Raw genomic sequence first — 243,793 nt, 5'->3', positions numbered from 1 at the left:
AACTAAAGATCCATGTGTCCGCCGCCCCCCCACCCCCTGTGCGCCCCCCCCCGCTGGTCAGAAAATACTTATCCGGGTCCCCCGTCGGCTGTCGCTCCTTCCTGGTCTGGCCGCGCCTCCTACTGTATGCGGCCGATTACACTCATGAATATGTGGCTCCACCTCCAATAGGGGCGGAGCCGCCTATTCATGAGTGTAAATGAGCGGCCCCACGTGACCGCATACAGTAAGCCGCGGCCAGACCAGGAAGGAGCGACTGCCGACGGGGGATCCGGGTGAGTATTTTCTGACCAGCGGGGGGGGCGCACAGGGGGTGGGGGGGCGGCGGACACATGGATCTTTATTTTAAACACTATTCTTCATATTTTCCCTGCAGCAAACGTTGCTGCAGGGATGATATGAATCGCAGCTTCAGCACCATGCAGAGTGGGTACCACACGCTCCGTGTGGTACCCACTCGCCATACGGGCGGCACACGTGTGCCGCAGGTATGGCCTCCGTGAGTTCCCAGGCACACGGACACGGATAACTCCGGTACCGATTTATTCCGGTACCGGAATTATCTGGACGTGTGGGACAGCCCTCAAGCAGATCAGTCTACAACTAGATCAGGAAAAGCCTCATTATAAGTAATGAGTGAGCGTGCCCGGATAAGGTGTTATCCGAGTGACTTCGGCGTGCTCGAAAAATATGTTTGCGTCCCCACGGCTGCATGTCTCACGTCTGTTAGGCAACAGCAACACATGGAGGGACAGCCTAACAAACAGGGATTCCCCACATGTGTTGCGGCTGTCTAAAGGCCATGAGACATGCAGCTGCGGTGAATCGGACATATTATTCGAGCACGCTGAAGTCACTCTGTTAGCACCCGAGCATGCTCAGATAACGCCTTGTCCGAGCACATTCGCATATCACTAGTCATTAACACACACCCAAAGGGTTTGCCGCGCATTAATACTATTTTTTCCTTCCGTATTGCAAGTTATTATTAGGTTTCCTGAAATTTTAGTAGGTATAAAGATAAAATAATTAACAGACTTCTGCATTATTTGCCGAGTTGGTTTGTAGGAGCTAAGACCATATGGATCTGGCATAGATAAGAGGGGTTGGATGGTCAGAACGTATTCATAACCTATGCTCGAGATGGGTCATCAGACCGTGGGGGTCCGACCGATTAGTTATTACAAGTTCGGAGGATGGGTGTAAACACTGAACTACGGTCCGGTCTGAATGGTGTCATCGCTGTGTTGTTTGCGCCTCCTGTTTTCCAAATCACCATCCTCCGGCTTTGATTGATGTCCTGCGTCATCCACATAGCGTGTCCAAATTTTACACCTGTGCACTAACATCGCAGGTCCCGAAAATCATAGAAAACAAACTGCGAAAGCAGCCAGGAACATATGGTTTCCTAGGTTTATAATAGAAATGTATCTGTAAAATTCGGAGGTCACATGGATGTTCTGTTTGGGATCTGTTATTTTTATTTTTTTAAAGCACCCTTAGACTTGAATGGAGCAGCCTCATCTGATATATGTAAGTAGTGCTCGCTGCCATATTCGTCTCACGGACAGTCGGGCAGAGAAGAAAATCGTTCATCTGGACCATCCTTATTTAATAACATGGGTCAGTGCGCTGTCCGTGCGTTATCCGATCAAAAAGCGGACAGCCCACATGCAATCTATAGGCTTGTCTGCATGAGCCCTAATGGGTAATTCCCATATTAATAATGGATGTCAAACTGCTAGGATTGGCCTTCCTTAGGCTGGGGGCTACACTATGTCGCTGCTACAGCATAGTGCAATGAGTGGGGTCACATTGTGACCCACATGGTACCGTGACAAGCCTATGGTTAAAAGTTGGAATTGTTTGGAGTTTTTGCGATTTGTTGCTCGCAGTATCTTATGGGAGAAAACCTGATGAAACAACTCTTTATACATAAAAGACCCCATTAACTGTGATTCATGAAGACAGAGATATTAAGGTTTACATTCAGCCACACTTTAGAGATAAACCTGGTGCACATGTCCTATTTGGGCATACATACATAATAAAGGGGGTCAACTCGGGACTCCTTTTATGAGTAGCCATACTTTTATTGGGAATCTGTAAGTAGGTTTTTGTTATGTAATCTGAGAGCAGCACGATGTAGGGGCAGAGGCACCGATTCCAGCGATGTGTCACTTACTGAGCTGCTTGCTGTCATTTTGATACAATCACAGTTTTTTCTGCTGCAGAACTAGCAGTTCTTAGAAGGCGGAGCTCTGCATAACCCCACCTTCACAACGATTGGCTGCTTTCTCTGTTCACTGTGCATTGACCAAAAACAGCCAATCAGTGGTGGGGGTGCAGTTGGACTAGGAAGCACAAGACACCTAGTCCAGTAGTGATAATCTGCTGCTGATAAAACACTGATTTTATTAAAACAACAACACACAGTCCAGCAAATGACACATTGCTGGAATCAGGGTCTTTATATCATGCTGCTCCTAGATTACATACCAAAAACCTGCTGATATTTTTCCTTTAAAATTATTATTATTTTTTTTTAGTACAACGCCTGTTTTGTATTAGGCTTTGACTTATATATTTAGGGGTAACTAAAAAATCCCCATGTCACGCCACTATCATATGCGTTTGCAGAGGGCCATTGGAATATGGCTACTATTGCAATGACCTCCTGAGTCACTGGTGAAGAAAGTGGCAGAGAATTTCCACAGATGGATTATTAGGAAGATCTCATCCAATACAGGCTGCTACACATAAGGAAATGATGCCGGACGCTCAAGGATAACTGCATTTTACGATGCGAAGCCAGACATCCAAGGCCTGAAGGCTGTTTTCTGCAGGGCACAGCACAACCCCTTACTAACGACCAGGGTGGATAAAAATCAATGTTTTTTTAAAAAAATCAAAAAAATCGGATTTTTTTGATTTAAATCGGATTTTTTTGATTTAAATCGGATTTTTTTCAATAAACTGCTTTTTGAGGAAAATATTTTACCATCCAAAGGTTCTTCCATCATGAGATAAAGCTGAGTTGTTTAACTCAGTAGAATAAAGGCTGTATATGTGTAACATTCACAATGCCATGCTCTTCCAGAGGTTTCTGTAGGATGCTGACTATCCAACAAGTTTGGGCATGTCAACTGAATGGAAAAAGAAACTAAACCAAAAGTGAAACCAAGCTAGAAGTGTGGAATTAAAGGGGCAGTATGAACAAAATGTGGAGGCTATTAATAGTTTATACAATTAAGACATGCTGCTTTTAAACACCTACCTATTGCCATATAGTAAAACAAAAAAGAATTTTACTTACTTTGGGGTCCCCCCCTCACCCTGGCGTTAGATCGTTGCCCCTAGTTTCGTCCGTGTAACTATGGGCGCACATGCGCACTGCTCTCACTTCTCATTTTAATCGTGATTTATATTAAAAAAAACCTTTTGATTTAAATCAGTGATTTAAATCATGATTAAAATCATGATTTAAATCGATCCGATTTAAATAGAAAAAAATCTTTTGATTTAAATCGTGATTTAAATCATGATTTAAATCGGCGTGATTTAAATCAATCCACCCTGCTAACGACCCCATACAAGACACTTGCTGGCCCAATCAAGTAGCATTAATTTTGGTAAAAAATTGTCAAGTAAAATCTTATCAAAAGGCATGCAAACTAAAATAATCCATTCACTGCTGCAGACAAGAAGAAAATATATGTATTTGTAGGAGCACCTGTGTAAGTGCCTAGATCGATATCCACCATTAAAAGTGGAAGCATGCCACATTCTGAAACTAAACCAATCCATCAATTCTTTGAAAAGAGTGATATTAAAGTGGTGGTTTCTAGTGAATTGGTTTGGTCCAAAAATGCTTGCTTGTACTGTGCGTAGACAGTGGTGTGATTTCGGGTGGTCACGAACTGACCCCTTCCAGGAACTGTAGTGCTCAGACGGTTTCCTGTGAGAAATAAGACAGTACTTGGCTTGGGTTCCTTAAATACTATTTTTTTGATGGGAAGAGACTAAATCTTTTTTCCTTTTTCTCCGGCTTGCCCTCTGTGGTAGACGTGGAAGGTTGAGGCAGACTTTTAGACTTTGGTTTTTGATCAGATGTCTCAGCAATCGAGGTTCTGAGAACGTCAATCCAGGTTTGACGATCAGCCTAAAATTGGCAAAAATGAGATTATAAGTAACTGTTCCAAATACGCACAGGAGGTATTACAGCAAATATTGCGAAAATCACTTATCTTCTGCACATTAGAGAATAATCTCTTATCATGAGACAGATGCATTTCGAATGGAGACCCCAGAAAAAAAGAGGGCATGCTTTCATTGCACCTTTCTAACGACTAATAACATCTTCTGGGCAATTGTTGTAGAACAGATACACATTAATCTACGCTACTTACTTCATCTTTTCCTTGGAAGAGCCACTCATTGCCATCACTCAGCCTGGAAAATAAAATAAGCTTTTTACTTCATTTTATTTATTCGTCTGTTGGTTCAAAATCTTAAAACTAAAAAATAATCAATGTGAACACGGACCTACAATTTGCCAATTACTAGTTACATTCAAGAGGTTTTTCCAAAATTTTCCCAAGAGCAGGGAATGTTATAAAATAAAAAAAATAACCGTTACTTACAGTACCTATTAAATCCTCCATGGTGCTGCCACTAGAGGTCCCTGCTGGTCCTACAGTGAAATGCAATCCATCATTTCTACGACTGCTGCAGCCAATCACTGAGCTGTGGCCAAGTACTGCGCTAGCAGACGTCACCAATTGGGCCAAAGCTCGGCTCCAGCAGCCACAAGAATGGTGGACAGAACGTAATGACTGCAAGACTCACTTGAGTGGTGGTTGATCACCCGAAATTCTGGCAGCGTAGCATTGGTGCATGCACAAGCGAACAGCGCTAAAGACGGACCGGAGTGACACAAGCGATACATTTTATTGACGCTGTGATGGGAGATTATTCATTCTCTATAGTGGTATACGGGGTCAGTATATCATTTAGTAGTTTACCTTAGCCTGAAAACATGCTTTTTCTTTTTATAGTCCACCACCGCTTCGCAAGATGCACTGCCCAGGAACAGTGGCTCTTCGCCTTGTAAAGTTTCGTCCAGGGAAAAACTTTTGACATCTTTGTAAAAAAATAAGTCATTATCCTTTAGCACGCAGAAGACATTGTTCCAGGTCCTGTAGAAAAGATAAATACAAATTGACAAAAAATTACTATAAAAATCAGCAGATCTCATCCAAGAACTGGCTAAAGTTGTCCAGGCTTGGGGCTCAAGTCTGTAGTCACTCTATGTGAATCCTCACTGTGTGCGTTGTCATGATTCTCCGGTACAATTTGCATACTTCAGGCCACATTCCGACTAGACGTGCCCGCTCTCGCTCAGTTGGCTTGCAACTTGCATTGAGCAAGGCCGTGAACTTCTAGTTAGCATGTGACCACATGTATGCAAATCGAATACTTGCCGTCACGTTCCCGCCTGCTACCCAGCATCGGCACACATTCAGCGCTGTGATGATTGTAAAATTTGCAGTCACATTGAGTGACTGTAGACTTGAACCCCAAGTCTGGACAACCCCTTTAAGATTTCTTCTGAGGATGTGCACTAGATTTAAGCTGGGGCTACACGGTGGCTGTGGCTGCGACACAGGTCACACAGCTGCATGCTCATATCACATTGCAGTATAGTGCAAATGAATGAGGGTTTAAAAAAAAAAAAACAACCCCAACTTGTGCCGACTTACAGGTTGCTCACTTACACAATGCTGTGATGTGTCTGCAGCGTGGCAGCACCAGTATATACTTATACAATGCAAAAGTTACTAGAGAATAAATGATAGCATTGAGGGTGAACCATCTAAGACTGCCTGAGCCTCCAAAAAGACAACAGTAATATAATATATTCTATGTATCGAGGCCAAGCATAATCATATAAGTGTACGTGTCCACCTTCAGGATGGCCGGCAGTTTGGACGGAGCGGCAAACCCGCTCCGCCCTAAGCTCCGCCCCCTTCTGTGACGCGATGATGCCGGATGTGTTCATTGCACACATCCGGCATCTTCGCACCCCATACATAGGGCCCTGTGATATACCTTGCGGCGGCGCAGCGTCGCCGCAAGGTACACGGACATGCGATCTTAAAAGACGCGCAGCATGTCCGGAATCGCAGGGCCGCCGGGTGCGTGTTACCCCTTTCATAAAATCCCCTCCACTATGCTGTAACATCTGGACCCTGCGTGTTTGACGCTGCGGCTCTGTGCAGCGTCAAACACGCAGCGTTTCCTGAATGAGGAAACATACCCTAATTGCTCTGAAGAAACTGGACTTGTACCGTCACCCTCACCATATTATGGAAGCCGATAGTACCTGCTTTGTGCTTTCTTCAGTGGTCCTTCTAGGTCATGTTTCCTTTGTAAGTTTCCTTGCATCTGAATACCGATAGAAGAAGACAGACTTGTAGGAAGAGTGGAAACCTCTTCTGTTACAATCACTGTTGGGTGTAATACACTGTAATCTGTCGGCCATGTGTGCTCGGTCTCTTGCTCCTCTATGGTTGTCTTCACCTCTTCGACTGTTGCTTGTGTCTCCATCATAATATCCTCTCTTCTCCTCCATTCATGTTCTGTTACTTCTTTTTCCTACATCACAATATAAGAGACACACGGCATAAATTTCATATGATCAGTGCACAATCATTAATTATTGAAGACAGTATTCAGGAAAATGACTGCCTGAAAATACAGAACTTTTGAAGAAAGGATAAAATCAGTATGGCTGCAAGACAATGGACTAGTAAAAATGTACATCAAGTATTTTATTACTGTTAGACATATAACATCTTGCCATAACCCTTTACTGTATCCCTTTGTTTAATTTATATGGCTTTTATTATGTTCTTATCGATATCGGTGTCTACTATCAGCTTTATGTCTTCCTATTGTCCTCGTGACGCTTTATATACTCCTGCTTTTACCCTCATTTACTTACATAATAAAGTTTGTAATTTTCATAGACATTGTCTAACTTCTTGGCTCAGTACCAATGTATTTTTTCCTTAACGCAGAGATATGTAGCGGTCAGCTTTGTAGGCTTTCTGCCAGTCTGAACACGACAGAAGCAACACTTGCATGTGACAACAAATTACGGGTAAAGGAGACTGTATCCGAGCGTCTAGACATCTTGGGACTAACTTGCAGAGTGAGTTTACACACATTGGGTAAATGTTGCAGAACACATTTTGTTATTTGGTACAACATGAATATTTCCTACAATTATAGAAATAAAGCAGCACTGAGATTATAAACAGATTAAAAGTTGCAAAATAAAAATGGACGCTTTTTTGGGATTGTTTACATGCCTGTTATCTCAATGACATGGAAACTAATCTGATCAAAGACTGATGTGGAGGCTGCGCTCACACATTGCTTTTTCTTTTGGTTGTGGTTTTTAAGCTAAGGCAAGAAAACTGAGGCTTTTGTCGCAATGTGTTGAGGCTGTCGAACAGTGGTGAGACATGCAGCCGCGGGGACTGGAACATACTTTTCGAAGTCACTCGGTTTGCACCCGAGCATGCTGAGATAACACCTTATCCGAGCACGTTCGCTCATCACTAAATTATCACTAGTACAAAGGAAAATGCTGAGTTAATTTAATTTAAAAGTTTGGACACACATCTGTACCAGGTAAGACCCAAGTTCAGTTTGAAGGGAGACCAATATGTCGCAGCTCACCTCTTCCACCTCCGCGGTTGTGGGGCCAGGAATGGGGTCTAGATATTCTCTTTCTTCTTTTGGTTGAATACTGGGATTAAAATCATATGAACAGCATTAATTTCCGGATTATTACTACTAAGAACAATGAGATCATAATCTGTTCATTTGCATCTATATCCATAATAAAAAAAATAATAAAATGTAATCTATCTATCTCCAGCTTCAGAAATGTCCAGGAGTCAGCGATTATTGCTGGGGAAGATGCACACTGCTATCTATACATTTCTTTATATAGCTTGGTTTATCCATTTAGAAAAAATTAGAAATATGCTAGAGGGAAACGTGTGACTAAACCAATACATGATTATATAACAATAGGACTTATTCCACTGCATAAGTAAGTTCACGAGCAATCATACAAGTGGAAATTATTGTCTAAAACCAGCTTTGAAAACTAGGTAGATCACAATAGCATCTTAAAGGGTTAATCCCCATCTTGATAGAGGGATATTTTTGGATAGTTCTTCTAAATTTAAGCAGTTTTGCAATTTACTGTTTATGAAAACTTGCAGTCATTTGAGATATTAACACTTTTCTTTACTGTTTGTTGCCTAGGAGACCGACCACTGCTGTTGTTTCATTTGTAAGCACTGTGCTGAAGCTGGCTGGGATTAGGAGGTAATTGTGAGCGCCAGCGATCCTGCACAGCTTCAAAACAAGGCTTGCAAGCTCTATAGAAAAGAGCAATTTACATCCTCTGTCTAGCAGAAGTGGTCTGTCTCCACGTTAATGAGCTATAAATTAGTGTGACTATCTCAAGAACGGTTGAAAATTTTAGTAAGCAGTAAATTGAAAAATTACTTGTATTTTCAAGCACTATCCAACAATACCCATTTATGAAGTTGGCAATAATCATTTTAAAATTAAAAGGCATATCTCAATATCCACAGGAGAGGTAATAAATGTATGATCCCTTGGGATTTGATTGCTGGGACTTCCATCAATCGTTAGAACGAGGGTCCTAAAGTCCTGTATGGGAATATAGAGGTAGTGCACATGCAAGACCACTGCTTCATTGACTTCTATTGGTCTATGGGAGTGGTACTGCGAGACCATCACTCCTATAGACACGATCACCACCACTCTATTCAAACAAGGGAAGTTAGAACTCCCGTTCTTGTGGCCGGTGGGTTATCCGACCAGCAACATTCCAAGCAAACAGTTATGGATGAATGTTGTTTATGCAGCAACTCCTTCCAGTTTTATTTTCCATCTTACTGAATTTCTGCCTGGACTTCTCTCATTTCAACATCAGCTCCCAGAGCCATTCGCTGCAGCTTGGCCTCCTGGTATCTGCGTATTTCCAACAGTTCCAACTGAGAAGGAGAAAGAGTATAATAAGTGTGCCGTTCAGGGTTGGTGAAAAGTAGAGCGATAACGCAATATAATTGCTGACACCAGCACCTGTCACTAATGAAGCTACAGAATACAGTAATACATCACAGATGAAGACCACCATATGCTACGGTTAGGGGCCTGACGAAATGAAGGCATGGTCTATATGCAAGAAATCAAATGAAGAAATAATTAAATAATCCATAAATATCAATGAGGAACAAATATTATATATATATATATATATATATATATATATATACATATACTGTACATATGTTTGTGTGTTGTATATATATATATATGTATGTGTGTCCTTGTGTGTGTGTATGTATATATATCTAATATTTTTTATTTATATAGCGCCAACATATTCCGCAGCGCTTTACATTATAGAGGGGACTTGTACAGACAGTAGACTTTACAGCATAACAATAAACACAGATCAAAGCCGATACCCATAGGAATGAGGGCCCTGCTCACAAGATTACAAACTATGAGGAAAAAGGGGAGACACGAGAGATGGATGGTAATCATATATGTGTGTTTTATATATTCATATACGGTATATGTGGCGCGTGTGTATATACAGTATGTACATATATATATAGTATACATATATATGCATGTGTTATATATAAATGTATTTTTGCATTTGTTCTTTGTTGATATTTATGGATCATTTAAGACGTTTTTTCTTAATTCAATATATATAAATACAGTATGTATACTATGTGTATGTGTATTTGTATATGTACGGTATATATAGTTGAGGGTCTTAGATTCTACTTTAATTCAATCACAGGGGTCCAGCGAACTGGACCACAAGCAGCTGCTGCGGCGTTGCAGTGTATTATGTTACAGACGCACCGTAGTTAACCTCTCAAGTGCTGCAAATCTTTCTTCCCATGTCGCTGTAGACTTCTCAAAGGCTTCATGCTTTTTTAATAACTTCTCCACATCATCGACACTATTTCCAACATGTGTGGTCAATAAGTAAGGCTCTTTGGCTATTAGCCAGGCTTCCGCCATGGAGGCATCTCTTGCAAACTGACAAACTTCCAGCACTAAAAAGAACAACATAAAGATATTACTAACCTTTACATGTAGAATATCATTGGCCATATTCATATAGGTTATCCAATAGCCAAGTACACTTTTCAGTGGAGGCGAAGGTATACAGACAATGATTGCTTACGGTCACGTCAGACAATAGTGCCAAAAGAAGAAATCTGATATACTCCAAAATGTGACTGATATGCAGGACGCTATCCTGAAGACGCTCAAACATTATAATATTCTGGCATAAATGCCAACTCAATATGATTGTCCACAAAAATGAGACCTTACGGATCCAGGCATGAGGGCAGGTCTCTTGTGAAGTCTATGAACTGAGAGTGCAAAGTCACTGACTGCTTGCTAAATTAAAAAAAAGAGAACTTTTACCAAAGTTAACCTTTACTAACGATGAAAGTTCTGTGAAAGAACTCCCACAACGAGGTGCAAGTTACCGTAATTCCCGCTCAGTGATAATTTTCTATCTGACCTCTAGGTGGCGGCCTGTGTTTCATAATTTTCTATTTGACCTCTAGGTGGCGGCCTGTGTTTTTAATAATTTTCTATCTGACCTCTAGGTGGCGGCCTGTGTTTCATAATTTTCTATTTGACCTCTAGGTGGCGGCCTGTGTTTTTAATAATTTTCTATCTGACCTCTAGGTGGCGGCCTGTGTTTCATAATTTTCTATTTGACCTCTAGGTGGTGGCCTGTGTTTTTAATAATTTTCTATCTGACCTCTAGGTGGCGGCCTGGGTTTACTTACAAATATTGAGCCATTCCCATCGCTTGTCCCATTTCTCCATCATCTCGGCCCTTCTTTCAGCGAGTTCTCTCAGCTTTTCCTTTATCTAATGGATTACAGGATAATATCTCAGAGGAGCGCATGTACTTACTATATGACATAAAAAATACTTGTTGGAGTAGACAAACAATAAAAATAAATATACCAAATATAGTAAACATTTCTTTTTGGACGCCAAAGCCTGTATTACATCCCAAAGCAGAACTCACAAATCTGTAGCATTCAGTATTATGAATGCAGCTGTGGGCCATAGTACAGAATCAGTACAAGTTAAGTAATGTATTCACAAAGTTACTCAACTATTGCTCAGATTAGTTATATTGATGTTAATTGTGGCGCCCCTGAGATCCGGTCGCCACAGAGGTACTGCACCTCATCCAGAGGTGTGGTATCCCATTCTCAGGTAAGGAGAGGGGCACTACCCAGGACTCTAACACCAGCATCCAACACCTCAACACTCCAGTCAGGGCACCTGGGCATACCCTTAGGGAGGATGGCCTCATCCCAGTCTGGAGAGGGTTATTAGGTAGAGGGTGTGGGTGGAGCACGTAGATAGGGGAAGAACTTGTGAGAAGTCAGTCAGAGAGAGGAAGGAGAAGGAGTGAGACGTGCAGAAAGGAGCTCCCAGAGAGAGGGAGCTAGAGAACGGGGAAGCTATAGAAAGAAGGGGTCCTAGGAGCACAGGTAGTGAGGAATCCACCCGTGGGGCCCGCATCCACGCCCACCAGAGTTGGGTGGAGGGACCAGGTCGCAGGGGGGGAACCGGCCCCCAAGACTAGTGGAGAACTACAAGGCTCAGCTAGCAAGCCGGAGGCTGTGGTATGTGTAAGTGCCACATCCACACATATTCGCTGAAAAGGCAGCCACATAGGACCAAGGGGACTCAGAGTACGTCACCCGACAAGGTTAGCGGCTGCTGGCTTGGGACACTGTGTGTGAAGGTGCAAGGCAGGAGAGGTGGGAGCCAGCGCAGCGAGACGGCCAGGAAAGGAACATAAGAGAGGAGTCCTGGAACAGTGTACCCCAAATCATCTGGGGGTTGGCTGGACCACAGACCCGGAGGACACAGCACACGGCTGGAGACAGTAATCTGCAGAACTGTGAGTAAAGCGTTGAAAACTGCACCCAGCTGTGTCCTCTGAATTATTCCTGCGTCACTTGCCCTGCATTACAACTACCACAACCACCATCATCACAATTAACACCTATATCTGCCCTGGAGAGCTGAAACATCGTTGCTACCTCACCAACTGCCCCAGTTAGTCCATGAGCCAAGAACCAAATTTGACGATATCGGTACCAAGCGGAGTGACTAATTCTCTTTGGTATTTTTAGGTAGATGCATGTCTGTAGTTTATTTTTTGATATGATAGCCCTTACATATACGTAGCTTATTAACCCCTTCAGCCCTAGGCCTATTTGTACCCAAGTGCCTAAGCCAATCTGACCTGTGCCACTTCATGGGCTAATAACTTTGGAACGCTTTCACCTATCCAAGCCATTCTGAGATTGTTTTCTCGTGACATATTGTACTTCACGTCAGTGCTAAATGGGAGTCAATATATTTTACCTTTCTATATAAAAAAATGCTAAATATTCGGAAATTTTGGAAAAATCGGCAATTTTTTAACTTTGAAATTCTCTGCTTTTTACAAAAATACTGATACCCCCCATAATAGTTATTAATTTACACTCCCCACATGTTTACTTCATATTGGCATCATTTTGAAAATGAAACCTTATTGTTTTACGACGTAATAGGGCTTATAGTTTTATGCGCAATTTTTCACATTTACAGCAAAACCCACTTTTCAAAGGACCAAGTCACTTCTGAAGTCACTTTAAGGGGCTTACATAACAGAAACCACCCATAAATTACCCCATTTTGCAAACTACACCCCTCAAGCTGTTCAAAACTCATTTTTAAAAACTGTTAACCCTTTAGGTGTTCCACAGGAATTTTAGCATGAGCCAAGAACCAAATATGACGATATCGGTACCACCCGGAGTGACTAGATGTAGTATTTGTAACAAAATTTAATCCAAGTTATGTAAATACACACTGAACATGTCATGTGCATATATATATATATATATATATATATATATATATATATATATATATATATATATATATATATATATATATATATATATATATATATATATGTTACTCCATAATATCTTCAACATCGGACTCTGAATCTGACTGTTGTTCTACTGGCTCGTCTTCAGTACCCTTGTTCTGGCATGTCTGTAATCTGCACATGTCTGTGCACTTCAGGCCATTGCTGAGGCAAGTACACTGAGGAAGTTCACATGACCGCACACACTTGCAGGACAGTAGCTGTATAATAGCTTCTGGTGCTGGTGCCCCTTGCATCCACTTGACAACAAGCTTTCCGTCGTTATCTATCATCCAACCGCAGTCTGTTGGGTTTGCAACCCATGGCTGGCTCTGCAGACTTCTCCTCCAGATCGCAGCCTGGTAGTTTGCACGCAGTGCATGCATGAAAAGGCAGTCCTGGCAAGGAGGGAGTTGACTTGACTCTACCACTCCACGTCTGGCACAGAACAGCTGATAACGGAGCCTGTTTACCTCAGTTGTTTGGGTAGTTGGCAGGTACATGTGGCAGGTGATTTCCTGTAACTTCTCAAAAAGTTCGGTAGACACTTCCCATGAACGACCAACTTCCTGAAAGGCATCCTGGTATGTCTTGTTCATCTTCAACTGCTTGAGTGTCGTCATCTTCCCACGGCCAGCGAATGCACTGACGGTGTCACAGCCTGTAAATGCATGCATACCAATCAATGAATCACATACGCTGCCTCCCAATGTTCGGCTCAGAGTGGTGATATCCAGGAATCTTGTCCGGTTCTGTGTACCGCATTTCTGGAACAGGTGGGATGGGATTTTGTGGCACATGCCCAGACACAGGACCATGACATCAGTATCCTCCGAAGTGATGATGACCGACTTGTAACCAGATTCTGCTGCATGAAGAGCATGGAGAAGGAGGCGTTTGTCTGCTTCTTCTTGATTTGACTTAAGGTCAGCAGCCTCTTCCCACTGTTCTTTGGTGATCTTAAAGCAGAGCTGCTCACATGTGACATACAGCTCCTTCTCCTCAAGCTTCTCCCTGTGGTGTTTCGCCTTCCATTCTTCTACCAGAAACTTTATGAGACTTGCCTTGTTGGAGGAACTACTTAGAAGCTTTTTCCACTGCTGGATGTTGTGCCCATGTTGAATGTTCTTGAAATGGATCCCTGTGCCTTCATATCTGTTGACTCTTTCTGTATCTTTGATGGATGTCTCCTTGTAGACGTCAAAGACAATATCAATGCGCTTGCTCTTAGCACCCTCATGGATAGCGCGACTCATTGCTGTGCCTGCTAGCTGGCCAAATGTTGCATTGTTTCCCTTCAGTTTCTGAACCAGGCTCATCCCATCAATGATGGTTGCAGAGGGCTCGGGGATCACTTCTGCAGGACGAGCATTCCTCTCCAACTCCCTTGCGAGGGCAGCCTTGTTGGTCTTGCGGATAGACCCATCACCATTGGCAAGTGCCCATGGCAATGGACCCAGGGGATGAGTCAAGACATCACTCATTTGTAGCTTTCTGTTCTCAGCTACAAGTATCATCTGGCCAAATAGGTTTCTGTCAGCCTTCAAAATTACCTCCTTGCCAAGACCTTGTCTGCGTGTCTTCATTTGGATGTTAGAGAACGTTTTAAGTTTGTTCTTCGTCATCTTGTCATGAAACAATGTAGTTGGCTTATCGGTACCCAAACGCTCATCCTTGAATGTTTGATATGCATCCTCTCCTATACTGTATGCCCCTTGAAGGTCTTTGGCTACATCTGGTGGTGCTACAGTCGCTGTTGACAAACTGATAAGTTCACCATTATGCTCTTTGTTGAAGGGGTTCACCCAACCTGTCTCCAGCAGTTGAACGAAAGATTGGACATCGGCTTCATCTCTTCTAATCCTAGACACCTGTAGGTCTGAATGGCTGAAGTCAGTATATTGTTGGCCTACCAGGGCCCTCAGCTGCCTCAAGTACATACTGCGGTACTCTGATGTCAGGTAGAACCTGGAAACAGCTCCAACTTTGAGGCTGAAGCCTTTTGTGCCCCCTGGTGTCTGGGTGTCTTTGTTGATTGTCTCTTCAATGGTCTGGTCCACAGGAATTCGTCCAAAAGGATTCTTGCTACCGATCTGGACCGAAAAGCCACCTTGCATGAAGTATTCATGGACCTCTGGGTGTTCTATGGGCAGCCGAGACATTGTGGCATAGTAATAGGTTAGGTATCGGGCATAGTTGACCTTGTCATAGGCAAAACACCATGGTATCATCTGTCGGATTGCTCCTAGGTGAAGCATCCAGTTGCCTTCTCTTGAAGCTCGAACCAGGGCCAGCATGGTCTCGACCATGTCCAAGTATGACATCCAGAATGCTGAGAGTTGTTCATTTCTGAGGGTCTCAAGATAAACTTGAAAGAGCTTCAGGGTAAGTGTGCAAGATTCATTATCCAAGAGCTTTTCGAAGGATCCCTGCGACACACTGATGCGAAAGTTTGTGATGTTCTTCAGTGTTTCATCCAGATGGTGAAGGTCCCTTGCATGGTTTTCTTCTAGCCATGGAAGGAAGTTTTTCCAAGCAAGCCTCATAAGTGCTTCATAGACCAGCTTGTGTAGTCTCACTGCTCTGCCTGGGAGGTGTCAGCCTCTACAGAGGGAGATAGGAGCTCTGCAGAGAAGACCGGAGAGTCCTGTTCAGCACAGAACGTGTATGTGTCAGTGTGTGTGCGTGTGTTGGGGCACCTCAGGGTGTCTTCAAATGTGACATAGCCCCCTAGATTTCTTCCAGTAAAATTTGCACTCCAAAAGTCATTTGGCGCTCCTTCCCTTCCGAGGCCTGCCGTTCCCCAATACTGCAGTGTACGACAACATATCGGGTGTTGTTGTGTTCGGGAGAGATTGGTGAACAAATAGTGGGGTGCATTTTTTGCTGGTACACCTCTTAAAAATAAAAAAATGAGCCTAAAATGACACCTTCATGTAAAAAATGCACTTTTTCCATTTTCTCAACCAAGTGTTTCCAACTACTGTGAAACACTGGTTGGGTCAAAGTGGTCACTATACCCCCTAAAAGATTCCTTGGGGGTGTAGTTTCCAAAATAGGGTCACTTTTTGGGGTTTCCACTGTGGGGGTACCTCAGGCAGCCTTCAAATGTGACATGGCCCCCTAGATTTCTTCCAGTGAATCCGCCACCCAAAAACCACATAGCGCTCCTTCCGTGTTGAGCTGTGCTGTGTGCCCATACTTTAGTTTACGAGTACATGTGGGGTGTTTCTATAAACTGCAGAATTAGGGTAACCAAGTTTGGGTTTGCCGTTAACCCTTGCTAGGTTGCAGGTAAAATTGGATTACAATGTAATATCTGGAAAAAAAATGAAATTTTGAAATTTCGCCTTCATTCTGCTAAAATTCCTGTGGAACACCTAAAGGGTTAACAGTTTTTAAAAATGAGTTTTGAACAGCTTGAGGGGTGTAGTTTGCAAAATGGGGTAATTTATGGGTGGTTTCTGTTATGTAAGCCCCTTAAAGTGACTTCAGAAGTGACTTGGTCCTTTGAAAAGTGGGTTTTGCTGTAAATGTGAAAAATTGCGCATAAAACTATAAGCCCTATTACGTCGTAAAACAATAAGGTTTCATTTTCAAAATGATGCCAATATGAAGTAAACATGTGGGGAGTGTAAATTAATAACTATTATGGGGGGTATCAGTATTTTTGTAAAAAGCAGAGAATTTCAAAGTTAAAAAATTGCCGATTTTTCCAAAATTTCCGAATATTTAGCATTTTTTTATATAGAAAGGTAAAATATATTGACTCCCATTTAGCACTGACGTGAAGTACAATATGTCACGAGAAAACAATCTCAGAATGGCTTGGATAGGTGAAAGCGTTCCAAAGTTATTAGCCCATGAAGTGGCACAGGTCAGATTGGCTTAGGCACTTGGGTACAAATAGGCCTAGGGCTGAAGGGGTTAATAAGCTACGTATATGTAAGGGCTATCATATCAAAAAATAAACTACAGTCATGCATCTACCTAAAAATACCAAAGAAAATTAGTCACTCCGGGTGGTACCGATATCTGGCCCGGCTCATGGACTAAGTGGATCTGACCTGCAGCGTCGGCCATATTGACCGAACACCATGGGTGGCATCATGAACAATTCCCCTTTTCCCCTATAAACTTTATTCCCCTTTAATTTCATTGACTCTTTTATTGGACGCCTGGAGCCACGGATCGGGTCACCACTGCCATGACACATCCCTTTAAGAACCGGCCTGGTACAGAGTATCCCCACGGCCCTGGCGGGCGCTCCAGAAGCTCTCTCTACTTCACCATACAACACAATGCCGCCATACAATGCCTATAAAATGTTCTGTCCTCATATAACATCATGTTATCGGCAGCACATATCCTGTTTACACCGGGCTGGCAGACATTAGTCAAATAGGTACGGGAGATTTACTAGGACTGTCAATGACTTGTTGTTAGGAGATACAAAATGTTCTTCAAAGCATATATGTTATGGCGGAAGAGACAGAGAGGGTGTTTGGTTTCATTTTGAACGTATATTATATTGCTTTATTTGTTCTAATAAATGTACAATAGAAAAAAGTGAAATAAAAAAAAATCTGATTAAAAAATAAAACATTTTAGGATTTTACCTCTTCTGAATCCGGGTGATTACGAGCCAGAAGAGTTTCACCTAGCCCAACACAGCTGTCATAAGTGGTGTTCCTGGCTTCAATTTCAGCCCTCAGTTCCTGGTGGTGTTTTATTAAGAATTCGACAGACGACACATCTCTGTCAATCAAAATAAAAAGTACATAAATAATAATAATAACACATTGTTTGCTAATGGTTAAATATACCTGTTAGGCTACTTTCACACTAGCGTTAACTGCATTCCGTCACAATGCGTCGTTTTGCCGAAAAAACGCATCCTGCAAAAGTGTTTGCAGGATGCGTTTTTTCGCCATTGATTAACATGAAGCGACGCATTGTGACGGATTGCCACACATCGCACCCGTCGTGCGACGAATGCGTCGTGCAGTGGCGGACCGTCGGGAGCAAAAAATGCTACATGTAACGTTTTTTGCTCACGACGGTCCGCTTTTTCCGACCGCGCATGCGCGGCCGGAACTCTGCCGGAACTCCGCCCCCACCTCCCCGCACTTCCCCGCACCTCACAATGGGGCAGCGGATGCGTTGGAAAAATGCATCCGCTGCCCCCGTTGTGCGGCGGAGACCACGCTAGCGTCGGGAACGTCGGCCCGACGCACAGCGACGGGTTGTTCCCGACGCTAGTGTGAAAGTAGCCTTAGTGACACACAAGTATCAGGCTGGGTAAGTTTAATTAATATGCCTGATTCTATCATACTCAGTGGAGATGAACCGATGATGAACCTAAAGGTACCTTCACACGAAACGACATCGCTAGCGATGCGTGACGTTGCAGCGTCCTCGCTAGCGATATCGTTTCGTTTGACACGCAGCAGCGATCAGGATCCTGCTGTGATGTCGCTGGTCGCTAAATAAAGTCCAGAACTTTATTTGGTCGTCCGATCGCTGTGTATCGTTGTGTTTGAAAGCAAAAGCAACGATACCAGCGATGTTTTACACTGGTAACCAGGGTAAACATCGGGTTACCAAGCGCAGGGCCGCGCTTAGTAACCCGATGTTTACCCTGGTTACCAGCGTAAAAGTAAAAAAAATAAACAGTACATGCTCACCTGCGCGTCCCCTGCCGTCTGCTTCCTGACACTTACTGAGCGCCGGCCCTAAAGTGAAAGTGAAAGCACAGCGGTGACGTCACCGCTGTGCTGTTAGGGCCGGAGCTCAGTCAGTGTCAGGAAGCAGACGCTGGGGGACGCGCAGGTGAGTATGTACTGTTTGTTTTTTTTACTTTTACGCTGGTAACCAGGGTAAGCATCGGGTTACTAAGCGCGGCCCTGCGCTTAGTAACCCGATGTTTACCCTAGTTACCCGGGGACCTCGGCATCGTTGGTCGCTGGAGAGCGGTCTGTGTGACAGCTCTCCAGCGATCAAACAGCGACGCTGCAGCGATCGGCATCGTTGTCGCTATCGCTGCAGCGTTGCTTCCTGTGAAGGTACCTTTACTCCCACTCCCCAACCAGAACATATAAATGCTCCACTGTTGGAGGGCCACTTCAAAGTACTCTGGAGGCGGACACCCTTAGATAAGTAATTACACCAAACTGCTTTGATGGAGGCCATAAGAAAAAAATAAGCCATTAAAATAGGGTTGATATTGATTCCTCTTTCTCTCTGAAGGGGCAATTTGCATATTTAATTTCTCAGAGGAGAGTCGCCTTACACTGCATGTCACTCTCCACGAGGAGAAATTATACCCTTAGATCTTAAAATCAACTTCCAAACTATGGACTTGTGAATTGATAAAAGTTGTTATCAGCTTGAAATATGCAAGTGTGATTTATCTTTTGGGCCAAAAAAATGTTTCCTTGATTTTTAATAGATTTAAAATTAATAGTGGATTTTTGTTTTTGCGGACTGCTAGACTCCATTTTTTTCTGCATATTGGAATCTGGATATTGACCCTGGGATTTGTACATTCTCTGTGCTCTAAGCATTTTCTCCTGTGCACGCATGTAACAAGGTGAACTAATCAATCTTTTCATTAACAACATTATAACCAATTATAACCACCTCTTCCGACAAGCCTACAACCTGCAGTAACCACCGATCGACCAAACCGCTGCATGACCAGCTCTATCCTCACCTACTGTATTCTCACCCATCCCTTGTAGATTGTGAGCCTTCGCGGGCAGGGTCCTCTCTCCTCCTGTACCAGTTATGACTTGTATTGTTTAAGATTATTGTACTTGTTTTTATTATGTATACTGTTATGATCTGGTGGCCTAGGAGCAGCATGAGACGTACTCTGGATAAGGTGGTACCTGTACTGACCGCAGACCCTGAACTTAACACCGCAACTAGAAGTAGCCGTGGAATGTACCTAGCACTCCCTAGACATCTCGACACAGCCGGAGGACTAATTACCCCTAGAGATAGAAAAGGGAAAACTATCTTGCCTCAGAGAAAATCCCCAAAGGATAGACAGCCCCCCACAAATATTGACTGTGAGAGGAGAGGGAAATAACATACGCAGACTGAAATCAGAATTTAGCAAAGGAGGCCACTTCTACCTAAATAGAAAGGATAGGACAGAGTACTATGCGGTCAGTATTAAAACACTAGAAAAATATCCACCACAGAAAATACAAAATCTCCACATCTAACTAAAGACAAGGAGGGTATATCTGCATCTCCAGAGATACCAGCTTGGCTGAACAATTCCTTATACAGACCAAGCTGGACAAGACAAAACATGGAAAATAACTTGAACGATCAGGCCCACAGCATGTGGACTGCAAAAAACAAAGCCAGAACTTATCTTTGTTGAAATGAACAGCAAGCAAGAGAGACCAGGCAGGGAAGTGAATCCTCCAGGAAGCAATGGACAACTGGCACTAACTAAAGGGTCAAGCAAGACTACATAGCCCAGTCAGAATTGCAATAAGTGGGCACACCTGATGAATGCTGCGATCCAAAGACAGCAGCGCTACCACTTATAACCACCGGAGGGAGCCCAAGAGCAGAATTCACAACAGTACCCCCCCCCTTGAGGAGGGGTTACCGAACCCTCACCAGAGCCCCCAGGCCGATCAGGACGAGCCAAATGAAAGGCACGAACCAAATCGTCAGCATGAACATCGGATGCAACAACCCAAGAATTATCCTCCTGGCCATAACCCTTCCATTTGACAAGATACTGAAACCTCCGCCTCGAAAAACGAGAATCCAAAATCTTCTCAACCACATACTCCAACTCCCCATCAACCAACACCGGGGCAGGAGGATCAACAGAGGGAACAACAGGCACCACATATTTCCGCAACAAAGATCTATGAAAAACATTATGGATGGAAAAAGAGGCCGGAAGGGCCAAACGAAAAGACACCGGATTGACAATCTCAGAAATCCTATAAGGACCAATAAACCGAGGCTTGAACTTAAGGGAAGAAACCTTCATAGGAACATGACGCGAAGACAACCAGACCAAATCCCAACCCCAAGCCGGGAACCAACACACCGACGACGGTTAGCAAAACGCTGAGCCTCCTCCTGAGACAAATGCATGTAGGATAGCTGCGGAGACACCATCACGTGTTTCTCAACGCAAGCAGTGAATAACCAGGCCTTTCCCCGGGAAGGAACAACCACGGGAAGGGCAGCATCCAATAAAGGAAAACATCCAATACAGGAAAACCACCTATGCCAAGCATGGTATCCATCCACAGACAGCTGTTTCGGGGTGTTTGCCCCTCATCAGTGTGGAGTAGGAATCTGGCTATTAGGAGACACGTGATGGTGTCTCCGTGGTGTTGGATGTTTTGGTCTCCCCGAGGCCAATCATCTGTGCCTTTACAGCCTTTTACTAGGCACTGCTCCTAATAGCCAGATTCCTACTCCACACTGATGAGGGGCAAACACCCCGAAACAGCTGTCTGTGGATGGATACCATGCTTGGCATAGGTGGTTTTCCTGTATTGGATGTTTTCCTTTATTGGATGCTGCCCTTCCCGTGGTTGTTCCTTCCCGGGGAAAGGCCTGGCTATTCACTGCTTGTGTTGAGAAACACGTGATGGTGTCTCTGCAGCTATCCTACACGCATTTGCATATTTCCCATAAGGGATGGGGGCAGTGTTCTGGATCACTGCGTTGAGAAACACGTGATGGTGTCTCCGCGGTGTTGGATGTTTTGGTCTCCCCGAGGCCAATCATCTCCTCCTGAGACAACACCAAATTGTCCACAACATGAGCCCAAATCTGCTGCAACCTGTCAACCACAGAGTCCACCCCAGGACAATCAGAAGGCTCAACCTGCCCCAAAGAAAAACAAGGATGAAAACCAGAATTGCAAAAGAAGGGTGAAACCAAGGTAGCAGAACTAGCCCGATTATTAAGGGCAAATTCGGCCAATGGCAAGAAAGCCACCCAATCGTCCTGATCAGCAGACACAAAGCATCTCAAATAAGTTTCCAAAGTCTGATTAGTTCGCTCGGTTTGGCCATTTGTCTGAGGATGAAACGCGGAAGAAAAAGACAAATCAATGCCCAGCCTAGCACAAAAGGCTCGCCAAAACCTAGAAACAAACTGAGAACCTCTGTCGGACACAATATTCTCCGGAATGCCATGCAAACGAACCACATGCTGAAAAAACAACGGAACCAAATCAGAAGAGGAAGGCAATTTAGGCAAAGGTACCAAATGAACCATCTTAGAAAACCGGTCACAAACCACCCAGATAACCGACATCCTCTGGGAAACCGGAAGATCTGAAATAAAATCCATAGAAATATGCGTCCAAGGCCTCTCAGGGACCGGCAAAGGCAAAAGCAACCCACTAGCGCGGGAACAGCAGGGCTTGGCCCGCGCACAAGTCCCACAGGACTGCACAAAAGAACGCACATCCCGTGACAAAGAAGGCCACCAAAAGGACCTACCAACCAAATCTCTGGTACCAAAAATCCCAGGATGGCCAGCCAACACAGAACAATGAACCTCAGAAATCACTTTACTAGTCCATCTGTCAGGAACAAACAGTTTCCCCACTGGACAGCGATCAGGTTTATCAGCCTGAAACTCCTGAAGAGCCCGTCATAAATCAGGGGAGATGGCAGAAAGAATCACCCCTTCCTTCAGAATGCCGACCGGCTCAAGGACCCCAGGAGAATCAGGCAAAAAGCTCCTAGAGAGGGCATCTGCGTTAACATTCTTAGAACCCGGAAGGTACGAGACCACAAAATCAAAACGGGAGAAAAACAGGGACCATCGGGCCTGTCTAGGATTCAGCCGTTTGGCAGACTCGAGGTAAATCAGATTCTTATGATCAGTCAAGACCACAATACGGTGCTTGGCCCCCCCTTCAAGCCAATGACGCCACTCCTCAAATGCCCACTTCATAGCCAACAACTCACGATTGCCGACATCATAATTGCGTTCCGCAGGCGAAAACTTTCGAGAAAAGAAGGCACACGGTTTCAACAAGGAACCATCAGAATTCCTCTGAGACAAAACGGCCCCTGCCCCAATCTCAGAAGCGTCAACCTCAACCTGAAATGGAAGGGAGACATCCGGCTGACGCAACACAGGGGCAGAAGTAAATCGGCGTTTAAGCTCCTGAAAGGCAGAAACAGCCGCAGAGGACCAATTCGCCACATCAGCGCCCTTCTTCGTCAAATCGGTCAGGGGTTTAACCACACTGGAGAAGTTGGCAATGAAACGGCGATAAAAATTAGCAAAGCCCAAAAATTTCTGAAGGCTCTTCACAGAAGTGGGCTGGATCCAATCCTGAATGGCCTGAACCTTATCCAGTTCCATTTCTATAGATGAGGGAGAAAAAATGAAGCCCAAAAAGAAACCTTCTGTACTCCAAAGAGGCACTTAGACCCCTTCACGAACAAAGCATTATCACGAAGGATCTGAAATACCATCCTGACTTGTTTCACATGAGACTCCCAATCATCTGAAAAAATCAAAATATCATCCAAATATACAATCATGAATTTATCAAGATAATTCCGAAATATATCATGCATGAAGGACTGAAACACAGATGGGGCATTAGAGAGCCCGAATGGCATCACAAGATATTCAAAATGGCCTTCGAGCGTATTAAACGCAGTTTTCCATTCGTCACCCTGCTTAATACGAACAAGATTATATGCCCCTCGAAGGTCAATCTTAGTGAACCAACTAGCCCCCTTAATCCTAGCAAACAAATCAGAAAGCAAAGGCAAAGGGTATTGGAATTTGACCGTGATCTTATTCAAGAGGCGATAATCAATACAGGGTCTCAAGGAGCCATCCTTCTTGGCAACAAAAAAAAAAACCTGCTCCCAATGGTGAAGAAGATGGCCGAATATGCCCCTTCTCCAAAGATTCCTTAACATAACTCCGCATGGCGACATGTTCTGGCACAGACAGGTTAAAAAGTCGGCCCTTAGGGAACTTACAACCTGGAATCAAGTCGATAGCACAATCACAGTCCCTATGCGGTGGAAGGGAACTGGACTTGGGCTCATCAAATACATCCTGGAAATCTGACAAAAACTCAGGAATTTCAGAAGAGGGGGAGGAGGTAATTGACATCAAAGGAACGTCACCATGAACCCCCTGACAACCCCAACTAGTCACAGACATAGATTTCCAATCTAATACCGGATTATGCACCTGTAACCATGGGAAACCCAGCACAATAGCATCATGCAAATTATGCAACACCAGAAAACAACAATCTTCCTGATGAGCTGGCGCCATACACATGGTCAGCTGTGTCCAAAACTGAGGTTTATTTTTAGCCAGCGGTGTAGCATCAATGCCCCTCAAAGGAATAGGACTCTGCAAAGGCTGCAAAGGGAACCCACAACGTCTGGCAAATTCTAAGTCCATTAAGTTTAAAGCGGCGCCTGAATCCACAAATGCCATGACAGAAAATGACGATAATGAGCAGATCAGGGTCACAGATAACAGAAATTTAGGTTGTACAGTACTGATGGTAACAGAACTAGCGATTCTCTTAGTACGCTTAGGGCAATCAGAAATAACATGAGCAGAATCGCCGCAGTAAAAACATAACCTATTCTGACGTCTGAATCCTTGTCGTTCAGCTCTAGACACAATCCTATCACACTGCATAGGCTCAGAACTCCGCTCGGAAGACAACGCCACAGCGCGCACAACTCTGCGCTCGCGCAAGCGCTGATCAATCTGAATGGCCAGAGACATAGAATCACTCAGACCAGCAGGCGTGGGAAACCCCACCATAACATCTTTAACAGATTCCGAAAGACCCTTTCTGAAAATTGCAGCCAAGGCATCCTCATTCCATCTAGTCAGCACAGACCATTTTCTAAATTTCTGGCAATATAATTCTGCTGCTTCTTGACCCTGAGACAGGGCCAACAAGGTCTTCTCAGCATGATCCACTGAATTAGGTTCATCATACAATAACCCTAGCGCTTGAAAAAAGGTGTCTACATTAAGCAAAGCAGGATTTCCAGCTTCCAGGGAGAACGCCCAATCCTGAGGGTCACCGCGCAGCAGAGAGATGACTATTTTAACCTGCTGGATGGGATCACCAGAGGAACAGGGTTTCAGAGCTAAAAACAGTTTACAGTTATTTTTAAAGCTCAAAAATTTGGACCTGTCCCCAAAAAACAAATCAGGAGTTGGAATTCTAGGCTCTAAAACCGGAGTCTGAACGATATAATCGGAAATACCCTGTACTCTAGCAGCAAGCTGGTTCACACGAGAAGCCAATCCCTGAACATCCATACCAGCGCCAAACGCCTGAACCACCCAGAGGTAAAGAGGAAAGAAAAGGCACAACAGACTACAGAAAAAAAAATGGCTCAGCACTTTCCTTTCCTTCTTCTGAGATGCAATTAACTCATTGTTGGCCAGTTGTACTGTTATGATCTGGTGGCCTAGGAGCAGCATGAGACGTACTCTGGAGAAGGTGGTACCTGTACTGACCGCAGACCCTGAACTTAACATCGCAACTAGAAGTAGCCGTGGAATGTACCTAGCACTCCCTAGACATCTCGACACAGCCGGAGGACTAATTACCCCTAGAGATAGAAAAGGGAAAACTATCTTGCCTCAGAGAAAATCCCCAAAGGATAGACAGCCCCCCACAAATATTGACTGTGAGAGGAGAGGGAAATAACATACGCAGACTGAAATCAGAATTTAGCAAAGGAGGCCACTTCTAGCTAAATAGAAAGGATAGGACAGAGTACTATGCGGTCAGTATTAAAACACTAGAAAAATATCCACCACAGAAAATACAAAATCTCCACATCTAACTAAAGACAAGGAGGGTATATCTGCATCTCCAGAGATACCAGCTTGGCTGAACAATTCCTTATACAGACCAAGCTGGACAAGACAAAACATGGAAAATAACTTGAACGATCAGGCCCACAGCATGTGGACTGCAAAAAACAAAGCCAGAACTTATCTTTGTTGAAATGAACAGCAAGCAAGAGAGACCAGGCAGGGAAGTGAATCCTCCAGGAAACAATGGACAACTGGCATTAACTAAAGGGTCAAGCAAGACTAAATAGCCCAGTCAGAATTGCAATAAGTGGACACACCTGATGAATGCTGCGATCCAAAGACAGCAGCGCTACCACTTATAACCACCGGAGGGAGCCCAAGAGCAGAATTCACAACAGTATACCCCTCCTCACATGTAAAGCGCCATGGAATAAATGGCGCTATAACAATAAATAATAATAATAATAATAACCAATGGTTCAAATAAAGCATTGTTATATGTTGTCTTACCTAAAATTAGGGTAAATATTGGACATGCACATATAAACAAGTCCCATACCTCGGCTTCTCCTGGGTTTCAATCTGTCTCATAATACTTTCCATCCAGAGCATTAAATTGCGGACCATGCTGAAGAAATGGAACTTCTCAGCTGCGCTGCTCAGTTCCGTTCGGCGCCCATCACAAGCATCCAGAAGTGCTTTCCAGGCCTCTGTCACCTCCCTCTCCTTTTTCTGTATCTCCATAGCTTGATCGCCTGCATAGGCCGCATACAGACGTGTTGCTGTGTCTTGAAAACCTTGGACCTGCAATAATAAACGTAAATCTGTAAAATATATATTATATTTAATCACTTATCCTTGTCCTTCTAGGTTACAGACATGTCTAACAACAAGAAAAATACACACATGGTGTAGGTGTGTTCCTCCCAGTAATACATGCTGGGTCTGCATCCTTCACTAGCTCTCGTGTATCAGCACAGCTTCATTCCTGTTCTGCTTTACCTCCTGAGAGATCTCTTCTCCCCTGTATACACATGCCGACATGATGCTAGGGAGAATGTGGGATCTCTCCTACTTTCCCTGCAGACTTCTCAGTGAGTTATCGTCTCCCACTACATATTCTGTGGGATCTCTTTCCCTACAGACTGTCATCTTCTCTCTCTTTAGGTAGCTAGCTTTGCCATGTAACCCCCCATCCCCCAACCCTTGCTACTCTCTTTAATACTGCGAAGAAGAGAAGAGTAGAGCAGAGAGCAGATGGCATTAGCCTTGAGTCTACAGCATTAAGGAGAAATGTGAAGCTGACTTTAGTATGTGAAAGAGCACAGCCAGGTATGTAAAGACGTTGCACAGACTCTACAACAGAAAAATTGAAAATATATTTATTTATTAAATAATCAATGCTAATGTGTCTAAAGTCTTTTAAATTATAGATATAGTAAAAAAATACTTATACATTTTCTCCCTAATATTAAATTACCAAGAAGAAATCGCCCTTTAATGGAAATTGTATTCAACTTATTATGTGCTAAATAGCTAGTAAGGAAGAATTTACAAGTGATATATGGATTTATGTACCTGTGATCCAATAAAATGAATACTCCTCTCAAAGTCTGTATGTACTCTGTGCAGTGTCTCAGCAGTGTGAACGTCTCCTCCCAGCTCCTCCGGTAGTTCCTTGTGCTTCTCATCAATCATGCACAGGATTTCAGTTCCATCATAGAAGTACTTGTGTAGGTCATAAGATGCAGATAACAGCTGGACACGGGTATCAATTAGCTCCAGTAAATCTGCCCAGCTCTCGTTCAGGTTGTCCTTCCATTCTGCAATGGTTGCAGCTTCAGTGTGACCTGCATCAATCAGTTCCTCAATTAAAATATTCACGTTGTCAATACGTTCCTGTCCAATGGCTCCTGTCTCTTTTGCAAAGTCACGGAATTTGTCTCGAAGAATCTAAGGAAAGGCATTTTAAATATTTAAACGGAATCAAGAATGAACATTCAAAAGTGGAATAAGTTCCATCAGGCATAAAGCTCGTTGTCGCCGAAACCGGAGCAGCGGGGGACCAGGGAGAGGTGAGTATATATATATTTTTTTATGTGGGGCCCATTATACTGTATGGAGGACTATATGGGACAAATAATACTGGGTGGAGGACTATGCGAGGCCCTTATACTATATGAAGGACTATGTGGGGTCATTATACCCTATGGAGGACTATGCTATGTGGGGCCATTATACCATATGAAGGATTATTTGAAGCCCTGATACTGTATGGAGGACTATGTGGGGCCATTATACTGTATGGAGGATCATGTGGGGCCATTATACTGTATGAAGGACCATGTGGGGTCATTATACTGTATGGAGGACTATGTGAAGCCATTATACTGTATGGAGTACTATGTGAGTCCCATTATACTATATGGATGACTTTGTGGGGTCCATTATACTGTGTAGAGGGCTGTGTGGGGATCACTGTTTGAGAATAATACTGTAATGGGGAGGTTGAGGGGGTTCAGTAGTTGAACTTAGATAACATATATTATTCCAGTATGCCCCATTTGTGATTACCGTATGTGTTTATTTTATTCTAGGATTTATTAATTAGAATGGACTTTGTTGGTGGGACAACTCATTTAACTTTTTTTTTCCATATGAAAAGGTTAATCATTATATTTGATGATAAAGAAAAACTTCCTCAATTGTAGATATTTTTTAATAAATATCAAGTTTGGCCCGCGACTTTGTCCAACTTTTTAATTTTGGCCTTCTGTGTATTTGAGTTTGATATCCCTGACCTAGAGGAAGGCAAAAACCCATAATGAATGAATTAACAAAAAGTTTCTCTCCAGATCACCATTGTCAATCATGCTGGAAAAACTTCCAAAAAACTGAATGTTATACATTTACTTAAGTATTTTTCTTCTAATAAATCATCTAAGTCCTTCTTTGAAACTATTGATGGTTTCCGCTGTGACCGGAGATTGACTATTCCACAGATTAGTAGTTCTTATGGTAAAGAAACCTGGCTCCTCTGGAGATTGTACCTTTCTTTCACCAGGTGGAGTGAGTGCCCCCTTTGCCTTTTACATGAAACAGATTTTGACTATATATTTTTTGTATGGGCCATTTATGTAATTGTACAATTTAATTGTGACTTTAAGGGGCTTTCCAAACTTAACATACATTTCTGCAATGTCTTTATCTCCCTGAGGGTTGCTGAATCCTGACAGTGTGCAATATGCTAACTGCCATGATTCTGATCTGTTTATCAGCTCGTGCTCTTGTCATGTGACCTCTCATATATGATTTGCATACTTGAGGTTATCTTCCACAAGAAACTTTTTCTGCTTTTTCAATGTTCTTTTGAGAGAAGAAAAAAGAGAATCTATTCAGTATAACAGCAAGTATGAAAATCATGTGATGACCGCTCGAGCTGTCAAACAGATCAGAATCCTGACAGTGAGAATATTGCACGCTATCAGAATTCAGCAATCAGCAGTGTGCACCAGACAATCGTTCACTCAAAAGTTATTCAACCGTCAGCCTACTTCTGTGTATGGCGGCTCTAGGAGCGTTTGTTGTTTCAGATACTTGTGAATATGCTTTTCTAGGGCTACTCAAATATTTTTCATACTCGGGACCATGCCCACACCGAAGCCCTGCACAGACAGGTATAAAGAATACTTACAGTCACATGATCTAAATCTTGACCCATCTCTTGGGATGAGGCTTTGATGTCTCTCTCTGCAATCCACTGCTCCAAATCTTCCACTTCTCGCTTCAGCAGGAACATATGGTAATGGTTGTCCAGATTCTGTCTCCTCTCGTCTGCCCTGTCCCTCAGTACGGTGTACTGTTTTTCCAGATTGTCCTGGTGTCGCATTATCTGTTCACTACGAGCAGAAATAAGAATAATTACAATGTCTTGTTCCTGTTATGGCACTTTAAAGAGTACTGATCATTTCCAATAGGAAGTACGAGCCGGTGCTCCACTGTGTTCACAAGCCCAAAAGGAATTGTATGAGCATGCGCGCCACTGTGCGTACAGGCCCAATAGGAAGTATATGAGTGCACACTCTACTGTGAGTACAGGCCAAATAGGAAGTGTATGAGCCTGCGTTCCAGTGTGTGTACAGGTCCAATAGGAAGTGTATGAGCCCACGCTCCAGTGTGTATACAGGCCCAATAGGAAGTGTATGAGCCCGCGCGCTACTGTGAGTACAAGCCAAATAGGAAGTGTATGAGCCTGCGTTCCAGTGTGTGTACAGGTCCAATAGGAAGTGTATGAGCCCGTGCTCCACTGTGCATACAGGACCAACAGAAAGTGTATGAGCCTGCATGTCACTATGTGCACAGGCGCAGTAGGAATTGTATGATTTCGCACTCCACTGTGCATACAGGCACTATAGGAAGTGTATGAGCGTGTGCGTACAGGTCCAATAAGAAGTGTATGAGACCGCATATCATCGTCAGTACAGACTATATTGAGCATACAGAGCTCAGCTGTCCTGCCCCCTAAGCACTGCGCAGCAGAACTATTTTTTGAGCTGCCAGTGGAATTCTGTGTGTTTCTTGTTGTTCAGGAGTGTCATTTATTGCAAGAAACTGACAAATATCCCTAACTGTACCTGTATAGTCTGACTGTACATACCCATCAGGATGCTCTAATGCCATTAGTTTCTGAGATTGCTCTGCCAAGTCTTTGATATTTTTTCCAAATTGTTCCACTCCGTGCTGCAAAATCAGGTGTTTCTTCAACATGAGGACTGCACTTTCTTCATCCTATAGAAAGAGAAGGACAAGAGGTGGATGTGAGTCGCCCACCTGGGAAGTTGGGTACTCGGTACCGGGTCCGGTCGCACTTAAAGGGGATGTCACCGTGGCTGCGACCCAGTCCGTGGCCCTGGGCGCCCAATTAAATGGGGAAAGGTCTTTAAAGGTTATTTTGGAATAAAGTTTATTCGTGACGCCACCTGTGGTTCTCGGTCAGAGGGGACCGACGCTGCTTAAAGGGGTCTTCTGGGGTGATGTTGTTGCAGCAAGATGGTGACGCTTCCCATAGGTGAAGCGAGGGCCCCAGGGCTCCCAAGGTGTATGGGCAAGGATGGTGTATGCGGGCAAATAAATGGAGGACACAAAGTCTTTACCTGGTTTACTGACAGTAGCAGTCCACAGTCCAGGGTACCAGGAACAGGTGATGGTATAGCCCGGCCGGCCTGGAGGCAATAGTGAATCCCTCTCCCAGGTGAGGTCCGTAAGCCTTACTACTCGCGCTAGTATGCGAGATCCCTGCTGCCTGTAGCTGCTGGCAAAGTCCTCTCTCTCCTGTCCTGGGACAGTTATCTGTATGATGGGCAGTGTGAGCCTTCTTATAGGGTCTCTATCACGACCCGGGCTCTTAGTGTACTGCTGCACCTTCAGGTGTGGGTGTATGCAAATAACAAAGTTCTTTGCCCTCCGGTTCTGCCGTGCGACCTGGAGTACAACACAGCCTCAGGCTCCCGGTGCCCAGTTTCTGCACTTCGGCTCTGAGGGTGCCCGGTCACAGTTCCCCTCTGAGCCCATTTCCTGCTTCTGTGCTTCTTTTCTCTGATGCTTCACTACATTCAACCCATGGGGTTCACTTCCTTTCCTGGAACTGCAGCTCAGTCCTGGCTGCACAGCTCCGCTGTCTGCTCTCCACTCCTCTTCCTTCACTGTCTGCTCCAGACTGAACTGTCTGGTCTCCCTGGACCAACTGACCAACTCCTCCTCCAGACCAAAACACTTAAAGGGAACCTGTCACCCCCCCAGTCGTTTCAAACTAAAAGAGCCACCTTGTGCAGCAGTAATGCTGCATTCTGACAAGGTGGCTCTTTTAGTTCTGGGTGCTGTAACTAGAGAAATAATCCGTTTTATAATTTGTCTGAAATACCTGGTCTTCAGTCAAGTGGGCCGGCGTTTCCCCCCTGCTTCAGACAGCACACAGCTGTCACTCACATCTTCTTGGCGCCGGGTGCCGCCTCCTCCTCAACGCTGTTTCAAAATAGCCAGCGCCTGCGCTCTTTCCCCCTGCCTGGTGCAGGCGCAGTGAGAGCTGGCCGTCTGTCCTCATATGCAGCCCAGCTGACTGCGCCTGCGCGGCCGCCCTGCCTGTGAATTCCAGCCCCGCAGTGACTTATGATTTATTCACATTGCGGGGCTGGAATTCACAAGCAGGGCGGCTGCACAGGCGCAGTCAGCTGGGCTGCATATGAGGACAGACGGCCAGCGCTCACTGCGCCTGCAGCAGGCAGGGGGAAAGAGCGCAGGCGCCGGCTATTTTGAAACAGCGTTGAGGAGGAGGCGGCACCCGGCACCAAGAAGATGTGAGTGACAGCTGTGTGCTGTCTGAAGCAGGGGGGAAACGCCGGCCCACTTGACTGAAGACCAGGTATTTCAGACAAATTATAAAACGGATTATTTCTCTAGTTACAGCACCCAGAACTAAAAGAGCCACCTTGTCAGAATGCAGCATTACTGCTGCACAAGGTGGCTCTTTTAGTTTGAAACGACTGGGGGGGGGGGTGACCGGTTCCCTTGAAAGCTAGGGAACCTCCCCCTGAATCTGGGTTCTGAGCTCCCCCTTCTGGCCTGAATTCAGAATGTGTTGTATGTAGGTGCGTTACCTGATAAAGGGAATCCTTCTTGCCTCCAAGCATGATATCGCCCTCCCCGAAAGGAAGGGGGAAGGGGACTGTAACAACCGGTTACCTGGGGTGTTACAGATGGATACATGGAAAAAGTGACATATATGATGTTTTTTTGTCTTTTTAATCAGCATTATCAATCCTTAGACCATATGTCTAAAGGGAAACCAGATGTGGCCTACAGAAGTCAATAGCATCAAGAGAACATTGCTTTTTCTCAACTTTCTGAAGCCTCATGCTTGCTGCCTTATTGATACAATCACAGTTTTCTGTGCTGCAGATCTAGCAGAGCCCAAATGCTGAGCTCTGTATAACTCCACCCACACCCCTGATTGACAGATTTCGGTGTATGCTGTATATTGACAGAACACTGCCAATCAGTGGTGGGGGTTGGGTTACACAAAGCAGAAGGACTGCGAGGCACAAGACACCTAGTCCTGTAGTGATAATTTTCTCCTGATAAAACACTTGAAACAGCAAAAACCTGTTGACATATTAATTTTAATCAGAAAATGTGATGTGCCAATAGAGTGGCAGAGAGCGGTCAATGATGCTGCTTGGCTGACACCAGGGCCATGGGCTGGGGTTTGTGCCCACCACGCAGTTCTGTAATCCTTCTCCAGTGAATTGTATATAGTGGATGTATCTAGGACTCAAGGAACTTGCAGACATTTATATTTTAAGTGGCTGTCTGGTGAGAGATTAATGTAAAAAACAAAACAAGAATAATTGAGAAGTAATAGAAATGAATATCTTATTATATTTTTCTTTCTCTGTGGTATATATTAAAAGTGTACCTTTGGCTTGTCATCGCCCATTAAATACAGCTGCTGTTCATCAATCCAAGCCTCGGCCTCAATGGCATCCATGTAATACTGCTGGGCCTCATTCGCCTGGTTAAGGGCTTTCTGACGATTTATTGTTGCGGTCTGCAATCGATCCCATTGATCTTGCAGTGAATGATGCTGGTTCTTAATAGGTTCAGGGTCAATATCAGGTTCACCTTCCATAGCCTCTGCTCGTCTCATAACATCATCGACTCTTGGACCATGACCGGCTATTTCTTTCTGCAAAGTCTTTAAAAAAAATAAAATAAATAATAGTGTTCTCTGTCATCAGGGCCAGATGTGGCAGAAACATTTGGATTTTAGTTTTGGATTTTGCACCAAATGTGCTACAAATTTCAAGAGAATGACCCCGATTCATCAGGCAGTTTTTGATATTTTTCTGGCGTAAAGTGATTCAAATGCTGCCAAATTATTGCTCATGATTTGGGGCCAATATGTGTGAAATAGTTTTCATCAAAATCAAGTATTGGAGAACATTTGTTTGGTCGTCAGTGTTTTTATTGCTATGAAACAAAAAATTGACATGTCAATCTTTAGGCTGCGCTCACATGCTGCATTACCACATTTGGTAGTACAGCCATTTCCCCCAAGGGCGAATGAGCGCTAACACATTACCGCAAACTGTTCTACTCAAGATAAAACTAGATAAGTCCCACTGAATAAGGCTAATTTGTGTTGTGTCCATGACCAAGCAAACTGTGAAACCACAGAAGAAACTAGAGTATGAATCTTGGATTTCTACTATGGATTTTCTATAAAATCAGCATAAAATTTCTCAGCTTAACCTGAATTTGCCCTTATAAGACATTAGGCTCCAGCCACTCCAAATAACAATATTTCTTGCAATAAATATAATTTTTTTTCTTGCCACGGTTTTCCAAATTTGTGGCAAAGGTGCAGCAGTTTTGCCACAATTTCAGAAAACAAGGTAAAAAAAAAATGCATCAGCTAACTCACTCTTGCGCCACAGACACAATATAGACTAAAGTCTACTGAACCAGCTGACATTGGTGGGTTTGGTGTACAATCTAATGTGTATGGGGGTTCTTCTGACTCTCCCTGAAAGATTATATTGGGCAGATAAGGGTCGGGCAGGTCGGATTTTACACCCAACCCTTTTGCTCTTCGGGACATAAGCAGCTGTTAGAAACATTTCTCCGCTCTCCCCTGGGAAAACACATGAACTTTTGTTAGAGCGATAGCGGACACCCAAACAGTCACCAGGCCATCAGCCATCGCATGTGTATGGCTAGTTTAGATATCATTACCTGATTCTTTTTCAGAAGCATTTGACCCATCTGAAGGTTATTGCCATAATCCTTCGATTCCGCAAGAGGCATTCTTTCCTGAACCCAGAGCTGCAAGTAGATGACAATGTACAATGAGTGTTATGGCATCACAGTTTTTCTCTATCTTTTACTTAAAACACAACCTAAAAAAAACTTAGAGCAAACAGATCAGGACCATCACATAGCAGAAATATTATAAAGTTTGAGTGCTTATTGTTGCTATTGCATAAAAGTTTGTTCCTGCAAAACTTAAGAATGCGAGCTCAAGAACACTCCTCCTCGCATGGGCGACCATCACTTACTGTCGAGTTCACATGGAGTAATCCTACGGCTTGACATAAGCGCTCGGAAGGAGTTCAGCGTTTCTTCTCATCATTTTATGGTCCTAATCTATCTATATAATTGTCTAAGGTCCACTTCTGTCTGTCTGTTTGTCTGTCTGGTTCTCTGTAAGGGAAATCCCGCGTCGCTGATTGGTCGCAGGTACTGTGATACTACGTGGCTGTGCAATATACTACGTGGCTGTGCAATGTACTATGTGGCTGTGCAATGTACTACGTGGCTGTCCTATATACTATGTGGGCTGTGCTATATACTACGTGGCTGTGCAATATACTACGTGACTGTGCTATATACTACGTGGCTGTGTTATATACTACATGGGCTGTGTTATATACTGCGTGGCCTGTGCTATATACTACTTGGCTATGCAATATACTAAGTGGCTGTGCAATATACTACGTGGCTGTGCAATATACTACAGGGATGTGCTATATACTACATGGGCTGTGCTATATACTACGTGGCTGTGCTATATACTACGTGGCTGTGCAATATACTACGTGGCTGTGCAATATACTACAGGGATGTGCTATATACTACATGGGCTGTGCTATATACTACGTGGCTGTGCTATATACTACGTTGCTGTGCTATATACTACGTGGCTGTGCAATATACTACGTGGCTGTGCAATATTGCGAATTGGCGCAGGATTTGAACCACGCTTCGCTAATTGGTCACGCCCGGTCGGCCGAATCCTGTGTATTCATTGCATTATTCTGAAATCTTCATAAATAAACTACATACATATTCTAGAATACCCGATGCGTTAGAATCGGGCAACCATCTAGTAATGGTATAACTGTACTTTATCTACTCTGAGATCTCAGCACTTACAATTTCATCTGCCAAGTCCCGATGCAGCTGGTGAACCTGCTTTGACGATTGTAGTCGTCTCTTCCTTTCATTCATTGGCTCTTGAAGTTGCGAAAGGTGAACTTTGATGTTTTCCTCCTTTTCCTCAAGGCTCCTGTCTTCTGCAAGTGATGGTACATCTGGAAGGACTTCATCCATTTCTACTGTCTTCTGGTCAATTTGATCTTCAATTCTCTGTAGGTAAATCATGTGAATATGATAACTTGCAATCCACGACACGGACAGCGCCACCGCTTTCTATAACTCCACCCTCACATCAGCCATAGACTCAGTCGCCCCTCTCATGCATGGCAAAGTGCAACAAATCAATAGGCAACCCTGGCATAACAACCTCACCAAAAAAATATTGGCAGGATCCGTCCCTTCCTCAGCCCACAATCTACTAAAACTCTTGTGCATGCCTTCATCATATCCCGCCTCGATTACTGCAACACCCTCCTCTGTGGCCTCCCTGCATTTCTTGCACCGCTCCAGTCTGTCCTTAACTCCGCTGCCCGGCTAATCCACCGCTCTCCTCGCTACTCCCCTGCTTCTCCCCTCTGCAAATCCCTCCACTAGCTCCCAATTCCCCAAGGAATCCAGTTCAAACTACTAACACTGACCTACAAAGCCATCCACAACCTGTCCCCTCCCTATATCTCTAAACTAATCTCCCAATACCTTCCCTCACGTAATCTCTGATCCTCCCAAGACCTCCTACTCTCCTCCACACTTATTCGCTCCTCACACAACCGCCTCCAAGATTTCTCCCGAATATCCCCCATCCTCTGGAATTCCATGCCTCAACACGTCCAATTATCCACCACCCTCAGATCCTTCAGACGGAACCTGAAAACCCATCTCTTCAAGATAGCCTACAGCCTGCAATAACCATTCTGCTGCCTCACCACCACCCGAGATGCCGCGTCACCAACCGCCGGAGCTACCGCGTCACCAACCGCCGAAGCTGCAGCGTCACCAACCGCCGGAGCTGCCGCATCACCAGCCGCCGGAGCTGCCGCTCCCCCGACCTTCTGTCTCCTCCCTTTTATCCCGTAGAATCTATGTCCGCAAGGACAGGGTCCTCTCCCCTCTGCACCAGTCTGTCATTGTAAATTTGTTTACTGTAAACGTTATCTATAACCCTGTACGTAACCCCTTTTCTCATGTACAGCACCATGGAATTAATGGTGCTTTATAAATAAATAATAATAAATAAATAATAAATCCTTACTTCAGATGTGACAACAAGATTTAGCAATGGTCTCAAAGAACAGCTATAGACAACTCCTTAAGAAACAATACTACGACATGGTGGAACATCATGTGACTGATCCACCATATATGACAAAATTTGCATATATTATGAGAAAGCTGAAATGACACACACTAAGGGCTCATGAAGATGACTGTATAACTTGGACGAGTGTTATACATTGTATTGATGAATAGATCTCATTCCCATGTTATTGAATGAGGTTGTGCATATGCCCGAATTTTTCCTTGTACAGAGTGGAACACATCGGACTGCACTTGGATGAAATCAGAGGGCGGTCTGTTTTTCATGTGCAGACACCTTTTTTTTGCTCAATCTCGGGGAAATTCACATCTCTGATCTCCCTCTGATCAAACTGTGATTAGAATATTCAGACCAATTTTCTTCGATGTGAGAAAAATGGTTGTGAGACCCTAGTCTTAGGTCCTGACAAACTATGTCTCAAATATAGCAGCTATTTCATAATATCCAGCATATGGAAGGCTCAGCAGATAGCTGCACGCTCACCTTGTGATTGTTCAGAAGAATGTTAACGCTTGTCAAGTCTTTTCCATAGTCGTCTGATGCCACCTGCATCTCTATACAATTTATCCAGGTAGCTATGTCTGCAAATCTTTGTTCATAGAGCTCGGAGCGATGGGCATCAAACAGAGTCTGCTCCTTCTGGAGAGTTGTGGTCTCCAGCTCATTCCACTGCTCATGTAGGATACCCAGCTTCTCAGACACTGTTGGTGCAAACTGCGGCTTTTCCTGTGCCAACTGCTGTCCTTTCTGAAAAATAAGGAAAACAAAATATATGACAAATAAAATAGTGTTTTTTTCAGTAAATTATCTAGGCAAATTACCAAATGAATTCTGGGTTGAGGATCAAAATGAACTATTTGCCAAATAAATAAAAATGAAAGCATCGCTCCATAATCCCTTTTATTTCGGACATGCATTGCTTTCAGCTCCTGAATGGGATCCCAGAAAAATCGTTTCTCTTTGCGGAGAGTGACATGTTAGGGTATATGCACAATTTGCACGATTTGCCTGCGGATCCGCAGCGGATTTGGCCCTGCGGATTCGCAACAGTTTTCCATGCGTTGTACACTACCATTTTAACCTATGGAAAGCAAAATCCGCAGTGCATATGCTGCGGAAAATACCGCGTGGAAACGCTGTGTTGTATATTCTGCAGCATGTCAACTCTTTGTGCGGATTCCGCAGCGTTTTACACCTGCTCCTCAATAAGAATCTGCAGGTGGTAAAACACACGTGAAATACGCACAAAAAATGCTGGAAATCCACGGGTAATCCGCAGGTAAAACTCGGTGTGTTTTACCTGCGGATTTTTCAAAAACTGTGCGAAAAAATCCGCACAGAAATCCGCAGTGTTCGCACATAGCCTTAAGCATGTCGAGATGAGGAGACTTAAAGAAGTTGTCCACTACAATAATTTTTTTTTTTTTTCATAAATCTTGCTATTATGGGCCACTGAAAACATCCACTGTGTTTATTTTAGCAATATTACCTTTTATCATGCTGTAGCAGCACATCTTCAGTGCTGGCACCAGCTCTCATGGGGTTAGGCTACTTTCACACTAGCGTCGGCACGGGGCCGTCGCTATGCGTCGGCCCGACGCCCGTTGTGAAAATAATGCCCGACGTGGGCAGCGGATGCAGTTTTTCCACGCATCCGCTGCCCCATTGTGAGCTCCGGGGAGGAGGGGGCGGAGTTCCGGCCGCGCATGCGCGGTCGGAAATGGCGGTCCCGACGCAGGAAAAAACGTTACATATAACATTTTTTGGGGCCGACACTTCCAGTGTGCGACGCTTGCGACGTATGGACATACGTCGCAATGCGCCGCTAATGTAAGTATATGGGCAAAAAAAACGCATCCTGCGGGCACGTTTGCAGGATGCGTTTTTTTGCCACAGCGGAGCATTGCGACATATTCCAAAAGACGCTAGTGTGAAAGTAGCCTAAATCGACAACTTCCTTTCTCCTGAGTTACTGTGCTCTAATACTACTAGTTCCATGATGCATTGCAATTGCCACTAAGCCCGAACCTACCACACCCACTCCAAAACACACCCCAACCCCTCCCTCCTCTCCCCGCTCTATCTTCAAAAAGATTTGTGATGTCATTTCTGTCCAACCTCCTCTTTTACATTTGTCCAACCCACACTCCATTACACACACAGATGGATGGATAGATACATAGATAGATAGATAGATAGATGATAGATAGATAGATAGATAGATAGATAGATAGATAGATAGATAGATAGATAGATAGATGATAGATAGATAGATAGATGATAGATAGATAGATAGATAGATAGATAGATAGATAGATAGATAGATGATAGATAGATAGATAGATAGATAGATAGATAGATAGATAGATAGATACAGATATATCTATATATCTATGTCTATTTCCATAGATATGTCCATATCCATGTTTCTAAACCCCTTCACCCTTGGAGCTTTTTTTCGTTTATCGCTCCCCTTCTTTCCAGAGCCATAATTTTTCCGTCAATATGGCCATGTGAGGGCTTATCTTTTGCGGGACAAGTTCTAATTTTGAACGACATCATTGGTTTTACCATGTCGTGTAATAGAAAAATTCCAAGTGCAGTGAAATTGCAAAAAAAGTGCAATCCCACACTTGTTTTTTGCTTGGCTTTTTTGCTAGGTTCACTAAATGCTAAGGCTGTGTGCACACGTTGCGGATTTGGTTGCAGATCCGCTGCGTTTTTTGCTGCACAGAATTGCATCAAATCCGCAGTGTAGTGCACAACCAATGTAAGTATATGGGAGCCGCAGACTTGTGCACATGCTGCGTAAAAAGCCACACCGAAACGCAGCTTTTTTTTTTTCTGCAGGATGTCACTTCTTTTGTGCCGATCTGCAGCGTTTCTGCACCCTTAGGCCATGTGCACACGCTGCGGATTCCATTGCGGAATTTTCCACAGCGGATTGGCAAAATCCGCAGTGAAAAACCGCTGCGGTTTATACTGCGGATTTATCGCGGTTTCTTTTGCGGTTTCCTCTGCGGGTTTTCACCTGCAGATTTCTATGGGAGCAGGTGCAAACCCGCAGCGGAATCCACTCAAAGAATTGACATGCTGCGGAAAATAAACCGCTGCGTTTCCGCGCGTTTTTTTCCGCAGCATGTGTACAGCGGTTTTTGTCTTCCATAGGTTAACATTGTACTGTACACCGCATGGAAAACTGCTGTGGATCCGCAGCGTCAAAAATGCTGCGGATCCGCAGCAAAAACCGCAACGTGTGCACATACCCTTAGACTTTCATTGAGTCATGCACATCGGCAGCAAAACCGCAGATGTAAAAAAGATCTGCAGTTTTGCTGCGGATGTGGGTCCGAGAAACGCTGCAGTTTGGGAGGAGGGAAGTGTGTGGGCGGTGACTGATGTGAATTCCGTTCTTGGGCTCCCTCCGGTGGTTGTAAATGGCACTTTTGTGAGTTCTGCCCTTGGGCTCCCTCCGGTGGTTTTGAGTGGAACTGCTGCTCCTTGGGTTTAGCATTGCAGCTGCTTCCACTGATCGTCTCTCCTGGCTCTGCTATTTAGACTGGCTCTAGTCTTCAGCCAGTGCCAGCTGTCAATGTTTCTTGGTTGGATTCAGATCTCTCCTTGAATTTCTCTGATAGCCTGTCCATTTCAGCAAAGATAAGTCATTGCTTTTCTTTTGGTTGTCCACTTGCTGTGGACTGAATCGTTCAGCTCATGTTGTGTTTTTTCTTGTCCAGCTTGTCTGTATGATATATTCAGCTTGCTGGAAGCTCTGGGGAAGCAGATTTGCCCCTCCACACCGTGAGTCGGTGTGGAGATTTTTTGTAAACTCTGTGTGGATTTTTAGCTTTTAATACTGACCGCACAGTATCCTTTTCTATCCTGTCTATTTAGTTAGAATTGGCCTCCTTTGCTAAATCTTGTTTTCATTCTGTGTATGTCATTTCCCTCTCCACTCACAGTCAATATTTGTGGGGGGCTATCTTTCCTTTGGGGTTTTCTCTGAGGCAAGATAGCTTTCTGTTTCCATCTTTAGGGGTAGTTAGTTCTCAGGCTGTGACGAGGTGTCTAGGGAGTGACAGGAACATCCCACGGCTACTTCTAGTGTTGGTGTTAGGATTAGGAACTGCGGTCAGTACAGATACCACCTCCTCAGAGCTCGTCCATGTTGCTCCTTAACCACCAGGTCATAACAGTACAGCTGGCCAACAATGTGTTGAATGCATCTCAAAAGAGGGAAAAAAAAAGTTCTGAGCCTTTTTTTTTTTTTTCTTTGCAGCCTGTTTTGTCTTTTTTTTTCCCCTTACCTCTGGGTGGCTCAGTGGTTAGGTGCTAGCATGGATATTCAGGGATTGACTTCTCGTGTGGATCATCTTGCTGCTAGAGTACAGGGTATTTCGGATTATATCATTCAGACTCCTGTTTTAGAGCCTAGAATTCCTACTCCTGATTTGTTTTTTGGGGATAGATCCAAATTTTTGAACTTTAAAAATAACTGCAGATTGTTTTTTGCTTTGAGACCCCGTTCCTCTGGTGACCCCATTCAGCAGGTGAAGATTGTCATTTCTCTGCTGCGTGGAGACCCTCAGGACTGGGCATTCTCCCTTGAGTCAGGGGATCCTGCATTACTCAATGTAGACGCATTTTTTCAAGCGCTCGGATTGCTGTATGACGAACCTAATTCTGTGGATCAGGCAGAAAAAACCTTGCTGGCTCTGTGTCAGGGTCAGGAAGCGGCAGAAGTATACTGCCAGAAATGTAGAAAGTGGTCTGTGCTCACAAAATGGAATGAGTATGCCCTGGCAGCAATTTTCAGAAAGGGTCTTTCTGAAGCCCTTAAAGATGTTATGGTGGGGTTCCCCACGCCTGCTGGTTTGAACGAATCAATGTCTCTGGCTATTCAGATTGATCGGCGCCTGCGCGAGCGCAAGGTGGTGCACCATATGGCAGTGTCCTCTGAGCAGAGTCCTGAGCCTATGCAATGTGATAGGATTTTGACTAGAGCAGAACGGCAGGAATTCAGACGTCAGAATAGGCTTTGTTTTCACTGTGGTGATTCTGCTCATGCTATTTCTGAGTGCCCTAAGCGTACTAAGAGGGTCGCTAGGTCTGTTACCATTAGTACTGTACAGCCTAAATTTCGCTTGTCTGTTACCCTGATTTGCTCATTATCATCCTTTTCTGTTATGGCATTTGTGGATTCAGGCGCTGCCCTGAACTTAATGGACTTAGAGTTCGCCAGATGCTGTGGTTTTTCCTTGCAGCCTTTGCAGAGCCCTATTCCCTTAAGGGGGATTGATGCTACACCATTGGCCAAGAATAAACCTCAGTACTGGACACAGTTGACCATGTACATGGCTCCAGCACATCAGGAAGATTGTCGTTTTCTGGTGTTGCATAATTTGCATGATCTTGTTGTGCTGGGTTTTCCATGGTTACAGGTGCATAATCCGGTGCTGGATTGGAAATCTATGTCTGTGACTAGTTGGGGTTGTCAAGGGATACATAGTGATGTTCCTTTAATGTCAATTTCCTCTTCCCCCTCTTCTGAAGTTCCTGAGTTTTTGTCGGATTTCCAGGATGTATTTGATGAGCCCAAGTCCAGCTCCCTTCCTCCACATAGGGACTGTGATTGTGCTATTAACTTGATTCCTGGCTGTAAGTTCCCTAAGGGCCGACTTTTCAATCTGTCTGTGCCAGAGCATGCAGCCATGCGGAGTTATGTAAAGGAGTCTTTGGAGAAGGGGCATATTCGCCCGTCTTCGTCACCGTTGGGAGCTGGATTCTTCTTTGTTGCCAAGAAGGATGGCTCGTTGAGACCCTGTATAGATTATCGCCTTCTCAATAAGATCACGGTCAAATTCCAATACCCTTTACCTTTGCTTTCTGATTTGTTTGCTCGGATTAAGGGGGCTAGTTGGTTTACTAAGATTGACCTTCGAGGGACGTATAATCTTGTTCGTATTAAACAGGGTGACGAATGGAAAACAGCATTTAATACGCCCGAAGGCCATTTTGAATACCTTGTGATGCCATTCGGGCTCTCTAATGCTCCATCTGTGTTTCAGTCCTTTATGCATGATATCTTCCGGAATTATCTTGATAAATTCATGATTGTATATTTGGATGATATTTTGGTTTTTTCCGATGATTGGGAGTCTCATGTGAAACAGGTCAGGATGGTATTTCAGATCCTTCGTGCTAATGCTTTGTTTGTGAAGGGGTCTAAGTGCCTTTTTGGAGTTCAGAAGGTTTCTTTTTTGGGTTTCATTTTTTCTCCCTCGGCTATAGAAATGGATCCTGTTAAGGTCCAGGCCATTCATGATTAGATTCAACCCACATCTGTGAAGAGCCTTCAGAAATTTTTTGGCTTTGCTAATTTTTATCGCCGTTTCATTGCTAACTTTTCCAGTGTGGTTAAGCCCCTGACCGATTTGACGAAGAAAGGCGCTGATGTGATGAATTGGTACTCTGCGGCTGTTGAGGCCTTTCAGGAGCTTAAACGTCGTTTTACTTCTGCCCCTGTATTGCATCAGCCGGATGTTTCTCTTCCTTTTCAGGTTGAGGTTGACGCTTCTGAGATTGGGGCAGGGGCCATTTTGTCTCAGAGAAGTTCTGATGGTTCTTTGATGAAACCGTGTGCCTTCTTCTCCAGAAAGTTTTCGCCTGCTGAGCGTAATTATGATGTCGGCAATCGGGAGTTGTTGGCTATGAAGTGGGCATTCGAGGAGTGGCGACATTGGCTTGAGGGAGCCAAGCATCGCGTTGTGGTCTTGACCGATCATAAGAATCTGATTTACCTCGAGTCTGCCAAGCGGTTGAACCCTAGACAAGCTCGATGGTCCCTGTTTTTCTCCCGTTTTGATTTTGTGGTCTCGTATCTTCCGCGATCTAAGAATGTGAAGGCTGATGCCCTCTCTAGGAGTTTTTTGCCTGATTCTCCGGGAGTCCTTGAGCCGGTTGGTATTCTCAAGGAGGGGGTGATTCTTTCTGCCATCTCCCCTGATTTACGGCGGGTGCTTCGGGAGTTTCAGGCTGATAAACCTGACCGCTGTCCAGTGGGGAAACTGTTTGTTCCTGATAGATGGACTAGTAAGGTAATTTCTGAGGTTCATTGTTCGGTGTTGGCTGGTCATCCTGGGATTTTTGGTACCAGAGATTTGGTTGCTAGGTCCTTTTGGTGGCCTTCCTTGTCGCGGGATGTGCGTTCTTTTGTGCAGTCCTGTGGGACTTGTGCCCTGGCCAAGCCTTGCTGTTCCCGTGCTAGTGGGTTGCTTTTGCCTTTGCCGGTCCCTGAGAGGCCCTGGACGCATATTTCCATGGATTTTATTTCGGATCTTCCTGTTTCCCAGAAGATGTCTGTTATCTGGGTGGTTTGTGACCGGTTTTCTAAGATGGTCCATTTGGTACCTTTGCCTAAGTTGCCTTCCTCCTCTGATTTGGTTCCATTGTTTTTTCAGCATGTGGTTCGTTTGCATGGCATTCTGGAGAATATTGTGTCTGACAGAGGTTCCCAGTTTGTTTCTAGGTTTTGGCGGTCCTTTTGTGCTAGAATGGGCATTGATTTGTCTTTTTCTTCAGCATTTCATCCTCAGACAAATCGCCAAACTGAGCGAACCTATCAGACCTTGGAAACCTATTTGAGATGCTTTGTGTCTGCTGATCAGGATGATTGGGTGACCTTCTTGCCGTTGGCCGAGTTTGCCCTTAATAATCGGGCTAGTTCGGCTACCTTGGTTTCGCCTTTTTTTTGTAATTTTGGTTTTCATCCTCGTTTTTCTTCAGGGCAGGTTGAGCCTTCTGACTGTCCTGGTGTGGATTCTGTGGTGGACAGGTTACAGCAGATTTGGACTCATGTGGTGGACAATTTGACGTTGTCTCAGGAAAAGGCTCAACGTTTTGCTAACCGTCGTCGGTGTGTTGGTCCCGGCTTCGTGTTGGGGATTTAGTCTGGTTATCTTCTCGTCATGTTCCTATGAAGGTTTCTTCCCCTAAGTTCAAGCCTCGCTTTATTGGTCCTTATAGGATTTCTGAAATTATCAATCCGGTATCTTTTCATTTGGCCCTTCCAGCTTCTTTTTCCATCCATAATGTTTTCCATAGATCTTTGTTGCGGAGATATGTGGTGCCCGTGGTTCCCTCTGTTGATCCTCCTGCTCCGGTGTTGGTTGAGGGGGAGTTGGAATATGTGGTGGAGAAGATATTGGATTCTCATTTTTCGAGGCGGAAGCTTCAGTATCTGGTCAAGTGGAAGGGTTACGGCCAGGAGGATAATTCTTGGGTTGTTGCCTCCGATGTCCATGCTGCCGATTTGGTTCGTGCTTTTCACTTGGCTCGTCCTGATCGGCCTGGGGGCTCTGGTGAGGGTTCGGTGACCCCTCCTCAAGGGGGGGGGGGTACTGTTGTGAATTCCGTTCTTGGGCTCCCTCCGGTGGTTGTAAATGGCACTTTTGTGAGTTCTGCCCTTGGGCTCCCTCCGGTGGTTTTGAGTGGAACTGCTGCTCCTTGAGTTTAGCATTGCAGCTGCTTCCACTGATCGTCTCTCCTGGCTCTGCTATTTAGACTGGCTCTAGTCTTCAGCCAGTGCCAGCTGTCAATGTTTCTTGGCTGGATTCAGATCTCTCCTTGGATTTCTCTGATAGCCTGTCCATTTCAGCAAAGATAAGTCATTGCTTTTCTTTTGGTTGTCCACTTGCTGTGGACTGAATCGTTCAGCTCATGTTGTGTTTTTTCTTGTCCAGCTTGTCTGTATGATATATTCAGCTTGCTGGAAGCTCTGGGGAAGCAGATTTGCCCCTCCACACCGTGAGTCGGTGTGGAGATTTTTTGTAAACTCTGTGTGGATTTTTAGCTTTTAATACTGACCGCACAGTATCCTTTTTCTATCCTGTCTATTTAGTTAGAATTGGCCTCCTTTGCTAAATCTTGTTTTCATTCTGTGTATGTCATTTCCCTCTCCACTCACAGTCAATATTTGTGGGGGGCTATCTTTCCTTTGGGGTTTTCTCTGAGGCAAGATAGCTTTCTGTTTCCATCTTTAGGGGTAGTTAGTTCTCAGGCTGTGACGAGGTGTCTAGGGAGTGACAGGAACATCCCACAGCTACTTCTAGTGTTGGTGTTAGGATTAGGAACTGCGGTCAGTACAGATACCACCTCCTCAGAGCTCGTCCATGTTGCTCCTTAACCACCAGGTCATAACAGGTGACTGTGTGGTGTGTGTGTGTGTGTGTGCGGGCGGGGTCTGCGGGCTGTTCGAATGTGTGCGGGGCTGTGTGGGGGGGGGGTCTTTTGGGGTGTGTGTGCAGGCATCATTCGATGGGACTACTAGTATGCAGCATCCAATCTGCAGCTAATTCGGATGTAAGGCTACTTTCACACTTCCGTCGTTACGGGGCAGTCGCAAACCGTCGGCCCGACGTACCAACAGACATTGTGCTAAATTTAGCACAACGTGGGCAGCGTATGCAGTTTTACAACGCATCCACTGCCCATTGTGATGAGCGGGGAGGAGGGGGCGGAGTTCCGGCCGCGCATGTGCGGTCGGAAATGGCGGAAACGTCGCACAAAAAAACGTTACGTTGAACTTTTTTTGTGCGTCGCTTCCGCCAAAACACGACGGATCCGTGCCCATCCGTTGCTAATACAAGTCTATGGGCAAATAACGCATCCTGCAAGCACATTTGCAGGATCCATTTTTTGCCCATAACGACGGATTGCGACGGAGCCCAGAAGACGGAAGTGTGAAAGTAGCCTAATCCGGACAGTGGACATGCACCCTACACTATCCATACATCTATCAATAGATATATCTATCCAGATATATATATAGATAGATATATGACTAGCTAGATGTATGCATCTATAGATCTATCTATATGTAGATCTGTCCATCCATTTCATCTATCATCTATCTGTCTATCTGTGTGTAATTGAGTGTGGGTCTGACAAATGTAAAAGAGGAGGTTGGACAATAATGACATCACAAATCTTTTTTTTTTGTTCAATAATATATCTTTATTTAGCTTTCAAAAACGCATAGAAAGACGCACAAAAACTGCACAAAAAACGCACCAAAAAAAAATTAAAAATGCATCAAAACCGTGCAAAAATGCACCAAAAACGCATCAAAACTGCATCAAAAAAGCATCAAAACTGCATAAAAACGCATCAAAACCGCACCAAAAACTGCATGAAAACTGCATGAAAACCGCACTAAAAACTGCATCAAAACTGCACCAAAAACGCATCAAAACGGCATCAAAAACTGCACCAAAAACGCATCAAAACTGCACCAAAAACTGCATCAAAACCACCAAAAACTGCATGAAAACCACACTCAAAACTGCACCAAAAACGGCACCAAAACTGCACCAAAAATGCCACCAAAACTGCACCAAAAATGCATCAAAACTGCATCAAAAACGCATCAAAACTGCACCAAAAACGCATCAAAACTGCACCAAAAACTGCATCAAAACTTCACCAAAAACTGCATGAAAACTGCACCAAAAACTGCATGAAAACCGCACTAAAAACTGCACCAAAAACGCATCAAAACTGCACCAAAAACTGCATCAAAACTTCACCAAAAACTGCATAAAAAAAGCATAAAAAAAACTGAATCAAAAACATGCAAAAAACCGCACCAAATACTGCAGCAAAAACTGCATCAAAACTGCACCAAAAACTGCATCAAAACTGCACCAAAAACTGCATCAAAACTGCACCAAAAACTGCATCAAAACCGCACTAAAAACTGCACCAAAAATGCATAAAAAATGCATCAAAACTGCAAAAAAACGGCATAAAAAACGCATGAAAACCACACCAAAAACTGCATCAAATCCGCACCAAGAACTGCATCAAAAACTGTATCAAAACCGCACCAAAAACTGCATCAAAACCGCACCAAAAACTGCATAAAAAAGCATAAAAAACCTGAATCAAAACCACGAAAAAAACCGCACCAAATACTGCAGCAAAAACTGAATCAAAACCGTGCAAAAAACGCAATGAAAACCGCACCAAGAACTGCATCAAAACAGCACAAAAAAGGCATCAAAACCGCGCAAAAACCGTGAAAAAAAAACATGAAAAAATGCATAAAAAACGCAGCTGCGTTTTCTGCAAGGAGATGCAGATTTTGTGCAGAAAATTCTGCACCCAAATCTGCAACGTGTGCACACAGCATAAAACTGACCTGCCATTATGATTCTCCAGGTCATTACGAGTTCATAGACACCAAACACCAAAAAGGTTATTTTTTATCTAAGTGGTGAAAAAAAATTCCAAACTTTGCTAAAAAGAAATAAAATAATTGCACCATTTTCCGATACCCGTAGCATCTATATTTTTTGAGATATCGGGTCGGGTGAGGGCTAATTTTTTGCGTGCCGAGCTGACGTTTTTAATGATTCCACTTTTGTGCAGATACGTTCTTTTGATCGCCCGTTATTGCATCTGTAATGTAAATTTTTTTTGTTGTATTGAAAACAGCTGACATGTTGCGGCTTTGAAGTGGGCTCACCACCGAAGCCCACCTCAAAGCGGGGGATACTGTCAGCTGACGTACTATTCCGTCAGCTGGCAGAAAGGGGTTAATGAACAATATGTTTCAGTTAAAAAAAAGAAAAAAAAATGGCGTGCGCTCCCGTGCAATTTTCTGCACCAGAGGGGGAAAGCCAACGGCCGGGGGCCAATATTTGTAGCCTGGGAAGAGGGTAATACCCATGGCCCCTCTCTAGGCTATGAATATCAGCCCGCAGCTGTCTGTGTAGCCTTTACTGGCTATTAAAATAGGGGCCCCCCCCCAAAAAAAAAAAAATGACCTCCTATATTTTATAGCCAGAAAGGCTACGCAGACAGCTGCGGGCTGATATTCATAGCCTAGAGAGGGGTCATGGATATTGACTTACCCCCTGGCTACAAATACCAGTCCGCAGCCGCCCCAGAAATGGCGCATCTGTAAGATGCACCAATTCTGGCACTTATCCTCTCTCTTCCCACTCCCGTGTAGCGGTGGGATATGGGGTAATAAAAGGTTAATGTCACCTTGCTATTAATGTCACCTTGCTGTATAATGGATAGGCTTCAATAAGACGCCTATCCATTATTAGTCCTATAGTAGTGAAAGAGTTAAAAAAAAAAAAGACACAGCCAGAAAAAAGTATTTTAATATTCTTCATTTAACCATACTTACCATACTTCAGCGCCTGCAAAAAATGTAAAATAATAAACCGTATACTCACTTTCTGCCGTAGTCCAATTAATAACGAGGGTCCCACGAGGATCTCCCCTAAAGAACAGTGACATCGGGTGATGTCACTGCTCTATAGGACCTTCAGTGACACACTGACAGGAGACAATGGCTCCTGCAGTGCATCACTGAGAGGTTACCATAGTTCACTGGTCTCACTTTATGGTATTTGCTGCGTGGGAACTTTCTCACACAGCAATGCCAAAAGTGAGACTAGGGACTATTTTCTCACAGGGGCGTAGGAATACATTGTGAGGAATACATTGTGGAAGGATACATTCCATCATTGTATTCCTAGAGCCCCCCCTGGAGAGCGGTCGCATCAGCTGATGCTGCTGTTCTCCACGGGAGATCGTCGTGGGACACTCGTATTAATTGGATATCTGCGGATCAGGGAGTATAGTGTTTGCTTATTATTTTAATATTTTTACAGGTGACACTGGCTTCGGAATTAAGGAGACAAGTGATGGTGAGTATGTACTCTATGTTATATGTACTGTATGTCTATATGTATGTTGTATGTATGTACTGTATGTATGTGGCATGTTGCATGTCGTATGTTGCATGTCGCATGCTGCATGTCGTCGCATGTCATCGCATGTTGCATGTCGCATGTTGTCGCATGATGCATGTCATCACATGTTGCATGTTGCATAGTGCATGCCGCATGTTGTCGCATGTCACATGCTGTCGCATGCTGAATGACGCATGTTGTATGTCACATGTCGCATGGTGCATGTCACATGTTGCATGTTGTCGCATGTAGCATGTCACATGTTGTCACATGTCGCATGTTGACACATATCGCATGTTGTCACATGTCGCATGTTATCACATGTCGCATGTTATCACGTGTCGCATGCTGCATGTCACATGTCATCGCATGTCATCGCATGTTGCATGTCGCATGCAGCATGTCACATGTTGCATGTCGTCGCATGTCATCGCATGTTGCATGATGTCATGTTGCATGTCGTCACATGTTACATGTCACATGTTGCATGTTGCATGTCACATGGTGTATGTTGTACATCTGTATGTACTGCATATGTGTGTATGTGTTTTTTGTTTCTTTTCTACATTTAACACATTAGCCGGGTGATGGGACTACTGCTGTCCCACCATTGGCTAATGTGTCACTCACTGTCACTGTAGCAGGCAGAGCCCAATGGGACTTGTAGTCCCATCGGGCGATGCCTGCACACAGAGACACACACACACACCAATGACCACCCAACCCCCCCCCCCCCCCCGCAGCAGACCCCAGCACGGCCAGCAGACCCACTGCACACACCCGCAGACCCCAGCACCGCCCGCACATCCCGGCGCCGGCACGCAGACCCCCGGCACCCGCACATCCCGGCGCCGGCACGCAGACCCCCGGCGCCCGCATATGCCAGCGCTGGTACGCAGACCCCCGGCGCCCGCACATCCCGCCGCCGGCACGCAGACCCCCGGCACCCGCACATCCCGGCACCGGCATGCAGACCCCCGGCGCCCGCACATCCCAGCGTTGGTACGCAGACCCCCGGCGCCCATGACGTCACGTCAATTTGCAGAGTCTGGAAATTGACGTGACGTCGGCGGAAATTAGCGGCGGCTGCAGCCTTGGGGTCACGTGACCAGCATAGCGCCGCTCACAGGCGAAAACAGCAACGGAAGGTATTTACACAATTCATTAGGGGCCCCGGGGGGATACATTGGTGGGTTAATTGAAAGTAGTGGACAACCCCTTTAAAGCCGCAATGCTGCTCTGGGAAATATGCAAATTGTCTCTTCAGAGAGGAAGAGGACTAGAACTCTAGTGCCACCTATTGGAAGTAGCAATCCTAACTGTCAATGTCGACCCTGTAATGAGCCTTGTCACGTGACTTAGGATAAAAGCCAAACCAGAATCTCAATTTGCAGACAGTGTTTCGGGGTACTGCCGTCATCAGTGCAAAGTGGAGATCTGATGAGGGGCAGTACCCCGTATCACAGTGTCTGCAAATTGAGATTCTGGTTTGGCTTTTATCCTAAGTCACGTGACAAGGCTCATTACAGGGTCGACATTGACAGTTAGGATTGCTACTTCCAGTAGGTGGCGCTAGGGTTCTAGTCCTCTTCCTCTCTGAAGAGACAATTTGCACAGCTTCTGAATGAATATTTCTATGCTGGTTCCCCAACTAATGACGGATAATCCTTGTGTCTTGCACAAAAGAACTTCCAGGTGGCACCCTAGACAACTGCTAACTCTGCCAGGTTTTGGGAAGATATCCTCTTTTTCTAGGAGGCTTCCGGATGTTCCAGGAAAGGTATTGGGTCTGGGAGTATCTCCCCTTTACCAGGAGCCTCCTGGGGGGGTTGGAAAGTATGATTTCATACTCTACATGAATAGTGTCAACCATGTCTCTGCAGATAAAGAAAGACAGGAGCTAGGTGACCCTGGAGATTTGGCAACTGTTCTGGGAAACATACAGGTCTTGCCTTTTTTCTAGGGCCTCCCGGAGAGTTAAAGAGTCTAACAGGTCTCTCCTTTTTACAGAGGGCTACCAGATATTGTGCGAGAGTGGGCAATAGGATTTTGAACTCGTATGTAGAATCAGCCATGTCTCTAAACACACCTTGACTCTGTTCACATGTCCGGTTGTTAATATAAAAATCTATATATACAGCTCTGGCAAAAATTAAGAGACCACTGCAAAATGTTCAGTTTGTCTGATTTTTCTCTTTATAGGTATGTTTTTGAGTAAAATGTAAATTTTTCTTTTAGTCTATAAATGTCTGACAACAGGTCTCTGAATTTTCAAGCAATAATTTTTGTATTTTTTTTCTGACAAAGAAAAATGGTCAAAGTTAAAAAACAAACAAACAGTGCTTGCAGACCTCAAATAACGCAAAGAAAACAAGCTCATAATCATTTAGAAACAACAATACTAATGTTTTAACTCAGGTAGAGTCCAGAAATCAATAATTTTTGGAATAACCCTGATTTTTAATCACAGCTGTCATGCGTCTTGGCATGCTTTCCACCAGTCTTTTACACTGCTTTTGGATGACCTTATGCCATGCCTGGTACAAAAAAGGAAAGCAGTTCTTCTTTGTCTGATGTCTTGTGACTATCCATATTCCTCTAGATTACATTCCTGAGGTTTTCAATGGGGTTCAGGTCTGGAGATTGGGCTGCCCGTGACAGGGTTTTGATGTGGTGGTCTCTTAAATAAATATATATATATATATATATATATATATATATATATATATACACACATTTTTACTAGATGTGTTTCTGAGCATCTCCAGTGTTCTGGGCATGTGCAGTGCTTTAAAACATGTGTATTTGAGCATCTCTAGTCTTCTGGGCATGTGTAGTGCTTAAAAACATATATTTGAGCATCTCTAGTGTTCTGGGCATGTGCAGTGCTTAACAACATGTGTATCTGAGCATCTCTAGTCTTCTGGGCATGTGCAGTACTTATAAACATGTGTATTTGAGCATCTCTAGAGTTCTGGGCATGTGTAGTGCTTAAACACACGTATTTGAGCGTCTCCAGTGTTCTGGGTATGTGCAGTGCATAAAACATGGGTATTTGTGCATCTCTAGTGTTCTGGGCATGTGCAGTTCAGTACTTAAAATTTGAATCACGCTATGATCATTTGCTAATCAAACTGTGATTTGCATAATTGGACTGATTTTTTCAGATAAGAGAAACTACGCTCATGTGACCCTAGCCTTAAAGAAATACTTAAAGCTTTTACCGTGTCAATCTTCTGCAGCCTGTCCTTGTTAGAATCAATTTCAGCCTTAAACGCTTGATGTTTTAACCATTTGCTGTGCAGATTACGAGCTTCCTCATATGATGTGTCTTGGGCAGTCAGCAATTTTTCATTGATCCATAACGTAAACTATAACAAAAAAATCTAATAGGTATATAGACATGGCATATAGATATTGTAAGATACATGATAGATCTTCACAGCCTTCTCCTGATTTAAAGCTTGTTATTCCTGTGGGCCAGGTCATCCCCTGGCCCCTACAGTTTTGTATAATCATTATTAGGCATGGAGACATTTTGTTTAAATGCATGTTACAAGTTTTGCATGAAATTATAAAACAATTCTAAATTCCCAATATTTAAAAGGAATGTGTCAGTAGGATCAACCCTCCTAAGTCGTCTACATGGGCATGTGGGACATAGGAAGCTGAATAAAATGATACCTTGCCATCTGAGATCTGATGTCTCATTCCAGAGAAAGCCATGTTTTTCTTAATGAACTGTTAAGATCTATGGGTTGGACATAGATCTCCCTGAGAATCTGCCTCCGGAGCTCAACAGGAGATATTACCAGTGTGAGACATGTAATGACTGACAGTATGATCTGCTGATATACATGTCTCACACTGGTAATTCGCCCTCTTTCAGTTATAATAAGTTCTGGAGGCATATTCTCGGGGAGATCTATGTCCAACCCAAAGAGCTTTACCGCTCATTTACATATTAAGAAAAATGTGGACTTCTCTGGAATAAGACATTGGATCGCAGATATCAAGGTAACCTTTTATTCTGCTTCCTTTGACCTAAATGCCAATATAGACGGCTTAGGAGGGCTGATCCTACTGACAAACCCCTTTAAAAAGTATTTAAAAAAAATATTTATTACCTCATCACAGTTTTCTACAAAATCTTGGAGATCAACGTGATCCTTTAACAGAGTTGATACCTCTTTTGCCTTATCCACATTCACTGCATACCTGAAGGAATAAAACACATAATTCATCATTCAGGAAAATTAATTCATACTCAATAGTTTTTTCAATATTTTTTTTTATATGGCATTTTTACAGTATATGTAATAAAAAAATAATACTAACAGAGGCAGAATCATGTTTTTTAAATTTCCATTAACATAGCAGTGGGCACGTGCAAAAATGCCACTCTATTCCATCCCAACCTTAAAATGATGATCCCTCAAGTGTTCAGACTTGTGTCCCCTATCATAGAGAGGTGATAATCATTGGGAAAATTGATTTAAGTATTGGCTTCAAAGTCAATTCCAAATGGGACTTTCTAGCAGGATCCTGAACTACTTAAAGGGGTGTCCAACTTTTGTGACAATTTTTGTTTCTTACTTAAATGTATGTATTTTTGACCAAAAACCATTTTTGCAACTGGTTTTGTTAAAGATTTTGCACCATTTGCCTTCTATAACCGCTTTGTCGCCCTGACTATTGCTGGCTGCAGAATGAGTTGTGTGAGAAACGGTCAGTGAGCTCGCTGTGATGGAAGAGTTTGTAACTGTTTGCTCGGTCTAATTCGCATATGAATTCTGACCACTTCAAAGTTGTATGTGCAGAGAAATAAAGAGCTTGTAAAAGGCAATTGGTGTAACATTTTTAATGAAAAAAAAATTGCAAAATGTTATTTTTAGCTCCAAATACATGCAATTAGGTAAAAAAAAATTTCCCCAAAGGACAGCCCCCTTTATATAATCTTTCTCTTCATAGCCCCAAACTCAGTGCTCCCCAGGATTACCTGTCACGCAATGAACCTGCTTTTTCCAAAGCTTTATCAGCAAAAATGTTCTGGTCTTCATCTAATTTTGCTGCATTATTTATGGTTCCAATAATCTTTTCTTCATTATTCTCCATAGTGCTCAAGAAGTCTTCATGCTTCTTTAATCTGTTTTGTGAAGCTTGTAAAGTACTTGGTAGCTCAGTATGAGCGAGGGTGTATTCCTAGAAATTGAAAAATAATTACAATATCTAAGATCCTGCTTTACAAAGATGGGACATCACAATCTTACTGATTTAGTCACAGGGGTCTGATCTGGGAATTTCACTGGGAAGATAAGGTTTTCTGGGATTTTAAAGGGATTTTTTGCTATGTAATCTGTAGGGGCTCAGACCCTGATACCAGCAGTGTGTCACTTACTGGGTTGTCACTTGCGGTTTCAATAAAATCAGTGTTTTATCAGCAGATTATTACTACAGGACTAGGTGTCTCATGCCATCTAGTCCTGCTGCTCTGTGTAACCCCGCCCAGACCATTGATTAGCAGTGGCCAATCAAGGGTGAGGGCCGGGTTATATAGAGCTCAGCATTACGAGCACTGCTAGATCTGCAGCAGAGAAAACTGTGATTGTATCAAAATGACAGCAGGCAGATAAGCAAGTGACACATAGCTGGAATCAGGGTTTTTTCCCCTACATTATGCTTCTCTCAGATTACATAGCAAAAACTCAATGGCAGATTCCCTTTAACACCGATGAAGATCATTATGGATCGATGGGATTAGTTTAATTGAAGAGGCTGTGGAGCTCTAATATGCTGCACCCCCTTCATTTTCAAGAAACTCTATGTGCAATTTATGCTGGTCATGTCTGTTTCTGCATTTCAGTCCCATTTCACTTTAATGGGACTGAGCTGCAAAGAGCCCCAAAACCAGGTACAGACACTACATAATGCATGTACACTTTCCCCTTTGGGGCTGCCATGATCCTATCCATCAGGGAGTCTGACCTCATTGATCTGATATTTAAAGGATAGGTCATCAATAGAAACCCTTTAAGAAGATGAGAAACTGGATGTTATAGAAGGACACTACCATGTAAAAACTAATTCTATGAGCCAGAATAAAGGAAACCTCTAGCAAAGTCATTCCATCTATGCCCTACATGGACTGCCATTCGCGAAAAATAGCTGACATGTAGCGCTTCGACCACCCACTTCTTGCATATTTCACAAGACGCAAAATTTCTGGCTTCTATTTCAAAATGGAGTCGTCTTCACACAATAAAAATGCCGTTATTTCAATTTGTATTTCACACATCAATAAAATGCATGAAAATAAGCAATTTATCTTATCAGAGAAATTTGCTTCTTTCTCCCCCAGAACGGATCATTCTTTTTCAAAATTTTCAATTCCTGGGTAAAATCTGTATTTAGTGAAGACAGAATGTTACATTACTGAAATAAGAGATGACAGTTGGTACGGATAAGATTCTATGCAGAGGGGAGAAGCTCTGCCTCCAGCTCCACCCCTCTACGTAGAATCTTATGAGCACCAACTGCCATCTCTTTTCTCAGTAATGTAAAGTTCTGTCTCCACTAAATACAGATTTTAGCCCAGAATTTTGAAAGAGAATGATCAGTTCTGGGGAGAAAGCAGATTTTTCTGATAAGATAAAGAACAAAATTGATTATTTTAATGTATGTTATTAATTTATTAAATAACAATTAAAACAAAAGTCACCGTTTAATAATATTGATCATGATGTGTTTTTTTTTTAGATACAGATATATCTAGGTCTTCACACTAATTTTTAATACCTGATTGCTTAAAATGGCTTCAGATTGCTTCACGTCTTTTAAGATCCTCTGAAATTCAAGGCACTGAGAGAGGAAATGTTCTCTGTTGTTCCACATTATCTGCAGGTCATTCCATCCAACCTCTAAATCTTTCACCCTTTGTTCCAGCTGCTGGTACTGAGGGTCGGTTTGTCCCCTTGTTACTCTCTTTCCTGTGTCCACAATATCATGGAAATCGGGTTCATGACGTCCCATGTCATCTTTAAGTGCGAGGTGGTTATGGTAGAGCTGTTCGGCTTCGGCCAGGGACATGGGGGTGTCTTCTGATGCTGTTGACTGTTGTGCTCTATAGAGCCATGTCTCAAAATCAAATAAGTCAACCAAGAATTTCTGCAACTTGCTGCTTTCCCCAAGTGAGTCCTCCTGATTTTGCAGCGCCTTCTGTAAGTCTTGCCACACGTTGTTGATGACGATCAGTTTGTCATAAATTTCCTGAGCGTTCTCGGGATTTTCATCTGCCAGTTGTTTTGAGTCTTCTTGTAGTTTTACGAGTTTACCTTCAATAGCTCCAAGATCTCTCTCAATACCATAGAGTTTCCTCTGAATTGACATGACTGCTGCGAGATCATCCCCGAGGTCCTGGATAGAATCAACCACTCTGATCTTCTCCAAAATCCATGTGTTTGTTTCGTCACACTCCAAACCATAGTTGTGGAGGCCAAGAGCAGAGTCAACCGCTCTTCTCTTATTGGCCACCATTTCTTGAAACTCTACCCATCTGCATGAAAACGAAAAAAACATTTAATGTATTTATACTTCCGGATCCTACAGGAGCAGCCTTCGAAACCTTTAACTAAACTTGGTGAGAACTGATTCACAAAACTCTGTCTATCAGTCACATCAGTAATCTGTGACCACTGGACTGGAGCTTCGAGAACCACCTATAACTCAATAGGGTTTGTAGCTCTCCTGTTGATTAGTCAGCCTGGCGCAACATCATCTGACATCGTATCAGGCCAGCTAATCAAAAGAAGAGCTGTGGCTGCCATCAGGTAAGAGGCGGTCCTAACAGATCCTGTCCAGCAGTCGCAGACCACCATGCATATTTCAATGACCTTCTAATAAGTATGGCAGCCACACGTAACTCCCCCAAAGCACGGTGCTTGATCAGACTGTTGAATTCCAACATGCCTATTCCTTTTGCTCTCAGAGGAGATTAGTCCCACATCGACAGCAAAAGATTCAGTTTAAGGTCCTTTTACAAAGGCAGATGTTCTTTAAAAAAAAAAAAAGCCAACCATCCTGATGGTATACAAGGGTCTTTACTTAAATCTTCTTCTACATGCTGAGCAAGCATGTGTGTCGGTGGGTCGGGATAGATATCTGTATATGGTCTAACTTTCGTTCCTTGGGAGAATGGATCATTTATGTCAATCAAAAATTATCACTGCTGTTGGAAGAACATTATCCCATGTAAACGGGCAAGTGCTGTCAATAACATGACACAGTATGTCTGGATGGACAGAAACATCATATCAGAGCTTTTTCTTTTACCATCATTAGTAAACGAGCATTGAGATACAGGTGTATAGTCATTAGGGGCTCATTTAGCAACCTAAAATTGACCAATGGTTAGAAGCCCAAATGGAGCCATGATTACAATCTGTGTAGAGCTGTAGAAGATGTTGGTGTTATAAAAACAATTGAAAATAATATAATCTAGTATCACCTGGCGTTCATGTGATCTTGGCCTTGCTTCACGTACATTCTGTTGGGATGTCCACTTTCAAAAAGAACCTCAGAAGCGTTATTCACACTTTCAATCTGGGAAGCCAATGCATTCATCTCTTGGGCTAGAGTATTAAACCTAGAAAAAAGTAATTGTCAAATTTGCGGTTTAGTTGTGCACATTACTCAAAAAATACATTATTTCAATCATATCGTAAAAAAATAAAAAATGCTGTGACCCAAGCCAAGCGTTAGTAAATAACGTAATGTCCATTTCCTTTCTGCACTTTTAAGAAGATATTTAGCATATACAGGGTTTCCCCAATAAATATTTTTTTTTTATCTCTAGAATAGTATAATTTCTAAAGAAGATATGGCATCACCTATGCTGAACAACTCCCATGTCCTCCAGGGATTCAGGAATCACCATCTTTCCCAGCCACTTTTCTTTCTCATTCATCCACATTTCACATGAATCTATTTCTCCAAGAATTGTATAATACGACAAAGTATCTTGAAGTTTCTGGGAACGCAAATCAGCGAGAGATGCCAGATCAGAGTAGAGAGCCTTGAGTTTTTTAAGTCGGCTGTCTATCTCAGGGGAGGATTGGTAGTCCTCTGGGAAGGTCTGAACTTGTTGGCTAAGACCTTCCAAAACCTTTCTGTTCAACATGATGTCATCTAGAAGATCTTTATGTTTCTTCACCAGAACATTGGTGGAATATTCATCATGGCCAATGTCATCAGTTTGCATGATACGATAGGAATCCTGCATCCTGGTAGCCAGATCATCAGCATCAACCTGAAACTGGAAAAAGTTTTCAGTGTCCCGTAACACTTTGAGGCGGAAAGCTGCTAAATCTTTCAGCTGTGCCCACTCTTCAGTAACATGGTCAATTCGCTCTTGGATCTTAGGTGAGTCTGGATGTTTATTGGCAATCAGAAACTCTCCATCCTTGATGACTTGCTGTAAATTAGATTCAAGGCCTTTGAGTTCATCTTCAAAAGCCTTATGTTTTCTCTGTAGGATGGAAATGGTGGTGAGATCTTTTCCGAAGTCCATAGAAGTATAAATTTGTTCTTTCTCCTTTATCCATCTTTCTATTTCATCCATGTCTCCAAAGAACTTCCACATGCGCCTACACTGCAGAAGCTGAGCTTTCCGATGTGCCGACAATGCAATAAGATCTTGATAACACAACTCGAGGTGATTTACTCTGTCTTTAATCAGCTGGGGATCACAAGGCTTATACCCTAGAAAATACAACAACATTAAGTTAATACATAAATTTGAGGGGGAGGTGCAATACATACATAATATGCAAGGAGACTATATGATAAGAGATGGAACAATACGAAATAAGGACATATCATATGGGTGGCACTATACATAATAAAGGAGGACACTGTGATATGGGACAATGGAATACACAATCATGTGCTATCCATTAGAAGAAAGAACATTATATGATAAGGGAGAGATATAGATAAGGAAGTACATTATATTATAATGGATGGCACTAGACAATATAAAGTAGGACACTAAATTATAAAGGATTATGTTATACATAATAAATGAGGACACTATAATAAGAGATAGTGCTATACATAAGAAGGGAGAACACTATATGATTAAGGCTGGCGCTGCACATAAGGGAGGGCAGTATATAGAGTATTTTAGACTACTTTTTTTATTTAATTCTTTCTTTCCTTATGTTTCCTTTAATGAAATAGGATTATACACTATGTGAGTGGGCTGAGTGATTAAACACATTTACAAAATGACATTATGAATTCAACTACAGCTATCATGAGGCAAGTATACTTTTTTGTCTATTTAATGTTTGAAAAAAATGTTAAGCTTTATAAGTATGCAAATTTTGGCGATTTTGGTAAAGCTATGTATTTTATGAGAGTTTGTTACTTAGTAATATATATATGTGGTCAATGACGACCCAACAAACTCACTATCTATATATATATATATATATATATATATATATATATATATATATATATATATATATATACATACATATATATATATATATACATATATATATATATATATATATATATATATATATATATACATATACACTCACCGGCCACTTTATTAGGTACACCATGCTAGTAACGGGTTGGACCCCTTTTGCCTTCAGAACTGCCTCAATTCTTCGTGGCATAGATTCAACAAGGTGCTGGAAGTATTCCTCAGAGATTTTGGTCCATATTGACATGATGGCATCACACAGTTGCCGCAGATTTGTCGGCTGCACATCCCAAAGATGCTCCATACAAGGCAGGATGGATCCATGCTTTCATGTTGTTTACGCCAAATTCTGACCCTACCATCCGAATGTCGCAGCAGAAATCGAGACTCATCAGACCAAGCAACGTTTTTCCAATCTTCTACTGTCCAATTTCGATGAGCTTGTACAAATTGTAGCCTCAGTTTCCTGTTCTTAGCTGAAAGGAGTGGTACCCGGTGTGGTCTTCTGCTGCTGTAGCCCATCTGCCTCAAAGTTCGACGCACTGTGCGTTCAGAGATGCTCTTAGGCCTACCTTGGTTGTAACGGGTGGCGATTTGAGTCACTGTTGCCTTTCTATCAGCTCGAACCAGTCTGCCCATTCTCCTCTGACCTCTGGCATCAACAAGGCATTTCCGCCCACAGAACTGCCGCTCACTGGATTTTTTTTTCTTTTTCGGACCATTCTCTGTAAACCCTAGAGATGGTTGTGCGTGAAAATCCCAGTAGATCAGCAGTTTCTGAAATACTCAGACCAGCCCTTCTGGTACCAACAACCATGCCACGTTCAAAGGCACTCAAATCACCTTTCTTCCCCATACTGATGCTCGGTTTGAACTGCAGGAGATTGTCTTGACCATGTCTACATGCCTAAATGCACTGAGTTGCCGCCATGTGATTGGCTGATTAGAAATTAAGTGTTAACAAGAAGTTGGACAGGTGTACCTAATAAAGTGGCCGGTGAGTGTATATATATATATATATCAGAAAGTGGTATAAATAGCAGAAATCTACTCCGCTACTCCAGCTCATAGCAGCATTAGATTTCAGATTGTGGTGGATTCCTGGAAGTGGTGATATGGCTTACACAGAGCCCTGATCTCAACATCATTGAGTCTGTCTGGCATTACATGAAAACACAGAAATATTTGCGTAAGCGAGATCCACAGAAGATCTGTGGTTAGTTTTCCAAGATGTTTGGAATAACCTCCCTGCCGATTGCCTTCAAATACTCTGTGCAAGTGTATCTAGAAGAATTGATGCTTTGGGGCAAAGAATATTCATTTGATTTTACTTTTCATTTTGTCAATTGTTAAAAAACTATTAAAAAAAAAGGAGAGACAACTACCTTATGTCAGTGTCCATCCCTTTAACGAGCCTTGCAAAATGACCATGGATTAATATCAAGCTAGAAACTCAACCACAGACAGCCTGCTTCTGGGTGTTTGCCCCTCATCAGTGTAGAGCAGAGTCTAGTTGGCTGAAAAGTTTTCTACATTGTAATAATTTGTGAGATAATGAGAACCCGTTGCCTACCTTCTCCGGTGACAAACTTCTGCATAGCTGTTTTATAAGACTTCACTTTTTCCTGCTGAGCGGCTATGTCAGCTTCAGTCAATAAATGTTTTTGAAGCAAATATTCCACTTCGTTCAGGTGTTTACCAAAGTCTGGAGATAGAATCCCATTCTAAAGGATGAAAGCATTGTCATAGCGTAAAGCTGACCACAGATGTAATGAAGCATGTAAAATAAGTGTTCCAACCAATAGAAACATTTCAATTAGTGAGAACTCCTTTAGTATCATAAAGCTGCCGATAACATGGGGACGGTCTTGCTGTATTACTGCTCTGTCCAGATTAAAGGATGACTGTAATTTTATTTATTTATTTTTCCATACATCAACAGTATATGGTAAATTAAGAAACTTTGTAATATACCTTATTAGAGAAATCAGCTTCTTTCTTCTCTTGGACTCATTTTTTTCCTTCTCAAAATGCTCAATTCTCAAGTAAATTTTGTCTTCAGTGATTACAGAGTTTGCCATTATAGAGATAGGAATTGACAATTGGTGCCTATAAAGTTCTATGGAGAACTGTAATGGTCCCATTTTAGGAGAGCTTGCAGCAGAATATCTGTGTCTGCCTCTAGCTCCTCCCACCACTCTTCATAGATTTTTAAAAACACCAACTGTCATCTTTTTTCTCAGTATTTTCATAGTCTGCCTTACTGAATACAGATGTTACCTATGAGTTGAGAGTGAAACATCAGTTCAGGAGGAGAAAGAATCAGAATTCTCTGATAAGATATATTAAAAAGTTTCTTATTTTCATGAGTGCTATTGATTTATAGAATAAAAATTATAACCATGGGTTCCTCTTTAAAGTATATGCTCTCCTCATCCTTCATAGTTTTTTTATCCAAACAGGTCTACATTTTTTGCTGATTAATTTCTTTATATTTATATCCTCCGGAGCACAGTGTTTAACTGATACAGAGCCCCATATTGTTTGCATAGATACAAAGTAAAAAATGTTAAGGTGGATCTTCGTACACAGTTTTGTACATTAAATTTTAAGAAGTTTTCCACTTTAAGAAAAGTGGTCCCAAAACTCTTTTACACTTGTAAAATTAAAAAATGCAGCTACTCCTCCTTTAGTCCAGCAACAGCTACTGCTCCAGTTTCAGTGTTTTGGTTGCAGTAATGATGTCACGCGCAGTGACGCTGCTACCATTAGGCGATTTGAGCTCTTTGGCTCAGGCGGCAGAAGAGAGGGGGCGGCAGATTCTGTAGTACCCGGCCCCTAGGGGCCCCCAGCCAGTAGCCGACATACCGCCAATGCCACTGCTCTGGGGCCGAGAGGTGGAGGGTGGCCCCTGCAGGCAGGCCCGGTATCATGTAGCATCAGGCCCCTGTCACTCCCTCCTCTAATCCTGCCAACACCCTCAGCTGGGGAGAGAGCGGCGCGGGAAGTGCAGGACTTCAAAAGGGGGGCGTGTCATGCAGGGAGAGACGCTGGCCAATGAACGCTTTCCTCACCAGACTGAGGAGAGCGCTCACTGGCTGCTGTCTCTGCTCTCCTGCATGGCGCGTCCCAATGGAGGCTGGTGAGTACTCAGTCAGGGGCCCCGCAGCACAGCACGCAGGAACAGCAGTGGAGGGAGAGCAGGACTTACAGTGTGTCTTCTCCCACCACTGCTCTGTTCCCAGCAGGCTGCAGCATCTCCGTCCTCACTGTGAAGAGAGGGGGAGGAGCTCACTGCACGGGACAGCACAGCAGCACCAGGGGGCTGATATCAGTCTGCACTGTGCCCCATCCCCCACAGTGGGGTCTGCAGCCCTCTCCAGCTGAACTGCCCTCCTCCAAGGCTCCTCTGATCACCTATACAAGATCAGTATGCGTGTATGTATATGCTTGTATATGTATGTATGTGCATCTGTGTATGTACAGTGTGTGAGTATCTATGTGTATGCTTCTGTGTGTGTCTGTGTATGCATGTACAGTATATGTGTATGTCTGTGTGTATAATATGTGTGTATCTGTATGTGTGATATATTTGTATGTATATACGGTATGTATGTTTATGTGCATGTATGTACAGTATGTGTATGTCTGTGTGTACGGTATGTGTATACTTTCTGTATATGTATGTACGGTACGAGTATGTGTACCTGTATGCATGTACGGTATATGTATGTGTATCTGTGTATGTACGGTATATGCGTGTATGTATGACGGTATGTGTATCTGTGTGTATGTACAGTATATGTATGTACGGTATGTGTGTGTACGGTATGTGTGTGTATGTACGGTATATGCATGTGTGTATGTATAGTACATGTATGTATGACAGTATATATATGTGTATCTGTGTGTATGTACGGTATATGTGAGTGTTTGCATATACAGTACATGTATGTGTATCTGTGTGTATGTATGTACGGTATATGTATGTGTATCTGTATGTATGTACACTGCAGTATGTGTGTTTGCATATAAGGTATATGTATGTGTATCTATGTGTAACATATATATTTATTACAAACACACTATATATATATATATATCCATCTCAGTGAAAAAATATAAATATATATATTTTTTAGAGGTGTGGGGCCCAAAATAGAACTTTTGCTATGGGGGCCCTGTGATTGCTATGTGCGCCCCTGCTTGCAGGGCAGTGATAATGAGGGCAATCTGACTTGTTTCTCAGAGCCCGAGGCTCCTGGGTGCCATGGCCAGATTGCCATCATCATAAGCAGTGTATCAGGCAGGAAGGAGGCCCAGACACATTTCTTGAACAGGGGCAACAAGCTATTAGAGTCCGCCCCTGCCCCCAGCCAGTGGCGTGTCGCTAATAGCAGCACACCATGTAGCTGCTATGGGGCCCGTGAGTCAAAGGGGCTCGCCCAGTGCCAGTGAAGAAGGAGCAGTGGGTGACAGGAGGCAGGAGTCGGCTGCTACGCCTAAAGCCTGTGCCCGCTGCTAAAGAGAAATTCATAGTCACTGCTCCCCACACCCATAGTCGCTCCCACCACTATGCACTGAAGCCGGTGCCGAGAGATGGGAGGGACTATAGGAGTGGAGAGCAGTGAATATTCATTTCACTTTAATAGCGGTCACAGTAGCCGCAGCTGCAGGCTTCCTGCTGCTAGGCGATCACATGTGCCCGCTACTAAAGGGAATGAATATTCACTGCTCTCCACACCCATGAATACAATATATATCAGTACATGGTGGCCATAATGCTGTAGGACTGCATTATATTCTGTTGGGGACTGCATTATGTTCTATGGGGGGGCTGCATTATATTCTATGGGGGGTTGCGTTATACTATATGTCAGTATTATATTCTATATGGGGACTGCATTATACTCTGGAGGACTATGGGAGTGTATTATACTCTATGGAGGACTATGGGGAGTGCGTTATACTATATGGAGGATTAGAGGGAATATATTATACTATATGGAGGACTATGGGGAGTCTATTATACTATGGAGGACTATGGGGAGTCTATTATACTTATATCTTATGGGGCCATAGCACTTGTGCAGCACTATATAGGGCAAATATCTCTATGGAGCATCTTATGGGGCCCTTATTACCCTTTATGCAGGATTATATGGGGCATATTTTAATATGGAGCATCTAATGGGGCCCATCAAACTTTATGGAGCATTATATGAGGCTCCTGATTCAATATGGATATTCAAAAACACTTAACCTACTGATGTCTCAATTAATTTTACTTTTATTGGTACCTATTTTTACTTTTGAAATTTACCGGTAGCTGCTGCATTTTCCACCCTAGGCTTATACTCGAGTCATTAATTTTTCCCAGTTTTTTTGTGGCAAAATTAGGGGGGTCGGCTTATACTCGGGTCGGCTTATACTCGAGTATATACGGTAACTGGATTTGCGCTGCTAGGTTTTTTTTTTATAAAACTCCGGGGTCAAGTGCCCGCCCCCCCTCCTCCCTCCCTCCTTCCCGCCCCCCCTCCAGCAGGGACTGTGGTGGGGGGGGCGCCATTTTTCCGTTCGCCTCAGGCAGCAGAGAGGCTAGGTTCACCCCTGGTCACGCGCAATGCCGCTGCAGTGATTACCAAGGTTCAGCGCCTCATGACATCTATACCAGCAGAGCCATTGAAAGCAGTGATCAGATGCAGCGTTAATGCGCGCTGTTGATGTGACATAACCGCTGCCCCCAAAATGCTGTGACTGGATGAATGGAACCGATCTGGTGCTGCACTATGGGAGGGTGAATACCTGCTCTTTTTGCTATTTTGCAAATATAACAATTTCGGGACCACTTTCTTTAACGAGGAAACCCCTTTAAAGGTGTAGGTCCGTAGATTTGCAAAACTTCATACATTACTAAATAGATCTATAAGACCCTATGATGCTGGGATACTTACTTTAAAAATCCATATTTTATAAATCATGATATAAAAAAATAAATATTTTTGAATGAGTCCAGCTAAAGAGGGAGAGAGCTGTATTCAGTCTCCACCCACCCAGCCTGATAAACAATTGCAGCTTGTACAGAGCAGTGTGAGATCTCAACAACAGCAGGGAGGAGGTACACTGAGGAGCTGTCAATCAGACTAGTTGAGCAGAGATTGCATAAAAATTGAATGTAGGATTATACTTCAATTCTGACATGTATTTTTAAGAGAAGTACACCAGCCCCATCAGGTGTAATAGATCTATTTATTAATGCACGTAGTTTCTTTGTGAAATTTATAACGCCTAACTTCAAAAAGGAGCCCTTGCACTCTGCCTAGTGCTATGGATGTAGTTCATTCCCTCTCTCCATTAATTTCTACAAAAGAAGTTTAAAAACTCCCATAGAAGTGAATGGCGAGAACATCGCATGTGCGGCCACCTTTCCGTACCATGCAGCTGTAACAGTAGGCAGAAATTAGTTTTGAGGCCCTTGTTCTGGAGATAAATGTGGTTCTCACTTCTGGCACCTGCACCTATGTGCATACGTCATAAAGGTATAGGATGAGAATAGTATGTTGGTTCAAAAAATGATGTAGAAAAGATGGAAATTCACTTTAACTACTACTGAGAAAGAAAATGAAATGTTCGAAGATGATCTGTAGTGAATGGAGTACCATATCCTCACCTTCATTTCATCCATCCATGTGACAGTGTGTAGCATGTCTTGGAAAAGAACTTGAAGCTCCAGATTCATGTCCAGTCTCTGCCGCCTGTTATGCAGTCGCTCAAGTAGATATTGCCAGAGGCGTACGATGTTATCCTTTCTGGCATTTATCCTCTTTATGTCATGATAGTTCTCATTCTCCAGCTCTTTTGCTACATTGACTATTGCCTGAATTCGTCCTTCATAAGCAAAGATGTCCGTCTCAATAGCTTCATGCTTTTTATTAGATGCTTCCACCGATGGCAAATCGCAACCAAAATTATCCTATGGTAGACAAAAAGATTACAATTATATATCAGAATATCACAATGATGAACCACAGTGATTAAAGGGATAGTTCCGCCTTAGAAGGGTTGTCCGTGACTTACATAACGATGACCTATCCTTAGTATTAGAGATCAGCTGATCTATTCACGGGACTCAGGCCCAATGTCCAGGTCAGTAGTACCTAGCGGCTAGACGGAAAGACTGTGAATCTTTTACCTTCTGGTGTCCCCGGCGAGGCATTTGATCTGTTGGGGCTACAGCGACATCCTCTATGTGACATGACGCACAGATGTTGTCACGCCAGCCCTAACTAATCAAAAGCCGGGCCAGGTACGCCGGAAGGTAGCCGCGAGGTACCACTGACCAGGATGCTGGGCCAGAGTCCACAGGAACATTTTATTTAAACAGATCCAATTGTGGAAGTTATTATTGTTCCAAGATCTATTCGTAAAATGAACTGAACTTTTGTTCGCGGGAAAAAGCCTTTAAATTCTGACTATGGGATCTAGCTGAGCCCATCCTCTCCTGACCTATCATGGTGCTCCCACATGAGCTATTCCCAAAGGTCAACTTCAGTGTAAGCCTCTTTTTGAAAAAAAAAAAAAAAGCCACTTACCTGAGCAATCAGATGCTGATTTTCAGCCACCCAGGCTTCTCTCATTGCGGCTTTACGATCTAAACGTTTGGCCAACTGTTCCAGCTTCTCCTGTCGAATCAGCTCATTCCTTAGTGCCGTCTCACGATCATGTTCCGCCTTTTCAAGACGACCCCATGCCTGTATTTCACAGTGAAAAATCATGACAGCTGAAGTCTCCCCTAGATGGGTCGTCTAACAGTTCACATCATTTACATTTTCATCTTTTTTAAAAAACATGGATTGGATTCGTTTAGGAGACTGGTCAGTGAAATTGAGCTTTAAATCCACAGCATGAAAATTTATGCCATAAATTCTATCTCTTACAATGTGCCTCATTGCCAAAAGTAGATCCCATTAAAAGTCAGTAGGATTGGTTGGGACCACTTAAAACCATATTTATCATACGTGTCTTGGAACAATTAAGAATGGAAGTAGCGTTAAGAGAACTTTAGTGCACATTTTCTCAAGCAAATTTTGCCACGGATTAAAAATCCACAGCAAAATCACCAGCAAATCTGCACAGATCCACAGCCAAATCCACAGTGTAATACTGAGTGTACCTTAAAGCTCTGTTCACACTACTGTCACGGCTTCACTTTCATAAGTCAAGTATTGTCTTACCCTATTGATGTCGGACACAAGCTGCCCATCTCGAGGCACATACACTTTTTGGTTGTTTTCCCTCATTCTGGACTGTATGGTGAACAGCAGAACCTCTAGTTCGCCCTTTTCATTAAATCTGTTGAGAAAATTGATCGTTTTACGCTTGTTTTATGTCACATTTCTAAACATCGGGTACATGTGCAGCGCCCCAGAGTCCTGGTCGTTGCAGTACTGTGGCTCCGCCACTAAGGGGAGCCATGGTGCGTCTGATGGCACTGAAGGAGTTGATCTGATCAGGTATCACAGACACCAATACATTTCACAGCCGGGCCCCCGGGGGGAGCTAAGGGTTCTATTCACTAGGCCACTCCCCACCATAGTGGGTAAACTGGGGGTCAGGCAGGAAGTTAGATGAGAAAGCTGACTGGGTTGGAACCAGGCAACACCTTGTGGCAGAGGGTGTTGTGGGGGAAGATACAGTAGGGTCTCTGTCAGGGGTGGGATCCTGACAGAGGCTTGGCAACTTGAACGAACGTAACGGGACCGTGCCTGCTCCGGGTAGCGGCGGTGCCCAAGGAAGGATTAGAAGCGAGATAGATTGTGCTGAGTGAGAAACGAGATCACGCAAAGGAGAAATACCAGTGGGAGTCGTGCTGTAAGACCGAAGCAACATCCTACTGAGGCGCATTACCGGTGGCCGGAACGCCGAGGGAGTATCATAACATTCAGCTTCAAGCAATACTCCAAACAGCGGCAGGACAGTCAGTCTAAGGCGGGCTGTCTAACTTATATCACCTATGCAGTCTTGGGGGGCAACTTGTGGAGAGGGGCGACTCTAGGGTCCCGGAAGAGCTCCGAGCCTACCCGTCAAACGGGTGCCGTTCCAACCAGAACATCAGGGAGGGACGGAGGATTAGCAGAACATCATCTAATCGAGTTGTGAGGGAACTTAAGAAACAGACACAACAGTTGTGGGGGACTTTCTGTAAGCACAGCAGGGAAGGACCACAACACATAGCGCTAGAAGGAAGGCACCGATTTCCACCTGTGAAGAGAACTCTGGAGGTGCCATTGGACCGGTCGGACTTGCGCAGCCTGGTGAACCGTGTTCCGGACTGAGGACCCAGAGATCTTCAGTAAAGAGGTAAAGAGACTGCAACCTGGTGTCCTCGTTATTTACTGCACCGCACCACTACAGCGTCACCACCATCATCCATATCTATTATTCACTGTACGCCCCACGGCAGGGTCACGGACCGGGGCCTAGCCACCGTGACAACCCCAGAGCAGAGACTCAGAGGCCCAGTACCGGGTACCCCTCGGCCCTGCGGCAGTGGGGGCGCTACACATGCACAGCGGTCCCACTGGTGCAGAGTGGTGCAGTATCGGGACATATATATGTAATGGTGGTTCAGTTACTAACTTAGAAACCTTGGCCGGCACTGAACTTACTTTGGCGGCTTCTCTATGGTCCTGTATGCGCTGAACGACTGTAACTGTTGTTGGACACCCAGCAAGGAATTCGCAAACTTCCAGTTAGTGAGAGCGATGATGGTTTGTTCAATCCACGTCAGCAGATCAGAAGTCAGTCTTTCATACTCATATATCATCTTGTCTGAGTCCATTAGGTTATCGAGGACCTAAAGAAGAAACATATACGTCATTAAGGAGAGCGAAGAACATACTATGTATCAGGGTATGTGCACGCAACATCTTTTAGAAGTCGGCGTACCCACGTAGTTTTTGCTATAGAAAGATGCATGCGGCTTTTTCCCTAATGTGTCTTATTAGATGTCTTTTAAGGCTTCCGGGTATTTTTCTTTTTTTTTAATTAATGCATGAGTTAATAGTGGAAGACACCATAAGAATGTACTGCTGATTTCTTTTAATCAAGTCATGTCTTTGGAAGTGGTTAACAACAGTGTAAAAAGACTGTACATGTGCACAGCAACGTGTTTTTATATTGCCGTGCATTTGTCTGTTATTTTGTTTGCATTTTTTAATGCTTTCTCAGGCAGAATACTCCTGAAATAGACGTCTTGTGCACATATCTTCACACAGCCGTATTTCTGCCCATAACAAGCACCGATTAGTGATACAACAGTTCAATCAGTGCTAATTTAATTTCTTTTATGTGAGCCGATGCAGACTCTACAGTAAGGGCTCATGCAGACGTCCGTGCACATCGATCCGAGATCGAACCGCTAATGCACGGACTGGCCGGGCTGCTCCTGACCCTAGAGTAACAGTTTCATGTATTTCTATGAGGCCGTCATGCTCAGGTCAGCAGATACCCCGCCAGACCGTGCATTGGGGTCCTATCTCTGACCAATTGGCATGGACGTCTGCATGAGCCCTAATATAATACTTCAGTCCCCATACAGTTTACATATTCTTGGTAGCACTTCCCTGGTTAAATAGTAAGATCTGAGGGCCGCTGGATGTATGGAGGATGCATTGTGTAAACATTATTGCAAGCTTCTTTTTTTAATGGATAAAGTTTATTAAGAACTTCCAGGATAAAGCACATACTACAATACAGCAAATAAAAGAGACAATCAGACACAGTGTATCGCCAAGATGTACCGGCATACAAAGACAAAAATAATAAAAATATTCTCATGTATCATATGCAAAATAAACTAGTTTCATTCTATGACTTTGTACAATAAGCAGGTGTGAATACAAACAAATCCATCAATTAAAGTAGGAAATCAACTGCATCCGCTAGATGTCTGGTTCCGTCAAGGATCAGAGAGACCTAAAGAATGGGTCTGATGTGACCCAAGGACAATCAGGAGGGAAGAAAAGAAAAAGGGGGTCAGGCAGTTAGGGGGGACCCCAGATTCTAACACACTTATCGAGGTTATAGTAGTCGATACACGCCATTCTAGGAGAAGGAGATTATGGGTACTTGAGCAACGGTTCCACTACGTACAAGTAAATATATTGAGATACTCTGCACTCCAAAGTTCATGAAATATATTTTATTTTGTCAATCCAAAAAAAGATTTTAGGGCCGAAACGTCACTGAATTATTTTTTTTTTTGATTGCCCAATTAAAATATATTTCTTGAACTTTGGAGTGCAGAGTATCTTGATATATAAACTTATTGGAGCAGCCTCAGCTTATTTAAATATTATTCTTAAAAGCAAAAGGAAAGTTTACTGCTGATCTCCATTCAGAAATGGTGGATGTCCTGTGAGACAACCATGCCACACACATCTGAGCGCAAATTAGAAACAGCCTGATGTCACCAGGTACTGTTCAGGGTCAATGGACAGATGGGCAGGTGCAGGGGTCTTATGTGATGGGCATCCCCATAGTACATGGGCCCAGTGTCCACTAAGTATTACAGTTTAAAGGGAACCTGTCAGCTGATTCATGCTGAGCAAACTCAAGACCAGATCCATTCTTGTACACCTGTATGCGGCGTTTCAAAGAAAATATATTTCAAAACTGCAACCGGGGATAAGGAGTCTAGAATGTCATGTTTCAAGCAATATGTCCCTGTTGGTCCCACCGCGCCGTACAGCTAGACTGACAGGTGTCGGAGTATATACACACATTGAGAAAGACCTGTCAGTCTAGTGGAGTGGGTTGGGGAGAAGTTGGCAGCGACCGGCCTTCAACTAGTCATCCCATCCTAGCCATCTTGTCCCCACCCGACATTTTAAAGTATGTTTTCTCTAAAAAGCGGCATAATAACAGAGCCGATCTCTGACTCACGCTACCCGTGCTTCAGGCCAAATGAATCAGCTAACAAGTTCCCTTTAATTTGGTTACTTTCCGTACCAGTTTTTATAACACCGGTGCCATTAGCCAAGAGCACCGGTGATCGAAAAGACAATATAAGTAGGATGAAGCACCCCTGCCAAACAGCCAACGGCTGATAATTATCAATAATGAGAACTTTCCCCAAAAAAACTTCACTAGTCTATAGATGCTTTCACCCATGTAATGACAGAAAGTCATAACTCTAGTCTTACCTTGCCAATTCTTTTGCCTTCTACAGCCAAAGCCTTCATTTTGGAGAAATAATGATAAAAGGCCACCACGTAAGTTATAATGGATTTCTCATCTGGATTTTCAGTGTAGACATCTGCAACAACAACAAAAAGTTGGAAACAATTTGTGCAAATGGGGTTTTATGTAAAGAAAAACAAAAAACAAAACCTGATACTTATGTGTAGGAATGATGGGAGGATGAGGGTAGAGAGTGAGGCGGGATGGGAGGACAAAGAAATACTTACTGGCATCAATCCATATGAAGAATAGAATGTGCTTAAAGTTAAACTATGGATTTGGCTTTGGGGCATTGGTTGGCACAGGTAGTGAATCCTTCAAGAATATAAAGACTTTTGTCTAATGAAATTCTATAAGAATCCTAAGTAATGGAGGAATGTTCATCTGGTGCCCTCGGGGGAAAACGATGGAATAAATGCCAGCTCGCACTCAATAACTAGGCACATTGACGGTAGTTGGGGATTTCCTAAGTAAAGTTTACATTTGCTCATTTGCACCAGTCAGCCGCCTCCACACATCACACAATAAAACGATATCATATGGTTTTTATGCCACCGGTAGCTTCAGTGACACCAATTAGAACCCCAGGTAACAAACAACTGAGGAATAAAAGTTGTACTTCTATTTTCATGGCTCTTCAGACTAATAAAATTGCTTTGTTTGGAAGATACCTACCTTTCTGGCCACAAGTGAGACTTTGACTCTTTATGGATGTAAAAAATAAAAGAAACAGAATCTGCCTGCTGGTACACATAAAGCCTCACTTGCATGAAGATTAAATGTTTATTGGAGGGAAGCTTGCCCCTGTCTTTTACAACCCTACCCAGGTATGTAATCAGTTTGGTGACCCTAAGCTCCTGTTAGGTTCTCGTTAAAGGGAGCCTATTACCACCATATTCATGTTGCCCAAACAGTGAGCAGCATAAATCAGAGCCTGGCGGCACGATTGCAGCCGGGTATATTTTGACCTGATGGAGATCCAGCCTAGGACCATAGCCGGAGACTAGTCTAGTCCGATGCAGCTTCTTAATTATATTTTCTCTTAACATGTCAAAGAATAAATATATACACTCGCGGTTTGGGTAGCATGAATAAGGTGACAGGCTCCCTTTAAAGAGAATCTGCCACTACCAAAAATAACATAAGTTGCTATAATCAGATATACCCTATCTGTTGCTGAATACTGTGAAAAGAGCCTGGCAGGTAAAAAATTTTTTTTTTTTAAGCGGAGCCTGATGGAAAATGCTTCAAACTAAGCAAATTCCAATCTGAAGGCTATGAAAAACACTTCAGGAAAAAAATGCTCTTAAAAAAAAAAGCTTCTAAAACTGCTTCATGAATGAAAAAAACCCTCAAAAACTCCCCAAAGAAGAAATGTTTCCTGAAGTGGTTTCCAACTCCACGCATCAGTTAATGTGGTATCTGGAGATGATCCCAAGTATTTGAGGACAATATAAGTTTCATTTTTAGGTTCCCCTATTCTTTGGATCCATTCCTTGTTTCCCTACAGTGACTATGCAAGGAATCCATTGTTTTCTAGGTGTTAAACTGGACATACACACTGGATTACTTTATGAATTGATCCTTGGAATTAGACGACGCAACCCTTTGATATTAGATCATGTTAATTGAGTTCAGAAACACAACACTTCAGCCATGCTCCCGCCTTGCATCCATGCTGCGTTTTATCCGCTGTATTTTTTTGTGTGCAGAAAATCTGCTACTTTTAACAGTTCAAACAAAGTGGATGTGATTTACTAAAATCTCATGCCCACCGTGCGTCTAAAGATGTTTTTGAACCCTATGGTTTTTGGTGCTTTTCTTTCCCTATAGACTTGGGAAGCCTGAAAAAATTGCATGCAAAAAAAACACATTTGTGCAAAATCCCAATGTTTCTGCACTTTTTAAGTCACATCTGTAAAAAAAAAGATTCTTTACACGTTTGGGTATTGAATACACGCGGACACCAAAGTTTAGGCAACAGAGTAAAGTCACTCCTGCTGATAGCATTAAAAAAAGAAATAAAATATCAGTATTATTTCATGCAAAAATAAATATATATTATTACTATAACATGCATCCTTAGTCTCTACAGTATAGTTGCAAATTTCTTGCCCCTATAACCTTTAAACCCTGCGTTTTCCTCCAAATTGTCGGAATTATCAATGTATGAAATTGTGACACAGTCTAAACAATGGACTAAATATTAAATTAGAGCAAAATAATATATATATATATATATATATATATATATATATATATATATATATATATATATATATATATATATATATATATATATATCATACATTATATAACCTTGTGGATTCCTATTCCTTCCCACAAAAAGAATAGGCAGAACTGAAGTGTAACTTACCCTCCGGATCTAGAAGTTGTGTTATGCCCAGCTGTCGGTCGGCCACGTTAAATGCATTTTCCAAGTTATGTTTAGGGTTTGATTTCTTGAGTTTTTCAAAGTTGATCAGATCAGGCCTGTAAGTGAAACATTATCGTGGTTAGTGTATTACACATCGCAAGGAAGACGCTGAGCTGCTACTCCCTGAACCTGTCTTGTCGTCTTTAATAACCTAGGGAACTATGAAAACATGGAAAATCTTGACATATACATTGCATACCACTTTTTATAGCATATACATATATGTCCAAGAGAGACAAGTTCCAAATAACAAGGACTTCATATTCCTCTAAGGATAGGCAACATATATTCAAGAACATATCCTGTAATTGAGAGACCCTGATAATCCTTGACTTGCTTGTTGATAATAGTTGCCTTATAACAGATGCAATAAAATGGGGTTCGGGATTCCCCTCTATGAGCCAGAACCACACAAAAAGAGCAGCAAACCATTGTCAGACCAGTCCATTAATAAATTACATGGTCAGTCATCCTGTAATTTTCATGTGCGGCACATGGAGCAGCTATCTGTAGAGAAGGGGTTGTCTTCATGGTGCCTTGCGTTCTTCCACCCGAAAGATATGGTCCTGTGAGCTCTACAACATAAGAAGGGCATTCCCATCAAATCCATTATCTTACCTATGCTTGTGGATGAGGGCATTGAAAGCCAATCCGTCCTTCCAGCTGGATGTGAAGTTGGTGATATTGACATTTGGATATCTACAATAATCAGATTTATCATTATTAACATTCATTAACCAGTTAAACAATTCTGTCTTTAGAAAACCTCGTGGGAAGTAGACCAAACACTGAGTTAACATTCTAAAAATCTCAAAATTTTGGAAACAGAAAAAAATTCATAGTTAGTTTTCAGAGTCCTGATATTTTTATGAAAAGTTTAGAATGGTATAAAATAACAGAGTAATTCTAAAAGTATGGGCTCCCTGCTGCTCCCATGCTGGTCGCTTATCTGGTCCCCCGACGGTCTCTATATCCTGGCCTACAAGAGTTTTCGACACAGCGATATGACTTTTACATCCAATCACTGGGCACAGCAGGAACTTCAGTAGTGCCCAATACACTCTCACGTGGGGTTTACATCCTTTACACGAATTAGCTTACCATAAAAACCCATCACTAGGGTTGAGCGACTTTCATTTTTTTAAGATCGAGTAGGGTTTTGGGAAACCCGATTTTGTCCAGAGTCGAGTCGAGTGCAGTCGGCCGATTATCGCTAAAAGTCGGGGATCGACCGAAACACGAAACCCAATGCAAGTCAATGGGGAAGCATAGTCGGCAGTGAGTGGAGGCCAGGAAAACACCTACAGTGCCCATTTTAATGCCAAAAACATCCATTCTTGTTTCTGAAGCTTGCCAATCTTAATTAACTGTATAATAATAGTTGGGCATAGGGAATTGGGGGAAAGTTGTGGGGGGAGTAGGGCTGGCTCAAGTTTTTCGTGGGCCCAGGAAATGCGGACTACGTCACGGCGGTGTTGCAGGGAAAGGTAAGTATTTAAAAGTTGCAAGTGCTGTGATCCTGAGCAAGCAGGGGGGGGCCCACTCGTTCGCATTGCCACTGGCACAGGGCCCCTCAAAGTACGGCGGTGTGTTTGCATGGCGGGGGCGCCTCCCACCAGCAGCGACACTTTTGCGTACTCTGAGGGGCCCTGTGCCAGTGACGTCGCCAACGAGTATGCCCCCCCACCTGATGAAGGAACCTGCACTTTCATCTGCACCTTCCTCTTTGTCCCTGTGTAAGGTGGTATAACATGCGGGAAGGGGAACCTTACTTTCAGCAGGGACAGATTCTGGCTGTGTAGAGTACAAGGGGAATGTAGTGGTCTAGGTCAATGTACCAGCAGACTCATTTAGCAGTGGCTGGGCAATGGGCAGGATGAGGAGGAAACAGATATAGGGCCAAAGAATAAAGTAGGCTACATGCAGTTCAAAATTGGTAACAGGACTAAACAGGCGGCATTGCTTTGTTCAGTGGAGTAGCAAACCCAAGAGCAGCAGACACTGTTTCAAGGGCCTAACCACACTAGTAGGCCAAATGCAGTTTAATATCTGATAGTATAGGGCGAAAGCCAGAATGTGGAAGCTCAGCTTTGTTCAGTTGAGGACAACACCAGGGAGGGGCAGACACCTTTAGTAGGCCGGAAAAGCCTATTGCATTTTTTAAAATGGTAATTTGGAGCAGAAGGTTGAAGCTCAGCTTTATTTAGTTGAGGGCAACACCAGGGAGGGGCAGAAGCCGTTAGTAGGCCCTAACCACCATTTTTTTTTTTAAAACCACTTAATGAGAGCCGGAAGGTTGAAGCTCAGCTTTATTTAGTTGAGGACAACACCAGGCAGGGGCACACAGACAGACACCTTTAGTAGGCCGGAAAAGCCTATTGCATTTTTCAAAATGGTAATTTGGAGCAGAAGGTTGAAGCTCAGCTTTATTTAGTTGAGGACAACACCAGGCAGGGGCACACAGACAGACACCTTTAGTAGGCCGGAAAAGCCTATTGCATTTTTCAAAATGGTAATTTGGAGCAGAAGGTTGAAGCTCAGCTTTATTTAGTTGAGGGCAACACCAGGGAGGGGCAGAAGCCGTTAGTAGGCCCTAACCAAAGTTGAAGGCCAAATGCAGTTTAATTTCTGATACTATAGGCCGAAAGCCAGAAGGTGGAAGCTCCGATTTAGACAGTGGAGGACAATTTGAATTAGGGACTGCAGACAGACTTAGTAGGCTGTCCCCTGTGGACCATGCATCCACCACATTAACCCATTGCGCCGTAATGGACACGTAATCTTCCGTGGCCATGCCTACAGGTCCATGCGTCTGTTATCAGGTGCACCTTTGTTCTCACAGATTGCCAGAGTGCATGGACAATGCGGTCTTCTACATGCTGGTGGAGGGTTGGGATGGCTTTTCTCGCAAAAGAAGTGTCGACTGGTTAGCTTGTAGCGTGGTACAGCGTAGTCCATCATGGCCTTATTAATAGTAAATAAAATATATAACTAGGCTCTATGAACTTTTAAATAGGTTCCAGGGGTACACGGGCAGCATTGGTGTGGTCAGTGGAGGAGTATTGCAAGTAGGGGCTGCAGACAGGCTATCAAAGGCCTAAAATAACAAACAGTAGGCAGTCATGGCAGTTTTACATCGGTTACATGGATACACAGGCAGGCACTCCAGGCAGCATTGTGGTCAGTGGAGGAGTATTGCAAGTAGGGGCCGCAGACAGGCTATCAAAGGCCTAAAATAACAAACAATAGGCTCATTGCAGTTTTACAGCGGTTACATGGATAGACGGGCAGGCAGCTTGGTGGTGAGTGGAGGAGTATTTAAAGTAGGGACCGCAGACAGGCTTCAAAGGCCTAACATAAGAAAATGGGCTGGCTGTAGGCACTTTATAATTGGTTCCAGGGGTACACGGGCAGCAGTGGTCTGGTCAGTGGAGGAGTATTTAAAGTAGGGACCGCAGACAGGCTATCAAAGGCCTAAAATAACAAACAATAGGCTCATGGCAGCTTTACAGCGGTTACATGGATACACGGGCAGGCAACTTGGTGGTGGTGAGTGGAGGAGTATTTAAAGTAGGGACCGCAGACAGGCTATCAAAGGCCTAACATAACAAACAATAGGCTCATGGCAGTTTCACAGCGGTTACATGGATACACGGGCAGGCAACTTGGTGGTGGTGAGTGGAGGAGTATTTAAAGTAGGGACCGCAGACAGGCTATCAAAGGCCTAAAATAACAAACAATAGGCTCATGGCAGTTTTACAGTGGTTACATGGATACACGGGCAGGCAGCTTGGTGGTCAGTGGAGGAGTATTTAAAGTAGGGACCGCAGACAGGCTATCAAAGGCCTAACATAACAAACAATAGGCTCATGGCAGTTTTACAGCGGTTACATGGATACACGGGCAGGCAGCTTGGTGGTCAGTGGAGGAGTATTTAAAGTAGGGACCGCAGACAGGCTTCAAAGGCCTAACATAAGAAAATGGGCTGGCTGTAGGCACTTTATAATTGGTTCCAGGGGTACACGGGCAGCAGTGGTCTGGTCAGTGGAGGAGTATTTAAAGTAGGGACCGCAGACAGGCTTCAAAGGCCTAACATAAGAAAATGGGCTGGCTGTAGGCACTTAATAATTGGTTCCAGGGGTACACGGGCAGCAGTGGTCTGGTCAGTGGAGGACGAGTGGAAGGAGGGACCGCAGACAGGCTTCAAAGGCCTAAAATAACAAACAATAGGCTCATGGCAGTTTTACAGCGGTTACATGGATACACGGGCAGGCAGCTTGGTGGTCAGTGGAGGAGTATTTAAAGTAGGGACCGCAGACAGGCTTCAAAGGCCTAACATAAGAAAATGGGCTGGCTGTAGGCACTTTATAATTGGTTCCAGGGGTACACGGGCAGCAGTGGTCTGGTCAGTGGAGGAGTATTTAAAGTAGGGACCGCAGACAGGCTATCAAAGGCCTAAAATAACAAACAATAGGCTTATGGCAGTTTTACAGCGGTTACATGGATACACGGGCAGGCAGCTTGGTGGTCAGTGGAGGAGTATTTAAAGTAGGGACCGCAGACAGGCTTCAAAGGCCTAACATAAGAAAATGGGCTGGCTGTAGGCACTTAATAATTGGTTCCAGGGGTACACGGGCAGCAGTGGTCTGGTCAGTGGAGGAGTATTTAAAGTAGGGACCGCAGACAGGCTATCAAAGGCCTAAAATAACAAACAATAGGCTTATGGCAGTTTTACAGCGGTTACATGGATACACGGGCAGGCAGCTTGGTGGTGAGTGGAGGAGTATTTAAAGTAGGGACCGCAGACAGGCTATCAAAGGCCTAACATAACAAACAATAGGCTCATGGCAGTTTTACAGCGGTTACATGGATACACGGGCAGGCAGCTTGGTGGTCAGTGGAGGAGTATTTAAAGTAGGGACCGCAGACAGGCTTCAAAGGCCTAACATAAGAAAATGGGCTGGCTGTAGGCACTTTATAATTGGTTCCAGGGGTACACGGGCAGCAGTGGTCTGGTCAGTAGAGGACTAGTGGAAGGAGGGACCGCAGACAGGCTTCAAAGGCCTAAAATAACAAACAATAGGCTCATGGCAGCTTTACAGCGGTTACATGGATACACAGGCAGCTTGGTGGTGAGTGGAGGAGTAGTGCAAGGAGTGTCTGTCCCAGTACTCCCAAAATATAAATAGATGTTAATGTCTCGCAAAACAACCACAACAAAAAAAAAGGTGGCATACTTAGGTACAGGGGTGGGCTCATCTACTGAGTTTCTGACATAGTAATTTGGCAGTAACTATTTAATGGTGCCAATATAGGACACAGACACAGACTACTTTAAGTTGCATCATAGATGTCTACAAATTTGTATTGTCAGTGCCAGACATTGAATGATGTCAGCGAATAGACTAAAGATTGGTGGAGCTGTGCGACATAATTTTGGACGTGGTAGAGCACATTTTGAGCTGGGGTAGGGGGGAACTCTCTTGAGGCCGGCGGGACCGCCCCAGGGCCCCTCATGTTACAACGGTGTGTCTGACGTTGGGTGCGCACCACCACCGCCAGAGACACTACATTGTACTATGAGGGACCCAGTAGCAATGCCGTCAACCAAAAGCGAGCACACCCACCTCTTCAGACAAACAGCAGTCTCACGGGTGCTTGCGCCAAGTCGCGATACCACGGCCCCGTGTGGGGAGTTTTGCCATTTAGGGAGGTGTAAACATGTCGTATGCTGTACAATCAGCTGCAGCAAATTAGACATTAGAAAAGTAATTCACAGGCAAGAGCTTTTCATAGGAAAGCTAGGTGTCGGCCGGGCAAGGTGGGGCAAAAGATTTCGAAATCCAGTTGTGGTTCATTTTAATGAATGTTAGATCGTCAACATTTTGGGTAGCCAGACGAGTCCTTTTTTCGGTTAATATTGAACCTGCAGCACTGAATACTCTTTCTGATAGGACACTTGCTGCCGGGCAAGCAAGCTCCTGCAATGCATATTCTGCCAATTCTGGCCAGGTGTCTAATTTGGAGGCCCAGTAATCAAATGGGAATGACGGTTGAGGGAGAACATCGATAAGGGATGAAAAATAGTTAGTAACCATACTGGACAAATGTTGTCTCCTGTCACTTTCAATTGATGCAGCAGTACCTGTCCTGTCTGCGGTCATAGCAAAATCACTCCACAACCTGGTCAGAAAACCCCTCTGTCCAACGCCACTTCTGATGTGTGCACCCCTAACACTCCTAGTCTGCTGCCCCCTGGAGCTCGTGTGAGAATGATCACGTGCGCTGTGTGCTGGGAATGCCTGAAGCAAACGGTCAACAAGAGTTGATTGTTTGGTTGCTAATATTAGTTCCAAGTTCTCATGTGGCATAATATTTTGCAATTTGCCTTTATAGCGTGGATCAAGGAGGCAGGCCAACCAGTAATCGTCATCGTTCAGCATTTTCGTAATGCGTGTGTCCCTTTTTAGGATACGTAAGGCATAATCCGCCATGTGGGCCAAAGTTCCAGTTGTCAAATCTCCGGTTGTGATTGGTTGAGGGGCAGTTGCAGGCAAATCTACGTCACTTGTGTCCCTCAAAAAACCAGAACCCGGCCGTGACACGCAACCAATTTCCTGTGCCCCCGGGAAAGGTTCGGCATTAAAAATATACTCATCCCCATCATCCTCCTCGTCCTCCACCTCCTCTTCGCCCGCTACCTCGTCCTGTACACTGCCCTGACCAGACAATGGCTGACTGTCATCAAGGCTTTCCTCTTCCTCTGGTGCAGACGCCTGCTCCTTTATGTGCGTCAAACTTTGCATCAGCAGACGCATTAGGGGGATGCTCATGCTTATTACGGCGTTGTCTGCACTAACCAGCCGTGTGCATTCCTCAAAACACTGAAGGACTTGACACATGTCTTGTATCTTAGACCACTGCACACCTGACAACTCCATGTCTGCCATCCTACTGCCTGCCCGTGTATCCTCCCACAAATAAATAACAGCACGCCTCTGTTCGCACAGTCTCTGAAGCATGTGCAGTGTTGAGTTCCACCTTGTTGCAACGTCTATGATTAGGCGATGCTGGGGAAGGTTCAAAGACCGCTGATAGGTCTGCATACGGCTGGCGTGTACAGGCGAACGTCGGATATGTGAGCAAAGTGCACGCACTTTGAGGAGCAGGTCGGAGAACCCAGGATAAGTTTTCAATAAGCACTGCACCACCAGGTTTAAGGTGTGAGCCAGGCAAGGAATGTGTTTCAGTTGGGAAAGGGAGATGGCAGCCATGAAATTCCTTCCGTTATCACTCACTACCTTGCCTGCCTCAAGATCTACTGTGCCCAGCCACGACTGTGTTTCTTGTTGCAAGAACTCGGACAGAACTTCCGCGGTGTGTCTGTTGTCGCCCAAGCACTTCATAGCCAATACAGCCTGCTGACGCTTGGCAGTAGCTGGCCCATAATGGGACAACTGGTGTGCAACAGTGTCATCTGCCGATGGAGTGGTTGGCAGACTGCGTTCTGTGGAAGAGCTGTAGCTTCTGCAGGAGGACGAGGAGGAGGAGGAGGAGGGGGTGCGAACGCCTACAGCCAACTGTTTCCTAGACCGTGGGCTAGGCACAACTGTCCCTAAATTGATGTCGCCTGTGGACCCTGCATCCACCACATTCACCCAGTGTGCCGTGATGGACACATAACGTCCCTGGCCATGCCTACTGGTCCATGCATCTGTAGTCAGGTGCACCTTTGTACTCACAGATTGCCTGAGTGCATGGACGATGCGCTGTTTAACATGCTGGTGCAGGGCTGGGATGGCTTTTCTGGAAAAAAAGTGTCGACTGGGTAGCTCGTATCGTGGTTCAGCGTACTCCATCAGGGCTTTGAAAGCTTCGCTTTCAACTAACCGGTAGGGCATCATCTCTAACGAGATTAGTCTAGCTATGTGGGCGTTAAAACCCTGTGTACGCGGATGCGAGGATAAGTACTTCCTTTTTCTAACCAGAGTCTCATGTAGGGTGAGCTGGACTGGAGAGCTGGAGATCGTGGAACTTTCGGGTGTGCCGGTGTACATGGCAGACTGAGAGACGGTTGGAGACGGTATTGTTTCCGCCGGTGCCCTAGATGCAATATTTCCTCCTACAAAACTGGTGATTCCCTGACCCTGACTGCTTTTGGCTGGCAAAGAAACCTGCACAGATACTGCCGGTGGTGCGGAAAATGGTGGCCTTACAGTGACGGAAGGGATGTTGCGTTGCTGACTAGCTTCATTGGCCGAGGGTGCTACAACCTTGAGGGACGTTTGGTAGTTAGTCCAGGCTTGAAAATGCATGGTGGTTAAGTGTCTATGCATGCAACTAGTATTTAGACTTTTCAGATTCTGACCTCTGCTTAAGCTAGTTGAACATTTTTGACAGATGACTTTGCGCTGATCAGTTGGATGTTGTTTAAAAAAATGCCAGACTGCACTCTTCCTAGACTCGGATCCCTTTTCAGGGATTGCAGACTGAGCTTTAACCGGATGGCAACGCTGTGCTCCAACAGGTTTTGGCTTTGACACGCGTTTTGGGCCAGATACGGGCCCGGCAGATGGAACCTGTTGCGATGTTGATGCCTGCTGCGGCCCCTCCTCCACCTCCGCTTCTGAACTACTGCCGCCTGCACCCTGTTCCCCCAATGGCTGCCAATCGGGGTCAATAACTGGGTCATCTATTACCTCCTCTTCGAGCTCGTGTGCAACTTCGTCTGTGTCACGGTGTCGGTCGGTGGTATAGCGTTCGTGGCGGGGCAACATAGTCTCATCAGGGTCTGATTGTGGATCTGTACCCTGAGAGGGCAATGTGGTGGTCTGAGTCAAAGGAGCAGCATAGTACTCTGGCTGTGGCTGTGCATCAGTGCACTCCATGTCAGAATATACTTGTAATGGGCATGGCCTGTTAAATGTTTCACTTTCTAAGCCAGGGACGGTATGTGTAAAGAGCTCCATGGAGTGACCCGTTGTGTCGCCTGCTGCATCCTTCTCTCTTGTTGTAGTTTTTGCTGAGGAGGACAAGGAAGCGACTTGTCCCTGACCGTGAACATCCACAAGCGACGCGCTGCTTTTACATTTACCAGTTTCGGAAGAGGAGGCAAAAGAGCTAGAGGCTGAGTCTGCAATGTAAGCCAAAACTTGCTGTTGCTGCTCCGCCTTTAAAAGCGGTTTTCCTACTCCCAGAAAAGAGAGCGTTCGAGGCCTTGTGTAGCCTGACGACGAAACTGGCTCCACAGCTCCAGACTTAGGTGGAATATTTTTATCCCCACGACCACCTGATGCTCCACTACCACTACCATCATTACCAGCTGACAATGAACGCCCACGACGACCTCTTGCACCAGACTTCCTCATTGTTTTAAAATCTTAACCAAAGTAACTTTATTTGTTGCTTTCAGACAACTTACACGGTGAGCTATAACTTCAGTATGATTTCAATATCCCTTAACAGGTTGGTGAGACCACAAGGAAAATCAGGCACAATGTTACACACTCTGTTTTCTGTGGCACAAAATCACAGAGATGACACACACGCAGGACTGTCACTCAAGCACTAATGTCAATATTAATCTCCCACCTAATTTATGTATTTTTTTTTTTCAGGGAGACTTTAGAAACCAAATAATAAGAAAAAAAATAAATAAATAAATAGGCTTTCTATAGCCCACTGAATGAGAGATAGCACACACAGCAGTGGCACACAAGCCCTGACTGAGGCCAATATTTTTCTCCCACTGATTGATGTAGTGTTTTTGTGTTGAGGTAGAATTTAGAACACAAATCACGGAAAAAATAAATAGGCTTTCTATGGCCCACTGAATGAAAGGGAGAGAGGTGGCACACCCAGGAGTCAAGACTGGCACACAAGCTGAAAGGGCAATATTACTCTCCCACTGTTTTTTTATGTATCTTTTGTTTTTTAAGGGAGACTTTAGAAACCCAATAATATTTAAAAAAAAAAATAAATAGGCTTTCTATGGCCCACTGAATGAAAGGGAGAGAGGTGGCACACCCAGGAGTCAAGACTGGCACACAAGCTGAAAGGGCAATATTACTCTCCCACTGTTTTTTTATGTATCTTTTGTTTTTTAAGGGAGACTTTAGAAACCCAATAATATTTTAAAAAAAAAATAAATAGGCTTTCTATGGCCCACTGAATGAAAGGGAGAGAGGTGGCACACCCAGGAGTCAAGACTGGCACACAAGCTGAAAGGGCAATATTACTCTCCCACTGTTTTTTGTATGTTTTTTTTTTTTTTTCAGGGAGACTTTAGAAACCAAATAATATTAAAAAAACCAAAACAAAAATAGCCTTTCTATGGCCCACTGAATGAGAGAGAGAGGTGGCACACCCAGGAGTCAAGACTGGCACACAAGCTGAAAGGGCAATATTACTCTCCCACTGTTTTTTTATGTATTTTTTGTTTTTTAAGGGAGACTTTAGAAACCCAATAATATTTTAAAAAAAAAATAAATAGGCTTTCTATGGCCCACTGAATGAAAGGGAGAGAGGTGGCACACCCAGGAGTCAAGACTGGCACACAAGCTGAAAGGGCAATATTACTCTCCCACTGTTTTTTAATGTATTTTTTGTTTTTTAAGGGAGACTTTAGAAACCCAATAATATTTAAAAAAAAAAAATAGCCTTTCTATGGCCCACTGAATGAGAGAGAGAGGTGGCACACCCAGGAGTCAAGACTGGCACACAAGCTGAAAGGGCAATATTACTCTCCCACTGTTTTTTTATGTATTTTTTGTTTTTTAAGGGAGACTTTAGAAACCCAATAATATTTAAAAAAAAAAATAAATAGGCTTTCTATGGCCCACTGAATGAAAGGGAGAGAGGTGGCACACCCAGGAGTCAAGACTGGCACACAAGCTGAAAGGGCAATATTACTCTCCCACTGTTTTTTTATGTATTTTTTGTTTTTTAAGGGAGACTTTAGAAACCCAATAATATTTAAAAAAAAAAATAAATAGGCTTTCTATGGCCCACTGAATGAGAGGGAGAGAGGTGGCACACCCAGGAGTCAAGACTGGCACACAAGCTGAAAGGGCAATATTACTCTCCCACTGTTTTTTTAGGTTTTTTTTTTTTTCAGGGAGACTTTAGAAACCAAATAATATTAAAAAAACCAAAAAAATAAATAGCCTTTCTATGGCCCACTGAATGAGAGAGAGAGGTGGCACACCCAGGAGTCAAGACTGGCACACAAGCTGAAAGGGCAATATTACTCTCCCACTGTTTTTTGTATGTTTTTTTTTTTTTTCAGGGAGACTTTAGAAACCAAATAATATTAAAAAAAACCAAAAAAATAAATAGCCTTTCTATGGCCCACTGAATGAGAGAGAGAGGTGGCACACCCAGGAGTCAAGACTGGCACACAAGCTGAAAGGGCAATATTACTCTCCCACTGTTTTTTTATGTATTTTTTGTTTTTTAAGGGAGACTTTAGAAACCCAATAATATTTAAAAAAAAAAAATAAATAGGCTTTCTATGGCCCACTGAATGAAAGGGAGAGAGGTGGCACACCCAGGAGTCAAGACTGGCACACAAGCTGAAAGGGCAATATTACTCTCCCACTGTTTTTTGTATGTTTTTTTTTTTTTTTTTCAGGGAGACTTTAGAAACCAAATAATATTTAAAAAACCAAAAAAAAAATAGCCTTTCTATGGCCCACTGAATGAGAGAGAGAGGTGGCACACCCAGGAGTCAAGACTGGCACACAAGCTGAAAGGGCAATATTACTCTCCCACTGTTTTTTTATGTATTTTTTGTTTTTTAAGGGAGACTTTAGAAACCCAATAATATTTAAAAAAAAAAATAAATAGGCTTTCTATGGCCCACTGAATGAGAGGGAGAGAGGTGGCACACCCAGGAGTCAAGACTGGCACACAAGCTGAAAGGGCAATATTACTCTCCCACTGTTTTTTTAGGTTTTGTTTTTTTTTTCAGGGAGACTTTAGAAACCAAATAATATTAAAAAAAAAAAAAAAAAAATAGGCTTGCTATAGCCCACTGAATGAGAGATAGCACACACAGCAGTGGCACACAAGCCCTGACTGAGGCCAATATTTTTCTCCCACTGATTGATGTAGTGTTTTTGTGTTGAGGTAGAATTTAGAACACAAATCACGGAAAAAATAAATAGGCTTTCTATGGCCCACTGAATGAAAGGGAGAGAGGTGGCACACCCAGGAGTCAAGACTGGCACACAAGCTGAAAGGGCAATATTACTCTCCCACTGTTTTTTTATGTATTTTTTGTTTTTTAAGGGAGACTTTAGAAACCCAATAATATTTAAAAAAAAAAATAAATAGGCTTTCTATGGCCCACTGAATGAGAGGGAGAGAGGTGGCACACCCAGGAGTCAAGACTGGCACACAAGCTGAAAGGGCAATATTACTCTCCCACTGTTTTTTTAGGTTTTTTTTTTTTTTTCAGGGAGACTTTAGAAACCAAATAATATTAAAAAAAAAAAAAAAAAAATAGGCTTGCTATAGCCCACTGAATGAGAGATAGCACACACAGCAGTGGCACACAAGCCCTGACTGAGGCCAATATTTTTCTCCCACTGATTGATGTAGTGTTTTTGTGTTGAGGTAGATTTTAGAACACAAATCACGGAAAAAATAAATAGGCTTTCTATGGCCCACTCAGTGAGAGATGGCACACCCAGGGATGGCACTGTAGCAGAAATGCCAATCTTAATCTCCCACAAAAAAAAACAAAACAAAAAAAAAAACTGTCCTACAATTACTATCTCCCTGCAGTAATGTAAGCCAGGTATGGCAGGCAGCAATAGGAGTGGACTGATGCACAAATTAAATAAAAAGTGTGGACAAACAAAAAAGATAGCTGTGCAGAAAGGAAGGAACAAGAGGATATGTGCTTTGAAAAAAGCAGTTGGTTTCCACAGTGGCGTACACACAGCAATACAGCTATCACGGAGCCTTCTAGGGCAGCCCAATGAGCTACAGCGCTGAGGGGAAAAAAAGAAAAAAAATTGCTTCCACAGTCCCTGCACACCGAAGGTGGTGTTGGACAGTGGAAATCGCTGCAGCACAAGCGGTTTGGTGGTTAGTGGACCCTGCCTAACGCTCTCCCTGCTTCTGACGAAGCGGCAGCAACCTGTCCCTAAGCTCAGATCAGCAGCAGTAAGATGGCGGTCGGCGGGAACGCCCCTTTATAGCCCCTGTGACGCCGCAGACAGCAAGCCAATCACTGCAATGCCCTTCTCTAAGATGGTGGGGACCAGGATCTATGTCATCACGCTGCCCACACTCTGCGTTCACCTTCATTGGCTGAGAAATGGCGCTTTTCACGTCATTGAAACGCGACTTTGGAGCGAAAGTCGCGTACCGCATGGCCGACAAGCACAGGGGTCGGATCGGGTTTCATGAGACGCCGACTTAGCCAAAAGTCGGCGACTTTTGAAAATGATCGACCCGTTTCGCTCAACCCTACCCATCACGTAACCAGTAGGTAGATGATAAGCTGCTAATTGTTGGTGGTCTAACTTGAAAGACCTCAATTCATCCCAAGAAAAAGGATTAAGGAGTCCCTTGTTACAATAGAGTGATGGTCGTCAGTCCTATTCAGGGTATGGGACTGCAAACCCTTATGGGACCCCTTGACAGAAAGGCCATAGCTGTTGGCAGGCCCTGAGTAAGGCGCTTGGCTAACTTCATCATTACAATAGTTAATAAATGGACAGCTGTGGCACATTCTTGATCATTGCTCTAACCAAACTGTAGAATCCAGTGTCCCATTCTTGGTCGTACCCCCTGTAATCAGTAACTTATCACTTATCCTGGTGATAATTTGCTTTACATCACTTGTCTAATTCACCCCACTATACCTATAGCGCTAGGTATCAACCATTGAAGACTCCCCCTTTTTTTATCACATGCCCCCCAATTCATACTCACCCTGCTGTTTTCATCTGGCACCACAGAAGTAAAGCATCCTTAGCAGAACGCGTCTCGCTGCCTTTCGTCTCCACAATAATGTCTTGCATCTACGATGATAGAACCCAAATATTGTTTTTTGGCGGCCAGAAATGTTGGTGTCATGTCTCATCATGATGAGAGACACAGGCAGACAATGGTAATATAGTATGGGGGATATGTGCGATGGTAATCAGCAGAGTTGTAGTAAAATCACACGTACCTGGAAACGTAATATAATGGTCCAGATGAGTCCCAGTATTAATCTGTGATTACCATTGACAATGTCATGGGGGCCGATATTTTCCAGATGAACTTTCTGTTCTCTGAGAAAATGAAGGGATTTGTCTACATTTTCTAAGCAGTGGATTCTCATCCTTCCTTTAGTCCTTCTTGGCTGGGGAAAAAAAGGAGGATAAAAGTTCAGTGATGTAAAAGGGCTCACAGTTTAATTTTACAATTAAGAAATATGTAAAGGTTTCCCTTTAATGTTATGAAATCTGATAAACTGCAGAGGACTGAAGATTTAATCTATCCCTCAACTTTACATGACCTGGACACTGACTAAACATACGTACGACTATCAGTGTGATAGTGTGCTCTCGATAGGGATGACCTATCTGTAGTGATTCTCATGTTGTACAACTTGCTGTCCACTCTTAATGAGTAGGTAGCTTCTCTTCATAGGTTTATGCCTGAACGATAGGTGTTGGAACTAACTTTCTCTCCCTTTACATGCATTGTCCAATGACTTACCTAAAACTGAAAGCCTGCCAATCTGTCTTGCCTGAGTGTAGCTTGACAGCAGAAAGACAAAGACTTGGCTGCATTAATTGTAATCCATCTCGATTTCTCTGGTGTCTGAGACAGATTACACTTGACAACAGGCAGCAAATTAGACAAAAGGGATGCAACTAGTGGATGAAACTTTGGAGTCATTTTGGGTTAGCAAAGTTCTTTGCAATTTGTTAGTCACTACTTTCGCCAACGGATGAGTTTGAGTTTCTTGAGACAAAATATTTAAGGTTTTAAAGGTGGAAGCTCCAGACCAGGAGTGGGACAAGCTCTTGCAATGCAGTAGTTTCAGACTAAGTACACACATTGCATATTTGGTGCAGATTTTCAAATATTCTGCAGTGTTATATCTCATCTACACAAATGGTATCAAGATCTGCTCATAAATTGATTTGCGTTGCAATTTTTTTTTTTTGGGGGGGTGGATTCAATGCCGATTTCACTTAGTGCACTTGAAAAGATTTAATCTGCTCCAAATCTGCAACCAAATTAGCATGTAACGTTGCGGTTTTTATTGCACATACTTTGCAGAAAGATCCGCACCAAATCTGCAAACCCCCTGAAGTTTAGCACGACGGTTATACGGTCATTCACATCAGTATTGATTCCCTACAAAAGACCAGATCCTCAGCCTACCCACTGCTCCAGCCTGGGAGACTTACCAGCCTTTCTCCTGAGAGCACCTCCAGCAGTTTTATCAGCATTCTCCCATCTCTTAGGTCCAAATAGAGATCAGATATACGGCAGCTCACAAACGCCAGATGCGAATTCACCCATTTAGTAAACGTCTTCTTCTGCACGGCTTCACGTTCATCTGAAATAAAGGTGTAAAATGTTTATATGGTGTAGTGCCTCGGTAGCACAATTATGCAGTGATGAGGTCGTGCCCAGCAAAGTTCAAAACAAAAGTCTCTTTAATGTTCAACTCATATAAACACAGCATACGATATCCTCCGAATCACAGCCGGGCACATATCTTCTGGAATACAGTCACTAAACACGCCAGTACTCCTCTTGAGACCGGTTGCTGTGGGCAACTGCACCACCGTGTTAATGTTCTACTCACAGCTTTACACAGTACACGATATCCTCCGATATCGCAGCCAGGAACCATATCCTCCAGTTTACAGTCACTAAACATGCCAGTCCTCCTTTGGGCACAGGACAGTCTACCTCCAGTTCACCGCCGGGCACAAAACAGTCCACCTCCGAGACCAGTTACCGTGGGCGACTGCACCTCTGTGTATGCTGTGGGTGCCCGGCGTCTCAGCTCCCCTGGCTGTTTGGCTCAGCAGGCCCGTGTTGCCTCACACAGTGTGAAGCTCTGCAGAACCGACTGCTCTGTACTCCTCCAAACACCAAACTGACTCTGGCCCTAACACACCCAAACCCTATACTGAAAGGTTTTTAACTAGCACCCTGTGGCCTTGGGCCACATGGAAAACCCGGGCAGGAATGAATCGGACTGCACTACTACCATCTGCAGTCTGTTTCAAAACACAAAAACCCAGAGCAGGTTTTCCCTAAATCTGCCTTGAACAACTAGCATGTCTAAGACTTATACTTATTTTTAGTCTACATTGCAATCACAGCAATGCCTGTGACTGCAATGCACTCTCATGGCCTCCATACGCCTCCATGGACATCCTGGGGAGAACATACAGCCACCCTTACCTGTGACATCGGTCACTGCCTCACAATTGCAATCACAGCTACGCCTGTGACTGCAATGCACCCAGATGGCCTCAATACGCCTCCATGCGCATCTTGGGGAGAATATACAGTGACCCCCTACCTGTGACACAGGTCACTGCCTTACAATGGTGAAAGAATCCACATCAGTGGGGTTTCTCCATTACATATAGAGGAGTGGAGTTACATATTCGCTTCTCATCTCTACAGGTAGAAAACAGTTTTTGGCACTGTGGTGGATTTTTGAAGGCGCTCTAAGTCTGGTATTTAAGGGATTATGCAAACAAGCATATAAATCGGATGTGCAGGGTCTGATTTGTGACCGGACAGCACCCTGACCAATGTTATTCAATAGGGCTTTTCAGATGAACAAATTTTCTCTCAGTTCAACTGTCCTGAGAAAAAAGTCACAGCATTCACTACTTTCTTCCGAGGGTCGGATGAAACTCACCTATTCCAGTCTATGGGTGTGTAAAGAAAAAAAATGGATCTCACACAGAACATCCGATTTTTAAGGATACATTTCTATTATAAACCTAGGAAACTGTACACCACTCCCTGACAGAATTTATGTCGCTTATCCATGTTATGTAAATAAAAGCTTATAACCTGATGTTAAATTCATCCATTGGCTGTATAAATTACTATTTTGAAAGCTGAAACCCTCCGAAATGTGGTTCAGGTTAAGAAAATAAATTGGCATCAATGCAGAAATATTGATCAGTTAATGGACACAGAATGGTCAGATTTTGGCAAGACAAAAGTTTTGTCGCCTGGTCATATAATGCACCCAATCCTAGTTTACATCCTCACCTGTGCTAAGTAAATGATCGGTTAATTAGTGTGTGTATAAAAAGAAACCCAGTACCCCAGACCTTCACTTGAACTGCAACTTGAGCTCTGACAACATGACAAAAATCCACCCTGTGACCAAAGCCTGGATTATCAAGAGGCTGAAGACCAGATCCACTTCAGAGGTGGCTGGAACCTTTAATGTGTCTCAGCGTCAAGTACAAAGAATTAAAAAAAGATTTGAAGAGACTGGAGATGTGTTTGACAAGCCCAGGTCCGGCTGACCCCACAAGACAACTGCTCAGGAGGAACATTTGTTGGTTAGAAAATCCAAAGCAAGCCCCTCTTCCACTGCAGCAGAGCTACAACAGGCTTGGTCACCTCAAGTCCCTGTGTCAACTAAAACAGTTTGTAGGATTCTGTCTCCAAATGGCCTCCATGGTCAATTCAGTGCCCAGAAGCCAGCACTAAACAAAAGGCAAATAAAAAAACGTGTGGCATTAGCAAAGTTCCACAGCCTGCTAAACAGATGGACGCAGGAAAAGTGGTAGAAGGTGGATTTCTCTGATGAATCTTCAGTAGAATTACACCACAGCCGCCGCAAATACTGTAGGAGACCTACTGGAGCCCGTATGGATCCAAAATACACCGAGAAAAGTTAAATTTGGTGGTGGAAATGCAGCGCCCCAGAGTCCTGGTCGTTGCAGTACTGACGCTCCGCCACTAAGGGGAGTGATGGTACATCTGATGGCACTAAAGGAGTTCACCTGACCAGGTATCACAGTCACACATTACACTTCACACTCTGGCCTCCAGGGGGAGCAAAGGGTTCTATGTATTAGGCCACTCCTCACAATCTGGTAAAACTGGGGGTTGGATAGGAAGTTAGAGAGAAGCTGACTGGGTTCGATCCAGGCAACATCCTGTGGCAGAGGGTGTTGCAGGGGAAGATTCAGGGGGATCCTTGTCAGGGGTGGGATCCTGACAGAAGCCTAGCGAAAAGGACAGATCGTTACGGAACCGCGCCTGCACCTGATTGCGGCGGTATCTTAAGAAAGGATAAGAAACTAGGTTTATTGTGGAGAAGTGAGAAACGAGATCACAGCACAAAGGAGAATAGAACCAGTAGGAGTCGTGCCTTAAGATCGTGGCAACATCCTACTGAGGCGTGTAGCCGGTGGCCGGAATGCCGAGGAAGTATTGGGCTCCAAGCATTACTTCAAACAGCGGCAGGGCAGTTGACTTAAGGTTGGCTGTCTCACCTAAATCACCTAAGCAGACATAGGAGGCAATTGTGGGAGAGGGGCGACTCTAGGGTCCCGGAAGAACTCCAGGCCTACCCATCATACGGGTGCGTCCTAGCCATATCATCTGGGGGACGGAGAAGAACATCAGAACAGAAACGAGAGTTGTGAGAAAGAACATCAGAAACAGACACAACAGTTGTGAGGACTATCCCGTGGTGCTCAGCAGGGAGGTACTACAACACAGGCGCTAGAAGGTAGGCACTGATTTCCACCTGCAAAGGGAACTCTGGATGTGCCTTCGGACCGGCCGGTCTCAGCCAGCCCTGTTAGCAGTGCTCTGGATTGCAGACCCTGAAGCCTTCGGTAAAGAGGTAAAGAGACTGCAACCCTGTGTCCTCGTTATTCATCGCGACCTGCACCACGCACCACCATCACACCTTTCATTGGACGCCCCTTAGCAGGGTCACGGACCGGGTCTAGCCACCGTGACAACCCCAGGACCGAGACAGAGAGACCCGGTATCGAGTACCCCGCGGCCCTGCGTCTGGGGGCGCTCCAACTTGGCGTCACGAACAGGATCTACTTAAGCCTGAAGAATCAGGTCATGTGTGCCTTGGAACTGTGTCAGAATTGTGCTTGAACTGTGACTTATTGCAAAGACTGTGCATTGCCGATTCCCGCCAAAACCGCCGCCATTACAGCGCTAGGAGGAGCGCAGGAGAAGAAGGGCATGGAAGTGGGCGTACGCAAGCTGAAGAGCGCGAAAGATAATGGCCGCCCAGTCTAAGTATTGCTGTATCCTGAGGACGTGTCCGTCAGCGGCTGGGGTCCGCCTCCTCATTCTCTATGGAGGGTGGAGACCATGGAGACGGGGCCGCCCCCGAAAAAGAGCGTGGGAAGGAAATCCCAAAGAGGGGACAGACATGGCGACCTCCAAGCAGCCACGTGGGGACAACCCGACCCGGCATAAGCCTGCATTGCCAGAAGTGAGCCCGGATCCACCGCTGCAGCGGGCATTGACCGTCGCAGAGCTGACCGCGAGAGGAAGACCCAGCAGCCAGTCGCCGGACGAATGGGCAGCTGCAGCCGAAGCCTGGCAGCTGGTGCGCTGCCGAGAAGCCCACGCACGTGTGAGTTCCTGGCTGTTCCACTCTGCGGAGATCCGCCTGTCCCCTGCGTTCCCCTCTTCACCCGTCCCGACCGCAGGGGACCCACGGACCCTATCACCGGGTCGTGAGCCGCGGGAGCAGGACCTGAGACTCCTGCCATGGATGGAGCACCGGCGGCGCCTGGTGGTCGCATGGAGGAAGGAGAAAGAGAGAGAGGCCCGGCCTGCGGCTGATTGATCTGAGGGGCGAAGTGAATGATCCTCCGCCGAAGTGGGGTGTTGTGGTGACCTTCAACTCCCAGGAAGGAAGGGGAGTTATCCAGGAGATCAGGGAGCCCGGAGCGAGGTGGAACCCTGCTATGGGGAGATTGATGCGGACCGCGACCTGCAGCCTGGAGATGCCGTAGTCTACACCCGGTGGCAGCGGGGGACTGTTTGGAGGGCTCAGGATGTCCAGCGGTGTGCAGCTCTTCAGACCGCCCCTGAGGCCCAGGAAACCAGACCCATTGTTGAGGAACCGACTGCCGCCTGCGTTATGGATCCTCCGGTGGTCTCGACCCAACGTGTGACCTTGAGTTCCACCCGTCCTCGGCTAAGAGGAGTGGTATGTGAGGTGAGACCGCAGCAGTTACCAGAATAGACTCCAACGCTTTAAAACTGTAAATAGTTAACTGTTTGTTTCCCTGCTTTTTGCTGCTAATACCCGACCAGGGTTGTCCTTAAGGGAATCCCTTTGTTTACCTGGGATCCCTATTGTTTTTGCTTTTGTTCATCTCTGTTTTAAAGACTGCTGAATCATGGACGGTGAATGGTTCACAAACTGTGTTGTAAATAGTTTGCACCTTCTTAAAAGGTGCCCCCTACTGGTTTTACAAAAAGGAGAGCTTTTTGAAGAGACTGTTCTTGAATACAGCGCAGAAGTTCTTTCCTTTAAATGGACTTGCAGAAAGAGAGTCTGCACTACCTCAAAGAGACTTGAGTCCCTCTTAAATGGAATGTTCATATGTTGCACTTAAGTATAATGTTACTTTAAGAATGTTGAATGATAATAGATAGTGTGTAGTTATAATAGAAAATGTTTAATGATGTTACTAGAGGTTGAGGACAGGAAAGAGTTGAAAGCCGAATTTCAATGAAAGAGAACCCGTAGGGGTTAGTGAGTCCTCCTGGAAACCATAGAGAGATGGTTGACTGATCTTATACTGTGAATAAAGCTTGCAAAAAGAAAAGAGGCAGTAGGCCCGGACGAGTAGCCAGGCGGTCCTGCATGTTCCAAAATCAGGGAGTAAAGAGAAAATATTGTATTTAGAAAAGAAAAATAAAGATAAAGTTAATTTATATTCTAGAGTTTTATAGTAAACCTCTAGTGGGTTCAGCCTATACGCCCTTAAGGAAAAGTTAAATTATTGTTCCAGAATTTGCACTTAGTAGATAGAATACCCGGCTAGGTAAAGATGGTTATTTATAGTTAGTCATTTAATAAGTGTTATTTAAAAATGTAAATATGTTTCTGATGGTAACGTTCAAGTGTCCTCACCTCCCATAAAGGGAAGCACTGTTAAATTTACTTGTTCATTGCATTCCAAAATTTTGTATGTCTTTTACTAACATGTATTGTTGTTCTTCTTCCCAGTCCGGGAGTACTGGATTTAGCCGGGGGGAGTACAGCGCCCCAGAGTCCTGGTCGTTGCAGTACTGACGCTCCGCCACTAAGGGGAGTGATGGTACGTCTGATGGCACTAAAGGATTTCACCTGACCAGGTATCACAGTCACACATTACACTTCACACTCTGGCCTCCAGGGGGAGCAAAGGGTTCTATGTATTAGGCCACTCCTCACAATCTGGTAAAACTGGGGGGTTGGATAGGAAGTTAGAGAGAAGCTGACTGGGTTTGATCCAGGCAACATCCTGTGGCAGAGGGTGTTGCAGGGGAAGATTCAGGGGGGTCCCTGTCAGGGGTGGGATCCTGACAGAGGCCTAGCGAAAAGGACAGATCGTTACGGAACCGCGCCTGCACCTGATTGTGGATGTATCTTAAGAAAGGATAAGAAACGAGGTTTATTGTGGAGAAGTGAGAAACGAGATCACAGCACAAAGGAGAATAGAACCAGTAGGAGTTGTGCCTTAAAATCGTGGCAACATCCTACTGAGGAGCGTAGCCGGTGGCCGAAACGCCGAGGAAGTATTGGGCTCCAAGCATTACTTCAAACAGCGGCAGGGCAGTTGACTTTAGGTTGGCTGTCTCACCTAAATCACCTAAGCAGACATAGGAGGCAATTGTGGGAGAGGGGCGACTCTAGGGTCCCGGAAGAACTCCAGGCCTACCCATCATACGGGTGCGTCCTAGCCATATCATCTGGGGGACGGAGAAGAACATCAGAACAGAAACGAGAGTTGTGAGAAAGAACATCAGAAACAAACACAACAGTTGTGAGGACTATCCTGTGGTGCTCAGCAGGGAGGTACTACAACACACAGGCGCTAGAAGGTAGGCACTGATTTCCACCTGCAAAGGGAACTCTGGATGTGCCTTCGGACCAGCCGGTCTCAGCCAGCCCTGTTAGCAGTGCTCTGGATTGCGGACCCTGAAGCCTTCGGTAAAGAGGTAAAGAGACTGCAACCCTGTGTCCTCGTTATTCATCGCGACCTGCACCATGCACCACCATCACACCTTTCATTGGACGCCCCTTAGCAGGGTCACGGACCGGGTCTAGCCACCGTGACAACCCCAGGACCGAGACAGAGAGGCCCGGTATCGAGTACCCCGCGGCCCTGCATCTGGGGGCGCTCCAGAAAGATCATGGTCTAGAGTTACATTCAGTATGGGGGTATGCAAAACATTTGCATGGTGGAAGGCAATATCAATAGCCTAAAATATAACTAATAAGTATTAGCTACCTTTTATATTCCAAATCATAAAAGGGGTCAAATTCTGCAGCAGGATGGTGCTCCATCTCATACATTCATCTCTACAACACAGTTCCTCCAGGCAAAAAAGATCAAGGTGCTCAAGGACTGGCCAGCCCAGTCACCAGACATGAACATCATTGAGCATGTTTGGGGTAGGATGAAAGAGGAAGCTTGGAAGACAAAATAAAAGACTCTAGATGAACTCTGGGAGGCATGTAAAACTGCATTCTTTGCTATTCCTGATGACTTCATTAATAAATTGTATGAATCATTGTTGAACCGCATGGATGCAGTCCTTCAAGCTCATGGAAGTCACACAAAATATTAAATATGACTAATAGCACCACAACTTCATTCACCAATGTTATGCAACGTATATTTGTATTTTAAGTTACCGTAATTATTTGTTTGAATATCACATTACTTTCTGTGGGCGACAAAACTTTTGTCTTGCCAAAATCTGACCATTCTGTGTCCATTAACTAATCAATATTTCTGCATTGATGGCAATTTATTTTCTTAACCTAAACCACATTTCGGAGGGTTTCAGCTTTCAAAAGAATAATTTATACAACCAATGGATAAATTTAACGCCAGGTTATAAGCTTTTATTTACATAACCTGGATAAGCGACATAACTTCTGTCAGGGAGTGTATTTGATCGTGTACATTTTTCTTTGAAAATGGATCACACACGGACGTAAAAAAAAAACGGACATGGATGGCACACAGATGAAAATTATTTTAAAATCTTCTGGATGAACTCAATTCACAATTTCTCATACGCTCGTCTGCAGGAGCCCTAATGCTAATTTTCTCCCCTGTAAAAAAAAGATCCTGTAATCTAAGGTGTGTATTATAAGAAATCCTGTACGCCCCTTCTATAAGAACATTAAAAAAATCACCTCGGGGCTCTATGACCTGTAGCACATGATTTGCTGCTTTGTGTTTGTTTTTTTTGCAGACAGAGGACTGTTTGGTGGTTCCTACTAATTTAGAGATTCAGAGTAGGGGGTACATTAGCTCAGTAAATATTGTTAATGTCATTAATGGGCTAGCCCAGGACTATAATTTAACAGGTAGGTAGGTACTAACTACCTGACTGCTCTACTCGGCGCCAGCACAGAGCAGTCACCGAATGCTCCTTCCGACGATTAAGCTGCTCAACATCAACAGAGCATCTCTTCTTCTTCCGGGCTGCTCTGTCGACAATGCGTGACTGCTGATGTTATGCCGATTGACATCCGGCTTCCTGTAGTTAGGCAGCAGGGAGCTAGTTATCGATCAGCATGACGTTGGTAGTCACACCCTGTCAATAGAGCAGAGCGGAAGAGAAACCATTGCTCTGCCAATGTGACATCAGCGGAAGCTGCTCAATTGCTGGCAGGTGTGGTATACGATTGATCTGTGCCGGCAGAGATCAGCGCCACCACAACAGGCAGGTAGTTAGTAACTACCTGCCGGATAGTTCTTAGGTCTCTTAGTGAAAAAATGATATAGTCCTGGATAACCCGTAAGATGTCAATGAATTTTTTGGTAGGTAGAGGTAGTGTAACCGACCAATACATTCTGTTTACTAAGAAGTGCAATCGTACAAATAACACAATATTAGGAAATGCACTTGTATATTATCTTCAGGACGCTGACGATGTTACCTGCAAGAGCCTTAATTCTTGATCTTTCAAACATGCGAGCAGAACTGTTATCATTGTCCAGGTCATCTTCTGTTGTCTCCCAGCGAGAGTTCACCAAGCTGTATTGCTGCTCAATTTCCAAGTTGTCAAAATCGGTGGTCTGCATTTTCTTCTTCTTTTGCTTGGCTACTTTCTCACATCAATTGTTCATTCCTGCAGAATAAAACTGTAAAATGAGTAACAGAAAAGTAAAGACTTCTGTACATAAAATGTGTGTAAAGTACAAAATAAAATGAAAAATAACGCTCCAGACTTTCACAACATTTCATATTGCTAAACCGGAAAAAAAAAATGTAGGGCCAGTTTTGAAAAACGTTTACATCAGTCCCCACTGAAAGTTCTTGTGACCCGAGGTGCACAATGACTTCTCGAGAAACTTCTTTTGATACCTCCCACTTAAGACCCCCGTTCACATTAGCCTAATATCAGTCAAACCCATATCGATGGCTTCAGACGAAATCCTATTGTGTATGGGGGGCTCCACACTGTCTCCTGAGAGGTGATGTTGGGAGACAGAAGGATTCAACATGTCTGATTTTGGACTGCCAATCCTTTTGTTCTTAAAGAGATAAGCCACCGCCAGACATGTTTGACAGGAGCTCTCTCTTTTAGCCATGTTTACACGTTCAGTACTGTATATGGTCAGTATTTTACATCAGTATCTGTAAGCCAAAACCAGCAGTGGGTGATAAATACAGAAGTGACTGGTTTGTATTATACTTTTCCCTCTGATTGTTCCACTGCTGGTTTTGGCTACAAATACTGATGTAAAATACTGACCAACTACTGAACGTGTGAATGCGGCCTTAGAGAATATACCTGTGTAGCTGAACATTGGGTTAGAACCATTGTTCATCCCACAACTATCTAAAGTGTATGAGGGGCTTTAATATCATCCTTAGTGGTAGTAAAAGGCTAGGAAGATAGTTGTCAGACCTTATCTGACTCCGTGTATAAAAATATGACTGTCTCTAAAAAGTTCAGAAATACCTTTTGGAGGCTCCTTCACATGGCAGAGACTCTAATATCATACCAAAATGGCAAGCATGACTAACCCACTGTATGGGCTTAAAGCACATCATCCTGAGCTGTTTTAAAGTTTTTTTCCAAAATAAGTTTTTATCTTACAAAATTGTCTACATGCAACACTAAGCAACTTTATAATTCACACCCCATGAAAATACCTTAATGCTGCCAAGATTTGGCTCCCGATCAAGTGACCCCACCAGCTCGCCTCCCTTCCTGCGTCAAATCATATGTTTTACAGGTGATCGATGCCTGCCTGGTAACTCCTACAATAAGTGGGATGTCAACACTGATGTCATGTACATTGCTTGCCATTAGCAATAATCCCTGGCAGCGTCTGGATGGTATTGGTGCCAGCACATTTGTAAAACTTGGCTAGAGGTGGACAATGAACAGGACATCAATAATGTCGGGTAATCAAGTAGGGACAAACTCAAATGTACAGAATATTATTCGTGGCAGCAAAGGAAGCAAACTTTTGGGGACCGTGAATGGGGTCCGAATCTCCACAGCTATCAGCTATTTTTTATCAGGTGTTCCAGAAAATCCCTCCAAGGAGGAAATAAAACAAAAAAAAAAGACTGATTGCTGCTGCCATAAACGCAAGGGGTAGGAGATCAGCGCAACTTTAGGCCGGTTTCACACGTCCTGATATTTCCAGTACCAGAAACGGTACCGGAGATATTCGTGTCCATATGTGTACTACGTGCGACACACTTGTGGCAAACGTTTGCCACCCATATGCTGCATTAGTACCACACGGATGGCTGCCGGGGAACAGCGCTTACTGCAGCGCTTCTTCCCTGGCGGCTGGTGCTGAAGCCGGCTCTCATCATTTCCCCCTGCTCTGCCAGCGATCGGCGAGAGCAGAGGAGGATGATGTCCGAACGATGACAGCAGGTGGGGGCTTTTGGGACTCTTACCCCCATCACTCTCAGCAGCTCATTCACTAGTAGTTTTCAGCCGGGATGGTCGCATCTTGGCACCGTCTAGGTTGGAAACTATTTAGCCCGGACATCATTCTCCTCTGCTCGTGCCGATCGCCGGCAGACCAGGGAAGAATGACGAGAGCTGGCTTCAGCATCAGCCGCCGGGGAACAGCGCTTACTGTAGTGCTTCTTCCCCGGTGGCCGTCCGTGTGATACTGATGCATCACACAAATGGCATCAGTGTGCGGTACGTGTTTACACGGACCCATTGACTTGATTGGGTTCATGTGATCCGTGCAGCTACACAAAAACGGACATGTCTACGTGTGGGTCACTTGGACACACGATCCATGAAAAAAACAGATATGTGCACAGCCTCATTCATTTGAATGGGTCTACGTGTGTCAGTGTCTCTGGTACGTGTGAAAACTGTCACCACACGTACTGGAGACACTGACGTGTGAAAGAGGCCTTACCCATATATTCCCAGTTAATGCTGCTATTTTCTTAACTCACGGGAAATATAGGTTTCCTTAATGAGACTAGTTGAATATGAAGTATTACTGGTAATGATTAGTAATGAGAGAACGTGCTGGGATAAGGTGTTATCTGAGCATGCTCAGGTGCTAACCGAGTGTCTTCGGCGTGTTCGAAAAATATGTTCAAGTCCCCGCCGCTGCATGTCTCGCGGCTGTTCGACACATGCAGAAACTGTTTGTTAGGCAATTCTGCTGATAACACCCAAGGCAATTCTGCTGATAACACCCAAGCTCATCGTTATCAATGGTCCATGGGAGAAAAGTGTGCAAATTGAAGAGATATCTGCCCTTTAATGTCAATGTCCAACCCTTTGACAAGTCATGTAACATAACCAGCTCTAAATGGTAAGTCAAACACTCATCCACAAACAGCCAGTTATAGGGTGTAAAGCAAACTTTGGCTGGCCAAGTGCAATGCCCTTGAGAAAAGGTGGAGAAAGTTCTTGTTGCACAACAGTCCCAAGTACAGGGCCGCCATCAGGGCATTACTGCCCTTATTGGTCTATGGTGTCCGATGAGCAGAGGGAGTCCATAGCGGGACCCCTCTGTTCTGCTCACCAGGCCCCAGCGACAGTATGCTGATGCTTCAGTAATTGATCGCACATCCTCCGACGCAGATCAGTTAAAATCTCTTGCCGTGCAGGAGATTCCTCCCACACGGCAACAGTTAGCAGCCGACAGGTGATGTCAGTGTGCATGTCGTTGACGTATGACGTCACTGTCATATGCCGAAACGATGCTGCGTGCCTCAGCTGACTCGGAGAGCAGGACACTGCTGGAGCTTGGCCAGGTGAGGAAAAACTTTTTTTTGTAAAGCCACGGCATAGTATACAGGTATGGGGGTGCATTATACTACTATGGGGGATTGAGGGAAAGGGGGTGCATTATACTATGGGGTGCATTATATGGCTGTGGGGGTGCATTATACCGCAATGGGGGTGCATTATACCACTATGGTGGTGCATTACACTGCTATGGGGGTGCATTATATTACGGGGCTGCGTTATACTACTATGGGGGTGCATTATACTATTATGTGACGTCAGCGTGCACGTCGCCGACGTATGGGGTCACTGTCATACACCAGAACGACGCTGCGCACCACAGCTGACTCGGAGAGCAGGACACTGCTGGAGCTTGGCCAGGTGAGGAAAAACTTTTTTTTGTAGAGGCATGGTATGGGGGTGCATTATACTGGTATAGGGTGCATTATACTGCTATGGGAGTGCATTATTCTGCTATGGAGGTGCATTATACGGCTATGGGGGTGCATTATACCACTATGGTTGTGAATTATACCACTATGGGGCTGCATTATACCACTATGGGGTGCATTATACCACTATAGGGCTGCATTATATTACTATGGGGGTGTATTATACTACTATGTGGGTGTATTATACTATATATGACTATGGGGTACATTATACTACTATGGGGGTGCACTATAAGGGGTGCATTATACTGCTATTTATGACTATGGGGCACATAATACTATTATGGATGACTATGGGGGCAATATGGAGAGACATGAGGCAGAATGGGTGGACATGTGGGATCCAGAATGTGGGATATTATTACTGTAGGGGCTAATTAAAGGACATTATTTTTGAGGATACTGTTTTCAGTGTGGGGGAGGATAGGTCCTGTTACTGTGCAGGGCGACATGGTCGCTTTTTTTATTCATCTGGCGTAGTGTAGAGGTTGGGTAAAAATTGGGGAATGTGCTCTAGATAATTGTGTTATTTTCTGCAGAGACGAGTCCTGGCTGGAAGAAGTGATGGTTGTGTGCTCTGGATGAAGATGAAAAGCGAAGATGAAGGACTTCAACTAGAGACGCCACTGGCGATTCAGTGTGTTACCTGTACACTTACGCTATACACTGTATACTATATACAGAGCTGCTGTGTATTTCACCGATGATCACTGTATTACCTAGGCTAACATAGGAGGACTCCTGCTCGCTTGACTTCAGACGCTGGCCGGGCTGGTGGGCAGCGGGGTCGGCAGGCGCGGGCGCATGCGCCGTTTACACATGGCCTCTGTCAGCTGCCCGATCATGTGATTTCCATGTGATCAGGGATTTCCGGCATAAAAGGTCCCAGTGAGGCAGGGACCTCCCCTTGAAAAAGCGACGGTACGGATAGCGAAACGCGCGTCGGGGGTAACGCCTGATTCAGGGATGCCGAGTACCTGGTAAGACTGGGGCTATGTATAACACCCGGATGGGGAGTACTTCTGTCACGCTAGTGGGCTTTGCACGTATGTCTCCCTGGGGTTTCTGTACAGTATAATCGTCCACTCTTGGGCCGTTTTTTCTGGTGTTATAGCTGTATTGAAATACCGTAAGCCTAATTAGGCAGGGCTTGGATAGTTTGATAACACATACTAACATTGCGGCTTTCTTCTGGAGTGGTCTTTGGAAAATCCATAGCTCCGGTACTTAAACATTATCATATGTTATCATCCTTGGCTAAGGTTACAGTTACTAGCAAGGATAAGGGTACTATGGCCATTTTTTATGGTGTCTTTACATGGTGGTTTTTATGTGTGTTGTAACATTTTAATGTGATTTTCAATAAACTTTGTATATTTTTTATTCAAATGCTCCTGTTGTCCTCCTATGTTAGCCTATGATGTATTAGGAGTATTATATATAGGGGCTGGGATACAATTCTCAGTTACCCTTTCAATATGAGTCTGGGTTTATGTACAGCTATCACTGTATTACCTGTACACTGACACTATATACAGAGATCCTGTGTATAATGTCACTGGTGATTACTGTATTACCTGTACACTGTATACAAAGCTTCTATGTTTAATTTCACTGGTTGTCACTGTATTACCTGTACACTATACACTATATACAGAGGTCCTGTATATAATGTCACCGGTGATCTCTGTATTACCTGTACATTACTTGTACACGGATGGACAATGTGTACTAAGTACAGATCTCCTGTGCACAATGGCACTTATGGTGATAATAGTATTGAATTTTTTTTTCCATTAATGATCAGTATTGTAGTATTCGGTCACTATGTGGTGGTAATATGTGATCTGGTCATGGTGTGGTGGTATTTTTTCTTTGTATGTGCTATTTGTTTAGTATGTGATAGTAATATGTGATCTTGTCATGGTGTGGAGGTATTTGTTGCTTTTATGTGGTATTATTCAGTCACTGTGGTGGTAATGCGTAGTCTGGTCACGGTGTGGCGGTGTTTGTTCCTTCTTTGTGATATTATTGGTCATTTTAAAAAATGAAAAATAAATATATACTTAAATTGTATTGGATATTTTAACAAATGTTTAGTAAGTTACAGTAGAGTAGAGCCCAGCCAAAAGAGTCTACCTTGTCATGGCGACGGATTAAAAAATCTTGCGGCCAAAACAAAAGCTGCTGACTATTCATGTGCTGATGGGAACTGTAAATATGTGATAGGTGAGGATGTGGTGCAGGAGTGGAGTTTTTCCAAGAGAGGGCGGTGGGACTGTGGACTGTTTGAGGGGTGGAGGAGGGACTCGGGTGGAGCCTGGGCGGACTCTCAAGGGGGCCCCAAAAATTTTGCACATCTACACATCCCCCAAGGGCAACTTCTTCCAATCATGCAGGAGCAATTTGGTGATGAACGTGTTTTCAAGCATAATAAAGACTATGTCACAAGGTAAATGTGATAACTAAGCTGTTTGGTGAACTAAACATTGAAATTTTGGGTCCAATGCCAGGAAACTTCACAGATCTCAATCTCAGTGAGAGTCAGTGGTCAATCCTCAAAAAGAGGGTGAACAACAAACACTCCCACCCCCCTCCCCCCGGAAATTGTGATAAACTACAAGCACTGATGACAGAAGAATGGGATTTCGCCCAGAAGCGGATATGCAAGATGCCAGGGTGAAGGGCAAAAGTCTACGAAAATAAGGCTCAACCCTATAAATATTGTCTTTACATGAAGTTGATATATCTGATAATTCTGATAATTGTACTTCAATAACCAAAGAAGTATCCAACTAAAAGATCTAAAAACACTGAAACATGAAATTTGTGTAATTCTCAAAACCTTTGGCCACAACTGTATGCTCCATACACTATGTCAGCCATGTAGCATGAACGCCTAGGTTTGCAGTCCTCTTCCACAACACACGTATCAGTACACCTTTATTCTTGGAGAATGGATGAATGGATTTGTAGAAGCACATCAGCAGAAGTCCAGGACTAATGGTAAACATGAGTAGATGTCACAGACAGCCATATCATAAGGTTTCACAATCCTTCCTGCCCAGGACGCATTCCCTCTTACTCAGGGTGCATTTATGTAGAGATCAAGTTCCAGTCATTGCTTTCTAATATTGGAGGGTGATGAAATATGAGGCTCTACATGCACGGTCTAGTTCAAGGGGAACAAAATTCAATCAGTACTAGTTGTATTGTCTATATGTGAACTGACAGTGTCTATTACGCTCTTACATACTGCAAAAAAGGAAAAAAAACAAAAACACCAGCATCAGAGCACCAAGGAATGGACACTTTAGACAAGAGTAATGTAACACCATGCTGTACGCTTAGGAGGAGGAATCACTGAGGAACACCCCAAGGTAATGACCAGAATTACTATTTTATAGGCATTGCAAGTGTGCATTAAAACAGAAAAGTCAGAAGAGCTCATAAGTTTTTCATGCATTTAAAAGGCTGTCTGAGCACAATATATTGATGACCTGTCCTTTATCAATATCAGTCTAGCACCTAGCATCCCTACCGGTTAGCTTCACTTTAACTGTTAATCTGTTAAAAGGGTTGTCCACATTTAACAACAATTTTTTATGCTGCCCAGCCGCCTTAATGAAAGTGCGGCTACTGAGAGAAAATTAACTTATTTCTTCCCTGGAGCCGCCGGCTTTTCCATCATAGGGACTTGCACTAGGTGACTCCAGTCAACATTCACAGCACTGCTCACAATATTGTAAGCATAGAATAAATAATTCACAGCACCTCATAGCAAATAAAGGGTTAACTATTACCCACAAGAGAGGCGCACGTCAACTCCAGAGATTCCTTCCCGGAAAATATCCAAACACTCAAATAGAGAATGAAGACAGCGCCTCATACGTTGGTGAAAAATCGCTGTTCCTTTATTCTGCACTTTGTGGTGACATTTCGATCTACATGATCTTTTTCAAGCAAGTGCTTGAAAAAAAATATTGTAACCACGTCCAGGCACTTTGACAGCTAGTGGTGCAGTGTATCTCTGCAGAGTCGGCTGTCAATCAAAGTGCCAGGGTGTGCTTACAGCAGTATAATGAGAGGATCAGTAAGCAGTGACTGTAGTTGCTTCATGCAAGCCCCAATGACTGAAAGGCGGTGGCTCCCAAGAGGAAATAAGTTCATTTTTTCCCAATAGCCACCTTTTTAGTAAGGCAACTGAGCATCATAGTAACACTATTTACCTGCCTATTAACCCCATATCTGCAGATAAACAGCATTGTCTGAGATGACAGGTTCCCATTAAATGCATATATTGTAGGCTAAATTTCATTTTTGCAATTGGACTTTGTTAAAATTTTGCTCTGTTACACTTTTGCAGGCTCTTTGTTTCTGTACATTCAACTTTGATGTGGTATGTAGTTGTAAATCAGCTAAGAGGAGCTAAAAAATGGACAGAAGATAGGCTACACTCTAATAATGAGCATTTATGAGTTTTTGATGTTGCAGAGTTTCTGCACCCAGCGTTGGACATAGTGTAGAAGCTGGGGAAAAAGTGGGGCATGTGCTCTAGAAGTGATCAGCTATTGATATCTGTTATTTCCTGGAGAAATGAGTCCTGGCTGGAAGAAGTAATGGCGGTCTGCGCTGTATCAAGAAGAAAAGCGAAGATGAAGGACTTCAACTAGAGAAGTTACTGGTGAGTCAGTGTATTACATGCACACTAAACACTATATAGCATATAGACAGCTACTGCGTATTACGTCACTGGTAACCCCTGTATTACTTTTACACTGACACTGTATACAGAGCTCCTGTGTGTAATGTCAATGGTGTTTTGTTTTCAATGTTTTATTTATTGAGAATCATAAGATGGTTGACATCAGCAAACAAAGAATCAATTAGGGTAAACTCGAAAAACAGAAGAGGCATAAAAATTTCACTTTTTTTAAAAAAGCCATTCAAGTCTCAAAGGAATAAATGACATCTAGTAAAGTACCTAAAATGCCAGAAAAAAAAATAATTGCCTCCGTCAAAACATCATTAATACAGAAAATGAAAGATTTTTGATTTCTATTAACAAATAAACCAAATAAAGTTGGTTGGCTGAAACTCTGGGGATCAATCCAGCACACATAAGGTTATAAATTTATCCGAGTTCCTAAAAGTTACATAGGAGTTCCAGACACATGTAAAGGAGGACAAATTATGTCTGGAAAGCGCTGCTAGCTCTTCAGTATAATACAGTTGGTCAATCTTAAGGAATAGCTGATTTTCACTTGGAATATTAGACGTGCGCCATAAAGTGTGTACTAGAAGCTTACCAGCTGTCATAATGAAGGAGGCCAATCTACTGTAGATATATGTTATTTGGGACTGTCGGAAGATTTTAGAAAAATGTGTTCCGGTGTTAGTTTTATAAGAAAACGTGTCACTTCATCTAACGTTTGAGATACGATTTTCCCAAAATTTTGTATAATGTGACAGGACCACCAAATATGAAGGTATGAACCTCTGTCTTTTTCACATCTCCAGCATATACTGTATCAGGTGTCGTAGGGAACCACTTATGCAGCAGGAGAGGAGTTGTGTACCAGTGGATTATTATTTTGTAATTACTTTCTGGAGCTCTCACACATTGTGAAGGGCCGAACGTAGATTTGTAAATTAGGGTAATTTGAGAATTAGTAAAAGAGTGGCCCAAGTCTTTTTCCCATTTCAGCAGAAAAGCTATTTTCAGGGAAATATATTATGAGTAGCATATTATAGAGGACGGAAAGCACCTTTTTCGGTACTCTTGTTTGAGAGCACAAAGTTTTAAAGGTGTTTAATGGCCGCCTTAAGTCTCCACTAATTATGACATGGCGCAATGTCTTCCTGAGAGATTCATAGTGGATGAAGGTGTAATTAGACATAGTGGGGAGCTCCTTCATATATAATGTCAATGGCGATCCCTGTATTACCTGTACACTATATACAGAGTTTCTGTGTTTAATGTAATGAGTGATCACCCATGACATTATACACAGGAGCTCTATATTTAGTTATTTAGTGTCAGTGTACAAATTATACAGTGATCACCAGTGAGATTATACAGAGGAGATCTGTATATAGTGTAGAAATAATACAGAGATCACCAGTGACATTATACACAGGAGCTTTGTATATAGTGTCAGTGTACAGGTAATACAGTGATCACCAGTGACATTATACACAGGAGCTTTGTATATAGTGTCAGTGTACAGGTAATACAGTGATCACCAGTGACATTATACACAGTGGCTCTGTATATATATTTGGTAAGTTCAGAAAAGTTCATTTTTTTCTCATTACTGTACACTCTGCGCCCCATCTTGACTGAAAAAAACAGAAATGTAGAAATGTTTACATATTTAATATAAAAGAAAAACGTAAATATCACACGGTCATCAGTATTCAGACCCTATGCTCAGACACTCATATTTAAGTCACATGCTGTCCATTTCCTTGTGATCCTCCTTGAGATGGTTCTACTCATTCATTGGAGTCCAGCGGTGTTAAACTGACAGGACTTGATTTGGAAAGGCACACACCTGTCTATATAAGACTTCTCATCTCACAGTGCATGTCAGACCAAATGAGAATCATGAGGTCAAAGGAACTGGCTGAGGAGCTCAGAGACAGAATTGTGGCAAGTCACAGATCTGGCCAAGGTTACAACAGAATTTCTGCAGTACTCAAGGTTCCTAAGAGCACAGTGGCCTCCATAATCATTAAATGGAAGAAGAATGGGACCACCAGAAGTCTTCCTAGACCTGGCCATCCAGTCAAACTTAGAAATCATGGGAGAAGAGCCTTGGTGATAGAAGTAAACAAGAACCTCAAGATCACTGTGGCTGAGCCCCAGAGATGCAGTAGGGAGATGGGTGAAAGTTCCACAAAGTCAACTATCATTGCAGCCCTCCACCAGTCGGGCCTTTATGGCATGGAGGAGTTTTTCAGCTGCAGGGACAGGACAACTGGTTGCCACTGAAGAAAACATGAATGCGGCCAAGCACAGAGATATCCTGGATGAAAACCTCTTCCAGAGTGCTCTGGACCTCATACTTGGCCAAAGGTTCACCTTCCAACAAGACAATAACCCTAACCACACAGCTAAAATAACAAAGGAGTGGCTTCAGAACAACTCTGTGACCATTCTTGACTGGCCCAGCCAGAGCCCTGACCTAAACCCAATTGAGCATCTCTGGAGAGACCTCAAAATGGCTGTCCACCAACGCCCACCATTCAACATGACAGAACTGGAGAGGATCCCCAAATCCAGGTGTGAAAAACTTGTTGCATCATTCCCAAGACTCATGGCTGTACTAGCTCAAAACAGTGCTTCTACTCAATACTGAGCAAAGGGTCTGAATACTTATGACCATGTGATATTTTAGTTTTTCTTTTTTAATAAATTTGCAAAAATTTCATTTCTGGGATTTTTTCAGCCAAGATGGGCTGCAGAGTGTACGTTGTGTGAAAAAAAATAAATACATTTTTTAATTTACCAAATGACTGCAATGAAACAAAGAGTGAAAAATTTAAAGGTGTCTAAATACTTTCCAAACCCACTGTATATCCAATTACATTCATCCCTGAAGATGAAAATAACCCTTCTAACTTTCATCTGTATAACTTGCTGCTTGGCTTTAATTTTCACTACATAGATGGGATATTTTGGGTACATCCAAAATACATTCGGTATGTACCTCATATAGACACTACTTTCCTGCAGCCACAACCTCAAAGATCAGTGATCTGTACTGTACTATGTGAGGCAGTGACTGGTGTTACATGTGAGGGTCATTGTATGTTCCCCCCAGGATGTGCACGGAGGTGTATTGAGGCCATGAGAGTGCACCGCAGTCACAGGCATAGTTGTGATTACAATGTGAAATAAAAAGTGTTAGTCCTGGACAAGCTATTTGTCCAGGGCAGATTTAAGAAAACCTGCTGGGCTTTCAAGTTAAAAACTCTTTCAAGTTGAAAACCCTGCAGTATAGGGTTTGGGGATGTCAGGATCAGAGTCAGTGTCAGTCTGATGTTGGCAGGAGTACAGAGCAGAAGGCTCGGCAGAGCTCCACCTGTGTGAGGCATCACAGGCCAGTGGAGCCAAACAGCCAAGGCAGCTGAAAAGCCTGGCACCCACAGCGTCCACGGTAACTTGTCTCAGGGGGTAGACTGGCATGCTTAGTGACTGTAAACCGGAAGATATGGTTCCCAGCTGCGATCCGGAGGATATCGTGTACTGTGTATTGCTGAGAGAAAAGAGACATTAACACGGCGGTGCAGTCGACCACAGCAACCATTCAGAGATGGGGTGGTATGTTTAGTGACTGTAATCCAGAGGATATGGTTCCTGGCTGCGATCCATGTGCTGTGTTTTTTTTAGTTGAACATTAAAGAGAAGTTTTTCTTTGAACTTTGCCTCATCAATGCACAGAGTGCTACTGCTGAACTACAACTTATAACTGCAGCGCTACTCAAGCAACATTACAAAGGAAACCCTTCTTCTGAAATTATTTACCCCTGCCATCAGCTGGTCCTGCAACCCTGGCAATTGTATAGTAGAAGGTATAAACCTACTAATGAAACCAAATGAGCACCAAAACTGAATACAGATGTAGGATGGTGGAGCCAGGGCTGCTGTCATGGCCCACAGTAACCCCTGTATCACCCCCTGGCCCCTCCCAGCACAAGATCATGTTTTCTTCTCTGAGTACCTCGGTGCTGCTTCTCTGTGTCGTCTGGGATCTACCGGCACGAGAGTGTGTTCCCTACAGACAGCTCCGCAATTAAAGAGTCACAGTCCGGCTTCACTTTAACTTCAACTACTTTACTTAACACAGCGTTATCCTGGGCACAGTCAATCATAACAATTGGCAACGCTTTCCCTTGCCTCTTCTCTCTGCCGCTAAGCCTGTCCCCGGGACGGTTCGTTTCCTCCGGTCCCTCAGTGTCCTCAATGCCCAGAATTCCTGGTGCTCGTGGGGTTATTCTCTGCTGTTTCACCCTGGTCCTTAGAATAGCAGCCCACGCAAAAATCTTTCACATCTTGGACACCTTGCTCCCGTTCTGCTTAGTCGTCTTCCCGTAGCACTGCAGTCCCACTTATACTGCACCGCTATCTCTGGTGTCGCTGTGCTTTGTACTGTACTCTGGCCCCTTGGATACTGACTGCTAGGCCCACTCTTCTGACAAACGTTGCGGGGCACGGTGTTGCACTGGGCTAGCCAGCCCTATGCTCCACACGGGCGCCCCGGCCCCAACTCACTAAAACCGGGAAGACCTCACTTACTTATCCCACCGTGCCCCTCCTACAGTTAACAGTTTGCTACACTACTTAGAGTGCCCCATCTAGTGGCTAACTTGGGGTACTACTCCCCTAGCATTATACCTAATGACCGGCCCGGGGTACTCAATTTCCCTATCACACAAATACTATGCATATAATGGCAAAACATATTATACATTTAGCAGTAAATGGTAATACACTTTACTGTGTAGCAGTACCAGTAATAGGTAGTGATAATACACCAGTGAGTGTAGCAGTATCACATGTGTCAAAGAAACATACTGTATATACAAGAAAGGCAAAAAGGGACTAGAACATTATACCATGTCCCCTACACAGAAACAAAATCGGTGTAATACCTACAGTTCTGTAATCAGATGAACAAAACCACAAAGATGAATAAAAACATATAATAAATGTTACTAAAAAGTACACAAAGGTAAAAAACACTCAATAAAAGAACAATTAACATGAAATACAAAACATATAAAGCTCAATAGAACCAGTTCCTTCCAATAAGGAATAAGAAAAACATGGAAACAGGTTGGATAAATCCACTGTTCGTGTACATCAAAGTGGCAGCAATATCGGAAGTGAACCGACTCCTTCTAATAAGGAATAATGAATGAACATGTGGAAAGTGTGAGAATGTATTGGTGAAGCCCTTGATAAATTCCCAACCTGTACTGGCAAGATCAATACAAAAAAAACGGAGCAAGAACATCCATAACAACATAGTTATGTATAAAAAGGTATAACGTTTATTATATAATTTCATCTAGATAACACCAATATTAACACTGCAATGAGTGCTGTAAGCACTCTGCACACACAAAGAGGTAATAGGAAGGAGACATGATGATAGCCAAACACAGAGAGGGAGAAGCACAGTGTATTATACCTCTTTCACATCCTTCTCACTAGCATTTTGTAGCCCACAAATCATTAAATATAAGGTCCTATCGGTATCCCCTTAACATAGGTGGCAAAAAATATGGTGCATATAATGCACCATATACTCAATCAGGCTTACCCATTATAGTTGCTAGAAAAAGGTGCCCCCTCCTGGTATGGCTCCCCTTTTGACGTGCGTTTCGCGTATTCGCTTTCTCAGCAGGGTTGGTATGTGGCCAGTCTCATGCAGTTTAAATAATCATAAAAGCGGAAATGGTACCGGGACAGCGGCGCATGCGCGGTGGCGCCCGAAGCGCGTCATCGCCTGAGCCGTCACAGCAGGGCGGGCGTGAGGCGGAAGTCCGCCGATAGACGTCATGTGACGGGCGCCCTGCTGACACAGACGGCCACAGCAGAAGACGTACACTCCGGGCGACAGCGGGCATGCGCGCACCCGGCAGCCATTTTTAAGAAGACCACAGCGGCGGCCATATTTAAGAAGATTACGGAGCTGCGCATTCCTGCCCACCATGTAAGTGAGGACAACAGTGAATAAACGGCACCAATACAGTGCGGTAAGTGTGGTGCACAGGAGAAATATCACACTACATCCATAAAATTGACATAGTGATTATAACGTTTAACTGGATCATATAGAAATACAGATCATATCCCAATACAAAGTTAAAGTGACATGTGCGAACAATATTATTGATAATATATATATAATACATATAAATAAACAATCAAAAAGACAAAAAAACAAGCCATTAGTTGCTAGAAAAAGGTGCCCCCTCCTGGTATGGCTTCCCATGTCACTATTGACATTGAATCTTTATATACATCTATCAGACATGAGGATGGATTGAGGGCTGCCCGTTTCTTCCTCGAGAGTGCCAACTGGGATGGCCACTTAGTCGAATTTGTTTTGGAATTACTTGAGTTTATTTTAACTCACAATTATTTTGTTTTCAAAGATAGGTTTTATTTACAGCTACAAGGTACCGCGATGGGCGCGGTTTGTGCCCCGTCGTACACAAATCTTTTTTCGGGTTTCTGGGAAAGACATATCTTCCAGGGAGACAGGGCACATATCTTCCAGGGAGACAGGGCACATATCTTCCAGGGAGACAGGGCACACGCCGCTGACCCGGTGGTAGGCTGGTTTCGCTACATTGATGATGTTCTGATGATTTGGAACGGTGGCGAAACCAGCCTGTCCAATTTTATGCAGGAATTAAATCACAATACCTTTAATTTAAAATTCACTTATTCGTGGCATAAAACTACCATTGACTTTTTGGATATTACTTTATGTGTTGCCGGGGATGGCTCCATCGAGACGGATCTTTACAGAAAAGAAACATCTGTGAATTCGTTATTACACGCATCCTCGGCACACAATTATTCTGTTATTAAAGCCATCCCAGTTGGGCAGTTTTTGAGGAACAGACGGGTATGCTCCACCGAGGCCCGCTTCGAGAGGCAGTCCGCCATTCTATCGGAACGTTTTCGGGCACGAGGGTACAGTCTCTGGAGCATCAGGGCAGGGTATGGAAGGGCAAAGTCCACACGAAGGGAGGACTTGTTATTGCAAGGGAAAGGGTCCAAATCAGATGATGGGTCTGGGGTCAGATTCATATCTACTTCCAACCGTCAGTGGAACCGCATCCGGGAGATACTTAATAGGCACTGGTCTATATTACAGACTGATGCCATACTGGCCTCACATTTGACAGAATTTCCCCTAATGACTCAACGTAGGGGTAAGAACTTAAAAGATAATATGGTGAGGAGCCATTATGTAGTTAAAAACAAGAATATAAATTTCCTGGATGCGGGCATTCCAAGACAGGGATGCTATCCATGTGGCTCATGCATCGCGTGTCCGAATATCCTTAGATGTGGGACTTTCAAGACTTCAGATGGAAGCAGAGAATTCAAAATAAGAGACTTCATTATGTGTAATACGACTTTTGTCGTTTATTATGCCACCTGTCCCTGCTCCTTAATTTGTCGGTCTCACATCTAGGGAATTAAAAATTCGGACGCGCGAGCATGTACGCGATATTCGAGCCGCGAAAGAGGCGGTGGATGTGTCAGGTTTGAAGACCTTACCAAGACACTTTCGGATATGCCATGGATCTGACCCCAGAGGCCTGAAAGTAAGAGGCATTGAGAGGATACATGGAGGGATCAGGGGTGGCAACATGGTCAAAATACTTGCACAACGTGAATGCAGGTGCATTGTCACCCTTGATACCCTTGCTCCGAGGGGATTGAATGAGAAACTAAGTTTCGCCCCTTTCCTCTGAATGTTTAGGTCTTGTGGACCCATATTAGAGGCATTACTTTTTGTCTTGCCACGCCTGTGTGACAGTGGACACTTTAAGACATTGGACATATTTGTCCAATCCTCTCTCTCTACTTTTGTGTCAATTCACCATTCTGTTTTAAATATTTTTGTATTAATCTGTCTTGTGTTTGTTTTTATCGTAGTTTATCCTTTAAATATGACCATGGCTTTAGATGGTATCTGGGCTGTATTGTATTCCTTTACCCCATCCACATAAATCACAATGCAATATGAAGAAAAAAAGAGAGAGAAAAGAATGGAGTCCTAATTATTATTATTATTTTATGCTTGTTTTTTTGTCTTTTTGATTGTTTATTTATATGTATTATATATATATATTATCATCAATAATATTGTTCGCACGTCACTTTAAGTTTGTATCGGGATACGATCTGCATTTCTATATGATCTAGTTAAACGTTATAATCACTATGTCAGTTTTATGGATGTAGTGTGATATTTCTCCTGTGCACCACACTTACCGCACTGTATTAGTGCCGTTTATTCACTGTTGTCCTCACTTACATGGTGGGCAGGAATGCGCAGCTCCGTAATCTTCTTAAATATGGCCGCCGCCGTGGTCTTCTTAAAAATAGCTGCCGGGTGCGCGCATGCCCGCTGTCGCCCAGAGTGTACGTCTTCTGCTGTGGCCGTCTGTATCAGCAGGGCGCGCGTCACATGACGTCTATCGGCGGACTTCCGCCTCACGCCCGCCCTGCTGTGACGGCTCAGGCGATGACGCGCTTCGGGCGCCACCGCGCATGCGCCGCTGTCCCGGTACCATTTCCGCTTTTATGATTATTTAAACTGCATGAGACTGGCCACATACCAACCCTGCTGAGAAAGCGAATACGCGAAACGCGCGTCAAAAGGGGAGCCATACCAGGAGGGGGCACCTTTTTCTAGCAACTATAATGGGTAATGGGTAAGCCTGATTGAGTATATGGTGCATTATATGCACCATATTTTTTTGCCACCTATGTTAAGGGGATACCGATAGGACCTTATATTTAATGATTTGTGGGCTACAAAATGCTAGTGAGAAGGATGTGAAAGAGGTATAATACACTGTGCTTCTACCTCTCTGTGTTTGGCTATCATCATGTCTCCTTCCTATTACCTCTTTGTGTGTGCAGAGTGCTTACAGCACTCATTGCAGTGTTAATATTGGTGTTATCTAGATGAAATTATATAATAAACCCTTTTATGCATAACTATGTTGTTATGGATGTTTTTGCTCCGTTTTTTCGTATTGATCTCTGTTTGGAGCTATCCTGGTTTGTTAGCGCCCGTTCGGCACGTAGGGAGAGCTAATGTGGTTTGCTCTCTATCACTATCTACTGTGGTGCTTCATGATTTTGCTATTAAATTCTGTACTGGCAAGAACCTGATCCTTTCAATAAAGATTAAAAGCAAAGCATACAAGGAGCAAGAACCATGCTACTACAATAATAACAGATGTAACCAGCAAGGATATAATCAAAATATACATGTGGGGGTTGCCTGGTTGCTAGGGAACCCCCACATGTAATCAAGTATATTCGCTCATCACTATTCATGTTCCTGTGCTCCTGCCACCCCGCACTCCAACATGCGTTTCACACGTGATTCCTCAGGGAGTGAGAATATTTCTCTCCGCTTTCATATCATATCTTTTTAATATGTCTTGCCTCGCTTGGTAATTGTATTTATATAGAGTTTTGTAATTTTGGGTACTTTTTTTAAATAGATCTGTTTTTATTAAACTTTTTGCAGTTTTTAAACATACCATCAAATACAAAAAAGGATTTTATTCCCCAACCACGGTGCAAAATCAGCTGACATTAGAGTTGTGCCTTCCACAACTGGCTCAAGTGAGCACATTTATATTTTTAATAAGGTATCACCCTATGGTCTTGTGTGCTCTTTTTTTTTTTTTTAGCAAAAACTGGAAGGGAAAAGTAAATTTACATGAATGTCAATCATAATATAATAAAAAGGAAAATCACATTAGGATAATGCAACCTTCTTTCCAAAACCTACAGAACTACAAATAAAATATCACATATACACAAAAACTAGACTCAAAGCAAAAGGATACACTTAGATAGAATTGAAATACATTGCAATAGAGAGGTTTCCAATCACACCTGATTGTGAAAGGGTCAATGTGCAGGGAGCAAGGACTGGTCCAATACTCTATCTTGGAGTAAGACAGAGAGAGGATGGCAGATCAGGGGTGCCTAGCCATGCTCCCCAGATTCTATCATATGTATATAATGAATTCCTTTCTCAGATAAATCCCCCTTTGTAAACTTATAATATTATTCATTTTGGCCTTTAGTTCTCCAATAGTTTGGGAAGCAGCATCTAACCAGTGATAGCCAATTTGTGTACTTTCTAATAAATATATAAATTATATATTTTTTTAGCCGATTATGTGGTTTATTCATCAGACTACAGATCTCTAGGTATTCAACCATGGCAATTGGAAGATATTGCTGAGGATAGCCTTGTTCAACCACACATTGTGGAGAAAATGTAGTGTCACAATACTGGTAAATGCTCTCAAAACGTCTAGGAAGCTTCTGGAAAAGATGAAGATGTACACAACTCATGGGAGCTGTCAAAGTTGCCAAAAACCATTGCTCTGTTAGATGGAACTCCAGTGGAGCCCTGACGATCAGTTGGCTGGTGCCTCCATACACATTAGAATGTCCACTCAATTGTCGATATTGGCAGGTCCAGGGGACAGTAGTCTAATGGGTATAGGGGCGTTTATACAACTGACTGGTAAGGGTGTTGAAACAATGTTCTAACCAGGGCTGGGAAGATGCACCATTGGGAGAGAAGATCACAATTTATGCATTTGGCAAGTCTGCGCTGAATCCTTGGCCACCAAGAAACCTTGTCCTGTTGTCAGACATAATTATGATTAGTGTATTTCCCAAAGCAAGATAATGAAACATACGATACTCTTTGTCCCGTACCATTCATGGCTACAAGCTGGCCTTCTGAGAATGAAGTAATGGTGAAACACTGTAGTCTCATAACACTACGATGACTCCCTGACATCACTTGATAACACTGACTACAAGTGTAGGAGCAAAACAGCTGAACACTTACTAACCATGATATGAAAAAGTAATGGTAATGACTGAGTTATATATATGACTGAGTTATAATATATATCTAGGTTCTTCAAAGTAGCCACCTTTTGCTTTGATGACTGCTTTGCACACTCTTGGCATTCTCTTGATGAGGTAGTCACCGGAAATGGTTTTCACTTCACAGGTGTGCCCTGTCAGGTTTAATAAGTGGGATTTCTTGCCTTATAAATGGGGTTGGGACCAACAGTTGTGTTGTGCAGAAGTCTGGTGGATACACAGCTGATAGTCCTACTGAATAGACTGTTAGAATTTGGATTATGGCAAGAAAAAAGCAGCTAAGTAAAGAAAAACAAGTGGCCATCATTACTTTAAGAAATGAAGGTCAGTCAGTCCGAAAAATTGGGAAAACTTTGAAAGTGTCCCCAAGTGCAGTTGCAAAAACCTTCTAGCGCTACAAAGTAACTGGCTCACATGAGGACCGCCCCAGGAAAGGAAGACCAAGAGTCACCTCTGCTTCTGAGCATAAGTTTATCCGAGTCACCAGCCTCAGAAATCGCAGGTTAGCAGCAGCTCAGAGACCAGGTCAATGCCACACAGAGTTCTAGCAGCAGACACTTCTCTACAACAACTGTGAAGAGGAGACTTTGTGCAGCAGGCCTTTATGGTAAAATAGCTGCTAGGAAACCACTGCTAAGGACAGGCAACAAGCAGAAGAGACTTGTTTGGGCTAAAGAACACAAGGAATGGACATTAGACCAGTGGAAATCTGGGCTTTGGTCTGATGAGTCCAAATTTGAGATCTTTGGTTCCAACCACTGTGTCTTTGTGCGATGCAGAAAAGGTGAACGGATGGACTCTACATGCCTGGTTCCCACCGTAAAGCATGGAGGAGGAGGTGTGATGGTGTGGGGGTGCTTTGCTGGTGACACTGTTGGGGATTTTTTCAAAACTGAAGGCATACTGAACCAGCATGGCTACCACAGCATCTTGCAGCGGCATGCTATTCCATCCGGTATGCGTTTAGTTGGACCATCATTTATTTTTCAACAGGACAATGACCCCAAACATATCTCCAGGCTGTGTAAGGGCTATTTGACCAAGAAGGAGAGTGTTGGGGTGCTACGCCAGATGACCTGGCCTCCACAGTCACCAGACCTGAACCCAATCGAGATGGTTTGGGGTGAGCTGGACCGCAGAGTGAAGGAAAAAGGGCCAAAAAGTGTTAAGCATCTCTGGGAACTCCTTCAAGATTGTTGGAAGACCATTTCCGGTGACTACCTCTTGAAGCTCATCAAGAGAATGCCAAGAGTGTGCAAAGCAGTCATCAAAGCAAAAGGTGGCTACTTTGAAGAACCTAGAATATAAGACCTATTTTCAGTTGTTTCACACTTTTTTGTTAAGTATATAATTCCACATGTGTTAATTCATAGTTTTGATTCCTTCAGTGTAAATTTACAATTTTCAGTCATGAAAATGCAGAAAAATCTGTAAATGAGGTGTGTCCAAACTTTTGCTCTGTAATATATAATTTTTATTTAAAAGAAATCTGTCAGCAGGATTTCAAACCTGAAACTATTCATATCTGCATGAAGCTCTTTCAAAAACAAGTCCGGCGATACCTTTACCTGGCCAGTCCGTTCCTCGAATACTGAGAAACCAGCATTTGAATTGATATGCAAATGGGGTTAAAGAGCTATGGTAGATCTTTTGTCTCGGTCACTCCAGCTTTATTCCTCACCCAGAACCATCTCCTCCTGTTTGACCGATGGCTCATTTGCCTGAAGTCACACAGCTGGAGACTGTCAATCAAGCAGGAGGCTTGGCGTCTGGGCGTAGAATAGAGCTGGAGTGACAGAGGCTTTCGATCTACACCTACAATAGCCTCAGTTTTGAAAATTTGGCTGGCATCCGTCTCGCTGTCTCTCCCATACACAGGAGTGCTTGTTCGGCTGAGTGCTCCTGTGTTCTCTATGAGAGCTGTTGCTAGATATGTCTGGCGGAAGTTTATCTCCAGTAGATAATATGATATGCAGTGCAAAAATTGGACGTACTTGATCAATATTTCCTTTGAGTAAAAAATTTCCTGCACTCCCATACACATTAGTGTCGGTCTAACCCGGCTGACATTAGTCTGATGCTTATGGGCTAATTTACACATGACCATCAACAAAAGCAGTGAAAATTCAAATTAGCGTTCATCTAAAGTGATAAGCTGGGTGGTACTCCCACTAGAAGGCCACACATCATTTTTTTCATTGACAATACACTTATGGGAAATTCATCAAGCTATATGCAACAAAAAAAAAAATGATGAAAATTATTATGTGTTTGAGACACTTGTGCCTAGAGATGGTGTGAATGTGAATCGATTAGCAGGACCCGATCCCTTAGCCATGTCAATAATCTGGGGCCAATGGACAAGAACCCTGAGAACTACCTCATCTTCTGATTAACTGGTCTGGCACAACGTCACATGTAGGTCCCGGCTGCAAGGATGACATCATGCAAGGCCGCTAGTGAAGAGAGGAGCTGTGAATGCCAAGAGGTGGTTTTCAGGGCGTATATTCAATGGCCACAGATTACTGAAGTGGCCGATGGACTAATAATAGGTGGTGTATCATTGAACTAGTCAGTCAAAAGATGGATCAGATTTATCAAACAGCATATGGACCATTCTGATAAATCTGGCACATATAAAGACAGCTTGTCTCCACTGTCCAAGAATTGGAACGTATTGATAAATCAGCCGATCAAGCTTTATAGGTGTACAACCGGTACAGGCGGAAAAAAGCTTGCTTGATAGGTGTACAACTGAGGCAAGTGGACAAAGCTTGCTTTATAGGTGGTAGAACTAAGACAGATGGACAAAGCTTGCTTAATCTGGAACAAGCAGACAAGGCTTGCTTTATAGGTGTACAATTGGGTCAGGCAGAGAAAGCTTGCGTTATAGGTGTACAACTGGGACAGACCGACAAAGCTTGCGTTATAGGTGTACAACTGGGACAGACAGACAAAGCTTGCGTTATAGGTGTACAACTGGGACAGACAGACAAAGCTTGCGTTATAGGTGTACAACTGGGACAGACAGACAAAGCTTGCGTTATAGGTGTACAACTGGGACAGACAGACAAAGCTTGCGTTATAGGTGTACAACTGGGACAGACAGACAAAGCTTGCGTTATAGGTGTACAACTGGGACAGGTGACTAAATCTTGCTTTATAGGTGTACGAGGTAGATGGACAAAGTTTGCTTCATAGGTGTTCAACTAGGACAGACCAACATCTTTCGTTATAGGTGTACAATTGGGACAGGCTGACAAATCTTGCTTTATAGGTGTACAACTGGGGCAGGCGAGGTTAGCTATGGAGTAGTAGTGAAGCAGCGAAGAGAACCCCAGTTTAGCAATGAAGTGCCACGATCAACTGGACGCATCGATGTTTTAAAATTCTGGTTGGTACGGAGGACGTGCTAACACCTGTGCGTCTAGTTTCCCTGGCCGATGCACTAAGACTATAACACAAAAAAACAAGATGTTTATCTCTCAAAATCAAAGAGTTGCCTTAAATAGCCCTGCTAAAATTATCTCAGCGACAGCTGCCAAATTCCTTGACTACCAGAAAGTGTCAGTGAAGGACAGTTCAATCCAAAATAGTTGGGCACTACGGACAATGGGAAAGAGTTACTATAGTCATCAAATCCAGAAACCTTTAAAAGGAGCCTGTCAGCAGGATTGTGCTCAGTAACCTACAGACAGTGTCAGGTCTGCGCCGTTATACTGATTACAATGATATCTTCGTTGATGAAATCCGTCTTGTGGTTGTTGTTTCATCTTTATTTTCAGTTAATGAGATTCTCGTGCTCCGGGGCGGCCGGTGGGCAAGGCTGTGGGTGGGCTGGTGGGCGGTGCTTTATGTGGTGCTCTGCTTAGGTATTCATCTGTATGGCTTCTCACAGGTCACTGATCCCTCACTGACCTGCCCCCTATTTTGCATTGTGAATATAATATGGTTCGAGAAAAAAAAATCACATTCCTAAGTCTGACGGAGCCTGTGCTGGAGCATGATACAGGGAATAACATGCATAATTTCGTTTTCATTAGATATATTGCTTTAAGAATTTTTTTTCTCAATCAAAATGGCGCCGGCGTCTGCACAGTAGCATATATTGCATTCCGATAGATGCTACTGGACATGCGCCACTGCCAGAGCCATTTTGGCAGAAAAAAAAACAAAAACTTAGGCTTCATTAAGATGGTGCCGGCAGTGCCTGGGCAGTAGCTTCATTTTGATAAAAGCTACTGCGCAGGCACCACCATCTTGAAGGAGCCTAATAATTTTTTCCTTTGCCAAAATGGCGGCAGCAGCGCCTGCACAGTAGCATCTATCGAAATGCAATAAATAATATTATGCAGGCACTGCCGCCGGCCCCTTTTTGTTTGAAAAAAAAAAAATCTTAAAATTAAATGTCTAAATAAAACGAAATTATGCATATTACCCCCCCGTATCATACTACAGAGCAGGCTCCGTCTGCCTTAGGAATGTGAATTGTTTTTTTCAAACCATATTATATTCATTATGTAACCTAGGGGGCAGGTCAGTGAGGGATCAGTGACCTGTCAGAAGCCGTCAGTATGAATAGCTATTCAGAGCACCACATGATGACCCCCCACAGGCCGCCGCGGAGCACGGGCATATCCTTAACACAAAACTGCAAACATAGATTACACAACAACCACAAGACAGATTTCATCACCCAAGGTATCATTGTAATCAGTATAACGGCGCCATCCTGACACGGTCTGTTACTGTGCACAATCCTGCCGACAGGTTCCCTTTAAACATTTTTTTTATTTACAGTATCCCAGTCTGTACTGTATCAGCAAAGCAAGTTTTGCAAAGTACGTACACAATCAAGTGAAGGTTATCCCAGTAATGTGAGGATGAACGACAAAAGCCTAGGTTAATGATTATTAGTAGTGATGAGCGAGTGTACTCATTGCTCGGGTTTTCCCCAGCACGCTCGGGTGACATCCGAGTATTTATGACTGCTCGGAGATTTAGTTTTCATACCGGCAGCTGAATGATTTACAGCTACTAGCCTGCTTGATTACATGTGGGGATTCCCTAGCAACCAGGCAACCCCCACATGTACTCAGCCTGGCTAGTAGCTGTAAATCATTCAGCTGCCGGGATAAAACTAAATCTTCGAGCAATTACAAATACTCGGATGTCACCCGAGCGTGCTCAGGAAAACCCAAGCCGATGCTTGAAAAATATGTTCCAGTCCCCATGCCTGCTCTACAGCCACAACACATGCAGGGATTGCCTGTTTAATTGAAGTTGCTGGGACTCTAACATATTTTTCGAGCATGCCGAAGTCACTCTGTTAGCACCTGAGCATCCTCAGATAACACCTCAACCCAACACGTTTGCTCATCACTAATGATTATAAGTACATATTATAAAGATGAACCACAGAAGATCAGACCCGGTTTTGCTTGGTTGCACCGCCGTGGCTAGTGAGCACCTATCCCGCACTTACCTCTTATTGCACTTAGTAAACAGGGATAAATTGGCCCTTAGAAAAGACAGAGAGGAAGAAACAAACACTAGGTCAATCGGTCCTAAGTGGTTAACCTGGCGTGTTAAATCTTTGCAGTCCTCCCAACACCTGTTCTATTCAGGCCAGTGAATGTCACTTCATTCTGATGTGAATGATGAATTTAACAGCCACACTTAGGAGTATCATATGCAATTTGAAGCTGAATCTGGAGAGCCACACAAGCTTCTGAGGTCACCGATTGGCTGCAACACTGATGGCACAACAATAAAAGGTGATCGAGCAGCGGTGGAGACTCCGAGCTGGACCTGCGGAGGGTCAGTAAAGCTGAATCTTTTTTCTTTAAAGGGAACCGGTCATCCCCAAAAACGGAGATGAGCTAAGCCCACCAGCATCAGGGGCTTATCTACAGCATTCTGGAATGCTGTAGATAAGCCCCCGATGTATCCTGAAAGATGACCTTACCCGGCGCCTGCGCACTGCAGTATTTTGCTCTGCCCTCAACAGGGCAGACAAGGTACGCCTGCGCTGGAGCCGCAGTGTGAAGAAGAGGACGTCATTGTATGAAGATGAGAGGCACTGGACCGGACCGCGACACCCATTGGACCAGAACCGGATCGGGACCGCCCCTGGGTGAGTATAATCTAACTTCTTTTTCTCATCTTTCAGGATACATCAGGGGCTTATCTACAGCATTACAGAATGCTGTAGATAAGCCCCTGATGCTGGTGAGCTTAGCTCATCTTCGATTTTGGGGGTGACAGGTTCCCTTTAAAACAATCTGCAGCTGGTGGACAGGGGATATTCTGAAACACCAATAACCAGCATATACATCAGATAAGTGCTATCCAATGTTTTACCGGATAGCACTCGGACCAATGTTATACTATGGGGCAGTGCAAATCTGCAGTGCAAATTAGATGGCACGCACCAATTCAAGTCTATGGGTGTGTGGAAATCACTTGGATGACATCTGACTGCAGCCCGATATCCACGGACTCATACAATAGAGAAATTTTGTTCTCCATCTTTTCTTCCCCTGTACTATGACTCTCTCACCTGAGAGAATCGGATCACACTCTACTGACACTGATCAAACTCGGATCAGATCAATCAATCGATCCAATTCTCGGAGGAGAGAATCTACGCTCATTTGACCCCAGCCTTAAAGTAAATCTCCATTTGTATCATCATTTCCTGTGGTAAAGGGATAGACATGGAGTTGTAGCAGACACAACCAAGGCTTGGGGCCTGTCGGGTTCCTAGCTCACAAAGGAAGGACCCAGTATTATAAATTGGAAAAAGGATAGGTTTTGTGCACGTTATAGGTTTTACATAGGGGTCCATATCTCGGATCATGTCGTTTTTACACCAAGCATCCTGTGATAATTAATTTTTCTCATACCCAGCTTCATAATCCACTGCAGGCACCTTATTCCTAGGCTCAGAAGAAACGTCTGCCAAATCGTGGTGGATTGCTAAAATGTGGAAATATTCATCCAAGGTTGGAACATTTCCCGTGGTCTAAGGATATGCAGTAGTTACCATAAATGTACCACTCTCTGACTTATGACGCAGCTCGTCTTAATTTTTTTTTACGGCGTTATCAGTGCTAAGGCCATACATCCAGGCAGGGCTTCCCCCGCCCTTGTGATGCTGCGTCATGCTTTCTGGGGAACATGTGCATGCACCAACGTAAGCACCGTGTCACAGTTTCCTACAAATCTTCGACATTTGGAGAATGCCTTTGACTTCAGCATTGGGAGTTTTTTTTGTATTGTATCACCCTCGCAATATAGGCTAGCAGCCCAGTTGGCCTACGTAATATATTTTTAGCTAGTTTTATTGTGTTGATGGTCTACATTAAAAAATGAAGCACAATTATGAGTAAAATCCATGAAAATAAGTGCCAGCTTTCCCCCGGAAAACAACTAAATGGCCTTTTATTTGGTCATAAAATAAAATATAAAGCCTTCCCCATACATATTAGATAAAAAGTGGCCAAATCCACTGATTCTGTCAGGACCGACCAACTGACCACCTAATGGGTATGGGGGACTCCTGAGTCTTACCCGACAGATGATTAAAGTATGCAAGAAAAAAAAAAAGAGTAAAGATGGCCGTATAAGTTAGATGGCTGTTGGTCGAAAGAAAGTTTGGCTGAATGTCACCTCAGCTGTGTCTCTCATACACATGAGCGCTCCTGTGTTCTCAGCCGCCATCTGACATGATCTCAGGGAGAACAATGCAGTCCAAAATCGGTTTGGCTGGTTCCCCCATATACATTAGACTGTTGTCGGAACAGGTCGATTTTGGAGGGTTCGGCTGACACAAGTACAACGTGTATGGCCAACTTTACCATACTTACTGGTATCTTGAATGCTACCAGCTTACTATTAGTTATATAAATACATGGAAATGTAAAGGACCAAATAACCATTAGGCTAAAGTTGTCCAAAATCATCCATACCGATGAGCTCGGCCAACAGTCAAATGTGTATGGAGGCCTCCCAATTCTTTCCAACAGATTATGTCTGGGAGGGGGAAGGATTGGGCAGCTGGAGGCAAGATAAGCAGCTGTCAGACGCCTGGCAGAGGCTTTCTCCTCTCTCCCTGTGTAAACACAGCTGACCCAAGAGTTCATTGTATGTATGGAAGAGTTGGAGAGGTAGTCATCTCCCTAAAGATAGTTTGGTCACTAGCTATCCCATGTGAATGGCCAGATTAAAGAGGACTTGGTCAAAAATGGAGACATTTTGCTCTGATATTATTCTTGCTGCTCCGCTGAGAATTCTGTATTTTTTTTAATCCACCATATGGCTAGAGATATGGGCCCATTAATTTAGTGCTAATTTTCAGGTCTTAACAAGGGGCGTGCCTTTAGTCTGTTCTGGATAATTACCCTGTAAGCACCACCCCATTGACCATAAACATTTGCAGTAAATATAAAGGCACATATCTCTGAAACCGGATTGCGGGTTTGAATTTTTTTCTGATCATTACTGTACGTCTTTAAAAGAAATGTCAGTAGGATCAACCCTTTGTCTATGTGGAGATGCAGGTCATAGAAAACTGAATAAAATGATCCCTTGATATCTGCGATCCGATGTCTTAATCCAGAGAAATCCACATTAGTTCTGATCTTAGTGCACAGCTGTATGTGATTAATAGAGTAGACTGTCAGTCATTTCATGTCTCACACTGGTAATGTCTCCTTTCATTTATAATCAGTTCTTCAGGCAGATTCTCGTGGAGACCTATGTCCGGCCCATAGATCTTAACAGCTCATTTACATATAAGAAAGTTGTAAATTTCTCTGGACTAAGACATTGGATTGCAGATATCAAGGGATCATGTTATTCTGCTTCCTATGACCTACATGCCCATATAGACGGCTTAGGATGGTTGATCCTACTGACACATTCGCTTTATGGCTGGGCTTACACAGCACAATCACAGCCATTTACTGACGCACATCATCTAAAGGCAAGCCAAGTCGTTTAAGGCCGATTACAATTCTATGTGCACAGAACAATAATTTAAACGATCATTCTGAGCGCACAGAACATGATTGTTCTTGGAAGCACATCTCCTGTTTACATAGGACCGCATGCTAAATATAATGATCATTTTTAAGCTTAAAAATGATCGCACCCTACAAACGAGCACTTTCCACATTCGTTGGGCATTTGCCTGCCTGACGATGAGGAACAAACTTTCCGATTATCAACCGAATCAGTAATGATCCAAAGTGCTAAAAAAAAAAAGTCACACTAAAATATATCCGAAAATGATGTATTCAAACTGCTCCCTCTACATCTTGAACCTTTTTTTATGCTCCTACACACAGTGTTATCACCAGATAACAGCTCCTGCAGCTCAGCGTTATCTGCTGGCCACTAGTTTGAGCCCTCACGCCCTTCAGGACCCTACTTTATCAAAATAAAAAAAGGCGCGTGGTGAATGTGGCAGTTGTGCTAATCTCTCCTCCAGGCCATAAAAAAGTTTCTCCCCTAAAGAACTGAACAAAGTTCCAATTCATCCTGCAGTCATAAGGAAATCAGCGATAACAGGATAAGTGTGGACAATTTCTTGACCAGAATTGAGCTGGATAGAAAAAAAAAAACTGTAAAAATGTTGTCCTACAATTTAAAGAGGTTCAGCATAAATTAAATGGCGCTGGCAAATCCTGGGAACAGACAGTTTATGCTCCTAGCATTATAATTATAACATTACTCTTAAGGAGACGTACTTTTTTTCGGCATGAAAACAATGGCGAAAATTCTATGCGTTTTTAATACTTAACCAATTGCATCTAAGAGGAGAAAACTGCACACACACACTGGAAAAAATAGGCTACTTTCACACTAGCGTCTTGCACTGCACGTCGCTATGCGTCGTTTTGTAGAAAAAACGCATCCTGCAAAAGTGCTTGCAGGATGCGTTTTTTCTCCATAGACTAGCATTAGCGACGCAGTGCGACGCATTGCCACACGTCGCAACCGTCGTGCGACGGTTGCGTCAGACCGTCGCCACCAAAAAACGTTGCATGTAACGTTTTTTGGTGCGTCGTGTCCAGCATTTCCGACTGCGCATGCGCGGCTGGAACTCCGCCCCCTGCTCCCCGCCCCTCACAATGGGGCAGCGGATGTGTTGAAAAACAGCATCCGCTGCCCCCGTTGTGCGCCGCAACGTCGCATTGCGAAGTGCACCACGCTAATGTGAAAGTAGCCTTAGAGTATGTTCACATGTGGTGTTTCTGCAGCATGTGTTTTTAGCAGAAAAAAAAAATGCTGCGCTTTACAATACCAGTAAAAATCTCATACATAGGCTGCCGTCACACATTCAGTATTTGGTCAGTATTTGTAAGCCAAAACCAGGAGTGGAACAATTAGAGGAAACGTATAAGGGTATGTGCACACGTTGCAGATTTTGCTGCGGATCTGCAGCGGTTTTGATGCGGCGGATTCGCCTCTGTTTTCCATGAGTTTACAGTACCATGTAAACCTATGGAAAACAAAATCCGCAGTGCACATGCGGCGGAAAAAAACGTGCGGAAACGCTTCGTTGTTTATTCCGCAGCATGTTCATTCTTTGTGCGGATTCCGCAGCGGTTTACACCTGCTCCATTATAGGAATCTGCAGGGGTAAAACTGCAGGTGGAATCCGCACAAAAACCGCAAAAATCTGAGGTAAATCCGCAGGTAAAACGCAGCGGTTTTAACCTGCGGAATTCTCAAAACAGGTGCGGAAAAATCCGCAGAGGTTCCAGCTACGTGTGCACATACCCTAATAGAAGCATATGCACCACTTCTGTATTTATCACCCACTCCTGGTTTTGGCTTACAAATACTGATGTAAAATACTGACCAAATACTGATAGTGTGACAGCAGCCATACGCTGTTTTTTTTTCCTAGCATTTTTTTTAATCTGCAGCATATCAATTCTTTCAACTGCAAAAAAATATGCATATTGTATACAGCATTTTTCCTGCCAACAGTCTGTTTTTTGGTGCAGATAAATCTGCAGCATGTGAACATACTCTTAATGTAAGGGTGAATAAGGTTTTTCAAATCTCATTCATTTTGCTGTTACTATAAAATATGTCAATTTGTGTCAAAATCCGTGGAGGTATATGTCCCAGCTGCGGCTTTGTTACAGTTGCATCCAGTCTCCATCTGTGAATTGTACAGCATGTGCTGCAGAGAGATACATTTTATCAACACTCATACAAGACAACTAAATATCTGAACATTTTTGAGATGGAAAAGCAACAATAAAAAAAAAAAAATAAATACATTATATATATACACTCACCGGCCACTTTATTAGGTACACCATGCTAGTAACGGGTTGGACCCCCTTTTGCCTTCAGAACTGCCTCAATTCTTCGTGGCATAGATTCAACAAGGTGCTGGAAGCATTCCTCAGAGATTTTGGTCCATATTGACATGATGGCATCACACAGTTGCCGCAGATTTGTCGGCTGCACATCCCAAAGATGCTCCATACAAGGCAGGATGGATCCATGCTTTCATGTTGTTTACGCCAAATTCTGACCCTACCATCCGAATGTCGCAGCAGAAATCGAGACTCATCAGACCAAGCAACGTTTTTCCAATCTTCTACTGTCCAATTTCGATGAGCTTGTACAAATTGTAGCCTCAGTTTCCTGTTCTTAGCTGAAAGGAGTGGTACCCGGTGTGGTCTTCTGCTGCTGTAGCCCATCTGCCTCAAAGTTCGACGCACTGTGCGTTCAGAGATGCTCTTAGGCCTACCTTGGTTGTAACGGGTGGCGATTTGAGTCACTGTTGCCTTTCTATCAGCTCGAACCAGTCTGCCCATTCTCCTCTGACCTCTGGCATCAACAAGGCATTTCCGCCCACAGAACTGCCGCTCACTGGATTTTTTTTCTTTTTCGGACCATTCTCTGTAAACCCTAGAGATGGTTGTGCGTGAAAATCCCAGTAGATCAGCAGTTTCTGAAATACTCAGACCAGCCCTTCTGGCACCAACAACCATGCCACGTTCAAAGGCACTCAAATCACCTTTCTTCCCCATACTGATGCTCGGTTTGAACTGCAGGAGATTGTCTTGACCATGTCTACATGCCTAAATGCACTGAGTTGCCGCCATGTGATTGGCTGATTAAAAATTAAGTGTTAACAAGAAGTTGGACAGGTGTACCTAATAAAGTGGCCGGTGAGTATATATATATATATATATATATATATATATATATATATATATATATATATATATATATATATATATATATATATTGTTTTCTGAGGCATCTACAAAATCTGCAGCATACTTTTTATTTATTAAGGGAGTCTTTTAGCAAAGTATTTCTATACGGTGGGATAAATTGGAGCCTTATGTCAGAGGTATATATCAGGAGAATATCCTGTCGTCTACTTCCATTATACAGTATTTATCTTGATTGCTCACCCGGATTCTGCGTATAAATCCTCACTATATTACCTGGAACTCAGCCTCCAATGCAAAAGATTTGCTGCTATTACTATGGCAGAAATCCAGGTGTCATCTCTGCAGCAGATTCCTTGATAACAATACATAGTGGATTTTCCTACGGCAAATTTTGATTAATTCTACACTTCTAGTTCAGCTAGATGAACATTAGATATTGTCATATAGCGCTCCTCTAATAGTCAAAAACCATATGATGAGATAGAATTATTATAGGCCAGCGAGCCTAGAACCAACTACAGTATTATGTTACTGGAACCAATTCCTTACAACCATAAAAGTGAAACAATAGTATAGTTATAGATGGAAACGTAGCAGTAGCATCGAATAATATCTAGGAACATATAGAAATTCTAGAGTTGCCAACAAATTTTGTTTATTAACCAAGGCAAATTCATTATTTATACGGATGTATGCATCCTGAATATTACCAGATTTCAGACCTGTGTGTTAAAGGGGTTTTCTAGTATTAAGGTGACTGCAGACTTATAGCCTGTGTGACTAAAGACTTGCAAATCCTCACCATGTGCACAGCGCAAGACTGTCAGGATTTTCCGATGCTGGGAGTGGCAACCACGTGAACGTAAGTATGTGATTTCTATACACGTGCAGACTAGACTTGCTCAATGCAAGTGAATTGAGTGAGACTGGACACGTCTAGTCAGAATGTGGCAGGAAGCATCCAAGTCACATGACTATCCACACGTGCACTGTCCACACTGTGAGGAGTCACAAACAGTCACTGCAGACTTGAATTCCAAGCCTAGACAACCCCTTTAAATTAAGAAAAAAACATGTGAAATGTATTAAACAGAGTGTCGGAATCATAAAATATTGCAGAAATAAAAGTAGACTAAAAGAAAGCAAAAACTCCGGCATTCATCTCTAAAGGTCACTAGTCTTGCTAATCTTACAGACCATAAGAAACACATAGTGCCTGATTCATCATTTGCAGGGTTTTTTGTCACTTTTTTGTCTTGTAATTTTTGTTTTTGTGTGCCAAATTCCCTAAAACAGCACGTATAGTTGATTAATTTGGCGTAAAATTATAAATACTCTGTCTTTTGTTTTTTGAAACTTTTTTAGCAGACAAATGTCACATTTTTTAATAGAAGGTCAAACTAAAATCACTCTGAAGTGGAGGGAGAGGACTGGATTACATTTGTGTAAAGTGGTTTCAACAATGAATCAGCTGAAAACATCTGGTCACCTCGTACTCCAATCGCAACGGCGAACATAAAAAGGCAAAAACCTTAAAAATATATATATATATATATATATATATATATATATATATATATATATATATATATATATATATATATATATATATTTATTAAAAGAGGAATAAGATGCAAATGAAAAACAGGTGAAAGCCACAAAAACCCCCTTATGGGTTGAGACCTTGCAGGTGGTAAATGTCCCGATTTCCAGCCATAAACCCAACCTATTTTGCCCGTTACGTTTTAAATTATTATATAATGCAGAAAGAGAGCATAGAAAAAAAAAAAAAAAGATCACAAGAAATAGAAATGGAGTTTACCTTGTTCCCTGCAGGTCAACCCTCACCTTGGATCCAATGTCACCACCACAATGGAAAAGATCAAGTCAAACTTGGGGACAAAGGAGAAAGGACAGCTGAAAAAAAGGTCACCAATACACAACGCTGTACACTTTGCAGCCACAAGACACACCCCATGTTCCAAAATAAGATTATCAGTAAGTGAGCAGGGACATTCCTGTGCCGAGATACTCGCTCTATAAGGGAAGCGCGTACAGTCAGCTGTGGAATGCCACGGTCACACTGTCAGTCACCCTGCTGGCAGGACACATCTTTGCCGGATCACTCATCGGGCGGGGAGCCAAAACGGAAGGCTGTCATACGTCTATTGGGGCAACGTGAAAGAACACCCTAAATGATCACCTACCTGTATACAAGTCCCTTCTGTGCCAATAACATGATAGAATGGTACATATCATTGGCGGAACGTATGCAGCCGTACAGGGGCCCAAGAGGTAAAGGGGCCACCGCCAAAACATGTAACATGTGTTACAAACATCCTTTATAGAAATGCTCTAAACATTATAGAAAAGAATAGAACAAACACTGGCCTACGCGTTTCAAGCTTTAAAAGCTCTTAGGAATAGCACGGAAGGTGAGCTGATGTGAACTCCCTCCTCTTATTATAGGGGACCATTTCAATAATCTAGACATGAGATATTGGAATATTGTTAAAATCGCAAACAATGAATTTTTAGCTTTCCTCCAAGTGGGTTTATGATTTGGTGTATCTTGCTATCCGAGAGCAGCTTGATGTAGGGGTAGACTCTGATTCCAGGGATGTGTCACTTACTGAGCTGCTTGGTGCAGTTTTGATAGAATCCGTGTTTTTTCTGCTGTAGATGTAGCTGAACTGTGTATAACACCGCCCCCACCACTGATTGGCTGCTTCCTATGTACAGTGTCAGCATGCTGCCAATCAGTGGTGGGGGCAGGGATACACAGATTAGTTGGACTGCCTGGCAGGCAACTCCTAGTCCTGCAGTGATAATCTCCTGCTGATAAAACACTGATTGTATTGAAACTACAGCAAGCTGCTGAACAAGTGACACATCCCTAGAGAGCAAAAACTTCCTGCCAGATTCCCTTTGAAATGGATGGAGAACCTCAGGCCCCTGGGCCATTTACGGCCCTCGATGACCTTTTATCAGACCCCCGGGCAGATTCTCAGGGAACGCATTCTTGGGCAGGGAGCTGTATTTTGATTACAACCAGCTCATTAATTTCTTCTTGCTCTGCTAGCACACACACACACAGTGTTCACTACTGAACACTGAAGGGCATGCAATAAAATATTACGTCCTGACACCAGTGCCAGAGTCAGGATGTACTTTGTGGGTGGAGTTTGTACGGCCCCCGAAGGATGGTATAAATATCCAAATAGCCCTTGGCAGAAAAAGATTCCTCACCCCTGGTTCAAGAGGACTTCAGCCACCAGTCCCTTCTGTGATCTAATCCGTCCTTACTCTGTAGAGACCAGTCTTTTGTAAATTACGTATGTCCTCCAAAAAATAAAGTTTTAGCATTTTGCATTTATAAACGCATTTAGCTCAACAGACTCATCACACTTTTCTAAAGTTTAGAGCGTAGTAGTAGCGCCCTCTAGAGGATGTTTTCTAGCTGTGCACTTTTGTTGTGACTGCTTTTCTCCAGGGACACTCAATGTGTCAACATTAAAGAGATGAAAACATTGGGATTTTTCCACTATAGATAGTACCAATATATAGTGTTTACGGAGCACAGTCCAGTATTTCCTGCTCCATCACTTCACTGCTGGCAAAACAAAAAAATATGTTAAAAGGCGAGTTCCTTGGAATGGATCAGCTCCAAAATGCATAAAAAAAAAAAGCTTCATAAACACTTGGAAAGATAATATGGAGGGTGTTTTGAGCATTCATATTTCATGATTAAATTTTGAAAAATGCTTGGTGGGGGGGACAAAAAAAAAGTCACTTCTTTGAAGCGTACCCTGATAGAATTGTTACGGTTGTCAAATCAGTCTACAAAAATCTAGAAAATCTTCCCAAAGGATGAACACACTTATATACTCTATATTGTGTGCAGACAGGCTTGAAAACTTCGCCAACTCCATACAGGGCAGTTGCCAGGTGTGTAATACAGCTCCTGCCTCTAACCGCAGCGATCAGGGCAAACTCGGATCTCTGCCGTTTATCTGCTACGTGTATGGGAACTACGTGTTTTTCAGGTGGCCAAAAATGTCTGTTTCAAAAGGAAGTTGCGTTAGGAAATTCTCACTTTCTCTGGCGGTTTGTAAAACTAACAAGTCTTTCCCTGGTTGTTTCCCTGAGCGCTTATTTGACATTTATGGAAGCAGGTGTTTCGTTTCATTATTTTCCCAGCGGTTTTTATACTGGCGTTTGAGGTTTTTTTTTTTTTTTTTATTTTAAGTCCGTTCAACAATGAAAATACCACTAGTGTTTTTTTAAGCAAAAATGTTGACAAAATGCTCACATACATGCCCGGGCATCTTGTGAACCTTCCCATTGAGTGAAGCATCGTCTTAAGCAGAAGACGTCACAAGAATGGTCTTTTTATAGCTGCTATCCAAGTGCGTTGAAATTGGGGGGGGGGGGGGGGGGGGGGGAAGATTTTTTTTTTTTTATACTACAGGATAAATTATCTGGCAACATTATTCTGTAGGTCAGTACAGTTATGAAGGTAAGAAAACTGTCCAATTTATTTTAATAGCGAAAAAAACCATTCTGAAGTACGTAAAAAAAAAAAAAAAATTGCTTGTCTTAATGTTCTGCAGCCCATAAATTTATTTTTTTTATCCACAGAGCTTGGTTTTTTTAGCCTATTGAGCTTTCGCTTTTTTTGTTTGTGAAAGTAAGGTGAATGAAAAACAGCAATTCTGGCATTTAGATTGTTTATCCTTTTGCAGCTTTAGGTACGATGGTTTCAATAATTTTTTTTTTTTTTTTTTTAATTAATTGGACTTTTTGGGACTTGATAAATAGCTTTGTTTTTTAAATTTATTTTTAGTGGAGCAGGAAAAAGGGTACAAATTGAAATTTTAACAACTTCACCTCCTTGGGTTTTTCCCGTTAGTTTCCATATTTTGCTCCCCTTCTTCCCAGAGCCATAACTTTTTATTTTTCCCTCAATATGACCATGTGAGGGCTTGTTTTACATGTAAAAGGTCACCATTTTCCGAGTCCCGTAGAGTCTGCATTTTTCGTGATGACCCTGTGAAGGAGGGGAGCAAAAAATGAAAAAAAAAACGGGTCATGAAGGGGTTGATGATACCATTGGTTTAGTGTAGGTATGACCTTTTGATAGCCCCCTATTGCATTTTAATGCAATGTTTCGGTAACCAAAAAAATCAATTCTGGCGTTTTGATTTTTTTTTTCTTGTTACGCCGTTTACCGATTAGATTAATTCTTTATACATATTTATAGATCAGGTGATTCAGAACATGGCGATACCAAATATGTGGGGGTGATTTAAACTTATTTTTTTAAAATATTCTTAAAAACTTTTTTTTTTTTTTTTTTACTTGCTTCAATAGTGCTTCAGCCCTGCTGTGTGTAGCAGAAATGATCATTTGCTATGAGCCGAGACAACTGGGCGGCGCTCCTAGTTATCCGGCAATAACAACCACAGGGCAGACCCAGGGATGTCATGGCGACCCGTAGTCATGTGTGTGACATGGACGCCGAAGGGCGGTATTAGTGATGCGCTTCTGATGCGAGCATGTTAAATCGCTGCTGTCAGAGGTTGACAGTGGCATCAAACATGTTAACTGCTGCAGGTGATCGCGATTCTACCCTCAGCTTTTAGGGGCACATGTCAGCTGATGAAATCAACTGACATGTGTCGGGAAAGTTGTAGGCTCAGCGTTTGAGACTGCAGAAAACAGGGGGAGCCAACCTTAGAGGTGACTATACGTCTATGATGATAAAAGGGTTAATATTATTTTAAACTTTTTATTTTTATTATTTAGTTCCCTTAGAGGACTTGAACCTGTAATTGTTTGGTCTTATTTACTGGAATACCACCGTATTGGGAGTGTATAGAGAAATTGTAGTCCTCCTGTGAAGCTCAGCCTTGGGCTGAACTTAACAGGTAAACCAATATGCTATGATAGCCCATTGTTACCCCACGTTCACATTGCGGGGAGCCAATGGACGCCCATGCACACACTGGCAGTGGTGTTAAATGCCATTGTGAGATATTATTTGAAATGTGAAAGGTTGAGAAACCCTGGCTCAGTTAAAAGTCACATTCAGTACAATTAACTTTTCTTTAATACAATAAGAACAAAAACACAGTAAACAAATAGTTTATCAGCAGAGTTTTCTATCTCTAGAAGAGTGGAGCCATCTGTCGTGGGTCATCGGGCAGGACACTAATAGAGTCTTCTGCTCTACCACACAGCATACAGAGCATGGTGTACTCCTGAAACAAAGCAGAGACACAATCATGGCAGCAGAGCATTGTTTTTCATCATTTCATCCTTATTAATACAGTACATGACAGACATCTGAATAATAAGTGATGATCCGGGGGGCTCCCACTCCGGTGGCCCCACACTGATCCATGGAATTATTGTTACATCCTTACAACAGCCCCTACAGTGAGGAGGTACATGAATGGAAAGGTGGTGAAGAATGCAACAGCAGAACACTTTACATGGCCGCCTGTCGGTCTCATTGACTTTTGAAAACCTTTATAAACTTTTTTACATTTTACTGCCCTTTTGATTGCAAGCAAATCAGTGGAGGTGCACTGTTCCTGAGTGCATACTTATTTTCCAGACCCCCCACTACTGTGTTTTAGACAGCCCCCAAATCTAAGAAGCATCATTGTCAAGAGCTCCCTGTCCTCTCCAACAGCTGCAGGTACCTTTCCCTGCAATCAGAAAAAATGTAAAACCTTTCCATTTATAATGACCACGGACAAGATAAAGATCCCCAATTCACATCAGGACTACAAGATACCAGGTACCTTCAGCTGCGACCAGGGCCGGACTGGGACTAAAATTCAGCCCTGGCATTTGAAGTTACACAGGCCCACTTGTCACATGGTGATTGCATAATATCTTTGTACACTTGTAGGCAGGGCCGGTTTTAGGCAAAGAGGGGCCCTAGGCAAAGTTTAAAATGGGGCCCCAAATGCTAACATATTGCACATCACACAAAAGCCTTTCTGTTGTATTTAAGTGCGCTGAGTTCAGGCCGCTAAATGAGTTTGATCGACAATACGGAAGTTGTTCAACGCTTGTTTCCCGGCCTCTTTCCACCAGCTGAGGAATAATGATGGGACAGAACGATCACTAATAGATCACTAACAGATCACCATACAGTATCATGTTTTCAGCAGCACATCTACAGTTTACACTGACAATGTGCTGCTGACAACAAGGCTTTTTGTTCCAGCAAAAACAATCTGAATATGCAGCATTTTACTTGTTTAGTAAAATACACCCCATAGTCCTCCATATATTATAATGTGCTCCATAGTCCTCCATATAGTATAATACACTCCCTATAGTCCTCCATATATTAAAATACACTGCTCAGTCCTCAACATAGTATAATACACTCCTCATAGTCCTCCATATAGCATAATACACTCCTCATAGTGCTCCATATAGTATAATGCACCGCCACAGTCATCCATGTAGTACAATTCACTTCCCATAGTATAATGCACCCCATAGTTCTTCATATAGTATAACGTATTCCCCATAGTCCTCGATACAGTATCATGCAGCCCACATATAGTATAATGCAGCCACCCCAGAGTATAATGCAGCCACCCCAGAGTATGTAACCCCCATAGAATATAATACAGCCCACCTCCCCATAATATATAATGTAGCCCCCCATAGAATATAATGCAGCCCCCCATAGTATAGAATATAATATACTCCCCATAGTATATAGCAAAGCCCGCATATTATATAGCACAAACCGCATAGTATACAGCACAGCCTGCATACTATAGCACAGCCCGTGTAGTAGATAACACAGCCCACAGAGCAGTATTCAGCACAGACCACACAGTAGTATACAGCACAGCCCACGTAGAAGTATACAGCACAGTCCACACAGTAGTATACAGCACAGCCCACAGAGTAATATATACAGCACAGCCCACAAAGTAATATATACAGCACAGCCCACAAAGTAATATATACAGCACAGCCCACAAAGTAATATATACAGCACAGCCCACAAAGTAATATATACAGCACAGCCCACAGAGTAATATATACAGCACAGCCCACAGAGTAATATATACAGCACAGCCCACAGAGAACTATATACAGCACAGCCCACAGAGAACTATATACAGCACAGCCCACAGAGAACTATATACAGCACAGCCCACAGAGAAGTATATACAGCACAGCCCACAGAGAAGTATATACAGCACAGCCCACAGAGAAGTATATACAGCACAGCCCACAGAGAAGTATATACAGCACAGCCCACAGAGAAGTATATACAGCACAGCCCACAGAGAAGTATATACAGCACAGCCCAGAGTACTATATACAGCACAGCCCAGAGTACTATATAAAGCACAGCCCACAGAGTACTACATACAGCACAGCCCACAGTGTACTACATACAGCACAGCCCACAGAGTACTATATACAGCCCACAGTGGTATACAGCACAGAGCACAGCCCAGAGAACTATATACAGCCCACAGTAGTATACAGCACAGAGCACAGCCCACAGAGAACTATATACAGCCCACAGTGGTATACAGCACAGAGCACAGCCCACAGAGAACTATATACAGCCCACAGTGGTATACAGCACAGAGCACAGCCCACAGAGAACTATATACAGCCCACAGTGGTATACAGCACAGAGCACAGCCCACAGAGAACTATATACAGCCCACAGTGGTATACAGCACAGAGCACAGCCCACAGAGAACTATATACAGCCCACAGTGGTATACAGCACAGAGCACAGCCCACAGAGAACTATATACAGCCCACAGTGGTATACAGCACAGAGCACAGCCCACAGAGAACTATATACAGCCCACAGTGGTATACAGCACAGAGCACAGCCCACAGAGAACTATATACAGCCCACAGTAGTATACAGCACAGAGCACAGCCCACAGAGAACTATATACAGCCCACAGTAGTATACAGCACAGAGCACAGCCCACAGAGAACTATATACAGCCCACAGTAGTATACAGCACAGCCAGAGTACTATATATAGCACAGTAGTATACAGCACAGAGCACAGCCCACAGAGAACTATATACAGCCCACAGTAGTATACAGCACAGAGCACAGCCCACAGAGAACTATATACAGCCCACAGTGGTATACAGCACAGAGCACAGCCCACAGAGAACTATATACAGCCCACAGTAGTATACAGCACAGAGCACAGCCACAGAGTACTATATATAGCACAGTAGTATACAGCACAGAGCACAGCCACAGAGTACTATATATAGCACAGTAGTATACAGCACAGAGCACAGCCCACATCTCTTCTCTTCCTCCACCCCCTCCCCTCACCTCCGAGAATGGCCCCACAGTCCAGAAAAAAAAAAAAAAAAAAACTCTCCTCACCTCTCCTCTTGCCAGCGTTGCTTCCGCCTTCCTGCTCCTGTCTCTGTCTCAGCAGCGTGCAGTCTGCCCGGGACACAGCAGGTGCGCGATGATATGACGTCATCGCGCACCCGCAGTGTCAGAGGCAGAGCGGGGAATGATGGGAGAGGAGCGTCTGTAGACGCTCTCCTCCATCATTGAATTCAACTGTACCGGCGTCTATACGCCGGTATAGTTGAATGCGACGGCGGGGGCGGGGGGAGGCGGATCGAGCGGCCCACTACTGGCACCGGCCCTTCTGGCATTTGCCAGAAGTGCCCGATGGCCAGTCCGGCCCTGGCTGCGACACTTCTAATGTGGTGTACCTAATTATTTGTACTAAATGTCCAACTGGGGGTCTGTATGTAGGGGAGACAGGGCAAAAGCTTAGAACAAGAATGAATTCTCATCGCCACACAATAAGAGAAAAAAGAATGGATCTACCTGTGGCAATACATTTTTGTCTCCCAAATCATAACATTATGGACATGAAATTACTTGTGTTGAAAGGTAACTTCAAAACTCAGAGAGACAGAAGAGTCTGGGAATATAAACTGATGATGACCTTTGACTGTCTTAGTGGTGGAATGAATGAGTCGCATGGATTTATGTCTTTTTACATCAACTAAGGAACTTGCCCATCAGACTATAAGGGGTCATCACAACAGAGACCCCAATCAGGACAATAAAACATTCCTTATCTAAGAACTGGCCCAACATTTATGGACATAACTGTTTATCACTCATGGTAATTCTGCTTCATGCCACTTGTCTTATCCATGTGTGTTGGTTTTTTTTTTCTATACTATGTTGTGCATAAATATGTGATTCTTCAGAATTTTATTACTCTATGCTTGATGAAGAGACCTGTGTAGTCTCCAAAGCTTGCAATTTGTTACCATCTTTTCAGTTAGCCATTAAAAGGTATCAACCACTGAGGACTCTCAATTCTAAACATTTTTCTATCTACTGGCTAACACGGTACCAAGATATATATCTGTCCTGTACTTATTTAATAGAAAGCATTTGTGTTAACTCGCCAATCTGCTTGCAATTAAATGGGCTGTAAAATATAAAATGCATATATATTTTTTTTTTTATAAAGTATTACTTACTCTTTAAAATGCCGCTCCTTACAGAGTTCTCCAAATTGCAGTGAGGCTTATGCTTGCATGGAGGTTTTTTAATGAATCTTTGGAGTGGAAGTCCTCTAAAATTCTACCCCAAAAAAAATATTTGTAAAACTCTTCCTATTCATTTCTATAGAAAATCCCATTGGCTGTCCATATGAGTATTTTTTTTTTTAAGTTCTAAAGAAGTTTGAAAAGTGCCCGGGGGGGGAGAGAGTTTTGTTTACCGCAACTTCTTTGAAGAGGATTCTGATGAAAATCCCTGCAAGCTAGGCACTGTCCAATCAAAAGGTTGCAAGATTTAAAAAAAAAAAAAAAAAAGAACCTTCAGGGTAAAAACTCTATGCTATGTGCACACAGTGTATTTTTCAGGAAGATTTCACTCAAAATACACCTGAAAAAACTGATGCAAAAAACAAACAAAAAACAAACAAACAAAAAAAAACAGTGCACAGCAATGCTAAAACAATGTTGCTGTGCACAAGTTCCATCTTATGTCACATCTTTCAACCTCTTCAGGGTTTGGAAGATGTGAAGTGGTTAAAATAGAATTAGACTTACCGGTAATTCGGTTTCTAGGAACCTTCCACGACAGTCACCTAGGAGGATGTCTCCCCGCCATAATGGGGGACAGGAACACAAAGAGGTTAAATAACCCTCCCCTTCCTGCTAACTCCAGTGTTTTTTCTGGCCATAGTAGCGTGAATAGTTACCACTAAAGTGCAGGAATCATCCAGAGAAATATCAGATAGGGAGGGAAATTAGTGTTGTCGTGGAAGGTTCCTAGAAACCGAATTACCGGTAAGTCTAATTCTATTTTCTCTAGTCACCTTCCACGACAGTCACCTTGGAGATATACCAACGTACCTTCCTCGCTGGAACTGTAATCTGGGGATTTATTTTTTCGTTTTCTCTTACGACCTTTTACACCCTTTAGTGCATCTTCTACTTGGGATTTAATTAAATCTTTTAGCTCAGACGCAAATCTTGGGGTCTCTTCATTTATGGTGTTCTCTATGCATAAGGCACAGAGCTTTTTTGCCCATGCAGTTGGTAGATCTGCCGAGCAGAGCGGGCACACTTTATGTTTTGTTTTCACCTGGCATTTCTTCCCCTAAGAAATATAATTACCCCCTATTTAGAATATATACATTCACGGAGGTCACTTACCCTCCTAACGTGAGGAAGATACCGGTTCTGGTCTTGGGTATGCCTCCTCCATTTGAACCGTTGTTTTCCTCCTGGATCCACTGGAGCCTCTGCTGTGTTGGGATTCTGAGCTGCGGCGCTGTATAGGTTGGTCCTGCTTTTGTTTTTTCTGTGGGTGACGGCGCTCCTGCGGGTCTTCTCCCAGCGGGGACTGCGGAGTATCCTCCACCGACTGCTCTTTTCCACTCATAGTGGCACGATTTGAGCAGCGGTCTCCAGTCCCTCCGGTGATTTTATCTCTGGTGTGCGGCGCAAGGCAACATCCGGTCTACCCAGAGGTACCTTGCGCCGCCCCGGAAGTGACCCCCCCGCGCCTGCGCAGTAAGATGCCGCCGGACCTCGCGCGCGCACTACTGTTACCAGCTTCCAGGAGGGACGGAGGGGATCGCAGCAGCTCCTCAGCCTACACCGTCCCAGTGCCTCCCATCAGTGACCGCCGTCACCTTCCTCCTGAGCTCCAAACCGGCGGTGTTACCCCAGGTAGCCGCCGCTACCTATTACCAGCTACTTGTAGAAGAAAAGAGGAAGAGGCAGACTGGATCCTCTTCACTGCCTCCTCCCTGCACATACACAGGACCCGCCGGCCCCGGAATGTGCCTTCAGGGAGGATATCCATCTATGACCGTGGCAGGGCCCCCCGCTGCATGAATTCGGCCCGATGGTCCCCGGGATTCCACGATGTTGCGGTAAGCTGTGGGTTCCCCGTCAGGGACAGGAAACAATACGAAATACGAACTGAGGTGGAGGAAAGGTCCCGCCTTTTTAACCTGTGGGTTTCCTGTCCCTGAGGGTGGATCCCTCTCTCCCTGGTGCCGTCATGGGGGTAGGAGAAAGGTTCTTGAATTGACAAGGCCTGCAATTCTCCTACACGCCTAGCTGTGGTAATAGCGACTAGGAACACCGTTTTAAGTGTTAGGATTTTAAGGGGTAGAGAAGACAAGGGCTCAAAGGGTGGTTGAGTTAAGCTATTGAGTACTAAATTTAGATCTCAAGGAGGGATCCGACTAGGGAGACTAGGATGTAGTCTACTAGCTGAAGTTATGAATCGCTTGATCCAGCGGTGGCCAGCTAGATCCTGGTCAAAAAAGGAACTGAGGGCCGATACCTGAACTTTCAGAGTACTCGGGGAAAGTCCAAGATCTAAACCCTTCTGGAGGAAGTCCAGGATTTGAGAGATGTTGGGGTGGAAGGGATCCGGGACACTGGGAAGACACCAGGAAGAGAATTTCTTCCATACTTTGTTAGGCTAGGTTCACATTGCGTTAGGGCAATCCGTTAAGCGGATTGCGCTAACGCAATGTTTCTTTAGGGTTCGCGTTCATCGTTCCCGCTAGCGCAGATCCCCGATCTGCGCTAGCGAGGACCGGACCTCGGACGCACTTCGGACGCTGCTTGCAGCGTCCAAGGTCCGTCACAAAAGAACGGCACATCGCTAGCGCGTGCCGAAAATGGCATGCGCCAGCAACAAATCACATTGCTGTCAATGGGTGCGCTAACGGACCCGTTGCACGGCGTTAATTGCGACAATTTCACTGTGCAACGCAGTCCGTTAGCGTTAACCCATTAATGCAATGTGAACCTAGCCTTATAGATGGCGTTAGTCACCGGTTTCCTACTCTTTTGGAGAGTTTGGATAACCCTATCTGAGAGACCTCTGGCTTTTAGAATGTTGGTTTCAGTAGCCAGGCAGCTAGATTCAATTTTTTGAGATCCGGATAAAGGAGGGGACCTTGGAAAAGGAGATCGGATCTTTGAGGAAGAAGAATGGGACCTTCCTTGGTCATTCCCCTCAAGCTGCTGTACCAGCTCCGTCCTGGCCATAATGGGGCGATCAGGATTGTTGTGACTGTCTGACCGGATTTTCTGCAGTGTCTTTGACAACATCGGAATTGGCGGAAAGGCATAAGTCAAGTTGAAGGTCCATGGATGAATGAGAGCATCCATTCCCAGAGCACCCTGCACAGGGCTGAGGAAGAAATGTGTTTCTGACTTTGCGTTTTGGGAATTCGCAAACAAGTCGACCTCCGGGGTTCCCCATCTCGAGGTTAAGGATAGGAAAACCTCCTGATTCAGGCACCATTCTCCAGGATGCACGTCTTTCCTGCTGAGGAAGTCCGCTTTGGTGTTGTCTGAAACCTTCAGGTGAACCGCGGAGATTTAAAGGAGGTGTTTCTCCGCTCACAGAAATATCCGAGCTGCCACTAGTTTCAGACTGGTATACTTTGTGCCCCCCCTGGTGATGAAGATAAGCCACAGTCGTCACGTTGTCGGAGTAGACACGAATATGATGGCCTTGGATTAGAGGTGAGGCAGCTAGCAGCGCTTCCTCTACTGCCTTTAGTTCCCTCAGATTGGAGGATCTGGAACTTATGTCTGTGGGCCATAGGCCCTGAAAATGTTTGATCCACCACGGCACCCCAACCTCTTCGGCTGGCATCTGTGTGGAGCACTTTCAGAGGGAGCTGATCCCAGCTTACCCCTTGCCGAAGGTTTCGGCCTTTTAGCCACCACGACAGGGCTGCCTTCACATGTCCGGGAAGAGGGATTCTCCTGGACAGGGTGTTCTGATACCTCCGAGAATGTAGGAGAACGTGAGTCTGGAGGGTCCGAGTGTGTGCCTGGGCCCAGGATACTGCTTGAATGCATGAAGTTAGGGACCCTAGAATAGACATGGATTCCCTCAGAGTTGGGGATCTTTGTTGCTTGAATCTTGAGATTCTTTGGCAAAGGTCGTGCTGACGGTCTTCAGGAAGGAAGGACATCCTTTTCTCTGAATCCAGGAGAATCCCCAGGAATTTCTTCCTCGTGGAAGGCTGTAGGTCCGACTTTAGGAGATTCGGGATCTAGCCCAGGGACTCGAGAATATCCAGAGTTTTTAATATGTCCTGATTCAGCTGCGACGTTGAAGGAGCCATGATAAGATCGTCTAGGTAAGGGACCAGGCAGATTCCCTTATGACGGAGGAAGATGACTGTTTCCCTCATGATTTTTGAGAATACTCTAGGGGCCGAGGATACTCCAAAGGGAAGGACGTTGAATTGGTAGTGAGAGATCTTGCAGTTGTGGGAGATTGCGAACCTGAGGAACTTCCTGTGATCCGGATGGATTGGAACGTGATAATAGGCATCCCTCAGGTCTATCGATGCTATCACCCAGTCTTGTCCAATTAGCGGGATTGCGGTTTTGACTGACTCCATCTTGAACCTCCGATACTTGATGACCTGGTTCACCCGTTTCAGATTTATGATCAGCCTGCATTTCCCGGAGGGTTTCCTTATGAGGAAATGGCGAGAGTAATGACCTCTGTCTAAATCCTGCTGGGGTACATGGGAGATCACTTTCTCTCGCAGAAGTTCCTGGATTTGAAGGAGAAAGGAGTCGAGAAGGTCTGGGGGTTGTTCCGGGGTAATTCTCAGGCAATTGGGGGGGGGGGGGGCTCTCGAATTCCAATTTTAGTCCAAATTGTATCGTGTGAAGGATCCACTGGTTCGTGGATATGGTCCGCCATTGGGTGAGAAACCGTGAGAGCCAGCCCCCGACAGAAGAGTCACTGTTTGTCCTGAGTCTGTTGCTGCTGAGGCACGAGGATGTTCCTGCCTCTGCCCCCTTTTGGGTAGCTCCAACGACCCGTTTTTCCTTTTCCCCTGAAATCCTTAGGAGGACTGGTCCCGGGGGGGGGGGGGGGGGACGAAAAAAACGCTTTCTTTTGACTTTTTGTTTAGGAAGCGATTTCTTCCTATCAGAAGCCTTATCCAGGATATCATCCAGTAGTGGCCCAAGCACATGGTGTCCCTGAAAGGGGATGGCGCAAAGTTTTGTCTTAGAGGTAATATCGCCTCCCCAAGATTTCAGCCAGAGAGCTCTCCTGGCTGAATTTGGGAGGACTAGGGACCGTGCGGCCACACGAACGGACTCTCCCAAAGCATCCGCTAAGAATCCCGAAGCCTTTTGTAGAAGGGGAAGGGAATCCAGGATTTCCTCTCTGGAAGTGCCCTGGGAGAGATGGTCCTCTAATTTGCGAAGCCAGAGAACCAGAGCCCTGGTGACGCAAGTAGAAGCAATATTTGCCTTAAGAAGATTCGTAGAGGATTCCCAGGATTTCTTTAGGTGACTCAATCTTTCGATCCATCGGATCTTTTAATTGAGAAGAGTCCTCAAATGGGAGGGACGTTTTTTTGGTGACTTTAGAGACCTGAACGTCCACTTTGGGAACCTCCCAAATAGAATTATCACCCTCCAAGGGAAACCGTTTTTTAAAATCTGAAGGGACACTAAGGCCTTTCTCTGGGGAAGCCCACTCTTGGAGAATGAGATTTTGAACATTCTCGTGTATAGGGAACCCTTTTTTAGGCTTGGGCCTCAGACCCCCAAACATTACATCCTGTACGGAATGTATTTCCTTTACTTCCTCAACCCCCATGGTGCTCCTTATTATGGAGACTAGCTCATCTATATCTTCAGAAGAAAAGTAGTATTTTTTCCCATCTGCTTTAGGGTGGATGTGGAGCCCTCGTCCCAATCATCTCCTGACTCCTGAATGGACCTCACCTGAGTCAGGATCAGTATTAACTGGGGCCATCTTCCTCTTTTTAGGGGGGGGGGGATGCGATACTTGAAGTTGGGAGAAGGCCGCCATGGAGGATTGCACCTCCTGTTTAATCAGGCTTTTTATGCTGTGCAGGAGGGAGGGCTGTTCAGCACGTATTATGTCATTCGTACAGGGTTGACATAGGGTCTTCTTATAGGCGGAGGGTAGCCGGGAGCCACAAACACCACACTTGCGGCTAGGTTTATTCTTTGGGGCAGACACCTTTTCTCCCTAGAAGAGAGAGAGAGAGAGAGGTACAGTGGGGCAAAAAAGTATTTAGTCAGTCAGCAATAGTGCAAGTTCCACCACTTAAAAAGATGAGAGGCGTCTGTAATTTACATCATAGGTAGACCTCAACTATGGGAGACAAACTGAGAAAAAAAATTCCAGAAAATCACATTGTCTGTTTTTTTATCATTTTATTTGCATATTATGGTGGAAAATAAGTATTTGGTCAGAAACAAAATTTCATCTCAATACTTTGTAATATATCCTTTGTTGGCAATGACAGAGGTCAAACGTTTTCTGTAAGTCTTCACAAGGTTGCCACACACTGTTGTTGGTATGTTGGCCCATTCCTCCATGCAGATCTCCTCTAGAGCAGTGATGTTTTTGGCTTTTCGCTTGGCAACACGGACTTTCAACTCCCTCCAAAGGTTTTCTATAGGGTTGAGATCTGGAGACTGGCTAGGCCACTCCAGGACCTTGAAATGCTTCTTACGAAGCCACTCCTTCGTTGCCCTGGCGGTGTGCTTTGGATCATTGTCATGTTGAAAGACCCAGCCACGTTTCATCTTCAATGCCCTTGCTGATGGAAGGAGGTTTGCACTCAAAATCTCACGATACATGGCCCCATTCATTCTTTCATGTACCCGGATCAGTCGTCCTGGCCCCTTTGCAGAGAAACAGCCCCAAAGCATGATGTTTCCACCACCATGCTTTACAGTAGGTATGGTGTTTGATGGATGCAACTCAGTATTCTTTTTCCTCCAAACACGACAAGTTGTGTTTCTACCAAACAGTTCCAGTTTGGTTTCATCAGACCATAGGACATTCTCCCAAAACTCCTCTGGATCATCCAAATGCTCTCTAGCAAACTTCAGACGGGCCCGGACTTGTACTGGCTTAAGCAGTGGGACACGTCTGGCACTGCAGGATCTGAGTCCATGGTGGCGTAGTGTGTTACTTATGGTAGGCCTTGTTACATTGGTCCCAGCTCTCTGCAGTTCATTCACTATGTCCCCCCGCGTGGTTCTGGGATTTTTGCTCACCGTTCTTGTGATCATTCTGACCCCACGGGGTGGGATTTTGCGTGGAGCCCCAGATCGAGGGAGATTATCAGTGGTCTTGAATGTCTTCCATTTTCTAATTATTGCTCCCACTGTTGATTTCTTCACTCCAAGCTGGTTGGCTATTGCAGATTCAGTCTTTCCAGCCTGGTGCAGGGCTACAATTTTGTTTCTGGTGTCCTTTGACAGCTCTTTGGTCTTCACCATAGTGGAGTTTGGAGTCAGACTGTTTGAGGGTGTGCACAGGTGTCTTTTTATACTGATAACAAGTTTAAACAGGTGCCATTACTACAGGTAATGAGTGGAGGAAAGAGGAGACTCTTAAAGAAGAAGTTACAGGTCTGTGAGAGCCAGAAATCTTGATTGTTTGTTTCTGACCAAATACTTATTTTCCACCAGAATATGCAAATAAAATGATAAAAGAACAGACAATGTGATTTTCTGGATTTTTTTTTCTCAGTTTGTCTCCCATAGTTGAGGTCTACCTATGATGTAAATTACAGACGCCTCTCATCTTTTTAAGTGGTAGAACTTGCACTATTGCTGACTGACGAAATACTTTTTTGCCCCACTGTATACTAAGTAACCCTTCAAACATGTCAGAACAGTAAAGGGACCAGCCCAGCTACTCACGGCAGGAGGATGAACGCTGGGATCTGCAGAAGAAGCAGAGGGCTTGTCGCCATTCATGGTCAGCTGAATACAGTCACAGAGAGACAAGGGGGACAGCGCTTACCTAGAGGCCCAGACCAGGATATATATAGGTACCGTGGGCTCCCAGCGATATTGTGTGCTCCTCCCCCTTCGGTCCAAAGGGAGGCTTGAAGACCCTATCCGGTCGGCGATTCCCCCCGGTGGCCACGGACCTCGTGGAACGCCAGGCACAGCGTGCGTTCCAGTGCAGAGCCCCAGACCGCGATCCGGAAGTACAGCGACGTCACATCCGGCCGCGCGAACCCGGAACTCCACACAGACGCTGAAGAGGGAGGACGCCGGGGAGCACAGCGAGGACCCCGGCAGCACGTCACCGCCCCGCTTTGCCCCAGACAGAGGGGCGGGCAAGAGGCCTTGAGTCCACCACCAGGATGGAGACGGAGCGCAGCACATGGAGGAGGAGAGGATCACCGCCCGACCTCGGCTGCCCGGCGGTAAGAGATTCCAGGTGCTCCGTTCACCGGCCACGACAGCACCTGAAGGACCTCTTGATGCCCCACTGGGGAACAGGAAAAACACTGGCGTTAGCAGGAAAGGGAGGGTTATTTAACCTCTTTGTGTTCCTGTCCCCCATTAGGGCGGGGAGACATCCTCCTAGGTGACTGTCGTGGAAGGTGACTAGAGAAAAGTAGTTACATGTTCATTTATGAGGCTCTAATTGGAAACCACCTGCTGTTTATAGCTGAAAGTCCTCCTTTATCCTGAAGCGCTTTCGCCTAGGAAAACGACTGCAGTCTTTTATGGTGAAGCAGTTTCGTCTAGGAAAACTTCAAACCATTTCAGGAAAAGAAAAAAAAAAATCTTCTAAAAATTCCCCTTACAAGGATCCACGCACACATGCCCCCAATTTGACAAAGCTTTTTCGCCACTTTGCGCCTCGCTGATTTATTAAGTGGTGTGTGCCTGAGACACCTTGCACTCAACCCCACCCCTTATGAAGACTGTATAAAAAAAATGCCTTGATGAATTGGTCTTTTTTAAGCAGATGCCGCCTGAAAAAGGTTTGCAAAAAATGTACATAATACACAGCAGCATAAAATGGTATTTCTTTTAACCACTTCAGGTTTGGAAAAAGTAAAGTGGCTAAAAGAAATCACTTAACAGTTAAGAATTTAGATTATAGAAAAAAAAAAAAGGAGGATCAGACGATCCGGGACCCTTTTTCTGATGATTTCTGATGATTAGGTGGGGGGGGGGGCATATGAGACCCCACCTATTCTGTGAATAAATGAATGCCACAGTCTCTGATTAAAAGCATTCGATAACAAAATACACTCCGTACCTGATATTCATCCACCACGCTGAAGGTATACTCGTGCTTGGCAATCACATGGTGGCAATTTTTGCACATATCTGAAAACAAAGACAAGAGTTATTTTACTCAATTTCAAAGTTTCATGAAAGTTCATCATGATGCGCGGCCCACTGGGCGTAGAAGACAGAAGCGACCAGGAACACTTACGATCGTATGTGATGATCTCTTCTCCATCCTCATCATCCGCTGTTTTATTGGCGATGAGCACAAAGTCTCGCGTATTGCACTTTGCACAACTTACATAATTCAACAGAAAGGATCCGGTCTCTAAACACGTGTTCCCCTAAATGTAAGTAAGCAGATGTGTATCAGGGCACAGAGGGGCTATATAGAAATATCTACCGCGCTACATATGGTGAATTCAGCGATTAGCACCTGCTTGCTACAGCGGGCAAAAGTAATATCATTACCATTTATTGCAACTTCGAAAAAAAAAAAAAAATTACCCCTGAAAGTGTACACCCCCTTTATGTAGGCTGCTGACTACTATTCACCCTTTTCCTACCAGGCCCAGGGAGATGACAAAATAAACCTTACTCCTCCGTACTCGGCATCAACATCTTGTAGGGGCATCATGTGGGCGTCCTAGCACCGTTTGTTTGACTACGATGAAATGCGACCGCTGCAGCCGATCAGATACCCCAGTGGGATGCTGATGGAGGGAGGGGTGCAGCACTGGTCCATTAAAAGAGTCTAGTTTTTTTTCAATTTTTTTTTTCACATGGGGAAAATATTATATTTGTTGCATCACAACCACAACAAGTGCCAACCACATGGGCAAAACCACGAGGGCTGCCAACCATGAGGTCGCCCGGCAACCACCACTGTCGCCAACCATGAGAGTGACCGGCAACCACCTCCATAGCCAACCATGAGGGCCAACAACCACCACCATAGCCAACCATGAGGGCGGCTGGCAACCACCACCGTCTCCAACCATGAGGCTTACCGGCAACCACCACTGTCGCCAACCATGAGGTCGCCCTGCAACCACCACCATCGCCAACCATGAGGTCGCCCTGCAACCACCACCGTCGCCAACCATGAGGTCGCTCTGCAACCACCACCATCGCCAACCATGAGGTCGCCCTGCAACCACCACAGTCGCCAACCATGAGGTCGCCCTGCAACCACCACCGTCGCCAACCATGAGGTCGCCCTGCAACCACCGTCGCCAACCATGAGGTCGCCCTGCAACCACCACCGTCGCCAACCATGAGGTCGCTCTGCAACCACCACCATCGCCAACCATGAGGTCGCCCTGCAACCACCACCGTCGCCAACCATGAGGTCGCCCTGCAACAACCACCACCACCGTCGCCAACCATGAGGTCGCCCTGCAACCACCACCGTCGCCAACCATGAGGTCGCCCTGCAACCACCACCACCGTCGCCAACCATGAGGTCGCCCTGCAACCACCACCGTCGCCAACCATTAGGTCGCCCTGCAACCACCACCATGAGCGAGGCCGGCGACCACCAACTAAGGTGACAAGCATGATGGCCACCACAGGTGGACGCTTATCATGTCCAGTCTACTGAGTGATAAATCTTCTCATTCATAAGAGGCAGACATGTACAACCTGCCAGCTGGTGACAACCACAGCACTAGAGGAGCCCCCCTGGTGGTCGTCACCTAGCCTCTCCTCTCCTAGGACGCACACAACGACCATCGCTCCCTCTCTGACCACAGCTCCTGCAGCACCTCCTCACCCGGTCCGGGTATTCCTGCTGCACGCAGCCTCCACACATGGCGCTATCTGCTGCGCTCTTGGCCACGCAAACTTCGTAAATCAGAGTCCGGCGTGAATAGCTACACTACGCAAGCAGCGCACAGAAACCAGCTGGTTCCGGGGCGGCAACTATCGCGAGAACGAAGACAAAGCTGCATTCTTACACATCGCCACAAGAGGGCGCGCTGCACCACAGTTCTTACAGTGCGGCGCTTATTCCGGAATGTTCTGTCTGTGGCGGGAAACCAACTAGTGATGTCCAGCTGTGTCATAGGCCACCTGAGAGTGTAAGAGGGCGCTCTGGCGCAGTTTCCCGTTATATTATTTAATTAGAAAGAAGTCTGAGGTCATGGGAAATACTTCGTGTAAGCACAGTGCCTGCTGGACAAGGTCCAAATAGGTCTGAGACCTAAGGCACTTACATGGGCCTGCTGAATCTCTGTGGTCCTGTTGTCATCTCATTCTGTTAGTCAGTCAGGAGTTCTGTCTACAGTCCGTTTATCAGAGATTCAGTATGACGCCCCATTGTGTAGACTAAAAATCTGAAATCCTCTATGGTACGAGGAATAGCTGTTATCTGCTGTGGTGCTTGTGGGAATATTATATTAAATGGATCACTGTATTGGAAGCTGTGGTGGACTGATTAAAGGAAGCATTGAGTTTCGCCCCTTTTTTTGTAAACACTTTGCCATATTCTTTTTCATGGTTTTTTATGTTTTTAAAATTGGTTTTAGGCCAGTTTATCACGTCCTGATATTTCCGATACCAGAGATGTCAGTGTGTGTGTGAGGCCGGCGTCACACTAGCGAGTTTTACGGACGTATGAGCGCAGAAAATACGCATTACACACGGCCCAATGATTCTCTATGGCCCAGCTCCTATCTGCCGTATATTACGGATCCGTATTATACGGTCTTGTACGGCCGTAGAAAATCGCAGCATGCTGCGTTTGTCACCGTATTGCGCAAAAAAAAATCGCCAATAAAAGTCTATGGGGGCGAGAAAATTACAGGTTACACACGGACCATGGTTGTGACTTGCGAGAAATACGCAGCGGTGTTATAGAGAAAAGCCGGCAATTCAGTGCGGTGTACAGTAAAATCACACTGACAGAATAGAATAGGTAGAATAAATGTCTACACATAGAATAGGTGTATATATATGTATATATGTCAGTGAGACACACATATATATATTTAATTCAGCGCTAGATAGCAGAAAAGCCGGTAATTCAATTGCCGGTTTTTCCTATCTCTTTCCCAAACCCGACAGGATATGAGACCATACAGTAAACCATCTCATATCCCTTCTTTTATTACATATTCCTCTTTACTAATGTAACAAGTGTCTGTGTAAAATTTGGGGGCTCTAGCTATTAAATTAAAGGGTTAAATCCCGGAAAAAATTGGCGTGGGCTCCCGCGCAATTTTCTCTGCCAGAGTGGGAAAGCCAGTGACTGAGGGCAGATATTAATAGCCTAGAGAGGGACCATGGTTATTGGCCTCCCTGGCTAAAAACATCTGCCCCCAGCCACCCCAGAAAAGGCACATCTGTAAGATGTGCCTATTCTGGCACTTAGCCTCTCTCTTCCCACTCCCGTGTAGCGGTGGGATATGGGGTAATGAAGGGTTAATGTCACCTTGCTATTGTATTGCCAGGTTAATGATGGAGAGGAGTCAATTATGACACCTATCCATTATTAATCCAATAGTACGAAATGCTTAATAAAACACATTATTAAAAAGTATTTTAATGAAATAAAGACACAGGGTGTTTTATTATTTTACTAGATGGTGGCCCGATTCTAATGCATCGGGTATTCTAGAATATGCATGTCCGCGTAGTATATTGCCCAGCCACGTAGTATATTGCCCAGCCACGTAGTATACAGCACAGAGCCACTTAGTGTATTGCCCAGCCACGTAGTATGTAGTATATTGCCCAGCCACGTAGTATATTGCCCAGCCACGTAGTATATTGCCTAGTCACGTAGTATATTGCCCAGCCACGTAGTATATAGCACAGCCCATGTAGTATATTGCCCAGCCCATGTAGTATATTGCCCAGCCACATAGTATATAGCACAGCCCATGTAGTATATTGCCCAGCCCATGTAGTATATTGCCCAGCCACGTAGTATATAGCAGAGCCCATGTAGTATATTGCCCAGCCACGTAGTATATAGCACAGCCCATGTAGTAACTATCACGCTACACGGGGGTGAGGCAGAGAGACGAGGTGAACCCCAAAGTGGACCCTCTGGGTCACGGTCCCAGAGCCCCCTATGGCGAGCCAACCTGATGGGTGCACCCCCTATACAGGGAGTGTTAGGAGCAGGCCCAGGGAGGATGGAACCGCAACTGCCGGAGCCAAAGGGACGACTGGGTGAAGCAGAGGAACAGGACTGCTGAGGATGACCAGGCGGGGTACTGAAAAGGAAAAATACGATAATATAAACTGAAGGCTGGAGCAGGGGTAATAAGAGAACGGTGGAAGCAAGAGAGAGCCGGAGGAACCGAGAACACAGCAAGTACGGAACACAGAAGCTATCCCTAGGACGGGCCTGAATATAACGCTGGAACAAACGGAGAAGTAACAACGAAGATACGCAGGCGCTTACCTGAGGAAGCGCCGAACAGAAATACCCGGTGGGCGCCGCCATATTGGAGGCGGGGCCACCGGGTCACGACCTCCCAGAAGGCAGAGCGGCGGGGAAGACCCTAGGGCGCATGCGCTGACCGGCGACGCGCTGGGAGGCCGAGAAGCCGGATCCAGAGGAAGAAGGGGGGACGCCGGGAGCGCGTCGGCCGGACAGGTAGGTATCAGGAGTCGTGACAGTATATTGCCCAGCCACGTAGTATATAGCACAGCCCATGTAGTATTTGCCCAGCCCACGTAGTATATTGCCCAGCCCACGTAGTATATAGCAATGTGGGCATCATATCCCTGTTAAAAAAAAAAAATAAAATAAAAAATAGTTATATACTCACCTTACGGAGCCCCCGGATTCAAGCGAAGCGGTTACCGACGCTGCTCGTGCGCTCCGGTCTGAAGAGTGCATTGCGGTCTCGTGAGATGATGACGTAGCGGTCTCGCGAGACCACTACGTCATCATCTCGTGAGATCGCAGCATGGACCGGTTACCGGAGCGTCGCGAGCGGGAAAGGCCTGTTGTCGATCCGGGGGCCGACAGACGGTGAGTATATAACGATTTTTTATTTTTTAAATTATTTTTAACATTAGATTGTTTTACTATTCATGCTGCATAGGCAGCATGAATAGTAAAAAGTTGGTCACACAGGGTTAATAGCAGCGTTACCCGAGTGCGTTACACCGTGGTCAACGCTGCCATTAACCCTGTGTGAGCGCAGACTGGAGGGGAGTACGGAGCGGGCACTGACTGTGGGGAGGAAGGAGCGGCCATTTTTCCGCCGGACTGTGCCCGTCGCTGATTGGTCGTGGCTGTTTTGCCACGACCAATCAGCGACTTGGATTACATGACAGAGGCCGCGACCAATGAATATCCGTAACAGACAGAAGTGACCCTTAGACAATTATATAGTAGATTATACTCTTAATCCATCTGAAGACCCTTGTCACCTGAAACAAAGTTAAAAAATACAAACAACAATATTCCATACCTTCCATCGTTCAGTCTTGTCCCACGCTGTAAATCCATCTGAAGGGGTTAAATCATTTTACACCCAGGAGCTCTGCTAATGCAGCTGTGCTCCTGTCTGTAAAACTTGGTGAATGAATGGAATGCAGGGGAATGTACTGTAGTTACCTCGAGTCGCGGTGATGCGCCCCCTGCTGCATGAACTCCTATGAACTCGAGCCTGGGAACTTTTCAGAATATTTTCTCACGCTCGAGTTCATATGAGTTCATCCAGCAGAGGATATTTAAATACCTTTGGTTTACTTGTGTGTACCAGCCCACTGAGGAAGCAACATCCTAAATACTCGAAACATGCGTTGGGACTTTTTTTAATTTTGCATCTCTGGCAACCTGACTTTATACTGTGTACTTTATGATGGACAAGACTGACCTCTCAGTTATGTACATGTGAATTGTGACAATCTGGGAAGACATTTATTATGAGCTGCTGTGGACAGTGAGAACAAGTAGATATGAAGTTTTCCATCTAGAATTAAATTGTAAGATGGAAGCTGTTCTGCAGAAAAAAAGCCTCGTGTGAACATAGAATGGAAGCAATGTGAGACAACATGGAGGAGCTGATGAAGCATCTGGTCCAAGCCCAACAGCAGCAGCAGCTAACACAGCAGGAAAAAATTAAAGGGAACCTGTCACCCCCAAAATCGAAGATGAGCTAAATGCTGTAGATAAGCCCCCAATGTGTCCTGTAAGATGAGAAAAAGAGGTTAGATTATACTCACCTGGGTGGGCGGTCCGATCCAATGGGCGTCGCGGTCCGGTCCGGAGCCTCCTATCTGTTGAGGGCAGAGTACTGCAGTGCGCAGGCGCTGAGCCTCTCTGACCTTTCCCGGTGCCTGCGCACTGCAGTACTTTGCTCTGCCCTTAACAGGGCAGACAAAGTATGCCTGCGCCGGAGCCGCAGCATGAATACAAGAAGAAGACGTCATCGTATGAAGATGCGAGGCCCCAGACCGGACCGCGACGCCCATCGGACCGTACCGCAGCGGGACCGCCCCTGGGTGAGTATAATCTAACCTCTTTTTCTCATCTTTCAGGATACATCAGGGGCTTATCTACAGCATTACAGAATGCTGTAGATGAGCCCCTGATGCTGGTGGGCTTAGCTCATCTTCGATTTTGGGGGTGACAGGTTCCCTTTAAACTGTTGGTGCAGCAGCTCCACCAGCAGCAGGAGCAACGACAACATGAGGTGATGCAGAAGATGGAACTCCTCGCAGAGGCTGTTCATGGAAAGCTGGCACCCCCCCCCCCCAATTCCAGGTGATGATTCCTATGTCCGGGAGGTGGTAAGGTGAGCCATGCAAAAAATTACGCCAGATGATGAAGTTTTTTATTGTGTTCGAAGGGTAGCAGAGCGGGAGAAGCTGCCAGGCAGAGGTGCTGGCCCCCTATTTAACTGGTGAGGCCCAAAAGGTTTATTATGAACTGGCCTTATAGGATGCACAGGTGTATGCCAAATTAAAAACCTTGATATTGGCATGATACAGGAGTGACTGTTAGTAGAGCTCAAAGGGTCCACCACTGAGTGTATTGTGCTGATAAAACCCACTTGCTACAAAATGTTTGACCTACTACATCAGGTGGAAGCTACGTGCCTGGAGGCCAATCTGGAAACAAGGTAGAAGATCTCACAGTGGCAGAGATACCGGCACATGCACCAAAACAACGGTACTGAGAACTGTTTCAGAGGAACCAGGGCTTGTTTTCGGAGTTGTCAATACGTGCACAGGTTGTGGAGCATGAAATCCTGACAGAACCACATGTGCAGGTGAACCAAAAGCTGTATAGAATTCCCGGAGCCCACCACCAGGTTATTTTGGAGGAGGTGAGGAGAATGTTGATCCTGGGCGTCATCAAGGAGTCAAAGTGCAGCTGGTCCAGCCCCATTGTCCTTCTGCTAAAGCCTGATGGAGAGTGGTGTTTCTGTAACAACTACAAGAAACTCAATGAGGTGTCCAAATTTGATGCATGTTCTATGCCCCATCTAAATTAACACATTGAGAAGCTAGCATCAGCCAGATATATCAACACCCTGAGCGAAATGAAACGGTACTGGCAAATCCTCCTCTCCCAAAGTGTCAAGGAGAAGACAGCCTTCTCTACATCTGATGCATGTTTCCAGTATGCCATTCGAGCTGCAAAGAGCCCCAGCTACCTTCCAGAGGGCCATGGACCGAATCCCAGCCCCTCACAAAAAGTATGTTGCAGCTTACCTCATCGATATTGCATTCAACCTGGATTTGGGAAGTCCTCTGCCAAAGGTCCAGGCTGTACTGGATACCCTGAGGAAGGCGAGGTTTACCATAAACTTAAAGAAGTGTGCCATGTGGAAACAGTAGGCAAAATACTTGGGTGACATCATCAGAAGAGGCAAAATAAAGCCACAAGTGAATAAGGTGGAGGCAATCCAAAATTGGTCATAACGAGTCTCCGAGAAACAGGTTTGGGCATTTCTGGTAATTGTGGGATACTATCAGCGGTTTATCCTGAATTTCGCAATGATAACCACACCCCTGATGAACCTTCTTAAGGGCATGATAATGTCCATGGAAAATGTAGTTGAAGCTTGCCCTTTGTAAGCTACTGGTTTTGATCGCACCTGACTTTAGTAGAAAATTTGTGGTCCAGACAGACGCCTCAGAGATCAGGTTGGGATCTGTGTTGTCCCAAGAAGTAAATGGAGAACAACATCCAGTCCTGTGTTTAGGGAACTCTCCCGCGAGAAAAAACTGCCATTGTAGAGAACGAATTCTTGGCCATCAATTGGGCAATTAAAGGGAACCTGTCGCCCCCAAAATCGAAAGTGAGCTCAGCCCACCGGCATCAGGGGCTTATCTACAGCATTCTGTAATGCTGTAGATAAGCCCCCGATGTAACCTGAAAGATTAGAAAAAGAGGTTAGATTATACTCACCTGGGCGGGCGGTCCGATCCAATGGGCATCGCGGTCCGGGGCCTCCCATCTTCATAGGATGACGTCCTCTTCTTGTCTTCATGCTGCGGCTCCGGTGCAGGCGTACTTTGTCTGCTCTGTTGAGGGCAGAGCAAAGTACTGCAGTGCGCAGGTGCCGGGAAAGGTCAGAGAGGCCCTGCGCACTGCAGTACTTTGCTCTGTCCTCAACAGAGCAGACAAAGTCCGCCTGCGCCGGAGCCGCAGCAGGAAGACAAGAAGAGGACGTAAGAAGATGGGAGGCCCTGGAACGCGACGCCCATCAGACCGGACCGCAGCGGGACCGCCCCTGGGTGAGTATAATATAACCTCTTTTTCTCATCTTTCAGGATACATCGGGGGCTTATCTACAGCATTACAGAATGCTGTAGATAAGCCCCTGATGCCGCCTACTTCTGCATGCGGCCGGCGTACCTATCTTTAACATTAGGTACGCAGGTCCTGGCGCTTTATGCAGATGCTTCCGCATGCGTCGGTTTGACGATGCGGCGACCAGCGTAGGACGCAGCTTGTAGCAATTTTTTTCCGCATCGTCAAAACGACGCATGCGGAAGCATCCGCATACAGCGGCAGGACCTGCGTACCTAATGTTAAAGATAGGTATGCCGGTCGCATGCAGAAGTAGGCGGAGCTAGAGGCGGAGGTGCGGCCGAGGGGGAGGCTTCACGGAGGAAGTCCGCAGCCCTCCGCAGCTCATGCAAACGGTAGTGTGAAACTAGCCTAATCGGAGGTCCCCAAAATCTGTGCAGATGTTTTTAAAGGAAATCCTCAGTATCTGCTAATACCTGTGTTTGTGCAACTGCTGGATGAAAATTGCAGAACACTGGTGATGTGGGTTATCTATTAAAGCATGACAAAACCTGTTACATTTGGAATAGATTGTGCCTAATTGTTGATCCAGCCTTTCTTTGAGTCTTAACCCCTTAATGACCGCCAATACATCTTCTTACTGACCTGAGAGATATAAGAGAATAGCATCTCCATACAGGGGACAATCCAGCAGCTGTCGGCTGTACATTATAGCTAACAACTTGCTGCATTTGCCATGATCAGTGTTTGCACCGTCCAAATCTGTTTAACCCCTTAGATGCTGCTATCAATAGTTACTACATCATATAAATGGTTAACAGAGTGGCTTCTCCCTCTTTATCCCAATTGGTGCCCTGAGATCATGATTGTGTGGTCCTGATGTTTGCCATGGTAGTTCACGGCCAAATAGCGGCCTAATGCTATGTGCGCACGTTGCAGATTAGCCTCAGGAATTTTTTGTGCGGATTCTGCATCTCTTGGCAGAAAACGTAGGTGCGGATTTGATGCGTTTTTTACACCTGTGGATTTCTATAATGGAATGGGTACAAAAACGCTGCAGATCCGCAAAAAAGAAGTGACATGTGTTACGGCTAGCCTACCCTCCAGCTGCTGGATGTACCGCTGTAAACGCTGATCGTCCGCCATTTACTATCCAGACCCTGGCGCTAGTATTCTGTTACGGCTAGTGGAACGCACCGAGTAAATATAGCTGTTTATTATAAATGGTGCGTTCGCAGCCCGGGGTCCACCGTGCATGAGGAACCTGCTGCTAGTGAATGGTGGCACTGTTTGGCGGTATAGACTAGCTCTGTTACTTCACAGAGTAGCTGTGAGAGGAAAGCACTGTGCCCTGTTAGCCTCACAGGAGCACAAGCTTGCTGCCGAACTGATTGCGTGTCTGCATAACGACTGACTGCTATCTCCTCACCGGAGGTGCCGGAATTCTAGGGGCTTATTTCAGCCAGGTCCCTGAATACATACATACAATCTCCTCATCGGAGGTGCCGGTATTCTAGGGTCTTATTTCATAAAACACCACAAGAACACAGTTATATCCCATAAAAAATCACTTTTATTAATATACCTTTAAAAACAATATGTAGGCACAAAGGACAGGGTAGGGGAGGTGGAGAACTAAACCACAATACACTGTAAGCGTAGGGACCTGTGAAACCCCCCATAGCCGGTGTACCCAGCAGTACTCAATAGTAATAAGATAACAGCCCATGAAAATAAGAATAGTAAATGAAATACAACAGGCGTGATATCAAGCACCTAACTAGGTGCAGACACAGTAATATAGGTACCGTACCTGGTGTGTGCACCAACTAGGGGGCCCAGGACCCTCCCCGACGCGCGTTTCGGAGCACAAACACTGCTCCTTCCTCAGGGGGCGTGGGGGACAGAGTGAAAGCAGCCGTCTTAAATACATGACCAGATTATGTGTACCCCAGCAGCTGCGTGCACCGCCAAACACGGCGCCACCGCCGCCAACCGGAACCGGATACACGCGAGGAGCACGTGACCCAGCCCCAGAAAGCAGCAGGGCACCGCTGCAAGCAGAAGCCGCCAACCACGGCAAACACGCCGCCAGCCGGAACAGGAAACACGCGCGAAGCACGTGATCCTGCACCAGCCGCAGCGAGGAAGCCGCCGCCGCCGGCAGTGGAGACATAGCCCTGACGAAGAGGGAAGTTAACCCTCGAAACGCGTAGGCAGCTTGTCTCCACCACGCTCCTGTCCTTACTCTCTGTGTGACGTCACATCAGCTCCGCCCCCAATCCTTCACCGCGTTCTCAGCGCTGCTTCCGGCCGGGGCACGCGAGACGCTGGTGTTCTCCCGCGCTCCTGCGCTCTCGCCAAGACGCGTCTCTTCAGGATAACTCCTGGTATCACTCTGCACCACCAATTGCCGGCGGGCACTTGTGCTACAAACAAGACTCACAAGCGCTGACCTCAAGCAATCATATGGTGAGTGAACGGACAGTTCAATTTGCATTTCTAGTTGGTCTACAAGCTTAGAACAGTCTGTTCTTAATATAACAGATAGTTCACATCTCCACCTTATCCCTCTCCTCATTAGTATCAACTCATCAGACTGCGGCAAGCAAACACTTCAGGTGCAGCCGTCCTAGCTTTATATGAACAGTAAGTGGTTCTAATCGATATCCATACTACTATAAGGTTGAGGTTAGTTAGGGGACCCATGTTCTATAATATGCTATATACTATTTCTCTCCAGAAATAACTCTTAAACCTGTGGAAGGACCATTATCTGAATCCACAAAGGAACACCTTGTGTAGCGCACTATTAGCCTCACACCTCAAGTAAGTGTGTACATATAATATCCTGTATTACTCATTTGTACTATCTTGCCCATACCTAATTCACTGACTCTACGCTGTCCCTTCTAGTAATATACCACAACCAGGTTCAACCTCCCTTCTAAAGGAACAGGTGGCTCTTATATTCACAAACTGACTCCCTATTAAGTAAGTAATTTTCCTTGGTGTTTTTTCCTTGGGTAGCGCAGTGGTTCCAATATCTTTTACTACTAAGGATGAATGGGGTTTGTCCAGTGGAGTCGGCTACGGCGTTGTTCAGCGCAAACTCCGCCCACGGTAGCAAGGATGCCCAGTCATCCTGCCTGGCTGAGACAAAATGTCGCAGATACAGTGGGGCAAAAAAGTATTTAGTCAGTCAGCAATAGTGCAAGTTCCACCACTTAAAAAGATGAGAGGCGTCTGTAATTTACATCATAGGTAGAACTCAACTATGGGAGACAAACTGAGAAAAAAAAATCCAGAAAATCACATTTTCTGTTTTTTTATCATTTTATTTGCATATTATGGTGGAAAATAAGTAATTAGTCAGAAAAAAACAATCAAGATTTCTGGCTCTCACAGACCTGTAACTTCTTCTTTAAGAGTCTCCTCTTTCCTCCACTCATTACCTGTAGTAATGGCACCTGTTTAAACTTGTTATCGGTATAAAAAGACACCTGTGCACACCCTCAAACAGTCTGACTCCAAACTCCACTATGGTGAAGACCAAAGAGCTGTCAAAGGACACCAGAAACAAAATTGTAGCCCTGCACCAGGCTGGGAAGACTGAATCTGCAATAGCCAACCAGCTTGGAGTGAAGAAATCAACAGTGGGAGCAATAATTAGAAAATGGAAGACATTCAAGACCACTGATAATCTCCCTCGATCTGGGGCTCCACGCAAAATCCCACCCCGTGGGGTCAGAATGATCACAAGAACGGTGAGCAAAAATCCCAGAACCACGCGGGGGGACCTAGTGAATGAACTGCAGAGAGCTGGGACCAATGTAACAAGGCCTACCATAAGTAACACACTACGCCACCATGGACTCAGATCCTGCAGTTCCAGACGTGTCCCACTGCTTAAGCCAGTACATGTCCGGGCCCGTCTGAAGTTTGCTAGAGAGCATTTGGATGATCCAGAGGAGTTTTGGGAGAATGTCCTATGGTCTGATGAAACCAAACTGGAACTGTTTGGTAGAAACACAACTTGTCGTGTTTGGAGGAAAAAGAATACTGAGTTGCATCCATCAAACACCATACCTACTGTAAAGCATGGTGGTGGAAACATCATGCTTTGGGGCTGTTTCTCTGCAAAGGGGCCAGGACGACTGATCCGGGTACATGAAACAATGAATGGGGCCATGTATCGTGAGATTTTGAGTGCAAACCTCCTTCCATCAGCAAGGGCATTGAAGATGAAACGTGGCTGGGTCTTTCAACATGACAATGATCCAAAGCACACCGCCAGGGCAACGAAGGAGTGGCTTCGTAAGAAGCATTTCAAGGTCCTGGAGTGGCCTAGCCAGTCTCCAGATCTCAACCCTATAGAAAACCTTTGGAGGGAGTTGAAAGTCCGTGTTGCCAAGTGAAAAGCCAAAAACATCACTGCTCTAGAGGAGATCTGCATGGAGGAATGGGCCAACAACAGTGTGTGGCAACCTTGTGAAGACTTACAGAAAACGTTTGACCTCTGTCATTGCCAAAAAGGATATATTACAAAGTATTGAGATGAAATTTTGTTTCTGACCAAATACTTATTTTCCACCATAATATGCAAATAAAATGATAAAAAAAACAGACAATGTGATTTTCTGGATTTTTTTTTCTCAGTTTGTCTCCCATAGTTGAGGTCTACCTATGATGTAAATTACAGACGCCTCTCATCTTTTTAAGTGGTGGAACTTGCACTATTGCTGAATGACTAAATACTTTTTTGCCCCACTGTATGTGACCAAGGTCCGGTTGGCCCTCTACCAACCCATTCGTCTCAGAATGATATGCGGAAGAGAGATTCAACTCCATGCTGAGAAGACAACAAAGCTCTCTCCAGAACCAAGACGCAAACTGGGGACCCCGGTCACTGACAATTTTGTCCAGCATACCGTGTAGGCAGAAAATGTGTTTTATAAACAACGCTGCCAAGGCCCGTGCAGAAGGTAGCCGTGGAAGCGGTACCAAGTGCACCATTTTGGAAAAATGATCGGTAATAACCCAAATGATGGTACAGCCACGAGACTTGGGCAAACCCACCACAAAGTCCATCCCGACCATCTCCCAGGGCCTGTCTGCCACCAGCAAGGGATAGAGTAACCCAGCTGGCCGTTGTCGAGGAGACTTATTTTTGGCACAGGAGACACACGCCCGAATATAATCTCGGACGTCACGGACCATATGTGGCCACCAGTATGTCCTCACCAGCAGTTCAGATGTCCTTTTTGTCCCAAAGTGTCCACCCACCCTGGATAAATGAGCCCAAGAGAGAACCTCCGGTCGCAAATTAATGGGTACAAAAGTCTTGCCCGGAGGCACAGACTCTAGCGAAACCGGAGCTACGGTTCTCAGGCTCTCAGAAGGGACAATAAGGCGAGGCTCCCCTTCCTCCTCAGATGACACAACGGAGCGAGAGAGGGCGTCAGCACGAATGTTCTTCTCCCCAGCGAGATAATGGAGGGTGAAGTGGAACCGGGAGAAGAACAAGGACCATCTGGCCTGACGAGAATTTAGCCGCTGGGCTGTTTGCAAATATACCAGATTTTTGTGGTCCGTGAAGACTTGAAAGGGAAAGCGAGCCCCCTCCAAAAGATGTCTCCACTCCGAGAAAGCCAACTTCATTGCTAGCAACTCCCTGTCCCCGATGGAATAATTCCTCTCCGCTGGTGTGAATGTCTTGGAGAAGAAGAAGCAAGGATGCTTCCGACCTAGAGCATTCTTTTGGAAGAGGACTGCTCCTGCACCAATGGATGAGGCATCCACCTCCAATATAAACGGCTTATCAACATCGGGACGATGTAGGATGGGAGCGCTAGCAAAATGAGACTTAATAGAAGAGAAGGCCCTGGAGACCTCTTCAGACCACAATTTGGGATTTGCTCCCTTCTTGGTGAGGGCTACCAAGGGAGCTACCAAAGTTGAGAAGTGGGGTATGAACTGGCGATAGTAATTAATGAACCCCATAAAGCGCTGCACCGCTTTAAGAGAATGGGGTTCTTGCCAGTCCATCACAGCCTGTAGTTTGGCAGGATCCATAGCCAATCCCTGGGCGGAGATGATATAGCCCAGGAAAGGTAAAGACTCCTGCTCAAACATACACTTCTCCAACTTTGCATACAGGGAATTTGCCCGTAAGAGGTCGAAGACTCTGCCAACATCTCTCCGGTGGGAGTCAATATCTGGAAAGAAGATGAGAATATCATCCAGATAGACTACGACCAAGGTGGAGAGCATATCCCGGAAGATATCGTTGACAAAGTCTTGGAAATCGGCTGGGGCATTACAGAGCCCGAAGGGCATCACTAGATACTCATAGTGCCCATCCCTGGTATTAAACGCCATCTTCCATTCGTCCCCCTCACGGATGCGAATCAGGTTATAAGCACCCCGCAGATCTAATTTGGTAAATACCCTTGCTCCCCATAGCCTATCAAAGAGCTCTGAAATCAGGGGCAACGGGTACTTATTCTTAACGGTGATGGCGTTAAGACCCCTGTAATCTATGCAAGGACGTAACTCTCCGTTCTTCTTCTGCACGAAGAAGAACCCCGCCCCTGCAGGTGACACTGACGTCCTAATGAACCCTCTTGCAAAATTCTCCTGGATGTATTGGGACATAGCCTCCGTCTCCGGGAGAGAGAGGGGATAGACACATCCCCGAGGAGGTTCTGCTCCAGGTAAGATATCAATAGGACAGCCATAGTTACGGTGAGGCGGAAGGGTCTCCGCAGCCTTTTTGGAGAAGACGTCTGCATAGGACCAATAGCATTTAGGAAGAGAAGAAAGATCTGCGGGTGTCTCAGTGGTGGAAACCTGAACGCACTCTATCACACATCTGCCCTTACATGATTCACTCCAACCCAATATCCTCCCAGAGGTCCACTCAATATGTGGGGAGTGGAAACGGAGCCAGGGTATTCCCAGCAGAATCTCGTCCATTCCCTCAGGAAGGACAAGAAGGGAAATAATCTCCTGGTGGGAAGGGGACATGGATAACGTGAAAGGGACAGTCTGGTGTGTGATTTGTGTGGGAAGTGTCGACCCATTCACTACTCTAACAGTCACCGGTTTGGTGAGCATCACCTGAGGTATTGCATGGCGCAGAGCAAAAGCAGAGGACATGAAATTCCCCTCTGCTCCAGAGTCCACACAAAGCTCGACTGTTAGAGAAGATGAGCCTAACATGATTGTCCCTTTAAAGGACAACTTGAAGGAAAATGCCGCTGTGTCTAGTGAACCTCCTCCAATGGTTACTAGACGCGATCGTTCTCCCGACCGCCGTGGACATTTATTGGCATAATGTCCAAGTTGTTGGCAATTTTTACAAACCATGGGTACTCGAGTGGTCCGAGACTTAGGTCCCGCTCGTGAAACCTCCATGGCCTCATGGGTGTCAGACGCCTGAACAGGAGATTCTAGAGGTCTGGCGAAGGTGGGAGCCAGCCGATACCTCTGCCTACACTGGGTCCACTCCAACCTCCGCTCGTTAAAACAGAGGTCAATGTGGGTAGATATAGTAATGAGCTCCTCCAGTGTGGCGGGAATCTCCCTGGTGGCCAAGGCGTCCTTCACATGGTCTGCCAGTCCTTTCCAGAACACCGGAATAAGGACTTTATCCGGCCACTCCATCTCTGAGACCAGAATCCGGAATTGGACGGCGAACTGACCATGGACGAACCCTGTTTTATTGCCAACAATTGGAGCGCGGTATCGTGGGTGACACGAGGTCCCAAAAAGACCTGTTTCAGAGCGTCCAGGAAAAGAGGAGCACTCTGCACCACACAATCATTACGCTCCCATAGCGGCGTTGCCCACTCCAACGCCTTGCCCGACAAAAGGGATAAAATAAATCCCACTTTCGTCCGTTCCGTAGGAAAACGTGCAGCCAGGAGCTCAAGATGTATGTTGCACTGACTCACGAATCCCCGACATAGCTTACTGTCACCAGCAAACTTGTCTGGAAGCGGGAGACGGGATAAAGTCGGAGCAGGGGTGGCAGAGGACAAACTGGCTGCAGCTACACTTGCAGCCTGAACAGCGACTGGGGTAACATCCACAGCTGAGATTGTGCGCTCAAGAGCCGCCAACCTACCCTCCAGCTGCTGGATGTACCGCTGTAAACGCTGATCGTCCGCCATTTACTAGCCAGACCCTGGCGCTAGTATTCTGTTACGGCTAGCGGAACGCACCGAGTAAATATAGCTGTTTATTATAAATGGTGCGTTCGCAGCCCGGGGGTCCACCGTGCAGGAGGAACCTGCTGCTAGTGAATGGTGGCACTGTTTGGCGGTATAGACTAGCTCTGTTACTTCACAGAGTAGCTGTGAGAGGAAAGCACTGCGCCCTGTTAGCCTCACAGGAGCACAAGCTTGCTGCCGAACTGATAGCAGTCAGTGGTTATGCACATACGCAATCTCCTCACCGGAGGTGCCGGAATTCTAGGGGCTTATTTCAGCCAGGTCCCTGAATACATACATACAGTCTCCTCACCGGAGGTGCCGGTATTCTAGGGGCTTATTTCAGCCTGGTCCCTGAATCCATTCATACATAACCACACTGGCGCAAAGCACATATTTGGATTGATACTAGCGCATGGCCGTGTGGCCATTGGAGCCTTTTATAGCTGCAGCAAGTACAAGACCTTCCTAGAAGGACCAATGAGAGGCTGCCACAGAGCCTGAGCACCTTCAGGACCTTCCTGGAGAACCAATGGGCTTTGCTGCAGTATCCAAGCATGTGACCCTCGATCTCCAATGAGAGATCTTACCCTGGGCATGCTCAAAAGGAGAAAAGCAGGACTTAGTCCCAAAAGCGTCTTCTCGCCGCTGCCCAACACTGGCTTCAATGGCAGAAGCTGGAAAAGCAGCAGTAACCCTTTGTACAGAGTCAGACTGAGCGAGACGCTGGGACCGACGTCTCCGCTGAGCAGACTCCACTGCGGCAGGAGACGAATGGGAGACTGCAGCGGAGATGGCCCGAGATTCGCCCTGTGCAGAGGCGGGAACTCGACCCCTAACAACATGCTACTTCTTTTAATCCGCAGCGTTTCCGCACGGAATTTTCCGCACGATTAGCACAGCTTTTTTTTTTCTCATTGATTTACATTGTACTGTAAATCACTTGCGGATCTGCAGCGTTTCTGCACCGCAAAAAACGCTGCGGATCCGCAGGAAATACACATAGCCTTAGAGTCTGACAGCTGTTGTAAGCTGTTCAGAAGTTAGTGGCATTTAGGTGGTAAAAATACACTTTTTCATTCCTATCTTGCCACTTTGCATTCATTCCTGAAAGTCACCTGAAGAGTTAATAACTGACTACCTGACAGCAGTTTTCAATAGGTCAGGGGTTGTGTTTTTAAAATGGTATCACTTTTGGGGGTTTCCCAATATATGGGACCCCTAAAGGCACTTCAAACATGGATAGGTCCCTAAAAATTTCTTTGAAAAAAATGATAAATTACTGCTACATTTTTAAACCTCCTAAAATGCTAGCAAAATAAAAGAACATTTTACAAATGGTGCTGATGTAAAGCAGGCATGAGGGAAATGTTATTTATGAATGTCTTGCTGTGGTATGACTATGTGGATTAAAGGGATAATTATTCAAAGTTTGAAAATTGCTAATTTTTTTACATTTTTCTCAAATTTCTGATATTTTTTATAATTAAACACAAAACACATCGACCTAAATTTACCATTATTATAGAGAATAATATGATAACTGAATCCCACCTACAGATGCCCCCACCTGGATCCAGAGCAGGGTCCTCTGAGCTGCACTGATGTAAGAGGAGGAGACTTCGCCGCACCGTGACGTGGTGCTGAAGTCACCTGACCTGACTGCTGCAGCCAATCGCCTCTGCTACTGACAGAACAGTGGCATCCCTTTTATCTGTGTCAGTGCAGACCTCAGAGCGTCCTGTGCTGGATCCAGGTGGGTACCAGAAGATGAGTATTAAGTAACCTGTTATTTGTTACAGAGCCAGCCCCTGTGAAATTTTTCTTTTCGGGTAGGACTAGTGATGAGCGAGTATACTCGTTGCTTGGGTGGTCTCCGAGTATTTGTGACTGTGACTGCTCGGAGATTTAGTTTTTGGTGCCGCAGCTGCATGATTTGTGGCTGCTAGACAGCTTGAATACATGTGGGGATTGACTAGCAACCAGGCGGAATGCTGCCTGTATACATATATATATATCTACAGTATATATATATATATATATATATATATATATATATATATATATATATATATATATACATAGATAGATATATATATATATATATATATATATATATATATATATATATATATATATATATATATATATAATATATATATATATATATCTATCTAGGTGGTAGCTCCATCCTGTTAGCTGAAGTATGCTGGAACCTGAGTAGGTGAAACCCATAGATATTTTGGGACTGTGCTATAATTTATCTTTTGTCTTGCCGATATGTCAGAAAGGCCATGTTAATTTTGTTGAATCTTGCAATGGTTTATGCTGTGCCTAATAAACCAGCAGGCGACTTGAAACATGAACGTTCAGTAGGAAGATCGATCTTGTTCAGGCCTAGATAGGTCCACCATGGTATTGTCCGCAATTATCTGGATTGTACATCCTACTAATAAATGTGAATAAACACAAGCTAAGAAATATTATTTGATTAAAGATAAAAATCACTTAAATTCTTATAGAGGGGAGAGGCCACACACACAGGGAATTTCAAACTGAAAAGTATAGAGAGTGGGTATAATAAAATATTAACCCCTTAATCCCATATGACGTACTATCCCGTCAAGGTGACCTGGGACTTAATTCCCAGTGACGGGATAGTACGTCGTATGCGATCGGCCGCGTGTCAGCTGACTATCGCAGCTGACATCCGGCACTATGTGCCAGGAGCGGTCACGGACCGCCCCCAGCACATTAACCCCCGGCACACCACGATCAAACATGATCTCAGTGTTCCGGCGGTATAGGTGAAGCATCGCGCAGGGAGGGGGCTCCCTGCGGGCTTCCCTGAGACCCTCGGAGCAACACGATGTGATTGCGTTGCTCCGAGCGTCTCTTACCTCCTCTCCCTGAAGGCCCCGGATCCAAAATGGCCGCAGGACTGCATTCGGGTCCTGCAGGGAGGTGGCTCACCAAGCGCCTGCTCTGAGCAGGCGCTGGTAAGCCTGCAGCGCTGTAAGTCAGATCGCTGATCTGACAGAGTGCTGTGCAAACTGTCAGATCAGCGATCTGTGATGTCCCCCCCTGGGACAAAGTAAAAAAGTAAAAAAAAAAATTTCCACATGTGTAAAAAAAAATAAAATAAATTCCTAAATAAAGAAAAAATATATATATTATTCCCATAAATACATTTATCTAAATTAAAAAAAACAATAAAAGTACACATATTTAGTATCGCCGCGTCCGTAATGACCCGACCTATAAAACTGTCCCACTAGTTAACCCCTTCAGTGGACACAGTAAAAAAAAAAAAAAAAAGAGGCAAAAAACAACGCTTTATTATCATACTGCCGAATAAAAAGTGGAATAACACGTGATCAAAAAGATGGATATAAATAACCATGGTACCGCTGAAAATGTCATCTTGTCCCGCAAAAAACGAGCCGCCATACAGCATCATCAGCGAAAAAATATAAAAGTTATAGTCCTCAGAATAAAGCGATGCCAAAATAATTATTTTTTCTCTAAAATAGTTTTTATCGTATAAAAGCGGCAAAACATAAAAAAATTATATAAATGAGGTATCGCTGTAATCGTACTGACCCAAAGAATAAAACTGCTTTATCAATTTTACCAAACGTGGAACGGTATAAACGCCCCCCCAAAAGAAATTCATGAATAGCTGGTTTTTGGTCATTCTGCCTCACAAAAATCGGAATAAAAAGCGATCAAAAAGTGTCACGTGCCCGAAAATGTTACCAATAAAAACGTCAACTCGTCCCGCAAAAAACAAGACCTCACATGACTCTGTGGACCAAAATATGGAAAAATTATAGGTCTCAAAATGTCGAGACGCAAAAACTTTTTTGCTATAAAAAGCGTCTTTTAGTGTGTGACAGCTGCCAATCATAAAAATCCGCTATAAAAAACGCTATAAAAGTAAATCAAACCCCCATTCATCACCCTCTTAGTTAGGGAAAAATAATAAAATTAAAATTTTTTATTTATTTCCATTTTCCCGTTAGGGCTAGGGTTAGGGCTAGGGTTAGAGCTAGGGTTAGGGTTGGGGCTAAAGTTAGGGTTAGGGCTAAAGCTAGGGTTAGGGTTGGGGCTAAAGTTAGGGTTAGGGTTTGGATTACATTTACAGTTGGGATTAGGGTTGGGATTAGAGTTAGGGGTGTGGTTAGGGTTACCGTTGAGATTAGGGTTAGGGGCGTGTTTGGATTAGGGTTTCAGTTAGAATTGGGGAGTTTCCACTGTTTAGGCACATCAGGGGCTCTCCAAACACGACATGGCGTCCGATCTCAATTCCAGCCAATTCTGCGTTGAAAAAGTAAAACAGTGCTCCTTCCCTTCCGAGCTCTCCCGTGCGCCCAAACAGGGGTTTACCCCAACATATGGGGTATCAGCGTACTCGGGACAAATTGCACAACAACTTTTGGGGTCCAATTTCTTCTCTTACCCTTGGGAAAATAAAAAATTGGGGGTGAAAAGATCATTTTTGTGAAAAAATATGATTTTTTATTTTTACGGCTCTGCATTATAAACTTCTGTGAAGCACTTGGTGGGTCAAAGTGCTCATCACACATCTAGATAAGGTTCTTAAGAAGTCTACTTTCCAAAATGGTGTCACTTGTGGGGGGTTTCATTGTTTAGGCACATCAGGGGTTCTCCAAACGCAACATGGCGTCCCATCTCAATTCCAGTCAATTGTGCATTGAAAAGTCAAACGGCGCTCCTTCCCTTCCGAGCTTTACCATGCGCCCAAACAGTGGTTTACCCCCACATATGGGGTATCGGCGTACTCAGGACAAATTGCACAACAACTTTTGGGGTCCAATTTCTTCTCTTACCCTTGGGAAAATAAAAAATTGGGGGTGAAAAGATCATTTTTGTGAAAAAATATGATTTTTTATTTTTACGGCTCTGCATTATAAACTTCTGTGAAGCACTTGTTGGGTCAAAGTGCTCACCATACATCTAGATAAGTTCCTTAAGGGGTCTACTTTCCAAAATGGTGTCACTTGTGGGGGGGTTTCAATGTTTAGGCACATCGGGGGCTCTCCAGCGCAACATGGCATCCCATCTCAATTCCAGTCAATTTTTCATTGAAAAGTCAAATGGTGCTCCTTCCCTTCCGAGCTCTGCCATGCGCCCAAACAGTGGTTTACCCCCACATATGGCGTATCAGTGTACTCAGGACAAATTGTACAACAACTTTTGGGGTCCATTTTCTCCTGTTACCCTTGGTAAAATAAAACAAATTGGAGCTGAAATAAATTTTGTGTGAAAAAAAGTTAAATGTTCATTTTTATTTAAACATTCCAAAAATTCCTGTGAAACACCTGAAGGGTTAATAAACTTCTTGAATGTGGTTTTGAGCACCTTGAGGGGTGCAGTTTTTAGAATGGTGTCACACTTGGGTATTTTCTATCATATAGACCCCTCAAAATGACTTCAAATGAGATGTGGTCCCTAAAAAAAAATGGTGTTGTAAAAATGAGAAATTGCTGGTCAACTTTTAACCCTTATAACTCCCTAACAAAAAAAAAATTTGGTTCCAAAATTGTGCTGATGTAAAATAGACATGTGGAAAATGTTACTTATTAAGTATTTTGTGTGACATGTCTCTGTGATTTAAGGGCATAAAAATTCAAAGTTGGAAAATTGCGAAATTTTCAAAATTTTCGCCAAATTTCCGTTTTTTTTCACAAATAAACGCAAGTTATATCGAAGAAATGTTACCACTATCATGAAGTACAATATGTCATGAGAAAACAGTGTCAGAATCACCAAGATCCGTTGAAGCGTTCCAGAGTTATAACCTCATAAAGGGACAGTGGTCAGAATTGTAAAAATTGGACCGGTCATTGACGTGCAAACCACCCTCGGGGCTTAAGGGGTTAAACAAAATTATAGGTCTGTATATAGATATAGCAGTAGGGTCAATAAATATACATCTATAGAGAAAGATTCCAAGTGGATTGATATGTTATTAGTAGTGATGAGCGAACATGTCCTGATAAGGTGTTAACCGAGCATGCTTGGGTGCTAACAGAGCATCTTCGACGTGCTTGATTACTATGTTCGAGCCACCACGGCTGCATATCTCGTGGCTGTTTGACAGCCGCAACACATGCAGGGATCGCAGACAAGAACAAGAAAAAGATATGCATAACAGTGAGATCAACCATGACTAGTAAACTTTATTACATGTATCAATACAAAAGGCACAAGAAAACACATACCGTAATTTAAAAACATTTAAAAGCCCACATGGCAAACCAAATCAAACTCAGTCCTGCCCAGGTGATAAAGATTCATTTATAGCACTTTATAGCATGCACATGACCTATATAATGGGGAGCCTATGTCCCCACGCATATTGATGCTACAAGAGCATCTTCATCAGGGAAAATATAATATATATGTGCTGTACTTAGTATTTTACCATTCCATTGCCTCATGACCACCTGGATTTTCTGGGCTATTTCTTCTTCAGATAAAGATCTTCTTACAGGTAAGGCTTCTTTCACACTTCCGTTGGTAGTCGGCCCGTCACCAGGCGTCGGCGCGACGTACCGACGGAAGCTTATGAAATTTTGAGTGACGTGAGCAGCGGACGCAGTGTTTCAACGCGTCCGCTGCTCATTGTAAAGTCCCAGGGAGGAGGGGGTGGAGTTCCGGCCGAGCACGCGCATTAAAAAATGCAGGAGAGGACGTACGAAAAAACGTTCCCTTGTACGTTTTTCCGCAACGACGGCCCGCCAAATACCGACGCATCCAGTGCACGACGTATGGAACATGTGTCCATACATCGCAATGCGTCGGTAATACAAGTCTATGTGAAAAAAACGCATCCTGCGGGCAACTTTGCAGGATGCGTTTTTTCACAAAACGATGCATTGTGACGGTGCAAGATAAACGGAAATGTGAAAGTAGCCTTACAGGTATAGACCTCTAGGATATTCAGTGGCTTCATGGATATGTTTTTCTATCCATATAATATTAAATAGCAACTGTGGTGGACATGTGTATTCTCTTTAGAACCTAGTATCTATTATTGTTTGGTATCCACCGATCTAGCTGGCAGTATATTGGAACTGTATGCCATTAGGGTCTGTAAGTGTTATTTTACACCTGACCAGGGATATTAATATGTTCTATACCTATACCCATTACTAGGTCATGTGCATGCTATGAAGTGCTATAAATGAATCTTTATCACCTGGGGAGGACTGTTTTTGGTTTGGTTTGCTATGTGGGCTTTTAAATGTTTTTAAATTGTGTTTTCTTGTGCCTTTTGTATTGATACATGTAATGAAGTTTATTAGTCATGGTTGATCCCATTGTTATGCATATCTTTCTCTTGTTTTTGTCTGCATCTTAATATATGCATATAGTTGATCCCTGGTTTGCATATTTGTGCGGTGCCCGCTACCCCCCTTTTTCTTTGATACATGCAGGGATCGCGTAACAAACAGGCAATCTCTGCATGTGTTGAGGCTGTCGACCAGCCGTGAGACATGCAGCTGTGGTGACTCGAGCATAGTATTCGAGCACGTCGAAGACGCTGTAAGCACCCGAGCATGCTCAGATAACTCCTTAGCCCAGCACATTCGCTCAACACTAGTTATTAGTATATAAGAAAATAAGCAAATATTAAGCAAACAGACATATCTTTTAAGAACAGAATAACACAGGATAGGAAAACCCCAGAACTTCAATGTACGTTTCTCCAGGTGGCTTTCTCAAGGAGTTCTCTATACATTTCACTGTGAAGTTCCCTTTGTGTGTAGTCCTCTCCCATTTATACATATTTTTTAAGTAATTTTTATCTTGATGTACTAATAACATTATATTTTTATCCAATAATATTTCTCAGTTTGTGTTTATTCATGTTTATTAGTAGGATGTGGTACTTGTATAGTGAATATTCACATATGCAACATTCAGCTACAAAATAATTTTTTGGTGGTGTATTTAGTTATCTGGATTGTATCAAGCCATCGGATTGCTGGTCTTTCTTTTCGCCTTGTTGATTTTATTCTTCCGACCATGATGTCTTTGTCCAGTGACTTTGCTCTTCATATGATGTGTCCAAAGAAGGCAAGTCGGTGATCCCTGCTTCGAGTTATATGTCTGGCTTGATTTGATCCAAAATTGATTTATTTGTTCTTCTTGCCATCTATGGCATTGATAACGTCGTTCTCCAGCACCATATTTCAAAAGCTTTGATTCTTCTTCTGTCTTATTTCTGTTTCGAATGTAGCAATATACTTTATGGATAGTAAAGAACCAAAACACAGAGAAATACTGTTGAATTTGTTTATTATGGGTAGATTACAACAGTATTCAAACGCAGCCCTGTACAACACTCTTGTACTCTTCCACAGTGTTTAAAGGAATACAGTCATCTAGTACAAGTCTAACATTTGAGCACTTGTCGCATTTTAGAAGTAAAAAAAACATAGTACAGATGTGCTGCAGAGGGAGCTGTCAATCAATGTGTCTGGGAGTGATTACATCCACATTTTTGTACAATGTACCGGTTCCCTTTAAGTTCACAATCTATCCATGTGGGTAGACTCCTCCACTTCTTGCTTATCAATATTTTTAGCTACTCCAACAGGCAGAGTCCCATATTACGTACATGCAGTAGTGCAGAAAAGTAAAGACCCCCATACACATTAAACTAATATCAGCCGAACACGCTAATATAAACGGGTTCGGCCAACAGTCTAATGTGTATGGCGGTGCTGGCTAAGTGATGTTCGGAGAATATGTTGATCAAGCATGTCTGATTTCAGACTGCCGATCGCATTGTTCTTTCAGAGATAAGCCGCCGGCGGACGTGTCAGTTGGCAGCTTTCTCATAGAGCGTTCCTATGTATGGGAAAGTCTGCCGAGATTGCTGTCAGCTGTACAATTGGCAAAAGAATCATTCAGCCTGACAACTGACATCTAAAGTGAATGGCTGGCATAAAGGGCTTGGATAAAAGTTGGCAGTCACTCTGTAAGTGCAGACTTTGAATCCTCACAGTGCATGCACCGCATGCTCAAGCCTGGACAGCCCCTGTAAAGTGTGCATATGTTCTGCTTAAACTTTAATAAATATTACCATACTTGATGTATTTTGAAGTTCACTCCTAATTCAAATTCTGAAACACATAGCAAATAGTGAAATCATTCTTCATGATGCTGATATATGCTATGGGTGACATTATTTGGCAAGCTTTAGAAGTCTCTGGATGTCAGGTTCTATGTTTATGGTAGGAAAGCTTTTACTGTAGCGCTTGAACGGTTCTCCTTCTGGACCAATTAGAAACTTTTCAAAGTTCCAGGACAGGTCGGATCGGTGTACAGGACTCCATACTATATATCTGGGGTCAGCGATCAGGCCAGCTGGTTCATCGTCTGGCGATGGAAGTTTGTCCTTCAAGTAAGCGAAGACCGGATGAGTACCTTTTCCATTGACCTCACATTTTTGGAACAATGTGAAACCGGGTTCAAAGCCATTGCCAGGTCTGACATGTTTCAGGGAATTTAGAATCTCTTCATTTTTACAATTTTCCTAAAAATAAACAATAGAAAATTATAGATAAGGGGAAAAAAAAATCTGTCTTTTTTCACCCAAGGTCCTCGTTGTTGCTTAGCAGTTATTGTCCATGGTTATGGCCGCAGTGGTCATATCTGCAAATGTGCAATTCTATCCCATTACAGGGATGATGTCTGGGATGTGGGGAGCATGCATGGTGCTCTATTTTTTTCAGTACATTAATGGAACAAAACCAGATGGAACGCAATAGTGTAGGTTGGGCACCACTGCAGTGCGGCATATTGAGAATTTGCCACTACCAGGATTAAATTATTTTTTTTACTATGAACCAAAAAACTAACAGTCAGGTAATTGCTAACTAGATAGTAACTACCTGCCTGTTATATTCTGCGGCGGCTCCTGCAGGTGATTCAGCTGCTCCACGTCAACAGAGCAGGTCTTTCTCTATGCTCTATCGACGGGATTCAACTGCTGACATAATGCTAATTAACAGTCGGTTCCCCACAGTTAGGTAGCAGGGAGATGGCTATCAATCAGCATGATATCGGCAGTGACACCCTGTCAACAGAGCAGAGTGAAAGAGAAGAAGCTGCTCTATTGACCTGATGTCAGTGGAAGCTGCAGGAGCTGTCGGTGACTACTCTTTGTGCTGGCAGAGATGGACGACGGCCACAACAGGCAGGTAGTTAACAACTACGTGCGTGTTCTTAGGCCCAAATAAAAAAGCCCCGGATAACCTCTTTAAATGTGTTTCTGAGATAGTGATATTGATAATAGTAATAATAATAGAAAAAACTTGGCACTCAGTAGTGAGGAAAATTATTTTGCTTCTTTTTATTATTGATTCATCCAGACAAAATTAACGAATAAATGTTTTCGGTCCGGCAAAGGACCTTCATCAGACAATTCTTTAGTGTGAACTGGATGTAGAAGCAATCTAAGAAGGTATAAGGAGCGTCCACAGATTATATAACAGCCTGCTGCAATAGGTATAATCTGCTGCAATAGGTATGATCTGAGATATGGAACACCAATCACACAGGGAGGATAAAGCGCCGGGGCATGTGGCAACATCAGTTGCAGAGGCAAAGCGCTGTGTCCAGATCAGTGAGGAGGAAGCAGCAGCGTCCCTCCTGCTGCACGGCACGTTGCCACGCTTCCTTCTACATCCAGTTCACACTAAAGAATTGTCTGATTGAGGTCCTTTGCCGGACCGTGAAACGTTTATTCGTTAATTTTGTCTGGATGCATTAATAATAAAAAGAAGCAAAATAATTTTCACTACTGAGTGCCAAGTTTTTTCTATTATTGTTCTATGGGTTGGAGACCCTACTTGAGCACCTACAAAAAAACTTTTTTGTATTGAGTGCCGTGTTTTCTTCTTCTGATATTCATAATAGGTCATCAATATCAGATCAGTGGGGGGTTTGACACCCGGTACCCCCAACGATCTGCTATTATAAGTTCTGATGGTGGCCGGATGTAAACAATGGACAGCGCCAGAACAGTGCGACCAGTGGCTGTTCCTCATTACTGCAGCTCAGATCAAATTCACTTCAATAGGAGCTAATCTGTAGTTACTGGGAACAGCCATTGACAAGTGTACTGGATTCGCTGTTCTGACTCCATCCACTGTTTATATCCAGCCACCACCCGAAGTGACAATGCCATATTGGTGTGGGTACTGGGAGTCAGACCTTCACTGATCTGATATTGATGACCTATCTTTAGGACTGCTTATCAGTATCACAGTCCTGGATCCCCTCTTCAGTGTCACAGTTTCTGCTTCTATGTCGGAGTAGAACAAAAAATATAGTAAATGCAGATGTGAACAGAGCCTAAGGCTAGGTTCACATTTGCGGTTGAGTCCGCAGTGTCTCAACCGCAAACGCATGGAAAAACGCATGCAAGCGCATAATGCTGCGTTTTTTTATCTGCATCAACTTACGCATGATGGATAAAAGACGCAACGTTTGCATGCGTTCACGTTTTTTATGCGCATGCGTTTGATAGTAAAACAAATTTCCAGGAGAATTTCCTTGACAAAAGCCACGCCCAATGGGCGAGCCTCATGGGATTTCTGTATACAGACCCTTGTGTAAACACATGTCCTTGCGTTCCCATAGACTGTAATGCGTTTATTTGACGCCCTCCTTCCGCAAGCGTCCGCATGCGTATGACGGCGGAAATTTGCCGCCACAAAAATTCTAACATGGTGTTAGCCGCGCCCCTCCGCACACCATCAAAATACGCATGCGTAAGCGAACGCATGCTAACGCATGCACCTGCGTTTAAAATGTAAAAGATATGAAATCAAGACGCATGCGGATGTATGCGTCAGGAACGCTGCGGACACAACCGCAAATGTGAAATCAGCCTAAGAGATGATTGCTGCTTGTAAATTCATCGCTCAGAGAATTTTCTAGACTGGAAAAAATTGTAGGAAACTCATGTGACTTTCAACCCATGGAAGCAAACATCATTACAAGGTCATCAGTAATAATAACAGAATTTGCTAAAATCTTGTACAAACACGTAACATTCATGTCAGTCACAAATATTTCCATTTTTTCCAAAGCAATGCTGGTTCAATATCCTTATTCTCAGGTCCTACGCTAACAGGTTTCTATGGTTTCAGTCCCACCGAGTGGAAACTGCATCATTGCTGTATCTGTATGCTTGGTGAGTGATATGATGGCACAAAACACATTTACGGTATATTTTTAGAGTCACTTACTTGGTAGCCAAACTGATTGCAAGGAAACCCCAGCACCACAAATCGACGTGGATACTTGCATTGTAGCTCATTTAGCTGGGTGTAATCCTTGGTGGTGGTATCTCAAAGGGAAGCAACGTTTTCTATTAAAACTACCCTTCCCCTAAAAAGGTTAAAATCTACCTTATCCCCATCAAGGTTTGTAGCATACAAGTCGTAAAAGGATTTAGCTATGTAAGCCATGGTGTCTACACCAAGCCAGGCAAGGACTATGTACAGATGACTGCTCCGGCGCCTTTTATTGGAAGATCTTGTGACCAGATGTAACTGATGTGTATCGGAAAGGTATACTTTACAGAAAGAAGATATGGGAGTGATACTGATACTACCAGCTTGTCTGAAAAGTAAAGCCATTGTAGCTGTTCAGTCTATGACTGCCCTTCATAAAAGATGCAAAGATTTGGTTAGTGGTTTTGTGCTCATTGGAAAAGTCATGTCTGGTTAGAACATGGAATGATAAAAAAAAAAAATGCAAAAAAAGAATTTTTAAATGAACACTACTTTGCTGGGAATAAATTGTGGACATATCCCCACAAGTAGGATCTGATTGCAGCAGAGGCGTAGCTAAGGCTTTAGTTCAGATGGGAAACTTCTGAGTGGGCCCCTAACCAGTTAACTCTGATTTTAACTACAGTGGTACACCCTGATTACAGGTATAGGGAAACCTCAGCAGATGACCGCGCTGTTACTAAAAATAATTCTCTACACAAAGACCAACACAGATATTACCGCCATATGGTGACCATGTAGTGGTAGATACCCGTGCTGCACAACATGTAATAGATTACAATACAGTTACAGACGGTGACTTATAGCTGACGTTCTTTCTGTCGAAATCTGTTCACTTTTTTCATCTGGCCCAGATCGCCATGACAACTTCTTCCAACCAGGATTCATCTGCAGTGATTACAACAAAGTCATATTTCCCGTCTCACATTTCCATCACCATCTCCATCTATTCCCAACCTGCACAAACTCCTCGTCCTGCTGATACCCCAATACTGAGCTGCTGCTGCCGTATGTGTCCCTATTACTGCATCTGTTGTGTGGCACAAAAACAGCACTCCTCTTATTGACCCACATAGTAATCCCACCTTTGTGTCCCTTACATATTAATAATGCCTCCTTTGTGCCTTCCAGGTAGTAAAACAAACTTCTATAATATAGTAATGCCCTGTGCCAGTGCCCTAGAATATATTGCCCACATTTGGTCCCCTAGAATGTAGTAATGTCCGGTGTGCCCCTTTGACATAATAGTCATAATACCCTGAGTGCCCTTTTAACAATACAGGAAAGATATATATCTTTGTACCGTGTTAGCCAGTAGCTAGAATAATATTTGGAATTGAGAGTCCTCAGTGGTTGATACCTTCAGCCATTAAAAGGTATCAACCACTGAGGACTCTCAATTCCAAATATTATTCTTTTAACAATAAGTGCCAACTTAACATTTATTAATGTCCCAAGTCTCCCCCTTGTACACTTCATCTCTACACTGTATGATGTCACCACAGCTCCCCTCTACACAGTATGATGCTCACCTATACACAGTATAATGCCCCCTTATATACCCAAAAGAAATGGCCAAAAATGTTTATTTATACTCCCAAATAACCTTCACAACCTATACATAATGGAAGAAAAGCACCTGTCTTGCATGCCAGTGTCGCACGTGGTATGTGGACCCACTGCCACGGGGCTGGGCATGCCTAGGAGGGGCATAGCTAAGCAGCTACCTGGTGTTTACTGGAGCTCCTGATGGTGGAGTCAGGCTTGAGCTGCAGGTAGCCACCAAGTAACACTCCTAAGCAGTCCCCGGTTCTGCAGCTGCTGAACGTAAGGGCCACGCACGCAGTCACGGACTCGGGCTCCATTCAGACTACTCCTTAGGCACTACGAATACTGACAATGAGTCACAGAAAGGGCTGGATTTGGAGACTGGTTTTAACAGTCTGGATATACGAAGAATACGTTTAGACACTGGCTGCACAAGGACCAGGGGAGTAGGTTCAGACGCTGGCCAAACACGGACCAGGGGACGAGGTTCAGGAACTGGCAACACAAGGACCAGGTGACCTAACAACTCACTAGTAGCTCACTTCACTCACTAATGTTGCTTAGCCAGGTCCCATGTTCTTGGGGCATTTTACTATGTGCGTTGAGCTCGTGGACTAGGCATAAGGGTGCATGCCGGGGACCATGCCGCGTGGCCAGGCAGTGAGTGTTAGGCTGCCGTCACACTATCAGTATTTGGTCAGTATTTTACATCAGTATGTGTAAGCCAAAACCAGGAGTGGGTGATAAATGCAGAAGTTGTGCATATGTTTCTATTATACTTTTCCTCTATTTGTTCCACTCCTGGTTTTGGCTTACAAACACTGATGTGAAATACTGACCAAATACTGCTAGTGTGACGGCAGCCTTAGTCTACTTTCACACTAGCGTTTTTTTTGCATACGTCGCAATGCGTCGTTTTGGCGAAAAAACGCATCCTGCAAAGTCGTCTGCAGGATGCGTTTTTTCCCCATAGACTAACATTAGCGACGCATTGCCACGTATTGACACATGTCGCAACCGTCGTGCGACGGTTGCGTCGTGTTGTGGCGGACCGCCGGCAGCAAAAAACGTTACATGTAATGTTTTTTGGTGCCGACGGTCCGCCATTTCCGACCACGCACGCGTGGCCGGAACTCCGCCCCCACCTCCCCGCACCTCACAATGGGGCAGCGGATGCGTGGAAAAACAGCATCCGCTGCCCCCATTGTGCGGCGCTTGCACAGTATGCGTCGGTACGTCGGGCCGACGCAGCGCGACGGCCCCATAGCGACGCTAGTGTGAAAGTAGCCTTAGTGTTACAACATCCAAGTAATCTTTATTAATTACCTGGTGCAACTTCCTGACTACAATGTTAGCAGTGAATGTACCCTTCCTACTGTATTTTATGGGCCTGCTCCGGAGTTAGACTATGCCCCCCCCCTCCCCCCACAGCTAGCATGTGATTGCAGTACTAAAACCTCTGGCACTCTGCTCCATCTGCATACAATGATTTACAGACTCATATTACCTTAAGGTACCGTCACACTAAACGATATCGCTAGCGATCCGTGACGTTGCAGCGTCCTTGCTAGCGATATCGTTTAGTTTGACACGCAGCAGCGATCAGGATCCTGCTGTGATGTCGCTGGTCGCTGAATAAAGTCCAGAACTTTATTTGGTCGTCCGATCGCCGTGTATCGTTGTGTTTGACACCAAAAGCAACGATACCAGCGATGTTTTACACTGGTAACCAGGGTAAACATCGGGTTACCAAGCGCAGGGCCGCGCTTAGTAACCCGATGTTTACCCTGGTTACCAGCGTAAAAGTAAAAAAAACAAACAGTACATACTCACCCAGCGTCATACCTCCCCCAGCGTCTGCTTCCTGACACTGACTGAGCGCCGGCCCTAAAGTGAAAGTGAAAGCCGCTGTGCTGTTAGGGCCGGAGCTCAGTCAGTGTCAGGAAGCAGAAGCTGGGGGACGCTGGGTGAGTATGTACTGTTTGTTTTTTTTTACTTTTACGCTGGTAACCAGGGTAAACATCGGGTTACTAAGCGCGGCCCTGCGCTTAGCAACCCGATGTTTACCCTGGTTACCCGGGGACCTCGGCATCGTTGGTCGCTGGAGAGCGGTCTGTATGACAGCTCTCCAGCGATCAAACAGCGACGCTGCAGCGATCGGCATCGTTGTCGCTATCGCTGCAGCGTCGCTTAATGTGACGGTACCTTTAGTGTTTCTTCTCAATGTAAATTGTGTGACTTTATCAGATACACAATCCTTTATATCACAAATCCACACATCATATCACTATGAAGCAAGGAACCCGATCAGTGATGTTAATCCTTATGTGCCGTCAGTAATAAACAGCATATTGCAGTATGATCTAGGCACATCTACAGTGTGGGAAGTGTTGAGATTATTTTTTTTTTCTAATACATAACCTCTGTACGTCGGGGGGGGGGGGGGGGGGGGGGCTGGGGGCTTTGTGCAGATGTTACGTTTCTCTTCGGTCTGCGGGCTTGCAGTGCACAGGCACCTCAAGCCAAGGGTTGTCATGGCAGCTGGAGGTCAAATGATGACCTCTGGGTCTGCCAGCTATGGTGGCTTGTTAGCCAGCAGCAGGGTCTAAACAGGCTTTCTGACAGTGTAAGACTCTTCATAGAATCATAGAATATTAGAGTTGGAAGGGACCTTCAGATTCATCGTGTCCAGCCCCCTGCTCAATGCAGGATTCGCTAAACCATCTGTCTAGCCTTTGTTTGCAGACTTCCATTGAAGGAGAACTCTCCAATATCTAATATTATTATTATTTACTGTAGTTATATAGCACCATTGATTCCATGGCACTGTACATGAGAAGGGGTTACATACAAATTACAGACATCACTTACAGTAAACAAACAGGCCATCAAGGTCCCCTGATCTGACCCTCTTAAGGTACCGTTACACTAAACGACTTACCAACGATCACGACCAGCGATACAACCTGGCCGTGATCGTTGGTAAGTCGTTGTGTGGTCGCTGGAGAGCTGTCACACAGACAGCTCTCTCCAGCGACCAACGATCAGGGGAACGACTTCGGCATCGTTGAAACTGTCTTCACACACGCCGATCCAGCGATGGACAGCGGGTGATCAGCGACGAAATAAAGTTCTGGACTTCTAGCTCCAACCAGCGATATCACAGCGGGATCCAGATCGCTGCTGCGTGCCAAACACAACAAGATCACTATCCAGGACACTGCAACGTCACGGATCGTCGTCGTTCTCGCTGCAAAGTCGCTTAGTGTGAAGGTACCTTTAGATTTTTATCTTTGGGGTCATCTGAAGGCAATTGTCTATGAGATGTGCAACATCTGAAACAATGGATACTGGAAGCCTGTGCTAGCATTTCTTCTGTCGTGTTGCTATCAGTATGTCAACCGTGGGAGAAGAATGTTGCATTGACAATCCAACACAATGGGCAGCACTTTGAACACATTATATAAGCGGTCATAAACTTGTAAATAACTCCTGAAAGAATAAAGTTACGATAAAACCAAGCACACCATTGTTTTTCTTGTGAAATTCTCAATACGTTTTGATGTGTCACATGACCCTCTTCCCATTAGAAAAAATAAAGTTGGATCCAAAATGGCCGACTTCAAAATGGCCAACATGGTCACCACCCATCTTGAAAAGTTTTCCTCATCCCATATACTAATGTGCCACAAACAGGAAGTTGATATCACCAACCATTCCCATTTTATTTAGGTGTATCCATATAAATGGCCCACCCTGTAGAATAAAAATGTAATTATTTTTTCATTACCGCCTAATGGTATAAAATTCTGTGACACACCCGTGGTCTCAATGTGATCACGGCACCCCTAGATGAATTACTTTAAAGGTGTAGTTTGTAAAATGAGGTAACTTATGGGGGGTTCTGCTATTCTGGCACTTCAGTGGCTCTGGCAATGTGACATGGCACCCGCAAATCTTAACAACAAAATTTTCACTCTTATATGGCTTTCCTCCCCTTCTGAGCTTTGCACTGTGCCTCAAAAGTAGTTTTTTACCACTTATGGTGTACTGGCATACACAGGAGAAATTGCGTAACAAATTGAACTGTTTGTGCATTCTCCTATTACCCCTTCTGAAACCAACAAACTTGAGGCCAAAGCAACATTTTAGTGGAAAAAATTGCAATATTTAATTTACTCATCACAATGTAATACAATTCTGTGAATCTCCTGAGAGTTAAAAATACTCACTACTCCCCTAGATTAATTCCTCGAGAGGTGTAGTTTCCAAAATGGGGTCACTTGTGGGAGTTTTTGCATGTCGGGGGCTCTTCAAATGTGACATGGCATCCGCAACCTATTCCAGCCAAAATGGCGTCCATTCTGAGTCCTGTCGTGCGCCCAAACAGTAGTTTTCTATCATACATAGTATATCAGCGTACTCATGAGAAATTGCACAACAAATGGAATGGTCTATTGTCTTCTGTTACTCTTGTGAAAATAAAAAATTGGGGCTAAAGCAACATTGTAGCAAAAATTTGATTTTTTTTTTTATTTTCACTGCTTAAAGTTATAAAATTCTGTGAAGCACCAGTGAGTGCAAGGTACTTACAATGCATCTAGATAAATTCTGCAAGGGGTAGTTTCCAAAATGGGGTCACTTGTTGAGGGTTTCCACTGTTTAGGCACATGAGGGTTCACAAAAGTAACATGGCATCCGCTATGTATTCCAGACAATTTTGCGCTCCAAAAGTAAAATGGTGCTTCTTTCATTCAGAGTCCTGCTGTGCGCCCAAACAGTAGTTTTACACCATACATGGGTATTCAGGAGATTTTGCACAACAAACTGTACTATCTATTTTCCCCTGTTAACCTTGTGAAAACGCAAAATTTGGGGCTAGAGTAACATTTTTGTGTGAAAAAATAAAGTTGTTATTTTTTTCCTTCCATATTCCTTAAATTCCTGTGAAGCACCTGCAGGGGTAATAAACTTTTCGAATGTGGTTTTGAGCACTTTGAGGGGTGCCGTTTTTAAAACTGTGCCACTTTTGGGTATTTTCTGTCACATAGGCCCCTCAAAGTCACTTTAAACGTGATGTGGTCCCTAAAAAATTGGTTTTCTAAATTTTGTTGAAAAAATTATAAATTGCTGATTACCTTAGTTTTAACCCTTCTAACTTCCTAACAAAAAAATGTATGTTTAAAAAAGTATGCTGATGTGAAGTATATGCAGCGCCCCAGAGTCCTGGTCGTTGCAGTACTGATGCTCCGCCGCTAAGGGGGGCTATGGTACGTCTGATGGCACTGAAGGAGTTCACCTGATCAGGTATCACAGACACCAATACACTTCACAGTCTGGCCTCCAGGGGGAGCTAAGGGTACTATGTATTAGGCAACTCCTCACAATCTGGTAAAACTGGGGGTTGGATAGGAAGTTAGGGAGAAGCTGACTGGGAATCGAACAGGCAACACCCTGTGGCAGAGGGTGTTGCGGGGAGAGACTCGGGGGTCCCTGTCAGGGGTGGGATCCTGACAGAGGCCTAGCGAACAGAGAGAACGTTACGGGACCGCGCCTGCACGAGATAGTGGCGGTGCCCTAAGCGAGGTCTATTGTGCTGAGTGAGAAACGAGATCAACGCAACAAGGAGAAATACCAGTAGGAGTCGTGCTGTAAGACGAGGCAACATCCTACTGAGGCGCGTAGCCGGTGGCCGGAACGCCGAGGAAGTACTAGGCTCCAAGCAATACTTCAAACCTACGGCAGGAGAGTCAGCTATAGGCGGGCTGTCTCACAAATATCACCTACGAAGACACAGGGGGCAACAACAGGAGAAGGGCGACACTAGGGTCCAGGAAGAGCTCCGAGCCTACCCGTCATACAGGTGCGTCCTAGCCATATCATCTGGGGGGACGAAGAAGAACATCAGAATCGAGTTGTGAGGGAACACGAGAAACAGACACAACAGTTGTGGGGACTATCCCGTAAGCACAGCAGGGGAGGACCACAACACACAAGCGCTAGAAGTTAGGCACAGATTTCCACCTGCAAAGGGAACTCTGGAGGTGCCATCGGACCGGCTGGACTTGCGCAGCCTGGTTAACCGTATTCCGGACTGAGGATCCTGAAGCCTTCAGTAAAGAGGTAAAGAGACTGCAACCTGGTGTCCTCGTTATTTACTGTGACCAGCACTGCACCGCACTACCACCACCATCCACACCTTTCATTGGGCGCCCCTCAGCAGGGTCACGGACCGGGTCTAGCCACCGTGACAACCCCAGAGCAGAGGCCCGGTACCGGGTACCCCTCGGCCCTGCGGCAGTGGGGGTGCTACATATACATATGGTAAATGTTATTTAGTAACTATTTTGTGTGATATAACTCCCTGGTTTAAGGGTGTAAAAATAAAGTTTGAAAGTTGCAACATTTTCAAAATTTTTGCCAAAATTCCAATAGTTTCACAAATAATAGCAAAAGATATCAACCTATATTTACCACTAACATGCAGTACAATATGTTACAAATAAAAAAATCTCAGTTTTACTGGGACGCATTGAAGCATTCCAGAGATATTAGCACGTATAGTGACACTGGTCAAAATGGAAAAAAATGACCTGGTCAGGAAGGTGAAATCAGGCCCTCGCGCAAAAGGGTTAAAGAGGTATTTCCAAAATCGCAAATTATACTCTATCCATATGAGTAAACTTGGTAAAACCCCTTTAACTGCTATGTGATCATTATGGTCATCCCTGGTGATGTTTCGAACTGTAGACGTCAGACAAGACACATCCTGTAAGAATAATGACCCACCATTGTGAAACTCCAATCAGTGCTGTTAACTCACCAATAAAAAGTTGTCTACATATAATAAGTTCAAATAGAACATTTAGGAGGTGGAAACACCCACATGGTTTTCAATAAAAATCTACTTCAGGAATCCATGTGTTTTGGTAGGCTATGTGCACACGGAGTCTTTTTGATAAGTCTTCAGGAGCAGAAATTGAACAGAACCTCAACTTTTTTGAGGAGTTTTGAGATTTGGAGAGTTTCCACTCAGTTTCTGCTCCAAATACTCCTTGAAAAACTACATGAGAACATAGCCTAGGTTTTCAGATCTGACACAGTTTTTAAGTTGTTTTAAACCTTTTCTTTCTAACACATTTTATTTTTTTGATTTTTTTGCATGAGGTATCCAGATCGGAGAAATGTCACGTCACTTTTTCCCCAACAAAGTTTTCTAAGCTTCGATAGGAAATAAAACTCGTAAAAAAAAGACTTGCTTGTATGAACATCAATGTAAATTGCACAGTGATATCAATAGAAAGTGCATTAGAAGCATTGCTATGCAAATTTTGAAGCTGATCAGCAACAAAATCAACTTCCAAGTGTAATCCGGGGTCACACACAACGTATAAAAATACGGTCCGTTTTTGATGGCCGAGATACGCATAAAATGTCCTGAACAGTGATCTGTATTCAATGCGAGGATGCGATTTTTTTCCATGTGTCATCCGTATGGCATCTGTATGGCATCCGTACGGCAAGATTTTCTCGCCGTCTTGCAAAATGGGCACAGAATGGATCCATGGCCTCAAATATTCGTAAAAACATTACATATATTTATATTTAATACAGCGCTAGATAGCAGAAAAGCCGTTAATTCAATTACCGGCTTTTGCTATCTCCTTCCCAAACCCGACATGATAAGAGACATGGTTTACACACAGTAAACCATTTCATATCCCTTATTTTTTTTACATATTCCGCACTACTAATGTTAGAAGTGTATGTGTGCAAAATTTGGGGGCTCTAGCTATTAAAATAAAGGGTTAAATCATGGAAAAAACTGGCTTGGGCTCCCGCGCAATTTTCTCCACCAGAGTGGTAAAGCCGGTGATGAGGGCAGATATTAATAGCCTAGAGAGGGACCATGGATTAATAATAGGATTAATAATGGATAGGTGTCTTATTGACACCTCTCCATTATTAACCTGGCTTAATGTCACCTTACAATAGCAAGGTGGCATTAACTCTTTATTACCCCATATCCCACCACTACACCGGAGTGGGAAGAGAGAGGCTAAGTGCGAGAATAGGCGCATCTTACAGATGTGCCTTTTCTGGGGTGGCTGGGGGCAGATGTTTTTAGCCAGGAGGGGCCAATATCCATGGTCCCTCTCTAGGCTATTAGCCCCTTCCCGACCTGTAACGCCATGTAGGCGTCATGAAAGTCGGTGCCAATCCGACCTGTGACGCCTATGTGGCATCATGGAGGGATCACGTCCCTGCCGATCGGGTGAAAGGGATAACTCCAATTTCACCCGATCTGCAGGGACAGGGGGAGTGGTACTTTAACCCGGGGGGTGGCTTTGCCCCCACGTGGCTACGATCGCTCTGATTGGTTGTTGAAAGTGAAACAGCCAATCAGAGCAATTTGTAATATTTCACCTATGAAACTTGGTTAAATATTAAAATCCAGCCATGGCCGATGCTGCAATATCATCGGCCATGGCTGGAGACCGCGATCTGACCCCCCCACCGACTGACAGGTGATAGGTTATATCACAGTGATCAAAATAAATAAAAAATTGTAAATAAAGCCCTCCCTTATCACCCCCATAGGTAGGGAAAATAATGAAATAAATAAAATATATTTATTTTTAATTTTTACACTAGGGTTAGGGTTAGAACTAGGGTTAGAATTGGGATAGGGTTGCAATTAGGGTTAAGATTGCAATTAGGGTTAGGGTTAGAATTAGGCTATGTGCACACGGCACGGATTTGGCTGCGGATCCGCAGCGGATTGGTGGCAGTTTTCCATCATGTTTACAGTACCATGTAAACCTATGGAAAACCAAATCCGCTGTGCCCATGGGGCGGAAAATACCATGCGGAAACACTGCTTGGATTTTCCCCAGCATGTCAATTCTTTGTGTGCAATCCGCAGCGTTTTACACCTGTTCCTCAATAGGAATCCGCACAAAAAAACACTGGAAATCCGCAAGTAAAACGCAGTGCGTTTTACCTGCAGATTTTTCAAAAACGGTGCGGAAAAATCCGCAAACAAATCCGCAACGTGGGCACATAGCCTTAGGGTTAGGGCTGGAACTAGAGTTAGGGTTGGAATTAGGGTTAGGGTTGGAATTAGGGTTAAGATTAGGGTTAGGAGTGTGTTGAGGTTGTGGTTAGGGTTGTGATTACGGTTATGGTCAGAGTTGGGATTAGGGTTAGGGGTGTGTTGGAGTTAGAATTGAGGGGTTTCCAATGTTTAGACACATCAGGGGGTCTCCAATCACGACATGGCGCCACCATTGATTCCAGCCAATATTACATTCAAAAAGTCAAATGGAGCTCCCTCCCTTCTGAGCCCCGACGTGCATCCAAACAATGGCTTACCCAAACATATGGGGTATCGGCGTACTCAGGAAAAATTGTACAGCAATCTTGGGGGTCTAATTTCTCCTGTTACCCTTGGAAAAATAAAAAATTGGGGGCTAAAAAATTATTTTTGTGGGGAAAAAATGATTTTTTATCTTCACGGTTCTGCGTTATAAAATTCTGTGAAGCACTTTTGGGTTCAAAGTGCTCACCACACATCTAGGTAAGGCTACGTTCACATTCGCGTTCTGCGCTGCAGCGTCGCCGCAAGCATCATGCACCCCTATATTTAACATGGGGGCGCATGGACATGCGTTGCACTTGCGTTTTGTGACGCATGCGTCACTGTGGTGCATGCGTCAGGGCGCAGAGGACGCAGCAAGTTGCAGTTTTTTCAGCGCCCAAAACCATGCAAAAAAGGACGCATGCATCACAAAACGCTGCGTTGTGCATGCGTTTACATTTGCGTTGTGCGTTGCGTTGCCGACGCTGCGGCGCACAACGCAAATGTGAACTTAGCCTAAGTTCCTTGGGGGGGTCTAGTTTCCAAAATGGGGTCACTTGTGGTGGGTTTCCACTGTTTAGGTGCATCAGGGGTTCTGCAAACTCAACGTGACGCCCGCAGACCATTCCTTCAAAGTCTGCATTTCAAAACGTCACTACTTCCTTTCCGAGCCCCGATGTGTGCCCAAACAGTGGTTTACCCCCACATATGGGGTATCAGCGTACTCAGCACAAACTGAACAACAACTATTGGTGTTCAGTTTCTCCTGTTACCCTTGCGAAAATAAAAAATTGCGGGCTCAAAAATCATTTTTGAGGAAAGAAAAGTGATTTTTTATTTTCCTGGCTCTGCGTTATAAACTTCCGTGAAGCACTTGGGGGTTCAAAGTGCTCATCACACATCTAGATAAGTTCCTTGGAGGGTCTAGTTTCCAAAATGGTGTCACTTGTGGGGGAGTTCAAATGTTTAGACACACAGGGGCTCTCCAAATGCGACATGGTGACCGCTAACGATTGGAGCTAATTTTTCATTCAAAAAGTCAAATGGCGCTCCTTCCCTTCCGAGCCTTGCCGTGTACCCAAACAGTGGTTTACACTCACATGTGAGGTATCGGCGTACTCAAGAGAAATTGCCCAACACATTTTAAGATCCATATTATCCTGTAGCCCATGAGAAAATGAAGAAATTGAGGCTAAAAAAATTTTGTGAAAAAAAAAGTACTTTTTAATTTTTACTGATCAATTCTGTGAAGCACATGGGGGTTGAAAGTGCTCACTGTGCATCTAGATAAATTCCTGGGGGGGGGTCTAGTTTCCAAAATGGGGTCAATTGTGGGAGGTTTCTACTGTTTAGGTACATCAGGGGCTCTGCAAACGCAACGTGACGCTCGCAGACCATTCCATCAAAGTCTGCATTTGAAAACGTCACTATTTCCTTTCCGAGCCCCGACGTGTGCCCAAACTGGTTTACTCCCGCATATGGGGTATCCGCATACTCAGGACAAACTGGACAACAACTATTGGGGTTCAGTTTCTCCTGTTACCCTGTGAAAATGAAAAATTGAGGGCTAGAAAAAAATCATTTTTGAGGAAAAAAATGATTTTTTATTTTCACGGCTCTGTTATAAACCTTTGTGAAGCACTTGTGGGTTCAAAGTGCTCACCACACATCTAGATTAGACCCCCCAAGGAACTTGTTTCCAAAGTGGGGTCACTTGTGGGGGGTTCTACTGTTTAGGCACATCAGGGGCTCTGCAAACATAACATGACACCCGCAGACCATTCCATCAAAGTCTGCATTTCAAAACGTCACTAATTCCCTTCTGAGCTCTGCCATGCACCCAAACAGTGGTTTACCCCCACATATGGGATATCAGCGTACTCAGGACAAACTGGACAACAACTTTTGGGGTCCAATTTCTCCTGTTACCCTTGTGAAAATAAAAAATTGCGGGCTAAAATATAATTTTTGAGGAAAGAAAAGTGATTTTTTATTTTCATGGCTCTGCGTTATAAACTTCTGTGAAGCACTTGGGGGTTCAAAGTGCTCATCACACATCTAGAGAAAACGAAGAAATTGAGGCTAACAGAATTGTTTTGTGAAAAAAAAGTACTTTTTCATTTTTACGGATCAATTTGTGAAGCACATGGGGGTTGAAAGTGCTCACTGTGCATCTAGATAAGTTCTTTGGGGCATCTAGTTTCCAAAATGGGGTCACTCGTGGGGGAGCTCCAATGTTTAGGCACACAGGGGCGCTCCAAACACGACATGGTGTCTGCTAACGATTGGAGCTAATTTTTCATTCAAAAAGTCAAATGGCGCTCCTTCCCTTCCGAGCCTTGCCGTGTGCCCAAATAGTGGTTTACCCCCACATGTGAGGTATCGGCGTACCCAGGAGAAATTGCCCAACACATTTTAAGATCCATTTTATCCTGTAGCCCATGAGATAATGAAGAAATTGAGGCTAAAATAATTGTTTTGTGAAAAAAAAAGTACTTTTTCATTTTTACGGATCAATGTGTGAAGCACATGGGTGTTGAAAGTGCTCACTGTGCATCTAGATAAGTTCCTTGGGAGGTCTAGTTTCCAAAATGGGGTCACTCGTGCGGTAGCTCCAATGTTTAGGCACACAGGGGCTCTCCAAACACGACATGGTGTCTGCTAACGATTGGAGCTAATTTTTCATTCAAAAAGTCAAATGGTGCTCCTTCCCTTCCGAGCCTTGCCGTGTGCCCAAACAGTGGTTTACCCCCACATATGAGGTATCCGTATATTCAGGAGAAATTGCCCAACAAATTTTAGGATCCATTTTATCCTGTTAACTATGTGAAAATGAAAAAATTGAGGCTAAAATAATTTTTTTTGTGAAAAAAAAGTACTTTTTCATTTTTACAGATCAATTTGTGAAGCACCTGGGGGTTGAAAGTGCTCACTATCATCTAGATAAGTTCCTTGGGGGGGTCTAGTTTTCAAAATGGGGTCACTTGTGGGGGAGGTCCAATTTTTAGGCACACAGGGGCTCTCCAAACGCGACATGGTGTCCGCTAAAGATTGGAGCCAATTTTTAATTCAAAAATTCAAATGGCGCTCCTTCCCTTCCGAGCCCTGTTGTGCGCCAAAACAGTGATTCCCCCTGCATATGGTGTATCAGCGTGCTCAGGACAAATTGTACAACAACTTTCAGGGTCCAGTTTATCCTTTTACCCTTGGGAAAATAAAAAAATTGTTGCTAAAAATCATTTTTGTGACTAAAAAGTTAAATGTTAATTTTTTCCTTCTATGTTGCGTCTGCTGCTGTGAAACACCTGAAGGGTTAATAAACTTCTTGAATGTGGTTTTGAGCACCTTGAGGGGTGCAGTTTTTAAAATGGATTCATTTGGGTATTTTCAGCCATATAGACCCCTCAAACTGACTTCAAATGTGAGGTGGTCCCTAAAAAAAATGGTTTTGTAAATTTTGTTGTAAAAATGAGAAATCGGTCAAATTTTAACCCTTATAACTTCCTAGCAAAAAAAAAAATTGTTTCCAAAATTATGCTGATGTAAAGTAGACATGTGGGAAATGTTATTTATTAACTATTTTGTGTCACATAACTCTCTGGTTTAACAGAATAAAAATAAAAAATTTGAAAATCGCAAAATTTTCGCCAAATTTCCATTTTTTTCACAAATAAACGCAAAAATTATCGACCTAAATTTACCACTAACATGAAGCTCAATATGTCACGAAAAAACAGTCTCAGAATCGCTAGGATCCGTTGAAGCGTTCTTGAGCTATTAGCTCATAAAGGGACACTGGTCAGAATTGCAAAAAATGGCCAGGTCATTAAGGTCAAAATAGGCTGGGTCATGAAGGGGTTAATATCTGCCCTCAGTTACTGGCTTTCCCACTCTGGCGGAGAAAATTGCGCGGGAGCCCATGCCAGTTTTTTCCGTGATTTAACCCTTTATTTTAACAGCTAGAGCCCCCAGATTTTGCACTCAGACACTTCTAACATTAGTAGTGAGGAATATGTAAAAAAATAAGGGATATGAGATGGTTTACTGTATGTCATATCCTGTCGGGTTTGGGAAGGAGATAGCAAAGCCGGCAATTGAATTACCGGCTTTTCTGCTATCTAGCGCTATATGAAATATAAATATATATATATATATATATATATATATATATATATATATATATATATATACAGGTCCTTCTCAAAAAATTAGCATATAGTGTTAAATTTCATTATTTACCATAATGTAATGATTACAATTAAACTTTCATATATTATAGATTCATTATCCACCAACTGAAATTTGTCAGGTCTTTTATTGTTTTAATACTGATGATTTTGGCATACAACTCCTGATAACCCAAAAAACCTGTCTCAATAAATTAGCATATCAAGAAAAGGTTCTCTAAACGACCTATTACCCTAATCTTCTGAATCAACTAATTAACTCTAAACACATGCAAAAGATACCTGAGGCTTTTAAAAACTCCCTGCCTGGTTCATTACTCAAAACCCCCATCATGGGTAAGACTAGCGACCTGACAGATGTCAAGAAGGCCATCATTGACACCCTCAAGCAAGAGGGTAAGACCCAGAAAGAAATTTCTCAACAAATAGGCTGTTCCCAGAGTGCTGTATCAAGGCACCTCAATGGTAAGTCTGTTGGAAGGAAACAATGTGGCAGAAAACGCTGTACAACGAGAAGAGGTGACCGGACCCTGAGGAAGATTGTGGAGAAGGACCGATTCCAGACCTTGGGGAACCTGAGGAAGCAGTGGACTGAGTCTGGTGTGGAAACATCCAGAGCCACCGTGCACAGGCGTGTGCAGGAAATGGGCTACAGGTGCCGCATTCCCCAGGTAAAGCCACTTTTGAACCAGCACTGGACTGTTGCTAAGTGGTCCCAAGTACTTTTTTCTGATGAAAGCAAATTTTGCATGTCATTCGGAAATCAAGGTGCCAGAGTCTGGAGGAAGACTGGGGAGAAGGAAATGCCAAAATGCCTGAAGTCCAGTGTCAAGTACCCACAGTCAGTGATGGTGTGGGGTGCCATGTCAGCTGCTGGTGTTGGTCCACTGTGTTTCATCAAGGGCAGGGTCAATGCAGCTAGCTATCAGGAGATTTTGGGGCACTTCATGCTTCCATCGGCTGAAATGCTTTATGGAGATGAAGATTTCATTTTTCAGCACGACCTGGCACCTGCTCACAGTGCCAAAATCATTGGTAAATGGTTTACTGACCATGGTATTACTGTGCTCAATTGGCCTGCCAACTCTCCTGACCTGAACCCCATAGAGAATCTGTGGGATATTGTGAAGAGAAAGTTGAGAGACGCAAGACCCAACACTCTGGATGAGCTTAAGGCCGCTATTGAAGCATCCTGGGCCTCCATAACATCTCAGCAGTGTCACAGGCTGATTGCCTCCATGCCACGCCGCATTGAAGCAGTCATTTCTGCCAAAGGATTCCCAACCAAGTATTGAGTGCACAACTGAACATTATTATTTGATGGTTTTTTTGTTTGTTATTAAAAAACACTTTTATTTGATTGGACGGGTGAAATATGGTAATTTATTGAGACAGGTTTTTTGGGTTATCAGGAGTTGTATGCCAAAATCATCAGTATTAAAACAATAAAAGACCTGACAAATTTCAGTTGGTGGATAATGAATCTATAATATATGAAAGTTTAATTGTAATCATTACATTATGGTAAATAATGAAATGTAACACTATATGCTAATTTTTTGAGAAGGACCTGTATATACACTTACATATATACCTATACTATGTGTAGACATTAATTTTATCTGTTCTATTCTGTCAGTGTGATTTTACTGTAAACCGCGCTGAATTGCCGGCTTTTCTATAGAACACCAGTGCGTATTTCTCGCAAGTCACAAGTGTGGTCCGTGTGTAATCCATTTTTCTCTCGCACCCATAGACTTGCATTGGCGATTCTCGGCCGAGATACGCTGACAGTCGCAGCATGCTGCGATTTCACTCGGTTCCTGAATACGGCCGAGAAAACAACGGATAATAGGAGCTGCCCCATAGATTAACATTGGGCCGAGTGCTATGCGATTTTTTTATCATATTGCACTCGTCCGTATTACGGTCTAGTGTGACTCCGGCCTAAATCTACCCTAAAAATGGTCCTCAATAATTCTAATAATTAGACCTCATATGAAAGGTTTCCATATTCTTATCATGGGAAGAAAATATGGGCAGTAGCTGATGGAGTAATATACTGTCCTGGAAAGGTAATGAAGAATAAAAGCAATCTGTAATGTTTGTTCCACCATTCTATGAATATTTTTCACAAAAGTCTGGTGTTATTTTTCTTGTAATGGTCTGTATACTCATCAAGTACTGTCTTTCATGTACTCAAAAGAACATTGTTATTCTGGTAAATGTGATACCTGAAACAAACTGATACTCGCATTGTAGGCTCCGAAGTCAGAATTAATTTTCTAGGCTTTTCATTCTATGTTTCTACAGGCACTATAAAAGAAAACTAAAGAAGTGCAGACCCTACGATTCCCATTAGTAGAAATCTGCATCATTTTTGTTTAGCACATTGCACTATTGGTATATTATTTTATTATACTGTGTCTGAGGGTCGAATCAAACTCGCCAATACAAGTTTATGGGTCAGTGAAAAACCTGGACCGCAATCTGATGACACCCATGTTCTGTCCGTTTTTCACGGAATGTTTGAAAGAAGCTGGAGAAACCTCCATATTTATTTTTAATTTTTCATCCAAGAAAAACTGATGAAAGTGAGCAAACTCTGATGTCTCTGATCAAAAACACTGATGACGTTTAACACCGTTTTTGGCATGTGGGAAAATTCAATGACATCTGAATGAGCCCTTATTGACAGCACATTGGCTGGGTGGTCAAAATAATAAATGTAAGTTATTTACTCATATCTTTTGTTTTACATTTCTGTCTCCAATCATTCTCGGATCACACATCTGTGCTTGGGTAGGAATACTAGGCTCAACCGCTAGATCGCCTGACCTGAACAAACATGGGTATATGTGAAGCCATAACCTCAGGTCAAGAGATCTGGTGGTCGGGTTGGGTTTTCCAATCCAAGCCGGTCCGGGATTAACAGACGTGTAAATGTAAGGATGTGGACTAGGGATATGCGAACACGAACTGCAAAGTTCGGGACCGTACCGAACACATAGTGTTTGGTCACACGGTCCCGAACACTGGTTTCACATGGGAAACCAGTGTAACAGTTCGGGCTGTAAAAAAAAAAAAGCAGAAAATTAATAATAAACATTATAATTATACTTACCTATCCAGCGACGCATCCTCCCGTCCCACTGTCTCCCGGCCGCATCTACTTCCGGGGCCGCTCATCGCCTTCTGCCCGTATTCACTGCACTCGGCAGTCTTCGGCTTTTTCCGTCAGTGTTCATCACTGCCGGAAAAAGCCGAAGACTGCCGAGTGCAGTGAATATTGCCAGAAGTTAATGAGCGGCCCCAGCAGCAGATGCGGCCGGGAGACAGCGGGATGGGAGGACGTGTCGCTGGACAGGTAAGTATAATTATAATACTTATTATTAGTTTTCTGCCTTTTTTTTTTTTTTTTTACAGCTCCCCCTCCTCATCCCATATATGTAAAGTCCGAGTTCGGTGTTCGGACGCAAGTTCGTGTCATCTCTGGCCTCGAACTGTACAAAAAACTCGGGCGAACCCGCCGATCCCAAACATCGAGGGTTTGCCCATCACTAATGTGGACTGTCTTACCCTGTTCCTGCCCCTGAAAACAACAGATGCACTATGTGAATACCTTTGTGCGGTTTTATAGGTGAAGAAATGTGGGTCTAATGTAATGTGATATAATGTAAAATGGTAATGTACAGTAAAAGTGTTCGAGTATAATGTGAATATAGCATAAGGATAAGCTTAGGACAGCATAGGATATAGAACAGGTTAGCATGTAGAAAGGAAATGACTAAGGTTAGGAATAACCCAGTGAGGGGCGCTAGTTATGATAAGAAGGGGGCACTTCCTAGTTAGAGGGAGTTTAGTGTCAACCAGTGAAGTGTGAAGGAGAGTTCAGGTGGGGTGGGTTCCTAGGGGCAGTATGGGCCAAATGTTCAGGGCAGTGGGCAGCCAAATGGAGATCCTCGATGGACATTCCTGCAACGTCTGGAGTCTAGGGCTCGGGCCAGGTACCATGGAGCGGGCCTTGTCTTCCGAAGTCAGAAAGTCAGTGGACATGGAGTTACATAGGGGTCAGGTGGCCAGTCCCGGGTGCTCTGCCAGAGTGGACAATGAATCCCTGAGGCTGATGGAATCAGCAGGCTTTGGGGCAGAATGAACGTGTGGCAGAACAGAATAGGAGTTGTGCTAAGAAGGAAGAAAGTGTGAATTGCTGTGCCCTATCCCACCTGATGAACTTGGACTGTGTAGTAAAAGCTTGAATGTTGCAAAGAACCTGGTGTCCCATGCATTGTGTGTGGCGGCTCCTGATCGCGGAAGTCTGGAAGCTGCAGAGACCTGCGGTTACAAATTAGTGTGATGCACCCCGACCCTACAGCGGACTGGGACACCCCTTGTCTGTAAAATGCTAGAGCGCAACTGGACAGCAGCTCGGTCACGACTACCGCTCTGCAGCACTACATGAAACAAACCCAGAAGGCCCCCATACACGTTAGGCTAAAGTAATCCGAACCTTCCGATATTGGCAGGTACATCCAACAGTCTAATGTGTATGGGGACCACCAACAGATAATGCTTGGGAAGATGTCCAATTTCGTACTGACAATCCTTTTATTCTCTAGGAGACAAGACATCATCAGAACATCAGAAATGTCTGACATAAGCTCTTTCATAGATAACACTGGAGCACTATGGGAGAGTCCGGATCCTGATCTCCCCTGACATCTGTCGATACCGGTCGGGAGGCCTCCATATACACTAGACTGTCCGATGAACCCAGTAAATGGTCTATTGAATTTTAGTATAATCTGTGCGGGATCCTCAGGAGCCCCTGTAAGCTTTTGTAAGATTGTCTGCAGTACAGTTCAGAAAACTATCAGCTGTGTATTGTGTGGCAACACCTTGAATTTTTTTTATATCACCATTTATAAAGAAATCTCCATGATATTACTGTCCATGGTAATGTACGGAGCTGGAAAATCTTTTCAAAACTGATCTAGCCCAGCAACTGTTTTAATTCTTATTAGTTGGGATTTCAGAATGATTTAGTTACTTTCTACCGACGTGGGGGATATATGAAGATTGCTTGGAAATCTGTGGAAAATAGCTAGATAACAGTGGTTTCAGGAAAAGTCGCATGCTTCACAGCACATAACTGCAGGACCTTTTGAAGATATAACAGGCAAAATCTGAACACAGTCTTGGACACTCAGGTAATTTCAGATTGCCATTCATTTGGATATTAACGTGAAACATATTTTGTTTTTTAGTCACATTTTCATTTTTTTTTTTTTTTTAATTTATTTATGATCTTAAATTGAGGAGTTTAGCGCAAATATTTTAACTTTTCCTTTTGTATATTACTTTTTGGACGAATAGGAGTGGGTTCGTCCCTATATTTGAAGCAATCAACCTCAAGTGATAAATCAGCGCCTCCTGTTTTTTTTTTTTGTTTTTTTTTTCTAGTTTCAGGAAAAGTGCATCACCATTCAGTGTCTTAAGGCCCCGTCTCACTAAGCGATTTACCAACGATCACGACCAGCGATACGACCTGGCCGTGATCGTTGGTAAGTCGCTGTGTGGTCGCTGGGGAGCTGTCACACAGACAGCTCTCTCCAGCGACCAACGATCAGGGGAACGACTTTGGCATCGTTGAAACTGTCTTCAACGATGCCGAAGTCCCCCTGCAGCACCCGGGTAACCAGGGTAAACATCGGGTTACTAAGTGCAGGGCCGCGCTTAGTAACCCGATGTTTACCCTGGTTACCAAAAAAAACAAACAGTACATACTCGCCTTTCGGTGTCCAGGTCCCTCGCCGTCCGCTTCCTGCTCTGACTGAGCCGCCGTACACTGAGAGCAGAGCGCAGCGGTGACGTCACTGCTGTGCTCTCACTTCTCACTGTACGGCCGGCAGTCAGAGCAGGAAGCGGACGGCGAGGGACCTGGACACCGAAAGGCGAGTATGTACTGTTTGTTTTTTTTTACATTTACGCTGGTAACCAGGGTAAACATCGGGTTACTAAGCGCGGCCCTGCGCTTAGTAACCCGATGTTTACCCTGGTTACCAGTGAAGACATCGCTGGATCGGTGTCACACACACCGATTCAGCGATGTCAGCGGGACCTCAGCGACCAAAAAAAGGTCCAGGCCATTCCGACACGACCAGCGATCTCGCAGCAGGGGCCTGATCGCTGGTACGTGTCACACATAGCGAGATCGCTATGGAGGTCGCTGTTGCGTCACAAAACTTGTGACTCAGCAGCGATCTCGCTAGCGATCTCGCTATGTGAGACGGGGCCTTTAGGGACTGTCAGAGATGGTCGAGCACACTACTGAACCCAAGGTCACTCTCCGCCAAAATATAAAACACATGACATTGCAAAAGACATAATACAAAACTGTTCTTTCACCATACAAAATATACCTGGTAATAGAAGACTGTATATAGTGAGAATATGCAGTAAAGTTTTCCCTTTGTATGCCAGGTGTCAGCAGAGGCCACTTGGCCATTGTGTTGCCTTTTTAACAATTCAAAGGAGCTCAGTACCCAATGGAGCCATAGCATCAGCCTGGAGGCAGCTGGGTCACATCCTCCTAAATCCTAAGGTGTTTGGGTTGTCTGGCAAGTATTTATTTATTTTTTTTACAAAATTCTCAGAATGGGTTAAACAATACTCGACCCAATGAACCCCGCTGGCCGGTGCTCCTTATTGCTGCAAGGATGACATCCAAACACAAAACTGGCAAGATGCTACAGGCTGTCAGTGGCTAAAGCATGGCATCACTGCATAAAAGTAAAGTTAACCAGCTCACCCCAGCTTGGCGTTATAGGAAGCACGGAACTGCATGGGACCAACTGTGAAATGAAAATAGATTATCCAGCTTCCAAAGGGGTCATTCTACATCAAGTGGACCAGTTTTAAAAATCGTCCCCACTCGACCTTCTCCGATTTTGCTGAAAATTTGTAAGGATGTACATGTATATTTGAAAAGAGGTTCTGTAAATTTTTAGGGCCAGATCTCAAATACATTGGCCACTGTTGACCTTTCACTGGAGGTTCCACCAAGCCTGCGGCTTCAGCTAAGAGGATTTTCCAAACTTTGGCACATAGCCATTAGAGTTCTATACTGGCTATGATGCTGAAATTTGGCATACTAGCTCAACTTTTGCTGCTAAATACGATAACATTATTATCGGCTATGGCAAAACAATATTTCGGCCGCAATTTTGTGTCAAAGTAGCTTGAAAAACGCGTCGCATAAAATTTATGCCAAACTTTGCCCATATATAACTCAAGACCAAAAACCAATAGTAATTGGTGCTTTGCCCTGTACACCAAACATCTACATGACTTTGCATTGCTGCAATATCACGGTCAAAGCATATGTATTTGTGGAAATATTCACACCCACATATGATGAAAAACTTAAAAAAACCGAATTGTACCTATTTTTAGGTCAAATTTCTCAAAAAGGGTACCCCTAAAATATATTAATTCTGATATCATTAGAAAGAGCACATTTTTCTCTACAAGGATCATTGTTTGTTTTTTTGGAGTCTCTCAGTTTAAGAAATGAAAAATGCCACTGAACATGGTGTTATTTATTAATACGCAATGAATGGTAACTGCACTATTCAAACCCTTGCGTTGGTCCATGGTGGTTATACCACAACCAATTCCCTAAGAATTGGTATTATAATCCTATTAAGAATTGTAATAATGCTGTCTTTCGAGAATTGGCAGCCCCATCGCCTAGGAGCCATGGCCGATAGCCGTGCAAGGCGAGCCTCGGGCGGTCTCTTTATTGCAGGTTCCGAAGCCTGAGGGTGGGTGTCTTTGCCTAGGATCCCAAGCCTAATATTGGGTATCTTTTGTTGGTTCCCAAGCCATAATGTTCAGTCTAAGTGGTCTGGAATTGTTGCTGAATTTGCAACATAATCGGTTCAGAGAAGCTGTATTGTCGGCCCATTGATGTTGCAGCTGGTGCTGGAATTATTGCAATGATTGACTGCTCGGGAATCCAGCATGTATAATTTCTCACAGGCCAGTGAAAGAAGCTAGCTGGTCCATGAGGATGCATAAAATTTATTAATGCATCATGCTCGTCGACAGAAATTTCAGAAATATTTCCAATCCACCAGTTCCTATCGTAAATGCAGGCAATGTATTGCCCTGGCTGGAGGTTTGCAATTGGCACAAAAGGCATTTCTGATCTGACAGATCTATCTACATAGGCAATGAAAGATGATGGGTCATTTGACACCCTTGAAATGCGAATCTTTTTGTCATCAAGTGGCACAAACTGGTGATTTTCTCTTGTTCCAGCAATTGTATGTCCATCTTTGAACCTTTCCTCTTGAACTACCCGTATTTCGTCAATTTTTTCTTTTGGAACAAAAAAAAACTTGATTCCATGCAGTTGCTCATTGCAAAAGTTGAATAAATCCACCGGGGTCAGTATTTGGTTTTCAGTTGGGCGTTGAAGACTGGCACGAGCTGCCAACCTCTTTGCTGTCCCTCCAATCCCATCACAGGGTGACTTTCCATGACTGGTACCAAAAAAATTCCATTCAGCGCTGATATTGAAATCAGCATTGTGGTGGCACAAGTTGAGAACATTTTTGAAATTTTTGTACTGGGCTGCAGATCCATCGCTGAAGTAGTGGATATGACGAATCCCATAGATGAGAGTCTTGAGATACTCCACAATTACTGTTAAGAAAGTGTGGACTGCAACTGTGTCATGTTGTGAGCAATCACTGATTATGCACAAGCTGATGTTCTGCGCAGCTTCACCATTTTACTCCTTGAAGTAAATTACAAATGGGTGTACTGTAGCTTGACTATTTTCCCAGTGGAAACCTTGACTGGCATCTTGAACAATAAATGAGTAATTTTCAGCAAAGTCCATAAGAATCACAAGCTCTCCAGGTCTCAGATTTTCCTTCAACGATTTCAGATAGCAACTTCGATGCTTGGCGATGTAGTGATGGCTACAAAGTTTAGAAATTTTCAAAACCAATTCTTCAATGAAATCTTCTATAGTCAGTTGTTTGGTATCAAGCGTGTCTCGATCAGTGTGAATCCATTGTTTGAACTCAATAATATCTTCAGGGTCACTGTTGACAAACACATTGACTAGAAATTCTTTTAAAACTTCAAGACCCGGGCATTTATCACAACGGCCAAGCATACAGTCCTTGGATTCAATTCCACAGACCATTTTGCATATGAGCTCTTTGTAGTCATCATTGATTGGGCATGCTGCAAGCATTAGTTTGACATTTTGGTGAATGGTACACACACAAACGGAATGTGTTCCAGCAGATCCAACGGTTACGCACCACTTTGGCCGAAGCTCACAAAACTTGGAAAATCCAATTTGAGGGCCATTCCGATCCCGATCGGCAATAAACATTTCCCTCATATTGCTCAGTAATAGTCGCTTTTGCATCTGCTTTTTTTCTCCTGCTATTCGTACTGATACATAGTCTTTTGTACCAGGGCACATTCGACTGAATTCATCATCCTCAAAAAATGCCTGCACCTTTTTCTTCACTTTCTCAGAAACTTTCTTGCCACACTTAATTCTAGGTAAGGCTAAGATCCCATGTTCACATTTAAGCTTTCGAGCTTGTTTGACCATTCGTTCAGAGACACCGAATTCGTCTGATATAGCCTTAATGGACCAACTTTTAGGTGCCAATGCCAAGATTTGGACCTTTTTAGACAGCAATGGGCTGACAATACAGCTTCTCTGAACCGCTTATGTTGCAAATTCAGCAACAATTCCAGACCACTTAGACTGAACATTATGGCTTGGGAACCAAGGAATGATACCCAATATTAGGCTTGGGATCCAAGGCAAAGACACCCACCCTCAGGCTTCGGAACCTGCAATAAAGAGACCGCCCGAGGCTCGCCTTGCACGGCTATCGGCCATGGCTCCTAGGCGATGGGGCTGCCAATTCTCGAAAGACAGCATTATTACAATTCTTAATAGGATTATAATACCAATTCTTAGGGAATTGGTTGTGGTATAACCACCATGGACCAACGCAAGGGTTTGAATAGTGCAGTTACCATTCATTGCGTATTAATAAATAACACCATGTTCAGTGGCATTTTTCATTTCTTAAACTGAGAGACTCCAAAAAAACAAACAATGATCCTTGTAGAGAAAAATGTGCTCTTTCTAATGATATCAGAATTAATATATTTTAGGGGTACCCTTTTTGAGAAATTTGACCTAAAAATAGGTAAAATTCATTTTTTTTAAGTTTTTCATCATATGTGGGTGTGAATATTTCCACAAATACATATGCTTTGACCGTGATATTGCAGCAATGCAAAGTCATGTAGATGTTTGGTGTACAGGGCAAAGCACCAGTTACTATTGGTTTTTGGTCTTGAGTTATATATGGGCAAAGTTTGGCATAAATTTTATGCGACGCGTTTTTCAAGCTACTTTGACACAAAATTGCGGCCCAAATATTGTTTTGTCATAGCCGGTAATAATTTTATCGTGTTTAGCAGCAAAAGATGGGCTAGTATGCCAAATTTCAGCATCATAGCCAGTATAGAACTCTAATGGCTATGTGCCAAAGTTTGCAAAATCCTCTTAGCTGAAGCCGCAGGCTTGGTGGAACCTCCAGTGAAAGGTCAACAGTGGCCAATGTATTTGAGATCTGGCCCTAAAAATTTACAGAACCTCTTTTCAAACATACATGTACATCCTTATAAATTTTCAGTAAAATCGGAGAAGGTCGAGTGGGGACCACTGGTCCACTTGACACGGAATGACCCAAAGGCAAAATTTATTACCGTAGTTAAAATATTCCATCATGGGTTCAGACACAGTTACGTGTTTCGAATATCCATTGCATTCTTTTACAAAGCTGTACGGGTATGTGCACACGTTGCGGATTTGGAAAATCCGCAGTGCAAAACCACTGCGGATTTTATCGCGGTTTCTTCTGCGGATTCCTCTGCGGTTTTTCAACTGCACTTTCCTATTGGTGCAGGTGGAAAACCGCTGCGGAATCCGCACAAAGAATTGACATGCTGCGGAAAATAATCCCCTGCGTTTCCGCGCGGATTTTTCCGCAGCATGTGCACAGCGGTTTTTTTTTCCCCATAGGTTTACATGGTACTGTAAACTTTGGGAAAACTGCTGCGGATCCGCAGCATCAAATCCGCAGCAAAATTCCCAGCGTGTGCACATACCCTACATGTGCTGGATATAAAATTATTTAAATGGCAGTCAGCCAATTGCAACACATATAATCAGTCACATGATAAGGTGTCATGATTGGATAAGAGCAACACATGTTATGTATGAAAGACATAAGAGAAATAAAAAAAAAAATACGGAAATTTAGATGCATGATGCTATCCGTGCCATGTTTCCTTTCTATAGAAAGGTGAAATTATAGAAAACATGACAGGAATATCTCCTGCCTGGGCCCTCCAGGGGCAAAGATATTGTAGAAGTTGGGGATCCCATGATTTTCTAAAAAGTACTAGCCACGGCCATAACAGCTAATGCCCTTCCTTACTGAGTCTAGACTTGCTTGATACTAGGCCCTTTACTTTCTACTTCCTCAGTATCATTATTTGTTTTAGGTCTGTTGCTTGTCTCACTCGACACCTTCCCTCCCCCACCCTCTACCCTTGGTTGTATTTGTATTTCCCATAACAAAATGAGAGTTTGGACTCAAGTTGTTGCAGGTCAAACTGTTTAGCTCACATTTCTGTGGTTTTAATTTGATATGTGTTGTTGATCTGCTATTCTATGCATTTATTGTACTGTGCTATGTTTTTGCTCTCAATAAAAAATGTTGGATAAAAAATAAAAAGAACTAGCCACAATCAATCACACTCCAGACTCTCCACCATGGCAAGACCAAAGAGCTGTCTACACCAGAGACAAAATTGTAGACCTGCACAAGGCTGGGCTGGACTACAGGACAATAAGCAAGGAACTTGGTGGGGAGGCAACAACTGTTAGCACAATTATTAGAAAATGGATGAAAGGCAAGATGACTGTCAATCTTCCTCTGTCTGGGGATCTATGCAAGATCTCGCCTCGTGGGGTAAGGATGATTCTGAGAAAGGTCAGGAATTGACCCAGAACTACAAAGGAGGACCTGGTCAATGACCGGAAGAGAGAAGGGACCACAGTCTCAAACTTTGCCCTTAGTAACACACTACAGCGTCATGGATTAACCCCTTTCCGACATTGGGCTTAATAGTACACCGATGTCGGACTACCCCTGTTTGGTGCAGGTTTTCAGAATCGCCTGATCGATCAATATAAAAAATAATTCTGATTGCTAAATGGCATACCTATAAAAAAAAAATTCAAAACATCAGAATTACATTTTTTGTCACCGCTACATTGCAATAAAATGCAATAACAGGCGATCAAAAGATCGTATCTACATCAATATGGTATCAATAAAAACTTCAATTCGGCGCACAAAAAAATAAGCCTTCACCCAGTCAAAGATGATGAAAAATGGAGACACTACAGGTCTCAGAAAATGGCACCATTTGTTTTTACCAAATTTTGGATTATTTTTTTCACCACTTAAATAAAAAAGAACCTAGACATATATGGTGTATATGAACTCGAAATGACCTGGGGAGTCCTAATGGCAGGTTTAGCATTTAGTGAACATAGTAAAAAAAAAAAAAAACAATAGTGATGAGCGAATATACTCTTTACTCGAGATTTCCTGAGCATGCTCGGGTGTCCTCTGAGTATTTTTAGTGCTCGGAGATTTAGTTTTCATCGCCTCAGCTAAATGATTTACAGCTATTAGCCAGGCTAAGTACATGTGGGGGTTGCCTGGTTGCTAGGGAATCCCCACATGTAATCAAGCAGGCTAGTAGCTGTAAATCATCCAGGTGCTCCGAAAAAAACAATCTCCGAGCACTAAAAAATACTCGGCGGACACCCGAGCGTGCTCGGGAAATCTTGAGTAACGAGTATATTCGCTCATCACTAAAAACCAACAACTGTGGAATTGCACTTTTTTTGCAATTTCACCGCACTTGGAATTTTTTTCCCGTTTTCCAGTGCACAATATGTTAAAACCAATGGTGTCGTTCAAAAGTACAACTTGTCCCGCAAAAAACAAGCCCTCACACGGCCATATTGACCAAAAAATAAAAAGTTATGGCTCTGGGGTGAAGGGGGAGCAAAAAACAAAAATGTAAATGCTGAAATACCTACTGCAAAGTCCCCCTGCTCACATCAGCACATGTTCAGGCCTTGAAGTTCACCAATGACCACCTGGATTATCCAGACGAGGCATGGGAGAAGGTCATGTGGTCAGATGAGAACAAAATAGAACTTGGTATCAACTCCACTTGCTGTGTTTGGTGCAAGAAGAAGGATGATAAGAACACTGTTCCAACCGTGAAGCATGGTGGGGAAACATCATACTTTGGTGGTGCTTTTCTGCAAAGAGGTCAGGACGACTGCATTGTATTGAAGGGAGGATGGATGGGGTTAAGTATGTTGAGTTTTTGGCCAACAGCCTCCTTCCCTCAATAAGAGCATTGAAGATGGGTAGTGGCTGGGTCTTCCAGCATGATAATGACCTGAAACACACAGCCAAGGAAACTAAGGGTATGTGTCCACGTTCAGGATTGCATCAGGATTTGGTCAGGATTTTCCATCAGTATTTGTAAGCCAAAACCAGGAGTGGGTGATAAATGCAGAAGTGGTGCATATGCTTCTATTATACTTTTCCTCTGATTGTTCCACTCCTGGTTTTGGCTTACAAATACTGAGGTAAAATACTGACCAAATCCTGATGCAATCCTGAACGTGGAGACATACCCTAAGGATCTTAACCCAATAGAATATGTTTGGAGAGAGCTGAAACTGAATGTTGCCCAACGACAGCCCTGAGACCTGAAAGACCTGGAGAAGATCCGTATAAAGGAGGGGGCCAAAATCCTTGCTGGAGTGAGCACAAACTTGATCAAGGACTACAGGAAATGTCTGGCCTCTGTAATTGCAAACAAAGGTTTCTGTACCAAATATTAAGTTCTGTTTTTCTTTTGTATCAAATACTTATTTCATGCAATAAAATGCAATTTAATTATGTAATAATCATACAAATGTGATTTTTCTGGATTTTTTTAGGCTATGTGCACACGATGCGGATTTAGTGCGGATCCGCAGCAGATTTTTCCACGCAGAAACGCTGCAGAGCCGCACTGTGATTTACAGTACAATGTAAATCAATGTGAAAAAAAAAGCTGTGCTGAAAAATCCGCACGGAAACGCTGCGGATTTAAAAGAAGTGTATGTCGTGTATTTTCGACAAACATTACTGACCTCTCCATTCTTTGTAGGTGGGAAAACTTCCAAAATTGTCAGTGAATCAAATACTTATTTTCCTCACTGTAAATACATCTTCCATGTGTATATTCCATATGCTCACGGTGAGTTTCCCAATAATCGTCCTAGTAGTGGAAGCAGCGGCGGCCTCGTCCATCCCTCGCCAATTGCATAATTGTTCTGACGATTGTGGCTTCGGAATGTTGTTCCTTCATAAATTGGTGGCAGAGGTGGGATCTGAGTGATCTCCTGGCTGTATTCCCTGACAGTGACCAGGCCTGATGACTAAAGGCCCCGTCTCACTAAGGGTACCGTCACACAGTGCCATTTTCATCGCTACGACGGCACGATTCGTGACGTTGCAGCGTCGTATAAGTATCGCTCCAGCGTCGTATACTGCGGTCACACGTTGCAATACACGGCGCTGGAGCGATAATTTCATGACGTATTTGCGATGTAGAAGCCGTTGGTTACTGTGCGCACATCGTATACAACCTGTGTCACACAATGCAATCATGCCGCCACAGCGGGATACTAGATGACGAAAGAAAGTTTCAAACGATCTGCTACGACGTACGATTCTCAGCGGGGATCCGGATCGCAGTAGCGTGTCAGACACAGCGATATCGTAAATGCATCGCTGGAACGTCACGAATCGTGCCGTTGTAGCGATCAAAATTGCACTGTGTGACGGTACCCTAAGCGATTTACCAACGATCACGACCAGCGATATGACCTGGCCGTGATCGTTGGTAAGTCGCTGTGTGGTCGCTGGGGAGCTGTCACACAGACAGCTCTCCCCAGCGACCAACGATCAGGGGAACGACTTCGGCATCGTTGAAACTGTCTTCAACGATGCCGAAGTCCCCCTGCAGCACCCGGGTAACCAGGGTAAACATCGGGTTACTAAGCGCAGGGCCGCGCTTAGTAACCCGATGTTTACCCTGGTTACCAAAAAAAACAAACAGTACATACTCGCCTTTCGGTGTCCCTTGCCGTCTGCTTCCTGCTCTCACTGAGCCGCCGTACACTGAGAGCAGAGCGCAGCGGTGACGTCACTGCTGTGCTCTCACTTCTCACTGTACGGCCGGGAGTCAGTGAGAGCAGGAAGCAGACGGCAAGGGACACCGAAAGGCGAGTATGTACTGTTTGTTTTTTTTGGTAACCAGGGTAAACATCGGGTTACTAAGCGCGGCCCTGCGCTTAGTAACCCGATGTTTACCCTGGTTACCAGTGAAGACATCGCTGGATCGGTGTCACACACACCGATTCAGCGATGTCAGCGGGGCCTCAACGACCAAAAAAAGGTCCAGGCCATTCTGACACGACCAGCGATCTCGCAGCAGGGGCCTGATCGCTGGTACGTGTCACACATAGCGAGATCGCTATGGAGGTCGCTGTTGCGTCACAAAACTTGTGACTCAGCAGCGATCTCGCTAGCGATCTCGCTATGTGAGACGGGGCCTTGAACAGAATCTGCAGAGGCTGTCAGGGCCGGGTTGTGTGAAAGGATTTGCACTAACCCTAATATCCCCTATATACACCCATACAAGCGCAAACAAAAAACACAGCAATTCATTTTAAGAGTTTTTATGTGGATTTTGGCTCATACTCGATGTCGATATTACTTCATATTGCCACTTTTAGTGAGGATGAGAATTTTCAAGCGTGTATTTAAAATAACAGTGGAAATTACGGTGTGTTCTCCCATATGGCGCAATTGCACAGGACGGGGTCGTCCGGTTACATTGCAGAAATCTGGGGGGCTTGAATTTCTGCCACAGGTCCTAATGTCAATGAAAACAGCAAAGCCAAATCCTGGGGATGCGTACATTACACACTGTTAGGGTATGTGCACACGTAGAATGGTCCGCAGCGGATTTTATAAATCCGCAGGGCAAAAGCACTGCTTTTTCCTGCGGATTTACAGCGGTTTTTGTGCGGATTCCACTGCGGTTCTCTATTATGGAGCAGGTGTAAAACCGCTGCGGATTCCGCACAAAGAATTGACATGCTGCGGAATGTAAACCACTGCGTTTCCGCGCATTTTTTTCCGCAGCATGTGCACAGCGGATTGTGTTTCTCATAGGTTTATATGGTACTGTAAACGCATGGGAAACTGCTGCAGAAAAATCTGCAGCGTGTGCACATAGCCTAAGGCTGCGTGTCCACGTTCAGGATGGCCAGCGGTATCGCCGCAGCAGCGAAGCCCCGCCCCCTTTTTGGATGCGATGGTGCCGGATGTGTTAACTCTTCACATCCGGGATGATCGCGCTCTCCCATAGCGCCCTGTGATATGCCTTGCGGGGACGCTGCGTCCCCGCAAGGTGTACGGACATGCTGCGATCTGAAAAGACGCGCAGCATGTCCGGAGTCGCAGGGCCGCCGCGTGCGGGTTTCCACGCAGAGTGGAGACGGGATTTCATAAAATCCCCTCCACTATGCTGGAACATCTGGACGCTGCGTGTTTGCCGCTGCAGCGTCAAACACGCAGCATTTACTGACCGTGGACACATACCCTTAAGGTTCAGCGAGTGCAGGGCTTATTGAAAACTCCCTCAGGAGTGTGAACGACCCCTTTAATCCCATCAGTCTGTCCCTCATGCAGCACACCCTGCTTACTCGGGGCGATATTGAGAGCGTTTCGCTTGTTCGTCGGTTGATCGGAGTCCGGTTTTTATGTGTTGCTAATGGTGACTGAGCGTTCTCACACCATGGTTTCCACCATATTCTCCCCTCACTATCACAGTACATGTTGCTAATGGGGACCGAGCTTTCTCACACCATGGGTTCCACCATTTTCCCCCCTCACTATCATGGCTGTTTTTGTTCTTTTGGTGATTATTGTGTTAATGAGCGTGCCGAGGACGTCCATACACACACATTACAAGAGATTATTGCACGTTATCAGACTTTTATTATAACACGTGACGTGATATTACACGTTATACCGTCCGACCCCCGCATGAAACAAAGCGAAATGACACAGGGGTTTCTTTTTTTTTTTCGCCCTCCATTTTATGAAACGGTCACGTAATCGCTGCAGCAGCAGCCCGAACATCAGCAACGCTCTAAGCCAATCAGCTAGCGGCATTCTCAGGCCACACCCCCAGCCACCATTTTGTGAAGAACTGAAAAATGAAGGAGGTGGGGTTTTGCTCCGTGCTCTTTTTCGTCCCCGTATAGGAGACTGTCACGTCAGCCAAGACACGCCTCATTTCTGGAATAGCCACACCCCCGTCCTGTAGATTTTTGTTCAGCTGCAGCTCGCGCGCTGCGTCATTCCCGGATTTGCTGCTGTACGGTGAGGTTGGTATCTGTGAAGGGGTTTGTAGTTTTAGGCTGCGGTTATTCTGCTGTACATATTTATTTTGTGTGCTGCCTTTGTATTTTAGTAATATATATATATATATATATATATATAATTTTTTTTTTTTTTTAATGTTTGTTGCTGCCGCCGACAGTCACAGACGTATAAAGCTGCTGTACAATATAGGAGTCCTTCCTTCTATTGCAGTGTTTTCGTGGTTCTGTGCACAGTAGTGCCCGGGCTCCCCATGAGTGTGGAGATGCCCCGCCTCCTGGCCAGGCTGCAGGCGCCATCTTGGAAAGCTTGCAGCAACATGCAAGTGCCATTCAGATGCCTCACAGTGTGTGACGGTGGATTAGGGCGTTATATCATGTTACATTATTTATTGTAGTACTGCATATTGTGGGTGATCAAGTCACACGTGCGATTATTACCTCGTGTAATGGCATTGAAAGGGTGTGCTAGTATAAAATAGTATGTTGTGGGGGAGGGGTGCGGTAATGGCCACTGTCTGCAGAGAAGAAAGGCTTCATGCATAACATCTATGGCATGTGGCCCATGCCATGGGGAGCAGGGTGGAGCGCATCTGAGAGCTCTGGAGTTACTTTATCGCCATCTAGTGGCCTTCTTACATATTACGCAGGTGCCTTCGGAGCTGTAATCCAGCTTTTTCTTATCAGGTTCTGTTCCAACATCCAGTCAAAGATGAGTGGTTGTCGAGTCTTCATCGGGCGTCTGAATCCAGCTGCCAGAGAAAAAGATGTCGAAAGGTTCTTCAAAGGATATGGACGGATCAGGGACATTGACCTAAAACGAGGCTTCGGATTTGTGGTAAGTGCTTTTTTTTTTTGGGGGGGGGGGGGCTGTTAGTCTAATTTAGATTTATTTTTTTTCTTTAGGGTAAGTTCACACAGGGCGTTTTTGCAGCGTTTTTTATGCTAATTTCCAGCTGCTTTTTACAGTACCAGCAAAGCCTATGAGATTTCAGAAATCTCATGCACACTCATTGGGCTTTGATCAGTATTTTGTGCTTTGGTGCGTTTTTTGGCATAGAGCAAGTCACTTCTGTCAGCGTTTTTGCTGCGTTTTTGCTGCGTTTTTCACCCATTGACTTGAATGGGTGTTGAAAAAACGCAGGTATCATTATTTCCTGCATTTTTGCTGCTGAAAGTTCAAGGACATTAGAACAAAAAAACACCTAAACCTGCGTTTTTGATACATTTTATTTCCAGTCAAAAAGATCAGGTTTTGCTTCAGAAAAAAAGCCGCAAAAACTCCCTGTGTGAACCTACCCTTAGGGGTTGTGGGCGTGTCCCCCCAACCCCCCCCCCCCCCGTAATTTTTTTTTTCCTGCAGCTTTGTCACATATCTGAATGATATGCCTGAAGTGTCATGCACACGATGCTTGGCTTTTGTTTTAATTCCAGCATGTCTATTCCCTCCTAGTTTTTTTTTTTTTTTCTTCAGATTTCAACGAAAAAAGTGCACGTGAGATTTTCTGCCTAGAGATGTAGAAATGTCTGCGTCAAATACTTAACCTGCACATGTGATTTCTGGTTATATAAAATTAACGTCCTTTTTTTTTTTTTTGAGGTTGTCCATTACTTTTACATTGATGGCTTACCCTTGAGATAGGTCAGCAATGGCTGACTGGGGTCTGACACCCAACACCCCCGCCAATCAGCTGTTCTGTGTCGATGGCTGCATGTACACACTTTTGTAGCTGCTCCATCTTCTGGTAGTGGCCGGGACTTGGTACTACACATCCGCCTCCTATTCGAATCATTAGAAGGCAGATGTGCACTACCCTGTCTCCACTACCCTGTCTCGGCCACTACTAGAAGAGAGAGCAGCTTGGCGGGGGGTGCTGGGTGTCGGACCCCAGCCGACCAGACATTGATGACCTAATCCTAATGGTAGGCCATTATTGTAAAAGTATTTTGTATGTACATGGTGTTGATCATAATGGGGTTCACTGAGATAGGTCATATGTGTCTGATCAGGGGTCTGGCATTGCTGTGGGCCCTTTGTGTTGGCTTCTTACCAGTCTGACTGATTGTATGGATTGGCCATCGTTTATATTTGTTCTGGACAAAATAAGACTAGCCATGCTGACCACTTTGCTGGGTGATTCGTAAGTCACAGGTCAATGTAAGACTGAGCGCAAGAACTAGTAAAAATCTATGCGCCATCTTTCTCATACCAGCCAAGTAGCACTTTTTTTTTTAATTATTATTACTGACATTTGTAGACAAACTCCAGAAATTTTATAGAAGTGTGAGCAAAGCCGCCGTCCAGTCCTGGTGTAGAGGATCTGATGTGAAGCGTTGCACTATTCTGTCCCCTAAATTGTACACATCTTCATTGCAGGAGTTTGAAGATCCAAGAGATGCAGATGATGCTGTGTACGAGCTTGATGGGAAGGAGCTGTGTAGTGAAAGGTAGGCGCCTTATATATGAGGGTGTTGGGGGTTTTTTTTGGTTTTTTTTTTCCTATTAGATATTAATGTACTGTAAGTAAAAACCCTCTTCTGTTTCAGGGTTACCATTGAGCATGCACGCCTGCGCTCCAGAGGGGGCGGCGGTGGTGGTGGCGGCGGCGGCAGAGGAATGGGGCGGGGGAGATACTCTGATCGGTTTAGTAGTCGCCGTCCACGTAATGATAGAAGGTAAGTTGTCCTTGTAAAATAAATGGTAAAAAAAAATACTAAAAAAACAGACCGTACATTGACTTTTTTTTTTTTCTCAGTGCTCCACCAGTAAGGACTGAAAATCGTCTCATTGTAGAAAACCTATCGTCTCGTGTCAGCTGGCAGGTTTGTTTACTTGTATTATGTGGGGCACATCACACTGTTTGCCTGTGTTCTCTTCTTAAGAGGCACGTCATGGCATTTGAGCTTTTTGTTAAAAATGTTTTTTTTTTTTATAATTGGGGTTTGGGTGTTTATTTTATATATACATAATATTTTATATATTTAAATATAATATATTTTTTATTGTTTTAACCTAATTTTAACCAAATATTAAACCCTTTATTTGCCAGCCTATCTGTGTCTCGTTGGCCTTGTGACGAGGAGCGCCTGTTGGTTATCGCTCTGTGTTGGTCACTTTTGGTTGGGCCGGGTTGAATTTTTCGAGGGAGCTCCTACCAGTGCTTGTTGGCTTCCTAGATCCGTTGCTGGTCTAGACATACCGGAGCACTTCCTTAAAAGTGCCAGGTTACAGCGACCCCCTGAGAGTTAACGAAATCTGGTCCTTATGTTGAGAGATGGTTCTGCCTGTAAAGATTCCGAATATGAGGTCGTGGTCGCAGAATTGAAAAGATACGCAATTAGGTGGTCGTTGGAATCCTGGTCGCAATAAAGTCCATGGTATCACCACAAGAATAGAAAATGATGGCCATCGTCCATAGTCTTCTTATAGGGAGGGCCATACGATATAAAAGCTTCCATCAATTGGTTAGCCCTCAAGTGGGTGTGAAGAGCCAGTCGGGCTTGTGTCGTGACGGTTCCTCCAGTCGCTTATTGCAGTTTGCTGATTGACTAGCCTAGGGATTAATTATTAAAGGTAAAGTAACTTATATTTTTAATGACATCATGGGCACCAAATAAATGGCTTGTTAAATGCTAATTTTTAGTATTTTATTGTAATTTTAACACCTTTTACGCTAGTTTTGTTCTGTTTTTTTTTCTTACTTCCAAAGACTTCACTTATTTTGTGCCCTATTGTAGTTTTTTGCTATTCTAAAGAGTGGTAAAAGTACAATGTCAGCTTCATGATCTAACACTGTCAAAAGATTTTTTTTTTACACTGTTTTATGGTTTGTGCCATCTATCTTTGTCGTCGTACTAATAAATCTGAAAATCTCACATTAGGATCTGAAGGACTTCATGAGACAAGCTGGTGAAGTTACCTTTGCTGATGCACATAGGCCAAAACTAAATGAAGGGTGAGTGAGAGGGCACTTGGTCTTCCTCTCATTTTCTTGTGCCTGTTGTGAGTGTTGGGCTAATCACTGACTGTTCTTCACAGGGTTGTCGAGTTTGCCTCATACAGTGATCTTAAAAATGCTATTGAAAAGCTGTCTGGCAAGGAAATTAATGGAAGGAAAATCAAGCTGATTGAAGGAAACAAAAGGCACAGGTTAGTGGACTAGTACACATCGTTTGGTCGTGGTGTCATCAGATTTTCTCCTGACAGTCTGTTAAAATCAGACTATACTTCATATTGGGTGCTTTTCTCTACCACGGAGTCATAGACTGACGCTGCCAAATTTGTTCTGACACTCAGATCAAGGGCGAACAGGGTCTCTGGTCCACAAAAAAAAATCTGACATGTGAATGTCTCCCTCCATTCAGTATTTGGCATCAGTCAGATCTTAGACTCTAATGCACATAACGGCCGCAAGTCTTCATACAGGAGCATGCCTGCATCATGTACGCCCTGGCGGTAGACCAATGGCCAGTCCTTGGATTACAGTCTGAGATGAGACCGATTTGCACGGACGTCTGCAAGAGCCCATTACTGGGATGTGTGATCCGTGAAGAACACTGATGCCACTTGTATGAAAGAAGCTTTTATCTGAATGAGCCCTGAAAGGCTGCAGAATTCAGTCCTGACTTTTGCTAGAAAGTCTGGTCTTTTTTGGGTGGCTGAGCACTTTTTTCTAAATAGAGAAAATCACCAATCTGGGACTGCCCGCTGTTTTTGGTACAAAATGCAGCCCGAGAATGGTGATGTGTCCTCCTGTAATTTGATACGTAGTCTGTGTAGAAATGAATCCCTTTTTTTGCTCAGTGGCTTACACTGGATTGCTTTTATTAGCAGGTCAAGAAGCAGGTCCCGTTCCCGCAGCAGAAGCTCATCCAGGTCTCGCAGCCGTTCCCGTTCCAGGAGCAGGAAATCCTATAGCCGCTCTCGTAGCCGTAGCCGCAGTCCTCGCAGCCCCCGTCCTCGCAGCCCCCGTAGTAACCATAGCAAATCCAGATCTGTGAGTAGGTCTCCTGTCCAGGAAAAATCCCCGAAAGCTGCTTCTAGAAGCCCGTCAAAGTCTCCAGCATCTGTTGACCGACAAAGGTCTCGGTCGAGATCTCGGTCCGTTGATAGCAGAAACTGAACTTTTTTTTTTTTTCATTCTAGAAAGTTTTTTTTAAAATGCCTTTTTTTCCCATGAATTTTGTGAAATATGTATACTTGCTAAATCTTGGTAAGTATTAATGAGAAAGCAGGACAAGAGATGCAGACTTTTTACTAATGTGGACCACTGCACAGTAGATTCTCAACCTGTCTTTTATAAAGTTCGCCTAATCTGTACAGTTTGTGTAAAATGTTTTTTTTTCTCCCCTATATATTTTGACATGAGTTTCTCATTGTTAATGCTGTATATAGCTGCACTATCTGCCAATCATCCAGCTTCCTATCATTTTGTGAAATATGCTGTTGAAATAAACTTTAATAAAGACCTGCCTTGTGTGTGTATGACAGGAAGATTCATAGCTGATTTTGCATTCAATTAATATAAATGACAGCCTAAGTTTTGTTACTTGCCTCATCCCAGCTGAATATATTGAACCCCCAACCCCACAAAAAAGAAAAAACTTACAACATAGACATAGTGTAAAGCTTGGCATGCATTCTAGTCACTATGGGAAAAGGGCCACTAAGTATAAATACAGTGCATGAATCAAAAGAAAACTGGGCTTCATTCTTTGGAGTGTTGTCGGGTAGACTGGTTTTAAATTTGACAAGTTACCAGTACGTAGCATGTGAATACGGCCCTAGACTATATAGAGAGAGATACAGGGCCGAATTTGCCACTAGGCACGTGCCTAGGGCGGGGACAATGCAGGGGACGGCACCTGAGCAAGTTTTATTTTTTTTTTTCATAAAAGCTGGGTCACCTCCCGAGCAACCTCCCTCCCCCCCGGCCGCCCGCCTGCCTCCCAACAGCTTCCCACCCACCCTCCTTGAAGAGGATACTCGCCCTGCTCCAGCGATGCCTGGTCTCGGCTTCTGCAATGCTCCTGAATGAGCGGTCACGTGGTACCGCTCATTAAGGTCATGAATATGCACATATTCATGACCTTAATGAGCGGTACCACATTACTGCTCACGCAGGAAGAAGGTGAGGTGCCGGGAGTCGGGACAGAGCCAGAGGGATGTCTGCACGGCCGCGCGGTGAGGATCAGGTGAGTAGGGGGGACGGGAGGGGGGATGAAGGAGGCCTTAAGCCGCGCCATTCAAGATGGGAGCGGGGGGTGGAGTGGAGAGATGAGCCATGCATACGGGGGGGGAATATGAGCCATGCATACAGGAGGGGGGGGTCATTATACAGTATTAAGCATCATGTGAGATCATTATACAGTATAGAGAACTGTGGCCATTGTACAGTATGGAGCATCATGTGTGGCCGTTATACAGTATGGAGCATCATGTGGGATCATTATATAGTATGGAGAACTGTGGCCTTTATACAGTATGGAGCATCATGTGTGGCCGTTATACAGTATGGAGCATCATGTGGGATCATTATATAGTATGGAGAACTGTGGCCTTTATACAGTATGGAGCACTATGGCCATTATACAGTATGGAGCACTGTGTGGCCATTATACAGTATGGAGCACTGTGGCCATTATGCATTATGGAGCATCATGTATGGCCATTATACAGTATGGAGCATCATGTGTGGTGGCCATTATACAGTATTGAGCATCATGTGGGGCTATTATACAGTATGGATCATGTGTGGCCATTATACAGTATGGAGCATCATGTGCGGTCATTATACAGTATAGAGCACTGTGGCCATATTTTTTTTTGTTTATAATTGTATATAAAACAGTGATCAGCAGTACTAAATGGTTGTGGTTGGGACGTGGATATGGGTGTGACTAGTTGTGAAATGGGTGTGGTCAGGTGTGGCCTAAAATTTGCCGCAAACTATATCTCCTTCCCTTCAAAAGTTGGGAGGTATGGTACCGCATTTGCCAGATCATGGCAAGTGCCGCAAATCCCATAAGGAATGAATGAGGCTGAACGCAGTGTTGCTGCAAGTGATCCGTTAAGCGGCAGATGCAGAAAAACTGCCCGATCTGCTGCAAAAGGCGACTTTAACATCAGCGATTCTTGCCAAAGTCACTGCCGATAGTGTCATACTCACCAAAGGGGTAGGCAGTAGTGTTGAGCATTCCGATACCGCAAGTATCGGGTATCGGCCGATATTTGCTGTATCGGAATTCCGATACCGAGATCCGATATTTTTGTTGTATCGGGTATCGGTATCGAAACAACATTAATGTGTAAAATAAAGAATTAAAATAAAAAATATTGCTATACTCACCTCTCCGACGCAGCCTGCACCTTACCGAGGGAACCGGCAGCGTTGTTTGCTTAAAATTCGCGCTTTTTCTCCCTTACGTGAAGTCCCGGCTTGTGATTGGTCGCGTGCCGCCCATGTGGCCGCGACGCGACCAATCACAGCAAGCCGTGACGTAATTTCAGGTCCTTCAGGATTTTAAAATTACGTTCCGGCGTTGTGATTGGTCGCGTCGCGGTCACATGGGCGACGCGACCAATCACAAGCCGTGACGTCACGGGAGGCAGGACAAGCGCGCATTTTAAAATGCGCGCGTGTCCAGCCTCCCGTGACGTCACGGCTTGTGATTGGTCGCGTCGCCCATGTGACCGCGACGCGACCAATCACAAGCCAGAACGTAATTTTAAAATCCTGAAGGACCTAAAATTACGTCACGGCTTGCTGTGATTGGTCGCGTCGCGGCCACATGGGCGGCACGCGACCAATCACAAGCCGGGACTTCACGTAAGGTAGAAAAAGCGCGAATTTTAAGCAAACAACGCTGCCGGTTCCCTCGGTAAGCTCCAGGCTGCGTCGGAGAGGTGAGTATAGCAATATTTTTTATTTTAATTCTTTCTTTTACACATTAATATGGTTCCCAGGGCCTGAAGGAGAGTTTCCTCTCCTTCAGACCCTGGGAACCATCAGGAATACCGTCCGATACATGAGTCCCATTGACTTGTATTGGTATCGGTATCGGATTAGATCCGATACTTTGCCGGTATCGGCCGATACTTTCCGATACCGATACTTTCAAGTATCGGACGGTATCGCTCAACACTAGTAGGCAGCACTAAAAGTGCCTAGGGCAGCAGAAATTCTAAATACAGCCCTGGGCACGGTGGCAACTTGTGGGGGCCGGGGCGTGCTAGAGTCCCTGTAAAAAGCCTCAGGCCATCAGTCATACGGGTTTGTCCTATCCTTACCATCAGGGGGACAGAGAAAGAGACATAACATCTAGAACATCAACAGTTGTGAGGACCTTATGAGAGGCTCAGCACTATGGTACTACAACACCCAGGTGCTAGAGAAAGGCTACTGATTACCACCTGGATAAGGGGACTCTGGATTTGCCTTCGGACCGGCCGGACTCTGCCTGCCCTGTGATCTGGTGCTCTGGACTGTGGATGCTGAAGCCTTCAGTAAAAAGGTAGAGAGACTGCACCCTTGTGTCCTCGTTTTTCACTGCGCCTCACACCATCCACCATCTACACACTGGGAAGCCCTGGGGATACACTTCACCTGTGGGAAGGTATACCATCTAGCTGCCATAACATCACCCCAGTGGACCCCTTAATGCAGCGTCGGTCACCCTGACCGAATACCACAGGTGGCGTCACGAACATATTCCTTTAAAGACCTTTCCCCCCATTTACAACGGACGTCCCTATGGCCACGGACCGGGTCAGCCACCGTGACATCCCCATTGAGAAGGTATCGAGTAACCCATAGCCCACGGGGCGCTCCATTAGCAGATTTAACCAGATACACTGGTGAATTGTCATGCTGTTGTGGTCTTCGGTAAGGAAGGGGGGCCTCACACTAACCCTGGAAATGGGACCCTAAGTATCCCTGGCCTGGGCATTCTTTAAAAGGAAGAAAATCCCAAGTCTCTGACCTTACTATGCTCCTGTTGGTGTCCTAATCTGTCCCCTCCCCCAGGAGGCCTATGACAGATATGTTAGTATATAAACTTGTAAGACAAACAGGAATAACAAAAAGCAAGTTGCATACAAAAACTCATCATGGGTATGTAGGAGGGTGCAGCTGTTATGGACAGTAAGGAACACGCTGTTACTTTAAGAGACTGCATCCCCTTGTCTGGCAGGATGGAATGTTTTGCTTCTCCCCTGCAATAGACTGTGTGAATGAACTGGAATGTGCAGATGGCAGGGGTGGAGCCTGAACAGCCTGTGTGAGCTGAGGCTCCTGCAGAGAAAACTTTGTGCTGATAGCTGCAAGAGAAGAGAACTGTCTTGATAAAGGCTGCAAGAGAAGACCCCCAGCCTGTAACGAAGTGGACATGTGAGATTTGACAGACTTTTCCGGGTGCAGCAAGGGTGGCTATCCTGTGTTAGTTGGAGGAGCCACGAAGATACCGAGAAAGGGATTTACAGTTTCCAGGAGCACCACCATGACCCAGAAGCAAGGAGAAGACAACGTTTCACGGAGCTGACAGAAAGCCAGGCGCACCACCGTATTAGACTGTTGGGGGCCCCGGGGACTGGACCTGAGTCCCCAACATCACTGTGAGTTTGTTCCTGTTTTGTGCACGTCAGGGCGTAGTGTAGGCTTCAACAGTCAGAACACGGCAGCCGTGAGGCCTGCTTAGTAAAGGCCAGGGAGGTTATACGCAGAGTAGCATCATTCTTTGTTTATTGTTTGCATTTACTTGTGTGACATATATTGAGTTTGTAACAGTTGGAGCACCGTGCTATTTTACGGACAAGCTAAAGAACATAACTCTTGTAAATTATCTTTTGCCATTGCATACTCCTATTTGCATCTTCCTTATCCACTTAATTCCTTGCCTTCCAATAAATCTACCCTTTGTTGTTTTTGCACCTCATCTTGTGTTCAGTAGTCTTCCTGCACCGTGGTGGTACCCCAGCCATCGCTTCAAGTGGCGCTGTGAGCAGGGTACTGTCACCTAATGGAGGCAGCAGACAGCAACGGCGGGAATGCTAATGTTAATGGAGATGCTGTGGGCATTGGTGAAACCCCTGCAAGGACACTCCCTATGGGCACTATATTTAGTGTGCTACCAAAGTTTGACGGCAATAATATACCACTTTCTGACAGGGTGTCCCGGCTGCAAAGCACCCTGAAGATTTATAACATCAGCCCAGACCTTGAAGCGGACATTGCTTTAACTGCCCTAGAGGGAGAAGCCTGTAGAAACGTCTGCCTACAACCTGAACTCACCCGCAGTACGCTGAAGGAGCTAGTGAAGTTCCTGGAAGAGATCTACGGCGAGACTGCTAGCGCTGGACACCTTCGCGCCAAAGTTTTCTCTAGGCTGCAGCTGGAAAAAGAAGGAACTTCTCAGTATGCAACAGCACTGCAAGAAGTGTTAGTGGAGGTGCAGAGAAAGGAGGGGGATGGATTTGGTGGCATGGGCTCTAAAGACTGGATACTCCAGGAGCAATGCATTCTGGGACTGCACAGCACGTCTTTGAGGCGAGCACTGTCAGAACAGGTCCGGGCAGATCCGACTCTTATGTTTCGTCAAATCCTGGCGGAAACATTGGCCCGAAGTAAAGAAGAGAGCTACGCGCCTGGGGTGATGCTTGTCCAGGGCACCAATACCAGAGGGGACCCAAACCATCAGTAGGTGCTGGTCCAGGTGGTGCCAGACTTGCAGCGGTCCCTTGTCAACGTGCAAGAGAAACTGACCCAGTTGGAGCGAAGAGTGGGGGAAAAACAACAGCCTGACCCACCGTACTCATGCAATCATTCTTTGGCCTGACCGATACGGGATCAGTGGGAGCAAGCCCCCTCCCGTCAAGCATCGGAGGCATGAGGACAGGCTCGAGGTGCCCCCCGGCGAGAAGGAGGCATCCAATGCTGGGAATGTGGAGGACGAGGGCACCTTGCCAGAGACTGTCAGAACTATACTCAAGGCCAGCGGAAGCCGCCGTTAAATTACCAACCCCCGCAGTAGTGCGGCACTCTGCAGGGGAGGCGAGGAGAGAGGCCGCTCCATATCATAACGAACGCTTGATTGCTGCCAACCAACAACCGATCCCGGTCACAGGGGTCGTGTGGATGAATAATCGAATCTGTGGGCAAGAATTGGCGAGAGAAGGGATCCTCCTGCTAGTCCCTGAGCCTATCAAAGAAGATGTGCCTGTAGTACTGAGAATGAATATCCTACATGAATTCGATCATATTATGTTTACCAAACAGGGACCTGGATATTGGAAGAAGGCTACTACACATAAGCCTACTCAAGAAGCCCTTCAACGACTGATCTGCGTCTGTGGGGTGCAGAAGAGTGTGCCATCCAGGGCCGTATTTGCCACTAGGCACTTGAGGGCATGTGCCTAGGGCGGGGGGGGGGGGGCGGCACCTGAGCAAGTTTTTTTTTTCTCTCTTTTTTTTTATTTTTTATACTAGTCCTGTGCGTCCCTTCCTGAAGACAGGGGGCGGCAGACTAGAGCGGCAGCCAGAACAGTGGTGCTGGTGCCGACTCTCCCTACTCCCCCTGCTGAGACACAGTGACCCCCTGCTCACAGCCTAACTGGTGCCCGGCCAGAATGTGACTGACTGCTGAGGTGGAGGGGCGGCGCCCTGTGTCCCGACCCTGGGTCCTGTCCTGGACTCACATTGCCTGCCTGGAGGAATCGCAGTAGAGCAGTACATACACAGTGAGTAGTGTACTGTCTCTAATGGTCATCCTCCTTGCTCCTGCCCGCGCGCTGCCTGCTGCACGGCTGTCTGTGACTCACCTCACTGTCCTCACCCCTTCCCTCACATTCCTCAGCCTCGTTTCTTCCTGTAGTGCCTGAGGCTGGAGGAGCCGTGCAAACACAGCAGCCCTTGAATGTTTAATGTCTGTTTGATCTTTGCTCCCGGCAGACGGACCCAGAGAGTGAGTGGTGGGGGTGGGGTATAATACACCCCCACTCACTCTATCTGGGTCCTGGGAGCAAACATTGCCAGTGCTGGTGTGCAGAGCTGTGTGTGTGTGTGTGCAGAGCTGTATGTATGTGTGTGTCTGTGCGGTGCTGTGTGTGTGTGTGGGGCTGTGTGTGCAGGCAGCGGAGCTGTATGTGGGTGTGTGCGGAGCTGTATGTATGTGTGTGTGTGCGGACCTCTGTGTGTGCGGAGCGGAGCTGTATGGGCATGTGTGCATGGGCAGCGGAGCTGTATGTGTGTGTGCGGAGCTGTATATATGTGTGTGTCTGTGTGTGTGCGGACCTCTGTGTGTGCGGAGCGGAGCTGTATGTGTGTGTCTGTGTGGTGCTGTATGTGTTTGTGTGTGCGGAGCTATATCTGTGTGGGGCTGTATGTGTTTGTGTGTGTGCGGGCAGCGGAGCTGTGTGTGTGTGTGCGGAGCTCTGTGTGTGCGGAGCTGTATGTATGTGTGTGTCTGCGGAGCTGTATGTGTGTGGGGCTGTATGTGTGTGTGCGCGGGCAGCGGAGCTGTATGTGTGTGTCTGCGGTGCTGTATGTGTGTGGGGCTGTATGTGTGTGTGTGCGGGCAGCGGAGCTGTATGTGTGTGTGCGCGGAGCTGTATGTGTGTGTGCAGAGCTGTGTGTGTTTGTGTGCGGAGCTGTATGTGTGTGTGCGCGTGGAGCTGTATGCATGTGTGTGTCTGCGGTGCTGTATGTGTGCAGAGCTGTATGTGTGTTTGTGCAGAGCTGTGTGTGTGGCGCTGTATGCTTGTGGAGCTGTATGTGTGTGTGTGCGGCGCTGTATGTGTGTGGAGCTGTATGTATGTGTGTGTGTGGAGCTCTATGTGTGTGCGGAGCTGTCAGTGCCAGTGTGTTGCCCCATCCCGGACCAACTTTTTACTATTGATGCAGCATCAATAGTAAAAAGATATAATGTTAAAAATAATAAAAAAAATTAAAAATTGTGCTATTCTCACCTTCCGCCGTCCACTGATACGCGCGATGCTGCCGCCAGCTTCCGTTCCCAGTGATGCACGGAAGCTGGCGGCAGCATCGCGCGCATCGGGACAGCTTCTGTGGACGCCGGAGGGTGAGTATATAACTATTTTTTATTTTAATTATTTTTTTTTAACAGGGATATGGTGCCCATACTGCTATATATTACGTGGGCTGTGTTATATACTACGTGGGCTGTGTTATATACTGCCTGGCTATGTTATATACTACGTGGGCAGTGATATATACTGCGTGGGCAGTGATATATACCGTGTGGGCAGTGCTATATACTGCGTGGGCTGTGCTATATATTACGTGGGCTGTGTTATATACTGCATGGGCTGTGCTATATACTACGTTGCTGCTATATACTACGTGGCTCCTATATACTACGTGGCTGTGTTATATACTATATAATACAGCACTGAGGGGTTATAGAGCTGGAGTAACAGATCTACTCCCTAATTTGCATATGTATGCAAACTGATTTCAGATGAGTGGACTGAGCATGTAAAAATATTGCTGGAATTGTCTTTGAAAGAGCTACATGGGCATATACATAGATTTGAACCCCTTACTGATTCCCTATGGGACTTGCGAACATGTGCAGCACTTGCGGTTTTACACGATGAGACAAAAAAACTGCTAGCAGCGGTTTTTTTTCTATTGCTGCAAGTACCGCATTTACCGGATCGCGGCAAAACTGCAAGTGCAGCACATGTCCGCAAGTCTCACAGGGAATGAATGAGAACGAACGCAGTGTTGCAGTAAGTGATGCGTTACGTGGCAGATGCAGAAAAACTGCCGGATCTGCCACAAATGGTAAAAATCGCTGATGTGAAAGTAGCCCAAGTCACTGCCGACAGTGTCTGCATTAGGCTACGTTCACATTTGCGTTGTGCGGCGCAGCGTCGGCGACGCAACACACAACGCATGCAAAACACATGCACAACGCAGCGTTTTGTGACGCATGCGTTCATTTTTTGCATGATTTTTGGGGCAGAAAACACTGCATCATGCAGCGTCCTCTGCGCCCTGACAGTTGCGCCAAAATGACGCATGCGTCACAAAACGCAAGACAACGCATGTCCATGCGCCCCCCATGTTAAGTATAGGGGCGCATGACGCATACGTCGCCGCGGCTGCACCCGATGCTGTGCCGCACAACGCTAATGTGAACGTAGCCTGAGTCATACCAGTGGGGGAGGCAGCACGAAAAGTGCCTAGGGCAGCAGAAACTCTAAATACGGCCCTGGTGCCATCGTATCAGACAGTAAGCGTCATCAGGGCTCCTGGTAAAGAACCTGTAATCTTGTCTCCCGGGCGAGAAACTATAGTATACCTTCCAGTGGGGACTCATCGCAACCTTGACGGGTTGGAAGTGATTTTTCAGCCTGTGGTAGGCGGAGGAGTGGACCAAGAAGTCATAATAGCTCGTACGATAGCTGTGGTCCAGCGAGGACATGTCCCCATAACAGCTTTGAATGTGGGCCCCGGGGAGGTCACCTTGCCACGAGGGACAGATCTGGCCCTGGTGTACCTACATAAGGGTGAAGTGTAGTGTTGAGCGATACCTTCCGATATCGGAAAGTATCGGTATCGGAAAGTATCGGCCGATACCGTCAAAGTATCGGATCTAATCCGATACCGATCCCCGATCCCAATGCAAGTCAATGGGACGAAAATATCGGAATTAAAATAAACCCTTTCTTAACTTGTAGGTTCATTCTACATGAAGGAAAACAACTAAGAATAATGTAGGATGTATTGGGGGACGTGGCGGAGACATTAAAGGCACAGAGATTTAGCCCAATCTAATAGAATAGCAGGATTTTGTTTTGTTTTTTATGACGTTCGGCGTTAGAAAGATTTTGACTATGTTAATTTTTTTTTTATTTTGTCAGATATTGATGTTTCACTACTTCCACGCCCTTCACCTTCTTTTTTACTTCTCCCACACTTTCTTCTTCATTATCCTCATCATCAGCTTCTTTGACATCAACTTCTTCACCTTATTCATCTTCTTCTTCATCTTCTACCTATTATTTTTTTTGTTACATTGTTCATATTCTTTTTATTTTACTATTATCTTCTTCATATTCAACTTCTTCATCATATTCTTATTTGTGACAGGCATTCCCGTAGTTGTTATCTATAAAAGTTTGAAGATTACACCTTCCGTTCTGCCTGTCACAAAACAGTTACATTTGTCTGCGTTCAGTTTGGCCTGCAGCATCAGGCTTTATCCAGGGGCACCACGAGGAGGAACGGACTCACCCCCATACACTGCTTAGTCTTCTTCTGCTTATAATTTAGATAATATCTTTTGCTCTGATATTTAGTCTTATGCTTAATGTTCTTCTGCTCTTTGTTCTGCAGCCTCTTGTTCTTCTGCTTCTCGGTCTTCCAGGTCGTCGTCGTCTCCAGGGTCGTCGTCTCTGGGGTCATCGTCATCGGGGTGGTCTTCAGGGTCATCGTCTCCAGGGTCGTCGTCATCTCAGTGGTTGTCGTCTCTGGTGTCGTCATCTTAGGGGTGGTCTTCCGGGTCGTCGTCTTTAGGGTCTTGAACTTGGAAATGTAGCAGAAGGTACAAGTAGGCTGAGAAAATGCCGAGAAACAGCTGATGGAACTGTAACTCGGATGGCTACCCGAAGGTCCAAGAGCCAATGGAACTACCGAGGACCAGCTGACGTTACTGGAACCCGGTTACTAAGAAGGAGGTACCCATGCTGAAAGCACTACCAAGGACCACCTGACGTTGGTGGAACTCAGATACCCAGAGGGAGGCACCTAAGCCAAAGGCTCTGCCCGGAACCAGCTGACGGTACTGGAACCAGGATGGGGAGCAGAAGGTACAAGAGCAAAAGACACTGCCGAGAACCAGCTGACGGTACTGGAACCCGGATGGGTAGCCGAAGGTCCAAGAGCCAATGGAACTACCGAGGACCAGCTGACGTTACTGGAACCCGGTTACTAAGCAGGAGGTACCCGTGCTGAAAGCACTACCAAGGACCACCTGACGTTGGTGGAACTCAGATACCCAGAGGGAGGCACCTAAGCCAAAGGCTCTGCCCGGAACCAGCTGACGGTACTGGAACCAGGATGGGGAGCAGAAGGTACAAGAGCAAAAGACACTGCCGAGAACCAGCTGACGGTACTGGAACCCGGATGGGTAGCCGAAGGTCCAAGAGCCAATGGAACTACCGAGGACCAGCTGACGTTACTGGAACCCGGTTACTAAGCAGGAGGTACCCGTGCCTGAAAGCACTACCAAGGACCACCTGACGTTGGTGGAACTCGGATACCCAGAGGGAGGCACCTAAGCCAAAGGCTCTGCCCGGAAACAGCTGACGGTGCTGGAACCAGGATGGGGACCTATTCAAGCTTGTCTTCCTAGAGCCCCAACTAGCGGTGTTGGAGCAAAGGGTCAGCAGGGGGAGCAGAGTGTAGGCCGAAGCCTGCACTGGAGGCATTTGTAGGTCTGTTGTGTCTGCATGGCATTTGCAGGACACGTTGCCGGCTACACAGCAGGGGAACAGCTGGCGGTGCTGAACCCCACTGACACATTGGCTGGTGTTTTTCTCTGTGCAGCTAGCAGTACCGGGCCCCAACTGGCGGTGTTAGAGCCCAGGGTCAGCAGGAGGAGAGGGAGCAGAGTGTAGGCCGAAGCCTGCACTGGCGGCAGCTTTGTGTCTGCATGGCTGTTGCAGGACACGATGCCGGCTACACAGCAGGGGAACAGCTGGCGATGCTGAACCCCACTGACACATTGGCTGGTGTTTTTCTCTGTACAGCTAGCAGTACCGGGCCCCAACTGGCGGTGTTAGAGCCCAGGGTCAGCAGGAGGAGAGGGAGCAGAGTGTAGGCCGAAGCCTGCACTGGCGGCAGCTTTGTGTCTGCGTGGCTGTTGCAGGACACGATGCCGGCTACACAGCAGGGGAACAGCTGGCGGTGCTGAACCCCACTGACACATTGGCTGGTGTTTTTCTCTGTGCAGCTAGCACATCTGGGCCCCAACTGGCGGTGTTAGAGCCCAGGGTCAGCAGGGGGAGCAGGCGGAGCGGAGTGTAGGCCGAAGCCTGCACTGGAGCAAGTTGAAAGGGAACCTTTAACCCCCCCCCCCAGGTGTTTGTAGCTGAAAGAGCCATCGTGTACAGCACTAATGCTGGAAAAGGTAAACTTAGCTCTTTGAATTATGGTCCTTGCACATGCTGAACCTAACACTTATGAAATGTGTCCCCTCACACCGTTAAACCGTCCGGTAGGTGGAACTTTCCTTTGTCATGTGACGCAGCACAGCCGTCATTCTTACCCCCTTGGCGCCGTGCGCCGCCTCCTCAGCATTGTTTGAATCTGTCCCGGAGCCTGCGCTGTTAGGTTAGCCCTTGGCCATGCACACATTTTGCGCTGCCCGTCTTCTGACATCATTTGGTGTCAGGCTGGCTGCGCCTGTGCGGCCGCGCTGGCCGAGAGCCCGCCTCGCAGTGTCGTCTAATGTAATCCCACCGCGGGCCTGGGATCCGTGGCCATGCGCAGTGCATATCCTCGCCTCTCACTCCCCTCCCTACGGCTTCTTCAGACTGTGCGGCGTCACGGCCGTGGCATGCTATTAGGGATCAGCTGACGGCGCACAGTCTGAAGAAGGCGTAGGGAGATGAGTGAGAGGCGGAGGTTCAGATATGCACTGCGCATGTCCATGGATCTCAGGCCCCCAGTGGGATTAAATCAGAAGACAATGCGAGGCGGGCTCACGGCCAGCGCGGCCGCACAGGCGCAGCCAGCCTGACACCAAATGATGTCAGAAGACGGGCAGCGCAAAATGTGTGCATGGCCAAGGGCTAACCTAACAGCGCAGGCTCCGGGACAGATTCAAACAACGCTGAGGAGGCGGCGCACGGCGCCAAGGGGGTAAGAATGACGGCTGTGCTGCGTCACATGACAAAGGAAAGTTCCACCTACCGGACGGTTTAACGGTGTGAGGGGACACATTTCATAAGTGTTAGGTTCAGCATGTGCAAGGAGCACCACGAAAAGAGGCACTTTTTCCTTTTGCATCATTACTGCTGCACAAGGTGGCTCTTTCAGTAACAAACGCTTTGGGGGGGGGACAGGTTCCCTTAAATTTAAGTTGTTGTGCCTGCGTGGCGGTCGCATGACACGTTGCCGTATACACAGCAGGGGAACAGCTGGCGGTGCTGAACCCCACTAACACATTGGCGAGGTGTTTGGCTCTGTGCGGACAGCACTTCTGGACAGCAACTAGCGGTGTTGGAGCCCAGGGACAGGAGGAGGAGGAGGTGGAGGAGATAGGAGGGATTGCCACACACACAGCTGGGGAACAGCTGACGTTACTGAACCCCAATAACAGAGGAGCGACTGTTGGGACTGTGCGGACAGCACTTCTGGACAGCAACTAGCGGTGTTGGAGTCCAGGGACAGGAGGAGGTGGAGGAGATAAAAGGGAATGCCACACACACAGCTGGGGAACAGCTGACGTTACTGAACCCCAATAACAGAGGAGCGACTGTTGGGACTGTGCGGACAGCACTTCTGGACAGCAACTAGCGGTGTTGGAGCCCAGGGACAGGAGGAGGAGGAGGTGGAGGAGATAGGAGGGATTGCCACACACACAGCTGGGGAACAGCTGACGTTACTGAACCCCAATAACAGAGGAGCGACTGTTGGGACTGTGCGGACAGCACTTCTGGACAGCAACTAGCGGTGTTGGAGCCCAGGGACAGGAGGAGGTGGAGGAGGAGATAGGAGGGATTGCCACACACACAGCTGGGGAACAGCTGACGTTACTGAACCCCAATAACAGAGGAGCGACTGTTGGGACTGTGCGGACAGCACTTCTGGACAGCAACTAGCGGTGTTGGAGCCCAGGGACAGGAGGTGGAGGAGATAGGAGGGATTGCCACACACACAGCTGGGGAACAGCTGACGTTACTGAACCCCAATAACAGAGGAGCGACTGTTGGGACTGTGCGGACAGCACTTCTGGACAGCAACTAGCGGTGTTGGAGCCCATGGACAGGAGGAGAAGGAGGTGGAGGAGATAGGAGGGATTGCCACACACACAGCTGGGGAACAGCTGACGTTACTGAACCCCAATAACAGAGGAGCGACTGTTGGGACTGTGCGGACAGCACTTCTGGACAGCAACTAGCGGTGTTGGAGCCCAGGGACAGGAGGAGGAGGAGGTGGAGGAGATAGGAGGGATTGCCACACACACAGCTGGGGAACAGCTGACGTTACTGAACCCCAATAACAGAGGAGCGACTGTTGGGACTGTGCGGACAGCACTTCTGGACAGCAACTAGCGGTGTTGGAGCCCAGGGACAGGAGGAGGTGGAGGAGATAGGAGGGATTGCCACACACAGCTGGGGAACAGCTGACGTTACTGAACCCCAATAACAGAGGAGCGACTGTTGACTGTGCGTACAGCACTACCAGGCAACAACTAGCAGTGTTGGAGCCCAGGGACAGCAGGAGAAGCAGAGGAACACAATGTAGGCCGAAGCCTGATTGGAGAAAGTCGAAAGGGAACCTTTTTAGCCCCCCCCCAAGGCGTTTGTAGCTGAAAGAGCCAGCTTGTGCAGCACAAAAGATGCAAAAGGAAAAGGTGGCTCTTTTCATTATGCTCCTTGCAAACACAGAACTAAACACTTATAAAATGTGTCCCCTGAAACCGTGAGACCATCCCGGAGGTGGGACTTTCCTTCGTAATATGACGCAGCACAGCCGTCATTCTTACCCCCCCGGCGCCGTGCCCCGGCTCCTCAGCGTTGTTTGATTCCGTCCCGGAGCCTGCGCTGTTATGTTATCCCTTGGCCAGGCACACTTAGCGCTGCCCATCTTCTGACATCATTTGGTGTCAGGCTGGCTGCGCCTGTGCGGCCGCTCTGGCCGAGAGCCCGCCTCGCAGTGTCGTCTAATGTAATTCCACTGCGGGCCTGGGATCCGTGGCCATGCGCAGTGCATATCCTCGCCTCTCACTCCCCTCCCTACGGCTTCTTCAGACTGTGCGGCGTCACGGCCGTGGCATGCTATTAGGGATCAGCTGACGGCGCACAGTCTGAAGAAGACGTAGGGAGATGAGTGAGAGGCGGAGGTTCAGATATGCACTGCGCATGTCCATGGATCTCAGGCCCCCAGTGGGATTAAATCAGAAGACAGTGCGAGGCGGGCTCTCAGCCAGCGCGGCCGCACAGGCGCAGCCAGCCTGACACCAAATGATGTCAGAAGATGGGCAGCGCTAAGTGTGCCTGGCCAAGGGATAACATAACAGCGCAGGCTCCGTGACGGAATCAAACAATGCTGAGGAGCCGGGGCACGGTGCCAAGGGGGTAGGAATGACAGCTGTGCTGCGTCATATTACGAAGGAAAGTCCCACCTCCGGGACGGTTTTACGGTATCAGTGGACACATTTTATAAGTGTTAAGTTCTGCGTGTGCAAGGAGCTAAACAAAAATAGCTACCTTTTCCTTGTGCAGCATTACTGCTGCACAAGGTGGCTCTTTCAGTAACAAACGCCTTGGGGGGGGGGACAGGTTCAATTACATTTCAGTTGTTGTGTCAGCGTGGCGGTCGCAGGACACATTGCCGGCTACACAGCTGGGGATCAGCTGACGTTACTGAAACCCAATAACACTGGGTCGTATGTTTTGACTGTGCAGACGGCACTTCTGAGCCTCAACTGGCGGTGTTGGAGCCCAGGAATTTAAGTTCAGGTGGTAGAAAGATGAACACAACAGGAGACCTGGATAACGTAGACAGTCACCTAATTATTTAATCAGGAAGAGGAGTGGCAAATTCCTGCGAGATCCAGGCCTTGTTCATTTTCAGGAAAGTAAGCCGGTCAACGTTATCGGAGGATAGTCGCATGCGACGGTCAGTTAGTACACCACCTGCAGCACTAAAGACGCGTTCCGATAATACACTAGCCGCAGGGCAAGCCAGCACCTCCAATGCATACTGGCTTAGCTCTGGCCATGTATCCAGCTTTGAGACCCAAAACTTGAAAGGTGAAGAGCCGTCTGGGAGTACAGCAAGAGGGCAAGACATATAGTCTGTCACCATCTGACGGAACCGTTGCCTCCTGCTGACTGGAGCCGTCTGTGATGGTGTAGACTTTTGTGGCGGGCACAGAAAACTGTGCCACAGTTGGGCCATACTGGTCTTGCCTTGGGCAGAGGCACTGCTTCTGCTCCCTCTTTGTGCAGAGCCTCCACCACTGCCTGGACGCACTGAGCTGCTTTGTAATGCACTAGCAGCACTTCTCTCACTTGGAATGGAGAAGATGATGGAATTCACCAGTGTGTCTTGGTACTCCCGCATTTTTCGCTCCCGGTTCAACGGTGTGATGAGGCTTTCTACGTTGTCCCGGTAGCGAGGATCGAGGAGGGTGAACACCCAATAATCAGACATGTTGAGAATGTGGGCGATGCAGCGGTCGTTTCTCAGGCACTGCAGCATGTAATCCACCATGTGCTGCAGACTGCCAACTGCCCAAGAAACGCTGTCCCCTGCTGGAGGCGTGATCTCTGCCCGCTCGTCATCACCCCACCCTCGCTGTACACACTGAGTACTGGACAATTGTGTAACTCCCTCCTCTGGACGGATGTCTTCCTCCATTGACTCCTCCTCATCCTCCTCACAAACTGTCCCCTGCCTACGCGTTTGTGAGGAACCACGTGGCGCTGACTGTCCAGAAGATGATGGAAATGGTGAATCCTCATCCTCCACCTCTTCCACAACATCATCCCTTAGCGCTTGCAGTGATTTTTCAAGCAGGCAGATAAGGGGGACAGTCATGCTGACTAGTGCATCATCTGCACTCGCCGTCCGCGTGGAATAATCGAAGGGACGCAAAACCTGGCAGACGTCATTCATAGTGGCCCACTCTATGGTTGTGAAGTCTGAACGGCGCTGAGTGCGACTTCTTTGCGCCTGATGCAGCTGGTACTCCATTACAGCTTGCTGCTGCTCACACAACCGCTCCAACATATGTAACGTGGAATTCCACCTGGTAGGTAGGTCACATATGATGCGATGTTCCGGCAGGCGGTGTCGGCGCTGCAGAGCCGCAATGCGCGCTTTTGCCGTGCTGGAACGCCGCAAGTGAGCACACTCTAGGCGGACCTTGTGCAGCAGTGCATCAAGATCCGGATAGTCCCTCAAAAAACTCTGCACGACCAAATTGAGCACATGTGCCAGACATGGGATGTGAGTGAGGTTGCCGAGGCCCAGAGCTGCCACCAGATTTCGGCCATTATCACACACTACCATGCCTGGCTGGAGATTCGCTGGCACAAACCACACATCGCTCTCCTGCGTGATGGCATTCCAGAGCTCCTGCGCTGTGTGGCTTCGATTCCCCAAAGAAATTAATTTCAAGACGGCCTGTTGACGTTTGGCCACGGCTGTTCTCATGTCGGTCGTAACAGGTAAACGTTCATCACGGGTCCATGTGGAGGTGGACTGTGACGGCTCCTGCAGCGATGATTCTGAGGAACTGGTGTAAGAGGAGGAGTCAATGCGTACAGAATGGATTCCTGCAATCCTTGGAGTGGGCAGGACACGTCCTGCGCCACTCGCACGATCTGTACCCGGCTCAACGACATTAACCCAATGGGCAGTGAGGGAAAGGTATCGCCCCTGTCCATGTTGACTGGTCCACGCATCGGTGGTGAGGTGGACCTTGCTACTGACGGCATTCAGTAGCGCGTGTTTTATGTGTCCCTCCACATGCTTGTGCAGGGCAGGGACGGCTTGCCTGCTGAAGTAAAAGCGGCTGGGCACATTGTACTGTGGGACTGCCAATGACATCAAGTCACGGAAGCTGTCAGTCTCCACCAGCCTGAATGACAGCATTTCCAGTGACAGAAGTTTGGCAATGCCTGCAGTCAGAGCCTGTGCTCGTGGGTGGTTTGACGAGAAAGGCCGCCTTTTCTCCCATGCCTGTACTACCGATGGCTGTACACTGGGCTGGGAGTGTGTGGATGACTAGGAAAGTGGTGCTGCGGGTGGAATTACAGCGGGTCTCTGGACAACAGGGCCAGAGGTTCTTCCACGGCGATCCTGGGAGGAAGCCGAACCAGCTGCGTGTGAGCTGGAGGAAGAGGCAACACGAGCTGAAGAGGTGGTAGCTGCCGCTGTTGGTTGGCCTAGCTCTTCAGTGTGTCTTTCTAACTCCGCCGCGTGCCTGTTGCGCACATGTTTCCACATGTTGGAGGTATTGAGGTTGCTGACATTTTTCCCTCTTTTGACTTTGTGATGACACACCTTGCATTTGACATAGCAAATGTCATCTGCAACTGTGTCAAAAAAGGACCAGGCACTGCAAGTCGTGGGAGCGCCCTTTTTGGCTTTTGGAAGAGACATGCTCCTAACGGGTGCCAAAGCGGAGGCTGCAGGATCCGCAGTCTTCCCCCTCCCTCTCCCTCTTTGGGCCGTATGGGGAATCTCTTCCTCAGAGCTGCTCCCACCACCTTCCTGTCCCTCACGCCAAGATGGGTCAAGGACCTCATCATCTACACTACCCTCTGCCCCCAACTGCTCCTCCTGGGTAGTCTCAGCAGCAGAGCACGCACCAGAAAGTGGCACCTGAGTTTCATCAGCGGATGCGTCCTGCGATGTGGTGACCGGAGGCACTGGCCCACCCGCCTCTTCAGAGGAAGAGAGAAAAAGCGGTTGGGCATCACTGCACCCTGCCTCTTCTTCCATTTCTCCAATGCTGCTTGGCTGGCCCCCTGTTTCCAAGCCAAGAGATTCAGAGAACAGAAGTAGAGACGGCTCCTGTCCTGGGATCTCTGTCTGCCTGGGCAATTTGGCAGGTGGTGAAGAGACAGATGGCTGCTCTCCAGTGCTCTGTGTCTGAGAGGATGTGGCACTAATTGAAGTTGATGCATTAGCTGCCATCCATCCGACAATGGCTTCAATTTGGTCTTCACGCAGCAGCGGTGTACGGCGCTCTGCGACAAAGCTGCGCATGAAGGACTGTTCCCTGGTGAAAGTGGGTGCTGATGAGTCAACGGTGCCCGCAGCAGGCACAGAATCCCCACGTCCTCTCCCTGCTCCGCGCCCACGCCCACGTGCCTTACTCACTGCCTTCTTCATCTTGGTTGACTGATAAAGATAAGCAGAAAAGTACTAACGGCTTTGTGTGCTTATTCCTGAACAACTCCTAACAGGTATAAGAAACACTAATTTTTTAAAGTGTGGACTAGACTTTAATATGAGCTAATGTGGCCTACACAAATGTAAAGTGGTGTCACTGGTGTGTTTGGTGAACTTTATTATTTATTTATATTTTGGGGGCTGAACTGACAACAGAGAGAGCTGCAGTCACACGGAGACCGTGCAGACAGCCGTAAACGGCGCTGCAAGGCCCAAAAACCCTCCTCTACGTTATCCTATGTAGTGTTTTTCCACAAGTTAGCTGGAGACGGGTGGAAAGACGCTAATAGGAATTTTTTGAAAAAATGTGCAGCAGCCTGCACTACTTAAAACAAAAGGAAAATTGATTTTACGGTACGATGCAGTGAAGAACCCTGAGCTGGAGACAACCAGGCTATGGCTGCTCACAGACTACAGGGCGAGCTGCAGTCACACGGAGACCGTGCAGACAGCCGTAAACGGCGCTGCAAGGCCCAAAAACCCTCCTCTACGTTATCCTATGTAGTGTTTTTCCACAAGTTAGCTGGAGACGGGTGGAAAGACACTAATAGGAATTTTTTGAAAAAATGTGCAGCAGCCTGCACTACTTAAAACTAAAGGAAAATTGATTTTACGGTATGGCGCAGTGAAGAACCCTGAGCTGGAGACAACCAGGCTATGGCTGCTCACAGACTACAGGGCGAGCTGCAGTCACACGGAGACCGTGCAGACAGCCGTAAACGGCGCTGCAAGGCCCAAAAACCCTCCTCTACGTTATCCTATGTAGTGTTTTTCCACAAGTTAGCTGGAGACGGGTGGAAAGACACTAATAGGAATTTTTGGAAAAAATGTGCAGCAGCCTGCACTACTTAAAACAAAAGGAAAATTGATTTTACGGTATGACGCAGTGAAGAACCCTGAGCTGGAGACAACCAAGCTATGGCTGCTCACAGACTACAGGGCGAGCTGCAGTCACACGGAGACCGTGCAGACAGCCGTAATGACGCTGCAAGGCCCAAAAACCCTCCTCTACGTTATCCTATGTAGTGTTTTTCCACAAGTTAGCTGGAGACGGGTGGAAAGACGCTAATAGGAAGTTTTTTAAAAAATGTGCAGCAGCCTGCACTACTTAAAACAAAAGGAAAATTGATTTTACGGTATGACGCAGTGAAGAACCCTGAGCTGGAGACAACCAGGCTATGGCTGCTCACAGACTACAGGGCGAGCTGCAGTCACACGGAGACCGTGCAGACAGCCGTAAACGGCGCTGCAAGGCCCAAAAACCCTCCTCTACGTTATCCTATGTAGTGTTTTTCCACAAGTTAGCTGGAGACGGGTGGAAAGACACTAATAGGAATTTTTTGAAAAAATGAGCAGCAGACTACACTACTTGAAAAAAAAAAAAAAAAGAACAGTATAAGGCAATGAACCACCCTCCCTGAACTGAATACAACCAGCTATGGATGGCCTATGGCTGCACTCAGACTAGAGAGTGGGCTGCACTCACACACACACACACAGACCTTGCAGATCGCTGTGAAAACAGCGCTACAAGGCAAAAGCAAGGTGATTAGTAGGTGAACACAGCGGTTGCTAAATTAGCCTTTGAAAAGCACAAAGAAGCAAATCGCTATCTCTAAACTGGCCCTCAGTCAGCAAACAGCGTCCTGTCACTAACTGAATTCACAGCAGAGTGAGCGCAAAATGGCGCCAGCGACTTTTAAACTGCATCATGACATCATTTCAGCAGCCAATCACAGCCTTGCCAGTAGTTTCAGGCCCTCCATGCTGAACAGGATGTGCCCACACTTGGAATCATTCTCATTGGCTGATTTCATACAAATTTGTGCAGTTTGAATCCTGGGAACTTCCGATTCCGGTATCCGATACGCGGCAAGTATCGGATCTCGGTATCGGAATTCCGATACCGCTAAGTATCGGCCGATACCCGATACTTGCGGTATCGGAATGCTCAACACTAGTGAAGTGTTGAGTCAGAAGGAGATGTCTTTATATCCAAAAGAATGTGCGGCGTGGACCCTAGCAGTTGCTGCGGGGGGCGAAGAGACGCCATCCCCGGAGTGGAGTGGATGGGTCATCCTTGATCAAATGGAAGTGGATGTGAAGGCTCTGGGCCCTGAACGTGTGCAAGCAATAGAAGCTATGCTGTGGGAAAATCAGGCCGCATTCACCCGTCACGCATGAGATACCGATCAGGGAAGCTCGTCCAATTCGAGAACGATACCTTCAGATCCCACCCAACATGTCTCAAGAGGTGAAAACACTACTGAAGCAGATGCTGGATTCAGGAGTGGTGCAGAGTAGTCAGAGCCCTTGGGCGGCCCCGGTGGTGCTCGTCAAGAAAAAGGATGGGACCACCGGGGCCGCCCAAGGGCTCTGACTACCCTGCACCACTCCTGAATCCAGCACATTCCCAGCATTGGATGCGTCCTTCTCGCCAGGGGGCACCTCGAGCAAAACAAATACAAATATAGGAAGGAGGAATATGACAAAGGATAATACACCACCAGATACGATATTCTTACAACAAGACCACCACTCCAGACCGGAATCACTAGGCACAAAGCACAAGCTATAATCAGCGACGCCCACAGTCCAGCACGACTATTTAAAGGCCGTGGGCGTGACCCAGCCTCCAACCTGATTACCAGCTAGATTAACCCCGAGCAAGCTGGATAAAGTCTAGCCGACGCCACTGAGCGTGTAGAGGATGTATGTGGAATTACCGCTGTCTGTCGGATGCCCTAGTGTGAACAGCGTCCGACATGACAGTACCCCGCCTTCTACGAGGGACACCAGGGCTCTCACGACTTATAGGACCCGGCTTGTCCAGATAGCGGCGGTGAAACATACTGACCAGCCGGTCCGCATGTATGTCCGAGGCTGGTACCCAGGACCTCTCTTCCGGCCCATAGCCACGCCTGTTATGATCCCAATGGCAGAGGATCTCAGAGATTTCAGCAAAGTCTGCAAACATAAATACCAGCTCATAGGAAAGTGGTAACTAGGCTGACCGTATATCTGATCCTAGCACAACCAACTAACAGTAGCCGGGGAATGTACCTACGTTGATCCTAGACGTCTCGCGCCAGCCGGAGAACTAACTAACCCTATCAGGGAAAATAAGACCTCTCTTGCTTTAAGAAGAAAGACCCCAAAGTTATAGTACAAGCCCCCAACAAATAATAACGGTGAGGTAAGAAGAAAAGACAAACGTAAGAATGAACTAGATTTTAGCAAAGAGAGGCCCACTGACTAATAGCAGAAGATAGTAAGATGACTTATACGGTCAGCAAAAAACCCTACAAAATATCCACGCTGAATATCCAAGAACCCCCGAACCGACTAACGGTGAGGGGGGAGAATATCAGCCCCCCTAGAGCTTCCAGCGAAATCAGGAATCACATTTTGTACAAGCTGGACAAAAATAAGAACAATGCAAATAAACAAAAATAAGAAAGCAGGACTTAGCTTATCTTGCAGGGAACCAGGACCTGAAGACAGGAGCAAACAGAAATGAACTGATTACAACGATGCCAGGCACTGGACTGAGAATCCAGGAAGTTTAAATAGCAACACCCCAGGCCTAACGAACCAGGTGAGTACAAACCTGGGGAAAGACAATCCAAGTGCCAACCACTAGTGACCACAAGAGGGAGCCAAGAAGTATAGTTCACAACAGTACCCCCCCTTTAAGGAGGGGTCACCGAACCCTCACCAAGACCACCAGGGCGATCAGGATGAGCAGCGTGGAAGGCACGAACCAAATCGGCCGCATGAACATCAGAAGCGACCACCCAGGAATTATCCTCCTGACCATAGCCCTTCCATTTGACCAGATACTGAAGTTTCCGTCTAGAGAGACGAGAATCCAAGATCTTCTCCACCACGTACTCCAACTCGCCCTCAACCAACACCGGAGCAGGAGGCTCAACAGCAGGAACCACAGGCACAACGTACCGCCGCAACAAAGACCTATGGAACGCGTTGTGAATAGCAAACGACACCGGAAGATCCAAACGAAATGATACTGGGTTAAGAACTTCCAAAATTTTATAAGGACCAATAAAGCGAGGCTTAAACTTAGGAGAGGAAACCTTCAGAGGGACATACCGAGAAGACAACCAAACCAACTCCCCCACACGAAGTCGGGGACCCACACCGCAGCGGCGGTTGGCAAAACGCTGAGCCTTCTCCTGTGACAACTTCAAGTTGTCCACCACATGATTCCAAATCCGCTGCAACCTATCCACCACGGAATCCACCCCAGGACAGTCAGAAGGCTCAACATGACCCGAGGAAAAACGAGGATGAAAACCAGAGTTGCAGAAAAATGGCGAAACCAAAGTAGCGGAACTAGCCCGATTATTAAGGGCAAACTCAGCCAATGGCAAGAAGGTCACCCAATCATCCTGGTCCGCAGAAACAAAACATCTCAAATAAGCCTCCAGTGTCTGATTAGTTCGCTCCGTTTGGCCATTAGTCTGAGGATGAAAGGCAGATGAAAACGACAAATCAATGCCCATTTTAGCACAAAAAGATCGCCAGAATCTGGACACAAACTGGGATCCTCTGTCGGACACGATATTCTCAGGAATGCCGTGTAAACGAACCACATTCTGAAAAAACAAAGGAACCAGATCGGAAGAGGAAGGCAACTTAGGCAAGGGCACCAAATGGACCATCTTGGAAAAACGATCACACACCACCCAGATGACAGACATTCCTTGAGACACCGGAAGATCAGAAATGAAATCCATGGAAATGTGTGTCCAAGGCCTCTTCGGGACGGGCAAGGGCAAAAGCAACCCGCTAGCACGAGAACAACAAGGCTTAGCCCGAGCACAAGTCCCACAGGACTGCACAAATGACCGCACATCCCGTGACAAGGAAGGCCACCAAAAGGACCTGGCCACCAAATCTCGGGTACCAAAAATCCCCGGATGCCCTGCCAACACCGAGGAATGAACCTCGGAAACAACTCTGCTGGTCCATCTATCAGGAACAAACAGTCTGTCGGGTGGACAAGAGTCAGGTCTACCAGCCTGAAATCTCTGCAACACACATCGCAAATCAGGAGATATAGCCGACACGATTACTCCCTCTTTAAGAATACCAGCTGGCTCCGAGACTCCAGGAGAGTCAGGCACAAAGCTCCTAGAAAGAGCATCAGCCTTCACATTCTTCGACCCAGGCAGGTACGAGACCACAAAGTCAAAACGAGAGAAAAACAATGACCAACGAGCCTGCCTAGGATTCAAGCGCTTAGCAGACTCGAGATACATCAGATTTTTGTGATCAGTCAAGACCACCACACGATGCTTAGCACCCTCAAGCCAATGACGCCACTCCTCAAATGCCCACTTCATGGCCAACAACTCCCGATTACCAACATCATAGTTCCGCTCAGCAGGCGAAAACTTCCTAGAGAAAAAAAGCACATGGCCTCATCACAGAGCAACCAGAGCCTCTCTGCGACAAAACAGCCCCAGCACCGATCTCAGAAGCATCCACTTCAACCTGAAAGGGAAGTGAGACATCAGGCTGGCACAAAACAGGCGCCGAAGTAAACCGGCGCTTCAGCTCCTGGAAGGCCTCCACGGCTGCAGGAGCCCAATTAGCCACATCAGAACCTTTCTTAGTCATATCCGTCAAAGGTTTAACAACACTAGAAAAATTAGCGATAAAACGACGGTAGAAATTAGCAAACCCCAAGAACTTCTGAAGACTCTTAACAGACGTGGGTTGAGTCCAATCATGAATAGCTCGGACCTTAACTGGGTCCATCTCCACAGCAGAAGGGGAGAAAATAAAACCCAAAAAGGAAACCTTCTGCACTCCATAGAGACACTTTGAGCCCTTCACAAACAAAGCATTATCACGCAAATCCTGAAACACCATCCTGACCTGCTTTACATGAGAATCCCAATCATCAGAAAAAAACAGAATATCATCCAGATAAACAATCATAAATTTATCTAGATACTTCCGGAAGATATCATGCATAAAGGACTGAAATACTGAAGGAGCATTAGAGAGCCCAAAGGGCATCACCAAGTACTCGAAATGACCTTCGGGCGTATTAAATGCAGTTTTCCATTCATCTCCCTGCCTAATGCGCACAAGGTTGTACGCACCACGAAGATCTATCTTGGTGAACCACTTGGCACCCTTAATCCGAGCAAACAAGTCCGACAATAGTGGCAAAGGATACTGAAATTTAACAGTGATTTTATTCACAAGCCGATAGTCTATACAAGGTCTCAAAGACCCGTCTTTCTTGGCCACAAAAAAGAATCCCGCACCAAGAGGGGAAGAGGATGGACGAATATGGCCCTTCTCCAAAGACTCCTTGACATAAGAACGCATTGCGGCATGCTCGGGTACAGACAAATTAAATAATCGTCCCTTAGGAAATTTACTACCAGGAATCAAATCTATAGCGCAGTCACAGTCCCTATGAGGAGGAAGAGCACTGGACCTGGACTCACTGAATACATCCTGATAGTCACACAAATACTCAGGAACTTCTGAAGAAGTAGAGGAAGCAATAGACACCGGCGGAGAATCGCAATGAATTCCCTGACAACCCCAACTCGACACAGACATAGCCTTCCAATCCAAAACTGGATTATGGGTCTGTAACCATGGCAGACCTAAAACGACCAAATCATTCATTTTATGCAAAACAAGAAAACGAATCACCTCCCGATGTTCAGGAGTCATGCACATGGTCACTTGTGTCCAATACTGCGGTTTATTTTCCGCCAGTGGCGTAGCATCAATTCCTCTAAGAGGAATAGGAATTTTTAAAGGCTCCAGGACAAAACCACAGCGCTTCGCAAACGACAAGTCCATAAGACTCAGGGCAGCACCTGAATCCACAAACGCCATAACAGGGTAGGAAGACAATGAGCAAAT

General features: G+C 44.8%; 4 protein-coding genes across 5 annotated transcripts; 1 reads left to right on the top strand and 3 right to left on the bottom strand.

Annotated features, from left to right (window-relative positions):
* Nucleotides 1–1,474: 1,474 nt before the first annotated feature.
* SPTB (spectrin beta, erythrocytic) lies at nt 1,475–133,131 on the bottom strand. Its single transcript, XM_077262431.1, has 37 exons — nt 132,860–133,131; nt 99,374–99,565; nt 90,630–90,781; nt 89,396–89,569; nt 89,155–89,243; nt 75,826–75,906; nt 75,148–75,263; nt 72,734–72,846; nt 70,196–70,383; nt 68,762–68,879; nt 68,120–68,278; nt 67,198–67,500; nt 62,101–62,251; nt 58,918–59,788; nt 58,536–58,673; nt 56,828–57,584; nt 55,032–55,234; nt 54,160–54,250; nt 53,257–53,403; nt 37,746–38,009; nt 35,945–36,157; nt 34,745–34,834; nt 33,426–33,704; nt 30,612–30,742; nt 29,649–29,853; nt 27,533–27,907; nt 26,514–26,758; nt 17,731–17,869; nt 10,947–11,031; nt 9,997–10,193; nt 9,010–9,107; nt 7,750–7,819; nt 6,386–6,657; nt 5,025–5,198; nt 4,410–4,452; nt 3,576–4,162; nt 1,475–2,861 (listed from the first exon to the last, which is right to left on the bottom strand). Exons 2-36 carry the CDS (start codon nt 99,516–99,518, stop codon nt 4,001–4,003), a joined length of 7,038 nt encoding a protein of 2,345 aa, XP_077118546.1. The 5' UTR covers nt 99,519–99,565; nt 132,860–133,131; the 3' UTR covers nt 1,475–2,861; nt 3,576–4,000.
* Nucleotides 133,132–137,131: 4,000 nt separating this feature from the next.
* On the bottom strand, nt 137,132–152,623 carry CHURC1 (churchill domain containing 1). Its single transcript, XM_077262420.1, has 4 exons — nt 152,437–152,623; nt 150,871–151,006; nt 150,691–150,761; nt 137,132–137,300 (listed from the first exon to the last, which is right to left on the bottom strand). The coding sequence occupies exons 1-4, from the start codon at nt 152,473–152,475 to the stop codon at nt 137,208–137,210; spliced, it is 339 nt and encodes a 112-aa protein (XP_077118535.1). The 5' UTR covers nt 152,476–152,623; the 3' UTR covers nt 137,132–137,207.
* Nucleotides 152,624–175,939: 23,316 nt separating this feature from the next.
* On the bottom strand, nt 175,940–180,137 carry GPX2 (glutathione peroxidase 2). The gene is made up of 2 exons (XM_077294528.1): nt 179,906–180,137; nt 175,940–177,183 (listed from the first exon to the last, which is right to left on the bottom strand). Exons 1-2 carry the CDS (start codon nt 180,125–180,127, stop codon nt 176,833–176,835), a joined length of 573 nt encoding a protein of 190 aa, XP_077150643.1. The 5' UTR covers nt 180,128–180,137; the 3' UTR covers nt 175,940–176,832.
* Nucleotides 180,138–212,581: 32,444 nt separating this feature from the next.
* On the top strand, nt 212,582–218,182 carry SRSF5 (serine and arginine rich splicing factor 5). 2 transcript variants are annotated; one of them, XM_077262402.1, is made up of 8 exons: nt 212,582–212,717; nt 213,399–213,549; nt 215,089–215,159; nt 215,259–215,387; nt 215,468–215,534; nt 216,594–216,667; nt 216,751–216,861; nt 217,543–218,182. In XM_077262402.1, exons 2-8 carry the CDS (start codon nt 213,424–213,426, stop codon nt 217,832–217,834), a joined length of 870 nt encoding a protein of 289 aa, XP_077118517.1. In that variant the 5' UTR covers nt 212,582–212,717; nt 213,399–213,423; the 3' UTR covers nt 217,835–218,182. The 2 variants fall into 2 exon arrangements, with proteins under 2 accessions (XP_077118517.1, XP_077118524.1); XM_077262409.1 differs by having other exon boundaries at nt 217,546–217,971.
* Nucleotides 218,183–243,793: the final 25,611 nt, after the last annotated feature.

The sequence above is a fragment of the Ranitomeya variabilis genome, chromosome 1 (assembly GCF_051348905.1).
Source record: "Ranitomeya variabilis isolate aRanVar5 chromosome 1, aRanVar5.hap1, whole genome shotgun sequence".
Classification (NCBI taxonomy): Eukaryota; Metazoa; Chordata; class Amphibia; order Anura; family Dendrobatidae; genus Ranitomeya; species Ranitomeya variabilis.
This window is presented reverse-complemented; position numbering and strand designations above follow the sequence as displayed.

Bases quoted from the DNA above. Each gene is read 5' to 3' on its own strand.
- SPTB (XM_077262431.1), bottom strand. From the start codon at position 99,518: ATGCAGACCACCGATTTTGACAACTTGGAAATTGAGCAGCAATACAGC. The intron at 34,835-35,944 runs GTAAGTGCTGAG...ATCTACTTGCAG, and splicing joins GGGACTTGGCAGATGAAATT to CTCTGGGTTCAGGAAAGAAT. The intron at 27,908-29,648 runs GTAAGTATTCTT...GCCTTTCCTTAG, and splicing joins AAGATTTAGATCATGTGACT to ATTCTTCGAGACAAATTCCG.
- CHURC1 (XM_077262420.1), bottom strand. From the start codon at position 152,475: ATGTGTGGAGGCTGCGTGCAGCAGGAATACCCGGACCGG. The intron at 150,762-150,870 runs GTAAGTGTTCCT...CTTTGTTTTCAG, and splicing joins AGAGATCATCACATACGATC to ATATGTGCAAAAATTGCCAC. The intron at 137,301-150,690 runs GTACGGAGTGTA...GCTTTGTTTCAG, and splicing joins GCGTGGTGGATGAATATCAG to GAGTACACCATGCTCTGTAT.
- SRSF5 (XM_077262402.1), top strand. From the start codon at position 213,424: ATGAGTGGTTGTCGAGTCTTCATCGGGCGTCTGAATCCAGCTGCCAGA. The intron at 213,550-215,088 runs GTAAGTGCTTTT...TCTTCATTGCAG, and splicing joins AACGAGGCTTCGGATTTGTG to GAGTTTGAAGATCCAAGAGA. The intron at 215,160-215,258 runs GTAGGCGCCTTA...CTTCTGTTTCAG, and splicing joins AAGGAGCTGTGTAGTGAAAG to GGTTACCATTGAGCATGCAC.